The sequence below is a fragment of the Triturus cristatus genome, chromosome 6, assembly GCF_964204655.1.
Source record: "Triturus cristatus chromosome 6, aTriCri1.1, whole genome shotgun sequence".
Classification (NCBI taxonomy): domain Eukaryota; kingdom Metazoa; phylum Chordata; class Amphibia; order Caudata; family Salamandridae; genus Triturus; species Triturus cristatus.
The window spans coordinates 1,688,817,949-1,689,106,306 of record NC_140589.1 but is presented as its reverse complement, the minus strand read 5'-3'; positions in this window follow the sequence as shown (position 1 = coordinate 1,689,106,306).

The window sequence follows — 288,358 nt, the reverse complement described above, 5'->3', positions numbered from 1 at the left end:
CCTTAAACAAGTGCCGAGTTGTAGATTATTGTGTCTCTGTTTTTTCTAATGGAGGAAAAGTGCTAAGTCTTCGTTACTAAAAGCATATAAAATGCAAATCAGGCTGTGAAACAAAAGAGTGGAGGGACAGGCGTGCATATTTGGTGTCCAGTGTGTCAACCCACAACATCAATTCCATTGAAATGCAATGCATGGGAGCCTAATCAAGGCATCGCATAATTGTAATAATTGCAAGCTTTTGATGTCTAGCTGCTGCTGCCTCTGTTTTTGTCGGTCATTTGTTTCTCTACACTACCAACAGAGGAAAGATATTCCAAGAATATCCAAGAAGCTCCTTGGGTAGCACACTGAGCCCATCACCTCTATAATTCTGAAGCACCTTTCTTTCCACGACAACTTTTAATTGGGCCAATACTCTACCTCCATGCTCTGCTGCTTAGGTCAGTGTTTTCTGATGTACTCCAGGTATAGTGCCTACTCCAAGAGACACAATACTCAAAACAGAACACCATAATGTCAACGCTAATGGAAGCTACAGAACTGTTTGCAGTTCTACCCTTCTTAGTTGGAAAGCTGTCCTGAGGCACGGCGATTGTTCACAAATAAGGCTATTGCGAACAACCTTGCACCAAAATTTTGATACCGCTTGCCAACATAGAAAATCACATTCCTTTATTTAACCAGAAAGATTTGAAATATAAAAAAAAAAAAATTCTGCTCCATTCAGTGAACATATTCATCTACTGTGGGTCAATGCACGGCATATTGCGCTCACAAAGTGCAAGTTGCTGCCCTCTCCCCACTGAAAATACTTACAAGGACAGAGACATCTTGGGTTATGGTTTAGCCAAGGCGTAGCCCTTTATCTTTATTCATACAGCATCAGTTTAGAGAGAAATGAGAACCATAGTTAAGCAGACCTAATAGGTATGAAAATACAGGAAATAAGATCAGCAAAACAGCTCAAAGATTGTACAAGCATTACAACAAACGTCTCAATTTTCATCAAGTGCAACACTCCAGATGGCATAGTGCCAGAAAGCCCTTATTCAGCTCCCCAGCCCCCAACCAAGAGCATCCCGGGGACTATTGGCAAGCATACCTTATTGCAACTTCCCCTACGTCTCACAGAAGGATGGGCAATACCCGCAGTTAAAGTGGCGTAACAATAACCCCTGCGGTGCGGGTTGCCCCGAACTCCAGTACGCCCCCTCGGACACTGTGCACGGAGGGGCCTGAGAGCCCAGCCCTGCCAAGTATCATGGGTTGGCCTGGCACATTTGAAGGTATATCCTGCATCACTGCAATAAAAATGGTGTCCTAGGAAGTAGGAGCTCGGGCCCAGAGGCAAGGTCGCACTGGTTGCTATGTAATCACCTCTGGGCCCCGATTGCTACAATTTTATTTCTATCACTCCTTTTATTACATCTCGTCGGGACCTCGGGACCCCTGTTCTGCTATGATGGAATTGGGCTCTCTTTACAGGATGTAATGGGTGGTGCCTTGCGAGCTCAGAAACGTAACAGCAGGGTCATTGCCGCACCCGAGGGACCACGTGTACCAGATGTATGGACGGCCCTCATCAGCATGTTGAAAGCCAGCTTTTAAGTGAGAAGGTAAGCGGTGCACCCAAGAGCAGCGCACAGAGCTCTGCTCAGCCCTTTCTCCAGGGTTGGGTGAACTCTAAGCGCAGGGCACATAGTGGGAGCCTGGCCTGCAGCCCTGCACACCCAGATGCAGAGCAGGAAATAGTCAGCTCAGCCTTTGGGGCCCCCAGGGCATGTACACAGTGGGCTCTGCTGAAAATCGGCAGCAGAACAGACACTAACATTTCAAGTAAGCCAATGCCTGACACTAAATTACCTCATATGCAGAGTATTAGTGTATTAAAATACCCTGATATCTCGATCAGGCACATCAGATCAGGGGTAGAGCATTTTTTTTATTACATAAGTAAAGTCTTCAGTATAAGCAGATTTTTGGCCTACCTGCCCTTCTAGAAGGTTCTTATTTTCATTAATGTTTAGTGGCATCATTTTGATTTTACCCACAAACTGGAAACATTTCTTTGAAAGTAGAAGTTGAAATAAAAAATGAAGGTGCATTGCATGTGGATGAATTTTTCTCATCTAACTTTCCATTAAGCAACTTTATTGGTGGACAAAATGTCTGATTTTAGCTTGAAATCCAACATACAAATACAATTGGTACTAAGAGTAATAATAATAGTTTTCTAAGGAATCAAGAGACATTTGCAAAAGAAACACTTCACAGCTTCTCACCCCCATCCAAAATAGCCACCCCTTACAATATTACACAACTTTTTTAATTGAACATTTATTTTTATAGGTTTAAAGTTCCTGGAAAGGTAACTGGCAAATATTAATGGGATGGCCTACAAATAGTGTTCAGCGAAAAGTTAAAGGTCCTTTATCTGCCCACAAAAGAGACTATCACCCTTAAAAATATGGAAAAGGCTGTCAGATGAACTCACATCATCCAGCACTACCAGAACAACCAATCGAGTCAGTGCCTTTGAGAAAACACAAAGATTCTTTAAAATGTATCTGGTGTTTGTGGGGTAGGGAGGAGTGTGGGGATGTGGGGCTGCACGTTCCTTCTGTGGATATTTTTGATTAAATGCACTAGACATGGACTCGAATGTTGGCGGGGCTGTCTCTGCCACTCATCCTTATCGGGCCGATAACACCAGGACTGATCGGTAACTGTGACGTGTAAGATATATCCTGTAAAGTACTGCAGCGATGGCAGAGAGGGACACCACAAAATACATTAATGCAATAACTCATGTCATAAACACACACCAAACAATCCTGGACTATCTATTTGTGAACGAAACACCCAGTTGTTTTGATGAAACTTTCAGTTTATTAATTGCATATGGGTGTGAATCAAAGAGAGGGTCAGTGAAATGGACAGGAATTCAGCAATATTTGGGCTAGAGAGGCTTAATGTTTTCAAGATCAGGGGGTGCGGATTCTCTTGGTATTGCTCGTTAACACTTGTATCACACGCAACCAGGCTACAGGCCAGTACCATTGGGTTCTGCAGGAGAGACGGGTGTAGCGATAATCAGTACAGCAGGTGCTGTGGGACTGGGGCAAAAGCCTGTGATAGGACCACTGTACCCCAATTATTGCTAGATTGTGGTCACTATTTTGTGGAATGTTTGTGTTCATTGAGGTGACAAGATACAATAGAAAAAGGATCACGCATAGAAATCCCTCACAAGGTAGGATCTGTAGTCCCCCATGGAGTACAGACTGGCTCTGTCTCCCCCAATCAACTTTGTAGAGGCAAGAGGCGACAGTTTATTTACTTGTTTCATATGACAAAAGCACAGACCCCTACACCAAAGCGCTGGGTCTGAACGGCAGACCCACTGGGCCTGAGGATACAAACTCACTGTTGGAGTAACGGGATGGGGAGCACAGATATGGATGATGGTGCATGACTTCCAGTATGTGGTGGGAAAGGAGGCAGTATGTGGAAAGTCTGTTATAGGGCTACCCTTTTATAATTGACTGCATTGCCTTAACCAAGTCTCCATTATTGACAGAATCAGTTTGTTTGTAAATGAGAGATGCTAGTAGGTGGATACAAAAAGGAGGCGCTGGCTTAAAGCCTAATGTCCTTGTCGTACCATCTCCTAGCTGTTACAATCTCAGCCTTGCAGTGTTTTCTTTACTGCAACTATGTATGACTGATCTCAGCAAATGGTGACACCAGTGCTTACTACAGACAGCTGTAACCTGGTAACAACCCAGTGTAGATAGCCTGCTATTTGTGTCATTTTCTTATATTTTTAGAAGTTAACCTGGGTTGCATGCAACACTCACCATGCTATGTCCCTTTTTCAGGACACAAGCACATGCCCACCTACCCTCACCTTCACTCCACTCTTTTTGGGTTGCTCAAGACATTCTGAAATTAACATTTTAACAAAGGCACATCTACTTTTACATGTGATAAAGTGAAACTCAAAGTGTCACACATAAGGCAATGTAATGTCACACAAAATCACACACCAGACTTTGAAATGTCACACATAAGCAATCTGGAACCTTGGCAGCGATGCTAAGGGGCCCCCTCTATGTACTTTGCATGGGTGGCCCTCAAGTTTCAGTACGCCACTGCGCAGTTCCATGCCAACACACACCAGGGAACCGCATAGCGCTCCTTCCCTGTCAGGGGTGCCTGTCACCAGACAAATTCCCCCAAAATGTTCAACTCCTGGCATCTCGGGGTAGGGCAGAAAGGTCCAGGAACACCAGCAGGTCAGTCCCCCCTCCTGCCTGCCGAGTGCTTACACAAATCACCACCCCTCCATGGGGTCAGCTCAGTAAATCAGTCCAAATGTTTGGATAGCGCCCTTTTCTGCTGCTAGCAGTTCCTCCTTCCAAAAGTGTGTCTGCTCCTGCATGCTGAAAGCTGGTGCGTGGTGGGGAAAAAAAGAGTCCAGACCCTCGCCTCTTGATGCTTTAAAGCTACCGTCCCCGGGCACCCGCCGATGATGTCACATTCCCTCTTTGTGAAAAAACAGAAAAAGGACTCCCCTCCCCCCTCACCCTCCCCACCTTTGCTTTTGCCCATGGAGCGACTAAGGGCACCCCTTTGCTATTTGCAGGGGGGGCTGGCCAAAAAACTTTCAGTGTAATATGCTCCAACATCAGTTTCTGTGTTCTGTTGTTCGAAAACACCATACACATACAGAAGGCAAACATAGCTTATTAAAGGTACAGAAAGCAACACACTCCATTTTTTTTAACAACGGGCTATTGCCTCTGATAAAAAATTCTGGCCATCCTCATATGCAAGGTACAACGCAGTTGATCCTCTTCCCAAAAAAGGCTCTCTTTACCTTTGAGTTTGTGTATTGGCTGGTTTGATAACATGGTGCCCAGCTGGACTGACTATGCATCTTAAATCGAAACCTGAAATTCAATGACATATATTGACTGGATATACATTGTATTACTGAGTGATGACGGTTATCCGGTAATATCACATACAAAGTGTGACCTCTCAAAAAGGGATGTGGTAATATCACACCCAGTGGTACTGCCCAAGTGCAGTCCATGACACAAGACCATGGGAAACTGGAAACACATCCATCTCATGTGAGCAAAACAGGTAGAGGAAACCTGCATCCATATGCCTGTGATGATAAGGGAACCCTGCCACCGTGATTCTTCATGCATCCAAGCTCCAGATCTCCTACAGGACAGATCACACTTTGTGTGAAGTCTGAAGTCTACTAGAGGAGACACCCTTCATCCCGTGCCATCTAATGGTGAAAACAGCAATCCTCAAATGTCTGCCAGCTTTAGTGGAGACCTTGGCCTCTGGGCACTAGAGAAAGCAAAAAAAATGACAGGAAGCTATAGTTGTTGGCTCAGAAGTTCATCTACATCGATGGGCCACCTGATGATGAAGACCGCATCAATATTGTAATCAATAAGGTGTATGGAGTGTTGTCACAGTGCCAACTGACGACTATAAAAAAAAGGTTATTGACCTGAGAGAAAGGTGATGGACCTTCTCATAAAAAAGTGCAAGGACAGTCTGATCACTGGAGGGATGCCTGCAAATCAAACCTCATTACGGATTTTTAGAAGCTTTGACAACACTGAAAAACACCACTGGAATTCACAACAAACCGGAACAGAAAACAAGAAAGCCTAAGTGTATGAAACCTATCGTAAACAAATGCTTATATGTATGTACTTACCTTGACATTATTGAGGTGGTGGGTCATGATAGTTTGGAAGAACGATATTTGCATCTCGGTAATAAATCCCATCAAAGTTGCTTTCTGAGTTTTTACTAAATTCATGCACCATTATGCTCTTATTGTTTAAATGTCCTTGTGGAAAACCCACTGAACCTTACTAAAGGAGGCCTGGATCCCTTCTTCCATCCTGTTCAAGAAAACTGTTTACATTACACCGCTATAAAAGTACACCAGCCACCACCAGCAGCAGGCCGGTCCTACAGACAAACATTACTGGCGATTAGCCACCAGATCTGGCATCAGACCGGGCACATGCGCATCAGCCATGGTGAATGTGCACTGACCATGGCATGCATGCATGGCACACCTAAAAGTCCTCTTGGGACAGGAATGCCCCCTGCATGATTTCCAGGCATGAGCCTCTGCCAGAAGAGAAACTTACAAATGAGTTTCTGGATCGTTTTTCATTTTTGATTTTGTCTGTTGAGGTGGCCCTTCTAAAGAGTCTGTCCAAAGAAGAACCCAGAGAGAGCTGCCTGCCGGAAGGGCCTGCCTGATGCTGTGAGGTAGGGTACTGGAGGTGCCCCACAAAAGGAGACCACCCTGAGGACTGCCAGCAAGGGAACAGAAAGTGTGGCTGTGCTGCTCGTCGTGTGCCTACCTTGACTGCCCTGCTCATCATGTACCCAGCAGTGCCGTCTTAACGCATGGGCATGCTGGGCAGTTGCTCACGACCCCACGAGTATAGGGGCCCCATGCTGACCAGAATGTAACACAAATTTTCCATTAAACATTTTTATTCCTGCCAGTGGTTGTCTAGGCAGGTCCCAGTGCACTGCTTTGCCTGGGCGCCTATAATGCTGTTAAGATAGCCCTGGTACCCTTGTGTGTCCAGCATGACTGAACTACCCTCCATGTGCCCCGGGCTGCGCATCATGTGCGTAGCGTGGCAGGATGCCCTCATTGTATGATCCATCTGTCTTACCGTGGCGACGTGCACTGAACCGGACCTTTGGTCCTCTCCAATGGACCTTGACAGATCTCACCAGGTACCGAACATCTGACCGGTGGACTCTCTGCTCTTCTGTGAGGCATGTTTGCTGGAACCTGATTGCTGCTTACCAGACTGTGCCTGCCTGCTCAGTGGCCTGGAATGAGGACCTTCACTTTGCCCCACGTAGCATCTGCAGAGGGGATTGTGTTCAAACAGCAGAAATCACAGGAGCCCTCAAGTTCACTGGCAGCAGTGACAGTCCTGCGATCCAGGGAACACAGGTCTGCCCTGCATGAAAGAGCCAGCTGAAGGGCAGGGGAGAGAAAGAATGTAAACCACAAGAGTTTGAACATTTCAGCAATTTCAGGGATAGAGTAGCAGCTGCTCCATGTAGAACCCAAGAGTGATAAGCACTTGCCCAGTTATTCCCCATTTGTGCTAGCGTACCCCGAGGAAGTAAAGAACCTTGTGGGACCGCTGTTTAGAAACATCATTCCTTCCTTTTTGTAGACATCGCTTGGTAGCATTAGTGCAGTACTGTGTCATACGAAGAATAAGTACTTGTCTTTTTACTAGAGCAAGCACTGTTTTGGAAATCTACCTATTGGGGTCTTATTAGGAGCACGGTTGAGTTCTGGGTCTCTAACCCCACACCACCATCCTGAATGAGCTTTTTTCTGCTTCCACGCATCTAGGGGAAGCGGTGTGGCGCCGTGGCCAGGGCACCTGACTCCGGAACCTGGGGGCTCACAGTTCGATCCCGGGTGCCAGTGGCAGATCAGCCTAGCACCATGTGACTCTGGGCAATAGCTTGCTTAATCTTCCCGACGGCCCCCAGCGCCTTGACGCCCTTGGGTACTTGTTCGCGCTTTACAAATACTGGACATATACATTTTACATTTACCTTGTGAGTCAAGTCCTAAAGGGGTGTAGGTGGTGCTCAGTTTGCGATGGGATTTCATTGATAAACAATTGTAACACCCACTATTTGGGCCTAGTAATCCTCTGGCCACAGGACCCCTGAATAGGCTCTGACAAATCCCAACCAACTATGCAGCCTATCCCAGAAGCTCTGTTCAGCCCCGGCACATGTTCACCATCCTCCACACAAAGCAGCAGCCTGGTCCATAGGTACCAGCTTGAGATAATGTGTCACTCCTTTCAGGCTTGTTCAATTTACGGCTGAGCTTGTAAGCATCCTTTGTGCATCTATCATGCAGGAACAAATCCAAAATGAAATTAAGGATGCCAATTGGATCCAACATGGTGAGTGTTATGCTCTATACAGAAAACAAAAAGGCATCATCATAATGGATAACCACCGGACACTGCTGGATACTTAACCTTCTAGTAACAAGCCAACCTGTGCACACTCCAAACCCCATGCTAATTAAAAGGAAATAATAGCATGCATTCAATTTGGAAGGTGGGCAAACATATCTTTTATTGAGTTCAAACCTTGGCATTAAAATAATCCCATCCTGCTATTGTGATTGCACAGAGGAAGCTCTTAAGAATACTTTCATCACGCTTCTTCCATTAAGCATTAAGCAGATTACAAGTAAATAAAATCCCAGCAGGCAAAAGTGTGAATTAAAGTCTGCAGGGCTACGTAAATTATGCTGAACCCAAACTGAATTCAATATTGTAATAGATGTGTAAGGGATCCATATTTTATCTGCTGAACACCAAGATTGGCTGCTTTTCTGCACTGCAATTTGACCTCAGGTAGAAAGAAGTTAGATCGCCATGTACTTCTTCAACCTGTAGGCAAAGGGCTAATTCACAAAGATTGGGATACGAGTCTAGGTGACATACTGTTATAGTACTTCTGGCTTACTCTTAAATTCCAGGATATTCCAGGAGTAAGCCAGGAGTACTCCTGCCTTCCTCCCAATAAAAACAGAGTTTTCCACGTACTTTCGAAAATTTTCTAACCCATTTCTGTCAGATTTATTCATGCCTATGTTTAAAAGTACAGCTAGTTTTAGAAAAGGAATAGCATATATATATATATATATATATACATATATTCACTGAAAAAACCATAGGTTTCAGGGGCGTTATAGTTAGCTGGATTTTTCACTCGTACAAAACCATTGAAATTCCCCCGTTATAGTTAGTTCAGCTAACTATAACTCGTGCGCCCGCAATGCACTGCTGATGACGTCACATATTACATCACTCATGACATGGTCAGTAACATCACTCATGACATCACTGATGACATCATCTAGTGAATGTGTGTTTTTCTGAAAATTACATAGGTTTTATATATGTATATATCAAGGTCGATGGAAGAATAAATGGGTATATAAGTGTCTAAATGGATGATTTGTTTTTGAAAAATTGATTGTATGACTGACTGATTAAGTGTATCTTAGTGAATACATGGCTTAGTGAGTAATGTTTAAATATGTAAATATCTGTATCAGTCTCTCACTTTGTGTATAAATGGCTGCATGGGTTGGTGAGTAGCTAAATGAGTGTCTATATAGGTTATTAGTAACCCCGGGCGTAGCACTACGCTTCGCCCACGTAGTGTACGTAGCGCTGCCTGCTTCGCACTTTCCGAAGTAGGCGAAGCAGGGCAGTGCTATGCACACGCCGAGGGCGAAGCGTAGCTGCTTGCCACCCGCCACCCACCTCCCGCCTGCCCTCCTTTTAATAATATAAGCAATGAAAAATAAATTAAAGTAAGTCGACTTACCGTAAGCGCGGCGTCTCCGGGGCTCCCTCTTTCTGTTTCTAATTTCTTCTGGCAAATGCGCATGCGCGGACACCCGCGCATGCACATTTCTCGCGAGAAATGCGCATGCGCGGGCATCCGCGCATTCGCATTTGTCAGAAGAAATTAGAAACGAAGAAGAGGGAGCCCCGGAGACGCCGCGCTTACGGTAAGTCGCTTTACTTTAATTTATTTTATATTGCTGATATTATTTAAAAGAAGGGCGGGCGGGAGGTGGGTGGCACGTAGTGGGGCTACGCGAAGCGCGTAGTGTGCGTAGATTTGGGCACACTACGTGCTGCTTCACGTAGCCCCACTACGCCCACTACGCCCACCCTTAGTTATTAGTTGGTTTTTTGAGTATCAGTATAAGTGTCTGAGTGTCTGTATGGTTCGGTGGGGGGTATTACGTAGTGCATAGGTGCATGAATGAGTGACTCACTGTTTGTATGTGTTGAAGACAGCATGTGTGCAGGACTGTATGGGTGGATGAGTGTGTGCATGGGTGTGTTAGTTAGTGAATGACTGTCTTAATAGTGTCTTTATGAGTAACTACATATGTTTTAAACTAGTATATGTGACTATTGGTCTAAATAAGTGAGTACATGTGAGAGTGAGAGATTGAAGAGTTCCTGTATGAATAAGTATGTGTTTCTATAAGTGATTGTTTAAAAGACTAAGTATGTGTAAGTTTCTGTAGAAGTAAGTTGGTGTGTGTATAACTGTATATGCAAGTAAATGGATGTTTGATTCTTTATTAGCATGAGTGACTATGTGTGTGAGTAACTCTATGGATGAGTGGCGTTGTGTAACAGGATGTATAGGTATATGAGTACGTATGATGAGTGAGTACATGTATGAGTGACTGTATAGGACTGTTGGTGAATGAGTGGATGTGTATGTGGATCTTACAATTACTGAATAGGTTGTTGTAACTGATATTGGTATGTCCATTGTTTTGAAAATGTTAGTTTCTATTTTAAAATGTGTGTATCAAAGGTTATATTGGGGGGAGAGGAGGTCTGCCACTCTATCACAAGGATGATGTCATCAGTGATGTCATCAGTGATGTCATTTGAGATGTCATCAGTGATGTCATGAGTGATGTCACTGACCATGTCATGAGTGATGTAATATGTGACGTCATCAGCAGTGCATTGTGGGCGCGCGAGTTATAGTTAGCTGAACTAACTATAACGGGGGAATTTCAATGGTTTTGTATGAGTGAAAAGTCTAGCTAACTATAACTCCCCTGAAACCTATGGTTTTTTCAGTGAATTTCTAAGGTTTTTTAAATGCTAATTCCTAACTATAACGTGCCTGAACCCTATGTTTTTTTCTGGGAATTTCAAAGGTTTTTTAAATGCTAATTTCTAACTATACCTACAGAGATAGGACATGTGAAGAAAGAAGAAAAAACGCACAGAAAGAAAAAAAAGAAATGCAGAAAGAAGCAACAGAAGTCATCAAAGACGCAGGAAGAAGCATAACGTGCAGAAAGAACAAACAGAAGAACAGAAAGAAGCCTTGTTGCAAAATCAACCTGCACCCTCAACTTTTTCAGACAGATACTGGTGGTAACTGAGTCTGACTAACCAGTCCTAGAGCCAGTGCTATGTTAAAATACACTCAGAATACAGTGAAAACACCTACATACACTAGGGAACACTATGCGTTGGGGTCCCCCTGTGATCAGCAGGACCTCCTCTATAAGCCCCTAGTACATAATAGGACAGGGGATTAAAACTACCTCTTAAAACGCGCCACAGGGCATGTTTGCACACGTCACCTCAGGCCCCGTCCCCTCACTTCCCCACTGTGTAAACACGCCCTGTGGCCGTTCTAAGTTGGGAGATTAAGTCCCCTTGAATCCTGAGGGTCCCTAGGGTCCAACTAGACCACTAGGTACCTCCAGTAAGCGCCACAGAGCTGTGTTGCAGAGAGGTGTAAAAAGGGGCACGCACTGGACCACCTCTCTGCAACGCAGCTCAGTGGCGCTTACTGGAAGCACCTGGTGGGCTAGTTAGCCCCCAAGGGCCCTCAGGATTGAAAGGGAATTATTTCCCCAACTTAAAACGCGCCACAGGGCGTGTTTGCACACGTCACCTCAGGCCCCGTCCCCTCCCTTCACCACTGTGTAAACGCGCCCTGTGGCCGTTCTAAGTTGAGAGATTAAGTCCCCTTGAATCCTAAGGGTCCCTAGGGTCAAACTAGCCCACTAGGTACCTCCAGTAAGCGCCACAGAGCTGCGTTGCATAGAGGTGTAAAAAGGGGCGTGGCCTCAGAATACCTCTCTGCAACGCAGTTCCCTGGCGCAGACTGGAGATACCTGTTGGGCTAGTTGGCCCTCAGGGACCCTCAGTATTGAAGGGGAATTAATTCCCCAACTTACAACTGGCCAGGGGGCGCGTTTGCAGAGTGCTGCAAGGAGGGGGCGTGGCCTCCGGCGCGATGCCGGTCTTTTATTTATTTTAATTTTTTAAGAAGGAGGGCTGTGTGGCCCCCCTTCTTTTTCTAATTTACTGGCCCTGGGGACCCCATCCCCCAGGGCCCGCACCCTAATTTTTTTTGTTGAAAAAAATTTATTTTGCCCTCCCAAGGCCTTAATCGGCCCCGGGGACCCCAACCCCCGGGTCATGGCCTTTTTTTTAAATTCTTTTGGAGGGGGCTGCGTTGCCCCCCTCCTCAGGCCACTTATGGCCCCGGGGACCCCATCCCCCGGGGCCGGCCTTTGTTTTTATTATTTAAAAAAAATATATATTTATAGAAACACCTAGGACATGCTGGACAAACCGTATGTACCTATCACCATGACGATTTGCGTGATATTCATTAAAAGGTGACTATGCATAGAATCAGTCCACATGGAATGTATTTACACCGCTAGTGAAGCTCTGACGACCGTGCCTAATCCCGGCGCCCCCGCCGGTGGGCACTCTCCAAGTAGACACCCTTGTCATTTATTTATACAAACATGGGTAGCTATTGACGGGCACATTTAATATACACGCACACCAAGCCATTCAAAGGGGATTCGACAAAAATTCGACCAAACTATGCTAGAAACCCCCCTCACGGTTAATAAAACACACATCCACCGCCGCATGTGTAATACTTTTTATTTTACTCTCTGGAAAGGAGACGAACCTCACTTGAGAGTCACAGCGTGCTCCTGGCTGAGCCCATTGCTGTGTTACACCCACCAGTGCCCGCCGAGTGCCTCACACCTCTGTGTTGTATTCCACCAGCTAGTGCGTATGCTATGACACTCTCTAGCCCATGTGCACTGTAACACCACCCCGTGAATATGTCATGCCACACTTGCCTTCGCACGGGTTATATTGCCCCATCTAACGTGCCTTCCTCGATGCCTATGTTATAACGCACAGCGCTATGCCATACATATTACAATCTAGGATCCATATCTTTGTCACAGTGCATATGCAATGTTACACTCCCCAGCACATATTTTGTATTACAAATTTAGAGACTAGTTAGGTTACACAACACTGTCCTGTGCATATTACACTCCAAGGCGCATATCGCATAGCACACGCTAGTGCCTGTGCTATCTTGCGCTCTCCAATGAATCTGTCATTGTGCACAATGTATTGCATATTATATTTCACGCCCCGGTTCATCTTATATCACAATTTTTGGTGCATAGTTTATACCATATATTATATCTAGTTTTCATTTTCAATCGTGCTCTCAGGAATATGTTCTATATAACACTGCGTCCACCTACCCTTTTCATGGGCATTACATTTTTCGATGGGGGGTGGAGGGTCAGGGGGTGTTTCTGCCAAGGGAGCCCGGAGTCACAGTCACAAACGTCCTCTTCTTTCTGAAAAAAAGTGAGATTATGCTGCATACTTGTTCATATTTTAAGCAGTTCGCACAGACACACATTTTAAAAACAATAAAGTTCCTAATACCCACCTTCTCTGAACAGTTAGCTTGCTGCCCCATCCACCTCCTCCCTATCCTCTGTTGTCTGAATCCATGGACTAGCCTCCTCCCTCCTGCCATGCATGGTCTGATGTGCTGCCACTGCCCTCCATTTAGCATGATGTACCAGTCCACTCCTCCTGCCTTCCATTGCCCAATTCTATGGCCCGTCATTGACCTCCTGATTAGCCTCTGTGCTTAGCTTGCTGCCCCTATTCTCCTTCCCCCTGCCCTTCGATGTCTTTGTGCATGCCCCTGCTCCATCCTTTTTGCCCACCATGTTCCATGGACCTGCCACTCCTATCTACTCTGAGTGTTCTGTTGAGCTGCCACTCCCCTCCCACCTGCCTAGCATTGTCAGATGACTGTAACCTGTCCCTGCCACCTCCACCCTGCCTGTCCACATGCCATGCCCCTATCCCCTTCCTCCTGTCCTCCATGGTCCATTTTACTGCCACACCCTTCTGCCCTCCCTGGTCTGTTGTGCTGCAACTGCTCCTCTTGCCTGCCCCGCGCGGTCTGTTGTAAGGCCCCTTCCCCTGAACTCTCGTGTCTGTGCCCAGGTCCTGACCCTCCCTTCTATCCTCCATGGTCCTTTGTGCATGCCCCTGCACCCTCCTTCTTGTCCATCATAGCCATTGTGCTACCACTAACCCTCCCCGCTTGCCATGCATGGTCGTCTGTGCTGCCATGGCCCCTCCCACCTTCCCTGTGTGGTCAGCTAGCTGCCCCTGACCCCCTCCCACCTTCCCTCCATGGTCTGTGTGTATGCCATCATAGTCTCATTGTTGCTCTCCATGGTGTGCCTTGTTTCTAGTGCCCATCCTGCCTGACCTCCATGGTCATCTTGCTGCTCCTGCCCTGCCCCCTTGCCCCCAGCCCTCTGTTTCTATGTGCAGACCCCTATTCCCTCCCTCCTGGCTGGTCTGTTCCATTGTAATGCCCCTGATCCGTCCCTCCTGCCCTTTATGGTCTGTTATGCTGCAGCTTTCTCTCCTGTCTGTCCATTATGGTCAGCTAGCTATCATTGCCTCTTTCCCCTCTGTTCTCTGTTGTCCATGTGCATGGTCCTGTCCCCTCCCTATTGCTTTCTATGGATTGTTGTGCTGCACTCCAGTCCCGCTTGCGCTGTGTGGTGTATTGTGCTGCTGCAAACCCTGATGCCTGCCCTTTAGGGTCAGTTTGGTGAACCTCTCCATGTCCCTCCTGTCCTCTGTTATCCGAGTCCATGTCCCTACCCCAATTCCTCCTGCCTACCATGATCCAATGTACCTTACTTGCAAACATTTTGAACTTGGTAAGAGGGAGATTTTGAAAAAAAACTGGGGTATTGATTTTCCCCTTTGAGTTACATTGAAAAAGAGGAGATTGTAGACAGGAGACAGATCAAATAAAGCCCATTTGAGCTTAAAAACATTGGACGTTTCCTGGCTGAAACGGGTCTGTTGGCATGTATGGTTGTACTACCACTGCCTCTTCCTTCTGCCCACAATGGTCTATTATATTGCCACAGCCTTTCTTGCGAGTCCTGTATTGTTGGTTTGTTCCCCCTGCCCCCCTTTCCACTGCCATCCATAGTCTGTTGTGCTGCCACTGCCCTTCCTGCCTGCCCAGTGTGGTCAAATTGTTGTCTTTGCACTCTCCTACCTGCCTTCAATTTTCAGAGTCTGTGCCCCTGGCCTCTGCCTCTCAACAGTATCCCAATGAACAACTAGATTGCTAACATTCTATATTTATTACAAAAGTGTGGAACGCCTGACGTCATCTTGATGTAATCAAAACTGTAATACCTAGGGTTTTTCCTTTAGAAATTACATATATGAGAGGGTCTTATTTGCATCAAAATTATGGTTAGTGCTCTAAAAAACTAAAATGAGGACATATTTTCAGAGTTTTCAAATAGCGACAAAGAACTTTTAAATTATTTGTAATCTTTATGTTTTTTTATACAGTTGACCACTTGATTAAATGTTGCACCTATGTGAGAGGATGTGGTGTTACTTCCAGAGCTGCAGACTTTGCAACTGGGGAACCAGGTTGGAGTTTCTGCTTCAGCTCATCATTCTGTGATTCTGGTCAAATCACTTAATCTCCCCATGTCTACAACCAAAATGAATTTGATCTTGTGTGATGTAACCAATGCTCATGTAAAGCACTCCAATACCTGACAAGTCTGCACTATATAAAACTGCAAATACACAAAAAATAAGTGTTTTGCACACTTCGGTCATTGGGCTACATTTGGGCTACATCTGGGTGATATTTGTGCTGTATTTGGGCTCTTTTGTCTCTGGTGGCCATCTTGGGAGATTTATTTGTTATGAAGTTTCCTAATTTCCTCATTTACTGCAGTCTCCTCAGTAGGAAATGCTTTCAGTTTTTTAGTTTGATTCCATCAAGAAGGTAGTCAGATATGTCACACATTTGCCATAAATTCTGAATATTAGCACTCTAGTTGCTCATTAGATAACTGTAGTAAAACTACTGCTCACCAGGGAAGTCTGCTGCTGGTATTCAAAGTGCATGTTTCAGTCTGCATGTCAGAATTTGTTTATGAAATAGAAGAGGATTTGAGAAGTCAAAATGTGCCCTAATTTTTCTTTCTGCAGAACTAATCATAATTTCTATGGCAAAATGAAACCCCCTCATTTTATTCCTTTGTAAATTAAATGTTTTAAGAGTTACCACTTTATTCCAACCAAGATGGCTTCAGGTGTGCCATACGTTTGTCATAAGTAGGACTGTTAGCGCTCTAGTTGTTCTTTAGAACACTCTGGAAAGCTGCAGTAGAACACAAAGGAATCAACTGACAGTCTCTGCTCTTGTTAGATGTACATGTTTTACTGAGAATGTCAGACTTCATGCTTACATAACTGAGAAAGATAATGTGAATTTACAGAAAATATGCTCTCAGTTTAGCTTATAGATCAAACCTCTGTGGGAAAAGTATGAGAAAATAGTTTTCTCTCAAACATGGTTCGTGATATCACAGCAGAAGGCTTTTTCACATGGTAAAATCACCTTAGAACACACCACAATTCCTAAAATGAGTATGGTACCATCAACAAATGATTTATAATGTAACTAAAGTCTTAAAACCTTCTATTAATTGCAATGCTTTTTAATGAGGTGCCATCATGTATATTGGTCCCAAGATGGCTGCCAACACTTCTTGGATGAAGTGCTGACAGCCAATCAGATCTCACGATGAGAAGTGTGGTTAGGCTTTGCCCAGATATATATGTGATTTTACTTTTGATTTTCTCAGGAACTACTGAACGGATTTACACCATTTAAGCAAAAGGCACGAGTCTGAACTGAGGACTACCTCTTTGCCAAATTTGGTGTAATTCCGTTCAGCAGTTCGGGCTGTCTTTTGTGAAGAACTGTACATCTCTGTTTAATTTGTTCACAAAGTTACTTTCTAATTTCTTGTTTAAGCTTTATAAAAATAAGAATGAATCAGTTGAATCAGTTGAATCAGTATTCTTACCCAAGATCGGCTCAGTACAGGAGTCATGGATTGACTACTTTTTGTTAAAATTTGAAATCAATGGTTACAATGTTATCCTCTGTTTACCTTTGAGCATTAAGACAGCGGTCTGTCTACTAGTAAATGCTTCTGAAATACAAAGGTATTTGCAAGGTCTCCTTTTTCAAAATAAAGTGTCAAGAGCTTTCAAGACTACTCCATTTCTACAATTCTTACCATTTCTGGCAGGTGATGATAAACTTAAGGATGCTTGAAACAAGTCCACCCTGTTGGAATGGAATTCTCTCTGAAGTTTTCATTGAATCTCTGATTAACAGGTCCTATGGGAAAATGCAGGGGGAAAATGCGTTTTGGGACCCCCCCCTTTTTCTTTTTTGCACCCAGCGCGCCCCAGCACGTATATGATGTCACGCGGGACCCGCAAGCGTGCAAACATCTTGTACCGTAATACGCATGTGTCGCGAATGCGCGGGAGCAGGAGTCGCAGACTGGTATCATACCAATCGCGCATATCAAGTTATATTAAATGTATATGATGTAACTGAAAAACACGCAGCCGTCGCACACCATACGCGGATCCTTCATGACTTTTCTAAAATGGCGGCTAGAATGCGCGCACCCACCGTGATGTGTACACTTTGAGTGCGCGACTGCGAAAAAAAATTGATTTTTAAAAAAAAAAATATGATATAAATATATTCAAATAAAAAATGAAAACAAGAAAATTAATCAATATTTCAGTTTTAATTAAAAAATGTTTTTTTTGCAATTTTCAGAAAAATATATGTTATTTAATGAATAAAATATTTATAAATAAACATTTAAAAAACTGTAGAAAATCAGTACAAAAAAATAGATATAACTACTATCACACTTAAAAGTTAGCATTTAAAAAACCTTTGAAATTCACTGAAAAAAAACATAGGTTTCAGAGATGTTATAGTTAGAAATTAGCATTTAAAAAACCTTAGAAATTCACAGAAAAAACCATAGGTTTCAGAGGTGTTATAGTTAGCTGCCCATTTCACTCGTACAAAACCATAGAAATTCCTCCGCTATAGTTAGTTCTGCTAACTATAACTCACGCGCCCACAATGCACTGCTGATGATGTCACATATTGCATCATTCATGACATGGTCAGTGACATCACTGATGACATCACAGCCAGGACAATTTCTGGGTTAAGCCTTACACGTGGTATGACTTCTGGGGATGGGAGAGCTCCCTCAGGGCATGACTACAAGGTTCCTTCTCCTGAGAATCTTTGCCTCGTTTGGGTCTGGCCGATCTCAGCCGTTTCACCTTCACATGACGCTGCACTCACTTACTTTTACAATGCATCCTGCAACGTTCGCGATTAAGTGTTTTTACTGGGTTCTGATTGCTGTGCCTATAGTATTTTAGCTTATACCTAGCAATCTTGCCCTAAATAGGTCCTGAATCCTGTCCATTGTTCTCAAATGACCTGAGAATACTATTTCAGTTATGCTGAACCTAACACATGGACACCACTTGGCCGCTGCTGTGTCCTTTACACTCTCTTTAAGCTGTCCCTCCATCCGCCTTTCCTTTAATGGTTGCATTTTGTGATACTGCTCCTGTTTCAATGTGGGGAAATTCTGCTTTAGCAAATTATGTGAACATGCACCTTGAAGACTGCTGAGTCTAGTTGCAGAGACTGTCATGTCACAGCATGCGCACCCCTCCCCCATCAATTAGTAACATCTTGCCAATTCATAGGCCAGGCACAGAAAAGCTTAGAACATTAGAATCCTATGAGATCAGTTTAGGGCAATGCCTTTCAAACGCTTTAACTCTCGCCCCTGCATACAGTAAGTTCGTTTGCCCTAATCCCAAAAAATGACCACATTTTCTCACATATATTTTATAAGAATGTAAAAACTGCAAGCAAGCAGCACAATATCAGAGGGGTTGGAGAACATACCCACTAAAAAATAAATAGACAAAACTAATAAGCAGTAGCGCCTTTCAAGTAAACAGAATCAATAAATGGATATTAAATTAAAGCTTGTTAGAAGGGAAGTTTACAATTTTAATAGATTAGTCCTTTATCAGAATTGAGGGGATGAGGCTGTGGAGATAATTTAAAGGCCCTCCTTTTGATGCCTCCTTCCATAGGACCATGCATGACACATAACGATATTGATTGACAATTACAGAGAGGCTTGCACGCCCTCTGTTTTCTTTTACTGTATCCCAGCACTGATACTTGTCTGTATTTTCAGAGGGAAAGTGCTCCAGACAGCCACATTAACAGGCATTCACTTCACTCTGGCCTCCGGCCCACGGGATCAGGAGGATGCACTACAGGGGTTGTGGCATGTGACGAATTAGGCTGATGACAGGAACATACTGACCAAGGACAATGAATCTCGAAGATGATAAAAAGTGGGTAGTCGTTCTTACCCACCGTAAAATACCTTTGGCATACATGTTATATTTTATTTATAACAGACCAGAAACATTGCTTTAAACATTCTTAGGGCTTGAACTCGCGGGGGCATGGCAGTAGCAGTATCTGGACCCCCCTTTTACAATTTGGGCATTCGGACTGCCATTGCCCCTCCGCAGCCTCCAGGGAACCGCAGTTCCCTGGCAGTGGTGCAGCGGTGTAGAGGCCCGCCAAGCATATTACAGGTTTCCTCTCCACCACGGTTTTCATGATGGTTCCTTCTCCTTGAAAACCTTGGCGGCGAGGAAACACCTGGTGCCTCACACCATGTGGATGCACACGGGGGGGGCACAACATGTGCCCCCCCAGTGTGCATGTACACCAGTTCCTGCACGGCATGGACTTAACAGTCCATGCCGTGCAGGAACTGTTTTTGGCTTTCCCATTGCTGTGCCCATTTTTGGAGGCACCGACATGGGAAAGCCAAAAAAAACTGCCAGACAGGAGGAAACGTTTAATCTGGCGGGCGGCCCGACCACAGCTTTGGGGGTGCAGCCGCACATCCAAACACGTAATCAGGCCATTAGTACCTTCTCTCCAGCAGCTATATACTAGCATTATGTTTCTCCCTCAAAATGTCAGTGTTAGGCCTCACACACGTTTGTCTAGCCTTTTTTTTTTATTTCTATGTACTCTTCAGTATAAGTCCCTTTATTTTTGTGAAGAACTGTACATCTCTGTTTAATTTGTTCACAAAGTTACTTTCTAATTTCTTGTTTAAGCTTTATAAAAATAAGAATGAATCAGTTGAATCAGTTGAATCAGTATTCTTACCCAAGATCGGCTCAGTACAGGAGTCATGGATTGACTACTTTTTGTTAAAATTTGAAATCAAGGGTTACAATGTTATCCTCTGTTTACCTATGAGCATTAAGACAGCGGTCTGTCTACTAGTAAATGCTTCTGAAATACAAAGGTATTTGCAAGGTCTCCTTTTTCAAAATAAAGTGTCAAGAGCTTTCAAGACTACTCCATTTCTACAATTCTTACCATTTCTGACAGGTGATGATAAACTTAAGGATGCTTGAAACAAGTCCACCCTGTTGGAATGGAATTCTCTCTGAAGTTTTCATTGAATCTCTGATTATCCTGTTTAGTTCTGGACATTTAATATAGCGCACATCTCTGAAGGTGATCAAGCCTTTAGTGGAATGCTTCCCAATATGTCTGCCACCATAATTCAAAGGTAAGCTAACCCTCCCGGAGATTGGAATTCTTTGACTCAAGCTTCTCTTCCCCTTTTCAACATATTTCACAATCTGAAGCAGTCCAGTTAAAGAAAAAACCTAACCCTTGGATATTTCCTTTTCACTCCAATCTACCTATGGGTGGGACTTTGTATCTGTGAGATTTTAAAGTTCACTGTGTTTGATCTGTTTCTTTCATGCCATTTGGAGCTGGGGTGAGCACCTCACTACAGGTCATTATAGGCACTATCTCCAGTCCCGAACATTTCACCTACAAATCATTGATTTCCGGTGAGTTAGTGTAATTAGTTCATTGTAAGCAATGGGAACTGCGACATTAAGAATGGATTAGCTTACTACAGTTGTACAACACTGGAAATAGTGTCTGAAATGATCTGGAGGGAGGTGGTCACCCTATTTCTGCCATTCGTATAAATAACAATCACAGGATATGGGACTGTGTGACAATGTAAAATATAATTCACTTACATTTAGTCTTGTTAAACCTGGTTAGACCAAAGACACCAATTTGTAACCAGTCTGCGCCACGCAAGTGACACAAGAATCAAGAAGCACTTTAGCAGCTGAGCAGACAAGGTGCTTTAAGTGCCTAATTAGCTATGACCCAGTTTCCTTCACCTCCACTTCCAGTGTTTTTCTTCAATGTAAATGTGGATTGATCGGAACATCTTGATACTTGAGATTTTTATCTCTCCAACACCTACCACAGTCACGTCAAGTGGTTTAAGGTGGCGTAGGCGAGATTGAAATTGCAATTGCATTTATATAGCGCTTACTACACTTGACAAGGCATTGGAGCTGGTTAAGACAAGCAGCACACTACTCTGGAATCCAAAGTGAGTGATTAATCCACTAGGTTATGTTTTTTTGGTTCTTGGGATTAGCCTTGTGGTGTCAAGGGAATAATCCCATGCATACTCTAATTGAATGAATGTGAGTTTGATGTGATCTATCACTCAGGAGCTATATGAGCAAATGGTTGGTGGGATGAACAGATAGGCTAGAGGGAATGATGTACCATTTGGTTGCAGGGATATAGTTATAAAGAAGAAGAGGTAGTAATCTATACAATGAGGTATAGGTAATTTGCAAAGATATAATAATAGAGTTTAAGACAAACAGGCATACGACTTAGAGTAGACTATATTCAGAAAGAGGAGATATGCAGAGGATGGAAGGTAAGGAGACTACACTCAAAGAAATGAGGGAGGAACAATCAAAGTTTTAAGTCACAGCCAATTTTTCATGCTGGGCTTTTGGAATATAATGCAAGGGGACTTTTTGGGGATAGCATGCAATCTGAGGAAGTAAAATTGTTGAATGAAAATACCTTTTTTGAAAGCGAAATAGTGCCTAATTATGTAGTTGCTGATAGGTACTAGAATCATCTAGGCATCTGACCCTGCAATAAAAGGTGTTTGACTACACAAGCAAACAAATAGGCAGACTTGGCCTTCAGGTAACCAGAAGTTTTTTTAATCAAAGAAGAGGACCAAATCAAAAAAGGGGACTACAATTGAACAACTAGAATGGATACAAATTAAACAGTACAGTGACAGCATCCCTATAATCCATCAAACATTACTTGTTGTTACCAGTTGGGTAATTCTGTAGGTGCACTAATGTATGTGGCTTCAGAATTACAGAATTGTTTGACAAGCTAAATTTTAAGTGAGTGAAAACACTTTTCTTGTAGCAGGGAACCTAGTAGTATATGCAAGCTGATGCAGCCTCCGAAAAATGAGCCTATGATGCCCCTCCTTGATTATTAAAGTCTCATTTAACATTCATGTATTTTTCCAGAGTATTGCAATTTATGTTCTCATGACCTAATGTCAATAATTTGTAGGTCTGGTGTAAGCCAAGGCCTTTTGATGTTTCTAAAACTATCAGTATGCTTACTTACAGGGACTTTCTTTCAGCCCCCTTCATTGATTGGTCTGTTGTTGTGTACTTCACATTTTGCTTTCACCCACTACAGCATGCAGAATGGTGCAGTGGGTCAATCCACTGCAGCCACTGGCTAACTTCACTTTGAGTGACGGCATTTTTCCCTTTATAAAATGCTAAACCACACACAAGGTAGTTTTCTTGAGTGTTTTAGTCTTATGTGATAACACAATACTTTTGATGTGAGCACAGGCCACATTCCAGCTTTCTAGTTTGCTTTAAGTGCTCTTGTATGTTACGCACACATAAACATTTATCTATTACATAACTGATTGAAGCTGTGCTGTTTTTTTTACAAATCTATCTGTCTATCTATCGGTCTGTCTGTCTATATATCTATCTATCTATCTGTCTTTGCAAGCCTCTGTATTCATCTATGTGTTAAACCCTCTGCCACTAGTTGTAATAAAGATTCACAGAAACATTGCAAAAAAGAATTAGCAGAGGCAAGTGGCTGTCTGCCAGCGGCAGACCGATTGGATTTTTCGCATCTGTTGTTAGCCAAAACCATATGATGTTATCAAATAGTATGTGCATTATATAGTTGGTTATATGGGTTTTCAGCCAGACCTCATCCATTAGTCTGTTGTTATGTCATTCATATTGTTCTTCCACCCACTCCGCCATGTATCATGGGGCAATAGGTCAGCCCATATCAGCCATTGGCTGACCTCACTGTCAGTTATAGCATACTGACCTGTCACAAGGAGCACATCCACTTACAAAGTAATGTGCTTTTTTGATACAACAAAACATTTCTAGCCTTTTAGTCGTTTTCTTTTTTTTTAATTGATGGGAGCCTGCAGTTTTCCTACAATGAAGTTTTGCAAAAACCACAAGAGCAAAACTAGATTTGTGAATGCAAAAAGACTGACGAACAGCGCTAGACCTATTGACTATTGCTTGTTATAGAATGGAAGAACAATAAAATATTTTCTAAATTGAAATCTTGAAACTGATCTTTTCCTTACCAATTGTTTATTGTTTCTTATTGCCAAAGCAGGGTGATTGAATTGGGCAATGTGCTTTTAGATAGCATGTGCGTGAGTATATTACCTGATTACTACTACGCTTCTGATTGTAGGACCTCTAAGTATTTCCATTTTCGGTTCTCTGCTTTCACGTTCATTTTTGGCATAATTGCCACAGTTATTTTAATGACATGATACACACTGTGTGCAGAACAAAGTGTTTCACCACACGCACTTATCACACTCTGACGTGCTTTAGTGGGAACATTTTAAAGTACAGGTTTCCATTTTTCTGAACTCAAAGGAACAGTTCAATTTCCAGATGAACCATTCCTGCTTTTATCCACTTTAAACATAAGTATTGAAATCACTATTAGGTCTTTTTCTGCAATTATCTCTGAAAATCGGAAGACTGGGCAATAATAAGCACAGGTTCAAAGCGCCCAAATGAAATGAGTCTTTTGCGTGTTTGTGCACAGGTGTGTGTCTAATTTTTTTTTTTTGTTGTCCTCATTTACAACCCAGTCAGACTTGTCCGTGCTGAAGATTATTGAGAAAAAGCAACCGTCTCAGGACACTGGACCTGCTGCCTTATGACCTATTTGGGCCAAGACTGCCGGTTCTATCTCAGTCAACAGCTTAGGAGCAATGCCAGCTTGGGGTACCCATCGCTCAACTTAGATCACTAGAGCGTCTCAATCAAATCCTTAAAAAGGGTAAAGGATAAGCAAGAGAAAAAGGGTTGTATAATCCTTGGACAAGGGGAAAAAAGAAAAAAAACAAAAACCCTAGCTCCATCCCAACAAGTTCCAAAACTCCCGCTTCTTCATGCTTCCTGCCCTTGAGAGGTCTAACCTCGATGTTTTTAGTAGAGAGGACAGCTAATCTTGGTGCGTAGGTGGTAGCGTGTCTTTCCATTTGATGCAGATCTCTCGCCTGGCAAGCAGGATAGCATAAAATAAGATTTTCTCGGATGGCCGTTCCAGATCATTTGCGAGGCCAAACACCAGCATAGGCAAGTTAACCATAATATGTAACCCCAAAACTCTAGAAAGTGTATTATTCACTGCTTGCCAGAAGCCTGCAAGGGCGGGACAGTAAAGAAACATATGGATGTCAGAAGCTTCTGCAGCCCCGCACTTTGCACAGCATACTGGTGGCTCATTTGAAAATTTAGTTAGCCTCAGTGGAGAGTAATAGGCTCTGTGTATTGTAAATAGATGATTCCTTCGAAGCCAAGCTGGTTTTACAATGTCGTATAGCATTTTGCAGGATTTTAGCCATAGTGACTGAAGGTCTTGCCGTGGGATACTGCTCTCCCACAGAGAGATGGGTAGTAGAAATTCGCCGTCCTGCCCTTCCATAATAGAGCGGTACCAAATCGCCACCTCTTTCTTTGATGGAAGTGTATGTATGACCACATGTTCAAATTGATTTGTGCCACCCATTAGATGTTTGTTGCGGGAAGGTTGGACAGCATTAGCCCAGCTGGTTAGTTGGAGATATTTAAATCTGGAGAGGGAAGGGCCAACTAAATCTCTAAGGGCCTCCCAGGGGACCAGGGTACCCTCCACAAAAAGGTCTCCCCATCTCTCGATGCCAGCCACCCTGAGGGGAGTTGATAAACTATCTAACAAACACTCCGGAGTCCCAGGGGAGTTCCAGATTGGGGCTAATCCTGAATAGTATCCCAGTTTTAATGAAGCTCTAAGGCCAGCCCATGATTTAGCCAGCCCCTGTAACACCTTCAACCTGACTTTTTTGAAAAATTTTGCATTGCCATATTTATATAGGTAGCCTTGCTCGGGTATACCCGAACCTCTCAACATGGCCGAAAACATAGCCCCGACACCCTCACTGCTGGGAGTTTTTAGCAACATACGTGAGTAAGAAAGTTGGAAGGCCCAAGCGTATAACTATGTCAGGAGCTGCTAAACCTCCCTTTTCTCTTCGCCTTCTGATTTTTTTCCAAGCTATCGTAGACTGTCGAGAAGCCCAAATGAAGGCATTTAAATCGCTCTGGAGCTTTCCCAGAGCTCTCGTGTCAAAGTGTAACGGGATAGCACCAAAGAGAAAGGTAAATCTAGGCATAATGGACATCTTGATAAGATTGACTTGCCCGAGTATTGAGAGTGGTAAAAGGGCCCAAGAATTCATTAGTTTACGAGTTTCTCTAGCTATTAGCATTAAGTTATGGGTGGGTATCTTATCTATCTCCTGGAGAATGTAGATTCCCAAATATCTCATGCTAGTCTTCAAAGAAGGGAGCTGTTGGTGAACCTGCATATTCCAAGCCATTATTTCAGTTTTGGAGGTATTGATCTTATACCCTGAGACTGCACCGAATTCCAGTGCCAACTCCATAACTGCGGGGTAAGCGGTGTTCAAATCCGATGTAAATATAAGCACATCGTCAGCATAGAGAGCCACTTTTTTTTCCCATTCCCCATATCCGAAAGATGATACTCTGAGATCATCTCTCAGAAGTTGGGCGAAAGGTTCGATATACAAATTAAATATTAAAGGGGAAAGGGGACACCCCTGGCGCGTACCTCTGGAAACCTCAAAAGGTTCAGCAAGGAAGCCGTTTATAAGTAAATTGGCCGAAGGATTACTATACAAAAGGGCTACAGATCGCCTAAAGTTCTTTCCAACCATGAACTTGGCCAGGACCTCCGACAGGAACACCCAGTTAACCCTGTCGAAGGCCTTGGCTGCGTCAAGAGTCAGAACAGCGAGTGGAAGAGAATAAGCTGAGGCTAGGTCTACAGCCCCGATCAGATCATGGGTCAATTCTGAGAGATGACGCCCTGGTATAAAGCCCTTTTGGTTCTGATGTAACAGGCCTCCAACCTCCCTACTAAGCCTTTTAGCCAAAATGGAGGCAAAGATTTTATAGTCAGCATTTAATATAGAGATAGGCCTATAGGATTCACAGCTCGTGGGAGACTTCCCCTGTTTTAATATTAAAGTTATGGTTGCATTATTCCAGGAAGGAGGAGGAATCAAGCCATCTAGAAGGACTTGATTAAACAGAATTGTCAAAGTCGGGACGACCTCCTTAACAAGAGATCTATATAATTCAGTGGGAAGACCATCAGGGCCTGCTGCCTTGCCCCTTTTTGATCTCATTATTTCACAATGGACCTCTCTTGAGTAATCAGGAGGTCTAAGGCAGCTTGTTGTTCCGAGGTAAGCACAGGAAAATTTAACTTGCTTAACCAAGATTGGATCCTCACACGATCTGAGTCACCATCCTCGCTGTAAATTCCCTGGAAGAAAGAATGGAACGCCCCTCTAATATCATCATCCGCGGTGTGAGATAAACCATCCTTAACGACCATGCTGATATTGTTTCGTGCCTGATCTGATTTTGTTTTCCAGGCAACAAGTTTGCCTGCCCCTTCGCCATACTCGAAATGTGCTAACTTACTCGCCTCCCATCTTTGCTAGTGTTAGCGATATAGGGTGAGACTCCGCTCCTGTGCATTTAATTACTTTAAACCCAAAATCTGACCCCCAGCCTGATGTTGTAACACCCCCTAAACTTAGGCCTAGACCCCAGGCGGCCGGAACTTTGGTCCAAAAAGGAAGGGGAAGAGAGGAGGCGCCAGATTGTTTATTAATTCAGCTCCAAAGCCTAATCCAAACTGCAAAGGGCGTATTAACTCAAAAGGGTTGGCGGAGGTAGCCGATGTTACTACGGTTTCAAATGGCGGTATCAGACGGGGGACCCCCTCAAGTTGAAGAGGCCTTACCGAAATCAAGAGATCGCAAGAAGCAGAAATCGTATCAAGCGAAGCCCAACAAAATAACACCTTCCTTGAGATCTTATTTTAGGGTTCTTCCCCAGATTCTGGAACTGGCTAAAAGTGATCCTGCCTCTACTAAAACTATGGAAGACACTGTGGAAGCTACCGAAGATCTTAACACTAGTGTCCCCCGGGTTTTGGACATCCAAGTGCCGGTACTGACCCAAGCTGGACCTAGTGAGCGTGACTCCCCTTGCCTCTCTGAGTGCAGCCTAACAGGAATACATGAAAGCCAGCAGGCATTCGGGGATTACTCGGATCATACTGTGGGGGAAATGCTTAGAGCCCTATCCCGCGACATAAAAATGGGCTTTCAAGCCTCGTCAACAAATCAGGCAGAGATCAGATCTCTTTGCGAGACCCTCGGTTGTAAGGTAGACCTACTAGATACAAGAACATCTCAACTAGAAGATAATGTCACCAATCTGCAGGCCACCCTAGATTCCGCTGAAACCAAAATAAAGTCTCTGCAACTAAGTGAGGCAGTTCTATCTGACCGCCTAGAATCTTTGGAGAACAATGCAAGGAGAAACAATCTTCGGGTCTTGAATGTTCCTGAGGATAAGGAGGGAAGCGATCTTAAAGGTTTCATCGTCACCTTGTTAAAAGAAGCCCTGCATCTAGAAATCTCAGAAGAACTTCTGCTTAAGGACATTCAGCGCATACACAGAGACCCTTTTCGGCGGAACCTACAGAAGCCGAAACCCAGAAAGATTTTAATTAATTTCCATACATATGCTCTTAAAGAGCAAATTCTTTCATCAGCACTTAAGCAAAAGTCTTTACTGGCAAGTGGCTGTAATTTCCAAATAAGATCTGATCTCTCTAGAACTACTCTCGAAAGGCAATGGGAGCTGGGGAAAAGGCTAGAAGACTTCCGAAGACTGGGCGCAACTTCCCAGTTGAAATTCCCTGCATCTTTGAGAATTATGTTCAACAATAAAATGCACAACGTAAGCTCAGCTTCGGAAGCGGATATACTTTTGAAAGATCTAGCTAAAAAATGATCAGTCTGATTTACAACTACCTGTTTAGATTTTTTCGGCAAATGAATATACAAAATATATATATATATATATATATATATATAATTCAATTCAAAAACTTTATTCGATCATAAATTAATGATCATAAAAGTACATACATACATAGGTATAAAAACATGAGGATTCAGCAAATTTTAGATTAATCATATGTCATGAAAATGGTGCTTTTCCTCAAACATATCGATTTTAAAATATATACAGCAGTAAAATAGCAGATGTCCTGTGAATTAAGTCCAAATAAAAGCCCCATGGCTGAAACAATATTGAATACATTGTATTTTTTTAAAAGTGGTTTCAGGTATATTTTTCGAAGATGGAGATAAAGAGGGCACAACAATAAAAAATGCTCCGTACTTTGTTTAGTAGTCCCGTCACACGGACAAGGGGCGGTAGTATAAGTCTTCATTACAGGATACGCAACAAGCAAATGAACAGTCCCCATCCGGAGTCTTGTCAACACAAATTGGTGAGAACGAATAGTAACCAGTTTAAGGTATCCTGAGGGCCCCATTTCTTCCTTATTATATTTGTCATAAAAGACATGTGAGGAGAACTGGACAGTAGCTGCATTACGCTTCATCATGCTAACCCTCAAAAATTCATGTTTAATCTCAGTCTTCGTGATATCTAAAACACAGGAAGGGTTATCACAAACCCTAAAATTAAAAAGAACATCAAATGTTCGAATAATATAGTTAAGCCATGGGATACGGGAACATTTATCCAAGTGAAGACAATCAGAGATTATCTTTCTTGTAAAACCAGTCTGTTCCTTCGACCAAATAGATCTCCATACTAACAGAGGTCTTAGTCTGATCAGGTCAGATAGATGTTCTAGACCAGACTCTTGATGGATCAACTTAGTTGAGGAGGAAGATGGCAAACAAAGGAGTTTTTTGATAAATTTGTTCTCCTCTACCTGGAGCATGTTGTTATTACAATGGCCCCACACTCCTGAACCATATAGTGCCAGAGCAACACATGTATGTCGATATAAATACAACATGTCTAATATCCGTCTTGAGCCTAGCTTGGATGCAAACCTAAATAAGCCAAAAGAACACCTGGCCATTTTGGCTCTTACATTTATCATTTCGGAGGTCCACATCCCCCCACTATCAAAAGTGATACCCAAATAACAAAATTTGTCCACCACTGTTATAATTTGGTCCATTACTGTAAAGGGCCTTAAATTCTTAATTTTCTTCCCACAGGGCATTATAAAAGTTTTTGAATTAATAATTTTTAATTTTCTCCCCTTAATAAAATCTGCAAATTTATTCATTAGTTTTTGCAACCCTAAAGGGGTTTGTGAGAGCAGAACCGCGTCATCCGCATAAAGCAAAATTGGGATGGACAAGCCACCAGCAGTCGGTGCATCTGCACTTGTGGACCGTAGTTCCGACTCAATTGCATTAATAAAAAGGGAGAAAAGGAGAGGTGCAAGGACGCATCCCTGCCTAATACCGGATCCAATTTTAACACTGGGGGTGCACTCCCCCGATTGCCCATATCGTATCTTAGCTGTCAGATTCCCATAAAGTTGGGCCAGGAAATAAATAATATCTTGAGGGGCACCCATGTCCAACAAGGTTGACCACAGAAGACCATGGTCAACCAAGTCGAAGGCACTGGACAGGTCGGCAAAACAAAGAAACAGCGAGCCTTGTTTGGCTCGAGTATATTTACATATAATAAGGTCTAGGTTAATGCACTGTTCTATAGTGCCCAACCCCTTGCGAAATCCATACTGTGAATCTGCAAGGATCCCTTTATCTTCTGCCCATTCCTCCAGACGACTCAATAATACTCTACTCATAATTTTTAGGGAAGCAGTAAGGAGGGAGATCGGGCGATAGTTTTTTGCCTCACCCCTCTCCCCTTTTTTATATACCGGAATGATGATCGATTCCCCCCAGGTCTGTGGAGCCGCGATCGTCGCAGCTGCATTAAAAACCTTTGTTAACAATGGGCTCCAAATGGAAATCTCGGCTTTATAAAGGTCAACGGGTACCCCGTCCGGGCCCGGCGCCTTTCCCCCCTTACTAGCCCGAATGGCTGCATCTACCTCTAGGACTGTGATATTGAGAGGTATGGGGATTAGAGCCATGGTTTCATTTTCCCCCCCTACAGCTAGTCCTTCGGGGTTAAAAATACTATTAAAATGAGACACCCATTGTTCCTCAGATACCTGGGCTGACATTACCGGGACTTCTTCATTTTGGAGGAAGGGACTATTTACCGTGGACCAGAAAAGCTTGGTATCCTTAAGGTCCACTGCCTTAGTCAAATTGTTCCAAGCCTCTTCCCTTAATTCCTGTTTCCTATCCCTCAGATGAATTGTGTATTCCCTTCTGAGGGTATTAACTGCTTCCTTATCTCTGGGTTTTCCCTTGAGAGCAGCTTTGAGTCTTTGTAAGGATTTGGTACATTCTCTGTTAAACCATCCCCCATTAATCCTAGGGCTCTTTTTTTTCCTTCCAGTTAAAATTTCAGCAACATTTTTATTAATGATGTCGAAACTAGCTAGAATATCAACATTATTCTTTCCGGGTTCAAGACAGCATTCCACCTCATCTATACAAGCAGACACGATAGTACAAAGTAATTGTTCCTCGTTTTGCCTACCCCATTTAATTCTAGGGCCATTAGGTCTATGTGGGACTAAATCTGTCACTACACCATGTAACGCCTTTTCTTTGTCCCCCCACAAGGAAAGATACATTGTTAAACAGTTATGATCACTTAGGGCCGGATCTACTATTACAGGTAAAGAACACAGAGCTGCAATACTGGTAGAGACAATGAGGTAATCGATAACCGTGGCACAGTTCCTACCAGTAAAGGTTGGTACCGAATTACCCTCACTGTCTACCCTAGGTAACATAATGCATAAATCCATTTTAAGCAAAAAAGTGTTAAGGGAATCCCCATAAACCGAATGCATAAAGTGGGTCTGATCTTCCCCCACATCAACCCCATGCCCACACACCCTATTGCCACCGAATGGGCACATGTAAATGTTAAAATCTCCACCCCATAAAATATCAAAATGCACATCACTGCACCCATATAGTCTTTCCACCTCCGCTTCAAGTTCATCAACCATATCTGTATTTGAGTGGTTAAAGGCATTGTTGTAGTGATTTATAACTAAAACATTTCGCCCATTCCTATTTTGTAACCACAACAACTGGGAGTGTAGACCAACTGTCCGGTAGATTTTTACTCGAACCGGTAGCCTCACAGAAAGCAGTATCACCATTCCACCGCTGGCTCTCCCCATGTTGGATGGTTGGGCATGGCAATTATAGGCAACATACCCGTCAAGATAGACATCTTCGGTCGCCCAAGTCTCCTGGAGACACAGGATATCAAATTGGGTTATAAATTCTGACCATCCTAGACATTCTAACTTGTTATTCCATCCAGCAATATTCCAGCTCGCCATCTTATATCCCCGTTCCATTAAACTAACAACCTCAGTGGATGGTGGGGATAAGATGTGGACATGGATTAATTCCCCTGGCACGGGATCTACAGATAGTAAGGTCTGACTTGTACTTCCATTGGCCGGGGTAGAAGCATTAAAATTACAGTGAGGCTGGGCGAAATTACATGTGCTGCCCCCAGAACTACACGTAGCATTATATCCATTGGGTATATTAATATCTATTGAACCTTTTTCCCCCGTTCCTCCACCCATGTCTCCCCCTATATCACCACGGAATTCCGTCTCCCCCTTCCCTGTGGCTCGATGGCATCAATCGCAGTCTTCCAGGCCACTAAACACCTCAAACCTATTGGTGGTATCTAAGGGTGTAAAGGGTTTGAGATGGTCCATTCTCCTATGTGTTAGGGGGTTATATCTTGGGCCTATAGTATTCCACCCATACAAATCTACAGCTAATGGTAATTGCCTGTCGCTAAATATAGGACCATTATTGTAGACAGGTGGACAATATGGGTTTGGAAGCATTTGCCTCAATAATGGTGGGGGGGGAGCTCGCTGTGATTGATGATTTGGTGGGAACACCACTGAGCGAGGGTAAAAATATGTTAGGGGACGGGGGGTGATAGGTTTGCTAACGTGATCTGTCGGCCAATTAAGTATAAAATGGACGGCATTCTGATCTCTAAAATTAATGACCACTATGTCTCCCTCAATATCTTTGGGTCTTCCTCCCAGCCAAGGAAGGCGGCGGACATGTATAATTTCCCCATTGATATTATTTGCAATAGGTCTGTGTAGACTTAACCAGTGTGATATTTTATTTTTCAACTGGGTAAAGCTCTCCCGTTTGTCCTTCTCCAGCTCTGGTACCCCAGTAAGGACTACTACAAGGGGTACTGCTTCTGGTGGAAGTTCTGGAAGGGGACCCTTGTTATAGTTATCTCGGGCCGGTCGCTCGTTACCTCTCTCTCTATTGAAGTTCCCTAGGGCTTGACCAGAGTTATTCCGCTGTCCGTTGGACGTTTCAGCCTGTACTGATGTAAGTTTACTGTTAGGTCCAACAGGATTACTTCCTGATATACTTCCACTCATACTAATTGAGGGTTGAGGCTGAATAGTAATCTGATCAGGGGTAGGTAGCGTTATTGTAGCGGATGTACCTGATGAAGACGGTACCATTGGGACTTGTATAGAGGGGTTAAACGACACTTTATTAGTTACAAGCTTTTTCTCCAATTCTTGTTCTATCTTCCCAAGTCTGACTTCTAGTTTATTAAGTCTTTCTATGATAGCCAGGGAATAGGTCCTCATTATGGATTCTATGCTCTCAATCAAAACCCTGTCTGAGGATTCTTGTAACTTCCCCACCGCTGGGGGGCTATCGATGATGGAAATAACAGGGTCAGTAAAGGGAGTTACACATGAATACATAGGAGATAATGCTTTCCTTCCTTCGTCTGTTACTTTAACCAGTCCTCCACTAGTACTAATACCCTTTTTCGTACCGAAGTCTACATGATTAAGTTTCCTCTTGGAAAGATTATTTTTACGCCGTTTAGCCGGAGGGGGGCCATGAATTTTAACTTTCGTAACTTTTTTAACCCTACTGTTGACTTCTTTGATTTGTTTAGGGATTGGGGTAATTTGTGCTTTAGTTATAACAATAGATTTAGTGGTACTGGGGGTGATGACTGTGGTTACCTGGTCCCTAGTAGTGCCTAAGGGTTCAGATTCTCTCGTAGATGTACCTTCTCTAAATATTAGAGGGATACTGTCCTGCGAGGTAGTGCAAATATCACCCATAGTGCTCATTAGCGCCGGTGACAGCGGCAATGGTCTATTCTTTAGGCTATCAATCGACCGCCGTCGTTCAGCCCGAAGTTCATCAAGGGTAGGGGGAATTGGGGAATCCAAGAGGGTTTTCTTAAAATACTTATCCAATTTCCCGTCTACCAGACCCACCGACTTCGCAGGGCCAGGTAACTCCGGGGTTAACATTTCAATGGACATAATGTTCATACAATAAACCCCACAGACACTTACACAATAAGTCTATGTTGATCGGTAATCGGGCAGGGGTTCTGGCCCAGTCCAGTCTCTGAGGGTCTTAGAGGGTCCGCCCTTAGTCCGGGCTTTGTCCCGGGCGATGTCCCGCACACGCGTCCCGCTGACGCGTAGTGGCCTCAGGTCTTATGCTAATTGTTAATAGAGGGGGCGGAGACACGGGAAGAGGCGGCAGGTGTGCTCGATGCAACACGCACAGCCTGCTGGACCTCGCAGTCCCGTCCTCCTCCACCGCACTCCCCCAGTCTATTTACGAAATCCACAGGTCCAGTGAGACTAGTGCCCAGCAAGGCTCCACACGGCTTCAGTCCAAAGGGATTGAACAGGGCAAGGACTCCTCGGCGAGCGGCTCCCGCGAAGCGGGGCCGCGAGCAGTTTTCACCGGTCAGCAGGGGGGCGGAGACACGGGAAGAGGCGGCAGGTGTGCTCGATGCAACACGCACAGCCTGCTGGACCTCGCAGTCCCGTCCTCCTCCACCGCACTCCCCCAGTCTATTTACGAAATCCACAGGTCCAGTGAGACTAGTGCCCAGCAAGGCTCCACACGGCTTCAGTCCAAAGGGATTGAACAGGGCAAGGACTCCTCGGCGAGCGGCATATATAAATAAATAATTAAAAAAAAAAATATATATATATATATATATATATATATATATATATAATTAATTCTACTATAGTTAAAATTAAAATTATTAAGGGCCATGCACGGTTATGTGCCGAATTCTGGACATATTCCAGACACTTGGGGGGGGGGGGTTCTCAGGTAAAGGAGGCAGGGGGACTGCCGGCCTTCTTGGGGTCTGGGGCTTTTACTAGGGGTGGGTGCACGAGGGTGTTGCAATGGGGTAAAAAAAAAAAAGTCCTTATTTTCAGCTACAACTTGTTTTTTCTCTTACGGGGCAACTCTAATGATAGTAATAGAGGAAAAGGTATATCTGCATATTTTTGTTTATTCAGTAGTTCCCTTAGACTACCTGGGCGGGGGTCTCTTGTTTTTGCCTCTAATAGATCGTTTATGACTTTGATTCAGGTTTTCTCCTGGAATGTCAATGGCCTGCGTACCAATCCTAGAAAGCATAGGATTTTTCAATATTTGCGCGATAATAGCGCGCAGATCATTGTCTTGCAGGAGACACATTTGACTCAACATGAACTACTAGCTTTAGTCAAAAATTTAAGCTGGGTCGACTTTGTGGTTAGTACCACTCAGGCAGTCAATACGCGAAGGGTGGCGATCCTTGTTAAAAAATCTGCAAGGGCTGCTCTCAGATCCTCAACAGTGGACCCAGGTGGCAGGTGGGCCATTGCAGATCTTCAGCTGCCAGGTTTGAGAGTAACGATTGCCGGGTATTATGGTCCCAACCTGGACGATCCTTCCCCCCTCAAAAACTTAGTCTCGGCTTTTTTGGATTTTCCTGATCCAGTCATATTATCTGGCGACTTTAATATAGTTTTAGATCCCTCAATTGATAAATCTACAAAAAGTCGTGTACTGCCCACTCCCAGAACTAGAGCCTGTCTTATGGGAGTTATGAAACACCTGGGTCTTGTGGATACGTGGAGGCTTAGGTTTCCCCGTCAACGTGAATACTCCTTTTCTAACCACAAATACAAACATAAATCTAGGATTGACCTCATACTTGCCAGTTTCGCCTTACATAAATTAATTAAAACCATCTTCTATCTTCCCGCCCACCTCTCGGACCACTCTGCCATATGCATGGCCATAGAAATAGAGGCGGATCTTCCGCCCAGGAATTGGTCTATGGACCGCTCACTTTTGGCCTCGGAAGACATTTTACTCTCCCTTCGGAGAGAGTCTGAAAACTTTATGGCAGGAAATATGGGGACTGCGTCCGTGGTTAATGTGTGGGAGTCTTTCAAAGCTTTTTTGAGGGGTATTATTACTAGCATCGCGATTCACAAGAGTAGAAAATATAAGGAAGAAATATTCGAGCTAGAGCGCAATATCAAGGCTACTCAGCTTTCACTCGATTTACATAACCCGAGCTTACTTACTGAGAATCACACCAAGCTCAGGGATCTTAAGGCCCAGCTAGATAATATGCTGAGCTCACGTTTAATGCAAAGATGGGAGGCGAGTAAGTTAGCCCATTTCGAGTATGTGTGTCTCTAATTTCTTGATGTCGTTGACAAATAAATTGTCAGAGGACTTATGTTTATTAGTACACTTTTTCAACAGATACTTCATCTTGTTTGAAAAAGAGGATGTGGTTATTTTCAAAGAAAGAGAACAATGAGATTAGGCCTTTGCTGGGTCCAATGTTTATAAATGTATAGAATCTTCATAAGCAGAAACGTGGAATGAGTTTTTTTTTTTTATTAAGCAACTGACTTCTATTTCTACAAGGATGGTATTTAGAAGTCTGAAGCCCACCGTATAGTGGTATACATAATGCAATGTGATTGGATGGGGCAGCTGTCGTCAATTCTATGCCCAACCATGCCTCTTGAAATGTTAATTGGTTACCAGACAATTTACTATGCTCACGTTCATGAGCTAAACACCATACTTAAACAGGTTTAGATGGCTTCTGCTGATTCATGATGTTAATTAAGACTTCGGAATGTCACTAATGGAGTGTTCCACCTTAATAGCGACTCAATAAAATTGTTGATAAATAACATGGTAGAAACAATATTGTGATTTCAAGAATAAAGTGGGACTTAGAATCGAAGGTAAAACATTTTCTTATCAGTTCCTTTAGCAGAGTAGTAAAAATATCTATTTTTGTTGATTTTTTTTTATGTATATGCTCTTTTAAGTTTAAATCGTTATAGTCATTTTTAGCAAGCCACGTAATCATCAATTTGTTGAGTTTGTAGGGGAGTAGGGTGTGAAGTATATTAATGCATATATTTTGTAATTTGATAACGTGTTTTAATTGTTAATAGGTTAATTAGATAAACATGTAAATTATATAGTATAATAAGGTGTATTATGAGAGCTATGTTTGTTATGTCTATGTTCTTATAAAAATTAAATATATTTTGTTGTTTATTTACTATGTTTTTATGGTTAGTTTTGTTTATTCTAGAGACTTATTGTAAAATATTTGCATAAATTAGGAGTTATTAGTCATTTTTTGAATGTTCATATTTCTTGGGGTAAATTTAACATTACAATTGTTTTAAGAAGAAGCATTTCCTAGCGTATTTCATATTTTGATGGTTTGTATTTATAATTATAATGTAAAATTTGTATTATTAACTATAGTGTTAGTTGTTTAACTAATTTTTGTAATCTTTATCCTATTAAATGTATTTTTAAGAAGTTTGAGCAATATAGAATTCTACTTAAAAAAATATATATATTATTGGAATAGTGATTTGTTGAATTTGTTTTCAGCAATTTAACTTTGTAGTTATCTATTTTTTATTGAATTGGGGTCTTTTTAACTTTTTTAATTTTGAGTGTTAATAAGAAACCTCTCTCAAAATATTTAATAATTTTTTCGAATGTTGGTCCCACCGACATCCAGCATAGTGATCCGACCGCCACATTATGATGCAGTCGGTTGGACCGAAGCGATCGGAGGGACCGAATAATGCTTCCAACAGGCTCAAGGAGCCCGTCGGTCAGATCGTAAGTCCTATAATGAAGGATTATGATGTCCTTCTCTGACAGCTTTTCCAGTGAGGTCTGACCGCCATGGAAAGACTGTCGGAAAGGAACTTTGAGGGCCCCTAGCGGTGCCCTGATCCCCATGGGCCCCTGCTATGTGGCCTCGGGTGGCTGTTGTGCCCCCACAAACATCCATGCACTATGTGGCAGGCACAGTGGATGAATGTTTGAAAAATGCGGTTTACCATTGCGCTTTGTGCAGCAGCCCTTTTCCAGGGCTGCTGCTCAAGTCACAATTGTAAATAGCATTTTATGACCGCCTCCACGCGGTCGCATCACAATTGGGCTGTCGGTACCGCTGATTCCTTGTCAGATGCTCCTGTGCCCGAAACGAGGGCGGTCGGACGCTCGTCCAACCGCCATCGTAATGAGGCACTATGTTTCTTAGAAGAAACTAGAAGGCAGATAGGTGTTAAGTGAGGTCCCACTGAAGCTATTGATTTTGGCAGGAAAAGCTATGAGCGTAGAAAATCAAGTTTTGCAGCCAGGACAGTCTTTGCGTTGGTCTGATCTTTTCAGCACCTTTGCATGGTCAAAATTTCTACCTTGGGACTTGGGGCCTAATTATGACTTTGGTAGTCTTCCTGTAGGACTGCCGCCGCCACGGTCCCAGGAAGACCACAAAGCTGTCGACCTTCCTGCCTGCTGGATTACAACAGTAATCCAGGGCAGGTAGTGCGGGAGCTGTGATGTCATGGTGGCAGGAATGTCTGGCTCATAGCAGAGCCTAAACAGCATACCCCTGCAATGACAGGACCTATGGCATTTATGTGCATGGCGTGGCATTTACCATGTTGTGCATGCCACACTGCATGCACAAGCATGCAATTTTGAGGGGCACATTCACTCAATGCACAGATTTGGCCAGGAGCTCAGTTGAGAGCCTCTTTACATGCCTTTCTGCCACCCCTTTCATGGCAGGGCCCCTGCCATGAAATGTTTGGAGGAAAGGCAGGTCATAATCTGCTCTGCAGTGCTGATGCTGGCACTGTGGTGATTCTGGCCTGTTTTCCCCACCGCCACGGGATACCGGATCCTTGCACTATAAAGTATTTTGTAAATATTAAATACTGTTTTTGTAAAATTTTATTCAGAAGTATTTAATAATGTATTCATATTTACATTAGTGTAACTTTTAAAAGAATAACACCAATTTTTAGATACTTGTTGCGAATTGTAATGTTTTCTTGCTTTACATTATTATTACATATTTACTCTGTTGCCTTTAATTTAAACTAGTCTTTTATTGGCATTTTTACTGCATTTTATTTTTTACCAATGACTGTATTTTGTAACTTTTTTTGCTTAAGCCTTCGGTAGTGGTCGTCTTGGATGGCAGTTACTGGGTGTTGTTCTCTGATTCAGATAAGGACACTTTTTTTTGTTGTAAATTTGTTTATTCAAATCAGCAGGTCAATGACATTACAGTTATGGACATACATATCCTCATCAAAATCAGGCATGTTCAAAACCAATCTGGCACTGTAAATAGCATAATAACGAGTATCGATTTTCATTTATCCCCAAATCTCCTTTTCTGTGAACCTAAACAAAACAAACGATGGTACAAACGGAAAGTAGCAAATAGAGAGAACGTACTGTTCTAGCAATGGAGGAGCAGAACCTGCAAAGGAAATATCGCACAGGCAGTGATCATATACAGCAGCAGAAAAAGAAAACAAAAAAAAAAAGAAAAATACAGTGGGATAGGCGCGGGTTGGCGCCTTGTAGTATAGTACACAGACCCCGGGACAGGCATGTCGTTGCACTACCCCCCCCAGACATCGGAGCCCGATCCCAATCCTGCCACCCGCAGAATGCAGCAGCGCGTCGCGAAAAGGACCAGAACTCCGCAGCACATGCGAGCACCTCCTCCCCACCGACAATGTCAACCCATATCGTCAGATACGCTTCCAGACGCCAAACGCGTGGAATTGGGGGAGCCTGTTCTCTCCCGTGACCACTGTAGAAACGGCTCCCAGATGTCTCTGGGCCGGGACGCAGCTGGCATCGTTTCCCAATAGCGTTCAAGTTGAGTGTTACCATACGTGACATCCTTCACCCACTCGGTAAATTTAGGCAGGGATTTACGACCCCAGTGCACCGCCACCTGCCTCTTAGCATAAAGGAGCAATAGCGCATGTAATTTCCTATTCTTTGGTGGGGTATCTTGAACATATCCTAGCAGCCCACGATGAGGAGATGGCGTGTCGGATCGAAGTAAAATTTGGTTGATGGCCGTAAAAATGTTCAACCAGTACTCTTCAAGCCGAGGGCAACTCCATGCCACATGTAGAAAAGAAGCATTTACGGATCCGCATCTCCAGCATGTGTCATCCTCCCTGAGCCCCATGCGGTGTAGCGACCGTGGCGTGCGATAGTACCTATGTAAAAACTTGAAATGCACCAAGCGCAACCTGTAGTTAGGCGATAGTTCCGTCAATTGTCTGCAGCAGAAAGTCCATTGCTCGTCCGACAATGGATCATCTAATTCCGCGTTCCACGCGTGCATGGAGAGAGGTACAACTACAGGGGACTGCTCCTGCATGCTGTTGTACAACCTGGACACGAGTTTTTTGGGAGATGCTTTCGAGAGCAAATTTTGTAATGCCTGGAGCTGCGGGGGTTCTTCCGGACACTGTGACCACAGGGCTTTACAGGATTCTCTGATCTTATGGTGAGTAAAGAGGTCAGCGAAGGAATCAGGTGGGCCAACCCCTCCAGAAGCGGGAGTCCTGAAGGAGCCATTGGGGTAAAGGTCGGCGAACGTAAGCAGGGGCTTCCCCCCAATAGTAACGTCTCCCCCACTGTCCTGCAGGCAGGGCAACAATGGATTGCCTCGCACGGGGACGGCTGGCGCATAAAGAAGAGGGAGTTTTGCCTTTCTCTGCAGCTCCCGCCACGTCCAGCGGAGCAGGGCCACAGTGTCAACATCCTTTGATGGACAGGGCGCTTTCCCATACAACGCCACGTTCAGTGGCAAAGGAGCAGCAACCACCAGCTCCACCGCAACATGTGGCTGATAAGGTGTGGGGAAAACCCAAAAGTGTAGAAATTGAGCTTGCGCACATAGTGAGTATAGTTTCATATCAGGGGCCTCCAAACCGCCCTGCCGCAGCGGGAGTGTAAGTAGCGCCCAGGATGATCTCGCCTGACCCCCAGCCCAAACCAGCGTCAGCAGAAGCGATCGCACTCGAGCGTGAAAGTGCGCAGTCAGGGGTATCGGGAGGTTTACAAACAGATACAAGAACTTAGGCAGGACCACCATTTTCGCCAGGGCTATTCGTGCGACCAGAGACAGGGGAAGTTTGTTCCAGAGTTCTATCTTCCTCTCCAGCCAGTCCACCGCCCTACCAAAATTCAAGGTCCACAAGTCACTTAGGCTGCGGCTGATCCAGACCCCGAGGTACCTGACGGAGTCCGGCTCCCAGCGCAGGGGGTAATCAGACAGTACTTCAGATGTGGTGTCCGTCAACGGGAATGCAACCGATTTGGACCAGTTGATAGATACCCCCGCTAGACCCTCGAAGCGCACGAACTCCCGCAACAGTGGATTTAAATTCACAGCGGGGTTGGCGACATAGAGCGTGACATCGTCCGCATACAGGGAGATCAGCAAGCTGCGAGAACTAAAACCAAGACCTCTCGCTGTGTGGTGTTGCCGAACCCGTACCGCAAGAGGCTCCATGGCAATAGCAAAGAGTAATGGGGACAGGGGGCACCCCTGTCTAGTCCCTCGGGAGATGTCAAAAGGCGGGGAAATCAATCCGTTCACCCGCACTCGCGCCCTGGGAGAGGAGTATAATAGCTTGACCAAGTTTATGAAAAGGGGGCTGAAGCCCATCCTGCCCAGAATACGAAACAGGTAGGGCCATTCAAGCGTATCAAACGCTTTCGTAGCGTCTCAGACAATGACCGCCGCCTGTATGGAAGGGTGCAAATAGTGTAGGACTGAAAATATCGTCCTGAGGTTGTGCGACGTTGCTCGGCCAGGGATAAACCCAGATTGATCGGGCAGCGCCACCATTGGCAACAGGGGCTGAAGCCTGTCCGCGATGAGTTTAGCGTAAATTTTAACATCCACGTTAATGAGGGATAGGGGGCGGTAAGAATCCAACAACTGGCAATCCTTGTCCGGCTTTAGCAACGTTATTACTAATGCTTCTCGCATTGAGTCAGGAAGAGAGCCGGTCTCCAGGGCCTCAGCAAAGACAGAGTGGAGTCTGGGGGCCAGCTCCGCGGCGTAGGTCTTATAGAATGCTGTCGTCAGACCATCCGGGCCAGGGGCCTTGTTTGCAGGCATGCTTTTTATTACCTGCGCTACATCTCGGGCAGTGAATGGGACATCCATATACCGACGATGGTGGTCGCTAAACCATACGATGGCTATCGAGTCTAGAAATGCGTCTAGGGATGCCAGAGCAGCAGTCTGTCTGGAGGTATATAGGGTCGAGTAAAACTCTGCAAACGTGGTAAGTACTGCTTCCTGCCCAAGAATGAGCGTCCCCTCTCTATTTTTAATGGAATGTATGTAATTCGACTGCGAACGTGGAGAAATGAGCCGCGCTAGGGTTCTGCTAGGTCTGTCCCCCTCCCCATATCTACGTGCCTCCGCTTGCTTTCCCAAAAATGTCACCTCACGTTGCGCCTTTTCGCCGTACGCCAGCAGCTTGGCCTTCATCTGGACCGCCAGCTCTGGTGAAGGGTCAGTGCAGAAACGCACGTCCAACTCTTTTAGCTCTCCCTCCAAGCCACTCAGAGTACCTCGGATGGCTTTCAGTACACCTGCCTGTCTAGAGATGCACTGGCCACGGATCACCGCCTTAAATGCATCCCAGAGGACGGCCTCAGTAGTCACCGATCCAGCATTGTTTTCAAAATATGACACAATGTCCGACCTGATTCTCAGTGAAAGCATCGTCGGTAAGGGCATGAGGGGGCAAACGCCAGGAAAACGCGCGAGTAGGGGCTTCAGGGACTTTTATCTCCAACAGGCAAGGGGCATGATCGGAAAGCGACCGGGCTTGAATGTCCACCCTCTCCACCCAGGAAGCTACATCCGGTGATACCAGCCAATAGTCAAGGCGAGACCAAGCTGTATGTTGGCTCGTTATGCATGTCCCTACAGTATCAGTTGGGTGTCTTTCTCTCCACACATCCGATAGCAACCCTTCCTCCACGATATCCAAGATCGCCTGACGGGCTCTAGTATGTGTGGGCCCTCCCGCGCCTCTGCGATCCAACACATCAGTAAGCACCACATTGAAGTCCCCACCAAGGATAATCGTGGAACAGTCCATTAACATGACCTGTGCCCATACCGCTCAGAAGAACTCGGGGTCATCCACATTAGGGCCGTAGATGGCCGCCAACACCATTGCCCTCCCCTGAAGTACGCCATGCGTGATAACATATCGCCCCTCCTTGTCTAATAGAGTGTGGTGCTCCTGCCAGTCTAGCCCATTGCGAATGAGGATCGCCACTCTTCTAGCGTAGTTGGAGTAAATGGCGGAGTACGCCCGCGCCCAACGGGAGTGTTTCAGTCTGGGGGATGTAGTGGAATTGATATGTGTTTCCTGTAAAAAGCAGATATCCACCTTATGTCTAGATAGGAACCCATGCATCAATCTAGCTTTTTTGTAGTCCCCGAGTCCTCTAATGTTCCAGGTCAATTACCTAGCGCCCATCATCCCGCTGCCCGCTCCCCGCGGCATCCACCCCGCCCATGCATAGCATGCTGTATAACTACCAGAGTGTACATCACATGTAAGGAATAGAGCCTACCTCTGCCTCTCTGTGAAAGAACAGTTCCATCGTACCAACACATGAATAACATTGAACAGTCCAACTCCCCCCCCAACCCCACCCTCACCAACCCCCCAATCAGGTTGTGATAAATCCCCTCCAGAGGCACGCCAAGCGTGTCGGCAACTTAAACACAAAAACAAAGGGAGACACCCCATGGGGGCGTGGTGCTCCAAGCGTACACCCCCGTTCACACAGGGTGGCTGCACTATAACAGTCCAGTCACAACTCCAGCGTTGACCACCTCACACAGTCCGCAGCCCACACCCCGGAGAAGCATCATAATGTGAGTACACGCCAGCAAGGCCACACAAAGAGCAGGGGCCGCCACCCCTCGGCCGCTCAGATGCTGATACAGGTCCACAAGTTCAACTGTAGGCCGAAAGTAACTGTCATTGTACCAACAGTGGAAGACACCCCGTTAGGATATGGCATTCTGCACATGGTCAATGAGATCACTCATTCTCACTCAGATGACTGTCTCCCACCTCCGTTCTTGGCGACAGCCGTTTCGCCCCAGCACCCACGAGTCGCTTAGCAAATTTTAGCGCCGACTTAGCATCTGTGAAATGGTGTGTGGTGTCCTCGTGCGTCACTCTCAATTTAGCCGGATATAGCAGTGTGTATGGGACATTAGCTTGTAGTAGCAGTTTTTTAGCAGGAAGAAATTCTTTCCGGGCGGCCTGCACCAAGGGGGTGAAGTCAGGGTAAAAGGAGATGTTATTTCCTCTATGCGTGATTTTACCCTTTTCTCTGGCAAGGCGTAAGATGATATCTCTGTCTTGGAAATTGAGAAGCTTGGCTAGAATGGGCCGCGGCGGCGCCCCTACCGGTGGTCTTTTCCCCAGCGATCTGTGCGCCCGTTCAACCGCGAATACCTGTGACAGCGCAGGGTCAAAGAGTTCGTGGAGCAGGTCAGATACATACACCTCCATTCTGCCAGTATTCGTCGTCTCCGGGACGCCCGTGATGCGAATGTTGGATCTGCGAGAGCACGCTTCCAAATCGTCAGTCTTGGCCCGGAGGAACTCCAGTTCTTTTTCTACGGACGTGAGTTGGCACTTGGTAGTTTGTTGGAACTCGCAGCACTCCGTGTGTCTGGTTTTCCAGGCCATCCAACCTGGTTTCATGCGTGTCCACCTGCTTTTTCACAGATTCCAGTTGCGAGGACATGGCGTCAAGCTTGGCATCTATGCTCTGGAGGCTCGATCTAACCTCCATCATCAGTTCCCTGAAATCCCCGTCCGAACTTGCCCCCTGCGATGATGACTCCGCCGGTTCAAGATCCGCCGCTTGCTGCTTGGCCTGCCGCTTTTGTCCGAAAGTGAGTTTGGGCTGCTTGGTATCATTTTTCCCCCCCATCCCGATGACCTAGACGTGTTTTCGTACGGGGGTACCCCTCAAACGTAGCCACTCGCCACTGCCAGGTATCTCCTCATCCAACCGGCAGTGCCAATGGCAGCACCCGGAGCCCCAGGGGCACAACTCGCACTCCACGAGGTCACCACTTAGCCATCTCCGGGCCCAGGATCGCAGCACGTACTCCTAGGCCCCAGCAGCCACGACGACGGCTATATGCCAGCGACAGAGGACCCCCCCACTCAGCCAACAGTCTCCAGCAGGACCGCCGCAGGCGCCCAGCTCTAAGCTCTCCTGCGTCGGCTCCGCGCCCAGCGGCGCCCCCACAGCCTCAGCATCCACGCAGGATCCTAAAGTAGCGTACCTCGCTGCAGCTCCTCCATCGATCCGTCACCACCACATCACCACGCTGATCCACCGTCCCAGCTCAGCAGCTGGTTAATGCACAGGGGGGGTTCTCCACCCGGCAGTCTGCAGCTTGCAAACGGGTCCTCCTCGTCCCCCGCCTCCAGTATAAGGGCTCAGGCTAGTCGCATGGGATTCCGCGACCAGGAAGGGGCCAGGAGAGTCGCCGTACCATCTAAACCTGGCTGGGCCTCAACAGTATCCAGTCTCAGGTCCCCAGATCAGGAGTGCAAGGGGTGCACGGGCGTTCAAGCGCCGATCCGGCGCGAGCCCCAGCGGACAGAGGCATCGGTATCCTACTCACAGCGCGGCAGGGCCGGGCCCCACACGGACCCCCTCGCACTCGCGTCGTCTCGCAGGCCCAGTCGCCAGCCAAGGGGAGAACATGCACAACGATCTCTTCGCCTGCCTCCGGAGCTCAGACAGCGCTCGGGCGTCCTCCGGCGGCAGCCATCCGCTCAGTCTCACCTCGGGCAGTGCCGTCTCTCCATGCCGGTTGGTCGTCTCGTCCCGGGGTCCTCTCTATTTCAGAGCGGGGGGGACCCCCTCCGCGGCCAGCCGCCTTCCCAGCGCGAATGTCGTGCACAAAATGGCGGCCCTGCCGTCCGGGTCTCCGTGATCCAGGCCCAGGGAAGATTATTTCGACCACTGCTCCTTCAGCCAGAGAGATGGCTCAACGCTGCCGCCCCAACGTAGGATCGTCTCGCCAGCCCGGTCAGGTCGGGTCCTCCTTTCCGTCTCGGCCGGTAGACTGCGGCCCGGGTGCTCCCGCAGGGCCCCGCAATCCCCGGACTGTCGCTACCGCCGCCGGCCGCCTTAGGCCTCCAGGGTCGCGGATCTCAGAAGCGGCATGCACTCAGGTAGGAAGTTCGGGGCCACAGCACGGTCGCCTTCCACTCGGCAGCCCCCAGGTTACGACAAGTGATGCTCCGGGGTTTCCGCCGCCAACCGGTGTGTGGTTCAGGGCGCTGTGCGTGCCCGGAGCAGGATTATGAAAGGATTAATTTGTGCAGCCGGCGGAGCTCACTCACAGAGCGGCCATCTCGCTGCCCAGTTGGCCACGCCCCCATCCAGATAAGGACACTTTTTAAACTATTCTCTAACCTGAACTAGTAGATTGATTTGGTTATTTTGTAGGTTAATATTTGTAGGTTAGTATAGTGAAAGTGTTTTTATTACTGTCTTGGTAACCGGAATAAATTAGTTACATGAGTGTGGTAGATACCTTAATGTTTAGGGTTTTGTGTTTATTTCTAGTTCTGTAGATTGTTGTTTTATCCATTGAGTCGTGTCCGCCTCTTGTTGATTTGATGGATACAATTGTTCCAATTGTTTTGGTTGATAATATAATTCTTTATGTCTTGGAGGTTCTTGTTTGTATTGTTTTTCACTTCATCTAACCACTGTGATCTTGGTCTTCCTCTTTTCCGTTTTCCTTCCATCATTCCCAACATAATGGTTTTGACCAAGGAATCTTCTCGTCTTTTTATGTGGCCAACTGTTTTTAGCTTATTTTTTATCATAATTCTAATGAAAGTTCCAGCTTGATCTCGTCAATATTGATTGATTTGTTTTTCTAGCAGTCCATAGGATAGGTAAAATCCTTTGCCAGCACCAGAATTAGATTATTATCTTTAATATTAGTCCAGCTTTCACATCGAAACATTGACCATTGCTTTCACAATTCATATCTTTGTCAGCAAGATGTCTGCAATCGCCATCTCGACTTAGCTATGATCCTAAGAAAATGAAGTTGTTGACATTCTCTATTTCTTTATTGTCAGTTCTGAGACTTTGTAAGATTCCTTTTGACATGATTTTAATCTTTTTCAAATTTAACTTTAGTCCTGCAGTGCAATTGTGTTTGATCATGACAATCATTGCTTTGAGACCTTCTGCTGTTTGTGCAATCAGGGTTGATTTTTTTTTTCCTCCAATCTTGATTCAAGTCTGAATGTTATTGAGTCCAGATTTTCACACAGTATGCTCAGCATAGAGACTAAACAAATTTGGTGATAGGATACATCCTTGTTGAAAACATTTTGCAACATTGAACCACTCTGTCTCTACGTGATCAGCCCTCACTGTGGCTTCTTGATTGGTTTACTGTCTTTTAAAACGTGCCACTATTTTCCATTATAAACAAAGTCAAAGGCCTTGGTATACTCCATAAAGCAGAAAAAGATGTTGTTCTTCTACCTTTTCTGAATCCTGCTTCTACATCTGGCAATTTGTGGGTCATGTATGGTTGTAGTCTTGCTTGTGTGATCGTCAGCATGATCTTACTAGCATATGATATTAAGGCTATTATGCTGTAGTTCGAGCAATCTTTTGCAATTCCTTTCTTTGGGATAGATACAAATACAGATCTAGTCCAGTCTTCTGGCCACTGTATCCTCTTCCATATCTGCTGACAAAGAGCTGTTGGTTTGTCTAAAACTTTAGACCTAAAAAAACAAACTATTTTCCTTGTAATACATAATGCAATCTGCAACAAAAACATTTCTGTTCATAACTGTAAGATACTTGTAAAGAATAAAAACAAACATACACAATAAATAGAAATCCATAAAAACATGCTTAAAAACATTTTCAAAATTAGATGTAGATATAGTATGTGTCTTAAATTCAAAGAAATACCTGAGATCCCCGCAGGGAGATCATGGATGAATGTAGAATAGACTCCAACACTATGCTGGACTTGAGGAGTAAAGGAGGTGTCTGGGGAAAAGGGGATGGGAAGAGATACAGCAGACAGTTGTTTACTGTAGCACTAAACAACAGTTTGTTACCTAAGGAAATAAAATACACCAATTACTTCAGATATTGGTGAGGATGTGAATTTTTTACACACAAAGACTCTTGCCACTAGCCTTTATGCTATTTGAAATGTCTTAGCTACCTGCACTGTATTCCAACACACAAAAAGGGGGGGTCCCAAAACACGTTTTCCCCATGGATTTTTCCATAGGGACTTTAGTCGCAGCTACAGCCCGAACGGCTGAACAGAATTACGTGAAATTTGGCAGAGAGGTAGCCATAAGGTCCGTTTGGTGCCTTTTGCAGGTTTGGTGTAAATCTGTTCAGTATTTTCTGAGAAAATAGCATTTAAATCAATATATATATCTATACGCGCGCAGCGTGCGCGCAGGGTGCTCGCACTCGGCCGCCCGCGGGAGTACTTCTGATTAGTTGTTACATCTTAGTAAACATTCGAATCGGTCGAAACCAGGAAGTGTCGGCCGCCATTTTGTCTCTCGCACTGAGAGGGTGGTGAAACACAAAGGAGAAAAACATGTAAAGGGGGCACGCTGGACAGTTCCTGACCCCCTAGCAGGGGTCAAGGGGTCCCAAGAGGTCCCCCAAGGGCAATTAAAAAAATTAATTTTTTTTCGGTAAATCGCCGAGTGCGCGAAACGTGCGCGCACTATAGGAATGAAAAAAATTCTGCGAGGTTCGCGCAGCGTGCGTGCACGGTGTAAACGCTTTTTAAAAAAATTCCAATGTCACTCCCCCCGTGTGCGAATGCTGCGGGCAGCGCTGTGTGCGTGCATGGCTCATCAGTAATTAACAGTTTATGCCTGAACCCTTAACAACAAAGCGTATCATGTGTCCTCCTTGTGCGGACGGTGCGCGAAGCGCACCGTGCGTACATGGCCCATTAAGCGTAACGTGGCCGCGCGGTGCGCGTAGCGCACTGCGTGCCCACCGTGCGTGCACGGTGCGCAAAGTGCACCGTGCGTGCACGGCACTAACTGCGTAAAGTGCTCACCGTACGCGCACGGAACGAACTGCGTGAAGTGGGCGCGCGGTGCGCAAAGCGCACCGCGTGCCTACGTGCGCACGGCACGAACGGCGTAAAGTAACTTAGCATTTAAAAAAACGTACAAATTCACTGAAAAAACCATAGGTTTCACACACGTTATAGTTAGGAATTAGCATTTAAAAAACCTTGCAAATTCACTTAAAAAACCATAGGTTTCACACATGTTATAGTTAGCTGGGCATTTTCCTCGTGAAAAACCAATGAAATTCCCCCGTTATAGTTAGTGCAGGCAACTATAACTCACGCGACCGTAATCCGCTGCTGATGACGTCAGATATTACATCACTGATGACATATGTGTCTTTCTGAAAAAAAAAAATATATATATGTATAGCTAAAAAAAAAGGAAGAAGACATGGGTATATAAATGTGTAAATACAGTGATGTAATATCTGACGTCATCAGCAGCGGATTACGGTCGCGTGAGTTATAGTTGCCTGCACTAACTATAACGGGGGAATTTCATTGGTTTTTCACGAGGAAAATGCCCAGCTAACTATAACATGTGTGGAACCTATGGTTTTTTAAGTGAATATATATATATATATATATCCGGAGAGGTCCGGAGGGCCTCTCGGACCTTTTCTGCATGGAAAGGGCACACAGAATACCAACAGGCAGGCCGGTGGTGGGAGCTCGCCCCCGGCCCTTGATCGTTAAAGTTCTGAATTTCAGAGACCGAGACATCCTGTTGCAAAAGGTGAGGGAGCTGTCCCACATCCAGCATGAGAACCAGCGGATATCCCTGTACCCAGACTACACTGCTCTGGTCCAACGTCAACGTTCCCACTACCAAGACGTGAAGAAAAAACCAAGGGCACTGAATGTCAAATATGCGCTACTATTCCCGGCTAAGCTGAAGGTGATCCATGACCACAAAACACAGTTCTTTGAATCCCCGGATGAGGTGGCAGAATGGCTTGAAATCATGTTCCCTCCCGGGGGATCTGGATCCTCTTCACAAGCAGTTCCTGCCTCTGCGAAGCCACGGCGAGTTCGCAAATCGAAACGCCACTAGGGGGGGCTTGCAGCACAATCTAGGATTCCCGCTCCGGAGCAGGCCCTGCGTGATCAAGCGGAGGCCCTTGAGACAGCCACTAGGTTCAGGGATGAAACCCACCCAATCCTGTCGGACTCTTCCAATGAAGCATCGAACAATTCAGACTCCGAATCTAGCATTAACCTATTTAGCAATATTACACCTCAAACTGCTGATGGTTATTTGGGATAATGGTTGGCTATGGTCTATGTTGGGGCACGATGTATCTTAACATTATCCTTTTTGCTCATGAATGTCTTGTACTTAGCAGATCAGGATCATGTCTCTAGTTCCGAAACTGCAAACTGTGATAGTAACAAGGGCGGTCCGGGCTGCGCGGAGCTCGTAATGTTCTAACCTAGTTGAGCTGACTGTAGACATGCACCCCCCTATAGCGAAAGCAACACACACGTTGTTATTGGTTTGCACCGATGTGCATATGGTTTGGACCAGCAATGTTTGGATAGCTGGCCCAAGTATTGTAGAAGGGAGTTTTGATTTCTTTAGGTTCTGGCCCACCACTTGCGCTCTCCAGGGAATTGCTGCTTCCCCGCTATTGTGCTGGCGCTACATAGTAGTGCACCTTAGATGTCGATGCAGGATAGCTACAACGTGATTACTTGGAATGTGCGGGGACTAGGGTTGGTCCACAAACGACACAGAGTACATGCACAGTTGAATAGGTGACACGCACACATAGTATTTCTGCATGAATCCCACCTGACTGCAGCCGAAGCGGCCAAACTCCGCAGAAAATCGAGAGGTCAGGTTTTTTCCATGTCATATTCTGCATTTGCTAGGGGCGCGTCCATTTGGGTCCGGAATGGGGTCCCCTTTGAAGCTCTAGAACAACGGGTGGATCCATTGGGCAGATGTATCCTAGTGAGGGGCACACTAGATTGCACACAAATTGTCCTTGGCAGTATATATTCGCCCAACTTCGAGCAGCATCATTACCTAATAAGCCTCAACCCGATTCTGGTGCCTTGGGCTGCATGTCCGTGGATACGGGGGGAGGTGGGGGAAAAACTACAATGCTGTAATGGACCCTTCCATTGATAGATCGCACCCCACCCTTGGAGGCACCAGTACAGTCCGCCAGGCGGAGGCTTTGTGCAGCTGGACTGAGGGATGGGGTCTGGGAGATGTTTGGCGCTTAAAATACACCACAAGCAGAGAATATTCCTTCTTCTCACACCCACACCAACTCCACACCCGCATAGACAGGATGTTTTGTTCCAACCACATCACAACTCAGGTGGCGCACGCAACATACTTGGGCAAGACGCTTTCAGACCATAACCCACTGGAGATCTCCCTCAGCTGGGGCAGAATACCCACCCCAGTTTCTACCTGGAAACTATGGCCCTAAATGCTTGAGGACTGGCGACGGGCATAGATTATTACTTTGCTGAGAACACATGAACTGCATCCACACCTCAGCTGGAGTGGGATACTTTCAAGACAGTGATCAGGGAGGATAGCCATCGGCGCTACGGCAGGGGCGCATCAGGAAATACATAATAACCTAAAAGAGGTCGAAAACTCCCTGAATAGTCTCGAACAAGATGCAGCGAATGACCCCACAAAGAGACCACTTTTACAAGATACCCGAATAAAACACGCTGAGCTGCTAGAAGCACTGCGACACATAGAATAGACCGCTTACACGAATGCGCAACACGTTGATGCTGATAAGGCTGGCCCACTGTTAGCCTGCATACTCAGAGATGCCCCCCACACACCCCGATCCATGAGATAATCACTATCAAAGGGGACACGATAAATACGCAACAGGACATAAATGCAGCCTTTTGTGAATATTATCAGGTCTTATACCGGGCGCCCCCCCATTAGTGGAAGAGGCCCTTGATGCCTTTTTAACAGACGTGCAGTTCCCACAACTGGACAAATCGGTGCAGGAAGCTCTCTCTGGCCCTATCACGAGGACCGAAATCAAGGCAGCCATTAGGAGCCTCCCCCGAAACAAGGCCCCAGGTCTGGATGGCCTTCCGGCCGAATTCTTTGCCACGTTCTCCGATACTCTGGTGCCACAGCTAGAGAGATTGTATAATTTAATTTTTTAGTTAGTCCGATTTGTATTGCGCATAGCTGCCCCAGCAACGGGGCATCCCAGTGCCACCAAACACCGAGGACATGAGCTTGGGAGGAGGCTTAAAATTAGACAGGGAAGAGCCAGGTCTTTATGGCTTTACGGAAAGCAAGGGGGTCTGGATCGCTCTGATGGAAGCAGGGAGCGAATTCCAGAGTTTCGCAGCAAGACTGCGAAAAGAGCGGCCACCAGCTCTAGCTTTCAGAACTCGAGGAATGCTGACCAATGCTTGGTCAGCAGATCTAAGGGAACGCCGTGGCACATAGAACTCTAGCAAATTAGCCAGCCCTAGAGGTACATGTAGGGTCAAAATCCTATGCGACACACAAAGTGACTTGAACTGAATGCGCTTTTCCACAGGCAACCAGTGAAGTTTGGGAAGCACATGAGCAACCAAGCAAGATTTCGGAAGTGCCATCAAGATGCGAGCCGCTGCATTCTGTATTCTCTGCAGACGCTTGATGCTGGACTTATTGGCGCCAAAATAGAGGGAATTGCCATAGTCCAACCTAGAAAGAATAGTCACCTGGACAATGGTCTGACGCACCTTGGGAGGAAATAAACCCAACAGAGGTATCAAGCCTCGCAAAAGCCCAAAACAAACCCCTGCCACAGCCTTCGACTGAATGTCGAATGTCAGGCCACTGTCAAACCACATGCCCAAGTTCTTTACAGCCTCCTTAGGCAGGGGGGCGGGTCTAAGACGATCCCGCCAACACTGCTCGGACCACATCTCCCGATCCTTCCTGAACAAAAGGACCTCCGACTTTCTGGCGTTCAGCTGCAAGCAATTCACTGCCATCCAGTTTGCAACCACTAAAAGGTCCTCTTTAAACTTGTCCAGATTGGCGCTACATTTCTGAGAGAAGGCGATCACCAATTGGGTGTCGTCGGCATACGACACCAGTGACAATCCCCTACCTTTGGCTACCGAAGCCAGTGGTCGGACATAGATGTTGAACAATAAGGGGCTCAAGATTGAGCCCTGCGGCACCCCCTGTTGCAAAGCAAACTCCTGCGAGTGAAAAGGTGGCACAGAGACCTGAATCGACCTCCCCTCCAGAAAGGACCGGAACCAATCCAAGGCCATACCCCTGATACCGATTTCCTGAAGGCGCTTTAAAAGTATCACGTAAGCGACGGTATCGAACGCGGCACTTAAGTCCAAAAGGACTACGGCCGCAGAATCACCGACATCCAGACTCCCCCGGATTACTTCCGTCACTGCCAGCAGGGCAGACTCAGTACTGTGACGCGCTCGGATGCCGTTCTGTGACGGGTCCAGGTTGGCATTCTGCTCAATAAACTCAGAAAGAGTGGAATTCACATGAGATTCCACCAGCTTCACCAGAAAAGGCAGCTGGGAAATGGGGCGATAATTGCCCAGATCGGCAGGATCCAAGGAAGGTTTCTTTAGCAGTGGAATAACTTTGGCGTGTTTCCACGCCCCAGGTACGGATGCTAAAGACAGTGAGAGGTTAACCAGATCAATGTTCACAGGAGAGATAAGATCATGAAACTGGCGGAAAAGGGCAGGTGTCAAAGGGTCAGTCGGCGAGCCCGATTTGATTTTCGAACAAAGCGACTCAAATTCCATGGGGGACAGGAGAGGAAAAGATGACAGAATATTCGCCACCGAGAGACTGATAACCCCCGGAACAACCACCTGAGCAGACGGGGTCACAGTAGGCAGTCCTAGATAAATCTTCTCTACTTTGCTCACTAAGTGCCTAGCCAGCTCATTACACTGATGGTGCGAGGCAATCTAGGAGACCCCAGAAGAGCCTGCGCTCTTCATGCCCTTAAGCAGAGAGAAGATCGTCATGGCGGGGTTTGAACTAACCGAAATTCTATCGGCCACGTACTCCGCTCGTGCTCTCCGAATAAGTTTGTGGTACTGCTTGATGGCCGCTCGATATTTACTTTTTGCAGCCACATCATAAGAGAGTCTCCAGGCGTGCTCAAGCTGTTTACAACCCTTTTTGACTGTAGTTAGCGAGTCATTAAACTAAGGGTTAGACGGCCCACGGTTCTTCCACCACAATTTGGCCGGGATACAATTATCCAGACCTAACGTCAGCCACTTATGAAAGCGCGAGTTAGCCAGCTCCACGTCCAATGGCAACTGAGGCCTGTGGCTGGACAGGAAAGCAGAAAAAAAAACGATGTCCAGTTTATGCCAGGGACGTTTTAAGACTGGAACAGGACAATTCGGGTCTGCCTTTCCCTGCAGCCGCAACGAAAATGGGACCAAAAAATGGTCTGTCCAGGCCTGCGAAACCGGTGGCAATACCTTTAGAGCGCTTAGGTTAGAGAAAAAAGGGGTCCAGTAGGTGACCGGTCACGTGCGTGCATTCAAGGACCCGCTGGACCAGTTGGTAAGCCTCAAGGTCAGCCAAAAAGCTGGTAATCTTAGCCTTCCCACAATTCTCGAGCTGGAGGTTAAGGTTGCCTAAGATGGTGAAATTCGCTGCACTGCTAGCGTGTAGCATGACTTTGTTCAATAAATCTTCCTTGAACAGGCTAGAGGGTCCAGGGGGACAGTAGATGAGGAGGCCAGATACAGTGAAATTATGATTCAGCCTGATTATAAACAGTGCACATTCACAGTCCACTATGTTCTCCTTACTGAAGCTACAGGTGTAAACATCCTTGACAATAATTGCGATACCGCCCCCTCTACCACCTCCTCTGTTTACACAATTCATCACAAAACCTTGGGGAAGGGCCAACCAGGGCTCCGCAACCGAATCTTGAGTGAGCCATGTCTCCGTTAAGAATAACACATTCGGTGACTCATCAACTAAAAGATCAAGGACCTCGGCATGATGTTTCACTAATGACCGGCAATTCAGGCTTAAAAATGTATAATCTGTGTGGTCAGGAGGGCATGGGAGAGACTCCTCCAAAGGGAGTTGAAATGTGCATAAGTTGCATTTAAAAGGGCCATCCTGAGGAACCCATGATGACGAAGGACAATTGATGTCCAAAGACAGGAGCTCATCACGCGAGTATCTGAGATGATCGACAGGAAAATGGGCAGGGGTTCTGGCGATGTTCCAGTGCGGACGGGCGCAGACGGGCTTGCCGTCCGCTGCGCGGTGGCAGCCGTGCCTTCATTTCTTTAGTCAGGGGAGCAAACACTATCCCGCTGACCTGCACTCTACCCAAGATGGCGGTCTCACTCCTGCCGCCCCGGGCGAACTGCAGTCTTTTCCCCCAGCTAAGCCGCCTCCAACCAGCTCGAGGCCCTCCCCACAATAGCACAGTGCACAACAGCCAGGTAAGTGCTAAAAAGTAAATTAATGCGGCGCCAGTTGAAAAAGCAAAAAAACATTGCCAGAGGTGAGTGTAAGTAAAGGAGAATACAAGTTAACAATTCTAACTCGCGGCTCACGCCTCAGGAGTCTAGTACAGGAGAATGCAGGTTAACAATTCAACTCCCGGCTCACGCCTCAGGAGTTTAGTATATCACCGCGTTGTCCACTGGGTCACTGCCCCCCTCCACTAGACAAGCACTAATAGTGTCTCTCCCCAAACCAGGACGCCTGGCGACAGATCTGTCAGGGTACAGACCTCTATCCCTACTCACCACCGACTACAAGATATTGAGTAAGGAACTGGCTGGCCGCCTGCTTCCATACTTACATACACTAATTCACCCAGACCAATGCGGTTATGTACCAGCGCGGAGCACCTCATTTAACATCAGGAGGTTATTCCATGTCATGGCAGCCACCCCCCAGGAGAGAGCTAACGCAGGCTGTGTCGCCTTAGATCTGAGACAGGCATTCGATACGCTCAGATGGGACTACATGTTCGAGCACTCGAACAATTTGGTATCCCCCCGGACTACTTAAAGTGGGTCAGGCTCCTGTATACGGACCCCACGGCAAGGGCCCGCACAGGACGGCACATCTCGAAGGAGTACCCGGTTGGTAAGGGCACCCCGCAGGGATGCCCGCTATCTCCTCTGTTATTTGTGCTGGCCCTGGAGCCCTTAGGGTACGGTTATCGGCGGCCCAACAGGGCATACGCCTCGGGCAAACGACACACGTCATCTCCGCATGCGCGGACGACATGGTTCTGTATGCCGACGACCTCACCTCTCTATTATCCATCCCAGGCATTTTTTATTCTTTTGCGCAGCTTTCCGGCCTTAGAATTAATGACAGTAAGTCTTATGCCTTCTTTTTCCAACAGGGGGACCGCCCAGAGTCGGTTCAGTTTGGCCCTCATTCCTTAACTGTAGCAGCGCATACTTTTAAATATCTTGGTATACAGGTTTATCGATCAGCGCCAGACCTCATTGATGGTAATCTAGGTAGGGCTATACGCTTGTTACGCTCGCAGGTAACCTTCTGGTCCTCCCTACTGCTATCGGTGATGGGCCGAGTATTATATTTTTTCACCAACCTGCCGGTTGTGATCCAGAGCCCGCTGCTTAACTCCCTGAACACTACACTTTCCGCTTTGATTTGGTCGCCGCAGAGTAGGACTGACAAAGCTGCAGATGGTCACTGATAAGGGGGACTAGGTGCCCCAGATTTCCGGGCCTACTGTTACGTGAGCCAATTACAATGACTCTCGTATTGGCTGGCAGGGCGCAACTTACATGAAATAGATTATCCACCTGCTGATTTGGACCGAGGACGGCTTCATACACTGATCCTACCGCAGGCTAAGATTCCGACCGATGCCCAACTGCTATTGCGCACAGCGCTCATTTATTGGAAAAAAGCCACACATTACACGCGTAGCTGCCTTCCTTACTCTGACACCACACCACTTCTTGGGATCCCAACTCCCACTGGCCTCCTCACTAAACGGAGACTGCTCCCTTGGGTGGAGGGCGGTGTAGCTACAGTGGGTGACCTATTTGACAACGGCACACTCATGGATTACGGTAATTTTGTCCAGAGTAAGGGAGTCGCGGATGCATTATATTTACTACATGCCGCACTCCTGCTATATGTAAAGAAACATTGGGCCCCCCATAGGGAGGAACCCTTCCGCCGTGAAATGGTCTTCATGACCTAGCTGATGGGGGACGGCCGTCATCTCACCAAGTGGCTTTACAGAGGCATTACTACCCACACTAGAATCCCGTTAACGGATTTACGCAATAAACGGTCCGTAGACCTGGGGACAGACCTGACAGATGGGGACTGGAGCAGGGCCTTGGCATACCCTAGGAGAATCCCACGGAACGCCAAATTCAAATTCATTAAATACATGGTTCTACACATGGCATATCTCACCCCACACCGACTGCAACGTATTTTCCCGATCACACAACACTGTTGTCCTAGATGTAAATTAGAGGACGCTGACTTGCTACATATGTTATGGCAGTGCCCCGTGCTTACGCCTTACTGGTCAGAGGTATTATCCTTGCTTGCAGCTGCAGTTGGGATGCCTGTCCAGGGCACGTCTGCAGTGTGTCTATTGGGTTTGATGCGGCGCCCTAAGGCGCAGAAAGTACAGCTTTGCTTTATTGACTTGACTCTACTCCTGACTAAACGATCCATTACGAGGAGGTGGAAATCGACCGCACCCCCACAGCTTCATGGCTGGCATGGGGAAGTAGTGAGATGGGGCGCAGCAGAGAGTGCTGCTATCTGCCGTGAGGAAGCCCGGGGTTTGCGGAATTTCTTTTTTTCTTTAGACTGGGACAGTATTCTGGAGGCGTTCAAGGCCCTGGCCCCACCGCCTGTGCCAGTAGCTCGGAATTAATAACTGTCTTCTTACCTAGTCCCTGTTCCCAATATCCACTATTATCGACTTACACTGACTGTGGTCCCTGAATCATAGGGTGCATGCATACACTTTGAGCGTTTATGTTCAATCGGAAGTAGCTAGTGGAACACTTTGCCATATGAGCTGTGAATGGGTGGTGTCAGACGAAGTTGGGGGAGGGAGGGATGGGATAGCTGTGTGCATATACTATACACTTCCTGTAGGAGATGTTGTACGTACACTGTACGGTGATATCAATGAAACGTATCAATGTGTATAACCGCAATAAGCTGTAATCGGCGGGTTGAAAATTGAAAAATTAATAAAATATGTTTAAAAATATATATATATATATATATATATATATGTAGAAAGCAGGTTCCCCAAAGGTCCAACAGGTGGTGGAGACGGGTACAGACCACAGCACGCAATAGATAAGTAGTAGTGCAGATTTTATTCCAAGTCAATCGGCATGACGCGTTCCGGCCGCGTCACCACAGCCTTGATCACATGACACTTGGTGAACCTATCACATGTTATATAGTGTAATATGGTTGACTTCCTCCTCTCTCAACCAATGGAATAATAACAGACAAAACAGCAAGCTACACGTACCGTCAGGGTAAACATAAAAGAAATACTATCGTTTGGACAGTTAATTTCTAAGTTAAACTTTAAAACATATGGTCCCAAAGTGGGAGAAAAATTCTAGAAAAACTCTAATGTACACTGAATATCATTCCAAACAGTAAAAAGGGGACCATCGAAATTCGATATAAAAAAAGCCCTAATTACATAAATAAGCATACGGAGGAAGGAATCCCATAAAACCAATTGATTAAAACATAAATAATTTGAGAAGTCATAGCCTTAGAAACCCTGAGAACAACAAAGCGTAGAACAAAATACCATCTTGTATGTGCGTTCTATTTGAAGAATCAATAATTGCATTTAGTAGTTTGACACAAACCATAAAGGGTTTTCTTTTTGCTGCAGATGACAACATTGGTTAATGCCTATTCTTAGATGTATACCATATTAAAGTATAGTTGAATCAACTATAATCATGATTGAACATCTAAACGTGTATCACATGTATGAGTATGCACTATGGTAGTTGGTAAATCCCCAGATATTGATGCATAAATTTAATACATAGATACTGTTAAAATTCTGAACAATATACTACTCTCCAATAAAGTGCAAGTGCAATATATATTGGAAGTCTATCAGGTTTGGGGAATATTTATAAAATGGATAAAATTCCAAATATAAATATTAAAATCATACAGTGCATCTAAAAAATCATGTAGTATAAAGTGCTAGTGCCTCATACAGTACATCTAAATAATCATTTATTATAAGGTGCTAGTGCATCTGTGCAAATATGGCAAAAAAATGTGCAAAGATGGCAACCATATAGCAGCATAGGAAAAGGAGGTAGGAAAGACAAGGGAAAATTATCTGCCTAAGGCTAAGATGTTACAACAGTGTTGAAAACTATCAGATTTCGAGGGAAATGTATAATAAAATATATACTCTGATGAATAGAAATCTAGTGAAAAAAACCTTAATATATAAACCCAAAGACAACCCACAGGGATAAAATTAGGTTAAAATCAAGGTACAGACAATTGAAGATGATAAAAGAAAACCCAAATGGCTAGTGTTTACTGGATTCAACTAGTATACGGTGGTCAAAAGAAATTGTGCATGTCCTCCCCTGTGTTAAGTCCATTGGGCATCTTGGTGTCTAGTAGCAGTATATATTGTGTTTCTAATTGTCTGAGAAGTTTTTCCCTGTTGCCGCCCCTCGGAAGTTTTGGTACTGTATCTATCACAAAGTATTTCAAGTCGTTCAAATTATTGTGATGGACTAATTTGAAATTTCGTGCAACAGGGTAACTTGGGTCAGAATTGACTATGGCACGTAGATGTTGTAGGATCCTGGTGAATACCTGTAGTTTAGTGCTGCCAATATATTTGAGTTTACAGGCACACTCAAGTACATATACTGCATGGTCAGATTTGCATGTGAACAGACCTCTAAGACTAATAGGGGTCTGATCATATATATATATATATATATATTCTTTCCAGTAACTCTCTGTTTTAAAACAAATATACATTTGCTTAGAACAAAGTAAAGAAAGAACTGGTTGTTGCAATCGCACATTAACAATTTTACCTTTTTTAATGAAAATCAGAGTTCCAAGTCCAACAGAAATATAGTTCAGTGAGTTGCCAGGCATTCAGAATATAAACATACTGGAAATTAAACCAGGTTGTAGTCACTTTCAAACAAATAATGCCATGCTTTTAAATAATTTCCAAATTAAAGGATATGCTCCAGAATTATTTCCATCAGGCAAGAAGAAAACAAAGCTTTCAAAGTTATATTTTCATTTCACATTACCAGCTCCTGAATAAATCTGTTGAACATCTTCAAACTTAACCTTTGTGAACTCCTCATGTCAAGCAGCAGGCAATTCAAAAATGACCTTTGCAACTCATTTTAGTTAAGCAAATAAAAACTTGTAATTCAATAATAAAAAAGTAAATAAAATCTTCTTACTTGGTCTTTGTGAACTCTTCAAGTCAAGGACCTGAAATTAATCACCCTTAAGGTCTTCACAGGAAAGTCAGCAGAGCAGCTTGCACCAAGATAAACTCACCAAGACTCTATAGCACCTCACTGCACCAGCAGAGACTAGACCACAGTTCCAAAATCAACTTCAATATGGAGCTTGAACCTGCACTGTAGTTCAATGCTGTAATCCCTTTTAATTCTGATTGGACTACTTCTCCAAAGTCAGTTTCTGAACTGGCATTTGAGAATTATTTTCTAGCTGAAAAGTTTAATTAATTAAATTAATAGAGGAGTCTCAGTAAACGTTTTCAAAACATAATTTCTTAAAACCACCAATGCAGAATCTTCATTCATGACAGTATATGTTTATGGATTTTTAATGTTTTTCTATATTGTTGTTTGGTTTTATTTACAAGTATCTTACTGTCATCTTTTTGTTCCAGATTGCATTTTTATTACAAGGACAATAAATGAGATTTTTTTATGTCTAAAGTTTTCTAATTATTTTCCATAACTTTAGCATTTTCCTTGGAGTATTTCAGGAATTTTTAAGGTAGTTGATAAATACAATATGTTTTTTTTTTTAGAGCTTCGATTTTTTTAGGATTTTTTTTTTTTACATTAAAGGATCATTTGTGTGGATTAAGCATATCAATTATGGATTAAGGGTTCTTGTACAAAGACTGCAGCTGCTGAACAGTAACAGGGTGGGATATATGTATTTTTTTGCAGAATAATGCATTTTTATAATTGCATATTTTAAAAGATTTTGATTGTATTATGGATGTTGGCATTTGATGTTATAATTTGAAATGTTATATTTTCATCAGTATTTTATATTATGTATATGTTGTATAATTTAGGAGTCATTTTTTAAATAAATTTTTATTGTGTTGTAGTTTGCCTATTTTTCATAGTTATTATAATATTAAAGAATTTGTCATTCTACTTTGTTTTTCTTTCAAGTTTGTTTAAATATTTTAGATTGAGTCAGAATGAATATGCATAAATTATCATTAAGAAAATATATTTGAATTAAGTTTAGTGACTGTATATTAGTGTTAGGCTGTGTTTGCTGAAGTGGTTTATTTTGTTTGTTGTGAACATGTTAGAATAATCTGTGAATTTAGAACTTGAGGCAATGATTCTTTGCAAATAGGAGAACTCTACTAGATAGTAAGGATGGTAGTGTCTTATTTGTTTACCTACTTTGGGTCTAAGGGCCTCATTAAGAGTACGGCTACTCCATTGCCGGTCCGCCTGCAGTATTTTGAGTGTGGCGGTTGGATAACCACATGACCGTTGTCTCTGCCGCTTTAACCACGCTGCATAAACCCCGACTGCGTCTTTACCACGCATGCCTTTACCACGCCTGCCTTTAACACACAATTTTGTGGTAAAGACATGTTTAGTAAATGCACATGTGTGTTAAAGCTCACGCTCCTGCCCTCTGCCCTAAACCTTAAAAACACCCTATACCTAAAATCCCTACCGCCCCCCACCCCAACTGCACCCTCGACCTGAAAATTGCCCCTATTCTGTACCCTACCCTGAGCCCTACAACTCAACTCCTTTAAAACGACTCCGACTCCAGCCCCCTCCCTGAGGCCTAAAACAATCCCCACCCCCTAAAACCCGTCCCAGATCAACTGCCCCTTCAGCCTTTAAACTGCCACTTTTCTGTCCCCTGCCCTGAGTCCTAAAACGCCCAACACCCCAAGCCCTGAAAACGACCCCGTCCCCCAAAACTATCCCAACCCAAATAATCTACCTCCACCTCCGTCCCCTGCCGAGCCCTAAAACTCCCGACCCCCCGTCGTCCCTGTAAACTACCCTGGCCCCCTCCCAGCTCTGAATACTACCCCACCACCCCTACAAACTACCCCCACCCCCTCAAAACCCGAACACCTCTCTGCCTCGTCCCAATCCTTCTACTTCCTGCTCTTCCACCTGGCAGCAGCAACAACTAGACCGTGCATATGCCTTAAACAGGCAGTTGCGTGGCTAAGGCATATTCGTGGTTTAGATGTACGTGGTACCACCTGCGTGATTCAGCCCAGTGTAATTCACTCTTTATGGATAAGGCTGATTCCTCCACCGAGCATATTATAATTTGCCTGTCCACTGCCCATTTAATGGCGGTGAGCCAGACATTAAAAGGGTGGTGGGCAGGCAATTAGGGTCCCCTTCAGCTCCTAGGCCTGGGGGTGCATGCGGGGGGCACATGTTGTGTACATGTGCCCCCCTGGAATTGCACCCCCGTTCCTGCACTGTGTGACATGCATGACAGGAACGAGCTGCAGGCGCTGTCATGGTGGCAGTCTACTGTTAAGGCACTTATATGTGTCTAACACAGTCACTGCTGTGAGGCCGCTGCAGCACCTGACCGGGATTGAACTCTGAATCTGGCGAGCGGGCACATCAAAGGCTTGGTGGTTCCCCTACAGATGCAGCAGTGGTGGTGCTGCAGGCCGACCGCCAAACTCTTAATCTGCACCTTAGGTTTTCTGCTATTCTTAATTCTTGATAGTTTTGCTACTATTTAAATATCTCTATCAACTGATACACCTTTGGATGATTCATTCCAAGGGAGGCTTGGAACCGGTTGTTTCACCTTCTACTGCGTTTGTTCATTTTTGCCTGGAAGTGTCCAATACAAGTGTCCTCAAAATAATATAATGGGGAGACTTTATTGCCCTAGTAGAATGGTTATTCTATTAAGTCATAGGGGCCTATTTACAAACTGCATTTTACAGTATGTTTTGCAGTACTATAATAGTACTGTAGTACAAACATACTATAAAATTATATTCACAAACTTACATGTGGGGGTTACACCTTTGCCTCTTCTATTATTTTCTCTTCTGATCGCCACCCTGACTGTGGGCTCTCAGCACATGTAAGTTTACTTTTTAGTTATAAATGTGGGAAATACATAGTGGAGTAGCAGGAAAATGGGGGATACTAAAGAGGAGTGACTTAGGGAGGATTAGTGGGGTTTAGCGAAAAGTGTTCACCCACCCACAAATGAAACAGTCATTGCTAGTCACAAACTGCACTTCTAAGTAGGGGTGGGCGGAATTTGCGTAATCGCATTACGCAAATCTCCGCGAAACGGTAAAAAATCTCCGCGAACATGCAGAAAGTTCCGCGAACACGCGGAATTGCTTGTTCGCGATACTTTTTTCCTGTTCGCGATCGCTGTTTGCGTGCTCGGGGTGAAATATCTCGCGAACACGCATATTGAGAACGCGAACAAGCAAAAATTTCGCGAAGTTGCGGAACGTAGATTTTTTTGCAATTTCGCGTTCTCCGCGGAACGCGAAATTACCCAAATTTCGCAAATTCCGCGAACGGAACGGAATTTACCGCCCAGGCCTACTTCTAAGGTGACTACAGCCAAAAAGGTACCCAAAACAGTAGTAAATTACATCAGCTCAGAGCTGAAATAAATCCAGCACCACACATGGCCAACTACTGCTACTGCTAAATCCTCCCATGGCCAATAATGAAGGCAGGGCCTGAAAGTAAAATCCCATAGGAAATCATGTTAAAATATACTAAATATTGTAAAATATTTCAAAATTTAAATACACTAAACAGAGATAGAAAATGCAGCCAGGGGATTTGGCGCCACGCAGCCTGAAATAGTCGCTACACGAAAAGTAGAACAACCGTTACCCACCTCAATGGCCAGCTGCACATTGACCATACATTAAACACATCTATATACACAAAACGATTACCACATTTAGTAGAAATGGGAAATCGTAAATCTTGAATGGTGGTGAAGAATGTAATCTGTAAAGTTATATACTACCTCCTAGAAGAATTTGTGCTCTTAAGAGCTACCAGTTGGCGTCATAATTAGATAACTTGCATGTACGCCACACATGCTTTGATCAGGAGTCTCACCCAGCGATTACTGAATGAGACACAAAAGACCTTTCAGCCGATATCAATATCAAATAGCAGGGACTCTTAGAACATTGTTACGGCCTTTTCTTACCTGAAGGTTTCTTGTATTCCCAATGGTTCAAATATCTGCCCCTGATGAAGCCTTTTCTAAGGTGAAACGTGTTGGCTGCGCTATCTTGAAGGTATACAATAAAGAAAAATTCTGCACCATTATTCAAGACTTACGATTTCCCATTGTTACTAAATGTGGTTATCTTCAACTGTTCCTGTTGCCTCTCATTTTTTGTATATAGATGTGAAAAATCTAAATACATGTAATTTGATATTAAAATATAAAAATAAAACATTATTGAATTATAAAATATTTAACATCCTTTTTAGAATTAAAAAATTAGTATAAGAATATATGTTATTAAAATATAATTACATTACTTTTAATTATTTGAATACAACACTTTCAGTAATTATTAATGCTTAAAAATAGTTTTTTTCCCTTTAGGTGGGAAATTATCTCTCATTTAAACTTCAGAAAATAATTTAAATTTATTTTAACATATTTAAATTAATGAATGATTTAATTCAAAATTAAGTTTAAAGTCTTATGGTTTTACCTTTCGTGCTACATTTTAAATGTTTAAAATTAATTTACAATAATATTTATCATAAAAATATATATATATTTTTTTAGTTAAATAAACTTTTTTACTTTTCCCTATCTTTGCTATATGGAGACACCACAGTCGGGGTGGACATCTTAGATGCAGCAGTCCTGTGCTAGACTGCTGTAGGGGGACAGGAGGATGTGCCAGGGCCACATTCCCTGGCATCTTGCTGTTAATAAGAGAGGTACTTGAATCTGCTCCTGCAGACCCAGGCCCATCCCGCAAAAGCTAAATCTTTGTCCTGACACAATGAACGTTTGGAAACCAATTTGTGCATTCTCATTTAAATATCCGTAAACACAAATTCCGTTTTGTGCGTTTGTACATGTACAAAATGTATCTTATTTCTGGTCTCCACTTGCACAGATCTGGCACAGGTGTTGTATTTTTGGCCCCTTTATTTTGTCGTAGATCAATATTGTTAATGAAGAGCCAAGAGCTAGTTTGAGATAGCAAGTAATGGACCCTACAGAAAGTCTTATGTATTTAGCATGAACCACATTTGCATTAAAACTATGAAGATGGGGGAGAGCCATAGATGTTTTAAAATCTGTTTATATTGGTCCTGTAATACGTCAAACAAGTGCACTACTCTGCATGGGCTTTGAAAAAATTGAAAAGCACATTGACTCGGAAATCCAGTCCTGACCCTTAAGACTGTAAAAAGCACAAGGTCAGAATCCTGAGCACCAATCCTTTCTCCACATACAAAAAGGAAGAAAGCATAATACTTTGTGGGGTGCTGAATTTACGTGCAAAAATAAACAATGTGCCTAGACAGGGCATGGGAGGATATACCTACACATATGTGGCTTAGAGCATAGAAATGCAAGACAGAAAAGATTTGAAGGTTGGCTATGAACTAAGGATCTGCAACCACATTCCAAAACACTTTCACTCTTCCTCTTCAGAAAGAAACTGAAGCCCTCGTCCCAATAATACTTGGTTAGAACTAATGACTTGAATTGCTTATAGACACTCACAAACATGTATTAACATACACATACACAGATATTCATGCACAAATGCACAGCACCAACCTTTTTCACTTACTGACCTTCAGATGCTGTCCCGCCTCCGGCTGGTGGTCTTTGCTGCCTCTCCTCTCCTTCACAAGGCGAGGTACCAAAAGGTGAAGAGGAGCAGACAGGGTTGAAACTATACACTATTTGATTTAGCCTTATGGATAATGGAAAAAATTGACCATACAAGTGAAGTGATACAATGTCAAGCTGATAGTTTGTCCATCAGAATTCATCAATACAGGCTTGATTACGAGTTTGCCATGCGGGAGTGGGACCACCCCACTGCCACACTGCCAAACCAGTGTGCGCACCACCAAATTTGGACTTTTTCATTCACTTGTGGGGTGTTTTTTGGGAGCTTCCACTGCAGTGCCTATGAAATACGCACCGTAATGGGAATGTCAAAGGCAGTACCAGCACGGCATGGAATGGTGCAGTCCATGCTATGCAGGTACTGGGTTGCATGGACACAGGGAGCACAACATGTGGCCCCATGCATGCACCCCATTGCCCAGAGGCCATATTTCTTCTCCGCCACGGTTTTCATGGAGGAGGAACCGCTATGAAAACTGTGGGGGAGAGGAAACTTGAAATATGCTTGGCGGGATTGCGGCAATCCCACCAAGCATATTGCAGCCTCTAAACTGCCGCGCCACCTCCAGAGATCTCCAATACACAGTGCAGTAGAATGAAGGTCTGACTGCCGTAGTTCTAATAAGGCGGTCAGAAGACCGCCACCACTGCGCCCACATGTCTAACAGTCCATAGAATGCTGGACTCCTAATCAGGCCCTAAGCGTTTATTCATACTGGTCAAGAGTGAACCACATAACATATGGTATGTTAATGCGCGTTGCTAAGAAAACAAAAGGCTGAAATGTTTAACGTTTTAGAGCAAGATAAACCACATATATTTCTTTTAACACAAATGTGGCTCAATAAAGAATCTATGCACAATATACCATGTTCTTAACAAGAATAGAGCATCTAATAAAAGAGGCGGCCCATCACAGTTATAGTACTTTAACACTTTTAATTTCTGCTTAATCCCACTTAAACCGATCCATGACATTAGATTTAATAGGCTTAAAAATTGATTGTAACAATATCTCTTTGATCTGCTTATTAATATACAGCCCCCCTAATACATGGCCTGCTTTCTCTGAATTTATTAAGGACTAGTATTTTCCTCTTGATCAATTACTCCCAATTGTTAGTGATTCAGGATTTGTATTACTGGATAAACTACCATAAACCTTGCTCTAAGGGCCAGCGGTTGCTTGAGTTAATGATATCACTAGCTCTCTAACAACACATAATTGACTCCGCTCATATTAAAGGGTATACTTTCAATGTGGTTTTGACTTCAAATACTAAGTTAACTAACCTTAGTGTGTCTTCTTGCTTATGGCCAAACCACTATCTTATTCAATTCTGATCTTCCCCGTTCTTTCTAAAAGAGAAAGAGTCATGTGGAGCATATAATTCAGCCTGGTTACAGAAGGCTGTCAAACTTCATGCCCCTCTACAAAGTTGCAGAACTATAATTCACAGCTGGAATACCAGAATGGAAAATATTCCTTAGAGCTAAATCAATTTGCTAGTCCAACAAAACCTCAGAGGCTTTCAGTAAAATAAAAGGAGACCTTTAAAACATTGAATGAGCTATCCTCCCCTAATAGAGTTACTTTTGCTGTGGTGCTATCGCAAGACTTTTGCGATACCTTGAATACCTTTTCTATTAATAAAATAGATTTAATATGAGCTAGAATCACCAAAACTTATTTGGATCGGAGCACTCTGGAGGAGGACACAAACACTCATTCTCTTGCTTCTTTTAATTGTTTGAATGAATGTCCCCTCCATGAATTAATGGGAAAGTTTAAATCAGGTTCTCCCCAGATGTATACCCTCCTCGCATAGTGAGAAATATGGGAAAAGTAATAGAAGCTCCTTTTTTAACACCACAGAATAAATCTATAATACAAGGTTCTGTCTCTAAAGTCTTTAAAAGCGCTAGGGTGATTCCACTTTTTAAAAAACTGAGGATTCACCTTAAGATTCTAAAAAATCATTGTCTCATATCCCTGCTTCTCTACTCTACAAAAAAAATTGAAGTCACATGTGGCCAGGATATCTGACTATTTACAAATGTCAGAATATTTGATGCCACAACAAGTGGAATTTTGTCCTAGCCACATCACGGACTCTGTAATTATGGCCATAATGGATGATCTTATTCTTGATGGGGACAATTGACAGATCTCTGCACTGGTGCTATTGGACCTATCTGTGTCCTTCGATATGTTCATCCATAAGATTCTTGTTGACCATTTAGGAAGCAGGGTTTAAGAACACCACATTGAACTGGATGAAATATTTCCTCCAAAGCCATACCCAGGTTAGGTCCATTTCTAGTCACTTCTACTCCAATTATATAAGGAGTTCAGCAAGGTTCCTCGCTGTTTCTCCATTTATTTAATGTGTATGCTAGACACCAAATTATATAAGGAGTTCAGCAAGGCTCCTCCATGTTTCTCCATTTATTTAACGTGTATGCTAGACACCAAATCAAATAACTAGTATTCAGGGAACTTAGTGTACAGTTATGCGCATGACTCTCAGATTCTTATCTGCTTAGATTACACCATGGCTTCGCAGTTGGCATTTCAGAACATCATGACATTCATTGGATGCTGTATTAGAAACAACCAGCTCAAGTTAAATGTAAATAAAACAGAGATTGTGATTGTGACAAAGTTAATCTCTGGAACATGCATTATTGGCCTGTAGAAATGAGAAATTACTCAGCCCAAGAATTTGGCAAGGAGCTTGGGGGTATTGATAAATAGTAGACTGACTATAGCATCTCGTATCAGTGCTGATGTATCCAAATGTATATTTATTCTGAAAATGATTAGAGATATATCCACCATCCTCCCTCTGGAATCTCCTAAAACTATAATTATGGCTAAGGTAATTTCATAGCTGGATTAAGCTTATTCTGCATACATAGCTGTTAGACCTGTGATCCTTAGGGTGGTCTCCCCCTCACCCCCCCCCCCCCAAATGGTTCGCCTGCTTATCTTCTCTTTTTGCTGTATCTCTTTGTTGGCTTTAAGACTCTGAGCACTTTACCACTGCTGACCAGTACTGAAGTGCATATGCGCCTCCCTTAAAACATGGGAACATCGTGTATACACAATTGGCATGTTTAATTTACCTGTAAGTCCCGTCTAAAGTGGTATACCATATACCCAGGGCCTGTAAATTAAATGCTACTAATGGACCTGCAACACTGATTGTGCCACCCACACAAGTGGCCTTTCAAACCGGTCTCAGGCCTACCTCTGCAGGACCTGTGTGTGCAGTGTACGGCCACTTTGACTTGGCATTTAAAACTCTTTGCCACACCTTAAAACTCCCCTTTAGTCACCCCTAATGCAGGCCCTAGGCAGCCCATAGGGCAGAGTGTTATGTAATTAAAAAGTAGGACATGTACTTTTAAGTTTTGCATGTCCTGTTCGTGACAAACACCGAAATTCATTTTTCACTTGTGAGGCCTGCTCCTCTCATAGGTTAACATTGGGAATTCCTTAATTCACTTTTAAGCTGTTTTTCCAGATCAGAAAGGAGTAGCTCTGTTATGTTTTATATCATTGGATTGGTAATGATAAACCCTCTTGAGTAGTAAAGTTGGATTTAATATTACCATTTTAGAAATGCTACTTTTAGTAAGTGCAAAAAGAACAATTGATGGACAGGATGTTGAACAATGTCAAACATTCATCCAAGTACAGAGACCTGGGCCTAAATCAATTGTTTCTTTGCTCCCCATGCCATTTCAGTTTAAAACCCAGCCATATGCAAATCAGTCTTGACCCTGCTCCTCATGGGAACAATCCAGCTGGAACTGCTAGGCCAGGTTCTCCGTGGACCGGAAACAAGCATCATGGGACCGGTTTTGGTGTTTCACCGCTTATCAGCCAGGCTCATCATTTATTGCCGCAGTACTTTTTGCCAAAAGTGGGATGGGTATGCCCAGACGTGGGTCCCTTGCTCGCTTTGCCACTGGATTCAAGCTAGCCTTGCTGATGAGGGGTTATATACCCTGAAACCGGTCCCAGGATGCTTGTTTCCAGTCCAGGGAGAACCTGGCTTGGCAGTTCGGGCTGGACTGTTACTATGAGGAGCAGGGCCAAGACTGATTTGCAGATGGCTGGGTCCAAACTGGGGTGGCGTAGTGAGCAAAAGAACAATGGATTTAACCCAGATCTCTTGACTGGGGGAGAATTTTTGATTTATTCAGCATTCCATCCATCATTTGTTACAGCAGTACTTTTGGAAAGTGGGCATTTCTCCGCTCTTACTGCTCTGTGTGCCTGCAGGCTGTTTCCACAACACACCTCAGCTTCACTTTGTGCATTTCCTCTAGACAGTTACAAATAGAGGAAGGTTAGGTGTGCTTGAGCACTCATTTGTATTATGATGGCCCTTCCAGAAAGAAAAGGAGGAAGGAGCTGCCACTTGCAACTGCATACGTAGTGTCCTGTCCCCACACAAAGGGCTGATTACCCCTACTGATAGTCTGTAGCCAAGATGGGGAAGAAAGGGCTTTTTTGCACCTCAAAGAACCATCTTTGATGTCAACCCCACCTCAAAGTCACAACTGGCTATAAGTACTGGATCTATGACCCCACTAAGGTAGTACACTACTGGAACTGTGAAGAACTCTGCCACTCTGCTGGACGGCTGCGCTGGAAGAATTGCTTTTCTGCCCTGTTGTGCTGCCTGCTATGTGCTGCCTGCTATGTGCTGCCTGCTATGTGCTGCCCTCTGCCCTGCTGAGGAAAGGACTGGACCCATCTCACTTGAATGCAGCATGACTCCAAAGACTTGCTGCCTTGCCCCCTGTTCTGAAGTCTCAGGGCTTTCAAAGACATTTAATTTAACCCTGCAACAGCACTTGGACTCTGCCATCTGTGCATCCTGCCTTGTCAAGTGGGGCCAACCCAGTCCTGGGCCATTAGAAGTTGCCGATCCAGCAGTACCCATGCATCGACGACTTTGCAATGATTGAAACAAATGCATCTCCCTTCGACGCAACGCAGCTGCTGCTCGACGAGAGTGCTTCAACGGACTGCCCGGCTCAACGGCGATGCATCACCTAAATCGCAAAGAAGTTAGTCGACGGAGCCTTGCTGACTGCACAGATCGGAACATGGGATTGACAATGACACATCACCTCCTCTGCTCCAGGCATCAGGTCTTCGATGTCAACGCTTCCTCCATCCAAGGTACTTTTTCAGCAGGACATGCGTGAGTCCTGTAGCCAGCCTGCGTGCGCCATTGGCATCAGCCTGCGCTTTGGCTTAGCCCTGGTCTCGCATGACCGGATGTCCCCAGTTAGTGCTTTATGAGTCGAAGCACTATATTTTGATTTATCCTTTAAAATATTCATAACTCTGGTTCTACTTATTGGATTTTTGTTGTTCTTGTCTTGTTTTACTCATAAAAATATTATCTGGTGTTGAGTATCTATGTGGTATTTTCATTGTGTTACTTTGTGTGTGTGTGTGTGTGTGTGTTGCACAAACACTTTACACATTGCCTCTTTAGATAAGCCTGACTGCTCTATGCCAAGCTACCAGAGGGTGAGCACAGGTTATCTTTTAGTGTGTATCTAGCTTACCCTGCTTAGATTGGTGGTCCCTACCTGGACGAGGTGCATACCTCTGCCAACTACAGACCCCATTTCTAACAATAGCCCTTCCTAAAAATGCAGTTTATAGGCTCCAGGTTATGCAAAATGAAGCTGCTCGCCTCATTTTCAGACTACTGAGGTATTCTCATGTAACTTCCATTCTAAAGCAGCTACACTGGTTGTCTGTTAAGCAAAGAATTCAGTTCAAAATCTGTTGCACAACCTGTAAGGCTATTCAGGGTTCAGCTCCTCATTTTTTAGCAAAGAGATTCATAAAATGTACTCTACCACTCAGGATAAGACATTCCAGCACCATTTTCTCGGGGTCCCGAGTTAGAAGAAGAAACGTATGGGAGGTCAAAATTTTTCTGTCCAGGCACTCCTTGGGGGAATTCTCTTCCAGATCATCTGAGTTTGGAAAACAATTGTATAACTTTCAGGGAAAGCTTGCAAAATGTGACTTTTTAAATAGGAATACTTTTAGCATGACATTTAGGTTTTAGCTAACTTCTTAACCTTAGAACGCCAACAAAATTGGTGAACATGTGGTTTAGCAACTTTGATTAACATAACATAACTGTTGCGCTGTCTCACAAAGAAATGGAAAGGCTGTGATGGGTTTTAGAAAGATTCATTCCAATAGTGTAATAGCACATGACATCACCCAGTGCTCGTCCCAGTGTCCGTTGTCAACTGACTCCATAATTTAGAACTTCCAACAAGCAATACCTGAGCAAGAGTTCTAAATAGAACACTAGCTACAGAACAAACACAATTAAAGAAACAATACAAAATGAGACCCCCTGAACACACCTCCCCTTCAAAGAAAAAGAATATAACACCAAAAAATAATAAGCAAATATATAGCAGTAACTCTCCTCCTAAAATCAACAAACCTTAAGACAAAACATAACCATTGAGACTAAGTTCACCATCTCCAAACCACAGTGCCCAGCACCAGCCTTAGACATCACAGTGTCAGAAAAATATCAGACTTATTTGAAACATGTGGGTAAATTGACATTTCCTTCCCTTCTAACCAATGCAACCCTCCTTTTGCTCCTCCACTTCACATTTTCCACCAAAACCATATGCTTGGACGCTTTCACAACTCTTGTGGTAAGGTAACATTTAGATCTACTCTTACCTGCCCCAGGTGAGTCTTACAAGATCCCCAGTCTGGAAACAAACTTCCTTCAAGCTTTTTAACTCATCATATCTAGATTTGCTCTTAGCATGGACCAACTCCACTCTGTGCCACACATCATCCAGATTGACCGCACTACTGTCAACATGTATACTGTCCAAAACTTAACTGGGACACAACTCATTAGATGCATGCCTGCCATTTATCAACACAAATGAGACCACACCCATGGTAGAAAGAAATCTATAAGCTGTACCAGGTGTATCCAAAGCAGTGAGAGGTCTGATTCCTCGCTTAATTCCATCTGATGATAAGCTGATCTTAAATCATTAATGGAAAACACCTTTGCCTTGCCTAACTCTGCCAACGTTTTTTTAATTTTAGGGAGTGGAAAGCAGTCTACAAGTTTTTTTGTTTATCTTATTAAGGTCCACACATAACATCAGATCCCCATTTCTCTTCTTTGCCACCACAATCAGAGAAATCCATTGTAAAGAATCAACTGGTTCAATTGTGCTTTCTTTACACAGCATACACGATTGCTTACTCGGCTCCTGTCTGATGCTTAACAGCACATTTCTTACTTTGTGTACAACTGGAATTGCCTGATCTTTCAAAACTATTCTATGTTCAAAACCTTTCACAGTACCTAATCTGTCTTCAATAGAGGCATATGGCAATCCAAATATCTCCACAGGAGTCAATTTGAGAGTCACTCACAGCAACCAGGTAAATAAGACATGCTGTGCCTGGCCTGAGCACCATTCCAAAATTCTCTTGGTCTCGTCTCCTTAAAATTTGTATCCATTCTTAGTTATGTACATTTTAGTGAAAAATACTCTACCTTTGTAAGCAACCTTCTCCTTAAAATATCCCAGCATGTCAATTGTGAAACATCCATACACAACAGTGCAAATCTCAGGAGAAAATAAATGAACATGACCCCACTCTTTAAAATACAGGTCATCAGTTACAAACGTCACAAGGGACCTGGACTGTACAGTAACATCAACTTGAACATCCCCAACACTTATAATACATATTTGATCCCAGCCTATACCATTAACTGATTAATTTTGATAGACAGGACTACTCTATCGGTTGTTCCTACATCATCTTAATGCAACAAACATTGCTTATTAACAAGTGCTACTTTGTGTGATGCTTTGCACATTCTGGGAAAATGGCCAATCTTTTTACACTTTTAGCATTAGCTAGGTGTGACACAGAGCCACATCTAAATATACATTGTTCACATTACACATTTCTATGCATGCTACAGTGCCAGTCTTCACTATATGTGAGGCTGAGCATTTCATGGAGTCTGTCTTCACCATGTGCAAGGCTGTGCATGTCTTGAAGGTTGTCTTCGCCGTGTGCAGATGCAAAAAACATGGAGATGATTTGTATGGGCCAGTAGTGCTAGGAGTAGGTGTACCAAATATGTTGCATCGCCCCAGAAAATGTGCAGCAACATTAGCTGGATAAGGGGCACTGTAAGTCAGACAGCAGAATGATACCAGAAATGCTGCATTTTGATTGACTTCCAGCTGGTAAATATCTACCTGACAAAAGCCTCACAACAATTTCAACCCACATATCATTACACCTTCTTCCATAACATCCACATGTGAAAATCACAGAGTTCTAATAAAGAACTAGAATCTTAATCCATCTCAGAAAATGTCCTTCACTGGGAGGCATGCTGCTGATGAAGATAACTTTAGATTTTCTCATTTCCTTATAGAGGCAGAATATGTACATGAAAAAATCTTATCTCTTTTGCTACAAGTTCCTGAATTAAATCAGTTCCCTAAATCATTCCTTTCCATGTGTTGGTATTATATATTTAAAGTATTCCTATTCTGTGCAAATTGAGTAGTCTATTACATATTTCATTGTATTTTAAAATAGTAAACTATTTTTTACTCTGTTTTACAATTTTAATTGTTTTAATATATTGTTTAATTAATTATCTTTTGAATTAGCCAATATATAAGATTTCCAGAAAGACATTGTACAGACAATAAATATATATACATATTTAAATATATTTAATAATTTCCTTATATTTAACTTGCAAGGCAAATTATTTTGAAGCTGGTGCACATATATGGAGGGATGTGCAACTATAGACAAGAGGAAGTTGGAAAAGTAAAAAGAAAACAAATGACCAAACAATAACTTCTTCGCAGAATCTTACTACCTACTGGAACCCAACTAAATTAATTTTCAATATGTGATCTGTATTTAAATAGCTTGCTGCATCTCTAAAATAAAATGTACTCAAATAAATGTTAATGGAAGATTAAAAATCCTTTGTAGTCTACCAAAATGTCACTATTTTAAAAAGTGGTATCCAGTGACAGAGAAAATGTTAACTTGCGTAAACAGATGTGGAAAGGAGATGGTGGACTTAGCTAGGGATCTCTCATTTTAACCATTTTAGCTCCTAAAAACTGTTATTTCTCAAATAACACATTTTTAAATAACTATAAAACTCTCCTCACATTTTTTTTAACATGTTTAACTAGCTTGTTTCATATCTGCATTAAACCCTCCAAGCTCTCTTATTTCAGTCTGCTCCACAGGAAATAGTTTCAGTTCTACAGCTCTGATTTCAGCAACTTGGCTTTCAGGTGTGCCTCCAATGCTCATGAATATAGAATGTTAGCCCTACAGTTGTTCATTAGAACTCTGGGTTCAAGCTGAAGTAGCATACTGGGGAATCAACTGAAAGACTGCTGCTACTGTCGTAAGTACGTTTTACTCAGCATGTCATAGATTTTATCACATGGATGAGGAAACTATTTGTGCATTTATTGAAAATGTGCCCTTATTTTAACTTCTAGGGCACCGTTCATAATTTTCTTGTGAAAATCATGAGAGAAAACCATTGTCTCTCAAACATGGCTCATCAAATTAAAGCAAAGGGTCAGCATGTTTCACAGGTTATAATTTGCTTAGAACGCACCAAATTTTCCAAAATTTGTATGATATCACAAAAAAATGATTTCTTTTGTGACTGAAATCTTAACTCACCCTTTCTAAATGCTCCTTTGCTGGGCCCTCAGATTGTGGCATTCACTTCAATGCATTTCAAAGGGACAAAAAATGGAAATGCATTATCACCAAATTTTCTTTGACAGGTGTGCCTATTGTAACCTTCGACCTAAATAGTCCCATCAAAAACACCCCATTTAGCAAGCAATTATTTTCACTGTAAATTCTAAGGGTCTGATTTGCAATAGAAATATTAACGACGAGGCACTCCCATGTAAATATTGATTGGGGTAGAATAGGGCCCTCAACTTAGCCTCTGGATCCTTTGACTCCATCCCGGCCAATACCTACCTGGAAGTGCCTTACCCCTGGGATAATGTTGCTGAAGAAATGAAGCCAGTTGAATTGTTGCACATATTTGAAGGGTCAACAGTATTTCATTACTCTAGGGATAAGTTGTTTTTTAAAAGCTACTGATAAGTATGTTGTCAATAAGATCAAGTTTACATTTGTCTGCCTGCAAACCAAGAAGATATATTTATAACATATGAATCTCTATTTCATTATTTCCATTTAAGTATGACGTGAAAAGGTAGGCCGCGGCAATCGTTTACTAATCCCTACATGTAAAATAATGCTGGCTTCCTTTTCACAGTTTACACTCATTTTAACATAAAAACTTAGTGAAAATCTCCTGTCCCGAGGCAAGATGGCGACCGTCGGCTCAGACGCTTGAGCCGGCTGCTCCAGACCTCCCACACGCGGAAGCCCATATTAATATACTTTTACGGATTATGAGAGAAAGTTAAGTGAAATAATGCCTACTGTCATGCTCTGAGGCTCGAGTCTGGAAACCTGACCCTGAACTCTCGGAGCGACGGCAGGGACGGTATGCTTCATCTCTTTACGGCGGCGTTGTACCTGTATGGGAAAGCACGTACTGGATACATTGTTGCAGGCTTCGGAGCTGCCACGAGAGGTCGAGCCTGGACGCCGAGTCAAGCAGGAACACGCTCGGAGACCTCTGCTGGCAGCTCGGATACCGGAGCCTTGGCTGTTTGGAACTCTACGCCCCTCGGCAGGTTACGGAAAATGCCTCCCAAGGGCGGCAGAGGAAAAGTCAGGGCTCTGCCCGACCTGGACGCTGCTGCGGTCGCCGCTACTTCTGCTACTGCGGCGGTCATTGGTACAGGTGCTAATGGCGGCGTAGAGAAAATGATGGAATCATCGACTGGTAAAAACTTACCAAAAGTAATGGCAAAGGCAGTAAGGGTGAAAGCGGAGGCACACCTAATACGGCGGACCTAGCGAATCAATCTAAAGGTACGATCCCACAATTATTTGCAACGGGGAAAGGAGTGAAGAAAGCAGGGACCCTGGGGCCTCAGCACCATGCTATAGATATTATAAAAGAAGCACCGGGCGATGAAGGGGCTGCGCAACCGACTGGACTTATGGCAGATTTGAGGGGTATAACTGCGGCTCAACAGTCTGATAGTGCAGCAGTGGGTGTCAAGGTGCATGTTGGCAACACCTTTGGAATAGGTAATGGAGATCAGGATCCCCTAGATGCTAGTGAGTCAACTGGAAGCTCTGAGGCTCACATGGAGTACAATCGTGTGATAGACAGTATGGCTCAAGTTGCTAATTTAAGTGGGGCCCTTACGGGTACAGACTCGGTCTGTATAGAGTCGTCAGAGAAGGAGGCTGAATTGGTTGACCTTGTAGAGAAGTTTTTTTCGTTATCAGACCATTCGGGTCATTCAGATTTACCCGAAGGTGAGAGACTGAAGCAAAAGGTTTCAGATTTGGAGCAAAAGGATGATTAAATTACTGACTACAGCTCATTACATTTTCAAGGATATGGGTGGCGAATCATCGGAGGGCAGCCCACAGACTATGCTAAAGAAAAAGACTTGGGCCGAAGGGTCTCTATATGCTCATTCCCCGGCATCTGTAGGTAGGCCAACTCCACACTCTTTAGCTGAAATGGACTCCCCAGTAATTCAAGGAACATCAGAGGCAACGGAAGACGTATCCCCGAGTCTCATATACAGAACAATTATGACCCACAGGGAGGAAACACGAACTGAGAGTCTTAGGACACTGAATGTTTGTCGCAAACTGCAAAATTCAGTGCGCCGGATCGGTAAAATCTACTCGGAGTTTACCGTAGGAATTACTAAGGCAGAATCGCGTATTTCACAGTTGGAAGATGAATTAGCTTCACAGAAGATAGTGAATAAGACTCTGAGCAACGGAAAGGACGATGTATTATGGAAGCTTGCTGACTTGGAGAACAGGGCTCGGCGGAACAATCTGAGAGTTCTTCAAATCCCTGAGGGAATTGAAGGCCAGGACCCTCGGAAGTTTATTATTGAGCTGTTTTCCGAGGCATTTCCAAACTTGACCCAATGGGATTGGCAGAGATAGGTGCAGAGAGCCCATCAATTCCCTTTCTCTATCCGGGCTCGGCCAGGGCAGGGGGTGGAGGCGGCTAAACCCAGGGCCATTCTTATATCATTTAGCAACTTTTTGGCACGGGAAGCTGTTTCTGAGCTGGCCCGCTCTGATAGGAAAAGTACTGGAAAGGGGGTCGAATTTTTTGTAAGGCCTGACTATTTTCACCAGACTGTAGAGAAGCGGTGGCAATTACGTCAACTTATTGCACCGTTTCAGTCAGAGGGGGCTCAGGCATTTCTACTACAACCAGCTAAGCTTAAAATTATCTATAAAGGGAATACTCAGTATTTTACCGCAGAAACTCAGGCAAAAGAGTATTTGTACACACTTAAAGGATGTTGAGGGGGGAAAAAAGAAAGGGAGAAAAGGAGAAAAAAAGGGGAAAAGAAAGAGAAGGTAAAAAAGAGAAGAAAAAGGATGTTGTATAAATTCATCCAGAGGATTTATATATTTCTTAAGTAGGGTCTCGCTCTGACTATTATTCTTCAAGTTATCTCAGTAGGATATGTGTTTGGTAAAGGGAATCTGACTCATTTTTCTTTTTGGTTAATTTATTAGCTATAAGATCCCCTTGGTTTTTGGTTTTGGAGGGGGCTTACGAGTGTGAGGGGGCACAATGTGTGTCAGGAGCATGTCATCGCGAGGGCTGAGGTGGTGGGGGTGCGGGAGGGGGGTGGTGGTGTGGGGAGGGGGCTGGGGGGGTTGGGGGGGCACAGTAGGAATCAAAACACAAGAAAAAGGAAGCTTCATGGCAGCAAAGAAATGTTTATAAAAATCCAAAAGATGTTTGGTCAGGGCTCTTTCAATTTTTGTGGCTCCTTGATATGGCAATTGAGGTAATTTGGAAAATATGGCAAATGTAGGTCTCCGATTATGCACACTGGATGTGTACGGTTTAAATAACTACAACAAAAGGCAGAGGGTCTCCAGAGAGCTACGGGCTCTGCACCCGGATGTGGTGTGTCTGCAAGAGACACATATCCCATGGGCTAAGCGTGGGGCATTGCAAGAGCTAGGATATACGGTATTAGTATACTCAAGGCAGACAAGCATGATAAGAGGGGTGGCGATATTGGCAAGATCCTATGTTGAGACCACCGGGCGTACTTTGGCTGATAATTTGGGACGCTGGGCCATTGTGGAATGTAGGGTTGGGGGTCTGTCATTTACTTTGTGTACTGTCTATGGGTCTAATCTGGATGAAGCCTCAGTAATGGAATATCTGAATGGGGAGCTTGCTACTAGGCCTACCCCTTTACTTCTCTGCGAGGATTTCAATTTAAATCTGACTAGGGAGGATTTTCAAAATGGGGGGCGTAGTTATAAGGGTAGAAAACCCCAGGTTAATAAGGCTTTATTCCAATTAATAAAGGATCATGGCTTATTGGATGTTTGGAGCAGCTTACATAGAGAAAACCCAGGCTTTACTTTTTTTTCATACCCTCATAACAAGCATTTTCGCCTGGATTATTTGTTTGCACCATCGGCAGTGTTTACTGGTTTGAAAGTTAGTATATATCCAAGGGTGACCTCTGATCATGCACCTTTGCTAGTAGAAATCCCGCTGATTATTAGAAACACACCCCCCAGAATGTTTACATTTGACAGAAAGAATTTATTGGATGAAAAATATGTTGAGCAGATTAGGGTGTGGATAAAGGAATTCTTTCAATTTAATAGACATTCGGCGCCCTGGGGGTGGTATGGGACACTTTTAAAGCGGGATTGAGAGGGGAGACGCAGAGTTTGGGGTTTTTAAAATCCAAAATGGCCAGACAGGCACTGCAGGTCCTGTATGATGATCTTAAGAGAGCCGAGGAGGAACTACTTACTGCCTTAGCCGCCAGAGATAATACCACTCTACCTCTGAATAACTTAGCGAGATGTAAGGCCAAAATTAACCTTGAGTGGAGCAAGGAGATCGCTATAAAATATCAAACCTTTAGAAAGGAATGTTACGAGTGTGGCGAATCTACGGGCCGATGTTTAGCTCAGAAATTGCACACTAAAGAGTCGGAACAAAGAATTAAGGGGATTCAGAATAAGGCGGGTGTAGTCGTATCGGATCCCCAGGAAATCTTTAAAGTATTCTATGAGTTCTATACCGAATTATATACTGAAACTCAAGTTGGGGATCCGTCTCTATCGGATATGGGATTATCGGCTGCGTTATGGGCTCAGTTAGATAAAGCGGATGTTAAAAGACTTGAGGAGCCAATTTTAATGTGGGAATTGGAGCAGGCTATTAGCTCATTGGCCGTAGGGAAAGCCGCAGGACCTGACAGATTACCTTTGGAAGTATTTAAAACTTTTTTTCATGAAATTAAAAACGATATGTTGATAGTGTACCAAATGGCGCAAAAAGGAGAGATTCCACGAACCTGGTCTGAGGCTAATATCTGTGTGTTTAGGAAAAATGGGAAACCATCAGATCTACCTAGATTATACCGCCCAATCTCTCTCCTTAACGCCGATGGTAAAATCTATGCGAAAATACTGGTCACGCGTTTGGCAAAAATTATACCATCTATAGTCTCGCTTAAACAGCACGGTTTTATACCTGGGAGAGGGACGGTTGATCATGTACGTAGAGTAATAACCCTGTTTGACGTCGCACAGGGTGAGGCCCGCGAATTAGGGTTGTTATTACTTGATGCCGAAAAGGCGTTCGACCGGGTTTCGTGGAATTTCCTCTGGCGGGGTATGCAACAAATGGCCTTTGGACAAGGTTTTATAAGGGCCTTAAAGGCCCTCTATTATCGCCCGTCAGCCAAAATCTGTTCTATGGGACATAATTCTCAGGTTATTACGATTTCTAGAGGCACACGGCAGGGATGTCCCTGTTCGCCTCTTTTATTTGCGTTATATATCAATCCTTTTATTCTTATGTTACAACGAAGTAGAAAAATTCTGCCCTTCGTGGTACAACAAGAATGTTATTCTGTACTGGCATACGCTGATGATATTGCCATTGTCACCTCTAATCCCAGGCTTGCAATTTCTGAAATAGAATCCTTAGCGCAGACGTTTGGGTCAGCCTCGGGGTATAAACTTAACTCTGCAAAAACCCAAGTGCTCAGCACAAGTCAGGTAATGGATGGGGACGCCAGGTGTATTAAGGAAGCTATATACTTGGGTATTAAGATCCGTACCTCTGTTCAAGAGATCGAGGTTAATTGGGGGGATATCATTTATGGAGTGAAACGGTCATTTGAAAGGTGGGAAAATATTCATTTGTCCTTAGTAGGTAGAGCGAATGTGTTGAAAATGAATGTGCTATCCCGTGTACTGTATTTTTTTAGGGCTGTCCCATTGGAGGTCCCCCAGAAACAAATCCAATTTTTACAATCGCTCTGTTCAAGATATATGTGGGCTCCGGGACGACCTCGTAGAGCAGCCAGATATATGACTCTCTCTCGCGAAAAGTGTGGATGGTCTATACCGGATTTTGCTTTGTATTATTATTCATGTATTTTGGTTAACGTTTGGTTATTACTCACTGGAGAAGATCTCAGTAACCTAGCCGAAGCTCCTTCTATATATCAGATGATCTTAGGGCCATAGGTAAAGCATTATCTTTTTAAATCGGGTGGACGGCAGTTATTTTAAAAGAACACGATTTAAAGTATTAAATGCCCTGATTAAAGTGTGGAATACCGTACGAAAGAACGCTGAGATTTCAGAACTTTCTATTTATACTCCTATTAATTCTGTTGGACCACTCTCCTCGATATTCTGGGATCAGGTTGCATTTGGGTGGAAAAGGAGGGCAATCACCCGAATTGAGGATCTTTGCCTCGAAGAAGGGCGAGTCTATTAATTTGCTGAGCTGGTGGATAAATTTCATCTACGCAATTTTTTTAAGTATTTGCAAATCAGGGATTTTTTGGCAAAACACCCAATTTGTTTTAAGAAGATTAAAATTGTTGAATCTATTAGACGATATGGTAAGATTGGGGTGGTTTATAAAGTATTGCTAGAGGGTAGAGCAAATGACTTAGAACAGTACAACTCGAAATGGCGAACTTGGCTGGGGAACCCCGGAATCTCACTGGAAGAATCTATCGATGTGGCGGGAAAGATCCTGGGTGCAGCCAATCTTTGCAGCCAACATTATAAAACGATACTCAACTTATATCACACTCCGCTAAAAATGATGAAGTGGGGAGCGCAGTATGATGGGAGGTGTTTTCGCTGTGGTAAAGATAGTGCTGACATTGTTCATGTTTTTTTTGCATGTCAGGTCTTGGATCCTTTGATAGATTCTATTGAGAAGTTTCTGACAGAAATATCTGGAGTCGGGGTAAAAATGTCTCAATCTATGATGCTACTTGGTATAGGGGAGGAGGTCGGGGATCGGCAGCCATTATATAGGCACCGGTATTTAATGTTTATAGCTACGGCCGTTGCACGGTTGACAATTGCATCTTTGTGGCTACAACAAGAGGCCCCATCCTTTGAGCTTTGGCGGGCTAAGTTTTTGAATGTTTATAATTTGGAATATAGCCTATATGCCTTGAAGGGATATAGGAAAAGACAGCTCGGATTATCGATATGGGGGGCTGTGAGGGAGTATAAGGCTGGCTAATTTAGTTTATTATGTATAATACTGGGGGGGACTTTGTTTATGTTCATGTTCAATTGCAAACCAAGGATATAGGGTTCTTTCATATCTGTATTTACTGGGAGCTTATGTGTCTGTTTATTTGTCCTGCTATGGAGCTTCAATAAAAAAATTAAAATAAAATTTTTAAAAAACTTAGAAGGTATATAGCTGGTTTGTGAGGGAAACACTTACTCAAAGGTATGTCCAGAAGCAAACCCAGTGCATGTTAATCTTCCTTTGTTAGAGGCACACGAGGGAAACATAATTGTAAATCAATGTTTTCATTATATTTTTGGATGAAACTCACAATTTTGGTTCCATGGCGTATTTTGTGTAACCCTGGGCGGAGTACGTAGAGTGGCTCTCTGTGGAGTTCCACAGAGTTAAAATAAAACTCCATTCTGCTCTGCCCAAGTCCCACCGACAATTTAAAAAAAAGACAAAAAAAACACTTACCTGCTCTCTGGCGTCTGCGGGCCGCCCTACTCCTCGCCATGGTGTCTCCTCCTTGCTGCCATCCTCCTTGTTGGCGGTCGCAAACCCCTACGTTTTACATGTTGCATGGACTGCGTATGTGCAGTCCACACAAGACGTAAAACCTAGGGGTTTGCAGCGAGGACGAGGACGGCGGCAAGTAGGAGAGACACCACGGTGAGGAGGAGGGCGACCCGCAGATGCCCGAGAGCAGGTAAGTTGGTTTTATTGTTTTATTTTGGGCTGTGGCGCAGGGACTAAGGAGTGTACTCCGCTCCGCCATGGAGTCAGAGTTTTGCCTCAACTCCGCGTTCCCAACGGAGCGTGGAGTTGGTAAAACTCTGCAAACTCCGCTGGTGGAGCGGAGTACGCCGCCCAAGCTTAATTTTGTGATATTACAGTCCGTTCTAATGTATTACTGGCAAACATTGGAACATTAAGATGGGTGGATAGTTTGCAAAAGTCTCAACCGCAAGCGCTCAGGCTGCATCCCACTTCATACTTTTTTTGCCAACTAAGCCACTCCAGTGAGGAACCAGTGATATGCAAATCAGGCGTTGTCCAGCTCCAATGGAAATAGCATTGCAGTTTGTTATTTTACCTAATGGGCATAGTGGAAAAAAAGGTTTGGAGTGGAAGGTGTGCTGAGATATTTCCAGTGGTTGAATCTTATGCAAGCATTCATCCTATCACCTTTGTGTTTGTGTGACATCCTGAGTGCACTAGGTATACCCAGATGTGCTTTCTGTGCCACGGGCCTCAAGCTGCACATCACCAATGCAGCTCTGTGATCCTAAATTAAATCTGGATAGGCCTTTGCTCCGGTCTAGAGGGAACTTGAGCAAATTACATTCCATTTCAAGAGGCAGGACTAGTGGTGGCCATCTCCTCCATGGTTAAAGTCAGTGCAGTGATTTTACCGATGAGCATGTAACATGTGGTTGGGTCCTCAGGGATGGGATGCAGAGGAATCTAAGAACTGTGGACTGCCAGAGCATCTGTGCCATGCCATTATTGAAGGTGGATGAGATGCATTCAGGCAGCTCCTGCCAAAGGCATTTTCAAAGGGGACCACCATCAGATATATGTGGAGTCACTCAGAGGTTCTCACTAAGAGCTCCCTTTTGAATCAATTAAATAACTTGCCATAAATCTGCGTGTCTTAAACAGCAGAGTTCTAGTGACTGGATTTAGGTGCCATTATAAGCTGAGCTGTGTGTATGTGTGTGTTTATTTCTTGGGTGCAAACTCTTAGTGAACATGGCTTTTGATCGACCTTTTGCATTATCAAGACCACAGTCTGAGTGTGACTGGGTGTAAGAACTAACAACACACCTCAGTATGAAAAGCCTGATCTCCCACTAGGTAATCCCACCATCAGAGAGTTACCTATACATGTAATACGGGTATCTCCTGTGAGCAGTTACCAGAGGTTTACAAGATAGGTCCTTCAAAAATTAAGAATTAACAGAGGAATTAGTATTCTGGAGTATTCCCCAGTAGTTCCTCATTTTCCAGAGTTTTCTTCTGCTTTCAACTGATGAAATCTCCAGATAAAACAAAACAGATACCCATACCTGTTATTAACAGCCCCATAAGATTTAATAAGGAGCTCATAGTAAGACCTTCTGAGTGACCCCACATATTTATGATAGTTTTTATTAGCTCTTGGTATTGCCCGGTGTTCCACCCATTTAATCCACCTGCATTTTCACAATTGACTATCTGGTTTTTGGACTTTTACTGTGAGTGAGTTTCACCACCTGACTTTCACTTATGGTAAACTCATGGTAAATGGGCTGAGAGGGCATATTGTCTTTTAAGATAAGGCTGCTGCTGCACAGCCAGGGTCAGAGGGTCTGGGCTAATTACACATGAGTACAACCCTTCAGCAACAGCTTACCAATTTGAGGAAACCAGGCTGTGCAAGACATCTCACATGCCCTGCCAGGTATCTGCGCACAGGTAGCCTTTCACAGACGGGACCTTTCAGAGATTAGTACTTACTTGGTGTAGGCCTTATGGCTTCATAATGTAAGTCTGTAGTGCTACTGAAGGTCTGTGATGCTTTAAAGGTATTCACAATATAGCTGAATACTGCACTGAAGTACAGTTTTGCCCCACTGAGGCCTACAAGGTCCAGAGAGTTATCAATCTAGCGGTAAACATGCACCCAGAGTGTGAACTTACAGTCCTTCACATCATATATCCACTCCTTATGACACTTTAAGAATTGTCATATTATCCTGGCTTAGAACATACTCAAATTCCAGGCCTTTGTCCCTCCTATTGGGCCAAGTAAAGCTGGGTCAACAGAGGGCAGAGCAGAGGCTTTCAGCGAAGCTCTTTCCACAGATAATTTGAAGTCACCATATTGACATGGACCAGAGTGCTGTGCAGGAGTGTTGGGATGGATGCATTGATGATGTGGCATCCTAGAACTTTTCACCCCCACTTAAACACCCCTGCACAAGGGGGAGACTGCAAAGAAAGCATTGGACCTGGGAGCAACAATGGTGAAAGGATGCCCAGCTGGAAGGAAAAGCCACCTGATGTAAGTGCAAGGATCAACTGAAGGACTTTTACTCCAGCTGCCCCCAGGGTTAGGATGGGACTCTCCAAGACCAATGGTGCTGACCGCTTTATACCCCCTGAGGAACAGTTGGGGGAATAGACCTGCTGGGTGACCCAAGATGGTGTTCTGCTGGCTGGCCACAAGCAGGAGAGAACACCAGGATCCAAACAGATGACAGGTTGGGCATAGGGAGTCATCAAACCTTGCTGCCTACAAGAAGTTACCCTTTACAGGACAATGTTGCCAGCTCCTGCACTGGGCCAGGAAGGTGCACAGTGACCCACCAGGCCCCGTAGAGGCATTAGGGCCCTTATGGCCCCCTCTCCCCCCATCAAAGGAGACATGCCTATGGGGCCCCATGTGGGACCTGGGCACCCATATCAAAAAAGAAATGTGGCATGAGGCTGAATCTGTGGGAGAGCTGCTCATCTGTCTTTAATGGAGTTGGCAAAGACATGCACCTTAAGCTCTTGCAAGGCTGCAAATTTGCACCTTCCTCTTTCTGCAGTGCCTCAAAAGAGGGCAGGGGCGCCGCCAATGTTGATGTTAGTGTGTTGGGGTGCTGCCAGAGGATTAGCATCCCCCCTAAATGTTTTTAACACCAGTCCCAAGTCTCCCAGGGGGTTATGTTTATGCCACTGGGAGAGATTGTGTTGATGTTTAAGCACTCACTGGGTCGGTAGTATTGCACATGGGCTTGAGAGTGCAGAAACCTCTATTAGTGGGTTCTGGGGCTGCAGCAGCGGCCTAGTAAAAGGAGAGGAAAGACTTTATGACACATGTTTTTCAATTTAATACTTTATTGATTCTGCTGATGGCTGACGAATACAAGATTTTAGTGTAATGCATGTTTTTGAATGTTGGAACTTGAATTGTGCGTCATAACTTGCTGCATATCGGCACTGTACCCATTGGATTACAGTGGTGAAATATAACAGGATTTTACTGAAGTGGTGACACCCCGAAAAAGCCAGTAGGCCTGCCTTATTGCTAATGACACCCTCTTATATTATAATATAAGGGATTTTGATTTTAGGCTCCATTGCTTGCTAGGGGTGTAATGTGTTATGAGAGTGTCACCGAAGGTCTTTCCTTTGTCAGTGCACCTGATTGTACAAATATGTAATTTAATGCATAAGGTTTAGTAGTATGTATGTAATACAAATACTTTACCTTTGTAAAAGAAAAAGCAATGACTGGACAAAAGTTTATTGAATGTTGTTTCAACTTACAAGCAAGCAGGAGTTACTAGCCCACACAAGCTATTCTGAAAGGCCCTGGGCTGCTCTGCTTCATTGCACTGAGAAAGTCAACTGCTCCACTGGGGTACTTGGTTCCCAGCAAAGAGAATCTTGCAGACTTATTACTTGTGAAGAACTCACACCCTTCGCAGCTAATAACCCAATCTTTTACATCTGACATACAGATCTGTGGGGCTCATGGCATTTTTATAGTGGAGGTACAGATGTGTGTGTTTTGGCGTTATGAGCCCTATTTTGTGGATGACTGGATATTGTTACTGTTCCCAATATTTTAACAGGAAAGATGAATATTGTATCATGTACTTACAATGCAGAGACTGGCAATTATATCTGAGCGCACATTGCTAAAACAAACAGGCAGAGTTGTCCCATAATATTACAGCACATTACTGTACATATTTTCAGATAGTGATAATTGCCTGTTGAGAAGTATGTTGCAAGGGCAGTCATACTTGTCTTCATGGCCGCAGATAGCTCGGTGAGGGCTCTGTCCTATAATGCAGTATTTTCAAGCCAAATTGTGTGGCCTGGTAATCTGTTAACATGCTCAGGTCCAAACATTTTAGTTACACTGTCCCATTTCATAGCTCTGCTATTCAGAGGGATATTATCCCTGCATAACTAATATTGATATTATTGCTACTGTAGGCACAAGATTTCATATTTCCCTGACACATTATTCATCAGTATTTTTTTAAATATAATTCACTATTGTCATATCCCTGATATTTCTCCTGGCATCCTATATTTTGATGGGCATGGCTTGAGCTCTGAATCACTATTTCACTGTGAGAAACTGGGTTGTTGGTTAAGGGGGGTAAAACTCTACTCATGCAACAGCCATAATCCTTGTCAGAATAAGACACAAAAAAAAGTCACTAAATTAAGCATGTGCTTAACCCTTTGGTAGCTTGGCACAAAAGCAGTCAGGCTTAACTCAGAGGAAAGGTGTTAAGTATTTATGCAAAACACAAACAGCAATAAAGTAAAAACACAAGAAAAATTTCACACCAATTTAGAAAAATAGAGTAAAATATAATAAATTTGACATCAAAACGATAACAATCCAATCAGTAGAACCAGAAATATGCAATTTTCAAAGATTGACTAAGTATAGCAACTAAAATTGCAAAGTGCCACTCGTAGTTATCTAGTCATGCAAGACCAGGTGAAAGTCAGAAGTTCAGGCTGACTGTCATGCATCACGGGCCGGATACAGGGACCAGGTTAGTCCTGCTGAAAAGGTTACCTTCTAAAGGTCAGCGCAAAAAGTTCTGTTTGTGGTGGACGAGGCCAAGAGGAGCAGGGAAAGCATCGCGGATGGTCGTCAGTGTATCGCAAAGAGCTGGCGAGGCGTCACAGACAGTCATCATTGTTTCTTATCTTTTTTTTGCCTTCTCTCTTTCTTGCCTTCTTTCTTTTTCTTTGCTTCTTTCCTTCTTACCTTTTTCCTTCTTTCTTTCTCTCTTTCAATCTCTTGTTCTTTCTTTTTCCTTCTTTCTTTCTCGCTTGCTTTCTTTCATTCTTGTCTTCTTTCATTCCTTTTCTTTTTTCCCTTTCCTCTCTCTGTCTCTTTTCATTTCTCTTTCTTTCGTATTCTTTCTCTTTCTGTTCCTCTTTCCTGCTCTCGTCCTTTTCTTCTTCCCTTCTCTCTTTCCCTCTCTTTCCTTCTCTCTACTTTGCCCTCTTTCTTTTCTTTTACCTTTCCTTTCTTTCTATTTCCTTTTTTCTTGTCTTTTTTGTTTTTCTTTCTTTATTGACTTTTTCAGGTCTGTGTTGGCCAGGACCTCTTGATTATACTAAAATTGTGTGTATTATAGTTACTTATAGGGATTTCAGCTAGATTTCAGCCATTAGTCTGTGGTTGGTGTCATTCACAGTTGTCCTCTACCAACTCCAGCATGTGTTAAGGGCAATGTATCAGCCCACTTCAGCCATTGACTGACTTTACTACGATTTATGACATGCCACACATCCACATACAAAGTGGCTCCCTTCAGTGTCAGGGAGTACTATGGTAGTGTGTGTTCTTTTAAAACTCAAACAAGTTTTTTGCTGTAGCATAATATTATTATTTATTTATATTGAGGGCCTGGCATATTCCCAAGCAACAACATTTTGCAAAAACTATGACAAAACAAGAAATGCCAAAAGGCTTGTGGCCACTGCCAGACCTATTTGCTTTGCCAAGCTATGTTATACCATACTTTGCTGCACTCCCTTGTGTAGTAACACAGTTGTTAGTCTAAACCGGACACATATGGCCAGCATCAGCCCGCTGATGATTGGTTCAGCACCACCTTCTGATGTTCACCTCTGCTGTCACGGTGATGTCTGCCGATGGTGGCTCCTGACTTATTAGTTGACCCCTGACACCTTGATATGGACAATGGTGCAAATTTATAGTCCAAATAAAGCCTTGTAAATGGTTTTATTGCCCTGAAATGTTTTGGCGAGGACAGTCGTGGAGAAATAATTAACCAAAATTCATTAGTGATTCCTAACCCCCAAGCCCATTAAACGAAGCACCTGTATGAAAGGTATGTGTAGTGCTCGATTTATAAAAAATGTAAAAAAATAAAAAATACAAGGTTTGAACCTCCGGCACTGTTGAATGTCAGGTTTGCCGAATCCCAAGGCTGCGTCGTCTTGAATCCACCCCAAGCACCTGTAATCCAACCCCAGACACTCTTTGCCCAGGGCCGGACTGGCCGTAGTGGGCACCGGGCAATCCCCCGGTGCGCCGCACAGTTGGGGGCCGGTTTTGCGCCCCTGGGGGCCGTTTTTGTTACAGGGCCGTTTTTGCAGCATAGCTGCAAAATCGGCCCTGTAACAAAATCGGCCGAAAACCAGCCCTGGCAAAGAGCTCCCCCAACCCCCAGTGGAGGGGGGGGGGGGTGGGGGGGGAGAGAGGGCTGGCCGAGCACTTTTCCAGGGCCGATTTTGGTTCCCAGTCCGGCTCTGTCTTTGCCCCTTTTTATTTCACTCTTGCAGGTTCTTTTCTTACCTGCTTTCTCTCTTGGTCATGGTTTTTCCATCATTTCTCCTTTTGTTTCGCTATCATGCTCGGTGTCAAAGTATGATGAGGAAAACGAAGTGCTGTTCCCCCAAAAATGAATGTCCCGGTGGGCCTCACCTGCAACCACTAGCTCAAATTAAGCAGTGTGTAGGCGTCAGAAGAGGTTGACACGCAACAGCCAATCAGCAGAGACGAAGGTTTTGACCAATGAAATTGAATGAACCATATACATACCAGTATTAGAGCCAAAATAGCGCGTGAGTTTTTTACTCGTCCCTCTGTCGAGTATTTCATACGGTTGAAATGACAGTGCTGCTACTTCACGCACCTGCATCAAAGGGAGAAAGGTTTTGCTCACGCATACACCCGTTGTCTTCATCAAAGACAACAGTGTGTGTTTTTCTACTTTTAATTAATGGAGAAGAGAACCTTACCACACACTGGCACGAAACGCGACATATATTTTCCCCATTTATACACACGAGAAACTGTCACTGTGGGTTTAACCCTGTCAAAAAAATATGGAAGAAGCTGCACTTGTAAGTGTTCCCCAGTTATAGGTTGGAAAGCATGAATGAAATGTGTTTATTTGTTTTGCAACAAATCAACATTATTTCTAACTGGTATTCCGTGCTATCAGCTCGAAATCACATAGGCAATATTTTCCTATGGCTGTTATTATTGTTTACAAAACAGGAAATGACTAATAGGCGGCTGAGATGCAAGGTTTCTTACATGGCAGAACTATTGTACGAATAAGTAGTCATATCGAGTGGTTCTCATGAGGAGCATGGACCGTGGGTGGGGGGGGAGCTGTTTCCATCATCGCTTTGAGCCAATGTCCCTCAGTTCTTGGAAAAGTTAACTAGGCACACTGTATGACGACAATTCTTGTAATTTGATATTAACTCTATGAATAGACAGCTCCTGCTGCCTTCTTCCTTTTGGGTCGAACTATTATAAAAACATACAAATAGATGAAGACTTTTGAACTGGTGAAGGGCTACAGAAATAGGAAACATAAACTGTGAAAAAACGGTGATGGTGGCAGATTTGAGTTTTACAACCGGGAATACTTTCTCACTTCTTGACCTGAGCTAGCTGGCATTTTTTAGGTATGGCTTGTGGCAGTATTAAAATGTGTTGCCCTCTTATGATAAAAAAAAAAACAATAAGAGCCTGATTCACAAAGGTAAATTTACACTTTTGTGTAAGTTTACAATTTTTTGCTATTCACAAACTCTGAGTTAATAGTAATAATCCCAGCCCCCTGATATACCTATGTAAAAAAAAGTTGTTGTCCATAGATTTTCATTTTGATTTGTGTTTTTGGATCATTAGAGAAGTAATTTAGCTTGGGTAGACATGGCTCATCTGGGACACATTTTTCTGGATGACATTTATAAAAATGGCAGATGTGTTGCAGTGATGATGTAATATTTCAGGGACCACGAGACTTGTATACTTCACTTTGGTGTCAAAACATAGGTTTTGGGGGTCAAGTAGTCTTATAGAGACAGAAAATAACTCAGAGGAACCCTTCCGCCATTTTCCAAAATGGCGACTATAATAATTGAAGAAGAGACATATATAGAAAGGAAACAAATAATAAGGGTTTTAATCCTTTTATGTATACACCAACGAATGTTTATGATCTGAGTATGAAAAAAAAATCTTTTTCACACCTGTTTTAGACACATTTTCATAGTTCATTTTATTAGTTTTCAGCAATTGCTCGTGGTACATTTGCAGACTGTTGAAAATTTGAGAAGAGCTTATCGACAGGGGCATCTTTTTGTAGCACAGGTTTTGCAAGTACATGTATGTGTACGTTCTGTGGGTAGAGGCTTTAGAAATTTTGTAGGTTTGGTTTTAGCACCCTTTCAATATCTTCCGAACGAAATTCACATGGATCTTTCTCTACGTATAGTTCTGTGAGGGGTTTAGTTGATGAAGGTAGAATGGCGCTCAAACATACCACACCAAGGGTCCGGTTCTGAAAAGTGAGTACGGTGCTGCAAGATCAGGGGAAAACAAACCCTGGCAAGAAAAAAAAAACTCTACGTATGCATGATTTAAAACATTTACACAGCTTCTGATAAGGGAACCCAAAGTAGCCCTGGCAATTGTTTCAGACCGGCTGGGGGTGGAGGGGAACAGGGCTTTAAGTGGGCCGGGTCTGTCCGGGTCTGAGCACCGGCAGTTTTTTTTTGGGGCCCTCGAAACGGGTCTCTATCGGGCTCTATTTTCGTGGCTACTAAAGGTAGTCCGTTCTTTATTTTTTTTTTTTTTCGGACCCGTTTTGAGGGCCCAAAAAAAAACTGCCGTTGCTCAGACTCTGCCCACTGTTGCTGCACTGTTAGGCAGTGCTTTAAATGGAAAAAGAGAAGTGCCGGTAGTCACCAAATTGATAGGGGTGAGCCTGGGAGGTGCGTGTCTGGGGGCGTGGCTTCAAGGCAGCCTTGTACACTATCAGCATTTTCTTCTTCAATGTTCAAAGTGCCTTTGGCCAAGTTCTGCCCATAGCTGCAGGGTGTAATTAGCGTTTGTTGTAACTATATATAGCGTGAACTTAGCCCGAGGGCCTTAACATGAGAAGCAGAAGTTTTACGCGAAAGCAGACTTTTTTTTTTTTTAAAGGCACTCTGACAGACAACGGATCTGCAAACTTTCCCTATAACTCACAGCGCGACAGTTCCAATGTCAAGACCTCTAGCTTAGAAAAACACAGGTGTCTTCCTGTCCTGTTGCGCTGTCAGGGTGTGAGCAGGGCCGGCCTGTTTTAACACCTCATTGTCCCTTTCTTCGCGCTCCTTTCACCGTCTCACCCCTGCTGATACACACACCAACAGACCCATCACCGTGAGGCAGCTAAACTATCGGTGATTTAGGTGAGCTGGGGAGGTCCCGAGGCGTTTGGGTTCAGGGGGCAGTCACTGCTTAGCTCAACTCAAAAAGGACCCCCTGCTGCCGCATTTCAGTCTCTATTAGCAAGGGCGCCAAATTTCTCTCCGCCTAAGGCGCTATCTTATCAAATGCCGGCTCGGAGTGTAGGGCTGCAGCCGCAACCTAGCGCCGGAATCCACTCGACATTAACTGTCAAGCACCCATAACCTAGAGACTGACCCCAGCATGCCACTAGGAGTACCGGTACTCTCTTAACACAAGGAGAAGTCCCGGTACTCAATGGGAGAACACGGAGAAGTGCCGGTACTCATGATTTTCTTAAGCACACAGTGCTAGTTATTTTGATTTAGACCACGCCCCTACTCGGATAGCCCACGCCCCTTCAAGACATTAACCACGCCCCTTTTAGAGCACCCCCAGTTTTTTTTCCCACTTAAAGCACTGGGGGGGAAGATGCAAGTGTGAAGCACTGCTGCTTTTGTTACTGGGGGCTTTTGTTACTGCCGGAGGCGCGCCAGAGGCAAGCCCATCTGCGCCCGTCCGCGCCCTGCCGTGCCCAGTGCCGGGTAAGCCCTCTCTGCTTGCCATTTCAATGCCTAATATTATAAAATATTCTGCCGCTGACCTGAGGTCTTTACGAGGTCTGGCCTCTCCTCATTGTAACGTAGCCACACATCTACCACAAAGATTTGTATGTGCTAATTGCCATTTTGCTCTGGGTCGCGGCCTTAAAAAACGCCAGAAGCCTACCTTAAATGCTTCTGTTTTAACTTTCTATTTGGACTGCCGGATGCAAGCGCGCACTCTGTTGTAACTTTATGCCGTTTGCTGAAAGACGATCCTGTTGCCATTGCGAGATTGTTCTTGTACTAGTTAAGACTGCTGCACTTTAGGGCACATGCCACTTTGTTTTCGGACTCTCTAGTCCGTTAGTACGTGACCTTGTATATCTGTTGCACGGCTATCATTTTAAATTGTATTTTGTATTGTTTTTAACTCTGCTGACCCGCACTTTAAAAAGAAACTCACCGGAACTCTTTTGTTCCCATCTTTTAAGCCGTCATCATTGCTAATTTGCACTGCCTAACATGGCGCTGTTTTGAAGCATTCAGTTGCTGACTCCTACTGGGTCACGTGACTCACAAGCCTATCAGCTCGCACCGGCTTCTATTTGGACTGCTGGATGCAAGCGCGCAGCGCTGTCGCGCAGCGGGCGCGGCGAAGGCGCGCCAGAGGCGCGCCAGAGGCAAGCCCGTCTGCGCCCGTCCGCGCCCTGCCATGCCCAGTGCCGGGTAAGCCCTCTCTGCTTGCCATTTCAATGCCTAATATTATAAAATATTCAGCCGCTGACCTGAGGTCTTTATGAGGTCTGGCCTCTCCTAATTGTAACGTAGCCACACATCTACCACAAAGATTTGTATGTGCTAATTGCCATTTTGCTCTGGGTCGCGGCCTTAAAAAACGCCAGAAGCCTACCTTAAATGCTTCTGTTTTATCTATTCCAAAGAATAAGTCACTTCCAGGAGCAGACAATGTTTTTCACTTTTGGAGTTTAAACTGTCGCTCTCTCCCGAAAAACAAGGCTCATATCTATGATTTTTTACAATCGAAAAAACCTGACGCCCTTTTTGTCACTGAAACTTGGCTTCATGATGGCTCTGGGCCGGATATTGTTGAGGCTCTCCCTTCCGATTATGTCTTTGTCAGGAGCGATAGGAGTACGGGAAGAGGTGGGGGGATAGGGATTATTTTTAAATCTGATTATTCTTGTAAATTTGAGTCCCAATCCCTCCCAGGTTGCGAGTCCGCCTTATTTAAACTCGCTTTATCTTCGCAACTTACCATTTCTGGACTACTCATTTATCGCCCCCCTGGTTACGCAAGACTTTGGTCATCCTCTCTGCCAGATTTAATTGCCCCTTTCATTCTACAAGCAGCTAATTTTTTGATTTTGGGTGATCTCAACCTCCATTTGGAAGACCCAACGAGTTCGGACAACTCTATTCTTTTAGCTGACCTGGAAGCCCTCGGCTTGTCTCTCCACAGCAAGGGACCTACACATCTAGCAGGGCATTTACTAGACCCTATTTTTTCTAATCTTTCTTTTGTATGTAACTGTCCTGCCCTGCCCTTAAGTTGGTCTGATCATTTTGCGGTACACTTCCAACTTATGGTACTCGATTCTCCAGTGTCTCTGCCAATATCTGACTCGGGGAGTAAGAGACCCTGGCATAAGTTGAATCTAGACTCATTAAATGGTCTCCTTGAAGGGAATCTTCCAGATCCGACACTTCCACTTACCCCTTTAAACAAGGCAATATCGGACTGGCTATTTTCCTCTATAAACCTTTGCCTGCCTTCCTCGTCGAAAACTTGCTCTTCCCATCGTACCCCAGTTCCATGGTTTAATGAAGACCTGAAGATTCTAAAATCACAATGCAAAGCTCTAGAAAGAAAGTGGTGAAAACTTTATGCTCCTAACTGTAAAGTTGATTACAAGACAGCTCTTCATAAATATCATGCCGCTTTTAAGGCAGCAAGAGCAATGTATATTTCTAAGACCATTACTAATTCATTGAACAAACCTCAAGTTTTGTTCTCAATGGTTAAAAAACTGTCCGGGGCAAACACTCTCCCCGTACCTCCTGCCCTGGATGCTACCAAATGTAACAACATTGCTAATTTTTTTACTGAGAAAGTGAAGACAATATATAGTAATTTTGTCCCTACCTTTTCTCGGGATTTAAATTTGTCTGGCATAGATACGATGCACATGGATTCCCCTCCTGACACAGTGAAAATCTCACAGTGGCCTCTCCTCAATGAGTAATCATTTAAATACTGTCTATCCAGGGTAAATTCAGGTTCCCCTTTGGATCCCTTACCAGCTAATATTTTAAAACTACTTTCCCCTACTACATTGGGACTCTGTAGAGGCCTCCTCAATACCTCGATACGCGAGTCACATGTTCCAATTGATTGGAAACACGCGATGGTGGTTCCTCTATTGAAAAAACCCAATGCCGATCCCTCGGTCTTGGCTAATTACCGCCCTATTTCGCTTCTACCAGTATTTTCTAAAATTCTGGAAAAACGCGTCAATTTTCACCTAACTATTCATATTGAAAAGTCTGGATACCTGCACCCTTCTCAATCGGGCTTCAGAACACACCACTCTACTGAAACTACCCTTTTGGGAGTAACTGAAAAATTACATCATTGCTTAGATCAGGGTGAGACCATGGCGCTCATCTTATTAGATGTGAGCGCAGCATTTGATACTGTGTCTCACCCTATTCTGTTGAAATCCCTTCAGTTAGCAGGTGTGGAAGGTTCAGCCCTGCTATGGCTGACCTCTTTTCTTAGCGACCGTTCATTTCAAGTCTTTTCTTCTGGCTCTTCCTCCACTTCTCGTGCATCTGCATATGGAGTTCCACAGGGTTCTACCTTGAGTCCATTACTCTTTAATATCTATGTGCGTCCCCTTGCTACCATCGTTGAGGACGCAGGGCTCACCCTATACTCCTATGCAGATGACACTCAAATCATTTCTTCGCTATCCTCTTCTAAAGACAATACGATATCTTCCTTAAGGAATGGTCTGCTTCAAGTTTCGTGATGGATGAATACCAACTGCCTAAAATTAAACGGGGACAAAACGGAGGTCATCATCTTGGGTTCATTTCCTCAGCCGGTAGCCCAAGCCCGTAATTTAGGTTTTATTATTGACAGCCAACTTTCCATGCGGCAACAAGCAGTGAGCACCGTTGGTACTTGTTTTTCCATACTAAGATGGTTGCGGAAAATAATCTGGATGCTCCCTTCTTCTACACAAAGAACCGTAGTCCAATCTCTTGTTGTTTCCCGTTTGGACTATGGGAACATACTCTATTTAGGTTGCAATAAGGAACTCTTGATGAGGCTGCAAATGGTCAAAAATTCTGCAGCGCGCCTTCTCTGTCATATTGCAAGGAGAGCCTCGGTCACTCCTTTTCTTCAGGATCTTCATTGGCTCTGCATTAGTAGCCGCATTAAATTTAAGGCTCTTTGTCATATCTTTAAAATAAAGCAAAGCGCAGCCCCGGTGTATCTACGGGAACTCATTTGCCCTTACACGCCGCATCGCGCCTTGCGCTCTTCCACCCAGGGTAACTTGGCGCTTCCCAGATTTAAACTGACAAGAATGGGCGGACGCTCCTTCTCGTACCTTGGACCTAAACTTTGAAATTCCCTTCCTAATCATGTGAAACAGGAACCTTCCTATCTAAAATTCCGTCGAGATATTAAGACCTGGCTCTTCATCCAGCAACTGACCTAGTTACTTAGTCTAATTTTAGACTCACTTGCGCCGGGAAACCCTAATAGGGTAGCTGTGCGCCTAATAAATGTAATAATAATAATAATAATAATCATAGCCCTGCCGCAAAGCTGGCCATCAGTAGCAAAACCGGACCCCACCACTACAAAACCGTCCTCCTTCCAGGGAAAATGATCGATGCCCACTACGGCCAGTCCAGACCTGCATCTGATCAAGTAGAATGCTCTGTTAATGTGTCAACACACAGAATATGATGTCAGTGGAAGGTCACTTAGCAGGTCTGATCTCTTGAACTCACTGTATCGAAGGTCATCAAATGTGTGACAGTCAGAACTCGTTTTACACACATGCACAAGGTATTTTTCTACCTTGTTAAAGGCACATTTTGTTATGTCTCAGCAAAACCTTTCAGAAACTTCACAGGTTCAGCAGTTAAAGCTCCAAGCTTTGTTCCAATTTTGCTCATAGTGTTGTCACCAGTAAGAATATGTGCCTTGATAAGAACACTGGGCATCTCTGAGTCAAGTTTCTTGTACATAATATGAAGCAGGATTAAGCGTCTTTTCTCGCTGGTTTCATTACGTATTCATAGCTCTGACAAGCCTTGACTTATGAAAATTTCGACAAATCCCAATAGCACAATAATCACATCTGTGTTGTTTGACAGGACAAGGGCTCGATTGGACCTATTTCGAACAGACCACTCAACAGGTCCGCTTTCTCCAATTGTCTGTTAAGTTCTTCAACAATCTGGCTCAAACCTTTTGAATATATCTCTGCAGTCACCAATTCCTCACTGACAATCATTTGACTACCAATATTTGAAAATTTAGTGTTCACTTAAGCATCAGCAATGTTTTGGTGAGTTAGCATCTCCAAGTTCATATTGTTCTATGTTGATGACCAGAATTTATCAAGTGGTACAGGTGTAGGTGTCAAATTTTTGATACAGGCAAGGCCAATTGTTCCACTTGTAGACATTCACCTGATTCGCTCACATTCTTTAACAGATAGTTCAAGATAACTGTCAAAGACCATGTGAAGTTATTGCAAGGTGCACACTGACTTACATATCTGTAGAGCAGTCTGATGACCTCTCTGAAGTTTTGCATGGATGAAATCTTGACCATTAGCAATTGTGACATATAGTCCACAACAATAGCAGTTTTCAATGAGGACACCTTTTCGAATTGACATTCTTCAGGTGAAAGGGTTTTTTGAGCTCTTGTACGACGTGTTTGGGCTTCACTGGTTTGGTTGCAGCATCTTCATTAAATAATTTGTTTGTTGGAAGAAGATCATGCGAGAGAATGTCCTTGATAAATTCACCCCTTTCTTTTGTTACATCCACCTCTCTATGTGCTTGCGAATGTTGTTTTTTTGTAACCTAAAAGTTAGTAGTGGAAGGATACAAGTCAGCCAAACCACAGAATGGTAATGAGGATATTCTACGGGAGAGGGACAAATACAGGATGGACAAGGAAAACCATTGAGTAAGAAGCCAGAAAATAAGTGACAATAAAGCCACAGGGAGGGCTGTAATTCCACTGAAACTTCTTGGTAAGCACTCAATAATTATTTTCCAACTAGACAAATTGTGTGTCTGGTTGTTGAGACCTAAAGAATTCTCTGACATATTGATGGCCATTTTGAAACTCCAGCATTTTCAATTCAAGCACAGAGGCCTAAAAAAGTCAATCACAACATACATTTTACACAATGTCATAAATATATAGTGTTAAAAGTGTTAATGGTTTAAACAAAATTTCATTGTATACATTATAAGTCTACCAAGATATATCTGTTGTAATAAAAAATATGAGGAAGGATCTGAAAGCACACATCTAGAGGCAGGTGAAAGACAAAATACAAAGATAGCAAGATGTCTTCATTTTTCATTGCTGTTGATCCAAAGTACTGTTCCTAAGTCTTTCTTCTAAATAACCTAAGTAGTCAATGATGACAAAACTATTGCTGGAAGTCTTTCTTGTTTTAATGTAACAATGTTGGTCAGAGACAATAAATTTAAAGCTGCAGCTCTAGAATAAACGCAGTCGGCATTTCTAGTTACTGTCTTCAACTTGCTGTTCCTTAAAACAAACAGCAGCTGTTGCTCATTTTGTTTTTTAAATACCAGTACTGTGCTTGAAGTAAACACATTTTGTAGGTACCTTTCCCTTTTTTGTCAGTCTGACAGTCCATCGTTTACAGTGGTTCCTGTACAATAGCAACACTAACATGGGCTACTTGTCTAACTAACTTTCTCTGCCAAGCAGGCCCATTTATTTATAGTCTTCCATTTGTTAAACTTTGTTGTCGACAAACAATTTCCTGCCATGCAGAGTGACACAAACACTAATTTGAGTACTAGTGTGACTTGAAAACTATGCTTTCCTGTATTAGTGTGAAGTTTAGGTATGATTTCCATGTGTGTACCATTTTTCTTGACACTCAGGCAAGCTTCAATGTGTCCAAGAGTAAATGCTTGTTTGATTTCATGCTGACTTGCTGGAGGTACAGTGGACTGTGCTATTTGGTTTTGGATTATTATGCCTTAAACTATTAATGAAGACAATGACAACTACAATAATGCCAGATTGTAAATATAATGGTTGTAATCTTTGAAAAGATGCCTTTTGGTGACCTGCCTAAATACCAGGCTATACTAATTAATTAACCTGCTTGACCCAAATAAATATTCATAAATCATCCATAAAAATTAGTTGTGTAATTATCAATGAGAATTGTCTATTAGCTTTTTGTCATTTTGATTGTTGTTGAAAATGACTATCTATTGCATGATGTACCCCCAGACTTTTTTTTTGCCTTGACTGTTTTTGCTGACTGTAAAACTCTGCACTTTACCCCAACTAGCCAGTGGTAATGAGCCTGTGCTCCCCCTTTCAACCTGATGCAATTGACTTGCCCCTAATTGTTCTTTTTAACATATCTATGAGTCCCTTGTATATGGTATCTAGAGTCTACCCAGGACCTGTATGTTAAATGTCACCAGAGGGCTGAAGCAAACATAGTCCCATGCACTACAGTGACAGGGCAAATATGACTGCAGGCCTGCCATGTGTAGCACAGTGATGCACGCTTTAACCTCTTCTATGCCCATGACGAGATAGTCTCGTCATGGAGGGCGGTTGCGCTGTGCCCATGACGAGACTATCTCGTCATGGACCCCGCCCGCTAATACAATGCCCGGCACAGGAGGGGGAAAGGGCGGGGCACTGAAGGGGTTAACTGCAATTCTGATTTGTCAAAATAGCTCGTCACAACGGGCCTAAACCCGCCTTTTAAATATTAATAAATCCTCTCTAAGTATGCTTTACTACCCATTCATTCAAGGCGCAATCTTATTTAAGAGTAGGACGTGTAAAGAGTTTGTGTTAAACATGTCCTTGAAAAGGCCAAAAAGGCTATTTTCATTGATGAAGGGAAATTGTTCTTTAGGAAAGCATTGGGATACAATATTACATTTAATATTGCTATCCCTGCTAAGGAAAAAACACCAGAACTCATCATTGGACTTTTAATGGAAACCCCTATTCATCAGCAAAGTGAGATTTGTGATACATATTTTAGAACAGGTACTTTGACAAAGTTGCCTGTTTACTTTCCTAAAGCCTCTAATAGTCAATTTCCATGAGCTTCCAACTGTCACCCAGGAACTGAATAGCCCCCTTAGTGACAGTGTAAACCTGCTAAAGGCCTTGGATGTGGGGTGATCTTCTGTTTCTCTGGCAAGGTAACCATCTGGGCTGTACCCAGGAACTTAATTAACTTCAAAAGGACATACCCTTTTACAGGTAGATGTAGCTAAGGCCTGGGCCTACCCCATTCCTTTGTCCCCAGTCAGTCAGACACTAGGTCTAGTGGGATAGGGGCTCAGACCTTCCCTGGAAACAGGGTCATCCACAACTCCGCTGTGGAGTCCTCCTTCAAGCGACCGCAAGGGTAACTGAGTCGGCGGTTCTCCTCCACCTGAACCTGCACCGTCATCCAGCAACCGTGACCGCTGGATTAGCGGTGTTTCGATTCCATCGACTTTCAGTGACCGTCTGTCAGCGACGCAACGGCTACTGTGTTGACAGTTGACTGCACTCCATTGAAAGCAATACGCTTCATTGCTTTACCGCCGACCGGGATGGTGAATATTTGATGGAATTGACCGCCGAGTGTGTAGATACTGAAAGTACTGCATATTTTGAACTGCATAACATTTCCTTTGATATTTCAAGAATCTTCCAAGTATTTAATCAAATATTGAAAGTATATAAAGTATATTTTTGATTTGAAGTCTTGCTTCTCAAATATATATATGAAGAGTCTTATTTTTATACAAAATTGATCTCAGATTAATTTTTGAATGTGTGTCTAATTTATTGTCTCTGTGAGTACAGCAAATGCCTAACACTGTCCTCTGATAAGCTTAACTGCTCACCCACACTACCACAAAAACAGACTTAGTATTATCTACTTGTTGCCTCTATCTTCCTCTGGAGATGTCTTACACTCTCTACATAGTTTACTTCATTTTAGTACACTGTATAAAGAGGCGGTACACACAAGTAAATTTAAAAATTACCTTTAGATAGTCTAATTTGCTAAGACCTATGAATTCATGAAGGGCAACCTGATTAAGGACTTTGATCTTACCACTGAAGAGTATAGGATAAGATTCCAGGAGACTCGAAAAACTCAGTCAGTCCTGGGTCGAATTTGTCTACTTCTCAGTGAAAACACTAGATGGTTGGTTAACAGGTAACAATGCGAAAGACTATGAAGGCATTTACAATTTAATTATGAAGGAGCATCTTTTAATTAATTGTTACAATGAGAAGTTTCATCAGAATCTGGTAGACCTAGGTCCACTTCCTTCTCTAGAGTGTGGAAGGAAGGCAGACCACAGGGTCAAAACTAGGGTGACCAGAACTACCATTGGTGGGGGAGACCAAAAGAAAGCCTCCCCAAGAGAAAGAGGGAAATCCTCAAAACAAAGAGTCTTCGTCTGGCCCCCAAACATCTGTTCAGGAGGGTGGGACAGAGACTTTTCACAGCCAAAGGGAGGTACCAGGGGAAGAACTGGGATCCGAAGAAGGCTTGGTGCCAGGACTGTAGGTCATTTGGGCACCAAACTGGAGCCCTGGCCGTAAAAACCTAAAAAAATGCCTCTAGTCCTCCTGCAATAAATGCAGTAGCCAATTTCCAGATGGGATCTCAGGAGAGCGCTGACCATGTTAGAGGGCTCACTGAGGCGACTCTCATGGGGGATGTGGACTTTGCCACCTTAGCTGTCTGGACCGCTAATATGCAGAAATACAGATAGCATCCTGTTGTTAATGGAGGTAGGGTGGAAGGGTTGAGAGACACTGATGCTAGCGTCACCATGGTGACCCAGAATCTAGTGTACGCCGATCAATACATGCCTGAAAGGTCCTATCCAGTGTCCAATGCTGACAATGTGACGATAAACCATCCCATGTCAATGGTGTCCTTTGACTGAGGGGGGGGGGGGGGTTGCTGGTAAGAAAGAGGTAGCAGTCTCTCCAATACTCCCTGTTGAATGTTTGCTTGGTGACAATTTAAACACCTCACCCTGGGCTGAGGCAGAACAATGGATCCATGCCGGGATCCTTGGAATCACACACTATGCGTGTGTAAAAACCAGAGCGCAGAGCTCAGAGTGAAAAAGAGGCGCTGGAGTCTGGAAAAATGGCCCAGCACTCAAAGAGAAAAGGCAGGAAAACTGGGGGACCAGCTTCCAAACAGACACTGACTTCTCTCCTCAGGGAGAAGAAGTGTCAGCCCCAGAGGTAACTGAGCCATAGGAGTTGGAGCCTTACCAGGCTAAGTTCTTGGGCCAAGGCAGATCCTCTAAGGAAGATCGGTACCAGGGGCAGAGAACCTGGCCAGCTCTTGAAAGCCTGCAACAGCAAGCTACTGCACAGGAAAGTGGTGATATCGGTGGTTCCCACAAAACCTGGTGGGAGGAGGGGATACTTTACAGTGAGGCCAGAGACCCAAAGCCCAGTGCCGTTCGGCGAGTGGTAGTGCCTCAGTTGTTTAGAGAGTTTCTCGCATTGGCCCATGATATCCCACAAGCTGGAAACCTTGGTCAGAACAAAACGTGGAGTTGGCTAGTCAGCCACTTCTACTGGCCAGGGATGCACCAGAAGGTGAAGGAGTTCTGCAACTCCTGCCCCAGCAGTCAAGCCATTGGCAAGACAGGTGGGCACCCAAAGGCCTCCTTAATCCTACTCCCAATGGTACTATCCCAAGTAAATGATGAAGGTCAAGACCAGCCTGTGACTTTCATTAGTAGAAGGCTACTCCCCAGGGAACAGCGTTGGAGTGACTTCGAGAGGGAAGCCTTTGCTGTCGCCTGGTCCCTGAAGAAGCTGAGGCCATACCCGTTTGGCTCTCACTTCATTGTTCAAACTGACCACAGGCCTCTCAGATGGTTAATGCAGATGAAAGGCAAGAACCCCAAACTGCTCAGGTGGTCCAAATCCACTACAGGGAATGGACTTTGATGCGGAACACAGACCTGGGACTGCCCATGCCAATGCAGATGGACTTTCCAGGTTCTTCCACTTAGATAATGAAGGCTCTCTAGAGGAATGGTAATCTCATCCTCTTCTTTTCGGGGGGGGTCATGTAATAAAGTGTCTCTTTTGACATAGTTAGTTCCCCTTTTTTTGCCTGATGTCTGTTGTAATAACCAGGTTCCCAGTGTCAGATTTCCTTTCCCTAAAACAGTACCATGATTGACACAACTTCTGTTTCCCCTATAAGCCACAGTAGATGGTACCCAGGGTATGGGGACAGAAGGAGGTCCACTAGGGACCCCTCACCCGGATATGGCAGTGCTGCTATTGCAGGTCAAGTGTCCAGGTGCAGGGCAAACCAAAGAGTCAACATGGCACACGGCCCTGTGTGCCATGTCACACACACACTATGTAAGATATTGGTAAGCCACCTCCACTGCAGGCCTTTAGCCCTAAGGCAGGATGCACTATATCCTTTCTGAGGGCCTATCAGCATGAGCATATAGGTCCCATGATATCCAGTCCATTCTGGGTGTTGAAAGTGAACAGGGAAGCCATGGGCTGGTTATTCATCAACATGAGTTTCCTAGCTCCATGATAGATTCACTATTTATAAGATGTTTGGTACCAAACATCTTGTCTTAAATCCTTGCTGATGGCAGTTTGGGATTTATTAATAAATTCACACAGGCGACCCTGCTAGTGGGTCACCTAAAACCTATCAAACACTGGTGTTGTCCCTGTCTAGTTTTAGCCTGCCTGCCATCACCAGACTTGTTTCTGACCCCCTGGTTAGAGAGCCAGAGCTCTCTGGATACAGATACAATGCCTGCTCTGGGCGGAGGCTGTCACACCTCCCCCCCCACCCTCTCCAGGATCTACCTACCTCGGCAGAAGCAGGAACTTCAAAGGACATTCTGCCTTTGAACACTGCCCTCGGCCCTCTGCTGATAGAAGCAGATGGTGACCCACCATGTCCTGCTCCACTTTTGGAAGGAGGACTGGTAGGAAAATTAGGTAAAGTAGGAGGTGAGTCTGCCTTCACTCTGTACCACCCTTCGGGTGGGGAAGATGAGGTAGATCCCACTTTTCACTATCCAACATCTTGAGGATGGGGATAGTAGCCATTTAGGAATCAGTGTATGCCCACTCCCCACATTGGGTGAGCATAAAGAGGGCATAGGCACCCTACAGGTAAGCAGCCCATTGGCTACCACATGGCCTTCCCTAAAAACACCCCTAAATTCAGTATTTAGGTGGCTCCCCATGAACCTGACTTCAGATTTGATGGACAGAAGAAGACGATGGAAGAAGACCGTTGTGGTTCAAGAACCGAGATCCGACACACACGAAACTTGCACAGACCCCCGTCGCTGTCAAGCACTCGACCTTTACAACCTGCTGTCTTTCCTGAAACCTGCGATGCCTCCAAACAACCCCAGAGAACTCCAGCCTTCTGCAAATTGCCAGGAACCTCCCTTTGGGCTAGTGGTTCTATTCCTTGGCGTCCTCTGGCAAAGAAACCACTGTGGTTGATGACTGGCACACTGTGTGTCGACGCAACTCCCCACTGAAGAACGAATGTTGCAGCAACCAAGGCTTGTTGGTTCACCAGTCCGGTAGAACCAACTCCTGCATGCCTCCATCAACTCAAGGGATCCTCTCAGCATAACAACTGATGCTGGAAATAGCCCCTTTCCTGAGAGCCTGTACTCTCTTGTCAGTAGCATCAACGGCATAAAAGTAGCAAAGTTGGCATGACCGTCTCCTTTGTGACAGTATGCCCTGCATCTCACCTGTGACAAACACCCATGATATCTGGTACTCCTGACCCAGGTATGACCCGTCTGCCTATGGCACCCGAGTTCTTGGCCCCCAAAGACTTCATCTCTCTGGTGAAGACGACCTCAGATCTTCCATGGGACCAGGGTCCTCCATAACTCCGAGGCAGAGTCCTCCTTCCAGTGACCACAAGGGTAACTGAGTCGGCAATCCTCCGCAATCCAAACCTGCACCATGATCCAACAACTGTGATCGATGGGTTGGTGGTGTTCCAAATACATTGACTTCCAGTGGCCTGCTGCCAGTGACCACGGCCGTAACAGTGTTGGGGGTCGACTGAACTCCATTGAAAGCTAAACGCTCCATTGCTTTAACACGGACCGGGATGTTAAATATTTGACGTATCGGCCACCAAGTTCGTAGATACTGAAAGTACTGCATACTGTGAACTGCATAACATTTTTTTTCAATATTTCAAGCATCTTCCAAGTATTTAATCAAATATTGAAAGTTAGCAAAGTATAGTTCTGATTTGCAGTCTTGCTTCACAAATATATAAAGAATCTTGTTATTTTTATACAAAATTTGGTCTTGGATTTATTCTTGAGTGTGTCTCATTTATTGCCTCTGTGAGAACAACCAATGCTTAACACTGTCCTCTGATAAGCTTAAGTGCTCACCCACGCCAGCACAAAAAGATAGTTAGTATTATCTGCTTGCTGCCTCTATCTTCCTTTCGAGATTTCTCACACTCTCTACATAGTGCACTTCATTTTAGTACACTGTACAGAGAGTTCTCAACTGTCTATGCTCACTTGCAGGTGTACTAGGAATCAGTCCTTTATTAAACAAATCAGAAAGACAAGGCAGTCCAGAATTCTCTTGGTGTCACTTTTTCACTGGAATTCAGGCCCCGGATTCAGAAGCTAACCCAGCTCTTCCCCCTTTCAGTCAAATAAGGTCTGTAGTGAACTGCATAATCTTAAGTGTCTATACAAGGGGATAAAAGGGAAGGAAGGTGAAAAGAGCCACTTGGTAAGCGTGTCAGCCCACTGAAATTGTGAAACAACAAGGACCCTTGGTCTGCAATTGACTGGGCCCGATTCTCAGAACTAACTTAAGACAAAATCCTAAACTTACTACCATTTTGGTATTCACAGAAGGCACTTACTCATTTCTGTATTCACAGAAGTTAGGAGTCCTAACTTTAGGACTCCTAAATGCCTTCTGTGAATATCGAAAGTCCTAAAATTAGGATTTTACTCAGTTGAGGAGTAGTAAAGTTAGGACTCCTAAATGCCTTCTGTGAATACCGAAAGTCTTAAAGTTAGCATTTTTCTTAGTTTAGGAGTAGTAAAGTTAGGAGTCCTAACTTTACTACTCCTAAACTGAGAAAAATCCTAACTTTAAGACTTTCGGTATTCACAGAAGGCATTTAGGGGTCCTAAAGTTAGGACTGCTAACTTCTGTGAATACCGAAATGAGTAAGTGCCTTCTGTGAATACCAAAATGAGTAAGTGCCTTCTGTGAATACCAAAATGGTAGTAAGTTTAGGATTTTGTCTTAAATTGGTTCTGTGAATCGGGCCCAGAGACAGGAAACTGCAATGCTATAGAACAAGGTACCATGAATTTAAATATACTTGTGTGCAACAGGATTCAATGGCTGGAGAGTATCAGTAGAATGGTTTAGAAGGGTAAGGAAGCAGAGAGGGTGTGACTGGCCCCCAGATGACCAAGATACAGTCTAGGGACTAAATAAGTGAGTTTTCCTCCCATAGTAGAAACGGCAGGAGCAAGGATGGCTTCAAGTGTTTGAACTTGGAACAGGAATTCCAGAAGTGGCAGCAAGAAAAGCTTAGTATCTGGAGGAAGGGTTAACCTGAGTGCCAGGAATCGGCCTCAGACTGGGGTTTTTCCAGGGGTCAGATCCACTGAAATACATTCCCAGCCTCTTTCTAAAAGCTCTTACAAGCTTCAGCAACATATATACACAAACATAGACATCCGGTAGAAGGGTTAAATGGCAACTAGGAAGACTCCTCTTTATAGCTGGGGCTGCAAAGCTCTAGCCTTAAAGGGTCCGTTTTTGGTTTCATTTCCAGGCTAGGAGAGGCAGTGCCAGTTAAAAGAACAGCAAGCATGGAGTAGTGTGCTTAGCAACAGAGGTTGTTCTGCTTTCTCCCACATGTTTTTTGTGTTTTCTCTTTCCCCAGTCCCCATAGTAGTTAGCCCCCTTTTAGGCAGGCCTCTACTAGATTCCCTCTGTTCCCTACAGTCCTGTGACAATCACCAGTTTACATTTGTTCGCTGCTTTTTGTGTGTTTTCTGAAACCTCCAAGATAGAAGCTTTGCTAGACTGATGCTCCCTGCCTTTTTGGTTCATTGACAGTATCATGGTAGGTGGATGGCCAGTTACATGCATTCTCTTACTCAGTACCGCTAAGCCATTTAATACTGGGTCTGGACTTTGGAGTGATTCATGCCCGTTGATAGATCTGTTTATATTGTTTATCCACTTTCAATGATGAAAATAGGTTGTGGGAAATTTGCATAAGTTGCTTTTGCGTAATGAGGCAAAATTTTGGGAAAGGGTACGCAAAATTAAGCATAATTACATGAAATGCAAATCCGTCATTTAGCACTATATTTTAGTGTGAAAAACATCCTCCTATCAATACCAGATGCGAGGATGCATTTTGCACGCACAAAATGACACGAAAAGTCCAATTGGCGCAAACAACACATGGACTGATTGTTTGTTGTTTCTGCTCTATACTTTTGCCATGCACAGAAGTATAATTATGTGGTATGGTATAAATTTGGCATTATTCAGTAGGTAGGAATCACAACCATAGTAAATGATCCCCTCACTTAATGTAATTACTACTACAATATAGAAAACACTTCTCAATTATAACCTAAAAAAGAAGAAAGGTCTGACAAGGGTTTCTTTTGCTGATATATATTCTCTCAACAGATCTCAGTAATCATCACTGTACTTATATACAAAGTGAAAATGACGCACCGCTGAAGTGAATGTGGCAGTATATACAAGCGAACACAAGAAACTGTACAATCCAGGCTCATCCGATAATTTACAATAAATATATATTAGCAATTATTGCATGTTCATAATCATCATAATAGAAAATTGAGCCAGGAATAAGATGTCTCTTTTATGTAATAATTGAGAAATCTTCTCTATATTGTAGTAGTGATTACATTAAGTGAAGGGATCACTTACTATGTTTGTGATTCCTACCAACTGAATAATGCCCACGGCACTCTGGATATTGGCATTTTCTAACGTTAGCCATTTGGTGCTTTCTGCCTGTCTCTGAATACAGATCTGGGATGGGTGACACCTGGGCTTTGTGCATTCCTTTTAGAAAGCCACAAACAAAGCGAGCTTAGGTAGTCATCCACATCCTGATGGGCCATCCTGGGCATGATGGGAGGGAGGAGATGACAATTTCATCTGAATAACTTGGACCCTGTCCCCACACAAAGGGCTGCATAACCTCCTGTATTGAGTCTGGAGCCAGGGCAGGAAGGGCAGTGAATCTGTGCACTTCAAAGACATATCTTTGAAGTCTTCCCCACTTCAAAGGCACAACTGGGTATAAGTACTGGACCTCTGACACCACCACTTTAGTGCAGTGCTGGACCTGTGAAGAACTCTGCCATGGGAAAGGACTGCTGTACTTCTACAAGGACTGCCACTTTGCTGGACTGCTGCCCAGAAATAAGTGATTTTCTGCTGTGCTGCCCTGCTGCCGGCTACCCTCTGCCTTGCTGAGGAAAGACTGGGCCAATCTCACTTGAACACAGAGTGGCTCTAAGGGCATGCTGGCTTGCCTCTGTGTTAAGTCCCAGGGACATCAAAGACTTCTCCTCAACCTGTAACAGCACCTGGACTTTGCTTGCTGCAAGTCTTGCCCTGTCAAGTGGTGCCAATCCAGTCCTGGGCTCTTGGAAGTGGGTATAAAGTGCTGCAACTTTCAGAGTCCTTGCATCAGCGACATGGCACCAGTCAGAACCGGCGCATCTCCCTTGATGCCGATGCATCGTTGCTGCTGCACGGACCACGGGCATTGCATCGCCAACTGCGCAGCGCATCATCTCCAGTTTCCGACGCATCTCTGACTTTGCATAGCTCGGCGCTGACCCATCATCTTCAACCCAGGGGTTCGACGACGACGCATCTCCTCCTTGCTTCCCGCATCTCAACTCCATAGACGATGTATCTAAGGTACGTTGAGGTGGGCAAAGGCTGGTCCCTGTATCCGACCCATGGTCTGTCATGGCTGGCCTAAACTTTTGGATGTACCCTAGTCTAGCACGACAAGATAGCTCCGGTTATTGCTTTTAAGCACAATTATTTTATTTTATCTTTAAAAATTCATAAGTCTGGTTATACTTATTGGATTTTTGTTGTTGTGGTCTTGTTTTGTTCATAAACAATACAACCTATTTATTCTAACTTGGTATGGATTCCTTTTGTGGAGTTTTCATTGTGTTACTGTTTGAAGAGTTGCACAAATGCTTTACACATTCCCTCTTAAGCTAAGATTGACTTTTACAAAACGCTGAGCACACATTAATTCATGGTGTGTATCTGACTTACAATGACTAGGATTGTGGCTCCTGTGTGGACAGGATGCATACCTCAGCCAACCAGCGGTTATTAAAATTCCAGAATAAGATATAAAACTTTCATTGGATTAGACTAATTTTGTTCACTTAACTCTATACCACAGTCTGCACTCCGATGCGCCAGAGAAATCAAACTCCTGTGAGTTTTTAAAATAAAGAGACACAGTTGGAGTGACTGCTACTAAAATTATTGAATAGGTAAACAGATAAAGGTGGCTGCCTTTCTCTACTTCTTTCTAGTCAAGCTGGAGCAGGTAGAACTAGACACATAGCAAACCTTTGGACTTCTGTTCAGAACTAGTTAGACATTAAAGGGGCTATTGCCTGGAAAAATGGCACTGCATGCATGGGGCACAATTCATCAAAAAAAGCAGCTTTCACAAGGCTCTGACGTTTTTGTGGTAAGATCAATATTAATTAAAACATCCCTGGATCCATCGGATTTAGTAAAATGATGTCCCATCAATAAATTGGCTTTACCCATCTTAATATGAGAGTGAAAGGTTATTTTGCAATTATAAGGATTTACTAAGCGACATCACAATCTGGATTCTTTCCAAATCACAATCCTGATTCTTTCCAAATAGAGCTTTTATCTGGTATGAATACTGAAGAGGTGGTGGTGTCAGTTCTTGGGGAACTGAAAACAGAGGTGAATGATGGGAGTGTGAGTGCTCTGGTTCTGTTGGACTAATCAGAGGTATTTGACATCATTCACTATCCACTTCTTGTGTAGGAGGTGGAGCCTTTCAGAGGGGGGGTGATTCTAGAAAGCATCAATTCCAGGATGGCAGCACTCGGGTGCTTTGCCATTCTTCAGCTCCTTCCTTAATGTCAGACCAATGGCATTCCACCTGGATAAGCAACTTCACTCTTACTGTTCAAGTGCTGTTCCCAAATTATAACTAAAGTGTTGCATACTTATCAAGTTCATTTTGTCTTTGAACGATGATGACACACAAACCCTTTTAAGAGTGGCTATGGTGTGGTCAATCCTCTATCAACCATATATGCTGTTGTTTTTTATTAAATGGTGGAAATGCACTTATTTTCTGATGCTGAAACAAATCAGAAAATGATCTTAATAATATGCATTTCTTTCTTTGAAGTGCTCATTCCTCGCCTACAATGATGAGTCCGACCTAAACTAGATCAAAATTGAATAAATCGTAACAATTCGATTCGATTTTGATTCTAACCCGCCCATAGAAGCTCAGATAAACCTGGTCTCTTGAGTATCTTTCTTCATTACGATATGCAAAATTTTGTCATAGTTATCTTTTTTCATCATTGCTCTTAGTGATTCCACCTCTGCCCAACTGGACTACAGTAATGTCTCGATTATATATGGCAATCTCCACTCTCTATTCTCATCCTCGTACAATTCATGTGAAATTATGTTTTTTTTGCCTCCTGTCAAACCTGCTTAATCCACAGCTGCAGCTCTCCCAAAGTATTTATTGCTCAGATTTTTCCTCGTCCAGGCCTCTGTGTCACTCGAACAGCCTATAGCTTCAGGCAATGAGAAGGACAAGCCGTGTGCACCACTAACCTCCATCAATGCAAAGAAATGGATGAAAGGATGGTAAACAAAATAATTTTATGAGGACGAGAAGAAATTATGTTGTTATGCATTTAACAGTTATGATTTTTTCAACTTAGATTTACATTTTTGTCAGCTTTATATATACAATAAAGAACAAGGGAGGGAGAAAGAGGTTAGGTTTGTTGCCTCCTTTTTAACTCGAGAAAAAACAAAGAAAGTCCACCCCTATGTCAAAAAATGACTATCCTTCCAGTAGTTGCTTCTTGTTTGTCAAGAAAAACCATGAGTTTTCTTAAAATAACCCTCACCCACCAAAAGGCCCCTTGGTGGCATGCTTCATCATCAGGTTCTTCCCGCCCCGCTGCGGGACGGGGCGTGCTACAACCGACGGAGACGTGGGAGCACTGCACTTTTGTGAAGTGATTACTCCTCTGGCTGGTATTGTTAAAAATAAAAGGGGGGAGGAGGAATGTACACTATAATGAGTGGTTTTCTCCCTTGTCTACATGTTTCAAGCCTTCCCCATGGCTTTTCTTCAAGACCAAAGTGTTTGATCCTTTCGACCACTCCTTTATAACCTATTTGGTCTCCCTGTGTGCATTTAGACATGCATTAATACAATACCTAATAGGTATATTCCTTCTAAGCAATAAGTTGGGTGCCTAACTAAGGTCCCATAAGCTTTTCACGGGAGGGGCGTTGTAGTCACACAGTCTTCAAAGCTGCACCCTCACTCTTACATTCCTACCTATGGCTCCGCTGATTGTCAGGTATTTTTAACTCACAACTTTCCTTGACCCTTCCACTCTCACAATAATCACTTCACAAAAGTGCTAACACGTCTCCGTCGGTCGTAGCACGCCCGTCCCGCAGCGGGCGGGAAGAACCCGATGATGAAGGATGCCACCAAGGGGCCTTTTGGTGGGTGAGGGTTTTTATAGAAAACTCATCCATCGTTTTCCTTGACAAACAATAAGCAGCTACTGGAAGGATAGTAATTTCTTGACATACGGGTGGACTTTCTTTTTTATTTCTCGAACTTTATATATACATCATTAATTGTTATTTGTGGTTGGTTCATTGTAAGAAGGAGGCCATGCAGGGTATTATTTTCTAACTTGTTACTAACTTAAATCTCGCCACCTTAAGTCTGGAGTTCTCTACATAGAGTTCTGATCTAGAACGCAAGATGCTGAAAACAGTCAGATTGGCAGTGCGTTGAGTGGAGTGAGAAAGCAGGAGGAGAAGGAGCTGGAAATTGCATCAAGGGTTGTTTCAATATATATGTTTGTCTTGTACCCTCCAAAGAACAACCAGGAGCCAGAGGTAAATTGTAGAGGATTTATTCAATTCAGATGCCTCCCTGCAATCTGAGCATAGCTATCCCTCGGACATCTCAAACATAACTGACATCACTGGAATGTCAGCTCAATACCCAGGATGCAGAATGCAGGCCCACTCCACATTCCCTTACAGAGGTCTATGCATGTGACATACAACGATGCATAATCACAACACATTCGTCCCACTTACAAATGAATAAAGTATGCAACAAGAAATACAACTGATAGTATAATCAAGACATGTAAAATGAACAAATCACAAATGCCCATTTGACATGTCCTATAAACTATTGGACAAAATACCTCAAATAAACAGGTGGTCTCCAAATCCTGATATTTCTTGGAACTACTCTTCCCTCGGCAGCTGGAACTGCCACTGCGGCATCACCAGCACCCAACGCGGAAGCACTACTGGATTGAGCGTGAGAGATATTCAAATCACCATCACTCATAAGCATGGAAGCACTGTTGTTTTGCTCCTCACCACATTGGCTTTGACCACCTCAAACATGCGGCAAAGGTCTCGCCCTACTGCAAGCACCTATTCGTGCATCTCCTTCCACCTGCCAGGCGAGACATTTGACGAATGTTTGACTACAAGGCTCCTCTCGCCCCATTCCTCCATGAAGAAAAAGAAAACCTGTCCTAAAATTAGGGACCTTATTATTGACTATGACCAGCTATTAGGAACTGGTACAGTATGGTACAGTATGGTTATGTGCTCACTGAGTGAGTGTTGACACTTTCCATCGGGAATTTAAAAAGGGACAGACAGGATCCTAGTCCAGAAGAAAGCCCCAGACCCTTGTGTGGACCCCTGTTGGGATGAAACATGCCAACTTGAATTGGACACAGGCCACATAATGGTGTTTCAAGAGTCCATATTTACTTTTAATCACCCCAACACCACTGATTAATAAAAAAACAAATACAAACGGACGGATGTTTTTACCTTTAGAATCCCCAATCCCTCAGAAACATGAATAGTCCCTCTGAGTACAACAAGGGCCACCTACCACTAAAGCATTCTCTTGCGAATGTGTGGGTTGGCCATTGATGAATCACGTCACCCAGTCGGGGGTGAGGCCATCCCGTTCTGTTTTTGAGAAATCCTCTCCAGGGTCAGTCCTCACTATTGGGACGCAAGTCATCCTGAAAATGAATGAAATAGTGAATGTCTGGTTTTCACAATTTGAGAGCCTGATTTGTGGTAAGTTTGTGTTTTTGTGATTTTGCATGTAGAAGGAAGAGTGCAAACAGTTACCCTTATAACGTTCTCTCTCATTCCCCCAGCAAACAAAATTACAAGTGCTTTGTGTGTGAAAGTACAAATTCCTCACCTCTCATTAAGACTATATCATCAATAATAGACAGTTCTTCAAGAACTTTCATGCAAGGGCTGACAGATACAGTGCTTTCCCTTCTACTCCCCACTGTCACCAAACGTTTGATTTAAAAAGCATTTGCAATGCAATAGGTCTCGCACTTATGAGAGTTTGAGCTATTAGCATTGTAAATGACAACGCCTTATATTTATGTGGTGTTAAAAAAACAGATAAATAAAAGGCATTGTCATTTACAATGCCAATAGCTTAACCTCTGGCAAATGCAAGACCTATTGCATTGCAAATGCGTGTTATAAACATTTTTCAAAATGCATTAGGAGAGAGCGTGTTCTGCCTGCAACAGCAGGCAGGACAAAGCTATTTGAGAAAATGGTGCTCGGAAGCTGTAATTAAAGCCTACTGAGAAAAAACACACGTAACAGGGGGTGTCGCCATGGGAGGTTACAAAATGAGACAAGGCGGTACTAAGGATGAACTACTAAACCGTTTGACCAATGAGCAGCCACAGTTTACAGTGGACAATGACACAAGTCAATTAAAAATATGGGCGGAGAGTGGGTGGAGCTTCAAGTCCCTACCTCAATACAGCATGAATCGCCAAGAAGCGCATGCGCTGCCCAGGCTCGACCTAAAAAAACACTGGGTCCAAAGACATTTCCTAGACCCTTTCTGCTTTAGAGATAGCATGCATACCACCCAGTTCCAAAACATCATGTACCGTACCTACCTTTTCCTTGGCCAACACAGCAGTACCATCCACTAATTGCCAATCTAGTGAAAGTCTGGACATGCAATCTGCTTGGCAGTTCTTCCACCTGAATATGCTCAATAACATAGCAATACTCTTGAAGCCTGGCTGCTAATCTCGCAGATGCATTACCTGCACCTCCTGCTAGAAAGACCTTGATCTATGGTTTGTGATCTATGTGTATGACAAATTTGGTTCCCCAAAGATAGGTTCTGAAATATTCTGCTCCCCATGCTGCAGCAAGCACCTCTTGCTCAATGACTGAGTAATTCCTTTCGGAGATGGTCAATGTGCAGGAAGCAAATGCTACAGTTGTTTTGCCTTTAACATGTACTTGAGACAATACAGCCCCTATACCAGTAGAACTGGCATCCGATGTAAGTATTGATTTCAACTTTGTATCAAAAAGCATCAAAATACCAGCATTGCAAATTTCATCTTTGATAGTATCAAAGCTTTGCTGTTGCTTCAACCCCCAATTGTAAGTAACTCCCAATTTTAACAGAGCTCTTAAACATTTAGTTTTGTCAGAAAAACTCTCCACAAATTTGGCATAGTACTCAATGAGTCCCAAAAAGGATCTTAACATATCCTTGTCCATAGGGGTTGGAGCCAATTTGATAGCTCTCAACAAGTTCTCTTCAGGTTTTCTCCATCCAAGGTGATGCTGTATCCCAAGTAATCCACCTGCTCAACCAAAAATGTAAATCTTTCTCAATGCAGAGTCCCCCCAGTATCTTTCACCCTGTGCAATACCTGCCTGAGAATCAAGTTGTGTTGCTGAATACTGTCACCAAGTTTAAAATATCATCTTGAAAGTAAAAGATATTTCTCATGCCCTTAAACTCTTCCCCCATCATTCTCTGAAACACACTAGCTGCAGAGCACAGGCCAAAGGGCATGTGGTTGTATCAAAACATTCCATGCATGGTGGTGAAAGACGTGAAATACTTGAGGGCATATTTACAAGGATTTAAGGCCGCCGCAGCTTTTTTTAATCACCATATTTACAAATTACAGCAAAGCCAAGTTAGTGTCATTTTTTAAGTGTTAACATACATTTTTCACAGTGCCACTTCACTTAGCGTGACTTACCAAAAATGAGAGGCAAGGTTGGCGTTTCTGTGAGAAAAACTCCTGCAAACCACACAACGCGATATTTACAAGGATTTCCTTGTACGTCGCTAAAAAAGAAAAACTGCAGCGAAGTCACATTAGCAGCAGTTTCTTACCGCTAGGAATTACCTGGTCTTTAAAATGATGCTAATACACTTGTATAATAGGGGCCTCATTTATGATGTTTTGGCGCAGGGCAGCGCCACAAAGAATCTTGCTGTTCTTCCCTTCATCAAAAGGAAAGTGCAGCAATGCACCGTATCTATAAGATTTTCCCTAGTGATGGCACACAATGGGCTACCATGCGACAATGCGGCACCTGCGGAACGTGGCTGATTGATTTTGTGCAGGAAGGGATACATTCCTGCAAAAAATGAATCCCAAGAGGCGATTTCCTCTTTCTATGTGTGCTGCAAAATCCATACTTGTGCCTTGTGGCAAGGGTGACTGTGCTGCATGGTAATTTTTTCTGGCCATGAAGGGACACCTTACAGCACAAACATAATCTAGAAAGGTTATTTGCCTCATCCATGTGTGCTGCAGCATACATAGAATGTGCGGAAACGCATGAGATCTAAATATATGTCTCCTAGTCTTGCCTGTCTAACGTCGCATTTTCAGAGCTGTCAAATTTGACACAGCCCCAGATAAGTCAATCTCGAGCCACATCAAAAGCTATGGATGTGGTGGAATGCCCAACTCACCACCAATTGCCCACCCATTTGCTGTAGCGGACTGCTGTGGTAAGGCAAATATGAACAACGTGGCGTAAGTCAAGGTTAACTGGCTTAGCGCAACTCTGTAAATATGGACATGTTTTTAACACCAAGAACATAAAAGTGTTGTCCCATGGGTGTCTGTGCCTTGTATGCATGCCCCTAAATCTTTGACACAAGTAGTACATGCTTGGTTGACACATATGTGTGTGTCTCAACCCCATGACAGTGTAACATGTACCATTACATGCATTGCCAATCAAACATAGTGAAGTATGGCGCAGCATGCATCTGTGAAGGTTGACATGTTGACATTTTGAACCAAAGACATCTGACCAATGAAAGCCACATACACAACATATGTCACATGGCATAGCCATAGAATGTTGCCAGGCATGTAACAGCTAAAATAAATGTTACAAATACAGGTCAAATACTACTTAGCGTTATTTTATTAACCACATTAAATGTTAGTGTGAAGTTTTCCTAACTGAAATTAAAAAAGTTGCAAAGTACGTGAGTTGTCAAAATGGAAATTCAACTTTTAACCGTTTTCGGCACAAAAATTCAAACAAACTACACTGGACTACCACCTCCGGTCTGCAATGCTGCCTGTCGATTGCTCCCCTGTTTCTGTTTAGGATTGCTCTTGGCATCATGCCAGCGCTTCTTGCAGTCAGTCACTGTCCTCTTGATTTCTGCGATGTAGTTCACCTTATTGACAATGAACTGCCATATAGCGTTTTTTAATCCAATGACACCTTGGATGTGACGAAGGGCTGGTGTTGATGAACTTTTTTACCAATATATGGCAGGCTGTCACTTTTTTCACGCTCACCTATATTTCTTTATCGCCTTGACGCTAGAGTTAGTGTAAGTTTTTGCGGCCGCTAGCTGATCCTAACATCATGTAGCAACGTATTGCAAATACATCGCAACCATATCATTAGGATTTGGCGATCAGCAGCAGTAAAAACATTGCTAAAAAGCATGTAAACTGCTTAGCAGCAATTCTTGTAAAAATACCCCTTGGTCCTTGCTGCTCCATTCTGCATACAGGTAATTTTGTTTTTGCTTAGCGGTGTATTTCTAATCTCTTTTTGCTGCTAGATGCTGAAAAGTGACATTGGTTTGACTAGCATATACTTTTTTACCTCTATTTGGCCGGCCGGCACATTTTTTACGCTAGCGTAGATTTTTTATCGCCTTCACGCTAGAGTTAGCATCAAATTTTGCGCCCGCTAGCTGATCCTAATGCCATGTAGTGATGTATTTACAATACGTCGCAAACATAGCGTTAGGATTTGATAATCGGCAACGCTAAGAAAATTGCCGCTTATCAGCTTGAAAACTGCTTAGTGGCAATTCTTGTAAATATACCCCTTGGAGTCTTTGTGTAATTCAGCCTGGTAGTAGGTATTTTTCAAGTCAAGCTTAGAGAAATACCTATCACCACCCAAGGCCAAGATGAATTCACTAATGTTGAGTAACAGGAAGATGTCAAGTACCACGTTTTGATTGAGGGATCTTAAATCCACACACAATCTGTACTCACTGTCCACATTTTCTGTAATCACCACCGGAGACACCCAACGGGATGTCTCCACTGGTTCAATTACACCATTCACAAGTATCTCTTTCAACAAGTGCTTAACAGCATACAAGCAACCAAGGAAATCCTCTTTAGTTTGTGTTGAACCGGCACCGCATGAGATTTCAACACAATTTTATGGACATACCACTTGAGAAGACCTAGCTCCTCCTTAAACACTTCTTGTGCTTCATCCAGAATTTCCACAAGTGATATTTCATTAACCACCATCACCTGTTGGGTCCCTCCAGGATTAATAATGATGTGAAGATCATATTGGTGTACCCAACCCAATGTAGGGTGTCCATCTTCTGCCGCGTACACATTTCCTTTAGTTTCTCTGCCTTAAAACTGTGTATTAGCTTACTTATATCCCACTAAATTAATGGGCTCCACTTGATAACGACATGGATTGATACACTTGGATAATAGTTCACATTCTATCTGAACCACAATTTACCATTAGTTCAACATTTCTATCATTAATTCCAAATACAGCCTGTGATCTTGACAACTTGACATTCACACCCTCAATGCAAATGATGTGATCCTCACCCACAGTGGCCACTTTGTATTTACCACTCTGTTTACACACCGTGGCAAAGTGACCCCCACGTCTACACTTTCTGCAATGCTTTTTGGTTTGCACATATTTTCTATAGTTCGCAATCTAATGATTGCTTCCAAATCTATAACAAGTTTTGTTGAATTGTTTATATTTACTACTTGTACTGGAAGATTTGACCACTGCACTGCACCCACATCAAATTCCTCTTTAGTTACATTCATTACACTACCTGCGGACATTTTTTTCCTCTCCATTTCTTTCATGCATAACTGTGAATGTTCAACAACCTTAGCCATATCTATGGCATCCTTCAATGATTGTTTCTTGGCAGCCCACAGTACTTCTTGAAATTATTTGCTTCTCCAATGAAATAACAATTGATTTCATACCATTTTATCTGTCATTGCCCCAAACATACATTTCATGGGCAATTCCCTCAACCTAGCAACAAACTCATCAATGGTATCATTCTCTGTTTGAGAACATGTGCAGAATTTGTACCCATTCATCACAACATTATTTTCTTTTGCAAATCTGGGTTTAAGTCTTTTTTTGCTTCAACATAAACATCTGCAATAGGATCCCCATTGAATTGTGGGCATTTTGGAAGATATTTAAAGACACAATGACCTTTGCCAAGGGTGTTCAAAAGTAAAGCTTTTTTTCTTGCAGCAGAAAACCTTTGACCATCCAAAGCTTTGATGTACATTTCAAATATCTCTATCCAGTGCTCCCACTCCACATTTGGGAGGCCTGATTGAGGCAGAAACAGAGGAGGTTTGACTATGGCACTTTGTGACTGCATAATGAAAGCTGTAACAAATAAAGCCGAAAAGTACAACTAATAAAGTTACACTGGGTCCAAGAACAAAATACACAAGAAAACTATATATATTGTTTGTCTCCAGAAATGTTGTACTCTTGTGGAAGTATCAATTTGGGATGAATAGACTCCTCCTGGATACCATACAATGTGTGTTCAATAGGTGTGTGCATTACCAATGCACAGTTTTTAAAAGGATAAAAAATACCTCTAAAATGGTGAATGGCTGTATAACAGTGAAGTGCCGTAATAATGGATGATCGCTTGATGGCACAAAGCAGGGAGATGAAGAGGCATATACACGTCAGGAAGAAACTCATGAGAATTTCTACTAAACAAACACAAAAGGTGTAATGAATAACATCACCAGAGAAGTGAAGATTCATCTTTATTCTGAGAGCCCACACATCAAGCTGGTAGCTGCAGCCCATCCAGAAGATAACTGTCTCGAACACAGAACATCATTTCAAGTAAAGCAAACAATGAAACATCATAAACTACATGTAATTGTAGAAGTAAGGCTAACAATGTCCTAATATCATGGAGAACTGCTTGTCCAGACCCTCATCTGGGTGGCGGTAATGCTCTGCTCCATAACCTCTCAGTCTCCACACTGCCCCTTAAGGGCATCCTACACACAACAGCATGGCTCACCCGTGGTGGCCTGAAGAAATATGATCACATCACTTCAATTCTGATCTAATTCGATTGGCTTCCCAATCAGCCCACATCATCTTCAAAATCAGAGGCATCACTTACATAGCTATAACAACCAGTACTCCAACTTATATCCCTGAGAAATTCATGATATATGGTGTTTCTTGGCATACCCACAGCCAGGACACCCTCAGACTGCAGACTAAGAAGTGTAGAACAGAAAAAAGAAGACCACATGTGTGTGCCCAGGATCTGGAACATCCCCCTATCCATTAAGGCTGGATTGATTTAGGAAAGAGTTAAAGATTCACCTCTTTAAAGAAACACTACATCACAATACATTAATGGTCCATAACCCAGCATCCTCTCCAATCACTTGTTGATTTTGTGCTTGCCTTTGACCATGTATAGTGCTCCACTACCTTTTGGCTAGATTTGCACTATAGAAATTCCATACACTTAGAAGCATACATTCTAGTTTGAGAGGAATATTATGTTCAGAGCATCACTCCCAGTGAGTGCTGTCCCGCACCTGACACCATCACACATCCTACCCACCCTGGAGGTCATGCACGGCCACTCCATTTGGTTAAAAGGAGCTGGGCATACTCATGCGCCAGCCTACACTATGTTTGCTACTCATTATCAGAAGCCCTTTCAGAGAGCCACTGGGCACGCAGGGGCTACTGGCCCAACCATGGAAGCTGATGTTTTTTTCTCCTGATGTCCTGGGCCTGACCCACTATGGATACTGAGCAACTGGTCCAAGAACCCCTTCTGCACTTAACTCTCAGTGATAAGCGTGGTCGGGTCAGGCTTCCTCAGGGGGGGGGGTGGATAAAGGATAGTGAACACGTACTCACAACTCAACATGTGCACAGCAGCAGCAACAAATCATCATGGCAGCCAAATGCTCACTTTTATGAAACAAGAGAAGTATTTTATTTTGACTGCTAGTAACACAAAGGAAGAATGCGATATTCACGGAACTTACACAATCCCCTCTGAGGTCAGAGCTCTAGTATTTCTTTGTTGGTTCCGTGTCCCAGTCCCCCTTCACTCTAATGATAGTGGTTATTCCAAATTCACTATTGGTAACATCCATGGTATGCCCTGAGTGTCAAGATTCCACTTTGGCTCTAACTTAAACTCAATAGTGGTCCTGCGCTACCGTGATAATTTAGTCAGCCCCCCTGTGGCTGACAGGCCTGAAACTGGCCTTACCTAATTTGCAGGTGTGAAGTGTCCAGAGTGCCAGAGTGCACCCCGTTCATGGGCACTCGCAGCAGCTGCTGTTGAGTTCATGTGAATGAGCTGCACGCAGCCCAGGTGGCTGGACACAGCAGGTGAAGAGTCTCTCACCCATGGTCACACTCCTAAAGCAACTGGAGGCTCTCTGCGGCTCCTCCTGCAAGGTAAAGGTCTAGATTGTCTCTCGGTGGGAGTGACTGCAATGATCCTGTCGCGGAGCAGTCACCCGGTGATAGTGCATAGATGCTCCCACAGCTTCCTCACTTCTCCTGTTAGGGGGTGATAGAACAGGTCACACAGTCCTTGGTGCTCCCAGTGACCCCTCTGGCATTCGAGGTCACCGTTACTTACAGTGCACAGACTCATGCTAGATCTGCATGGTGAAATCCTCAGGAGCAACCCCTCTTGGCATACTGGGTTGCCGCCATTTACCACACATGGTTATGGCCCTTACCACACAACAGTATTCTTTCACTGCAGGCCCTGCTGTCATATGGGGTCATTACTGAGCACTAAGCACGGGCCCCAGCCCAATCGGCACTGCACGGCACACAGCTCAGTTCACAGTGACCCTCTCCTGGCATACAGGGGTTGCAGACTCTGTCCTACTGAGGAAATTCGATTTTCAATCTCGATCGTATTGACCCGCCATTTTGTAATCCGCCGCCATTTTGTGTTGCCCTCACTCAGGCAGCACGACGAACTAAGTCTTTTCTGCTTTTCCTGCAGTATCGTGTCAAAATAGCCTTCTGCCTCTGTTTACAAAGCTGGTGTTAGGGACTGGCCGAGTACACTAATCCCTGTCTGGTTTTTCTAATCCCTGTCTCAACTATCTGTTGGTTCACACTATTCTCTTCTGACTTTATCTTATCTTCTGGCCTTCGCTGTCCTCTGCTCGTATTCTCTCGTTTCACAACTGTCCTCCAAAACACACAAATGTATCTCGCCACCTGCGAGTCAGCTACAGACACATTAATAAATTAACCCGTAAGGAGGAGCGACAAACACAGTTGAAGGCTTCTTCGGGTTACTCGATACTTTATTTTACATTCTTTCTATTGGCTACATTTTGTTTTTGACATTTTCTTATTGGTTCTTCACGTATGTTTTGGGTGTGTTTCTGGTTAATCTATATGCTATCTACATACTATATAAGATTGTGCGCCACGGAGTGAAGTGGCAGTCTCCAGAGAACACACCGTGTGTACTTCTAGGACAACTGTACTAGCTGCAGCTAATAAAATCTGATCTTTTACGCCGACAGAGTGTCCCCGTGTCTCTGTTAGCTGAAGCAGGAGAACCCAGGAAATTAAGACGTACCCTGCGCCGCCAGGCCCATAAGGTTCTGGCTCTTCAACTGGCGCCCAACGTAGAGCAGTTTCAGAGGTAGTGGTTCTGCCTGAAGGTCGTGAGGAACCACGCAAGAAAATTCTGGAGGAATCGCGAACCACGTCAAGCGACCCCTGTTTGTTGAAAGTGGTCCGAAGGTCTTTTGCAGCGTGGTTACTCCTTCCTGACGGCTACTGACGACTGCTGCCCTGACTGCCGCCCTGCCTTGGCCCTCTTTTGGTGATGTATAGTAAGGCGAGACGATAGACGGGCCTCTGTTGGTGTAAGAAGATATCTTAGTTAAGTATTGGTGGGTCGCTCCCACATTGGTTCTTTGGTTCTTTGGTTCTTTGGTCCTTTGGTTCTTTGGTTCTTAGGGTCTTTGATTCGGGTATTGCAATAACCGAAGCCGAGGGGTAAGTACATTTGTGCTGTGTTAATTGATTTAACCCCCTTGATGTTTGTGAACAGTCTAGTGAAATAACGATGCCTGGTCTGAAACTTTGTTGCTTTGGTTGTAATAGGGATTCCCGGCTGGAGGACTCTTGTCCGATTCCTTCGGTTGGAACTCCCACTTATGAGCTCTATTCTAAACATGGTGTTGGCCCCATTGCCTTTAACGAGGCATGGATCCGATACACGAAGAATGATGGTGTTTTAAAATGGCCAGAAAATGGTAGTTTTGAGCCTGACATACTAGATAATTTGGAAACTTTTATTTAAAAGAAAAGCCCGGCCGGCAATGTTTGACTCTTTCCGCCTTTGGCGTAAGGAAGCCAAACAGAGAAAAATTAAGCAAGAAAAACGAGATAGGAAAACACAGGGTATGACAATTATACCGGCTGCTCAGCAATTTAAAGATAATGAAGTTGATAATGCAATGGAAATTTCAGAGAGACAGCATCGTATGGCGATAGATAAATGCTATCCGATGTTGCCAGCTTCCCCTTCTGATAGAAGAAAGGATTTAGAGGAAGATCCCTTGATGTCTCACTTATTGAGATTGCCTCCGCCCTATGTACAAGGTGCTAATGCACCCCCGTTGTTACAACCTGTTCAGCCGCCAGTTGCGCCTCCGCTTGCTCCGGCTCTTCCACATTTGCCCCCTCAAGTATTGCCGCCTCTGCCAGCTTTGCGTTCGACTCCTTTGCCTTCATCTTCTTTGCCCTCTGCTCCCCCGGTAATTACTGATTCCTCTTCAGTGAGTTCGCCTAATACCTTGTCCCCTATCCTTATGTCCAATTCTCCGTCTATGCGTAAACGACTCACAGATACGGTCTCTGGTCTTTTATCTCCTTTCTTTGAGGCTTTAAATGTGTCTCCGGCTTTTTCTCAAAGACAGTCTCGTAGTCAGTTTCCAGCTTCCGAAGAACGAGAAAGGTTGGACTCTCTCGCTCGTAAATGGATTGAGAAGGGTCCCCAGTATAATGTGCCCGACATTATGCCTACTTTCTCACAGTGGAATGCGCCTACGCAGAGATATGTTTTCAATGTCATGTGTTAAAGGATGGGAGGATATGGATTTGGGTTCGGTTCCTCAGGGTCTGTTAGATGTTCTGGCTGATTTTGATAAGGGACTCATTGTGGGTTCTAAGGTTGAGGACGCTGTAAAGTGACTTGTTACCTTTAGAACCTTATTTACCTCACAGACTTTTCTTGACTCCGATCCCTCAGTTAGGTTGACACTGAAAAATTACCCAATGAGAGAGGTTCCTCCAGTATGGAGAGAAGAGGTTGCAGCAGTAGGTGCTAATCAAGCTATTCCTGCTCACTTCCAGCGTATATGGGTACATGTCCCCTGGAAAAGATCTGAAGTTTTGGCTCTTAAACAGTCTCTACCGGATCCTCGTAAGAACCCTGCAGGTTATTATAAAGAATTGTCACAGACCGTTGATGCCTGTATTATGAATTTAGCAGATATTGACATGTTGATGGGGAATGTAGTCCCACAAGCGTTATGGGCTAGAATTTGTAAAGAGAATCATGCCCAAGAATTAGGTGGAGACTGGGATGCTATAATTGCCGCAGATAGAGCCCAAGTGGGTGGTGCGAAGCCTGATGCTTTGATTTCAGAACTCCCTGGTAGGATTATTACATTAATGAAAACGATGATGCCTGCCTTGAGAGTTAACTGGGATAAACTAGCCGCGTGTAAACAGAAGAAAGATGAGAGTGTCTCCGATTTCTTCACTCGTTTCGAAGAGACATTCATTGATCACAGTGGTCAGGATATGAATACGGAGGGTGGACAGCGATTATTTGTAGATAAGTTCGTATTCAACCTGCTTTCCGAGCTGTCGCATAAGTTCAAAGACTCCGAGAGTTCATGGGCTGTTTCTTCTTCAGCCCAGATATTGGCTACTGCTCATATTATGAAAATAGAGATAAAGAAGAAAGAGATAAGCAAGAGAAAAAGACTAAAGAATTGAAAACTAAGGTTCTCTTGCAACAGGCTTATCCACCTCGCTATGCTCAGCCCCAGTTTCAACAGCCTCCACAGTTTCAGAGGGTGTATCAAAAGCCTGAGCCATATATTCCGCGACCTTTGTTAGGTCCTAATCAATGTGCCTATTGTAGGGAGGAAGGTCATTTTAAGAATAGTTGTCCGGTTTTATTGCAGCGCAATGACACACTATCTGCTCCACGAGGTCGTGGTGGCCTCCAGTCAGTAAACAGAGGTAGAGGTCGAGGCATGTTGACCCAAGAACAGCGTTCCCTTCCTCCTCCTAATTCCGTGAACTACTTTGATCAGCAAAACGCTCGGTCTACACAGTATTACAATGAGGATTGTTATGTTGAAGGCGAGAATGAAAGTCTTCATGCTAACTAGGACAGCCATGGACAAAGTAAGGGAGTTGTGTCGATTCCAGTAGATCAGAGTGGACCTTATGTTAATGTCACTACAATGGGTGTTTCAGAGCCATTTCTTTTAGATACTGGTGCGATGAGAAGTTCTATCATTCATTCAAAACTCCCTGGGGCACCTTTGTCTGGCTTAACGAATGTATCTGTAGGTTTTTCTGGCGCCCCTGTTCGTAATCCGGTCTCTTGCCCTTTGCCTATTTCAATTGGCCCTTGTGATTTGGAAGCTCCGCTTCTCTTAACGAATGGTTGCGGCGAGAATCTATTGGGCTTGGATCTACTGAAAAGAATACATGCCACAATATCTTGCTCTCCTTCTGGTGTATATTTTACTTTAGGACAGAGATTGACTTCTCCAATGTATTTGTCTAAAGATCACTTCCCACCTGAATTGCTCTCTCTTCCTACAGCGCTTTGGGCTACGGGTCCAAATGATGTTGGTTGTCTTGAGATCCCACCATATGTTGTTACTCTCAAGCCCAATGCTGAATTGCCACGCGTTCCTCAATATAGAATTTCCACTGAAGGTGAAAGAGCGCTTTTGGAAATCATTCATGATTTGATTCATAAGGATGTGGTTGAGGAAACGAGTGGTAACATATGTAATAGCCCTATACTTCCTGTTCTTAAACGCACTGATCCTTCTCAGCCTCCTGTTTATCGTTTTGTGATTGATCTTCGGGAGGTCAACAAAATTGTTGTACCACAGTTTCCTGTTGTCCCAGACATCACTGCACTGTTGACAATGATACCTTCTACAGCGGTTTGGTTTTCTGTTATCGATCTGAAAAATGCTTTCTTTAGTATTCCCATTGCCGAAGAGAGTAGGGATATTTTTGGCTTCTCTCTTGGAGGCCGAAGCTTCCGGTTCAAGCGCGCACCTCAAGGCTATTGTGAAAGTCCCTCTATTTATAGTCAAGCTCTGAAATGTCATCTTGATGCTTTTTCTTTGCCGTCTGATGCTGCTCTTATTCAGTACATGGACGACTTGTTAATCGCTGCTGATTCAGAGGATATATGTAAGAATGTGACGGTTGCATTGTTGCGACACTTGTCTGATCTTAATCATAAGGTTTCACCTTCTAAGCTGCAATATGTTCACCGAGAGGTCACCTACTTGGGTCATCTCTTATCAAAAGGGGGAAGACGATTAACCCCAGAACGTATCCAAGCAATTGCGCAAATGTCTGTGCCATCCACACAAAGGGAGGTACGTGCCTTTCTGGGCATTACTTCCTATTGTAGGCAGTGGATCCCTAACTTCTCTCTGTTGGCCAAACCTTTGTTGGCACTCAATTTGAAAGATACACCTCAGCTCCTTCCGTGGACTGACGAATGTCAGAGGAGTTTTACTGACTTACGTGCTGCTCTGTGTTCTGCTCCTGTATTAGGTACTCCTGATTACATTAAGCCTTTTACGCTCTATGTTCATGAAAGAGAAGGTTGTGCGTTTTCAGTCTTAACACAGCGATTTGGAGATAAACAGCGACCATGTGCCTATTTTTCAGCTACGTTAGATCCAGTAGCTAAAGCATTGCCTAGTTGTCTTAAAGCGACAGCAGCAGCAGCAATTTCCATTTGTCAGTCGGCTGGAGTGGTGCTAGATAATACTCTCATTGTTATGGTACCACATGCAGTGGATACTTTGCTAAACAGAACAAAAACACAGCATCTTACGAGTGCTCGTTTGTCTGGATATGAGCTGACGCTCTTGGCTAGTCACGTACACATCAAACGATGTAACACTTTAAATCCAGCTACTTTGTTGCCTCTTCCAAAAGAGAAAGGTGTTCAAGAACAACATGATTGTTTCCTCCGTACTGAGGAAGAGACAAAAGGTAGAATTGACTTAACAGATACGCCATTAGTGAATCCGGATGGAACGCTATGGGTAGATGGTTCTTGTTTTAAGCTTCCTAATGGAGAGACAACTTCAGCCTATGCTGTTACTACCTTGCATACAGTCGTGGAAACAGCACGCATCAGACATAATTCAGCTCAGGCAGCTGAACTGATAGCCTTAACCTGAGCGTGTGCGTTATCCAAAGGAAAAAGAGTGAACGTGTATACCGATAGCCAGTACGCTTTTGGTGTGGCGTTCAATTTTGGGCGTTTGTGGAAAGAAAGGGGATTCCTTACTTCCCATGGCACTAAGATACAACATGGTCAGTTGGTGACTGACCTTCTTGAGTCACTTGCTTTACCTACCCAGATAGCAATTTTGAAGTGTAGTGCGCATAAGAAGATTACTGACGATGTTGGTCGCGGAAATGCTTTTGCGGATGAGGTAGCGAAAAAGACAGCCAGAGATGCTACAAGTCGCATGTATGTTGCGGGCCCTGCAAATTGGATCATAGAAAGAGGAATGTATGAGGACACAGTAGAAAGTGTGAAATCAATTCAAGAAGAGGCTAGAGAGAAAGAATTGAGTAAGTGGATAGAAAGTACAGGAATGTTAGATGAGATGGGATGTTGGGTAGAATTATCAGAGCACCAGCGTTGGCTGTTACCAGACGCCTATGTACTACCTGTAGTTACTATGGCGCATGGTCCAGCCTACCTAAGTGCGAAAGGAATATGCAAGCTTTTGGCTCCAGTGTGGCAGAATGAAGGAATACCGAAGTGTGCAGAAAATGTAGTGAAACATTGTATTATTTGCTTAATATACAATCCAGGAAAGGGAACCCCAACTCCAGTAGGTCATTTTGCTCCTCCGACCTATCCATTTGAGGTGTTGCATATCGATTACATTCACATGGAACGATGCAACAGTCTCAAATATGTTCTAGTGGTGGTATGTGCCTTTTTCAGATGGATAGAGGCATACCCCCTGAAAGACAATACTGCTTTATCCACAGCCAAAATACTTCTAAAAGAGTTTTTTCCTAGATTTGGGTTGCCGCGCATTGTCTGGAGTGACAATGGGAGTGAATTTGTAGGCCAAGTCATGCAAAAAGTTTGTGCCGGTCTTGGCATCAAGCAAATGTTCCATGCGGCAAACCATCCACAGTCAGCGGGTCTAGTGGAGTGCTATAATGGTACTCTAAAACTCAAGCTTGCTAAAATACAAGCCAGTACAGGCCTTAGTTGGCCCGATGCCCTACCTTTGGCTCTTCTATCCACCAGAACGGCTGTGCATTCTCGTTTGGGACTTAGCCCTTATGAGGTAGTTTTCGGACGCCCAGCTAATATATGGGGAGTCCCTCTCCCTAAAAAGTACTCTGACATACCATACCCGATGTTGATTGATTATCTGCACGACCTCACAACTAAATTGCGTATTCTCCATCAACAGGTTCAGAGCGCTTTGCCCGAGGCCTCCACAGACTCAGGTCATTCCATCCAACCAGGTGACTGGGTTTGTGTGAAGAATTTCCAAAGGACGAAGAATTTGGAGCCTCGCTGGAGAGAACCTCGTCAGGTTCTCTTGACCACTCGTACAGCAGTAAAAGTTGAAGGAAAGAAGAACTGGATTCACGGTGTGCACTGCAAGAAGGTGCCTTTGCCTTTGGATCAGTGGGTCCGCAAGGGTATAAGTGACTCTGAAAGCGAGAAGGTTCCCCGATTTATACCTTTTAGTGATGCACGCTTGACTGGAACACTGTCAGAAAAAGAAAACGACGACATTCTTCAAGAAGCTGTACCACCACATTTTAGCTTGAATACCACAAATCCACGAACATTGTTTCAGGATCAGACTGTACCTGATAAGGCTCATTACAATTTAAGACCTAGACTAAAGAATAAAACTTGAGATTCTCTCTTCCATGTAGTTTCTATCCCGGTTGCAGGGTCACGGTAGGAGTCTTGGTTGTGACCTGAGTAGTGACAATAGGTCTGCAGGACGTGCAGTGTCATAGGACGGCAGATAAAGATAACCAAGTGATTGAGGAAGATTGCCGTGAGCATCCACCTAGAAGATGGAGACTACATTAGAAATAAGAGAGAAGAAGAAGAAGTTGAAAGAAAAATACTTTAAATTGATGTATAGTCGTTGTGGTATAACTTTATGTATTTTCATATTATTATGTATTTTATTGGCGTGTGTAGGTTGGATTGTTCATGCTATGCAGCAAAAAGTTGTCCCTTCTTCTATCACTGTGCCTTCTTATTCTACTATCTCTCCACATCTATTCCATACACTTCCTCAACATGAATTGGTTAGAAGAACCAAATATTACAATAATTCATTTATCCAGTTATTACAGCAACACCAATTGGTAATTAATACAACCGATTGTTGGGTGTGTGGACTAATGCCTCATACCACAGAAAAAGGGATGCCATATTTAGTCCTTCCGTTCTCTTATAAAGGTTCCGCTTGGGCTTATTTTGTAATATTCTCTAACGCCTATCAAAGCCGATTTAAACGACCTGTCAGTTCCTATATTGGTGGACCAGATTTCTGTCATAGTTCATTGATAAAGGGAATGGTAGCTATGGCTAAAATCATGGAAAATAGTAAAATTTCTGTTGATGACAGAAAAGCATATACTAATTGGAACGTCACTCATTATATCACTAGTCTTAGTGATAAGGTTAAACAGGGAAAATCTCCACCAATTTGGACTGTACCTCATCAAGGCAATTTCTGTTTGCAAATAAATGGCCAGACTGCTGACACCGAACAGAGAAAAAGCTTTTGTTCTCATACGTACATCCATTCATCTCAGAATTCGCCACGTTAGTGCCATCTCAGGGCACGTATTTCATCTGTCATGATAGAGCCTATACGTGGTTGCCAACGGGTTTTTCTGGAACTTGTTATATAGCTTTTCTTCTTCCCCCTACATACACTGCTTCTTCAAATTTTCATAAAATCAGATATGGCAGAGGAATTATTGATTCCAAAGACACAGCAGGACAAGAGGGAGGAGACTTCCTAAAAGGATTTCTTCCTTTTTGGGGTCCTATGGCAAACAGTAGGAATATGAGACAACTGGTTCGTGTTGTAGAAACTACCATAGACATCACTGTAGGAGCTTTGAGTAATATTACAGCGGAACTACAGGCGGATCTTCTTATGACATTACAGAACCGAGTTGCCTTAGATGTTATTCTTGCAGATTGTGGTGGAGTCTGTAAATTGATCAAATCAAGTTTCTGTATTTATATACCTGATGATGCTCCGACAGTATACCAGGCCATCTCTAAATTACACATAATCTCCAAGTCGATTTATCAGGACAAAGGAGATTGGTCGTTATTGGGGTGGTTTTGGGGACTACTGTCTAAGTTGGGATGGAAGGTATTAACATTCCTTGGAATGGATTTGGCCATCATTTTCTCTTGTTGTCTCTGTATGCACTGTGGCCCCGCCATTTGTGGCCTTTGTGCTACTATGTGTATCCCAAACCCTAAGTCACAGAGAACAGAGAATATTAAAATGATGTTGCAACAACAGCTTGATGACCTCATGGCCATTGACATCGACTCAGATTAACATGAGTCCGTGTATTATTGCCTGAGTTCTGGCAAAAGGAGGGTCCGAGGAAATTCGATTTTCGATCTCGATCGTATTGACCCGCCATTTTGTAATCCGCCGCCATTTTGTGTTGCCCTCACTCAGGCAGCACGACAAACTAAGTATTTTCTGCTTTTCCTGCAGTATCGTGTCAAAATAGCCTTCTGCCTCTGTTTACAAAGCTGGTGTTAGGGACTGGCCGAGTACACTAATCCCTGTCTGGTTTTTCTAATCCCTGTCTAAACTATCTGTTGGTTCACACTATTCTCTTCTGACTTTATCTTATCTTCTGGCCTTCGCTGTCCTCTGCTTGTATTCTCTCGTTTCACAACTGTCCTCCAAAACACACAAATGTATCTCGCCACCTGCGAGTCAGCTACAGACACGTTAATAAATTAACCCGTAAGGAGGAGCGACAAACACAGTTGAAGGAGAGGCTTCTTCGGGTTACTCGATACTTTATTTTACATTCTTTCTATGGGCTACATTTTGTTTTTGACATTTTCTTATTGGTTCTTCATGTATGTATTGGGTGTGTTTCTGGTTAATCTATATGCTATCTACATACTATATAAGATTGTGCGCCACAGAGTGAAGTGGCAGTCTCCTGAGAACATACCGTGTGTACTTCTAGGACAACTGTACTAGCTGCAGCTAATAAAATCTGATCTTTTACGCCGACAGAGTGTCCCCGTGTCTCTGTTAGCTGAAGCAGGAGAACCCAGGAGATTAAGGCGTACCCTGCGCCGCCAGGCCCATAAGGTTCTGGTTCTTCACTACACATGGGCAATGACCCGATTGGTGCAGCAGCTGATTTCTCACACCTTGCAACGGTGATCCACTCAACAGCACTCCCCACTGAACCTTGCTCCTTCCAACGCTTTCCTCTTCCTTGCAGCACACACAGGTCTTGGCAAGCAGGCAGGTGCTAGGGCTTAAGGCTCCAGGGCAATTGGTCTTAGTTTCCCAGGGTGATGTCCCTCACCTAGCAGGGAGACTAGCAAGCCATGGCCCCCTAGTACTGGTCACAGACAGAAGTCTTGCAAAGCGTTCCCATCTCACACAGCCTGTCTTGCTGCTTGGCAGATGACAATTTTTGGTTTTAAAAATCCTCTTCTTTTTTTTTTATAACCACATTTTTATTGTTTTTTCCACAACAGTAACATGACAAACAACCTTGCATCTATTCTGTGAGGACAGTACATCAATACAAGCATTACGTTTCCACACCCAAACCATGGTAATCCCACCACCCTCCCCAGATTATCTCATGTTTGTGGGGGAAGCCCCTTGCTTCATAAATAGATCGCTCCAGCTGTGCACACCAATCCGCACCATCCTCCACTCCACCACAATTGGGTGATTTGGGGATCTCCACTTATGAGCTATATCTTATCTGGCCACAAGTAGCACCACTACAATAAAGGTGCATTCCAACCCAGGTCCTCCCAACTACTTCAATAGCCCCAGCAGAGCAACCCTAAGGGCAAGTTCAATCTGGTGCTCAAAATCTCAGAAATCTCTCCCTAAAAACCCCTTCCAAAACACGGTTAGCCCTGGACATGCCCAGTCCACATGGAAAAATCCACCTCAGCTGCAGAACAGTGGGCACACCTGAATTGGGAGGCTCCATCAGCTCAATGGAGCCTCTGGGGAGTCATAGATGCAAGATGTAGATAACTAAGCAGTACCATTCGCAAACCGGCAGATATGGCTAGTTTACTGGGGGCCAGCCGGGCCTCACGCCAGTCATCCTCATCAAGTTAGCCCACTCAAGCCTCCCACTGTTCGCAGAGAACTGGGAAGTGGTCTGGGGCATTAAAAACAAGAGACTGATAGATCCGTGAAATTGCACACTTGGCCAACTTCCCCATCAGGAGTATATCCTCAAGAGGGTTGAACTTCGGGATCCGTGTACCTGGGGAATGCTAGCCAGCAAGGCATGGCACAGTTGTAGCTATTGGTAGAGCTGCGTATGAGAGGGCTGGTACTGCTCTTGCAGCTGTTGGAAGGACTGTAGTCCCACCTCGCAAAGCCCCGGAGCCCAGCCGTGTGATGCAGCTAGGTCCCTTGTCACAGTGGAGTCAGCCCAGTGAGCTCCCGCTCTCAGTCAATAAATCCAAGGGCTGCTCTCCAAAACAGCAGCGTTACCAATGTACAGTTGGGGAGGGCCTGAGGTATCGGGGTCCCATAAAGGAAGCTGTACAACTCATCGAGGCCCAGTGTGGAGAATTCCAACCGATAAGCCAGACTGTCCCAGTCCCCAATGGAACCAGTCATTATTAACAGCTAGTTGCACAGCTAGGTAATAGCCATAGAGGTCAAGATGCCTTTACCACTGTCGTATGGAGCATGATGTTAATTTACACATGCCACCTCCCGTCCAAAGGAGCACTGAGACTTTTGAGGTCAAGCCCTGGAACCGCTTTCTGGCAATCAGGTGCGGGAAGTTTGAAAATATGTAGAGGAAACATGGCAGTATCATCATTTTAAACAGGGCTACTCGGCCCAGGGTGTTCAGCATCAGTGCACCCCACCACATCAGATCTTTCTTCATTCTAGCAACCAATGGGGTCAGGTTGAGGCTCGCGGCCAAGTCGGGGAATTGGGAGATGTATATGCCTTAGTTTGGTGGTGCTCTTGTTGAGGACCGCCAAGCCCGTTGAGTGCCCGCCCACCGGATTACAAGTGTAATCCATGGTGAGTGGGCTAAGATGCGGCAGTTTGGTGACGGCGGTTATATGAGGCTCATAGGTGAGCCTTAACTGCAGGCGACGCTATGACAGCGCCTGCATCATGTTGCAGCAGTGGGTGGCATGCCACACTGTGCAGGAACTGGGGTGCAATTCCAGGGGGGCTCAAAATATGCCCCCGCATACACCCATAGACTCAGGAGCGGTAGGGGGTCCTATTAGGGCCCCCTTAGTTGTCTTTCCTTTCAGCCACCCTTTTGATGGCAGGCTCACCGCCATGAAAGGGGCGGTGGACAGGCAACTGGTAATATGCACGGTGGTGCCGCAGTGGCACCACCAGCATATTGTTGCCCCCTTCTGCTGCGTGAATGCCGCAGGATCCTGGATCCCAGGCGGGCGTGGTGATCCTGTGGCGGCCTAACTACCACACTCTGAATACTTCAGGTGGACCCGCAGTGGTGGCAGTGGTCAGACCGCCACCGCAAGCACAGCAATTTTGTGGACCCACAAACTCATAATAAGGCCCTAAGTATTTCAAGGAGAGACAACATATTGGGTTAGCAGCAACTCCCATCCCTCCCATAGGAATTTGCAGAGATTTAGGTTTGTTTACCTGGAGTCTGGAAGCCTTCCATATAGGCTCAGGATTTCTAAACCGCGTGGACAAGAGGTGAGCAGATTCCCAAGGAACACCAAAATGTCATCAACATAAAGTGCTATAGGATCCTCCGGTCCCCCATTCCTGGACCACCCCTGTATTCTAGTGTTCATCTGATTAGTAGCGCTAGGGGCTCAATCGCAAGAGCAAACAACAGAGGGGAAAGGGGGCAGCCTTGGGCCTGAATGAGGAGCATTGATCTAGTGGTTGGCCTTGCTTGGGGACTACAACTATAGTAGCCATGTCCAGCTCCTGGGGGAACTCCCCTAGTTTCACCTCTGCATACAGTTCTAGGAAATGGGAGAGTAGAAGAGGGTGAAATTATTTAGGGAACTCTGTCGGGAATCCTTCTGGGCCTGTGTCCTCTCAGGAACCATATCGCACAGTGCCTCTCTAACCTCCTCAACCCTGAACGGATGATCAAGGTCCTCCACCAGGGACTGAGTAAGTGAGGGCAATGGGATGTCCTGCAAAATCAGGTGAGCGATTTCCTGCAGAGGCCTGGAAGTCTTCACGTAGAGCCAGCAGTAGTAGTCTGCCACAACTTGTGCCACCTCAGAGGCTCACTCTCGGAGGCCACCACTAACATCTCAAATCAAGTGCACCACTCTAGAAGTAACCTCCCTGTTGGCCAGCCAGTACAGGAGTTTCAAGGATGTGTCCCCCTGTTAGTTCACACACTGTGTAGATGCCCTCCAACAGTGCCGGGCCTTCTCAAAGAAAATCTGACCTAGATCGGACATTGCTAGAACCAACTTGCGGTCAAGGACTGCTGAGTACCTTTGGTGCAGACGTTTGTGACTGCTTATACTGTTCCTTTAATCTTTCCTCTGAGGGTCGGCTTACTGGCAGCCCAAAGAGTCCCCACTGAGTCCACTGAGTCACTATTGATTTCAAAGTAGGAGCACATTTCATCTTCCACAAAGTCTGAATGATCCAGTCCAGGTGTTTATGTGCCACATGGTTTGCAGTGCTCCCCAGGGGGACCCACTTTTCAGCAAAAGAGGGGCATAATCCTATATTCCCCTGAGGGGAGCTCAATGTCTGTGAGCTGATGGATATCTGAAGCCGGGAGCCATACATGGTTGATATGTGATTGGGTCTTGTGGGCTGCCAACGTGTGCGTACATTCACCCCCATTAGGGTTCCATATGCGCCATTCATCACAAAGTCCCATTGTGTCTGCACAGAGGATGAGTTGTTGTGTGTGTGCCTGATGCCCAGGTCAGGAAGGGTCAGAGGTATTGCAAGAGGGGTCCAGAACTGAATTGAAATCACCTCCTATCAGTGTGGCCCCCTGATGAACAGTCAGCAGAAGGGCACGCAGGGTCTGCAGTGTGGGCTGGAGTTGTTACTGGGGAACATAAATGGACAGGAAATTATGATGCCTACCTTCCAGTCAACCTTCAATCCTCACATATCGACTCTGAGGGTCTCCATGCAGGGCTGTGACTGCCAGTGGGAACCCCCTATGCATTTGAATGGCAACTCTGTGGGAGCCCCGAAATAAAACAGCATGAAACTCTCAATCATAGCTGAAGCAGTCCAGGAAGCGGCAGTGACTGCCCATTAAATGGTTTTCATGAAGTAGAAGCACTTCCATGAGGTTTCTTTTAATATATCGGAGGATGGCTAACCGCTTTATACGATCAAGAAGACTGTTAACATTCCATGAAAGCACCTTACCCGCCATTGGCAGAGAGAGAAGATATAACGGCGTCAACCTCCCACAGAAGTACCCAGGGGACCAGTGTGGTTCAGACATGGGGCAGATGCAGGGGACCACGTGCACAGGTCTGTGCATGTGGGATAGGGGAAATGCAGCAGTGAGCGAGGTATTCAAACCTAAAGGAAAAATCCAAACAAACAAAACACCTAAAACAGCTTAGTTCCCCAACTCCCCCAACCCCATACTTCTACTCCTGAATCATCTAACACTCCTTCTCCAAACACACTAGCAGTCAAAATGAGCCTAAAGCTGCTCAAAGCTCTCGGTGGCCCCCCAATATGATTTTAGCACTCAACAGCAGAAATTGACACATCATGACAGTCCGACAATAACGGAAAAGAGAACAATCAAACCAGTCAAACAGATTAAGTAAAGCATGCCAAAGGCAGAGAGAATTGCCAGGAAGGTACAGAGTCACTCCCACTCCTAATCACAAGAGTGAAGACAATCCAGGTGGTGCCCAGATCATCAGGAAGTCCCATGGTGTCCTCTTACCGGGATACAAAATGGTCCAGCATAGTAGGAAGAGGGGCGCCTGGACCAGTACAGTCGGTGTCCATCTACCCTTGGTCTGGACTCGAGGAGTCGTGCCTCCTTCTTGGACAGGAAAGAGCCATCAAGGAGCAAGTACGTTCTTCCTGGAGAGTTTGAGAGGAATACAGAGGGAGCCTCTCCTGGGCTGTGAGACAACCTCAACAAAGGGTCTGTCGCCCACTCTCAGGCTTGCTCTGGAGTGTAAAAAAAGTAAATTCTTGATTTCAACCAGTCCTTGACCAGCCTATATGTGCCAGGTGTCTCCATGTTCTCAGGGAAGCCCACAAATTGGAGGTTGTTCCTCCACAATCAGTTACCTACATCTTCGGCCTGTTCCTGTGCAGTGGTGGAAAAAACTCCCCTTCTTATAGTCCTTTTCCAGACACTAAATGTGATTTAGGGTCTGAGTGTTTTGAAGTTTATGTTGGGCTTCTGCTTCTTTTTAAGTGTCCACTCCTCTGTTCTCTTTTCCTCATGAACAGCAGTCTGTCACAGCAAGAGAGACTCCAAAGCTGATAGTCCACAACACAGGCCATAGCAGTTACTAGAGAGCACACCTGAATGTCAGCCACATTGACATTTTGCATCAAAAGGTTAGCCCAGGGCCCCCAGCTCTACTCTTTATGATTCCCTTATCAGGCCCATCTCCTTCATGTGATATGCCCAGGCTCCCGCCTTGTGGTATCTCACTGAATCAAAGAGCACCCTTTGAAGTGACAGGGGATGTCTGACTCTCACCTCTCCAGTATGTCCCACTCAGCTCACAGGAATGCAGTAATACACAAATCTATCTGGGGATCACTCTACCGCCTCATGTTTTCACCATGCAGGCCTGGGTCACCGAAAATGGACTCCAGAGTCCTCATGCAATGTACCTTCTGTAGGCACACTTACGCCCAGTGTATCTATACAGCATGCACATACTGCACAATACTGTATCTTCCGTGTACTGTATCACTCATAGTTCTACGTACACCCAGCACATACATGTACCATGCATGTACTGCTCAATAACCCTGGGAGGGTAACTCCACTCCGCAAGCAGAGTTTGCGGAATTTGCCTACTCCACGCTGCGCGGCGAACGCGGAGTAGGAAAAAAACTCTACCTCCGTAGCGGAACGGAGTTAGCCGCTCCCTCACAAAGTCTTTTAAAATGTATAAAAGAAGCCACTCACCTGTTGTCTGCCGCCTCCCCTGCCTGGCCGCTCTCCGTCCTGCTCCTCTGTTCTCACGTCCTGGTATGCGTTGTAATGAAATAAGTTGTAATGGTAGTTTTTAAAAATGCGTTGTAATGGCATGCGTTGTAAAATCACACAATATAATGGTAATTGTGATGTAAAAACCACGTTGTAAAAGCATGCAGTGTAATTGTTTGCATTGTAACGTCATATATTCATTCTTTGCATGGAGAGTGTTTTTTGCTATTCTTTCTCTGACTGTAAAGTTATTTTGTGAAGTGAATTATTAGACAACCTTTCTATGGTGCAGGGAATGTGAAAGGAAAGTCTATAGGATGTCAGTTTTTTTCTTACAAACTACAAAATGTAATAAGTGTGAATGAACTGTACAATACTTCAACATATAGCATCAGTTAGGAAAGCACAGTTGAAGTCATTTTTTGTAATTCTTGAGTGCGACAAAAACAAAGATTTTAATAGAATCAAAACAAATCAAGCCGCTTTACTTGGTGAAGAGCAAATGATACATATTTGTTGAGGCACGATTTCCATACATTATCATGTGTCTGCTGTATAGTTTTATCACTATCAATGCATGTCAATGCAGATTTTGAGGCCATTTTAATGGGAACTGTGCTATCTGTAAATGGTAAGACAAAAGGGGATGATGGACGGAGTGTTGAACATTGCAAGCACTCACCCCCAGTCAACTGATCTGGGTTTAATCCATCATCATTCTTTAGCTCACTCCGCCACCCCAGTTCAGACATGGGCATATGCAAATCAGTCTAACCCTGTGCCTCATGGGAACAGTCCAGCCCGAACTGCCAAGCCATGTCTACCCTGGACCAGAAACAAGCATCTTGGGACCGGTTTCGGGTTCATAACCCTCATCAGCCAGGCTAGCTTGAATCCAGTGGCAAAGTGAGCAAGGGACCCACGTCTGGGCATACCCTGCCAACTTAGGGCGAACAAAGCAAAACAAAAGGGGATGATGGACGGAGTGTTGAACATTGCAAGCACTCACCCCCAGTCAACTGATCTGGGTTTAATCCATCATCATTCTTTAGCTCACTCCGCCACCTTAGTTCAGACATGGCCATATGCAAATCAGTCTGACTCTGTGCCTCATGGGAAGAGTCCAGCCCGAACTGCCAAGCCATGTCTTCCCTGGACCGGAAACAAGCATCCTGGGACTGGTTTCTGGCTAATCAGCCGTCATCAGCCAGGCTAGCTTGAATCCAGTGGCAAAGTGAGCAAGGGACCCACATCTGGGCATACCCTGCCAACATAGGGCGAACAAAGAAAAACCAAAGGGGATGATGGACGGAGTGTTGAACATTGCAAGCACTCACCCCCGGTCATCTGTAAATGGTAGTATGCTACAGCACCATGCTTTTGTAATATTTTGTCAACGGTGGAATCCAACTTGCTCCATTGGCGACATACCCCGGATTTACCGCTCTCCACCTAAATGGGCGCGACTCATTTGCTGTACTTGTTCTTTGTGAAACGCTTGGGTTTTTCACAGTCCCTATGACTTCAGTGATGTACCACTGTTCCAGTACCTCTGGAGCTATCTTCATGGGAAGTTAACTGCTTGGAAGTTAACTGCTTGGATATTCCTACTATACACCTCCTTAAGTGTCACAACAACGTCAATGCTTTGCACCTGGATACAAAAGTAGGGAGCCCTTCCTCCTCTGTGGATACGCAGGAGTGGTTCAAAACCATCCTGCATAGCGTGCATTAATGCGCTTTTTAAATTTGGCACAGCTTCCACCCTGCCAATGAACAGGTCCTCGCTCCATGACACCGCTGCAGTTCCCATGAAATGCACGAATCAATGGCTGCACACCTAAAAATATCCCAGTAGGTGAAGCTTCTATGGGATTCCGTTGCTAATAGCACTAGCAGTGGCAGGAGAGGCATTTTCTTAACACAATTGATCTCTGAAAGGGATGCTGATTTTCAGCCATCTTAGCGCACAATATGAGACTGAAAGAAGCAGATTACTGTCATTGAAACGAGCGGAAGCTGGCAGGGAAGCACTGTGTTTTTTTACAGAGGAAACATCAGAATTTTTTGTGAGCACTGTAATCGTTTCGGTGAACAGATTTACAAATTGAGCTGTTTCTATCTTGCTCCAAATTCTTGGTGTTTTCGTGTGCAAATTACCAAAACAAAACAACATTTGATCGGAGCTGCTCGCACAATAAATCACTATCCACTACTTCTTGGTTTAGCAAAAAAGGTCACTTTATTAAGACAGGTGTCAAACTTATATTTTACTCTGAAACACAATTTCCATCATGAGAATAACAAAAATCCAATTTTTCTTGACCTATCTATAAAAGCATAACCCCCAAATATTCCCCCAAGCAGCAACCTAATAAATGAGTCCTGTTGCTAGATCCCCGTCATTCCCATTTCCCCATCCCCGTGACAGAGTACCCCACCTCCCCCGTTGGAGGATGGGCAATCCCGCTCCAGTCTGCCCACCCCCAACCAAAAAACCCGCCTCCCAACAAGAAAATAGACGAAAAAAGAAAAAACCTGTCTTATCTTGGCGAGGTTAATCCCAGGCCCGGCAGTAGCCAAAGCCCCTACCCAAAAACCTAAAAGAAGATAAAAATAAAAAACCAAGAAAAGGGGGAAGGGTGGGTGGGACAAACTAACCGGAAACCCCTCCTTCCGGCTTCCCTGAGAACAATCTTTTTCCCGCCCTAGCCCGCCTCTATTAATAACCTTGCCTAGCGCGCCTCCCGCCTCCCTGATCACCCCCTCCCTCACCTGCGTGGCCGTTCCATTGTGCGAACCCGCCCAGGGGGAGACCGGCTCGCGCCTAGCTCCCCCTGGGTCCCCCCTCGCACAATAAATCACTATCCACTACTTCTTGGTTTAGCAAAAAGGCCACTTTATTAAGACAGGTGTCAAACTTATATTTTACTCTGAAACACAATTTCCATCATGAGAATAACAAAAATCAAATTTTTCTTGACCTATCTATAAAAGCATAATCCCAAAATATTCCCCCAAGCAGCAACCTAATAAATGAGTCCTGTTGCTAGATCCCCGTCATTCCCATTTCCCCATCCCCGTGACAGAGTCCCCCACCTCCCCCGTTGGAGGATGGGCAATCCCGCTCCAGTCTGCCCACCCCCAACCAAAAAACCCGCCAACCAGGAAAACCGATAGCGTTTTCCTGTCCCACCCAGTAAACTTTCCAGACTCTGGTTATGCACACCAGATACTCTCTTTCCAAATTTGCGAAATCAAATCCCGTAATTCCAGTAAATAGAACGCTTGCCCCATGGTAGACAAATGCACCCCATCTTCCCGAAAAAGATGCCCTTCAGAGCTCCGTATGTGAGAGTGTGACAGCACCTTTATTCCCCTGCCCTCACAATAAAGTCTCATAGCTCTATTAATTTTCCGCCACGCCTTCTCCATGGCTGCGTGGTTCCGTGCTCCTCTCCAATGCAACCTCGTGACGAACTCTGTCCAAATCACAGTGGTACCTTTCCAAGTATCCATAAGTACGTTCAAATCACGCTGCATTAACTGTATTAAAGTCAGGCCAGATAAGGCCACAAGGTCATTTTCCCCCAAATGAATAATGAGCAGATGTGGAGGGCCCATGCCGAAACTCATCCTGGATAGCGAGGAGAATAAACCCCCCCAGCGCATTCCCCCTTTACCCTGCCATACCACCTTCTGGCTAGCACTTTGAAGTCCAAGCGAACGCCCACAAATCTGTTGTTCAGCATACACAGCGGCACACTTTACGAAGAAGTGTCCTACTATCCATGTAGTCTTTTTTGACAAACTTACAACCCCCGTAATCTTACCTAGGTAGAAAAACAAACATTAAAATGTGCACAGAAACTGAAAATTATTTCCTTACATATTTCTCACAACATTTGGATTTCCATCTCCCAATGCGACGGATTTGGGACCAGGACCACCCCAATATAGCCGCCTCCGTTGCTGCCCCAATGAGGAAAGAGTGTGTACCAAAGCATAAAGGTTTCTACCCCAATAAAACTAGCACCTTACGCATCACAGCCAACAATTGCGGCACTGAAATCCGAGTCCCCTCTACATGTCGGAATATATCACCAGGAGAAAAATAACTAGAAGCCTTGAAAACCTCCCATTCCCGCACCGGGCAACATTGACCCACCCCACTCCTATTTAAGAAAACCCACTTGCCCTTACCCAACTGATCCGTTTTTGAGACCCTCAACCAGAGACGCAACCTGTGCTCTTCCAGGAAAACTTCCTCACTCTGGATACCAGGCCTATGAATCAAACCCAAAAGCTCAGATGCCCTGAAAGCCCCAAAAAACAACCATACAAAACATAGCCTAAACAAACCACATTCAGACTCATTATAGCAGCAAAACGGTAGCTGCAAGAGCATCTGTTGCAACAAATCAAACGTCACAGGCCAGCGCAACTGTTTGTTTCCCGCCTGAATCCTACTCAAACCCCGAAGTACCCTCCTCACCAAAACCCCCTTTACAGGATCCCTCCCCCACCTCAACTGCCCATAAAAAGAAATCCCAGCTAATTTACCGGAAATGACATTGTGGGAAAAACCTTTATCTATCAGGTGTAACACAAAACGTAACAAAAACTGCTCATCGTCCATCCCCCCGTAGACCCAGCACACATGTTACCATAACCTAGGAACTCGTTCCATGCTTGCTGGTAGCTCCGCCGCGTAGAAACTGCTACTGACTGCTCTACTAGGTCAACAATTCTTAGTCCCCCCACTCCCAAACACACTGCGGGACCTGAGTCTTGTGGGGTTCGGCCCCAGGAGCCAGTCTGCAAAATTTCTTCCACTGCAAACGAGATAGAGAGTCTGCTATACAATTGTTGACCCCTGCAATATGTCGTGCCTCACTCACCGCTTGGAGGTTACTATAACAAGTTACGCAGTCTCTTAATGCCGATAAATATTCTAGCCTGGCAACCATATTTATTTATTGCTATATCATGGCGCCTAGTTCTCTAACATCTATAATTAGTTTACCATGGTAGTGAGTTTGACTAACCACTCCATCATGGCGCTATTTTAGCTAACATTGTCAGGTGCATTATAAGTCCTATCTTTATGTCAATGACCGGGAGAATACACGTAAACTCTAACCCGGCGTTTTATTGGTTCTAGCTCCATGGTGCCGACTAGATACGTAAAGCAATCACATGTCCAGACAATTTGCATAAATAGATCTATGGCGTAACCAATTAGGTAACCGCTGAATCCAATGAAGGTGCAGAGCATGTGAGAGAAAAGGTATGTTGAATACAGGCTCTTAGCGAGGGTGCCGAGACGTGAATTCTAAATTAAACTATTCTTAGGTTTGGGCAGGTTTGAATACTAGAGTTAATTCAGAACAGGTCTTGAAATGTTAGAAGCCTAATGGGTATTAAGACGCAACCTGTAAACTAAACCGTTTTCAAAGTTTGGGGATGTTTAAAAGCGAAAGTTCTATTGGGACATGACCTTGAAATGCGAGATGCTAAATACACTATAATCTTAAATAAGGTTGTTAAGTTGCAACTTGTAAATCGAGCAGCCTTAGATCTTGAGGAGGTATGAAAACCTAAATCTAATCGAGTAATGAATTGAAACGCTAAATGTCAAACAGATTCAGACTTTTAGTGGCATTAAGTCTCACAAACGGCTATCATTTGGATTCATTTTATTTACAAAAAAAAGCTGGGGAGGGTATTCTCATCGTACAACTAACTAGGTAGAATATTGATAAACACTAGCTTAACCCAATTATGTAACATGTGGCATTAATTGAAATACATATATTCATGTCACTAACTAGGAGGATGGAATAGACCATTAACCGCAGAAGAACAGATTTGGTCATAAAATACGATAAAATCAAAAAGAGTTACCTGGGGTAAAAGACAACATAAAACGAACTAAGGTATGTACATTTGAAATATAAAGGTAAATTAATAAGATAATAATTGAAAGTCAGTATCAATTGAAAATATGCTTTACAGATAGTATGCAGATATATAAATCGAAATGTTGTATATTAGTTTAAACAACACAATCTGTCAGAGCTGATATCATTTGCAAATATATAGATATAGTTAATAAGATAATTACTGGTTGCAGCATTGAGAATATCATGTAGCTCTTAAAAGCAGGCTTGATCTTTAATTAAATTTCATTTTACCTGAGATAGTAAAAGATATATGTGCATATATTTAAACCCCTAGATCCAACTCCTCCTATGAAGATAGGATATAACTGGCCACCCTATGCGTAATACATTTCATATTGAAAGCCATATCGACGTCCTGAGTACCGTTCCACAAAAGTGAGTGACCCTTGTAAGAATCGTTGTCGTGTTAGGACTATTGCATATTATTCAGTAGCCTGTCTATAATATACATATGTATCTTTCTTTTCTTTAAATTAGTTATGGTTCACACTATTGTCAAGTGGAACAACACAATTTGAAGCGTACCGACTAATTGAAGTTAAGAACGTGAACGATTAATGAAAAGAGGTTAGTATAATATCGCTTCTATTAGATATATTGAAAGGAGCAGGCTTCTGTTACAAGATAGATTACACATGTAGAGGCACATTACCGTTTAGGTGGTTGTAGAGCTTGAACAAATAACAATTGGGCCCCGAATTCAACGCTTCGAAATAATTGAAATTATTTATCCGCTAGAATAATTTGATGCAAATCCCATTGGTAAATCCTTCTTCTGGTAGCAGGAGTGAATATGTCAGTAAAGTTTTTGAGACCTCGGACTGGATATGTTAACTGACACATAATCAATACCTTAGAGGTTATGTAAATGAACAGTGATTGCTATATTAACTCCCAATTTTGTAAGTCTGGTTTTAATCAATATATGTTTTTTTGTTTTTGTTATTGATTTTATATGTAGTGTAAAATCAGGGCGGGTTCCTGACGAAGGCCTAGCCGAAACGCGTTGTGTCATTCGACCGCCTATGTGTCAACCTATCGCCTATAAAACCAAGTGTCAAGTGATGGCTTAAAATGTTGAATTATGTTCATAGAATATGAAATCTGATGAAAAAAATAATTTTGCACTACATTGTTGTTAATTACTGGCCCTCCTAGGATTAGTGAGGATTAACCACAGTCCAATAAGTAAGAAATTATTGTGTTAGTATAGGCATGCACTGTAAATTTATTATAAAAAATTAATCATGTTTAGACTACAATTCAATTTATTGGTATCCATGAATGTACATGTTGATTAAGAAAATAATTTATTACTTTAAAAAAAAGGAAAAAAAGATTGAAAATGAAATTTTTAAGAAAAACTTTTTGCATTAATTAAAAAAGATATATTATAAACATATCAATTTGCTGGTCTTACTGAATTGAGATATATGTTTGTCAGGCATGCGTAATCATGTTTATGTAATTTGAAATATCTTTTGTTCAATTGGGAGTTGATTTGCGACTATTGTGCACTTTACACTGTGCCCGGTGTTCACTTTTTTCACATTAGTTTATTACCTGCTTGGGCTTATTATAAGATAGCAGGTACCCCGTTACTTTGTCAAATAATTTATCTCGCAGCCTGTCTGTGAGGGGTTACTTCATTATTATCAATTTATGTGTTCACACAATTTATAGAAAAGTAATATAGGATTCTAGTCCTTGGTCTCTTGACTAGTACTGATTCACACACTTCTGATATAGGCATAGCCCACTGGTTCTATAAAAACTAATAACATGGCCAATCTTCAATCGTTTGGGTTTACAGATGAGCAGTTTGCCAGCATGGTGGGCAGCTCAAGTAATTTTGGACATCAGGCCCCTTCAAGTACAGATAAAAATGAAGATGTTACATCGCTCTTGCCTCTCAGGAAAAAAATCAAACGCATTGAACTACATGGCCAATATATGTTGGAGTATTTGAAGGCAGGTGTAATACCGCAAGGTCTTAGAGTCAGAAACATACCAGGTTTATTTGTTCAAATTAAACAATTTCTAGAACGGTGGGCAATGATTTCCAATCGTTGCTCCCGTGACTATATGATGCTGATTGTTGAAACAGCAAAAGAAGTAATTGAGCAACTAGCCGCTGAAATTCTAGATCTTGAAAATAAAATCAAAGCCTCAAGTACAGTAGAGATAGCTAAAAAGAAGCTGGAGGAAATAGACAAAGATCTGTCCTCTTACACAGAATACCTGACTAAACGTAAAGTGGAGAAACTGAGAAAAGATATTAGATATTTCAGTAAGGAAGGTACATATCCATATTTAGCTGAACAATTTTACAATCAAGTTGGAGGTATGCATTATGAAACGGCAACAAATAGAACATCGTATGCCAGTAAGAAAGTCATTACTTTCTCAGATACATCTGACTCTGACCAGGAAGAACCATCAGGGAATCAAGAATACAGAGAGGATGGATTCAATGCAGGTAGACCACAAGGGAGACAGTCTTCTTTTTTAGGGAGGCGTTTTTCCAGACGCAACAATTGGAGACCGCGTTATCAACCGCGTTTCCCCAGATCACAATTCCAACCGAGATTCCAGGGCAATCCAATGATGGATTACGACCAATATCTAGTAACCCGGAATGCACAATACTGGAGGGAGTAAATACTCTGCCTGTATTTAATCTAAGTAACACATCCTTGTCTGATCCAACAATTGCTCTTTTGTCAAAAGGATTAACGTTTGCACCGCATTCAGGCCTCAACAAATTTGAGTTATTTAGGGATCTCGTAGCGCTTTTCAGAAAGATGAGATTGAAGGTATTTTTTGCAGACACAGATGTACAAGAAGCCACCCTAAATCGATCTGGCCTTGCACCACAATCGCTCTTTACACCTACATTAGAGCAACTTCCACCTGAAATAGCGGTATTTGAAAAAGTGGTGTATAATAAAGTTCTAAATATCACAAAACATGTGCCTGCAACACCCTTCAATTTAAATCAACAGGAATATGCAGCAATGCAAACCCTCAAACAGATTCCAACTCTTACGATTAAGGCATGTGATAAAGGAGGGGGTATTGTTGTGTATGACACTCCCGGGTATATCTTAAAGATGAATCAAATGTTGGGAGATACACGGTATTACTGTGCTATTACCAGAGATCCTACAGCTCAAATTGCTAAACAAATACTAAAAATAACCAACAGGGCACTGAAAAATGGAGATATATGCATGAAGGAATGGACTTTCCTTAATAAAGAAAAACCCAGAATGGCCAGCATCTATGGCATACCAAAAGTACATAAGAACACTAGGAATCCTCCATTGCGACCGATAGTAACTACTATCGGTTCAATAACGGAACCATTAGCTAAATACGTAGATGCTATATTATGCAAACATATTCCCAAAACTCCGGCATTTGTAAAAGATACTAGACATATTATCAATCTATTAGAAAACACACCTTTCTGCACAGACACCCAATATATGGTCACTATGGATATAGAGGCCCTATATAGTAATATTCCCATTGAAAGAGCTCTTGCATCTGTGCACTGGTTTATTCAGGCCTACAATATTGAATGCCCGTCTGTTTTTGTACTGGAATGCCTCAAGATTGTGTTAGAGGACAATGTGTTTGAATTCAACCAACAATTGTATAAACAGAATCAAGGTGTCAGCATGGGGGCATCTTGTGCCCCCACTGTAGCTAACATCTATATGACCTTCTTTGAAAAGAAATTCATTTATAACGAAATAGCACCATTTTATGAATCCGTAACCAATTGGTCGCGGTTCATTGATGATGTCTTTTTTGTTTGGTCTGACACATATGAAAAATTGCTGGAATTCATTGAGTGGATTAATTTATGTGAAAATAACATCAGCTTCACCCATAACATCAGCCCCCATCAAGTGGAATTTTTGGACATCATTATTAAGCATCACATGGGAGTTTTAACAGTTGTGTTGTTCACTAAATCCACCGCTAGGAACACACTACTGCATTATGACAGCTTTCACCCTAAGACCCAAAAAGACAACACACCGTTTGGAGAATTCTTACGCCTTAGGCGTAACTTTACAAACATTCAGGATTTTGACGAGAAATCAGAGATCATGAAGAATAAGTTTAGAGTCAGAGGCTACCCTAACAAAATTGTACGGGATGCCTATAAGCGGGCACGCTATTATGACAGGCAACATTTATTAACAAATGTAAAGGCCAAAACAAATCCACCTTTGGTTTTTGCGACACGTCATTCCATGTTGAATGCAAGAATTCGCCAAGCGGTATGTTCTAGTTGGCATATACTAAATGTGGACAAATCCAAACAAAGGGATACAATATCTAAACCACTATTTGCATACAGGCGTAATAAAAGCTTGAAAGATCACATAGTCCATTCAAGGTTGAAAAATGAGACTAGCCTTACTCAAACGAATCTTGAAGGCTCCAAAAAAGTGGTGGGAAATTTCAAATGTACGTCATGTAAATCATGCTCAATGGCTATTGAAGCATCCACATTTACATTCAATGGCGTCAACATCTCCCCTAACACACTGAACAATTGTAAATCCACTAATGTTGTCTACTTGATTATATGTCCATGCCACATGGGATATGGGGGAGAAACAGGGAGAGCTTTCCATGTTAGACTAACAGAACATAGATCTGCTATTAGAACGCAGAAAACATCAGCACCCATGGTGCATTATTTTGTAGATTTGGGACACACAGCTGAAGATATCCAGTGGTATATTTTGGAAAAAAATGTGCAACGAGCAGGTATACAGACAGACAAAACTAGAAAAATGAGGGAAGTGTATTGGATATTTATCCTTAATACAGTGATATCCGGGTTAAACTTAGAAATTCCCTGGGACCAAGCCATTAAAAATAATGGATAAAATTTCTTCATGCACCATGATTATTAATCTCCCTTGTTATTTGATACTGTACCGGATAGATCCAACTTGCACCTCGTGCAACTATAAGACATACTGAAATATTTGGGCCAGTATGCTGAACTATTATATAAAATAAACTAAAAAGATAAAGATAAGTTGGTAATATTCACGACTAGTCTAAATCTAATCGGTACAATTTTTGAACGCTCAAACTCAAAAAGTAACACTCACCGCTTGGACGTTACTATAACAAGTTACGCAGTCTCTTAATGCCGATAAATAATCTAGCATGGCAACCATATTTATTTATTGCTATATCATGGCGCCTAGTTCTCTAACATCTATAATTAGTTTAACATGGTAGTGAGTTTGACTAACCACTCCATCATGGCGCTATTTTAGCTAACATTGTCTGGTGCATTATAAGTCCTATCTTTATGTCAATGACCGGGAGAATACACGTAAACTCTAACCCGGCGTTTTATTGGTTCTAGCTCCATGGTGCCGACTAGATACGTAAAGCAATCACATGTCCAGACAATTTGCATAAATAGATCTATGGCGTAACCAATTAGGTAACCGCTGAATCCAATGAAGGTGCAGAGCATGTGAGAGAAAAGGTATGTTGAATACAGGCTCTTAGCGAGGGTGCCGAGACGTGAATTCTAAATTAAACTATTCTTAGGTTTGGGCAGGTTTGAATACTAGAGTTAATTCAGAACAGGTCTTGAAATGTTAGAAGCCTAATGGGTATTAAGACGCAACCTGTAAACTAAACCGTTTTCAAAGTTTGGGGATGTTTAAAAGCGAAAGTTCTATTGGGACATGACCTTGAAATGCGAGATGCTAAATACACTATAATCTTAAATAAGGTTGTTAAGTTGCAACTTGTAAATCGAGCAGCCTTAGATCTTGAGGAGGTATGAAAACCTAAATCTAATCGAGTAATGAATTGAAACGCTAAATGTCAAACAGATTCAGACTTTTAGTGGCATTAAGTCTCACAAACGGCTATCATTTGGATTCATTTTATTTACAAAAAAAAGCTGGGGAGGGTATTCTCATCGTACAACTAATTAGGTAGAATATTGATAAACACTAGCTTAACCCAATTATGTAACATGTGGCATTAATTGAAATACATATATTCATGTCACTAACTAGGAGGATGGAATAGACCATTAACCGCAGAAGAACAGATTTGGTCATAAAATACGATAAAATCAAAAAGAGTTACCTGGGGTAAAAGACAACATAAAACGAACTAAGGTATGTACATTTGAAATATAAAGGTAAATTAATAAGATAATAATTGAAAGTCAGTATCAATTGAAAATATGCTTTACAGATAGTATGCAGATATATAAATCGAAATGTTGTATATTAGTTTAAACAACACAATCTGTCAGAGCTGATATCATTTGCAAATATATAGATATAGTTAATAAGATAATTACTGGTTGCAGCATTGAGAATATCATGTAGCTCTTAAAAGCAGGCTTGATCTTTAATTAAATTTCATTTTACCTGAGATAGTAAAAGATATATGTACATATATTTAAACCCCTAGATCCAACTCCTCCTATGAAGATAGGATATAACTGGCCACCCTATGCGTAATACATTTCATATTGAAAGCCATATCGACGTCCTGAGTACCGCTCCACAAAAGTGAGTGACCCTTGTAAGAATCGTTGTCGTGTTAGGACTATTGCATATTATTCAGTAGCCTGTCTATAATATACATATGTATCTTTCTTTTCTTTAAATTAGTTATGGTTCACACTATTGTCAAGTGGAACAACACAATTTGAAGCGTACTGACTAATTGAAGTTAAGAACGTGAACGATTAATGAAAAGAGGTTAGTATAATATCGCTTCTATTAGATATATTGAAAGGAGCAGGCTTCTGTTACAAGATAGATTACACATGTAGAGGCACATTACCGTTTAGGTGGTTGTAGAGCTTGAACAAATAACAATTGGGCCCCGAATTCAACGCTTCGAAATAATTGAAATTATTTATCCGCTAGAATAATTTGATGCAAATCCCATTGGTAAATCCTTCTTCTGGTAGCAGGAGTGAATATGTCAGTAAAGTTTTTGAGACCTCGGACTGGATATGTTAACTCACACATAATCAATGCCTTAGAGGTTATGTAAATGAACAGTGATTGCTATATTAACTCCCAATTTTGTAAGTCTGGTTTTAATCAATATATGTTTTTTTGTTTTTGTTATTGATTTTACATGTAGTGTAAAATCAGAGCGGGTTCCTGACGAAGGCCTAGCCGAAACGCGTTGTGTCATTCGACCGCCTATGTGTCAACCTATCGCCTATAAAACCAAGTGTCGAGTGATGGCTTAAAATGTTGAATTATGTTCATAGAATATGAAATCTGATAAAAAAAATAATTTTGCACTACATTGTTGTTAATTACTGGCCCTCCTAGGATTAGTGAGGATTAACCAGAGTCCAATAAGTAAGAAATTATTGTGGTAGTATAGGCATGCACTGTAAATTTATTATGAAAAATTAATCATGTTTAGACTACAATTCAATTTATTGGTATCCATGAATGTACATGTTGATTAAGAAAATAATTTATTACGTTAAAAAAAAGGAAAAAAAGATTGAAAATGAAATTTTTAAGAAAAACCTTTTGCATTAATTAAAAAAGATATATTATAAACATATCAATTTGTTTGTCTTACTAAATTGAGATATATGTTTGTCAGGCATGCGTAATCATGTTTATGTAATTTGAAATATCTTTTGTTCAATTGGGAGTTGATTTGCGACTATTGTGCACTTTACACTGTGCCCGGTGTTCACTTTTTTCACATTAGTTTATTACCTGCTTGGGCTTATTATAAGATAGCAGGTACCCCGTTACTTTGTCAAATAATTTATCTCGCAGCCTGTCTGTGAGGGGTTACTTTATTATTATCAATTTATGTGTTCACACAATTTATAGAAAAGTAATATAGGATTCTAGTCCTTGGTCTCTTGACTAGTACTGATTCACACACTTCTGATATAGGCATAGCCCACTGGTTCTATAAAAACTAATAACATGGCCAATCTTCAAACGTTTGGGTTTACAGATGAGCAGTTTGCCAGCATGGTGGGCAGCTCAAGTAATTTTGGACATCAGGCCCCTTCAAGTACAGATACAAATGAAGATGTTACATCGCTCTTGGCTCTCAGGAAAAAAATCAAACGCATTGAACTACATGGCCAATATATGTTGGAGTATTTGAAGGCAGGTGTAATACCGCAAGGTCTTAGAGTCAGAAACATACCAGGTTTATTTGTTCAAATTAAACAATTTCTAGAACGGTGGGCAATGATTTCCAATCGTTGCTCCCGTGACTATATGATGCTGATTGTTGAAACAGCAAAAGAAGTAATTGAGCAACTAGCCGCTGAAATTCTAGATCTTGAAAATAAAATCAAAGCCTCAAGTACAGTAGAGATAGCTAAAAAGAAGCTGGAGGAAATAGACAAAGATCTGTCCTCTTACACAGAATACCTGACTAAACGTAAAGTGGAGAAACTGAGAAAAGATATTAGATATTTCAGTAAGGAAGGTACATATCCATATTTAGCTGAACAATTTTACAATCAAGTTGGAGGTATGCATTATGAAACGGCAACAAATAGAACATCGTATGCCAGTAAGAAAGTCATTACTTTCTCAGATACATCTGACTCTGACCAGGAAGAACCATCAGGGAATCAAGAATACAGAGAGGGTGGATTCAATGCAGGTAGACCACAAGGGAGACAGTCTTCTTTTTTAGGAAGGCGTTTTTCCAGACGCAACAATTGGAGACCGCGTTATCAACCGCGTTTCCCCAGATCACAATTCCAACCGAGATTCCAGGGCAATCCAATGATGGATTACGACCAATATCTAGTAACCCGGAATGCACAATACTGGAGGGAGTAAATACTCTGCCTGTATTTAATCTAAGTAACACATCCTTGTCTGATCCAACAATTGCTCTTTTGTCAAAAGGATTAACGTTTGCACCGCATTCAGGCCTCAACAAATTTGAGTTATTTAGGGATCTCGTAGCGCTTTTCAGAAAGATGAGATTGAAGGTATTTTTTGCAGACACAGATGTACAAGAAGCCACCCTAAATCGATCTGGCCTTGCACCACAATCGCTCTTTACACCTACATTAGAGCAACTTCCACCTGAAATAGCGGTATTTGAAAAAGTGGTGTATAATAAAGTTCTAAATATCACAAAACATGTGCCTGCAACACCCTTCAATTTAAATCAACAGGAATATGCAGCAATGCAAACCCTCAAACAGATTCCAACTCTTACGATTAAGGCATGTGATAAAGGAGGGGGTATTGTTGTGTATGACACTCCCGGGTATATCTTAAAGATTAATCAAATGTTGGGAGATACACGGTATTACTGTGCTATTACCAGAGATCCTACAGCTCAAATTGCTAAACAAATACTAAAAATAACCAACAGGGCACTGAAAAATGGAGATATATGCATGAAGGAATGGACTTTCCTTAATAAAGAAAAACCCAGAATGGCCAGCATCTATGGCATACCAAAAGTACATAAGAACACTAGGGATCCTCCATTGCGACCGATAGTAACTACTATCGGTTCAATAACGGAACCATTAGCTAAATACGTAGATGCTATATTATGCAAACATATTCCCAAAACTCCGGCATTTGTAAAAGATACTAGACATATTATCAATCTATTAGAAAACACACCTTTCTGCACAGACACCCAATATATGGTCACTATGGATATAGAGGCCCTATATAGTAATATTCCCATTGAAGGAGCTCTTGCATCTGTGCACTGGTTTATTCAGGCCTACAATATTGAATGCCCGTCTGTTTTTGTACTGGAATGCCTCAAGATTGTGTTAGAGGACAATGTGTTTGAATTCAACCAACAATTGTATAAACAGAATCAAGGTGTCAGCATGGGGGCATCTTGTGCCCCCACTGTAGCTAACATCTATATGACCTTCTTTGAAAAGAAATTCATTTATAACGAAATAGCACCATTTTATGAATCCGTAACCAATTGGTTGCGGTTCATTGATGATGTCTTTTTTGTTTGGTCTGACACATATGAAAAATTGCTGGAATTCATTGAGTGGATTAATTTATGTGAAAATAACATCAGCTTCACCCATAACATCAGCCCCCATCAAGTGGAATTTTTGGACATCATTATTAAGCATCACATGGGAGTTTTAACAGTTGTGTTGTTCACTAAATCCACCGCTAGGAACACACTACTGCATTATGACAGCTTTCACCCTAAGACCCAAAAAGACAACATACCGTTTGGAGAATTCTTACGCCTTAGGCGTAACTCTACAAACATTCAGGATTTTGACGAGAAATCAGAGATCATGAAGAATAAGTTTAGAGTCAGAGGCTACCCTAACAAAATTGTACGGGATGCCTATAAGCGGGCACGCTATTATGACAGGCAACATTTATTAACAAATGTAAAGGCCAAAACAAATCCACCTTTGGTTTTTGCGACACGTCATTCCATGTTGAATGCAAGAATTCGCCAAGCGGTATGTTCTAGTTGGCATATACTAAATGTGGACAAATCCAAACAAAGGGATACAATATCTAAACCACTATTTGCATACAGGCGTAATAAAAGCTTGAAAGATCACATAGTCCATTCAAGGTTGAAAAATGAGACTAGCCTTACTCAAACGAATCTTGAAGGCTCCAAAAAAGTGGTGGGAAATTTCAAATGTACGTCATGTAAATCATGCTCAATGGCTATTGAAGCATCCACATTTACATTCAATGGCGTCAACATCTCCCCTAACACACTGAACAATTGTAAATCCACTAATGTTGTCTACTTGATTATATGTCCATGCCACATGGGATATGGGGGAGAAACAGGGAGAGCTTTCCATGTTAGACTAACAGAACATAGATCTGCTATTAGAACGCAGAAAACATCAGCACCCATGGTGCAACATTTTGTAGATTTGGGACACACAGCTGAAGATATCCAGTGGTATATTTTGGAAAAAAATTTGCAACGAGCAGGCATACAGACAGACAAAACTAGAAAAATGAGGGAAGTGTATTGGATATTTATCCTTAATACAGTGATATCCGGGTTAAACTTAGAAATTCCCTGGGACCAAGCCATTAAAAATAATGGATAAAATTTCTTCATGCACCATGATTATTAATCTCCCTTGTTATTTGATACTGTACCGGATAGATCCAACTTGCACCTCGTGCAACTATAAGACATACTGAAATATTTGGGCCAGTATGCTGAACTATTATATAAAATAAACTAAAAAGATAAAGATAAGTTGGTAATATTCACGACTAGTCTAAATCTAATCGGTACAATTTTTGAACGCTCAAACTCAAAAAGTAACACTCACCGCTTGGACGTTACTATAACAAGTTACGCAGTCTCTTAATGCCGATAAATAATCTAGCATGGCAACCATATTTATTTATTGCTATATCATGGCGCCTAGTTCTCTAACATCTATAATTAGTTTAACATGGTAGTGAGTTTGACTAACCACTCCATCATGGCGCTATTTTAGCTAACATTGTCTGGTGCATTATAAGTCCTATCTTTATGTCAATGACCGGGAGAATACACCTAAACTCTAACCCGGCGTTTTATTGGTTCTAGCTCCATGGTGCCGACTAGATACGTAAAGCAATCACATGTCCAGACAATTTGCATAAATAGATCTATGGCGTAACCAATTAGGTAACCGCTGAATCCAATGAAGGTGCAGAGCATGTGAGAGAAAAGGTATGTTGAATACAGGCTCTTAGCGAGGGTGCCGAGACGTGAATTCTAAATTAAACTATTCTTAGGTTTGGGCAGGTTTGAATACTAGAGTTAATTCAGAACAGGTCTTGAAATGTTAGAAGCCTAATGGGTATTAAGACGCAACCTGTAAACTAAACCGTTTTCAAAGTTTGGGGATGTTTAAAAGCGAAAGTTCTATTGGGACATGACCTTGAAATGCGAGATGCTAAATACACTATAATCTTAAATAAGGTTGTTAAGTTGCAACTTGTAAATCGAGCAGCCTTAGATCTTGAGGAGGTATGAAAACCTAAATCTAATCGAGTAATGAATTGAAACGCTAAATGTCAAACAGATTCAGACTTTTAGTGGCATTAAGTCTCACAAACGGCTATCATTTGGATTCATTTTATTTACAAAAAAAAGCTGGGGAGGGTATTCTCATCGTACAAATAATTAGGTAGAATATTGATAAACACTAGCTTAACCCAATTATGTAACATGTGGCATTAATTGAAATACATATATTCATGTCACTAACTAGGAGGATGGAATAGACCATTAACCGCAGAAGAACAGATTTGGTCATAAAATACGATAAAATCAAAAAGAGTTACCTGGGGTAAAAGACAACATAAAACGAACTAAGGTATGTACATTTGAAATATAAAGGTAAATTAATAAGATAATAATTGAAAGTCAGTATCAATTGAAAATATGCTTTACAGATAGTATGCAGATATATAAATCGAAATGTTGTATATTAGTTTAAACAACACAATCTGTCAGAGCTGATATCATTTGCAAATATATAGATATAGTTAATAAGATAATTACTGGTTGCAGCATTGAGAATATCATGTAGCTCTTAAAAGCAGGCTTGATCTTTAATTAAATTTCATTTTACCTGAGATAGTAAAAGATATATGTACATATATTTAAACCCCTAGATCCAACTCCTCCTATGAAGATAGGATATAACTGGCCACCCTATGCGTAATACATTTCATATTGAAAGCCATATCGACGTCCTGAGTACCGCTCCACAAAAGTGAGTGACCCTTGTAAGAATCGTTGTCGTGTTAGGACTATTGCATATTATTCAGTAGCCTGTCTATAATATACATATGTATCTTTCTTTTCTTTAAATTAGTTATGGTTCACACTATTGTCAAGTGGAACAACACAATTTGAAGCGTACTGACTAATTGAAGTTAAGAACGTGAACGATTAATGAAAAGAGGTTAGTATAATATCGCTTCTATTAGATATATTGAAAGGAGCAGGCTTCTGTTACAAGATAGATTACACATGTAGAGTAGGGGTGGGCGGAAATTGCGTAATCGCGTTACGCAAATCTCCGCGAAACGGTACAAAATCTCCGCGAACACGCAGAAATTCCGCGAACACGCGGAATTGCTTGTTCGCGATACTTTTTTCCTGTTCACGATCGCTGTTTGCGGGCTCGGGGTGAAATATCTCGCGAACACGCATATTGAAAACGCGAACAAGCAAAAAATTTCGCGAAGTCGCGGAACGCAGATTTTGGGCAATTTCGCGTTCTCCGCGGAACGCGAAATTACCCAAATTCCGCAAATTCCGCGAACGGAACGGAATTTACCGCCCAGGCCTAATGTAGAGGCACATTACCGTTTAGGTGGTTGTAGAGCTTGAACAAATAACAATTGGGCCCCGAATTCAACGCTTCGAAATAATTGAAATTATTTATCCGCTAGAATAATTTGATGCAAATCCCATTGGTAAATCCTTCTTCTGGTAGCAGGAGTGAATATGTCAGTAAAGTTTTTGAGACCTCGGACTGGATATGTTAACTCACACATAATCAATGCCTTAGAGGTTATGTAAATGAACAGTGATTGCTATATTAACTCCCAATTTTGTAAGTCTGGTTTTAATCAATATATGTTTTTTTGTTTTTGTTATTGATTTTATATGTAGTGTAAAATCAGGGCGGGTTCCTGACGAAGGCCTAGCCGAAACGCGTTGTGTCATTCGACCGCCTATGTGTCAACCTATCGCCTATAAAACCAAGTGTCAAGTGATGGCTTAAAATGTTGAATTATGTTCATAGAATATGAAATCTGATGAAAAAAATAATTTTGCACTACATTGTTGTTAATTACTGGCCCTCCTAGGATTAGTGAGGATTAACCACAGTCCAATAAGTAAGAAATTATTGTGTTAGTATAGGCATGCACTGTAAATTTATTATAAAAAATTAATCATGTTTAGACTACAATTCAATTTATTGGTATCCATGAATGTACATGTTGATTAAGAAAATAATTTATTACTTTAAAAAAAAGGAAAAAAAGATTGAAAATGAAATTTTTAAGAAAAACTTTTTGCATTAATTAAAAAAGATATATTATAAACATATCAATTTGCTGGTCTTACTAAATTGAGATATATGTTTGTCAGGCATGCGTAATCATGTTTATGTAATTTGAAATATCTTTTGTTCAATTGGGAGTTGATTTGCGACTATTGTGCACTTTACACTGTGCCCGGTGTTCACTTTTTTCACATTAGTTTATTACCTGCTTGGGCTTATTATAAGATAGCAGGTACCCCGTTACTTTGTCAAATAATTTATCTCACAGCCTGTCTGTGAGGGGTTACTTCATTATTATCAATTTATGTGTTCACACAATTTATAGAAAAGTAATATAGGATTCTAGTCCTTGGTCTCTTGACTAGTACTGATTCACACACTTCTGATATAGGCATAGCCCACTGGTTCTATAAAAACTAATAACATGGCCAATCTTCAATCGTTTGGGTTTACAGATGAGCAGTTTGCCAGCATGGTGGGCAGCTCAAGTAATTTTGGACATCAGGCCCCTTCAAGTACAGATAAAAATGAAGATGTTACATCGCTCTTGGCTCTCAGGAAAAAAATCAAACGCATTGAACTACATGGCCAATATATGTTGGAGTATTTGAAGGCAGGTGTAATACCGCAAGGTCTTAGAGTCAGAAACATACCAGGTTTATTTGTTCAAATTAAACAATTTCTAGAACGGTGGGCAATGATTTCCAATCGTTGCTCCCGTGACTATATGATGCTGATTGTTGAAACAGCAAAAGAAGTAATTGAGCAACTAGCCGCTGAAATTCTAGATCTTGAAAATAAAATCAAAGCCTCAAGTACAGTAGAGATAGCTAAAAAGAAGCTGGAGGAAATAGACAAAGATCTGTCCTCTTACACAGAATACCTGACTAAACGTAAAGTGGAGAAACTGAGAAAAGATATTAGATATTTCAGTAAGGAAGGTACATATCCATATTTAGCTGAACAATTTTACAATCAAGTTGGAGGTATGCATTATGAAACGGCAACAAATAGAACATCGTATGCCAGTAAGAAAGTCATTACTTTCTCAGATACATCTGACTCTGACCAGGAAGAACCATCAGGGAATCAAGAATACAGAGAGGATGGATTCAATGCAGGTAGACCACAAGGGAGACAGTCTTCTTTTTTAGGGAGGCGTTTTTCCAGACGCAACAATTGGAGACCGCGTTATCAACCGCGTTTCCCCAGATCACAATTCCAACCGAGATTCCAGGGCAATCCAATGATGGATTACGACCAATATCTAGTAACCCGGAATGCACAATACTGGAGGGAGTAAATACTCTGCCTGTATTTAATCTAAGTAACACATCCTTGTCTGATCCAACAATTGCTCTTTTGTCAAAAGGATTAACGTTTGCACCGCATTCAGGCCTCAACAAATTTGAGTTATTTAGGGATCTCGTAGCGCTTTTCAGAAAGATGAGATTGAAGGTATTTTTTGCAGACACAGATGTACAAGAAGCCACCCTAAATCGATCTGGCCTTGCACCACAATCGCTCTTTACACCTACATTAGAGCAACTTCCACCTGAAATAGCGGTATTTGAAAAAGTGGTGTATAATAAAGTTCTAAATATCACAAAACATGTGCCTGCAACACCCTTCAATTTAAATCAACAGGAATATGCAGCAATGCAAACCCTCAAACAGATTCCAACTCTTACGATTAAGGCATGTGATAAAGGAGGGGGTATTGTTGTGTATGACACTCCCGGGTATATCTTAAAGATGAATCAAATGTTGGGAGATACACGGTATTACTGTGCTATTACCAGAGATCCTACAGCTCAAATTGCTAAACAAATACTAAAAATAACCAACAGGGCACTGAAAAATGGAGATATATGCATGAAGGAATGGACTTTCCTTAATAAAGAAAAACCCAGAATGGCCAGCATCTATGGCATACCAAAAGTACATAAGAACACTAGGGATCCTCCATTGCGACCGATAGTAACTACTATCGGTTCAATAACGGAACCATTAGCTAAATACGTAGATGCTATATTATGCAAACATATTCCCAAAACTCCGGCATTTGTAAAAGATACTAGACATATTATCAATCTATTAGAAAACACACCTTTCTGCACAGACACCCAATATATGGTCACTATGGATATAGAGGCCCTATATAGTAATATTCCCATTGAAAGAGCTCTTGCATCTGTGCACTGGTTTATTCAGGCCTACAATATTGAATGCCCGTCTGTTTTTGTACTGGAATGCCTCAAGATTGTGTTAGAGGACAATGTGTTTGAATTCAACCAACAATTGTATAAACAGAATCAAGGTGTCAGCATGGGGGCATCTTGTGCCCCCACTGTAGCTAACATCTATATGACCTTCTTTGAAAAGAAATTCATTTATAACGAAATAGCACCATTTTATGAATCCGTAACCAATTGGTCGCGGTTCATTGATGATGTCTTTTTTGTTTGGTCTGACACATATGAAAAATTGCTGGAATTCATTGAGTGGATTAATTTATGTGAAAATAACATCAGCTTCACCCATAACATCAGCCCCCATCAAGTGGAATTTTTGGACATCATTATTAAGCATCACATGGGAGTTTTAACAGTTGTGTTGTTCACTAAATCCACCGCTAGGAACACACTACTGCATTATGACAGCTTTCACCCTAAGACCCAAAAAGACAACACACCGTTTGGAGAATTCTTACGCCTTAGGCGTAACTTTACAAACATTCAGGATTTTGACGAGAAATCAGAGATCATGAAGAATAAGTTTAGAGTCAGAGGCTACCCTAACAAAATTGTACGGGATGCCTATAAGCGGGCACGCTATTATGACAGGCAACATTTATTAACAAATGTAAAGGCCAAAACAAATCCACCTTTGGTTTTTGCGACACGTCATTCCATGTTGAATGCAAGAATTCGCCAAGCGGTATGTTCTAGTTGGCATATACTAAATGTGGACAAATCCAAACAAAGGGATACAATATCTAAACCACTATTTGCATACAGGCGTAATAAAAGCTTGAAAGATCACATAGTCCATTCAAGGTTGAAAAATGAGACTAGCCTTACTCAAACGAATCTTGAAGGCTCCAAAAAAGTGGTGGGAAATTTCAAATGTACGTCATGTAAATCATGCTCAATGGCTATTGAAGCATCCACATTTACATTCAATGGCGTCAACATCTCCCCTAACACACTGAACAATTGTAAATCCACTAATGTTGTCTACTTGATTATATGTCCATGCCACATGGGATATGGGGGAGAAACAGGGAGAGCTTTCCATGTTAGACTAACAGAACATAGATCTGCTATTAGAACGCAGAAAACATCAGCACCCATGGTGCATTATTTTGTAGATTTGGGACACACAGCTGAAGATATCCAGTGGTATATTTTGGAAAAAAATGTGCAACGAGCAGGTATACAGACAGACAAAACTAGAAAAATGAGGGAAGTGTATTGGATATTTATCCTTAATACAGTGATATCCGGGTTAAACTTAGAAATTCCCTGGGACCAAGCCATTAAAAATAATGGATAAAATTTCTTCATGCACCATGATTATTAATCTCCCTTGTTATTTGATACTGTACCGGATAGATCCAACTTGCACCTCGTGCAACTATAAGACATACTGAAATATTTGGGCCAGTATGCTGAACTATTATATAAAATAAACTAAAAAGATAAAGATAAGTTGGTAATATTCACGACTAGTCTAAATCTAATCGGTACAATTTTTGAACGCTCAAACTCAAAAAGTAACACTCACCGCTTGGACGTTACTATAACAAGTTACGCAGTCTCTTAATGCCGATAAATAATCTAGCATGGCAACCATATTTATTTATTGCTATATCATGGCGCCTAGTTCTCTAACATCTATAATTAGTTTAACATGGTAGTGAGTTTGACTAACCACTCCATCATGGCGCTATTTTAGCTAACATTGTCTGGTGCATTATAAGTCCTATCTTTATGTCAATGACCGGGAGAATACACGTAAACTCTAACCCGGCGTTTTATTGGTTCTAGCTCCATGGTGCCGACTAGATACGTAAAGCAATCACATGTCCAGACAATTTGCATAAATAGATCTATGGCGTAACCAATTAGGTAACCGCTGAATCCAATGAAGGTGCAGAGCATGTGAGAGAAAAGGTATGTTGAATACAGGCTCTTAGCGAGGGTGCCGAGACGTGAATTCTAAATTAAACTATTCTTAGGTTTGGGCAGGTTTGAATACTAGAGTTAATTCAGAACAGGTCTTGAAATGTTAGAAGCCTAATGGGTATTAAGACGCAACCTGTAAACTAAACCGTTTTCAAAGTTTGGGGATGTTTAAAAGCGAAAGTTCTATTGGGACATGACCTTGAAATGCGAGATGCTAAATACACTATAATCTTAAATAAGGTTGTTAAGTTGCAACTTGTAAATCGAGCAGCCTTAGATCTTGAGGAGGTATGAAAACCTAAATCTAATCGAGTAATGAATTGAAACGCTAAATGTCAAACAGATTCAGACTTTTAGTGGCATTAAGTCTCACAAACGGCTATCATTTGGATTCATTTTATTTACAAAAAAAAGCTGGGGAGGGTATTCTCATCGTACAACTAATTAGGTAGAATATTGATAAACACTAGCTTAACCCAATTATGTAACATGTGGCATTAATTGAAATACATATATTCATGTCACTAACTAGGAGGATGGAATAGACCATTAACCGCAGAAGAACAGATTTGGTCATAAAATACGATAAAATCAAAAAGAGTTACCTGGGGTAAAAGACAACATAAAACGAACTAAGGTATGTACATTTGAAATATAAAGGTAAATTAATAAGATAATAATTGAAAGTCAGTATCAATTGAAAATATGCTTTACAGATAGTATGCAGATATATAAATCGAAATGTTGTATATTAGTTTAAACAACACAATCTGTCAGAGCTGATATCATTTGCAAATATATAGATATAGTTAATAAGATAATTACTGGTTGCAGCATTGAGAATATCATGTAGCTCTTAAAAGCAGGCTTGATCTTTAATTAAATTTCATTTTACCTGAGATAGTAAAAGATATATGTACATATATTTAAACCCCTAGATCCAACTCCTCCTATGAAGATAGGATATAACTGGCCACCCTATGCGTAATACATTTCATATTGAAAGCCATATCGACGTCCTGAGTACCGTTCCACAAAAGTGAGTGACCCTTGTAAGAATCGTTGTCGTGTTAGGACTATTGCATATTATTCAGTAGCCTGTCTATAATATACATATGTATCTTTCTTTTCTTTAAATTAGTTATGGTTCACACTATTGTCAAGTGGAACAACACAATTTGAAGCGTACTGACTAATTGAAGTTAAGAACGTGAACGATTAATGAAAAGAGGTTAGTATAATATCGCTTCTATTAGATATATTGAAAGGAGCAGGCTTCTGTTACAAGATAGATTACACATGTAGAGGCACATTACCGTTTAGGTGGTTGTAGAGCTTGAACAAATAACAATTGGGCCCCGAATTCAACGCTTCGAAATAATTGAAATTATTTATCCGCTAGAATAATTTGATGCAAATCCCATTGGTAAATCCTTCTTCTGGTAGCAGGAGTGAATATGTCAGTAAAGTTTTTGAGACCTCGGACTGGATATGTTAACTCACACATAATCAATGCCTTAGAGGTTATGTAAATGAACAGTGATTGCTATATTAACTCCCAATTTTGTAAGTCTGGTTTTAATCAATATATGTTTTTTTGTTTTTGTTATTGATTTTACATGTAGTGTAAAATCAGAGCGGGTTCCTGACGAAGGCCTAGCCGAAACGCGTTGTGTCATTCGACCGCCTATGTGTCAACCTATCGCCTATAAAACCAAGTGTCGAGTGATGGCTTAAAATGTTGAATTATGTTCATAGAATATGAAATCTGATAAAAAAAATAATTTTGCACTACATTGTTGTTAATTACTGGCCCTCCTAGGATTAGTGAGGATTAACCAGAGTCCAATAAGTAAGAAATTATTGTGGTAGTATAGGCATGCACTGTAAATTTATTATGAAAAATTAATCATGTTTAGACTACAATTCAATTTATTGGTATCCATGAATGTACATGTTGATTAAGAAAATAATTTATTACGTTAAAAAAAAGGAAAAAAAGATTGAAAATGAAATTTTTAAGAAAAACCTTTTGCATTAATTAAAAAAGATATATTATAAACATATCAATTTGTTTGTCTTACTAAATTGAGATATATGTTTGTCAGGCATGCGTAATCATGTTTATGTAATTTGAAATATCTTTTGTTCAATTGGGAGTTGATTTGCGACTATTGTGCACTTTACACTGTGCCCGGTGTTCACTTTTTTCACATTAGTTTATTACCTGCTTGGGCTTATTATAAGATAGCAGGTACCCCGTTACTTTGTCAAATAATTTATCTCGCAGCCTGTCTGTGAGGGGTTACTTTATTATTATCAATTTATGTGTTCACACAATTTATAGAAAAGTAATATAGGATTCTAGTCCTTGGTCTCTTGACTAGTACTGATTCACACACTTCTGATATAGGCATAGCCCACTGGTTCTATAAAAACTAATAACATGGCCAATCTTCAAACGTTTGGGTTTACAGATGAGCAGTTTGCCAGCATGGTGGGCAGCTCAAGTAATTTTGGACATCAGGCCCCTTCAAGTACAGATACAAATGAAGATGTTACATCGCTCTTGGCTCTCAGGAAAAAAATCAAACGCATTGAACTACATGGCCAATATATGTTGGAGTATTTGAAGGCAGGTGTAATACCGCAAGGTCTTAGAGTCAGAAACATACCAGGTTTATTTGTTCAAATTAAACAATTTCTAGAACGGTGGGCAATGATTTCCAATCGTTGCTCCCGTGACTATATGATGCTGATTGTTGAAACAGCAAAAGAAGTAATTGAGCAACTAGCCGCTGAAATTCTAGATCTTGAAAATAAAATCAAAGCCTCAAGTACAGTAGAGATAGCTAAAAAGAAGCTGGAGGAAATAGACAAAGATCTGTCCTCTTACACAGAATACCTGACTAAACGTAAAGTGGAGAAACTGAGAAAAGATATTAGATATTTCAGTAAGGAAGGTACATATCCATATTTAGCTGAACAATTTTACAATCAAGTTGGAGGTATGCATTATGAAACGGCAACAAATAGAACATCGTATGCCAGTAAGAAAGTCATTACTTTCTCAGATACATCTGACTCTGACCAGGAAGAACCATCAGGGAATCAAGAATACAGAGAGGATGGATTCAATGCAGGTAGACCACAAGGGAGACAGTCTTCTTTTTTAGGGAGGCGTTTTTCCAGACGCAACAATTGGAGACCGCGTTATCAACCGCGTTTCCCCAGATCACAATTCCAACCGAGATTCCAGGGCAATCCAATGATGGATTACGACCAATATCTAGTAACCCGGAATGCACAATACTGGAGGGAGTAAATACTCTGCCTGTATTTAATCTAAGTAACACATCCTTGTCTGATCCAACAATTGCTCTTTTGTCAAAAGGATTAACGTTTGCACCGCATTCAGGCCTCAACAAATTTGAGTTATTTAGGGATCTCGTAGCGCTTTTCAGAAAGATGAGATTGAAGGTATTTTTTGCAGACACAGATGTACAAGAAGCCACCCTAAATCGATCTGGCCTTGCACCACAATCGCTCTTTACACCTACATTAGAGCAACTTCCACCTGAAATAGCGGTATTTGAAAAAGTGGTGTATAATAAAGTTCTAAATATCACAAAACATGTGCCTGCAACACCCTTCAATTTAAATCAACAGGAATATGCAGCAATGCAAACCCTCAAACAGATTCCAACTCTTACGATTAAGGCATGTGATAAAGGAGGGGGTATTGTTGTGTATGACACTCCCGGGTATATCTTAAAGATTAATCAAATGTTGGGAGATACACGGTATTACTGTGCTATTACCAGAGATCCTACAGCTCAAATTGCTAAACAAATACTAAAAATAACCAACAGGGCACTGAAAAATGGAGATATATGCATGAAGGAATGGACTTTCCTTAATAAAGAAAAACCCAGAATGGCCAGCATCTATGGCATACCAAAAGTACATAAGAACACTAGGGATCCTCCATTGCGACCGATAGTAACTACTATCGGTTCAATAACGGAACCATTAGCTAAATACGTAGATGCTATATTATGCAAACATATTCCCAAAACTCCGGCATTTGTAAAAGATACTAGACATATTATCAATCTATTAGAAAACACACCTTTCTGCACAGACACCCAATATATGGTCACTATGGATATAGAGGCCCTATATAGTAATATTCCCATTGAAGGAGCTCTTGCATCTGTGCACTGGTTTATTCAGGCCTACAATATTGAATGCCCGTCTGTTTTTGTACTGGAATGCCTCAAGATTGTGTTAGAGGACAATGTGTTTGAATTCAACCAACAATTGTATAAACAGAATCAAGGTGTCAGCATGGGGGCATCTTGTGCCCCCACTGTAGCTAACATCTATATGACCTTCTTTGAAAAGAAATTCATTTATAACGAAATAGCACCATTTTATGAATCCGTAACCAATTGGTTGCGGTTCATTGATGATGTCTTTTTTGTTTGGTCTGACACATATGAAAAATTGCTGGAATTCATTGAGTGGATTAATTTATGTGAAAATAACATCAGCTTCACCCATAACATCAGCCCCCATCAAGTGGAATTTTTGGACATCATTATTAAGCATCACATGGGAGTTTTAACAGTTGTGTTGTTCACTAAATCCACCGCTAGGAACACACTACTGCATTATGACAGCTTTCACCCTAAGACCCAAAAAGACAACATACCGTTTGGAGAATTCTTACGCCTTAGGCGTAACTCTACAAACATTCAGGATTTTGACGAGAAATCAGAGATCATGAAGAATAAGTTTAGAGTCAGAGGCTACCCTAACAAAATTGTACGGGATGCCTATAAGCGGGCACGCTATTATGACAGGCAACATTTATTAACAAATGTAAAGGCCAAAACAAATCCACCTTTGGTTTTTGCGACACGTCATTCCATGTTGAATGCAAGAATTCGCCAAGCGGTATGTTCTAGTTGGCATATACTAAATGTGGACAAATCCAAACAAAGGGATACAATATCTAAACCACTATTTGCATACAGGCGTAATAAAAGCTTGAAAGATCACATAGTCCATTCAAGGTTGAAAAATGAGACTAGCCTTACTCAAACGAATCTTGAAGGCTCCAAAAAAGTGGTGGGAAATTTCAAATGTACGTCATGTAAATCATGCTCAATGGCTATTGAAGCATCCACATTTACATTCAATGGCGTCAACATCTCCCCTAACACACTGAACAATTGTAAATCCACTAATGTTGTCTACTTGATTATATGTCCATGCCACATGGGATATGGGGGAGAAACAGGGAGAGCTTTCCATGTTAGACTAACAGAACATAGATCTGCTATTAGAACGCAGAAAACATCAGCACCCATGGTGCAACATTTTGTAGATTTGGGACACACAGCTGAAGATATCCAGTGGTATATTTTGGAAAAAAATTTGCAACGAGCAGGCATACAGACAGACAAAACTAGAAAAATGAGGGAAGTGTATTGGATATTTATCCTTTATACAGTGATATCCGGGTTAAACTTAGAAATTCCCTGGGACCAAGCCATTAAAAATAATGGATAAAATTTCTTCATGCACCATGATTATTAATCTCCCTTGTTATTTGATACTGTACCGGATAGATCCAACTTGCACCTCGTGCAACTATAAGACATACTGAAATATTTGGGCCAGTATGCTGAACTATTATATAAAATAAACTAAAAAGATAAAGATAAGTTGGTAATATTCACGACTAGTCTAAATCTAATCGGTACAATTTTTGAACGCTCAAACTCAAAAAGTAACACTCACCGCTTGGACGTTACTATAACAAGTTACGCAGTCTCTTAATGCCGATAAATAATCTAGCATGGCAACCATATTTATTTATTGCTATATCATGGCGCCTAGTTCTCTAACATCTATAATTAGTTTAACATGGTAGTGAGTTTGACTAACCACTCCATCATGGCGCTATTTTAGCTAACATTGTCTGGTGCATTATAAGTCCTATCTTTATGTCAATGACCGGGAGAATACACCTAAACTCTAACCCGGCGTTTTATTGGTTCTAGCTCCATGGTGCCGACTAGATACGTAAAGCAATCACATGTCCAGACAATTTGCATAAATAGATCTATGGCGTAACCAATTAGGTAACCGCTGAATCCAATGAAGGTGCAGAGCATGTGAGAGAAAAGGTATGTTGAATACAGGCTCTTAGCGAGGGTGCCGAGACGTGAATTCTAAATTAAACTATTCTTAGGTTTGGGCAGGTTTGAATACTAGAGTTAATTCAGAACAGGTCTTGAAATGTTAGAAGCCTAATGGGTATTAAGACGCAACCTGTAAACTAAACCGTTTTCAAAGTTTGGGGATGTTTAAAAGCGAAAGTTCTATTGGGACATGACCTTGAAATGCGAGATGCTAAATACACTATAATCTTAAATAAGGTTGTTAAGTTGCAACTTGTAAATCGAGCAGCCTTAGATCTTGAGGAGGTATGAAAACCTAAATCTAATCGAGTAATGAATTGAAACGCTAAATGTCAAACAGATTCAGACTTTTAGTGGCATTAAGTCTCACAAACGGCTATCATTTGGATTCATTTTATTTACAAAAAAAAGCTGGGGAGGGTATTCTCATCGTACAAATAATTAGGTAGAATATTGATAAACACTAGCTTAACCCAATTATGTAACATGTGGCATTAATTGAAATACATATATTCATGTCACTAACTAGGAGGATGGAATAGACCATTAACCGCAGAAGAACAGATTTGGTCATAAAATACGATAAAATCAAAAAGAGTTACCTGGGGTAAAAGACAACATAAAACGAACTAAGGTATGTACATTTGAAATATAAAGGTAAATTAATAAGATAATAATTGAAAGTCAGTATCAATTGAAAATATGCTTTACAGATAGTATGCAGATATATAAATCGAAATGTTGTATATTAGTTTAAACAACACAATCTGTCAGAGCTGATATCATTTGCAAATATATAGATATAGTTAATAAGATAATTACTGGTTGCAGCATTGAGAATATCATGTAGCTCTTAAAAGCAGGCTTGATCTTTAATTAAATTTCATTTTACCTGAGATAGTAAAAGATATATGTACATATATTTAAACCCCTAGATCCAACTCCTCCTATGAAGATAGGATATAACTGGCCACCCTATGCGTAATACATTTCATATTGAAAGCCATATCGACGTCCTGAGTACCGTTCCACAAAAGTGAGTGACCCTTGTAAGAATCGTTGTCGTGTTAGGACTATTGCATATTATTCAGTAGCCTGTCTATTATATACATATGTATCTTTCTTTTCTTTAAATTAGTTATGGTTCACACTATTGTCAAGTGGAACAACACAATTTGAAGCGTACCGACTAATTGAAGTTAAGAACGTGAACGATTAATGAAAAGAGGGTTAGTATAATATCGCTTCTATTAGATATATTGAAAGGAGCAGGCTTCTGTTACAAGATAGATTACACATGTAGAGGCACATTACCGTTTAGGTGGTTGTAGAGCTTGAACAAATAACAATTGGGCCCGAATTCAACGCTTCGAAATAATTGAAATTATTTATCCGCTAGAATAATTTGATGCAAATCCCATTGGTAAATCCTTCTTCTGGTAGCAGGAGTGAATATGTCAGTAAAGTTTTTGAGACCTCGGACTGGATATGTTAACTCACACATAATCAATACCTTAGAGGTTATGTAAATGAACAGTGATTGCTATATTAACTCCCAATTTTGTAAGTCTGGTTTTAATCAATATATGTTTTTTTGTTTTTGTTATTGATTTTATATGTAGTGTAAAATCAGAGCGGGTTCCTGACGAAGGCCTAGCCGAAACGCGTTGTGTCATTCGACCGCCTATGTGTCAACCTATCGCCTATAAAACCAAGTGTCAAGTGATGGCTTCAAATGTTGAATTGTGTTCATAGAATATGAAATCTGATGAAAAAAATAATTTTGCACTACATTGTTGTTAATTACTGGCCCTCCTAGGATTAGTGAGGATTAACCACAGTCCAATAAGTAAGAAATTATTGTGGTAGTATAGGCATGCACTGTAAATTTATTATGAAAAATTAATCATGTTTAGACTACAATTCAATTTATTGGTATCCATGAATGTACATGTTGATTAAGAAAATAATTTATTACGTTAAAAAAAAGGAAAAAAAGATTGAAAATGAAATTTTTAAGAAAAACTTTTTGCATTAATTAAAAAAGATATATTATAAACATATCAATTTGTTTGTCTTACTAAATTGAGATATATGTTTGTCAGGCATGCGTAATCATGTTTATGTAATTTGAAATATCTTTTGTTCAATTGGGAGTTGATTTGCGACTATTGTGCACTTTACACTGTGCCCGGTGTTCACTTTTTTCACATTAATATGTCGTGCCTTAAACACAATGTTAAGCTGAAGACATTTGAGCATAAAAGCACGCAATAAACGTAAAAGTCTTAAGTCCCTGGCTTTCTGGTGATTAATCAGTGCCACCACAGCTAGATTGTCCACATTAAACAGAACCGACCGGTTCTGCAATTCCTCACCCCAGATATACAAAGCCACTATGAGCGGGAAAGTTCTAAAAAGGCGATACTGCGCCCCTGTGATAACCAACTCTCAGGCCACTACTCAGCGCACCAACGCCCCTCCCAAAAAATGCCAAAACCTTGTGCTCCGGACGCATCCGAGTAAATCTGTACCTGCCAAACCATGTCTTCGTCCGCAAAAAACAGAGACACTCCATTAAAATGTTCCAAAAAATCCAACCAAATTGCCAAATCAGCCCTAACAGCCGCAGAAAGCCGCACTCTATGATGAGGGAGAAAAGCCCCAGACATAGACATCCCCAACCGCCTGCAGAAAGTTCTCCCGGCTCTAACAACCCTACAGGCAAAATTGAGGTAGCCCAACAACTTTTGCACTTTCCTGAGCTCCAATTTGCGCTCCCCCATCATCATGGACAAAAATGTGGAGATCTCCTGCACCTTCTCCGCCGGCAACCTGGCTACCATCAATACAGTGTCAATTTCAATTCCTAGGAAAACCAACGTCGTACTAGGACCTTCTGTTTTGTCTGGAGCCAAAGGTACCCCTAGCTCCTGAGTCATCCTCTGAAAAGCACACAGCGCCGCTTCACACTGCCCTGTGTTCTGACTCCCAATGAATAAAAAATCATCCAAATAATGACAGATTAATTCATAACCAGTACGGTAGGTAAAAATCCACTGCAAAAATGTGCTGAAAGCTTCGAAAAGGGCACATGAGATAGAACACCCCATTGGCAGCATTTTATCCACATAAAACGCTCCTTGGAAATGCATTCCCAACAGTTCAACATCAGAAGGATGAATGGGTAGTAACCGAAAAGCAGACTGTATGTCACACCATAATCTGTTGGCCACTGCAGTGTCCAGATACTCCTCCAGCCACTGGCCCAAAACCTCCAAGTTAACTGGGGTAGGAGCCTTTAGATGCAAAGTGGAAAGCCTGCCCTCGACCCCGCTGTCCCCATCCTTGATCACCAAACCTCTGCCCAGAGAAGCATTGCATGAGGGGATGTCTGCCCCCACATTGCGAGCACTCATGCTTGTACTTACACAACTGTCTACTGCAAAAACCCCTATTGAAATTCCAACAGGCCCCAACCATGACCGACTGACCTCTGCCAGCAAACCCCGCCCCTGTCTGGGTGGGGCGAGATGGAAAGGGCAGATAAGAAACCGGCAGACCACTGGCGGTATGCGTGGTAGCCGGCGGCTGAGAAGTTGCCATCCATTGCAACCAGAGCTCCAAATCCACATCACCCCAGGGTCTATCAGGGGAAACGCTCATACGAGCTCTGAATTCCTCGTTGTAAGACAACCAAGCATAGCCCCCAAAGTAGCTCTGAGCCTTCCTGATAATATCCATGTACTTAAAAAGCGCCACCGCTCTATCTTTAAACTTTTCACAATATATGCTAGCAAAAATCAAAAAAGCAGAAGTCCAGTTCTCAATAGTTTTGGGGACCCTAGGCCGCCGTGCCAACTCCCACTCCTCCTCTTTGGAGCCCTCTTTAGCTTGAATATCCCGATGCAACAATTTAAAAACATCGACAAATTCGTGACTCCAAATTCTGCTCTTTGTCCTGTCAGATAAATGGGAGCCTAAAGGCATACCAATCCCCATATAAGGTAATTTTTTGTGGATATTCCTGTCTTCTACTACGGCCTCCTTTCCTCCCCCTCCCTTAACCTGTGCCTCCGCAGCACCTGCAGAACCGCCCCCCACCCGTACAACCCCTTGAACATTACTGGGGCGCACATCCCCAGAAGGAACCGTCTCCATCAATATTTCTCCCCCAACCCCAATGGACCTGGTAGATTTTGGTAAGTTAACCCCTTGCTGCCAAGCAGACCACCATCCTGACGTACCTTTTTGCAACTGAAGCGCTGTTTGTTTGCATTCTCGCAGGTCAACCCTTGGGCGAGCGCCAGAGCTATGAGCCCGCAGCGACAGTTGGTCCGCATGTGACGTCTGCAAAAGACTAAACACACTGGGTTGTCCCAAAACACCCCTCTTACCCCCCAATGCATCCCCAAAACGCTCTCCCACCGCCCCATCATCCCCTTCTCGCAGTTCCCCTTCTTCCAGATCATCATTTTCAGCATCCAATAACAAACTTCCCCACCGCCACTGTAAGGAGTCTCCAAACACTCCTTCCTGACCAAATCACCCCACCCCCTAGCACCAATACGTCGAGCCGCTGGTGCCGCAATTGTTGGGTTGCCTGTACGTGAGGGGAAATCCGCTCCAGATCCCCCCCCCCTCCAGAGGCCCCCCAGGTAAAGCCGCAAAATGCTCTGTCCGCAATACACGCCTGTCCGCCATCTTTCGTTTGGACAGAAAAGATATGTTTCCGCTGAAGCCGCTCTGACTGTTGGCTTCCTGCACTTCTGGGGAACTCCCAATGATGCCAAACTTGCCCCCCTGAGTCCTGCCCGATTTTCCACCAACACCCACCCATACCCAATGACCCGCCCGAGGTTCCTGTACCGACGGCTGGTCAGACCCCACCAAACGCACTTCCGGGGTAACTGACCCAACCTCATTGCTAAGCACCCTTCGCACGGCCTGGATGCTGCTCTCAGCACACAGTGACCCCGAGCCCTGACTTTGGAAATGAGTGGGCCCCGCCGTCCCTGAAAACACTTCTGCTTTACTCTTCTCCCTGACCTGCTGCCCCGCCAAGTCATTCCATGATGTCCCGGGCGACTGGAGACCCTGGCCACACAAACCACTTTCCTGTACAAATAGCCCTGACTGCTCCACCATGCGGGGCTCCAAAATAACCTGGGCTGTGCACCCGCTGGCTACAGACGGGGCGGGACTCAATAAATAGTTCTGCCCGTGAACCTGGATCAGCTGTTCTCCTCCCTGCCAGAAAGCACTACCAGGCTCTGTGGTTGTGATGGTTCCATGGCTCGCAACGGCCCCGGAGGAAACTGACACCCCTGCACTGCGCGCCCACTTCCCTGCCCTGCCACTCAGGACGCGCATCTCCTTCCTGATAGCAGCGCCTCTCCCCCGCCTCCCAGTCGCGCCCAGAGACCTTCCCCGCCTACCGCTCGCTGCAGCGCGCCGCCCGCCTAAAGCAAGACGGGCGGACGCACGTACCTTAGAGACCTCTGGGGAACGGCCACACTGCCGGTCGTACTCCTCCAGGCCTGCCGCCCCACCTTCCGATGTCCCCGTCGGTACCTCTGCTGCCTCCTCCGTCTCGTCCACGATAGCAGGGGACATGCAGGCCGCCACCGCACGCGCTACACCACCAGCCGACTTCCTGGGCCGGCGCTCCAGGCCAACCCACGCCTGCCCCGGTACGCCAGGCTGCAGCAAATCCGCTCTGCCCACCGCACAGAGCACCCGTACCGCCTCCCTAACTTCCTCCTGTGACGCCATCCCACTATTACGGAGTGAGCCTCAGGACAAACTAACCGGAAACCCCTCCTCCCGGCTTCCCTGGGAACAATCTTTTTCCCGCCCTAGCCCGCCTCTATTAATAACCTTGCCTCGCGCGCCTCCCGCCAACCCTGATCACCCCCTCCCTCACCTGCGTGGCTGTTCCATTGTGCGAACCTGCCCAGGGGGAGACCGGCTCACGCCTAGCTCCCCCTGGGTCCCCCCCTCTCCAACGGAATAAGTAAAAGACAGAGTCGTCTGCTTCCATAGTTCATATAACCTACTAACGTATCTGTATTTTCCTTCAAGTGATTACCAGGAAATATAGTGCCTTTCATCCAGCTGATGGTGCTCGCGCAAGTCACACCATACAAGCTCCCTGCTGAACTTCCATGGTGCGCGCGCCATGCAAGCTCCCCGCTGAACTTCTATGGTGCGCGCGCCATGCAAGCTCCCCGGTGAACTTCTATGGTGCGCGTGCCATGCAAGCTCCCCGCTGAACCTCTATGGTGCGCACGCCATACAAGCTCCTAGCTGAACTCCTATGGTGCGCGCACCATAAGGTCTGCCGCACATGAAAGTTGCAGACTTTCAATGGATTGAACTGTTCTCTGAGCAGCAACCACAGCTGAAATGGATGGACAGGTAAATAAAGGTTGTGCGTAGGAATGTCCTTAGGTACAACTGGCCAATGTGGTGCTCTGTGTACATTCCACTGTAATGCTTTCACAGTATATATTTGAAATGTACTATTATCTCTTGTTGGATGACTATTCATGCCTTGCTCTAGAGTGTTTTTTGGTCTTTGGTCTTTGGTCTTTGAGGAGTGTGGAATGAGCTATTGTGGGTAGTGTCTAGTAAATGTGCTGCAAGTTGAGTTCTTCTCAAATTCTCTGTGGCACTTGATACTGTGGACCATCCCACATTCCCTGACTGAATCCAAGTGGTATCCTGTGCACAAGATCCTACCTTGCCAAGGTTTAGGATCTGCCTATAGTCTTCCCCACTGAGTTAAGTTAAATAACTTGCTATACTGAAGGAGCAAAAACGCATGGTCCTTTAGAAGTCCTGAATGGGTACAACATTCTAAGGGAGAAGATATCCGCCGTTTACAAATATTCCAGAGACCTTCAAAGGTTTGACCTTGTAGCATCAAAAAGTCAAAGAGAGGATGGCAGAGGCAGCCTACAACTCATCTCATGCAAGACAGAATCCATGCTCTTTGGACCTTTCAAGAATATCTTGATTCCTTCTTTGACTGGAAAACCACATGTCCAAACTTTAAAAAGTAAAAACCTCAACGTTCATGTGGACTTGACATATGACATATGACATGCAACTTCCCAGTCATCAGCTGTAGTTAAGGCACTTTATTTTCACTGCAATAAGCTCAGATGTGTCAGTACTTCATGTATGCCTAATCTTGATTCCACCTCATGCCTCTTTCTTACACCACCCTACACTCCCCTTGTCTTTATGCCAGAGGTAGACCCTTTTGTGGTCTTGGGAAGCAGAACTAAATTTCTTCAAAATAGTCATTACTTCAATGGAAACCCACAGAATGGGGAATGTCTTCCAAAGCACCCAGCCTGGTAAACAAATGTCTCCCAGGCCTTGTCCTTTGTTCTTGAAGAAAGAATACATTCTGCCTTCATAAGTGAAAGTTCGAGTTGAAAACAGAAGCCAGTGGTATGCCGGGATGTGACACTGAAGGAGAGGAGACGTGTTTGTATCATGGTCCAGCCAACTGGAGTTCGCCCCCTAGGGATGTTAGAGCCTCTCTCAGCATAATAGATTGAATCTTGCCTCTTACATTGTTAGTTTAGGGGCTCCTAGTGCTTAGTCAGAGTGGTCCATGCTCATTTGTCGGAGAGAGAATTCTGATTACCGCCAGAGCCTGGCGGTTTTGAACAGTAACTCTGAAGCTTTTAAACTGCGGCTGCCCGCGGCCCCCACAGGGGGCAACCTAAAAGGGCGGCCCTTTAGTGCCATTTGGGCACAAACACCACCCGTCCTAGTCTAGTTGTAGGACTCAGGGAAGGAGTCCTTTCGCCTTGGCACACTAGGCGCATCACTTCTAGCTCCCAGGGGTCGGGGACGGGTACTTATACCTCCCCCGCCTTTCTGGCATCCTCTTTGCGACGGACACGCCGTCATGGGATGTCATCTCTTGTTCCCCCGCCGGACACGATGTCAGCTGGCTGGCTCGTTGTCGCATTACATCAGATCTCGTTGTATTGCGGTGAGTTTTTTGTGCCTCGGGGGCATGATGAAAAGTACGAGCTGAAGGTGTGTGGTTGGTTATCTTCCACTTCAAGAGCTTTGGTTCTGCTCCCTGTAAATTTCTCTAATGCGGGATCGTCTAGAAAGCAAATGATAGGTGTAGCCTTGGCTTTCCGAGAGAGTGTACTAAACAAAAGTAAATTGACGTTCTGGTGTATAGTAAATTATACAATATGTCTGATGTATTTACCAAGCGAAGACTAGCTATTAAGCTGGGAATACCGAAAAATGAGAGAAGGACCAATGGAAAACAGTTCCCTGGAACTCGTCCGGCAGGGGGAACAATTGAGCGCTAGTCGGTGGCCCGCAGTCTGTCGGGTGCGCAGGCGGCCACCGTGGTGCAGGGCATGAAGCGGTCACAGGTTAGACCAAGGCCGCTGTCCCGGGCAGCTTGGTCAGTGGTAATCAGTGCCGCTGCCTTGGGTTGCAGGGCCGGGCCTCTGTCCCTTCGTCGGCTGTATTGAAGAATGTAGGACTAGAGTGGGAATTCTTCGAACGCTCGGCGGCTGAAGTAGTCTATGGCTGTTGGTGACTAATTAAGTGACCGGGCTCCTCCGGGATCCCTCCAGTATGGGTCTTTGCCAAAATGAAACGGAAATCAAAATAAGTTCATTGAGTGCTTAGCAGGTGGCAGGCAAATGCTAAAGATGAATCATGTTGTTTGACGACAGCTGAGATACGTGTATTCACGGCCACCGCCACGTTGTAGGGTGGTCGGCCTGCTTGCAGGTTTTGCCTCCGTGGGAGGACGGACTACCTTCCTTTACCTTGAGGGGGTACATTGGTCGAAGTTTTCTTGTTGGGAGGGGATTGTAGACGAGGGAGATTTGGCATCACAGGGGCATTTGCGTGCCTTGGCCCAGACTGTGATGCGCCGGGGAGATGTTGTTCAGGTCGGGTCACTGGAGCACTATCAGAGGTATTAAGTGGGTTTGTTATGCAAATGCAACGGCAGCCTCGGGCTTCACTCATTTGCTGGTTAATCATTGCCCGCTTGACACGCGGCTGGGGAAACGGACCTCGATTTGAGGCTTGCGTTGACACGCGGCCGGGGGAACGGTCCTCGATTTGAGGCTTGCATTTCCACGTAACCAACATTTTATAAGTATCACTTTTATATGCGAAAATACGTCAACAATGCCCCGTTGGTAAAGGTTGTTTTATGTGCACCAAGCAAACCCTGGCAGTTTGTCACTTTTCAGGGGCTGGTAATTGTATGCTTTGTTGGGGGGACAACTGCGCAAATTGTGTGCATATGCGGGGTCGAGGCTTTCCATTGAATTTTAGAGCAGTGGCACGCCGGGCGCTTTCAGCCAGTGCAGCTAAAGGTGCCTCGTCCAGGAAAATAATGACACTGCATAGATTAGTGGCACAAGCACTATTCATTGTCCATCACAATTGTGTTGTTTGCTAGAGCAAAGGTCGAGCATGGTTGACCGCCCAAAAGTGAGGCTCCTCTCTTGGGACGCTTCTTGCCGATCCTAGTCTGCTGCTAGAGAGTCTTCAGCACAATGCGCTCACAGTGTGCTCATTGCACATCACTGCGGAGGCACTGGGGTATGATAACGATCACGCTTCCATCCCTAGATGTGTCATAGTTGCCTTTGCACGTTTGAAACGGTTCTTATTCTTCTAACAAATTACAGCTATGTAAGTGAAGAGGAGACCTCTCAATGTATTTGCGGTTTGTCAGCTGCACGCATCTCACGCGCCGCACGCGGATTCGCAGTGGGAATTATGCAGGCAGTGCACGCAATCAAGGGGTCGCGGTGCCCGCTAGTGCCCCCACCCTGCAGGCATTCTGCCAGCCCAGGAGTGGCGCACCTGGTTCGTTCCTGGGTTTCGGAAATGCCTGATGCTTCCTGCCGCTGCCATCTGCAGTAACCGATGCAAGGCGCAGTCAGCATTACATCATTTAAGGAGGGTAAAGTAAGAGACTCCTTTACAATGGATAATAGCAACATGAGTTTAGAGTTCGCCTTATTGGTGCCCCCTTAAAACTATTTGTAAAGTGCTTAGGAGCTGCAGGAGCAACCTTTGAAGCTCTAACAACTGAAACAATAGAATACGAAATATGTGCTACATTGCCGTGCCTCTGCGGTCAGCTATTATGTCAGCTAGGATATGATCATCCTGAGCGTAGCAATGTTTGTTGTTTTGGAGGTCCTGTTACGCGATTTCAGGCGGATGTATTGTGTGGGTGTATCACTTGGGTGGGGCATCTACGTCCGTTTAGGTTGGCCGCCATTACCATCTTACACACTTCGGGTAGGGGCGTTCTCTGCGAGGCCCGGTCTTTCAGCTGTGTGTGTATTTTGAATGCAGGTTTTCATTGGCGGTGCTTTCAAAATCTGGGAGCCCACATGTGATGAGGTGTGTGTGTATTTTGATAGGGGTGCATTCTTGGTGAGCACAACTTTAGACTGACAATGGTTTGATTTAAAGCACAGTTCATCAAGCTGGCTGCTCCATAGAGTGATAGTTTGCCATCGTCAGAAAGGGATCTCCATGTTTTGTGTTTGGCTTGCTTGACCATGGGTTCAGAAGAAGAGGATGCGGTTTTGGGGCGGCCGCGTGGGGAGCCAGTCCCGGCGTCGACAGGTACGTCTTACAGGTCTATGTCTTGTGCCAAATGGGTTGGTGTAGAATCATTGCGGTTGCTGTGGTTGCGGCCATCTGGGTCGTCGTGTCCCTGCGTCTGGCGAATCCGCGTGCCTTTCTTGCCCAGCGAAATGTCTAAAGAACAAGCAGCGTCTAAAACTTGGTCCCCCTGGGTTTCTCATTGCTCAAATGCGTGTAATTACTGACATTGATGTTTCCCGCTTTTCTTGAGTTTGATTTTGCTGGCAGTAAGTGTCAGGCATAGTCTTGATGTCACTCACAGATGCACTGAAATTAGGCAAATGTCACACATAGCAATCTGGAACATTGACAGCAATGGATGGGTCGGCTAGCTTATGGACAACCACGCCACCAGGTGGCTCGGGCGGCTGGGTGCCGGGGTTAGAAGTTTACAATGGCCTGCAGGATGTTGGGCACCAGCCAGAGTTGCAGCCAGGAGTCCGAAGAGCCGTGTGCTTGCTTCGGCCCCCACCGCAGCTTACGTTGTACTCAGCTGCCATTGAGGCCACGGGACCTCGGTGTTCCCTGCCGGACATGCTGTCGGCAGGTGACGTTTGGCGATACGGGACAGTTTTGTGGCGCGACCGTTGATGATTTGGTGACTTGGGCTCCTTAAAGCATAGGGGTTCATCTCTTCCCCTGTTTATGGGTTGTATCATTGACTCCAGGCAGAGGTGGTGTGTTTGCCAATTTATGATTATGTGCAGAACCTTTGACATCTTGTTGGAGTGGAGGTCTTGCCTAGTGGAAGTTTTTACTGCAGTATGGTAGCACGGTGGCTCAGCACTCCTGGAGCAACGTATGTGTACAACGCAGATCTCTAGCACATTTAATGTGAATAGGTATTTGGGTTACTCCACAGGTCTGAGAGGTCAATAAATATAAACCTATGCTTATACAAACCAATTGTTTTTTTCCTCCTGTGGAGTTCGGGGCCAGTTGGGCGGTTAGTCACTATACTTCTTTCACTGTCTCACCATTTCAGAAGGGTAGCATTTTCAGTATACTACTCAAACGAAGCCACATTAGGGCTTACTGAGCTTAAGCATTGAGAAAGCCAAGAGTACTGACTTGTAAGTGTAGTGTTCACTTGGTAGTATACATCTGGTCAATATTCTTACAACAAGGCCACATTTGTTGCTTATTTACTATAGGAGCCCAAGATCAAAGGCCTAGTCTGGCCACAGGTCCTGTTACATGTCTTATTAATTATTGGCAACTCCAGCCAGCCATTCGCAATGCAGGTTCAATAATTTGATCTTCCCTCCTGCATAACATGAGCACAAAATAGTCCCAAGACAAGCCTGTCTTTTGTCTGCGAGTCAAGTTTGGGGATTGCGCCATGTTCATTACATGCAAGTGAATGTTGCGAGGTTGACAGATGCAGCCACCGCCGTAAGTGGGAGTTCTGCACAATTTCCATAGGTCGGACGGGTGGCGCACGCAACAAGTTTCACCCAGCCGAAACAAAGCAGGGCACTCTGGGTCTGATGCACAATAGATATACATTTGCAAGCCAGAGTGACACCATTCAATTGGCGCCGTAGTTTATCACCAAAATTGCCTGCGCTGATGTCGGGTTGATGCCACTAATGATGGCCATGTTGCTTAAGTTAAGCTATAATCACCCGCCCTTTAGCCATGACAGCCTGGCGGGTGTGGGGAGTTGTCACCTTACAAGTGAGCTGTGTTTTAGAACGTTGGGGAACACAAGGGACAATAACGTAGTAGGGAACACTAGACATTCCCAGATCCTAGAAAGGGCAGGAAGCTGGACGTACTGTTCACCCCTTGTTCCCACTGACTGATCTGCCCCCAGGTACACATTAGCAGACGTTTGGGAGAGCCAGACCTCACCTTAAGGTGCCTGGCTTAAGTTTGAGGGACAAGTCCAATGTGTCACATTTACTGAAAGTCTAAAAATGTTCTAGTATCTCGCAAGCTTGCGCAGGCTGTGGTGTACGCAGAGTTTGGGGCAGGTTAGCATCCCCACCTTGCATTCAGCATTCCAACAGCACAGTAGTTGATAGAACATAGGAAAGCCTTCCCAAATCTGGCACCAGAACACAAAGTTATTCAGGGCCAACTTATCTGTTTGGCAACTTGTGCAGGCGAAGGCTCATTACACTTCTTGCACAGTCACACCAGTTCAGAATTGAAGGACTGCCTTAGGTATCCCAGGGCATACAGGAAGGCCAGACAAGCAGCCAGGGGGTTACAGAGCAGGTGCACTCTGCTCTTAGTATAGAATATGCAGGCTGTATCACCTCACCTAGGAAGCAAGCATTGCTTTGGGTGATGGGTTGGACCCATACAGGACATCAAGTAATAATTGAGCTATGCTAACTGCAGATGAAGATAATTTGATTGGGGAGCAATTGAGCGCAGCAGGTGGCCATTCCTTGCTTGAGATAGATGATAGCTGTAGGTCCCTCATAGTACTCACATACTGGTCCAGTGGCTACTGGGCCATCGCACCCCAGGTTAGGGGGTTAACTGTTAAATCCTAGGGTGGACTAGGAGGGTACGGGACTGGTGCATAGGAAACCCTGATGGGGCATGGGAGATGTTGGCAGTAGGTCCCAGCACTCCACCAGTTCTCCCCCACCAGTGGTATTAAAAGTATCCCCAATTTTCACCATGTGAACAACACATTAGAAGGCTTGGGATACAATTTCACCTGTCCGCTGAGCTACAGCGGGCTCTTTCGTTGGGGGAAGCTACAGCAGAGACTGGTAGGGGGAGGTCCCCCAACACATCCTGACCATCCACTTTGCTGTTCACAACAACTGCGCATGTGAGAGTCCAATCACCTATGCATAGTTCATTCAGATACACAGTATCGTTTCAATTTAACAATCATTGTAGTTGCAAGTTGCAAGCATGAGATTCCCCCAAGGTCAACTGGTCACATTATCAGCAATAAAGCTGCCTGGGAAGTCTGGGTGCAGTCACCACAGATCATACTGAGCTGACAATAGTCCGGCAGGAAAGGAGGGATGTTGAATTGATTGCCCACTTAGCAATATGACTATTGCACAGGGGGATGGAGGATGATTCAAGGGACACGGGTGGTGTGGCGACAACGCTAGACGGTCAGCTTATGCTGGATAGGAGGTTCTGCATCACCAACCAGTAGGGTGCCAAGTGGCAAAAACCAGTAAATAGGTTTGATATATGTGTGTCTCTGGCCTTACAGCTGTGTGCAGCCAGTCTCATTTAGAGGTACGCCCAGGTGAAAATGGTGCGCTTCTTAAGGTTCTCATGACTAATGCGGTTTGTGGTATCTCCCAGTGGATCCACTGAAGGTGTACTGCAGCTAACATGAAACTGGGAATCTGGGATTCGGACACTTTTGCGGGTTTAGGCATCAACGGTCAGAGATGGATAGCAGGTACTGTGCATCTGTGATCCGACAGCAGTTAAGCAAGCTGCGTAAGCTGTCACTACACGAAAGGGTGTGGTGTCACCAATATGGGCACAACACATATATTGTTTCATACCAGATTTGACACCATTATGGTGTTCACCAGGGTTTAGCAATCAAAGGGGTCTGTGCAATTGTCCGGTCAATGGGGCAAAGTAAGTGCACCCCAGAACCAAGGGTAGGTGACATGTTGCTGCAGTTAAGCTCAAATGACCCGTCCAGTTAGCTATATTAGCCACGCTGGGTGGGGACGCTGTCAGCCAACATAGTGTGCTGCTGTCCCAATAAATGGGGAAACAAGGTGTCCAGCACAAAAGGCTACTATGTAAAAAGAACATTTGGCACGACCAGTATTCAACAAAAATTTAAATTTAACAAAGCATGTGATTTTTCCACTGCTGGGGCTGCACAGGGTGGGCAGTGTGAACCTCCCCCCCTCTATTCGGGACTAATCTAGTATGGGGGTAAAGTAGTCAATCCTGAATGTTAAGCACCATGTTACAGACAGTGCGCACTGTATTAAAGCAGACAGATTCACTAAGCTGGTATGCCTAGGGGGTTTCACCACAGAGGGAGCTGAGCAGGCGAAGTTCCCATAAGGAATAAGGGATGCATGGCAAGTGCAGGAGGACTGCCTTGCTCATTGTCACATACTTCTAGTTATGAACATTCCTGTGCGTCATGATTTAGCAATCTAAGAGACTGTGCAAATGTTAAGTATAAACCGTCTCGCCCTAATAGCCGAAGTAGGCAGGCGAGTTGTGGGAGCGGTCACCTAACAAGTGAGCTGCTGTCCCATAGATTGGGGACACAGGTGTTCAGACACACACGGTGCTAGAAGAAAGGCAGCTAAGTGAGATCAGCAAATTGATGGGGCAAAGTGAGCCATGGTGTCTGAAATCATCCCGCCCAGAGTTGCCACAGGGATGAGTCATGTGAGGCAGTGGAACTTTCCCACAGGAGGGTAAATAGTTCAATGCGCAAGTTCACAGGCCAAAGGGGCTTTGGTTTCATCAGACACTAGGTGATCTAGTCTAACATCAAGGGCTATTGTGATATAGATGGGGTCCACTTGTTACCTGTGGGAATGGTACTGTTCCCCTTGGAGTTGCAGGAGGCCTTGAAATGGCAGGTTGCAGGTGAGAATACAGCTGTGTTGGTGTGGAAGCTCTGGCAGCAACGGGGGCCGCCTCCAGAGCTGTGGCGGAGTTACAGGGCGATCTGGAAGCAGATGGGTACAGAAGGGTACCTCTGCACGAGCACAATAGGGATGCCAGAGCCAAATACCAGGAGCCTCAGGGCAGGTTCCTGGAAAACCGCATCGCCACCCCCCTCCGTTAGTTCTTCGGGCGGTTGGGGGCCTGACCAACCAAGGGCTTGCCTTGCTATGCTCCGCCTTGAAAGGGGCGTGAGTAATAAGGGACCAATGCGTCACGTAATCCAGGAAGAGGATCACCCAAAAGGTGTAGCACTGATTGGGTTTCCCACAGTGCTGGCTCATCAGGCAGGGCAGCATAGGTTGGTTACAGCTGCCTGCCCTTGGATCGCCCGTAAGATTACCCACCATATTGCATACTTTTGTTTGGAATAAACCTGCAGCAATATTTTCTCATAACAAAAGTTGTGTTGTGTATTTATTTATTCATGCATGCTCGGACCTTGGGTAGGGATGTTGCCAATAATGGCACTATGCGGCTACCCGCGGCACCCGCAGGGGGCCACCTAAAAGGACGGCCCTTTTGTGCCATTTGGGCACAAACACCACCCCTCCTAGTTTGGTAGTAGGACCCAGGGAAGGAGTCCTTTCGCCTTGGCGCGCTAGGCACGTCACTTCCGGCGCACAGGGGTCGGGGGAGGGTACTTATACTACCCCCACCTTTCTGGCATCCTCTTTGCGCCGGACACGCAGTCTCCCACCCTACCGCTTACCCGCCGTGGGGTTGGCAGGCAAAGTACTTAGAACGTTGTAATGTTTTCTTTTTTCGTTGCAGGCGGAGTTACAGGGCGATCTGGAAGCAGATGGGTACATAAGGGTACCTATGCACGAGCATAATAGGGGTGTCAGAGCCAAATACCAGGAGCCTCAGGGCAGGTTCTTGGAAAACCGCGTCGGCGCCCCATTAGTCCTTCGGGTGGTTGGGGGCCTGACTAACCGGGGGCTTGCCTTGCTACACTCCGCCCTGAAAGGGGCGTGAGTAATAGGGGACCAATGTGTCATGTGAGCCAGGAAGAGGATCACCCAAAAGGTGTAGCACTGATGGGGTTTCCCAAAGGGCTGGCTCATCAGGTGGGCAGGGCAGCATAGGTTGGTTACAGCTGCCTGCCCTTGGATCGCCCGTAAGATAACCCACCATATTGCATACTTTTGTATGCAATAAACCTGCAGCAATATTTTCCCATAACAAAAGTTGTGTTATGTATTTATTTATTCATGCATGCTCGGACTGTGGGTGGGGATGTTGCCAATAATGGCACTATGTCTTACGGCAGCAATCTAACATGTTCTCATTGCCCGTTAGCAGCTTGAGCATGCCGACTCTCAGAGAGGGAGTCTTCGGTGGTTCGCTTTCGTGCCGCATGGTTGTGGGATACGGACTTCGTCCCCTGAACACATTTGTTCAGGAGTTCTTGGCCATTTGTATTCCGTAAAACAGTGATGGGAATAAATGCATGGCAGAAATAGCATTCACCCACCAGGGGCGCTGGTGGAAAACATACAGGAATCCAGCGTTTGGAGATCGTGTCTGAATATCTGCATTTTACTTTGTTTTAGTATTCTAATGAAGGCGGATGATGAATAATCCTTTATAAACACTCTTCTCAGACACGGCTGGCTATTGCAGTTACAAAAGGTTGCTTTCTTGTTCTAAGAAAAGTATTGGGATCATATGCTAGTTTGTATTTTTGAAACTCTGGAATAAAACCAAGGAACATTTCAATGTTTCATGAAGAATACGGAGTACAAGGAAAACTGAAAACAGGTCAAATTTCTGGAGTCTAAGAAGTAGAGGCCATTGTAGAGAGTTCCATTCTGGTTATTTTAATTATTTTCTGCCTCAGTTTTCTCAGATTTGTTTTTCTTTCCTTTCTAATATGTATGAGTGTTTCAGGATTAAGTGATGTGATATATTAGGTCTTTTTAAGGGAGTATAAAAGTTTATCAAGTCCTTATTTTCTTAGGTTCATGCAGGGAAAATAGACAAAGTAATCCCACTTTCACCTATTGGATTCTGGTTGAGTTGGTGAATACTCTACATATTATTTTTTTGTTTGAATATCTTTTATTAGTACATTTTCCTGCATAATTTCCTGTTACAGCATGGTTATTATCTAGCATCAACAAGCAACACTTTCCATATAACATTACTTGGTATCTGACTCTGTAAAAATAAGGCGTCAGCGTACATATCTTTCGCATAAACTTAGTGTCACCTTTAACCGTTGTCCGTGGTGAATACTCTACATATTATGAGGTAACAAACCATATATCTAGTGAGAATTTATGAGTGTAGAAAGTATTCTTTTGTTAACCTTCATTTATTTCTCTTTTCAGGTCTCCTTTTCCTTGCAGTTCCTTACCTAATACCCTATACCTCACTTGATAGCCCTAAAACTCTGTGAATATTTTGTTATTAAAGTTGAGGATGTCAGTAGGTGGACCATATTGTTAGTCGCTCTGATCCTGAGGAGTTCTTTCTCATTTACAATTGAGAATCTGACAGAAAGTTCTACTACAATTAGCTATCTCAAGGGTTTGTGCACCTTGAAGGGATCTTTGTGTAACTGTCAGCTCATTTGTTTTGCTCTGGTTAGGATAGCTCAGGGGCTAGGGTGCTTACTGCCTAGATTTTTGTGCATCCTCTGGCCACATGCTGCAGTTAGATAGCTCAGGCTATTGCTATGCCTGCTGGTCAGACATAGGCTATAAGTGAATCACATGTTTATATAGCCACAGCATTAATTCATACGTTCAAGCTTCTAGGCTGACGAAAGAAGAACCTTTGAAGTGAGACATAGTGACCGAGTCAACTATATGAAATGAGAGCCTCTGTTTTTCTAAATGGGACAGAAAGGTATGATACGCATGGATGTGGCAGGAAAAGGAATTCTGCCCCACCTAAGGGAGAAACACCTAAAGAGAGACAGCTGTAAGGAATGATCAGATGTAGAGAGCATGTCCCCTGTTCCCCCACTAAAAGAAACAAAATAGAAGAAGGGTGCAGGTATTGTTTCTGCTCTCTCTCCACCACTAAAACAACAGAAAGGTCAACAGAAGTATACTGTGACAAATCACACCAAAGGCTGTGACTCACACACTGCCCATTGGGTGTGTGCCACCCCTGTCCCAGTACCTGCTCATCGAATGTAGCTAATGAACCCAAGTAGAAGCAGTCACCTGCTGAGCATTGTCTTAATGACAGTTATCACCACCACTGTCTTTTGCTGCTGCTGCCAGGGGTCAAAGGTGGCGCATTGAGAACACTTTGAAAGTGAGAGGGGTGGAACCTACCAAGGCGCCCTGCCCATTGGTTCCCCAATGAATTGCATTCTGAGTCTATTTCTTGTTTTAAAAATGATTAAAAATGCTGAAGAGATTATTAGCATGCAACAATTGCCGCTAACTGGAGCCAAGAGCAATCGATGGAATGCCTCACACCCATGCGTTTCAGGGAGCCCTTTGACACAGAGCTAGCATTTTTCATTCCTAATGGCTGTTGTCTTGCCTTACAGGAGTCCTTTTTAGGTCTTGTCTACGCAGCGAGCATGCGCTGCATTGGACAGGACCTTTTGGAATCGATCATCATTTTGTCCAAAAGCGTGCACGTTTTGCATTGCTTTCTATTGCAACGTGTGCACGTTTGGCGTTTCCCTTGCGGGACCGAACTTTGGCACCATCTGTTTGTAATTATCTTGAAAACAGATGGTGCTTGTTTTTAATTGATGTAACAATAGGAGACACGCTCCTCCTCTCACCCTGCTGTCAGCCTTATTTACTCTGGCTTGTTCTTTCTCTTTATTTTGCATGTTGCCGAGAACAAGAAATTGTACAGGTAACATTCACAGTGAAACATTACAAAACATGTGCATTCCTGGAGTTGAGCCATAGGTCATCGAGGCGCTAGGCCGGGAGCACTTCTTAGCCGAACTGCCCGCCGCCAGGGTGCGCAGCGTCATCATGGCCACCTCAAACAGCGGCTTCAGCCGGCACAGCGGCAAGCAGGGGCCGCAGGAGGACGAGCTGCATGGGCAGTCGCAGAGCGGGCTCTCAGTCATCGAGCGTAACGTGCGCATCAAGTGGCGGTATGACTGCAGGGCACGCGAGGATCGGGGGGCCCGGAAACTGGTTTGAGGGCGCTGGGTGGACTTGAACTGTTCCTATTGGTTGTGTGTTTGGCCCAGTGTTCCCTGGGTGCAGCCATTGCATCTGTGTGTGAACGTGACTTTGACACTACGTGTCCCCTGCACACATACTCACAAACCTGGCTCTGTGGAGTTGGTGCTCTGAACCCACTACTTACATGCCCACAGACCTGGCACTGCGGGGTGACTGCCTTCCACAAACCTGGCACAATGGTGTCAACTGTGCATACATAGGAACCTGGCACAGGAGTTGCGTCTTGTGAATCTCGCTAACGTGGAACTGCTCTGCCATCATGTGCATTTCTACGAACCTGGCACTGCTTGGCCACAGAGGGCACACCCACAAAATTGAAACAGATGGGCCACTCTGTGCGTATCTGAAATAATGCACCGAGGGTAGTCCATTTCAGTGAACCCATTGTTAAATTGAAGTCACCACCTGCAAAGACCCACCCTCCATTACATACCCTACTCATATATTGAACAGTCACATCACTGCAAACTCCCAATGGATTTTTGATGGATAGTAACTCAATTGGAGGCCCCCCTCCCCCATGTACATAACTCATTATGTCTCTCACCACCCTTGTGTACATGAGCACCATCCAGGCGCGCAACGCCCATTGGGATCAAAGGGCTTCAGCACCCCTTTCGTGTGTCGCACCCCCACCGGGCTGAGACTGCTTCTCGGGCACACACAGAGCCGCACCCAAGTACTTCACAGGTCTTTAAAAGACCATTCGCTTGTAATTGAGGCTTTGTTGTTTTTTCACCCCTTCAAGAGCCCCTGCATCTCCACCCCCGAAATGTTTTCTTAACCCCCCCTTGAAATTTGGCACTAGTTGCGCCCCTGGCACCATCTGGATCTGTTTGCTACACAGACCCATGACTGTGGTATCTTCTCTAAGGCTGCATACTGTGCATGTTTTTTATTTATGTAAATATATGGTGCATTGCCACTTACCTGGATATCTGTGTGTTTAGGTTGGCCCAGATGATATAATGGCAATGTTATTGTTGCTACTATCGTCAGATTTACATACTGTTTTGAAAATGCGTTTAATAGTTTTTTACTTGTAAGTAATAAATGTTTATTTACCAGAATCGTATATGCCCTTTTGAATGGACAGTCTCAATGCACCTGGAAGTGGACTATAATGTTCTCTGAATGATCTTTTTAAAATGCATACTTCAGAGCCAAGCCAAACTCTCCCATTTTTAACGACTGCTTGGACAAAGGTGAAATTTAAAACAAAGCGGTTTAGCATGTCCGAAAATAGTAAATACACGTTTTTTTAAAGTTCATGGTTCATGTTGCTTTAGATTACTCTCAATGTTTATCTTCGGTTTGTTGTTAGTTCGGGGTATGGTTCATTTTTGGGGAGGTTTGCAAGCTTTTCAGCCTTTTTACTTTGAGGACCCTGCAGTGTTGTGTTTTAAGGCCTGTGATTAAGACACACTGGCTCGTCTTCAGTCTGTATGACAGGGCACCGCCCCCCTTACGTTTGTGGTAATGGACAACATGCGGTGAGGGTCAGACAGGAGCTCAGCTAATAGGGCGCCACTTCTTGCTCTGTGCATTCTCGTGGTTCTCTCTGAATACAGTGGGTGGGATTCTAAAAACGTGTTACCATGTTCTCTAACTATCGCCCCTCCCCCCACCCCTCACCACAGTCTCTCCTAATGTCAGTTTTCTATAACTGCCATCTGCTGTTAAGAAAATCACTTTCTTTTCGTAAATCCGCAACACTTCTAAATCAATTACAGCTTAATCTCTGTACCACAAAACCACATGTAAGTCATCATGGTAGCATTCATTTCCGGTGCTTTGGGGGTGTTGAAGCTGCGCAGCCACAGTGCACCCTCTGTCAGCAGGGCCCGCGCCTTCTAGGGCTCTGCACCATCAAACAGAGTGTGGACTGTGTCGTGTTCTGCTTGTTAGGGATATTCAGGAGTCAGGTAGGCATGTATATACTTCTTTTATTATTGCACTCGTGATCACTGCTTCGTGTCCCACATCTGGTATCATCCCCTGCCCTCGCAGTAATGAGTTCCTCCCCACTCCCTTGACCGGAAGTGGTGTCTGGTTCTCATCTCGTCCCCACCAGTTGGGTACAGGGTCCTAGTGCCCTTGTGCGCAGGTCACGACATCTCCGCTTTTGTTGCAGGAAGATGATGGAAGAAAGTGGTGAGAGATATAGAGGGAGAGAGATAGAGAGAGATAGAGGGAGAGGGAGAGAGAGAGAGAGAGAGAGAGAGAGAGAGAGAGAGAGATAGAAGAGGCGTTTCGGTGTCCCCATCATCACATTTCTTCGATCAGTCTTTTTGGTCGTTTGCATTCTCTTCTTGGATATTGCTCTCCCTCGTCCTTCTGCCATTTCTCGTCCTGTCTCTCGTCTGTGTCTGTGTCTCCTGCAGCTATGTCTCCTTCATCTTCTTCCATGCTCTTTGCTCCCTTAAAGTGAGAGCTGTTTCTTGTTATTCGGTAAGGGCCTGCTGTCGCTGTTATCATAGGCCCTTTCACATGTGTCACCGTTAATGGCTCCTTTGAGAACAGACTGTCTGATTTTCTCAGCTGCCGCTGTCGCACCACCACCCACCACCGCATCCCCTTGCTTAAGGTGCGATGGAGTGGCATATCTCCTAGCGTCAGCATACGCCTTCATTTTTTCCTTGGCCTCATGGTCTCTGACAGCAATGCTGTTATGCTTTGGTGGTGCCATTGCTTCTAGCTGTGGTAGCCTTGTCCAGCTTGTTCTGCCCAGCACCAGCTCAGCGGGGCATCATCCTGTGGAACTGTGAGGGGTGTTTTGATGATCTCTTAGTACTTGACAAAGGGCCTGTCCTATTGATATCTGCGCCCGCTTTGCTCTTTGGACAGCCTTTTTTATGTTCCCCATGAATCTTTCCACCATGCCATTTGCTTGTGGCCACAGAGGTGTTATCTTCCTGTGACACATGCCAAGGTAGTCCATAAATTTTCAAAACTCCTCCCCTGAGAATGGCGGACCATTATCCGTTTTTAGTGTTTGTGGGGAGCCCCAGGCTGCGAATATGTCATCCAGTGTTGGCAGTGTTGCACTTGCTGATGTCGACGAGGCTTGGCGCACGATGGGAAATCTTTAGTATTCGTCAATAATCACAAGCAAATAGTTGCCCGTGTCTAGAGGTCCATAGAAGTCTGCTGACAGTTCTGTCTAGGCCTGGGTGTAGTTCGCGAAGTAGCACTTCGCGAAGCTACGCAAAGTGAGGTTCGCACTACGCGAGCTACGCGTAGCACTTCGCGAACTGCGTAGTACCTTGCTCGCACTGTGCCAGATGTCGTTTTCAATGATTGCACAGTGTGGACAAGCAACCGGCACTGTGCAATCATTGAAAATGGCATCTTGCACAGTGCGAGCTGTAGTTTTCTGCTGCTCGAGTAGATTTTTACTTGAGCTTCAGCTTTCTCAACGCAAACTGGTAGTTTCTCATCGCGAGCGGTCGCGAGCATACGCGACCACTCGCAATGAGAAACCTGACCTCCTCGCCTTGGGAATCTCGCCGGGAGGTGTATTTTCCATGCTCGCGATCGCCAACTTGCAGTTGCTGATCGCGAACAAGGAAAAAGTCTCGCCGGGATGTCATTTTGCTTGCTCGCGGTCGCCAACTTGACGTTGAGGACCGCGAGCAAGCAAAAAATGACCGCAGCACTACGCAACACTACGCTACGCGTGTTCGCACTGTGCTACGTGCAGTTCGCGTAGTGCGAAGTAGCACGAACTTCGCAAGCTACGCGAGCGTAGCGTAGTGCTTTGCCCAGGCTTAGTTCTGTCCACACTGCCCGTGGGAGTTCTGACATTTGTAGTGGTTCAGGCTTTGCTGGCTGCCCTGTCGTTTGGCAGATGTGACAATTTATGATAGTGTCCTCCACCGTCTTGTCCAAACCAGGGAACCACACTTTCTCCCGTAGCAGCTTCTTTGTCGCAACCATGCCTCTGTGTGATTCGTGTGCCAAGTTTACAGTTTGTGTGCGTAAGGCCCGTGGCATAACTATTCTTGTTCCTCTCATTACTATTCCGTTCATGGTCTCTGATAGTTCTTCGTGAATCTTTTTGAACGCCAGCATCTCCTCCTTGCTGACTCCTTCTTCCATGATGCTGTTGTTGTTGACATGTCTCCATCTCTGCTGTCTCGTCACCATTTTTACCGCTTGCATCGTGGCATCCCTCCCTGTTTCTTGCTCAAGTTCTGCTATCGTTATTGATGCTGGAGTGTTTTGTTTTAGCACAAAGTTTAGATATTCCTCCGCTATTGATGTGCCCTGAGATGTCTGTGGTAAGGGATGCCGTGACATGTAGTCCGCCGGGTTATGTTCTTTTCCTGGTTTGTGCAGGATCTTGAAATCATAGTGTTATGCCCCATTGCTCGATGCGAGGCGGTATTTTTGCATTTGGATTTCCATAGATTGTCACTACGGCCTTGTGGTCTGTGACGATAGTGAATGGTTTTCCGTAGATAAACATGTGATAGTGTTCGCACGCCCATACTACTGCTAGGCTTTCTTTTTCTGGCTGGGAGTATGCCCTCTCAATGTAGGACAGGCTATTGCTTGCATATGCCGCGATCTTCCTTGGAGAATCTTTGCCTGGCATATGTTGCGCTAAGATCGCTCCTAGTCCTACCGGGCTGGCGTCCACCGTCAGTTCCGTACATAGCAGTGGATCGAAGTAGGCAAGATGGTCCACCGCTATCACAGCATGTCTGCCTTCAATTACTGTGTTTGGTATCCTCATGTCTACACATATGCGAATTGTGGATGTGTTCTTCTTTGGAACCGCCACTATTGGTGACACCCATGGGGTCGGCCCGTCCGCAGGCTCTATAATGTCTTGGTTCAACAGGCTTTGTATTTCCTCTTCTACCTGTGGCTGCAGGTGTATCGGCACTCGTCGATGATGCTGAGCTACAGGTTTTACTGCTTCATTGATGTGCAGTGTTATTTGCCGTCCTTTTAGTTTTCCTAGTCCTTGTAGTATTGCTGGATATTCTCGCAAGATGTTCTGTTTTTCTGACAAGTGGTATGTCGTTGCGAGGAGACCCATCACCTGTGCCGTGACGTTGCTCAGCAGACATGGTGCTGGAATGTCGCCCCGTAGTACATGTATTTCTTCTTTGCTTGATCGATCTTTGTACATCAGTGTCTCTGTAAACTTCCCCATGTTGTTGATCACTGGTTTCTTCGAGCCCCAGGTAAATACATCAACAGTTGATGGTGATAGCATTGGTTTTATTTTCATCTTCTCGTATTCTGACACGCACATTATGTTGCATGTGGCACCGCTGTCCAGCACGAATTGTGCGCTGTGTCTTCCCACATCAATGTCTACGGTCGCCGTTTTCTTTAATTGATGTTTCTCCATTAGATGGATGCGCTCTCGCTCTCTGTCTTCCACAGGGGCATCGGACATCAGGTATAGTCATTCCACGTCCTCCTGTAATGCCTCTCCATCCAACTCAGCTGACGAGCTGCGATTTGCCGTTTCCATGTGTCTGGCATATCTGTTTGTTACTGTTTGTGGTCTTCCGAGTCGTCCTCTCTCACTTTTGAATTGCGCGCCCATGCAGGCACTTGCGAAATGGTTGTCCCTGTTGCATTTTCTGCATCTCTGACCCATTGCTGGGCAGGCGCCGACATGTGGAAACACGCAGTGTGTGACCAATTTTCGCAGTCATGCTGCAAAGTCGTCGAGAGACTCCTCTGCTTGTTGGTACGCGATGGTGAAGGTGTATCTTTCTAAATCAATGTTTCTTTGCGGGTCAAACTTGTCTGTGAGACACTTGATCAGTCCCTTGTATGTTGCTGTTTGGTCTTGAGGGAATGTTACTAGCAAGTCTTCCACTTCATTCCCTACGAGGTTTAAAAATAGATCTATGTGCTTGGCCTCTGCGACATCTGTGGCGCGCATGTATCGTTCGAACTTGCGAATCCATCGTTCCCATCTAATACCTATCTGTGGCTCAGATAAATTGAATGGAAGGGGCCTGCGGAATACTGCTTGCGTGCCATTTTTGTCATTTGTGAGGTCAACCACTATTTGGCGTGCAGCACTGGCGCAACTCTCGTTATGACCTACTTCTTTTCTTGGTACCACCGTGCTGGTGTATACTCCTTATTGATTTATCCTTGCAGTTTTGCTTGCCTTCTTTTCTTGTATCTTATTTACTTTGATCTCTGCTTTGTTTCCTATCTTTTTTATAGTTTTTCACTTTTTGTTTCATTTATTGCTTTTAATTCCCTTTATTTGATGCTTTTCTGTAGTTTCTTCCTCGATTCTTATTGGCTTGAAATGCCTGATCCCAAGATGGCCGCCAAGTTTCGCGAGATCGCGGGTCTTCTGATGACTTCGCCTGACCCTAAGATGGCCGTCGGGCCTTTCGGGATGCTGATTGGTTGCTCCCGCCTGGTCCCAAGATGGCCACCGTCCTCACGCAATACTTGGTTCAATACGCACGTGCTGACTTTAATGCAGCGGCGGTTTGAATTAGATGCTGCATGCTGACTTTCATGCGGCGGGCGGCTTCAATCGTATACCAGGTGCACCTCTTTGGCTTCTCTTGTGCGCAACGCCTATACGCTCAGATGGGTGCACCTCTCAGAGGTCGGGTCTCTTACCGCTTGTCTGCTGCGGCCGGTGTGGGCCCCGCGTCGTTTCTTCTTGTCTCCGCACTCGGACCAGAGTGGGCTCCTGGCTCCATTTCTTCTTTGCAGTCGATGGCGGTGATTATTCTTCACGTTATCGCCGGTGGACTAGGGTGGGCTCCTGGCTCCGTTTCTTGAACACGTGGGACCCGGGGCACACGCGTTGTCCTCTTAATCCCGCCTTCATCGCCAGTTGTCGTGTTCTGCTTGTTAGGGATACTCAGGAGTCAGGTAGGCATGTATATACTTCTTTTGTTATTGCACTCGTGATCACTACTTCGTGTCCCACATCTGGTATCATCCCCTGCCCTCGCAGTAATGAGTTCCTCCCCACTCCCTTGACCGGAAGTGGTGTCCGGTTCTCATCGACTCCCCACCAGTTGGGTACAGGGTCCTAGTGCCCTTGTGCCCAGGTCACAACAGACTGGATTGATGGGACCTGAAGTTCGAGGTTGCCTTGTTTTTTCCCCCAAACTACAATTTCATAATTTAAGCATGCAAACTTTAGTTCCTGCTTATCGGACGGAGCCATAGATGGGGCTGCCGGTGCACATTTGCACCTAAAAAGCTATCGTGCAAGGGGTAGGGATTCATTTGTATTTGCACCTGGGTTGCCTTTGAAAAGAAACTCTGTCACCACAGAACCTCCAACATCTCTCTTTTAATTAAAGCCTCTATAAATACCTCCTGCCTGTGCGTGTCAATAAAGGGAGGGTGTTATCACTTCGGTCATATGCGATTCACGCACATTGCAGCCCTTTTTTCAGCAAGGAAAGGCTATTCCAGATATATTTATTTAGACAATTTTCATTGGCGAAGGAGGCACCGGGGGTGGTTAGGACTCGATAAACACCCAGTTTCCACCCCTGCCTCTTGTTAACAATTGCCCGCCTTGGAAACACTTGCACAATGAGGGTGTTATTTATAACCACTGCTCTTGTTCGGAGCCTGTGGCCTTCCTCAGATGTGTAGCGCTTCAATATGAGGTGTTTCATTTTCCTCACTGAAGTATAATTTTCCACTTTCTTTTGTTTGACCCTATGCCTTTGGGCTCCCCCCACCCACCACCAGAACCTGGGACAGACGCAAAGAGCTATGGCGAGGAAGACATTTCTTTATGAGCATTTTAAACATTTTTAAATAGTTTCAAACAAACTCTCTCTTAGACTCACTTACAGGGCACAAGTCCTAAACAAGCATTGGTATAGCCAATAGGTCTCGCCTATGGGACCTTATAAGTGTTTAGCCATGAAACAGTTGTTGCACCAAGGATATTGTACTGGATAACTAAACAAAAAGGTAATATAGCTTCCTACAGAAGCAAGAGTGTTAATCCCTGGAGGCAGGCCATCAGGGCCCTTGAAGTCAACATCAACATGTTTGAAAACAAGGGTGTGGTCAAGCTATTGAAATATCCTAAAAACCAAATTTACCTCAGCTGTGCTTCCAAAGGAAAGCAAGAATGAGGCTAGCGGAGAGAAGAGAGACAACTGGAATTGGGTATCTCAAAGGAAAAGCGGGCATGTTACCGAGGTATAGCAACTGTTCATGTATCACACAAGCTTCTTGATGAAAGGTTCAATCCAAGTTTGAAAACTAATACCTATTCATCTCTGGCATCTTCACTAAATGAGCATCCAGTTATTGGATGTATCCTCTGTTGCCTGAATGATCACTCCTTCAAGATGAAGGTACTTATTTTCTGTTTTACTGCAACCCATCATCTGAAGAAATAGAGGAATACATCTGCATGTTTATATTACTGTATTTCTCATAGTTCAAATAATCTTCATTCTTCAATGCTCCTTATACCAAGGGCACAATTAGAATATATGTTATAACTTATAATGTTTTTTTACAATTGTGTCCCCCTAAGCAGATTCAGTTAACTCCATTACTTTTTGAAAACATGGCCTCCAGTAAGCCCTAAATGTTTCAACAACTTTGGGAGCAGAACATTTTCTATTCTTTATAATTATAAGTAGATAGATATGATTGCTGGCGGGGGGGCTAAAATACATTTCTTTGAAAGATGCGCTAAATCTCTGTCCCTTTTTGTCAGTCAGGCAGAGCTGAATTTGAGCCGGTGGTGTCCGTTGCTCAACACTAGCACTTAATCATCAACACCGGCACTTATGACAGTCAATCAATCAATCATTGTTTGTTGAGTGCGACTACTCACCCGTGAGGGTCTCAAGGTGCTGAGGGGCTGCAGGTCCTGATGGGTGCTATGGTTCAGTCGAACAGCCAAGTCTTGAGGTCCCTCCTAAATTGGGTCAGCGACAGGTTAAGCCTGAGGTGGAGAGGCAGGGTGTTCCAGGTTCTGGTGGTAGGAGAAGGAACTTCATCCGGTTCTTTGGATTTGAGGGACGGTGGCAATGACCAGTTCGGCAGAGCGGAGGAGTCTGGTGAATACATGGAATGAGAGGAGGTGATTCGGGTATGCTGGTCTGACGTTGTGTAGAGCTTTGTAGGCGTGTGTGAGGAGCTTGAACTTACTTGATTATTTTGTAGACTGGGAGCCAGTGGAGTTCTCGCAGATGTACAGAGATGTGGCTGTGAATGGTGAGGACCAGTCTGTCTGTGGCATTCTGAACATTCTGTAGATTCCTGAGCAGTTTCCGGGTGATGCTTGCATAGAGTGCGTTGCTGAAGTCGAGTCTGCTGCTAATGACTGCATGGGTGACTGTCTTTTTGACCTCAGACGAGTTCCATCTGAATGTCTTTCAAAGTAGGGGAAGAGTGTGGGAGCATGATGAGGAGACGGCATTGATCTGGTGGTTCATTGTGAGCACGGAGTCCAGTATGATGCAGATGTTTTGTCCGTGGGTGTGGGGGGTTCCTAATGCACTGGGCCACATGCGGTCGCACACTGTCTAATTTAGAAATTAGCACATCAACAGTAGTTAATTAATTCAAGGACTAATACGGGTCATGGCTACACAGCGTAGTATGATGGCCGCAGGCTAAGGTCGCTCCGTTCAATCCTGCTCCCACCCGTAGATCTGCCAAGTTAATCCAAACACTGAGTCGGGAATGAGCTGGCGGAAGCTCCGCTTAACACAATAAGCCCAATCCTAAGCCTCCAGCACCACCGTGGCCGCAGTACGAAACATCGCGGTCGGAGGCCTGTACTGAGACTGAACCCGGGGCCCGGAGTACAGACCTGGCCCAAGGGGCACTGACAGACAGCGGCCAGATACTGGCACGGGCCTTGGGATTGGGGCCTGCACCTCTGCAAACGCTGCCACCGAGGTACGAAGGAGATTGCCGGCGGTGCAGCCGAGAACTGACTGTATCGCATGGCGCCTGAAAACTGCTGCGGCCGCTGTGCGGCGGCCGGGAGGGGAATCGTCCTGGTGGTAGCACAGCGGGGAAGTTGGGACCCTGAATAGCTGTACCGCTGCGCTGGAAGGGCCGAACACTGAACCTGCGGTAAAACCGCAGCCGCAGTAAGAGATCTCGATGACTGAGACCTGCGCTGGGACAGAAGCCGGGGCTTGAAGTAGTGGCCCGACCCAAAGGAGAGCGAGCAGACGACGCAGGTCCGAGGATCTGGCCTACTCTTCTGTGTGCGTTGCCACTGAGGAGCGGAGGAGTTGGCCAGTGACACCACCACGAGCCGGCTGTATCATGTGGCGGTTCATGACACCATGACATGAGGGAGCTCGAACTGACAGTGAAGCAGCGGAGATGCTGGAGATCTTACCTGAGGTACCGCTGTGCTGTGCAGCATACTGGGTGCCTGCAGTGGGACTAGGGCATTTGTTGAGACTGCAGTGGTCACCCTGCACCACGCAGAGACGAGCAAAGACCGCGCATCCCTGCCTGAAGGTCCCACACAAAGCAGGGATAGCAGCATTGACCAGCCTGGAGAAGACGGGGTGCGGGGCCCTGGGAGCGAGCATAATGTCAAGTACGAGAGGTCCCCAGGTCACCCACCAAAGTAAACTGGACCGCTACACATTCTCGAAGACGGCACCAGCTGACCAGCAGCAGTCGAGGGAGAAATCGTTGGGAGGGGCGGAGGACGCGAACCTCCGGAGCCCACCCTGAAAGATGTTATGGAGGCGATCGCCGGAGTCAAGACATCTCTGGAACAGTGAATGGACACAATCCCCTCAGAAGTGATGCTCCTTAGAGCCAACCTCGGCAAAAATAGGGAAAAAGTCAAACAGCTAGAAATCACCAGGGAACGCCTAGTGGGCGACACTACTCAGCTGCAATCTGAAATCCAGGAACTGCAAACATTCAAGAAATTTGCAGAAGCCAAACTGGACGACTATGAGGGACGCACTAGACGCAACAACATACGCATTCTTGGAGTGCCGGAAAAAGCAGAGGGACAGGCCACAGATCTTTGTGGAAAACCTCAATACCGTCCACCTACAACCTAAAGAGATTATCAAAACTCTTCGTAGTTGAGAGGGCCCATGGAGTTCCGAGAGGGCGCCCGAAACCCGGTGCTCCCCCTCGCCTGATACTGGCTAGGCTACTAAATTACCGCGACAGGGATGTAATACTGCAAACCGCCAGAGTAGCGCCTCCGCTTTGATACGATAATGCAGAAGTAACCTTTTTCCCGGATTTCACGCAAGCTGTACAAAAGCAGAGATGGTCTTTCCTTGCCATCAAGAAGAGACTCAGAGAAAAAGGGCTGAAATACGCAATGCTATTCCCGGTCAGACTGCGGGTTGAGGCTGAGGGAAAGACCAGGTTCTTTGACACCCCTGAGGCTGCTGCTGAGTGGCTGGATGGATGGAGGGGTGACGAGGTTCACAACTCTTCCTGAGACTGGAACTGGTTGACTCAGGCAAGCGCACTTTGATCTAACTTTGCGGGGCCACGGGATGCTCAATCCCACCTGTACTTGACCGGCTCCACTGGGTGGCACGGGCGAGACGCCCCTTGGGTGAATATGGACTTGTTGGGCATTGAACATTTATTTTATAAAGCCTATGCGGCCCGGACCCACCCGGGTACATACTAAGATGTCACGATTGGGGGAGGGGGAGGAACGGGAAACCGCTTTCCCCCCAAGTTTCTACTTTTAGTTAAGTCGTTGGGCGACAGGCACTCTGCATAAGAAGTTCTATGGGCAGTTATGAGCCCAGAGTGCAGGGGACCAGGGAGGGGGGCAGTTGGGTTGGGATTGTTGAATTGTTATTTGTACATGTTAGGTTGACAAAGTACCGCCACTCCGAAACAGAGGATTATCTGATACACACAGAGCTTAATGAGCACAAAATGGGACAAGGGTAATAAATTGATGAGTTGGAACGTTAATGGCTTGGGGGACAAAGTTAAACGATGCGTGGTATTGCAATATATTAGAAGACACTCTCCAGATGCCGTCCTGCTCCAAGAAACGCATCTAGTGGGTAACACCTGCAGGGCTGTAAACAGATGGGGTTACAAGCTGGTGGCCCATTCAGGTTTTACAACGGGGTCGAGGGGGGTTGGCATAATGCTGAGGAACTCCTTTCCGCTGATGGTGCAATCCACGTGGTCGGATGAATGGGGCAGATATATTGGGATCACGGGGCAATGGGAGGGGAACACGCTGACACTTATGTCTGTATATGTGCCGCCGGGCCTTCAGAGCCACACCTTCAGAGACCTGGGATCCATATTGGTATCAATTACGGAAGGTCTCCTAGTAGTGGGAGGGGACTTTAACGCAGTGGTTTCAGGCATACTAGACCAACACCCACCTCGAGAGCTTGGCCCAATCGAATCCCTGGCTACCTGACTTTCTAGAGACATTAGGCTTAACTGATGCCTGGAGACACCCAGACAGTATCCAGTATACCTTCCACTCAGGGGCCCACCATAGCTTGTCCCGAATAGATTATTTGCTCGTTCCAGCACCTCATATCACGCACGTCCAAGAGATACGACATATGGCGCAAGGCATCTCTAATCATTCCCCGCTATGGGCCCAACTAGTTATCGATCAACATAGGGTGGGGAGAGTTGCCCAAATCAACCCCTGGCGTCTTCGCAACCCCGAGGTCCGGAAATCACTGCTCATAGCAATAGACCTCTACTTCTAAGAAAATGAAGGTTCAGTGCAGACCCCCAGGTGATGTGGGAAGCATTCAAAGCAGTAATAAGAGGGCATGCACTCTCCCAGATAGCAGGGGTGCAAAAAAAGAAACTTAAAGAGGAGGTTGAAGCAGAAAATGAAATCCTCCGGCTGGAGGAAGAACTCGTTGAGGAGATAACTTAGGAGAAACTCCATGTCTTGCAACTTAAAAGAGACGCATACAAAGCAATAGAGACTGACAGAGCCAGAGCATTAGGAAGGGAGAAACAGGGTTGAATATGATCTCGGAGACAAGGCGGTGAAGCTGTTAGCATGGCTAGACAAAAAAGAACTAGCGAGCAGACTGGTGCCAGTGCTAGTAGACAGGGCGGGCAGGTCGATCACCGACCCTGAAGAAGTTGCCAATACATTCGTAGCCCACTACAGCGAGACGTACCGCTCAAATACAGCAGTCACCGAAAGTGATTCTCAATTGCTACTTAGAGACATAACCCTTCCATCCCTCTCGAGTGACGACCTGAAACTGCTTGACAGCAACTTCTCCAATGATGAAATAGCCCAGGCAATTAGAAGCCTTCGATCGGGTAAAGCCCTAGGCCCTAATGGCCTGCCGATTGAACTCTGCAAATTCAAGCTAGATAAGCTGGCCCCACACTTGTGTGCCATGTATGAGGAAAGCAGGACGGTGGGAGCACTCCCGCGAGACCAACGGATTGCTACACTGATTACCATACACAAAGAGGGCAAACCAAAGACTGAGTGTGCCTCCTAAAGGCCAATCTCCCTATTAAACGTGGAACCTAAGATTCTAGCCAAGCTCTTGGCCAATCGGCTTGTCAAGGTAATCAATGGGTTGGTGGACCCCGACCAATCAGAGTGCATGGAGTAACGGGGAGGGTGGCTACAATCCAAGAAGGGGCTGTCATAGTTTCCTTAGACGCCACAATGGTGTTCAACACCATCGAATGGCCGTACCTTTTTGCTGCCATTACGAAAATGGGGTTTTGTCCATCTCCTTTACTCAGAACCCCTAGCCCAGGTGATAGTCAACAACAAAAAGTCTGAGGTGTTTGAGTTGAGCCGAGGAACTCACCAGGGCTGTCCGCTGTCCCCTCTCCTGTTTGCCTTGACGCTGGAACTTTTGGCGTCATGGATCCACAAGGATCCAGTGATACGAGGCCTGTTTTGGTCAGAAACCTGGGAAGATCGCATCTCAGTGTATGCGGATGACATCCTCCTCTTCCTGGCCTCCCCAAAAGCATCCCTTGGGAGTGTGCTAGACACTTTCGCAATCTTCGGTGGATACTCCGGCTACTCGATTAACTGGAGTAAGTCCCTATTGTATGTCCTTAGTGGGCCCTACCTACCTTTCCTAGAGACTGTCCGATACAAACCACCACAATGGGATTTAAGTATCTAGGCATCTTCATCACAACAGACCCCAAACATCGGTTCAACCAGAACCTTCTCCCGCCCCTACAGATATGGATTAGTGCATATTTAGGGAAAAGACAGTATACGTGGCACGAGGATGCCTCCGAAAACGGTCCTCCATTTTGGAATGATTGGAATGCGTACCGAGGCGAAATTTGCACCTCCCCGAACATTCTCACTAATGATGACCCTCCGTCTCCGTAAGATGTAACAACTCACGAGTAATGGCTCAAGAACTTTCCAAACTGTAATTACCCTATACCGCTGACTTCTTCCTCCATACTGTACTTGTATTGTCGATGTTTTATGGTTAATAAAAAGAACTATAAAGAAAAAAGGACTAATACCTGCCACTCAAGCAGTTCTTACAGTATAAGGCACCAGGAATAGTCTGAATCGTCACACTTGTAGAAGTGTGATGGTTAGTAGTTGACTTGGTAGTGTCATTGCCAGCGCTGGCAGGGGCAATGGGTGTTGCAAGCTGCAGTGGCCTCCTGAGGAGTGCCCTGACATTTATGTTGATTTACAAATTAAGTACTGCAGTCAAATGCCTTTAATTCCTGGGATGCTTTTTTGGACTCTCTTTGAAGGGGGCTCTTATAGAAATGTAGGAAACTGATGTTAGTCTACGAGGCAGAGAAGTTGCATTCTTCAAGTGCACTGCACCTAATATCCCACAAGTCCCAGACAATATGACCCATAAAGGTAACCTGTTTTTGTGATCAATCCTTGCCTCATCCTTGGTAGTCTGTCTCAGGGATGATTCCTCATGGAAAACGCACGTGGTCAGTATTCAACAAATAGCCAAACGCGTATACTCAGGCAATAAGGAACTTAAATGGTCCAAACAATTAGAGTCAGAGGAATAAAAATAAAGTAAGCCTAATAAACCAACTTGAAAGCAACACTGATTGAGGGATAAAAAGTTACAAACAAATAAAAATCTGCCTTATAGAAGTCACTGGAAAATGGAATTGAGTGTTATCTATCGGAAATGCAACAGAATAAGGAATGATGACACATAAATAATGGCACGGTGCTCCCCTTGTGAGTGAGTGGAACCTTGACACCTTCTATGGTTCAAGTGTTAAAACCAGACTGTTGTTGATTGGGAGACCTAGCCTGTTATAATAAAATTCCCAAGTTTCATGCTTCTACGTTTTTTATTGGAAGTGATGCATTTCCCGCCCTGTGTTTATGATTGTAGACATGTATCCCAGAACTCCATTTACAAAACAGTCACATTTACAACCTCCTTTTTTAGTTGTGCACTTTCTCTTCTGCCTTCTAGCTCAATACTTATCCCAGTTATGTCAGTCTGCTGAGTATTAAAGTGCATCTTCTCCCCTCAGCTAATGGGTGTCCCTAAGCTTGTTTAGGGCACAACCCACCGCTGTTTCTCGGCTTCCCTTCTGAATGTGTAAATATGCTGTATTTAAGCACAGATACCAGTTAGGACTTGCCTATAGAGCAATATGGTTCTGGCAAGTCAGCATGTGGGTCAGTTGTAGGGCTGTTTGTGGGCAGGTTTTGTGGCTGTGCTTCAGTGGATGTGCTTCGGCCATGTCGTGAAATCTTTATAATAATACAGTAGCAGGTAGTCGTAAGGCCGAATATAATGTGCAGAAATAGTGTCTGATATAAATATTGTATCCTAAATATTCGTTTAGATTTTCTATTAAGCCCAATGAGCTGATACCAGGGCCGGACTGGCCGTAGCGGGCATTAGGCATTTCCCGGGGAGGCTGGAAGGGAGGGGTCGGTTTGGCAGCAGTGGGGACCGGTTTTGTTAAAGGGGTCCGGTTTTGCTGTGATGCTGCAATATCGGCCCCCTGTACCAAAAGCAGCATTGCTTTGCACTTGTATCCCTCATCCCTCCAATGCACTGGTCCGACAAAATTGTCAGGGATGCTTTGGGTTCCCAGTCCGGCACTGGCTGATACTTTTATCGCCAAAAGTAAAGATACAATATTTATGTCAGACAGTATATGACAGCAATATTCTGGTACCAATCCATAGCAGACAGCACTGTGCATGTGACTGTAGACCGCACTGGCGTCGCTGAGCAGCGCTGGACAAGAGACTCTCGTGGTATGGAAGGAGCTGAACATGACATATGGGTATGCAGTGACAGGTGGAACAGTTCTAATCTGAAAATGAATACAGCTTCCACCTGACTCACCATGGCTCCAGTACACATACCTTCCCCACAATCGTACTCTAGCCAACCCTTAGTGGCATGCTGAATGCACCAACGAGTGGCCATTGCCACATCCTACCCAATGTGCTGGTGGCAGCTAATTGGTGGACTGTGGATGAGTTGGGCAGTGGGTAGGCAGTACAAATTTCGAAACCCCCATCGCAGATTATCTCCTAATATGTTTTTAATTTTACAAAATTTGAATAAACCAATTTTATTACACAAAACTAAACATTAACCCTTTCGCTGCTAGGCCTTTTCCCCCCTGCGCAAAGCCTTTTTTTGGTTATTTGGGCGCGTTCGCACTTAGGCCCCTGTAACTTTTTGTCCACATAAGGTATCCATGCCAAATTTGCGTCCTTTTCTTCCAATATCTTGAGGCTTATAAAGGTACCCAGGGTTTGTGGATTTTCCTGGAGGGGCCCAGAAATTAGCCAAAACACAGCAACATTTTTTTGGGGGGCGAACAATGGTGAAATAGTGCTGCAGAAGAAAGCATATGTTAATTTTTCCCCTGCAATTGGTTTTCAGCAAAGGGTTTGTGGTTCAGTGATAGGCAGACTTTTGTCAGACAACCAACATTTTCTACACAGTTTTGCCATTTTACTGGGACATAGCCTATTTTTACTATTTTTGTACTTTCAACCTTCTTCCAGTTAGTGGTAGAAATGGGTGTGAAAGCAATAATGGATCCTGGAAAGCTATACATTTCAGAAAAGTAGACACACTTCTGAATTTAGCAAGGGGTCATTTGTGAAGATCCTTCAAGGTAAAAAAAAATATTGAAATAGAGTTGAAAAAAACTGATGTTTGTGGCAACGTTTTCATCTGTAACTTCTTCTAACTATGGGAGATTTTTTTAAAGCAATATACCGTTGCATCCACTGGATCCTTCTGGTTGTGTGGACTTGTAGGTTCACCAAGAACCCTAGGTACCCAAAGCCATTAACTGAGCTGCGCCTCGCAATGCGTTTTCGTTGTGTGGCGGGTACATAGCAATTCATTTAGTAAAATATAAAGAGTGAAAAATAGGTATCAAAGACACCTATGTATTTCCAAAATGGGGACAAAATACAGAGTTTAGAAGCAGCAGTGTTTTGCACATCTTCAAAATTGTGTCTACCAATACCAGCATGGGAATTGGAGGACATTTTTCAAAGTGACTTCTTTTTTACACATTGTCTTACATTTGAAGGCCAGAAATGCATAGAAAGTCAATAGGTAATAACACTTCTTCTTCAATTCTGTGTTTCCCTGAGTTTCCTGATAACAATGGGACCTCACTTGTGTGGGTAGGCCTAGTCCCTGCAACAGGAAACAGCCCTAAACGCATCATTGACATATCGCATTTTTCTAGTGAAAGTTGACCCTTTTTTCACAATGTGCCTAGCTGTGGATTTTGGACCCTAGCTCAGCTGGCACATGGGGAAACCTAGCAAACCAGTAATTTTTTTAAAAGTAGACATCCTTGGGAATCCAGGATGGGGTGACTTGAGTGGTTCTCACAGCCGCGGCCGCTGCAGGTAAGAGCGGAGGGGCGATCAGGACGGGTGAGGAGGGGAATTTTGAGAGAAACTTAAATAAATAATTAATTGGTCGTTGTGAGAAGTTGGCCTGGTATATGATGCTCACTAGTTAAAGTGATCACCTTGTACCATGCCAAGCAACCCTTATGGTGTGGTTGTAAGTCAACCTTTTCGGACTAGCTGCCCTAGTGGTAGCGTAGGCTAAGCAGTCTTTGAGGCTAAACTCGTGAAGCGTGTTAAGCCAGCTGTTTTACCAAATGCAACCCCCTTTTATACCAATGAAAGGACACCACACAGATATATATTCAAAATATATATGTATTTATTTCTCAAAGTAACCCCTAGTCTCTTTATGAGCACAGGAGCACAAATCGTCAAACAAGATTACAGTAGAATACACAGAAGTTGCACTTTATATGGATAGGCCCTGGTGGCCGCTCAAACCATATACTAAAATAGTGGTATAAGTACCACGAACAGAAAAGGAGAAAGGCCTAGGGCCTCTAGAATCGCTGGACCTACAAGGAGCTAACTTCAGTTAGTGACCAGGAGGTCCACGGGTGGCGTGTGCAGAGCAAATAGTCACACGCGTGCTCCCATAGGTTTCAATGGGTGCGTAAAAAGTACAAAGTTACTGCAAAAAGGATCTTCCGGATGGACTAGGAACTCAAGATTTGGAACACAGGCACTAGAGATGAAATACTACACTTGGGCACAGGTGTGCCAGCTTTACCTCACCCACAGGAAGCGGGTGCATAGGCCTCGAAGTGCGTCGGGTTTCTTCTATCTGTTCCGTGGAGCTTGAAGACAAAGATGCTGCAGGCGGTCGGTCCGGGAGAGATGCAGTGGATCCAAGAGTGGATCGGAGATGTTGAAGACCTGTAAGCAGAGGGGACAGTGTTCACAGTCACTAGCCAGTGACCAGCGTGGCACCAGGTGGGTACCAGGCAATGTCAGGTGCAAACAGGAAGAAAGGTGTAGCTTGTCTCTGCAGCCACGTGGTCCCTGGAGGTCGACGACATCCAGGAGTCGGTTCACAAGCTGTCCCACGCAGGCTCTCGCTGTCGGCGGTGTCGGCGACTTGATCAAAGCAAACAAGCTTTGGCAAAAGCAATTGTTGTAGGAGATGAAATAAGCTGAGGGTTCTGACCATCAAGGTTAGAGGGACTGCTCCTTTGGAGGGGAGCAAGGGCCAGTCTGGAGCAACCAGACCAGCGGTGTATTTCGTAAAGTTCGTCGCCAAGATGGCTACTAGCCAGCGGGCCAGCAACTGGTTAGGCGCGTCGAGTGGCAAAATGCAGAAGGGCCCCACACAGATCGTGGAGATGCTGGAGGGCTCACCTTTGGTGCAGATGCTGCTCGAGGGTTGGGCTTCTCAGATCCCAAAGCACAACTTGGAGGGAGCCTCGGTTGTTGCACTTGTCAGCTTGTCGTGGTCGTTTCAAGATGGCTGGCTCCACGTGTCTCGGTGCCTCCACGGGTCTCCTCTTTTCAGGGACTGTGGATCGGGCGGTGAGAGGTCTGGAGGTCCAGGTCTTGTCAGTCTCTGGGCTCGGGCTCCGGCGGGAGGTGGCGGAAAAGCAGACGTTGATTCGCTGGATGGTGCTTGCGTTAGCAAGGTGGTCACTCCCTGACCACAGGGGAGATTTCCTTCAGTCTTCTGTGCAGCAGAATGTCGAAGTTCCCGTCTTCTTCTTAGTTTCAAGTTGATTCCAGGATGTCTGAAGTCTTAGGACACAGCTCCTACCTTTAAGCGGATTCTAGGGGCCGGACTACCTGCTAGGTCCCTCCCTATGGGTGGGACCAGGAAGGGGGGTGGTTACACCCCCAATCCTTTGTCCAGCTCGCCCCAGGCCCGGGACTGGTGTGCCCCAGGACCAGTTTGAACTGGCATATGCACCGAGGCTCCTTGTGAGCCACAGGCATGTCTGGTTTCTTTCAAGCCCTACCTGACCAATACACAAAATCCTGTCTGGGGTGGTGCATGCACCTCCCCTGGCAGGAAACCCTTTGTCCACACCTCCCAAGCTGGAAGGACTCCCAGCAGCAGGAGGGCAGACTTGTGTCTGTGGTGGCAGCATCCATTTTGTGGAGCTGAGGCTATGTCTGATTCTACCCGGGTTTCAGGTACTGTACATGTCGTGTCCCTCTAGAAGGGTGGAATGCTAACCCCGTCGCCAGAATTGGCGAGGGGTTAGTATTCCAATTCGTATGACACCTTACTCGACATGTTTTGATAAAGCCTAACCAAAGATAGCATTTAACCGCGAGGTTCATAATGCACTTAAGAGTATATGGTATGACGATATCTGGAAACAGTAGAAGGAAGTTGTTCCGACCACTGCAGACAGGCTCAGCTCATGCCAGAGCACCATCTCACATGGAACCAAGCACTCTGCCTTCAGGATTGTTAAGGCCTGCCATAGGAGTGACTTATAGGTTACCAGGTGTCCCATTTAAGGTTAGGTATAGGTATACTACACCTAAGTAAGAGGTGATTACACCAACTTACCCCAGCTGAGTGATCAGCCAGTTGTGTCAAATTGTTAGGCCAAGCCTGGGGTGGCATAATACATGCTTCAGCCCCTGGCAGGCCTTGGGTACACCAATGCCCTGGGTACCTAGTGTACACTGGTACAGGGGCTGACAGGGTGATCCACTTCCAATTGGTTATGCACCTAGGGTGCATAGTTTTAATTTAGTAGAGAGAACAGCAGGCTGGGGGTCTGATTGGCAGGCCCACAGCCTCAATATGTCAAAAACCAGTGAAGCAAAAAGCAAAAATTTGGGGTGACCATAGGATAGCAGACCCTACTCTCCTACACAACCCCCCCCCCAAACGCTGGGACATTAAACTAGCCTTGACCAGTCTCGTCTTCATGTCCTAAGTGGAAGTACCTGGAGAGACCATCTGCATTCCCATGGTCAGTACCTGGCCGGTGCTCCACTGTAAAGTCCATCCCCTGTAGGGAAATGGACCACCTAAGCAGTTTGGGGTTTTCACCCTTCATCTGATTTAGCCACAAGAGGGGCTTATGGTCGGTCTGAATCTTGAAGTGAGTGCCAAACAAGTATGGCCTCAGCTTCTTCAGGGCCCACACCACAGCAAAGGCCTCCCTCTCAATAGCCGACCAATTCTTCTCTCTGGGTGTCAACCTTCTGCTAATAAAAGCAATGGGTTGGTCTTGACCATCTACATTAAGTTGTGACAGCACAGCTCCCACACCCAACTCAGAAGCATCTGTTTGGACAATAAACTCTTTGGAGTAGTCAGGACTTTTCAGGATAGGTGCAGAGCACATGGCCTCCTTCAGGTCATCAAATGCCTTTTGACAGCTTACTGTCCACTGAACCTTTTTGGGCATCTTCTTGGATGTCAGATCATTAAGAGGAGTCACAATGGACCCATAGTTCTTAACAAACTTCCTGTAGTACCCAGTCAAGCCCAAGAAAGCTCGAACTTGAGTCTGGGTGGTTGGAGGAGACCAGTCCTTGATGGATTGGATCTTACTCTCCAGTGGTTGAACTTGGCCTCCACCTACAAGGTGGCCCAAATATACAACCTTACTCTGCCCTATCTGGCACTTAGTAGCCTTGATAGTGAGGCCTGCCCTTTGCAGAGCCTCAAGAGCCTTCTTCAGGTGGATCAGGTGATCCTCCCAGGTGGAGCTAAAGACAGCAATGTCATCCAGATATGCTGCGCAAAAGTCATCCAACCCAGTAAGGACTTGGTTCACCAGCCTTTGGAAGGTGGCAGGTGCATTCTTCAGACCAAAGGGCATCACCACAAACTGGTAGTGCCCACCTGGGGTTGAGAATGCTGTTTTGGCCTTAGACTCCTCAGCTGATCTGATTTGCCAATAGCCAGCTGTTAAGTCAAATGTGCTCAAAAACTTTGCAGAAGCTAGTTTGTCTATGAGCTCATCTGCCCTTGGAATAGGGTGTGCATCTGTCCTGGTGACAGCATTGAGACCCCTGTAGTCCACACAGAACCTCATTTCTCTCTTGCCATCTTTGGTGTGAGGTTTGGGGACCAGAACCACTGGGCTAGCCCAGGGGCTCTCTGAGGGTTCAATGACACCTAATTCCAGCATTTTATGTACCTCAGCCTTTATACAGTCCCTGACGTGGTCAGGTTGTCTGTAAAGCTTGTTCTTTACAGGCAGACTGTCACCAGTGTCCACCACATGGGTACACCAGTCAGTTTGACTAGGTATCAAGGAAAACATATGTGAAAATGATTGTAGAACCTGTCTACATTCAGTCTGCTGATGGGCAGTGAGGTTGCCTCCAAGGGTCACTCCTTCAACTGAGCCATCTTCAGGGTTCTGAGACAACAGGTCTGGGAGAGGGTCACTCTCTTCCTCCTGTCCCTCATCCGTAGCCATGAGCAAGCCCATGTCTGCCCTGTCAACATATGCTTTAAGCCTGTTAACATGGAGTACCCTGTGGGGACTCCTGGGAGTTCCTAGGTCTACCAAGTAGGTGACCTCTCCCTTCTTTTCCAGGATTGTATGGGGTCCAGACCATTTGTCTTGGAGTGCTGCTGGGGCCACTGGCTCCAACACCCATACCTTCTGTCCTGGCTGAAACTCAACCAAGACAGCCTTTTGGTCATGCCAAGCTTTCTGTAAGGCCTGGCTTGCCTCAAGGTTTTTGGATGCCTTCTCCATATACTCAGCCATTCTGGAGCGGAGACCAAGTACATAGTCCACTATGTCTTGCTTAGGCTTTTTGAGAGGTAACTCCCATCCTTCCTTCACTAAACACAGTGGGCCTCTTACAGGGTGCCCAAACAACAATTCAAAGGGGCTGTAGCCAACTCCTTGTTGTGGGACCTCTCTGTAAGCAAACAGAAGGCAGGGTAGAAGGATGTCCCATCTTCGCCTGAGCTTTTCAGGTAATCCTTTGATCATACCCTTTAGGGTCTTGTTGAATCTCTCAACAAGCCCATTGCATTGTGGGTGATAAGGGGTGGTGAACTTGTAGTTGACACCACATTCCTTCCACATAGCTGTCAAGTATCCTGACATAAAGTTGGTACCTCTGTCAGATACTACCTCCTTAGGAAACCCCACTCTGGAGAATACTCCCAGCAGGGCCCTGGCCACAACAGGAGCTGTAGTGGTCCTAAGGGGAATTGCCCCTGGATACCTGGTGGCATGATCCACTACCACCAGTATAAATCTGTGCCCAGATGCAGTGGGAGGATCCATGGGACCCACTATGTCTATTCCCACTCTTTCAAAGGGGACCCCCACCACAGGTAGTGGTATTAGGGGGGCCTTTGTTGTGCCACCTGATTTGCCACTGGCTTGGCAGGTCACACAGGAGCGACAAAACTCCTTTGTATCTTCATTCATATGAGGCCAGTGAAAGTGAGGGACAAGCCTGTCCCAAGTCTTATTCTGGCCTAAGTGTCCTGCTAAAGGAATATCATGGGCCAAGGTAAGAAGGAAGCCCCTAAATTGCAGAGGTATAACCAACCTCCTGGTAGCACCAGGCTTGGGGTCTCTAGCCTCTGAATAAAGGAGCCCTTCATCCCAATACACTTTATGGGCACCTTGAGCATTCCCAGCAGCCTCAGCAGCAGCCAGCTGTCTGAGGGGTTCAAGAGAGGGACAGGATAACTGAGCCTGCCTCAAGTCAGCCCTTGAAGGTCCCCCTGTCCCCAGAAACTCAACCTGATCAGGTTCAAGCTCTTCAGGGACAGTTCCTTCAGGGTCCTCTAGATCAGCTTCCTGGGAAGGCTGATCATCACTCTGAGGCAGGGGGGAAGGCACAGCCTTGACCCTCCTGTTCTTCTTCTTGGTAGGTGCTTAGTCCATTGTTCCAGGATCCAAGACCTGAGGTTCAGTGAGGCACTTTTTGGCCTGTGACCTGGTCACAGCAAGGACATGTGATGATATACCTAACATCTCTGCATGAGTCCTGTACTCCACTTCTGACCATAGAGAACTCTCTAGGTCATTGCCCAACAAACATTCTACTGGGAGGTCTGCACTAACCACAACCCTTTTGAGGCCAGTTACCCCTCCCCATGAGAAGTTAACAACTGCCACACTATGTGAAGTAGTGGCATTGCTAGCATTGGTCACCAGGTAATTCTCACCTGGTATGTACTGTCCAGGGTCCACAAAGCCTGGTGTCACCATAGTGACACTGGCACATGTGTCCCTGTAGGCTTGAGCCACTTTGTCATTAATTAAAGGAGTCTGTCTGTACTTGCCCAGGTTACTGGGGCTCACAGTCAGGGACAAATCAATGTCCCCATCACAGATCAAGACTGCCTGTGTCAGGGTTCTGTCTAAGTCAGAATCTCCTTCAGTTCCCATAGTGATTCCCACTACACCCTTTGTCTGGGGACCAACACTGCTAACAGTAGTACTGGGAGTAGGTGCCTTAGGGGCAACAGTGTTGGGGGCTCCACCCTTCTTACAATCACTAGTCCAGTGAGTTGTATTCTTGCAATGATTGCACCAGGGTTTCTTTTGACCTTCTTTCTTCTTTCCCTTAGTTTGTTGTTGGGACCCACCCTCCTTAGCAGTAGTTTGGGGCCCTGTTGAAGACTTCTGGTCTTTAGATTTCTGATCTCCACCCTTTTGGTCTGTTTTCTTCTGATCACCCCCTTGGCCCTGGTTCTGGTTCTTTTGCTTAACCCTGGTTCTGACCCATTTGTCTGCCTTCTTTCCCAATTCTTGGGGAGAGGTCAGATCAGAGTCAACCAAGTGTTGATGCAGTTGCTGGTTTTGACAGTTATTTAAAATCTGTTCTCTCATCATCAAATTATACAATCCTGTAAAATCAGATACCTTACTTCCCAGCAACCAACCCTCCAAAGCCTTAGTGGCACATTCAACATATTCAGACCAGTCCTGAGTCTGTGTCTTTTGGGTGTCTCTGAACATTAACCTGTACTGTTCAGTAGTTAAGCCTAACCCATCTACCAGAACACTCTTCAGGACTCTGTAATTTCTGACATCCTCTTCTCTAACAGTGAGGAGTCTGTCTCTGCCTCTTCCTTCGAAGGAGAGCCAGAGGATTGCTGCCCACTGGTCTTCAGGAACCTGCTGTACTTTGCAGGCTCTCTCAAGAGCAGTTATCCACTTGTGGATGTCATCCCCACTTTTGTAGGGGGGCACAACCTTAGACAGGTTCCTATTATCAAAGACCCTATCTTTGTCCTTAGGGACAATGCTGCCACCAGTGGGTATAGACCCACTCTCTCTAGGTTGCCTAGCCTTGTTCAGTTTTTCTTCCATCAGGGCTACTTCTAGCTCCTGCTTCCTGATCCTCAGCTGGGCTTCCTGCATTCTGGCCTCATGTTCCCTCCTCTGAGGGGTGGTCATCCTTTTCCTGGAGTGACCTTGAGAGCCTCTAGAGCCATGAGAAGCATTGGAGTCACCTGAGCGATTCCTTTGCCTCCCAAGCCCTGTGTTAAGTCCACTGGGGAGATCCAATGGGGTAAACCCACTGTCAGTCCCCAATAGCCTTAGTTTAGCTGGGCCAAGTATAACACTTGGCACTGGGCTAGTTCTCCCTTCATCATCACTACTTTCTGTATCAGCACCTTTATCACTCTCATCCTCTGTGGTATTATTGCCATCTAAGGGGTGACTATTGGAACTGGGTACCTCTGTAGCATCTTCAGAAGGGGGGCCTCCTGTTCCTGACCCTAAGGGGGCTAACTGGGAAGCTTTCTTGAGCTCTCTCTGATTTTCATCATTTTGCAAGAGTTCTCTGAGCTCAGCAGAGGTAGGGTTCTTGGGCTGTTTAAGGCCTCTAAGAGTTGCCAAATGCCTGAGCTCATTCTGATTAAGGGTAGCAAAGATGGATGGTGCCCTCTGGGGGTCACTCTCAACAGAGATGGGTACAGTGGACCCCTCTGCCCCAGCCATTGCTCTTAAGTGTGGGTGGATGTGTTGCAATCTACCTACACTTGGGTTTACCTACTAAACCTATCTAGTAGTTGTAGTCAGGGTGTGCTACTCCCTTTGCTCTACAACAACTAAGTTCAGTAGAACTTATGTATATCTAATCTTGTTTTATATGTACCTACAGGTACCTATGTGATCTTTCAATTGGTAACCAAGAGATTACAATGGTAAAACACAGCAAGCTCAAATCCAACCGCTGCTCACCAATGTGAGAAGTTGGCCTGGTATATGATGCTCACTAGTTAAAGTGATCACCTTGTACCATCCCAAGCAACCCTTATGGTGTGGTTGTAAGTCAACCTTTTCGGACTAGCTGCCCTAGTGGTAGCGTAGGCTAAGCAGTCTTTGAGGCTAAACTCGTGAAGCGTGTTAAGCCAGCTGTTTTACCAAATGCAACCCCCTTTTATACCAATGAAAGGACACCACACAGATATATATTCAAAATATATATGTATTTATTTCTCAAAGTAACCCCTAGTCTCTTTATGAGCACAGGAGCACAAATCGTCAAACAAGATTACAGTAGAATACACAGAAGTTGCACTTTATATGGATAGGCCCTGGTGGCCGCTCAAACCATATACTAAAATAGTGGTATAAGTACCACGAACAGAAAAGGAGAAAGGCCTAGGGCCTCTAGAATCGCTGGGCCTACAAGGAGCTAACTTCAGTTAGTGACCAGGAGGTCCACGGGTGGCGTGTGCAGAGCAAATAGTCACACGCGTGCTCCCATAGGTTTCAATGGGTGCGTAAAAAGTACAAAGTTACTGCAAAAAGGATCTTCCGGATGGACTAGGAACTCAAGATTTGGGACACAGGCACTAGAGATGTAATACTACACTTGGGCACAGGTGTGCCAGCTTTACCTCACCCACAGGAAGCGGGTGCATAGGCCTCGAAGTGCGTCGGGTTTCTTCTATCTGTTCCGTGGAGCTTGAAGACAAAGATGCTGTAGGCGGTCGGTCCGGGAGAGATGCAGTGGATCCAAGAGTGGATCGGAGATGTTGAAGACCTGTAAGCAGAGGGGACAGTGTTCACAGTCACTAGCCAGTGACCAGCGTGGCACCAGGTGGGTACCAGGCAATGTCGGGTGCAAACAGGAAGAAAGGTGTAGCTTGTCTCTGCAGCCACGTAGTCCCTGGAGGTCGACGACATCCAGGAGTCGGTTCACGAGCTGTCCCACGCAGGCTCTCGCTGTCGGCGGTGTCGGCGACTTGATCGAAGCAAACAAGCCTTGGCAAAAGCAATTGTTGTAGGAGATTAAATAAGCTGAGGGTTCTGACCAGCAAGGTCAGAGGGACTGCTCCTTTGGAGGGGAGCAAGGGCCAGTCTGGAGCAACCAGACCAGCGGTGTATTTTGTAAAGTTCATCGCCAAGATGGCTACTAGCCAGCGGGCCAACAACCGGTTAGGCGCGTCAAGTGGCAAAATGCAGAAGGGCCCCACGCAGATCGTGGAGATGCTGGAGGGCTCACTTTTGGTGCAGATGCTGCTCGAGGGTTGGGCTTCTCAGATCCCAAAGCACAACTTGGAGGGAGCCTCGGTTGTTGCACTTGTCAGCTTGTCGTGGTCGTTTCAAGATGGCTGGCTCCACGTGTCTCGGTGCCTCCACGGGTCTCTTCTTTTCAGGGACTGTGGATCGGGCGGTGAGAGGTCTGGAGGTCCAGGTCTTGTCAGTCTCTGGGCTCGGGCTCTGGCGGGAGGCGGCGGCAAAGCAGATGTTGATTCGCTGGATGGTGCTTGCGTTAGCAAGGTGGTCACTCCCTGACCACAGGGGAGATTTCCTTCAGTCTTCTGTGCAGCAGAATGTCGAAGTTCCCGTCTTCTTCTTAGTGTCAAGTTGATTCCAGGATGTCTGAAGTCTAAGGACACAGCTCCTACCTTTAAGCGGATTCTAGGGGCCGGACTACCTGCTAGGTCCCTCCCTATGGGTGGGACCAGGAAGGGGGGTGGTTACACCCCCAATCCTTTGTCCAGCTCGCCCCAGGCCCGGGACTGGTGTGCCCCAGGACCGGTTTGAACTGGCATATGCACCGAGGCTCCTTGTGAGCCACAGGCATGTCTGGTTTCTTTCAAGCCCTACCTGACCAATACACAAAATCCTGTCTGGGGTGGTGCATGCACCTCCCCTGGCAGGAAACCCTTTGTCCACACCTCCCAAGCTGGAAGGACTCCCAGCAGCAGGAGGGCAGACTTGTGTCTGTGGTGGCAGCATCCATTTTGTGGAGCTGAGGCTATGTCTGATTCTACCCGGGTTTCAGGTACTGTACATGTCGTGTCCCTCTAGAAGGGTGGAATGCTAACCCCGTCGCCAGAATTGGCGAGGGGTTAGTATTCCAATTCGTATGACACCTTACTCGACATGTTTTGATAAAGCCAAACCAAAGATAGCATTTAACCGCGAGGTTCATAATGCACTTAAGAGTATATGGTATGACGATATCTGGAAACAGTAGAAGGAAGTTGTTCCGACCACTGCAGACAGGCTCAGCTCATGCCAGAGCACCATCTCACATGGAACCAAGCACTCTGCCTTCAGGATTGTTAAGGCCTGCCATAGGAGTGACTTATAGGTTACCAGGTGTCCCATTTAAGGTTAGGTATAGGTATACTACACCTAAGTAAGAGGTGATTACACCAACTTACCCCAGCTGAGTGATCAGCCAGTTGTGTCAAATTGTTAGGCCAAGCCTGGGGTGGCATAATACATGCTTCAGCCCCTGGCAGGCCTTGGGTACACCAATGCCCTGGGTACCTAGTGTACACTGGTACAGGGGCTGACAGGGTGATCCACTTCCAATTGGTTATGCACCTAGGGTGCATAGTTTTAATTTAGTAGAGAGAACAGCAGGCTGGGGGTCTGATTGGCAGGCCCACAGCCTCAATATGTCAAAAACCAGTGAAGCAAAAAGCAAAAATTTGGGGTGACCATAGGATAGCAGACCCTACTCTCCTACAGTCGTCTCTCGAAATCACCACCACCCGGGCCCACTGCTATTACCTGCAGCAGATGGGGCTGTGCTTTCATCAGGTTCTGATACCCAGAATCCGTTACAAACCTTAAACTTTGTAAAAAGAACACATTTTCCTCACTTTTCTGTGATGGAAAATTCTGGAATCTGCGGGGGAGCCACAAACTTCCACCCACCCAGCATTTCTCCAAGTCTTCAGATAAAAATGGTGCCTCACTTGTGTTGGTAGCCCTACTGCCCGCGACAGGAAACGGCCTAAAACGCAAGGTGGGCACATCACATTTTTCCAGTGGAAATTGACCTTTTTTCTGCAGTGAATCTAGCTATGGATTTTGGACCCTCACTCAGCTGGCACCTAAGGAAACCTAGCAAACATGTCTATTTTTAAAAAACTAGACACCCAGGGGAATCCAGGATGGGGTGACTTGTGTGGCTCTCACCAGGTCCTGTTACCCAGAATCCCTTCCAAACCTCAAACTCTGTAAAAAAAAAAAAAAATTCCTCACTTTTCAGTGATGGAAAGTTCTTTAACCCCTTCAGTGCCCCGCCCTTTCCCCGCCCTGTGCCGGGCGTTGCATTAACGGGCGGGGTTCATGACGAGATAGTCTCGTCATGGGCACAGCGCAACCGTGCTCCATGACGAGACTATCTCGTCATGGGCACTGAAGAGGTTAATCTGTGCGGAACCACAAACCTCCACCCACTCAGCATTCCCCCATGTCTCCCGATAAAAATGGTACCTTCCTTGTGTGGGTAGGCCTAGTGCCCGTGACAGGAAACGGCCCAAAATGCAACATTAGCACTTCTCATTTTTTCAGTTGATAACAAAGTAAACCTAACAAATCTGTACATTTATGAAAACAAAACTAGACACCCAGGGGAATATAGGATGGGGCGACTTGCATGGCTCTCACCAGGTTCTGGTACCTAGAATCCCTTGCAAACCTCAAACTCTGTCAAGAAAATACATTTTCCTCACTTTTCTGTGATGGAAAGTTCTGGAATCTGCAGGGAGCCACAAACTTCCACCCAACCAGCATTTCCCCAAGTCTGATGATAAAAATGGTACCTCACTTGTGTGGGTAGGCCTAGTGCCCGTGACAGGAAACAGCCCAAAACGTAACGTTGGCACATCAGATGTTTCCGGTGAAAACTGACCCTTTTTTCACAATGTAGATTTTGGATTTTCACTCAGCCGGCACCTAGGGAGCCCTAGGAAACTTATAATTTTTTTAAAACTAGATATCCATGGGGATCCAGGTTGGGGTAACTTGTGTGGCTCTCACCAGGTTCTGTTACCCAGAATCCCTTGCAAACCTCAAACTTTGCCAAGTAAAAAAACACATTTTCCTCAATTTTCTGTGATGGAAAGTTCTGGAATCTGTGGGGAGCTACAAACATCCACCCACCCAGCGTTTCACCAAGTCTCCCAATAAAAATGGTACCTCACTTGTGTGGGTAGGCCTAGTGTCAGCGACAGAAAACACCTCAAAATGTACAGTGGAGACTTTGAAATTATTGAAGTTACCTGCGTTTTTGGTCCCGAGCACAGCAGCCATCTAGGGAACCCTACCAAACCAAACATTTCTGAAATCTAGACACCTTGGGGAGTCCAGGTAGGTGTGGCTTCGGTGGATCTCACAACATTTCCTACCCAGAATCGCCTGCAAACTCAAATTTTGCTAAAAGAATCACGTTTTCCTCACTTTTCTGTGTGGGAAAGTTGGAGGATCACCAGGCTGCCACAAATTTCCACCCACCCAGTGTTCCACCATGACTTCTGGCCAGACATATCAATGTCTGCTTGTATTCTCTTTCTCTCCTCGGTCCACTTTACCAAATGCCGAGGGACTCTCCGCACTAGGGGCAGAGATCACTGTATTGTAGACGTTGCCAATACTTTACCATAGGGAGAGCTCCACCCTGGTGGCAAATATCTCCATACGCTAAAGTATAGAGAAAACTAAAAATGTTTATTCAACGTAAGAAATAGTATTGTAAATTAATTTTACATATTTTACAAATTTAGATCAAAAGAAACAAATGCTAGAGCACTGTTAACTGCCTTTACTTAATTTTAAAATATTAAATAAAAAAATATTTTGCTGAAGCCTATATCAAAAATAAATTCCCACCTAAATTAAAAACAGTAAATATTTGAATGATGCTTTCCGTCATAAGAGTATGAGTCCCGCCAACATAATGGTCCACACACCAAATTTAGATGCAGGCAAACCTTGGCTTTAATCACTGCAGAGACTACTCCGTCATCACCGTGATTAAACCTATCTGGAGTAAGGGCCATCAGAGGCAGATCTCTAATGCCACCTATTTAATTTAGATGGGCGGATTTAGAGGTCAATTGTCATTACCCGTCACGGCTACAAAATCCCTGGTTTTGAGGGGCATTGAAAACTGCTAAATGCTTCTCTCACCATGGGAGAGGGCTCCCCTGGCAAGGGAGCATTTTTCTCCTGCTTTCAGATTTAGTTTGTGAAAATAAAAAAGCAAACATTTAACTGCAAAAATCATTGACAGGCATACAGTACCTCATTAAAGGGCAAAAAAGTAATTTAAGCTGTTGCCGGGTGGAGAAACGTGCCTTCCACATGATTATAAATCTGGCCCTTACATTTATAAATTTGGGTCCACCCCTTTTCCAGGGGATGCTAATGTATACGTCTACAACTTTTAGTAACTTTTCACTCGGATTTTGTGACTAGACTGAATTAGTAACATTACTCAAAGGTGTAAGAGTAAAGTTATACATTTAACTTACAAGTGTAAATTACCTTTGTGAATAGCCACCTGAGTCTTGTATCATTTAGAACAAATCCCAACACCCCCTCTTCTGAAAATATTCCTACTGTGACTGACTGCTATACGTGGTCTGTTATAACGTTTGTGCAGTGGTTTATAGCACAAACCTGGCCCGGGGCATTACAGTGCTTCACAGCAGAACCATACTATGGTATATGCATTTGTTTAGGCATGTGGACAACACTAGCTTTTATGCCACATCTCCTCTCCTCTGCTAGCTCCTCTCCTAGCTAAAATGTGTTATAAGTGTTAGTTATCTGCTGCTGGATTTTATATTGGTATAGCATGGCCATGCATTTCATTTCCAGACACATTTTCATGTATCACTTTCTTCAATTAGTGGTGAAGTAGTGTGGCTCACTGGTTAGAGGCGGCAGACCCGAAGGCAGAGGACGGCCCGGGACCAGGGTTCAATTCCCGACACGGCAGGGTCTTGGACCAGGGTCAGCGGACTCGATAATTCTCGCCTCGGTGCCTACACTAATCAGGGATCGCACTCGGCAACTCTGGGCACTAGCTTGCCTCATCTTCACAACGGCCCCCCAGACCGCCAGGGATGCCTGGTCTCACCTTGGAGATTCCCGTCAGGGACCATCTCTCATGGAAAGCCAGGACGGGTTCCCCAGCGGTCGAAGCGCGGAGATACTCCTCCGGGAGTCGATTCTAGCGCTATATAAGCCCACAATACAATACAATTAGGATGATGTTTCTGTCAGGCACTCTTTAAGCATTTTAAAATCTAAAGGTCATTGGCACTATCAGAACTATCTTACTGTATTGTGACCATTCTACCAGTTGTCTTTCTTAGTAAATCAGACAGCATTTGTGTGATGCTACATTGTACCTTCAATAACTCGCCAGTTTATATGCCACTGAATAAATCAGAATGTGTGGATTCAGCTAATAGCAGAGTAGTAAATAGTGCACAAAGCAGTTTAGTATGTTCCAATTCTTTCAAGTCAGAATCAGAATCAGAAAATGCTTTATTTGATTTTAAATACATGATAAAATCATAAAAGCAGAAAGTACAATAAAAACAATTCATTTAAGATAAACATTAAAAAGTGCCTTAGTATATACAGTTGATCCAATGATCCATCATTTTACTATATAAAAACTAACAGGTTATACTTCTCCTTTTCCTCAGTATGCTTTTCAAAAGCCCAGACATAATACCAATACAGTACACATTATCCAATAGTTAAAAAAAAAAGGAAAGCCGGGCGACATTGCTGCCATGCTCCCTGCTTTAAAAGAGAGATAATCCATCTGGCTCGTTCCTTAGCATAGAATTTACAAAAAAGGACAACATGCATTGTAGTTTGTGATGCTAGATTATCACACGGACAATGGCAAAGATTCCTGGACCAGTCATTTATTGCTGGAAATGAAACCAAACGATGAAAGCAATCAAATCTGAACCTAGTCAATATATTTCTGTCATAATCCCCTATGCACCACACTAGATAAGGTTGAATAAAGTTACTGGCCAAACTCAATTGGTGTTGGATCACAGAGTTTTTATTTATTTCCGCTGCCAGTCTGAGGGTCTCGAAATGATTTAAACATAGGGCTTTGAACTCTTTTCTAGGTAAGGTGCTCATAGTGTCTGGTTTAAGATAAAAGTCTGGTCTACACAGATCATTCGATAATTTTCTTATGTAATTTAGCCAGGGGATTTTTTGGGCCCGATCTAATCCCATTGAATCTTTAATTATCTCACGATTCAACCCTAGGCTAGGAGAAGTCCAGACTCTATGCCAGAGTAAAATTGGTTGCATTTTGATCAAATCGGTGATGTGGGGAATCCCCAATTCACTGTGGCAGTTAAAAACTGATGAGCTCTGAGGAACAGCTAGTATAAACCTTAATAAAGCATTTTCTACCACTTGGATTGACGAAAAATCATAAAAAACCCAAATCCCCGCCCCATATGTAGCAATACTTGTGCATTTAGCTTGGTATATTTTTAATAATATTCCCGGGGGCCTTTTTCCCATTTTTAAAAATCATCACTGCCGCGGTCGACCTTTTAAACAAAAGCGTCCTTCTCATGACCGCGGGTCCCCAGGAACCCGAATCCTCCAGTAAAATACCAAGTTAGGAGAACGTTTTAATTGGTTCAATTTTACCATTCCCAGTAGCTAGACTCATACATATATTCTTCCCCTTCACACATGACATCACAAATGTTTTCGTTACATTAATTTTCAATCCCCTATTATCCATAAAATCAATGTAAGTTGTAAGGGCCCTCTGAAGACCAAGCTGGGTTCTGGCCATTAACACTGCGTCATCCGCGTAAAGAAGGGAGATAATCTGCTGATTATTGATTTTCGGTGAATCTCTCACCCTGGCCACCAGTTCCTCTTCCAAAGCGTTATGTTATGTTATGTTATGTTAGGTATATTTATATAGCGCACAGCTGCTTCAGTGAAGAGGCGACCCGGCGCTTGCAGTCATTAACAGTGGAAGCTAGGGCTAGACCGTAGGGAAAAGGTGAGTTTTCATAGCCTTCCGGAAAGAAAGAAGGCAGTCAAGCCGCCGGATTTGGACAGGGAGAAAGTTCCAAAGTTTAGCAGCAAGGAGTCTGAATGACCGGCCCCCTGCTATAAGACGCTTCACCCGGGGGATGGATGCAAGGAATTGCTCAGCAGAGCGAAGCTGGCGAGTGGGCACATATAGGGCTAGAAGATTAGAAAGGATTTCAGGAGAGGACAGTTTTAGAATTTTGAAAGCGTTGGTATATAATGAAAAAAGGAACGAGGCCAGTACTCAGCCTTGCCTTGCACCCCTCTCCACGCAGAGTGACTTAGTGTACTCACCCTTTAGTCTATACCTCACCTTGGCTGTTACAATTCTTTCAAGTCAAACAACATTGTGTCGCTGTTTTTCATATATATCCTAGCTCCTTCTCCCAAATATAATAGTTTTTCCAGTGTGTTTGTCATTTGTAACACTTTCAGGGGAAAAGGCTCCACCATCCAGCAGTAAAGCAAAGAGAAGCAGTGATGGAACAAGTGAGTGTTAATATAACAGGCAGGTCTTGAAGTTTTATCTAAATCTGAGGTAATGTACCACTCTGGAAGGGCAGTAAGTAGAAAGCCTCATACCCTTGGAGTGAAGATGAGAATGTTTCCAATGTTTGTGTGTATGCATGGGGTTTTCTATTGTACGCTTCTAGTCACAAAGCAATGGAATTCTGTACATTGGTTTGAGATGATGGCTTGGATTACTGAACAGCAGAATGAAGGAAGGGATGCAGATAGGAGAATAGGGATGACCAGATGAGATTCATCATCCGAAGGGTAAGACATGGATGAGATGATGCTTGAAGAGGAGGGTCTTGAGTTCCTTTTTCAAGAGCAGTTGTAGGGGAACTTGCCATCTGGGTGTGGTGGGTGTTCTAGATCCTAGGAAAAGCTGTGATGAGGTCTGTACAAACTAGGCCTGGGCGATAAATTCCGTTCCGCTCGCAGAATTTGCGGAATTTGGTTAATTTCACGTTCTGCGGAGAACGTGGAATTGCCCAAAATGCTGCGTTCCGCGTCTTCGCGGAATTTTTTGCTTGGTCGCGTTCTCAAAATGCATGTTCATGAGATATTTCCCCCAAGCACGCAAACAGCGATCGCGAACAGGAAAAAGCATCGCGAACACGCAATTCCGCGTGTTCGCGGAATTTCTGCGTGTTCGCGGAGATTTTTTACCGTTTTGCGTAGCACGACTACGCAAATTCTGCCCAACCCTAGTACAAACCTCGAGAGATTGTGGAATGCTTTCCATAAACCTGAAATCCTATCCCCAAAAATGAACAAATTGGTCATAAGCTCCACCGAAAATAACTTAAGGAACTTTGGCAAAGGATTTAGGGCCTGACTTAGAGTTTGGCAGACAGAGTAAGTACCGTGGCCATGGGGGAGTGATTTACTTCTGCCATGGTGAGGGTACTGATCCTGACACATTTAGAGAAGTCCGCCAGCCCAAAGGACGGTCCATGCATTTCCAGGAACTGCTGAAATGCATTTAAGGTTTGACAGGTATTTCTGTCAACTTGACAGAACGAACAGAAAACTTTCAATGTTTTACTATTTTCAAATGTAAAATCTAAAACCAGGATTTTGTTTTTGAAAATAAAAAAAACAGCTTCCATGGGGAGTCAATTAAGTGTAGAACACCTTTTTTGGGTCAAATGAAATGCATGCTTATAAGAATATATCATGTTTGCAGGTCTGGAAATATTTTTAGTCAGCACATCACAGACATTTGCTCCTAGAGTCATTGGTCTGCTTATAACCTAAAATATTGTTGTTCTTTTCTGGGTTAACAGAAGGTGCAGTCTTATTCAATGTGTACACAATATTGAGAAAGCCACAGTGATATATACAATGAGAAAAATGTAGAATTTTAAATTCAAGACTTCCAGGAATGGGTGCACCTCCAATTGGCAGGTCTTGCTTAGGAATCCACAATAGTCTTGGTCTAGTTCAAGATGCATATCTGGAGAATACATTTTTCGGTGAAGAAAATTCCTTCCATTTATGGACAAAAAAACTGCCCACAATTGCTTTAAACTTTATGGTAATCGTTGATATTGAATGGCGTAATTGTAGCAGCCAATACAATTGTAGGCAGCTTCTCACCTGCAACCCGTAAATAAATTTGAAATATAGGAACAAAATCGCCTTTATGCTTCCATGTTTATGTAGACAAATTGAGTATTTTTGTAGAACAGATAAACTTGACACAATTGCATAATGAGTAAGACTCCGAATTCTCTTCCACACAGTGAAATCCCCCTCACTTGTCTTATTATTATGGTTGTATGAGCGGTAGTTGATAGCATCTTCTACAGTTGACTCTGTAAACAGATGTCTCCCATCATCTCTCTTTCAGGGAATGATGGGCTCAGAGCAGTGCCTAATTTGAACCAGTGGTTTCCGATGATCCCTACCTGCACGTAATTGTCAACACTGCACTTACAACAGTCTGCCACATGGTGGCACAGTCTGTCTTTTTTGCTGATGAGCACAACAGTTTTTTAATAATTCAATATCTTGAAAAAATTACTAATACCTGCCACCCAAGCCATTCTTATAACTTTGGGAGCCTGGAATAGTCTGAATTGTCACACTTGTAGGACGTTGATGGTTAGCAGTTGTGTTGAGTCTGTCATTGGCAGCGCTAGCAGAGGCAATGGGTGGTGCAAGCTGAGGAGACCTCCTGGCGAGGGCTCTGGCACTTATATTTTCACAAATTAAGCACTGGCTCAGAGGAAATTAGATGCTCTGAGTTCATTAGTAAATTTACAGATAGTGCCTTCAGGGGAGAATTAGTAACATGGTGTAAGCTTTCATCTGGATGTGTGTGCCTAACCTGTTATGGAATCTTACCTAGGATAGAGTTGGTGAGGTAAACTGGACATGGGGCTAACACCCACCCTGAGCAGTGGGCTTCTTCTCATACAGAAGAGAGATTTACTCACTATTCCAATATCAAAACCAGAACTAGCAAACTTAGTAGTTCACACCTTTGAAAGAAATTAGCTGACCCGTTGGCTTTGACAATGCTTGTTGCCAATGTTGAACCAAATCAGTAAAAAAAAGGGGAAATGGCAGCCTCAAAGCGATAACGTATACTTGTGAATGCAGCACCACTCATCTGCCTGCACAGGTCATGAGTCTGACGCGGCCATTTTTTAAAAGCTTTAATTTATAACTCTAAAATGCCAGTCTTGGGCAGTAAGTAATGTATAACTCTAAAATGCCAGTCTTGGGCAGTAAGTAATGTATAACTCTAAAATGCCAGTTTTGGGCAGTAAGTAAAAAAATGTTATAAAAACTGTGGCAAAGCACACTATAGAGCCCATCTTAATGACTTATATCAACACGTCATCATGTATACACATGTATGTGTTATACTGCTGTGGTGGTAACCGTGGTAATTTATTTTCTTTTATTTAACTGTTCCCAGATTGCTGATGCCCATTGTGGAGCAATAGGTTAAAAAAATATAAAAAAGGTTGCTAAAATCACTGTGTGGGGGAAACTAATGAGCTGAGAGGGGCGAGGAGAGATGTAGGACCTGAAGGTGTGAGGGAGAGAAAAAAAAGGTGAGTGGTAAGGGTAGGTAAAAAATTTAAAAAGTGCTCAAAAGCAATGGCTGAGGAGCAAAGGAACAAAGGAGGAGTAAAGGGATAACAACGGTGAGCAGGGAGGTTTGAGGTAACAATGGAGGTGCCAGGTATGGAGATAATTAAAAGCAGATTGGGATGGAGAGGGGCAGGGAAACAAAATTCAAGTGGAGGTGAGCACAGGGATCGAGTGGGGGTGAAGATGTGTGGGAGGAAGGAACCTTCCACCCCAAGAGTAAGAAAACACATGCATCGGATGGTGTTGAAAAAAAAAGTAGTTTCCGATGTCAGCCATGGATGGGTTAAGTCCTCCAGTCGAATTGATGGTAAACAGTAAAGAAGCTATGCTCCATGAGAGAGATAAACACAAGAAAGGAAAGTTATTGAATAAGAAGCAAGCAAAACATAGCCAACCAAACATGAGCAATTGCCTGGCCCAAAGCCTATTCTATGTTTGTGTTGTAGGCAATAGGTCTTTCAAGAATAGACAGATTAGAGCTATCTGCAGGAGAGACCTGAAAAGATTGCTAGGAATGTCATACAATTATATGATATGGTCCCTACACTGCATGAAGCTATCCCCTCTGATTATCAAGCCATCGCACATAACCGTAAAGAAAAAAAGCATTTGCAATGCAACGGTCTCGACTTTAGGATCTCAAAAGTATTCATCCATGCAGCAAATTATCCTGGGTGTTATATTAACTCTTCTCATTTAGCCTTACACAACTGCTATAACCGGATAAAAAGAGCATTTGTTCTCAGTGGGGCACCATGGAAAGGGGTTAAGGTAACTGTTAATCCCAAACTATAAAGTTTTACAAAAACCAACATGCATTGACAAAGCTAATGCATTGACAAAGTCAAAAGGCTGGCAGCATAAGTCGGACCAGCTAGCTTTGCAAATGCTCAAAAGTTACAATATCCACCATGGGAGTTTATTTTCTCTGAACAAAACATAGTGTGGCGAGACGGCATTTTAAACTTGGTGCCCACTCAGCAAGCTTCACTGTTGTGAAGGGAAATGCCATGTGGCTGTTCCCTTCCCTTCTAGGCTGAAAGATCTCTGCCATGCAGGCAGGTATTTCTAAATGTAGCAAACGGTCCCCCATGAGGATGATAGAGGACATGAACTGTGACACCTTAGATGCCTAGTGTCTAAATAAAGTGCACAATCCTTTGGGAGTGAGGACAATCAGGATGGTCAGATGTATGGATCTTTGGAGAGGTTTGGTGTCACAGAGTGGTAGGAATGAACATTTTGAGGGGATTAACCCACTGAGCTATCTCAAAAAGAATAAAAAAAAGCAAATTAAATATTTTATAATCATTACTTTTGCTGCAAAAAAGCAATGAAAGTAAGTGTGTGCCACAAAGCCTCTCTTTGTGTAGCAAAATGTTCTTACAGGTGACTCAATATTCTGGGGGGAGGTTTGAATAGAATCAATTCACACTATTTATTTTCTCATCTGTTGCCTTTTCCCTCTTTGGACACTCCAAATCAAGCAAAGTAAAACAAAGCCAATGGCCATGCCCATGCAGTCTGATTGGCAGCTTACTCTTAAGCGACTTGAAGATATTTTCTTTTCAAACACGCTATTTGAACGTAAACGAATATGAGCTCCACGTCGTATCTAGAATATATTAAGGAAGAAATAGACTTTGCGATTGAACCCGGCTGGCTTCTTTGGTTTCCCAACAATTGTAACTTAAGCGGCTGAAGATGGGAGTGGTGCCCGATTTAACCTTTCCATTGAAAACGGGGTGCCCGGGTAGACTCCCTTCCACGCGGATCTCGGTGCCTCACAGTTTAGATGCAGGGAGTCCCTAAGAGCTTGGCGCTCGTACATTCAACGCCTCGGTAGTGAAGAGTCTCTCTGCGCTGGGTTACTTGTCAGTGAGACGCTGGTCGTGTCCCTGTGCAGATATCGTAGGATTGCGCTGTGGTTCCCCAAACCCCACTGACAGTAAGAGAGAAATAGAACCCACGGGGGCAAGGGGTGCTGCGTCCTTTTGACTTTGACAAGTGTGTTTATATCATGGGATGGAAACAGGCATGTCCGACCAATAATATATTATAATTTCTTTCAACCGTACTATTGAGCGAACAATGTGTTGACAAAAACAGAAATCGTACTGCGGTAATGGACGGGACGTTAAGAGTTAACGAACGTTCTCATGAAGTAGGTGACAGTCCAATCACGGGCAGGACTGTGAGCGATTTCTGAGGATCAGCAGCATCTTACAGGGGCAGTAGGGGTTTTCACACAACTGCAAACCGCAATCAAATAAGCACATCTTTATGCCTTGCGCCCAGCTTCCATCAGGAACCCAAAGTGTAACAGGGGAGCACGTGTTCTGTGGGATAGATCGGTTCTACTACCCCAAAAGACATAGGACTGAAGAGAGGTGGTCCCTAAGTACACACATACCCGTTGGTATGGCGCCAGAAATGCCAGTGGTGGTGCACAGGGAAGATTGCCGCGCAGCCTCAAGGGGCAGACTCGGACTAGCACTAGTAGATGTGGCTGGCATGCAGCCCTCCACTCGAAGGCCATTGGCAGTCTGGTCTCATCGTCCGCTATGGGCGGCCACCTCCCCGAAGCCTGGTCCAGTGCTCAGTACATCGCAACCAGCAACGACGACATCACAGTCAATAGGCAACATTTACGATAAATAAATCGCAAATTGGTGAGATTTCACATGTGTGCAAGCTGCGGAACACTGCTGTCCTTCATAGAGCTGTACACTGCATCCTTCTTGGTAAAAATAAAATGATGCATCAAAAGAAAGCAGTGTGAATGTGTCAGCGCACCGGATGTTTAGAGCGACCTAACTGTGTGCGCTCTCTTGTCCGATCTCTTGGCCCCGCAGGCAGCATTTTCACCATGAGCCAGAGGAGGATCTCCTAGCCCGATAGGCGTCCCGAGCTCTTGGTCCCAGTGAGCGCCTCTCGAACCCCCTCTGGGGGCTGCCATTGATGGCACTGCAGCCTGCTGAGGCCACGGCTAGGGAGCGGCCTTAGATATAGCCGGGCCACATCTAGTTGGGACCCGTTCCTCCATTCGTGCCGTTGCAATGGGGGCCCCTACGGGACTGCTGGGGCCTGCCTTGGGGGGCGCTCCCTCTGCCATTTCCCTGCGTGCGTGCGCCCGTGCGCTCTCTGCGGCTGCACAACAAGTTGAAAGTTGAAACAGCACCGGCTCGATTGTCCAGCTGCTTAGTAAGTGAAACGTAAACAAAGCAAGTCGTGATTTACACGAGTCCTATTGCATTGAAGACACAAAAAGACACGAACCGGAGTGGGGGCGGCGAGAAGTCACAGACTGAGGGAGGGGGTTGGGGGGATGACAGGGAAGAAAATAGTGTTAGGAGTAAAGGGGCCAGTAGCCGTGGAAGGATGCAAATGATGACTGAGGAGGGACTAACAAGTCTCAAACCAATCGGAAGGCAGCATTTAAGACAAAAGCCAATGGGCAGAGAGTGGGCGGAGCTTCCACGAAGCTTCCACACTACAGTGTATACTGCATGCCTTGCAAAGCGATGGCAGTGCATTCGCGCTGCATCGCTAGGCGAGACCTAAAAAGGAGGTGGACTAGCCATTGTATTTAAGGACACCAATCGAAGAGGTACCTATACAAGGTTGTGAAGCCCTTCCTGCTACATAGCAACCCAGTCCCTCTTTATGCTGCCACTTCCTCTTGCTCTACAGACCCCCATCCAACAATGAAGCTTTAACTGATGCTTTCTTTAACACAATTTCAGATCTAGCAACAAAAATGTCCATTATATCTATACTTGGTGACCTAAGCACCTGGGTTGATAAAACCAAGTATGCTTCAATTAAATGCTATCTCAACATGTCTGAAAACACACAACTTACAACAGATCATCTCTGGGCCCACCCAAATAGCAGGTCTTACATAGAATGTAATTTTCACCAATCGAGAACCAACCACTATTCAACAAAACTCATCTGATACATGGACTGATCATCATATTGTCACCTTCTTCTTTGAGATCCCACATAGAATATCGACTAAAGCCCACCAACCCACCATAACCGATAGAGAGTGAAACAGCTAAAGATGCTGGAGTTGGTATCAAACCTAACAATCAACACTCAACTAGAAACAATATACTCAGTGGAAGATACTCTTATGAATGGATGTTCTCAGCCCATGACATATTAATCCCAGAAACAACATTTGAGCAAGGCAAAAGGAAGAATATAACTTCTTGGATGAATGAAGACCTGAACAAATTAAAGGGCACCTTTCAACACTTGTACACAAATGGCTCAAATCCAGGAACTCGTAAGACAAAATATCTCTACAAAGACACTACAGCATCTACAAATCATATGAAAAAGGGGCCAAATAAATCCACTACTCAACCAGGATCGGCAATGACAAATGACAAGCCATGGAACTCCATAAAATTCTTGGATTTCACAATCCTCGTAACTTTCAAACCTCCACTCCACCTTCACAAGAACTCTGCAGTAAGCTAGCAATGCATTATATAAACAAGCAGGCACACTGGATTCTTATCTAATAGCCAAGATAAATAACTCCTGCTATCCAATATAGCCAACAACAATCACAGCCGATATTCACCCGCTGTCTATGACAGCCTTCTGAGAAATTACAATATCAGAATTTGGAAGACCTGTTAAGAGCTAGCATCCCAGGTGCCTGCCCTTCAGACCACTGTTGTTAGACCTGTCAGCCATGGGGTGGTCTTTCCCCAAACCTTTTACCTATTTTTGCTAACCTTGTTTTTGCTTGTCTGAGAACTCTGTGCACTTTACCACTCTAACCAGTGCTAACGTGCTTATGTTCTCTCCTCTAAACATCGTAGAATTGATTATACCCAATTGGCATATTTAACTTACTTGTAAGTCCTTATAAAATGGTACCACATATACCTGGCCCTGTAAATTAAATCCTACAGTAGACCTGCAGCACTGATTGCCAGTCCACGTAAGTATCCTTTTTAAACATGTCTAAACCCTGCCATTGAAGTCTATGTGTGCAGTTTTAAACTGCCATCTGGACCTGGCAAATGAAACCTCTTGCCAGGCCTAAACCTACCTTTTTAACACATATAAGTCGCCCCAAATGTAGGCCCTACACAGCCCGGGGTGCAGTGTATTTAAAAAGTAGGACATATGCTTTTAAGTTTAAAGTGTCCTGGTAGTGAAAAACTCATAAATTCGTTTTTCACTCCTGCAAGGCTTACCTCTCCCATAGGATAACATTGGCTTACCTTATTACATTTAATAAGTGATAACTTTCAATTGGGAGCAGGTGGACAGGTCGAGTTTGGTGTCTAAAGAATTGTAACTAAAAGCCCTCTTTATTGGTAAAATCTGTTTTTTTTTCATAATTCTGATAATTGCACTTTAAGGGATTTGCAAAAACAACAAGGTGATGGATGGATGCTTAATTAATTTCAGCCACTGGCAATCCGTCGGGCCGCATCCCAATAAATAATTTTTCTCCCACTATGCCACCTCACTTTGGCCCAGCCATATGCAAATAAGCCATGACCGTGCTCCAATCAGAATAGTCCAGACTGAACACCAAGTCAGGTACTCCCTGAACCGTAACACAAGCAACCCAGAACCAGTTTCCCCCTTGTTATGGTCTCATCAGCCAGGTCTAGCTTGGTTCCAGTGGCACAGTGAGCATGTGAACTATGTCTGGGCATACCCCACAAATTCAGAGACTGGGAAAGGTGACATTTTTTTGTCCCAACCATTTGGTATCTGCTGCCTGTATCCTGGGTCACATGACTAGGTGTAGTTGGCAGTAGGTCTATTTGTATTGTTCCCGTACAGTGAGACACAGAAAAGCTAGGTGTTGACAGGATGGTCCATTCTGAGTTACCAAAGGGTTTGGTACTAGTCTATTGTGAACCCAGATAATCTGGGACCAGGGCCATTAAGCAGGAACTTCCAAGCACCTCTGGAGGGGTGTAATCCTCTACAAGCGTCTTCACTTCAAAGTGGGCACCTGATATAAATAATGATCCTTAAACCCAAACTCTTCAGTACACATCTGTACCTGTGCAAGACTCAGAAGAAGTACTGCTATACTGCTCTGCTACAAGAAAGACTGCTACTTTGCTGCCCTGCTATGTTTCCCTGCTTCCATCCTGCCTCCCTGACTGAGTGAAGGACTGGACTTGCATCTTAAACCCAGGGCCACCTGAGCCCCTCTAACTGTTAGTTGGCTGGCCTTCTGATCAGAAGCCTCAGAATAAGCTTCCTCCATCTTCCATCCAGCACCCAGACTTTGCCAGCTGTGAGCCCTACCCCCACCCCCAATTGGTGCCATCTCAGTCCTGGACCCTTTAAAGTGGGCCCAAAGGTGCGCTACCAGCCCCAACTGCGGTCCCAGCAAAACCGACGCATTTAGCTGCAGCGTGACTTATCACCTCACCAAACTCTGCATCTGGACCGCTGCAAGGTTCATCTATAGCTCAGGACTTCGCGTCACCATCTGTAGCCTCCCAGGAACTGCTGCTGCATGACAACCGTGTGACACGGGCCTTCACATCGCAAGCCCCTCACTGATTGCATACTCGATGACGATGCAGGACTCCCCTTTGCAAGCCCCGCAGATTCTATGGAACTAGTCAGTGCGCAATGCATCTCATTACAGGACTTCACATCACAAGCCTTTCACCAACAGCATTCTCAGCGATGATGCAGTGGATCACATCACAGCTTCACAGCTTCGCAGCTCCTAGGATTCCCTACTGGATGACGCATCCTTTACGCGGGGCTACTTATCACTCCGCAACCGGGATTTGAGGTACTTGAGTGATAACTGGGTCCCTGTTGCCAGCCTGCACTCCATCGCAGTCAGACTGAAACCTGTGAGTTTGTCCCAGTCTGGTGCGACCAGATAACCACAGTTGGCACTTTGTGCGTTTTGGCGCTATTTTCACTTAAAACCTTTAAAATTGCATATCTCCGGTTCTACTGTTTGGAGTTTTGTCATTTTCGTCTTCAATTATTTATTACATTTAACTCTATTTTTCAAATTTGTGTGGGATTTTTCTTCTGTTGTGTTTCACTTTATTAGTGTTTGTAGTGCTGCATTAATACTTTACACATTGTCTCTAAGTTAAACCTGACTGCTTTTGTGCCAATCTACCAGAGGGTTGTGCACAGGCTAATTTGGGGGTTTTGGACAAGGATTGTGGTTACTGCTTGAGTCGAGTCTTACCCCCTCAACCAGTAGCACGATTTCTTACATTGGTGTTCAGTGGTGAGGATTAGGACTTGTGTTTGTGCAGTGTCATATAGTGATTTTGTGTAACACTAAAATCACGGATATGTAATTGTAGACCAATTCAAGCCTTTTTAATTCTCTCTAGTTTTCTGATTGGCTGTTTTTGCATTTACTAAATTTGAGTTTCTACCTCTTGTCTCATACCATGGAAGTGTAGAGGATCTATCTTGACAACCTCAGCAGGGCTGAGCTGCAGAAGCTCTGCAAGGAGAGAGGGGTATGTGCAGGAAAGAAGGCCTCAAACCTGGACCTTCAGATACCCCTCTTAGCCTATGATGAGGTCACCAGGATGCCAACCTAGCCCGAGGAATCTGAGCATGAGGATCTTAGGGTCTGATTATGACTTTGGCGCAGGGGCGAGGGCGCAATGCACCACCGACCCTATTCCGAGCTGCACATGTGCAACTCGTAATACAGTCAGCAGTTCTTTGCTATTCCCATGGTGGTGCCTGGAATATAGGCACCTCAATGGGAACAGCAAAAAAGTTCCAGTGCTTGAACTTTGTGGGGATACAGACAGGAAGGCACATGTTGTCCCCCCTGAATGTATCCCTATTGTGGGCTGGCCATGAGGGCCCTGTAGGGCCCCCTTTGTTCCTGCACTGCCAGCCTTTTCATGGCAGTTCCCGCTCATCATATTGCTTTGTAGCACTCCTGCTCCACCGCCAGGGCATGACTGTTCCCAGGCGCAGCCGACGGTTCACCGCCACAATGACTTTAGAAGTTGTAATACAGCGAACGGTGGACCGCCACTGCTGTGCCACCGCGAGTCTGGTGGTCGGAAGACTGCCAGACTCGTAATCAGGCCCTAAATGAGGATGATCCTAATGAGGGAAAACTTGATTTAGGGGTGGAGGAGGCCCTGGCTGTGGAGCTCCCAGAAGAGGGAGACTATCTTCCCACTGAGAGAGAGCCCAGTGTGAGAGCATGGAGCAATGTGTCCTCTTAGAAAATGTCCCTAAAGGAGCTAGAACCCAGGAAGTGGGCCTAAAGGTGCTCTACCAGCCCCAGTGTTGGTCCAAGCAGAACCAACGTATCAGAGCCAGAGGACAACGCATCACTGACTGGGCACATTGCCTCACCAAACACTTCATCAGGACTGCTGCATGGTATGATTTTGGCACAGGACTTCGCATCGCCACCCACAGCCTCCCAAGAACCGCTGATGCACGACACACCCTCGACACAGGCCTTTGGATCACATGCCCCTCGTCTATGGCATCCTCGATGACGCCATAGGTCTCCGCATGGCAAGCCCCACAGCTTCTTTGAAACTAACCGGTGCACAGCGCATCTCAGAGCAGGACTTCACATTGCAAGTCCCTAATCAGCTGCATCCTTGATGATGATGCAGGACCTCGCATCCCAGCTTTTAGGAACCACTGCTGGATTTAAGGTAATAACTGGGTCCTTTTAGCCAGCCCACGCTCCATCACGGTTGCCTTGAACTTGTGACTTTGTCACGGTCTGGTGCGACCAGAGAACCACAGTTGGCGCTTTGTGCTTTTTGGTGCTATTTTCACTGAATTCTTTGAAATTTCATTTCACCCGTCCTACTGATTGGATTTTTGTCATTCTGGTTAAAATTATTTATTATATATTACTCTATTTTCTCAGTTGGTGTGGGATTTTTCTTGTGTTGTTTTTTACTTTATTTCTGTTTGAAATGCTGAATAAATGCTTTACACATTGTCTTTAATTTGGCCTGACAGCCTTTGTGCCAAGCTACTCGAGGGTTAAGCAAAGGTTAATTTGGGTTTACTTGTGACTTCACCCTGACAACGGTTGTAGTTGTTGCTTGGGTAGGGTTTTAACCCCCTCAACCAGAAACTCAATTTCTTATAAATGCCCTCCACACCATTGTCAAAAAGATCCTCAAATAAACGTCTGCATCTATGCCAGTCAAAAATATTATTAACAACTCCTTAAAAACAGGAACTTTCCAAGAGATATAAAAAAATGTATACTAATACACCCACTACCTAAGACCAACAATTTGGACTCCCAAGACGCAACAGCTACAGCCCACTTTCCAATCTGCCTTTCCTTAACAAACCTATAGAAAAAGCAGTTTTTCACTAGATTGCCGAATCCATAGAAGAAAATAAACTTCTCTGGCACACAGGATTCTGCCCAGGGAGAGGGACTAAATCTGCCCTAATCACGATTTGGGATGATCTCAAAAACATAGTTGTCAAAAATGGTTGTGCTGCATTACTACTCCTGGACTTATTCAGCAGTTTTTACACTGCGCACTGTGATACATTTCTGAAAGAAGTTGGTGTACAAGGCATCACCCTCAAATAGATTTCCTCTTACATAAACAACAGATCATGCCAGATTCACACACCACCTTTCGCTCTAGATTCTTCCTGTGTAAAAACACAAGTTCCACAAGGGTCTGTCATCTCACATCTACTTTTCAAAATATGGCATGAAAAATCTACTAAATCTTATCAACAGTTTCCATCTCATTTTCTGCAACTGTGCAGATGACACAGATCATTCTCAAACCTGAAAACCCTAAGGACCTAGGTGCAAGCAAACTTTACCTGTGCATCAACTTAATATGTGAACGATGGATGACGTGAAATCACCTCAAGAGGAATGCTTAACAAAATTTTAACTGACCTACGGTGATTGCAAAAACTTTGACCCTAGATGTTTCTTGTGAGATGAATTGGGACGCCTACCAAAAATAGCCGAAAAACAAAAAATCTTGGAATTTTATGACAAGACCGGAGGCTAATATTATTGCGATCTTCCTTTATTACGCCACCCACAACAGCACCTTTAAAGAACCAAGAACATTAACCATAGTTCTAAGAATCCAACAAAGGGCCGGAACCTCCAGCCATCTTCCCTCTTTTTTGTGTACTGGAACAAAACACAAATACAATTACCAACAAGGGTAGGGAAAAGGGTGGGATAATATTAGCCTCTGTGTCTTTAATAAAATCCAGATTTTCTGTCCATCAAAGCTGATGAAAATCTACATTATATGAGAAGACCGGAGGCTAAGATTATTGCAAGTTTATTAGCTTCTCTAACAAACAAGAAGCTGCATTAATCACAGGTTTAAAATAAAACTTCCGAAAAACAGAGTCATTTGAACAATCAGCACATCTCAAATTATCATGCAAAGCACCGCCCAGCATAAAAGCTTTCGAAGCAGAGGTACCTCTCACCGAATGTGCACCAAAACCTGCTCACACCAACTTCAGCATTCTTCATCACTTCTTTCACCCATTGTGCTAGAGTTGGGCTAGACACAGCCCTGTGTGGTTTTCTATAAGATATTAAAAGATGCTTCTCATTTGAAGAACGAATACTGGAAGTTCTCTTCTCATAGTCCTTCAAACAATGCACAACACATAAACATTCATGCTTATCAAAATAAGGGTAGAAAATGGCTTCAGAATTCGTTTTCGTTCTTCTGCAGAGGTAAAAACAAACACCTTCTGGGTTAAATATCCTAGCACAGACATCCAAAGCTTTCACATCAGAAACCCTTCTAAAAGACAACAAACACAACAACATTGTCAATTTTCCACTTAAAATCCTCAAATCCAACCCACTGTTACTTCCTAATTTCTCCAAATATGTTAACACTTTCGATACATCCCAAACAGAAGAATATCTGTCCACAGGAGGCTAAAAAACTCTCACACTTCTCATCAATCTTTTCATCAGAACATTCTGTCCCACGGATATTCCATTAACCAGTTCATGACCAGCAGCAATGGCTGATCTATGTAAATTTATAGTTCAGTAAGCTGAACCAGAACCAAACAAAATAGCTAAATAATTGACTACTTCAACTACATCAACTGAAACGGGATCAAAATCCCTCTCCACACACACCAGAGTAACCATTTCTGCCATGCCAGTCTATACATTTTCCTGGTTCCTGTAGCCCAGGATTCTCAAATAAGGTTAGAAGCCCCCTCCGAAAGTCCAGGCACTTCCCAGGCTTGCCAGAAATTCTCCATGCCATTGGTCTCAACTGATCCGATAACACCAATTTGTGATGTTCCCCCAACGGGCCCATCAAAATGTCTTGAAATGATGGAAGTAAAATTGGAAAATCTATTGACATTTCTAGAAGGATTGGGTACCAGAGCTGAGACTTCCAAAGTGGAGTTACCAAAACTACTGTTTCCTTCCATTTCTGTACCAATAAGGTCACTCGAGTTATCATGACAAAAGGAGGAAAAGCATAAGAACGAAGTCCCTTCCAATCCTGTCTGAAAGCATCTATCCCCGCTGAATCCGGATCCGGACGCCAACTGAAAAATTTCACCAACTGGGTATTGCACCTGTTCGCAAACAGGTACACATAACAAGGTCCCCAAATTTCCGTTAACCTCAAAAACACTGACCTGTGAAGACTCATGTCTCTGGAATCCTTGTAATTCCTCGAGCACCAATTTGCTTCCACATTCCTCGGACTTAGAATATGTTCCGCCTGAACTAGGATGTTCTGACTCAAACAATAATCCCCAAAAACTCTTGCTAGATCTGCCAGATCCTTTGATCTTGGACCCCCTAATTTGTTCACATATCTCACTGCTGATGCATTGTCCATTCTCAACAGAACTGAACACCATGCCCTGTCCTTTGTAAAGCTCTTTTTCGCAAAGGAACCTGCAAGCAGTTCCAGACAATTTATATGCATTTTCCTTTCTTCCAAAATCCAAATTCCTCCTGTCGATATCGCACCACAACGAGCTCCCCAGCCAGTTAAACTCCCATCTGATTCTATAATCAATTCCGGATTTACTCCGAAAATTGCTTTCCCTTTCCAAGCCTCCATATTTCTTAGCCACCAATGAAGTTCTAACTTTGCTTCCTCTGAAAGTGTAATTTGAAGAGCACGATAATTCAAAGGTCTTAGGAAAGCCAATCTAGACACCAATGATCTAATCAAATACTACTCCATCACAAATCTACCTCTCTTGGGGAAGGTGCTAGAAAACAGTAAGTGCCACTCAACTTCTAAAGGAGATTGATTCAAACCACCTTCTACATGACTATCAATACCATTTTAGACCATGCTGCAGACGGCAACACCTACCATCCATGTAGTGAATTATGTCTTCCCTCACTGCAGACAATGGTAAACTCTGCCTTCTGATTCTACTTTACCCTTATTATAATTTGGCACAACCATCAAGTACTCATCAACATCCTATCACCGCCATTTAGGCTTACTGACATTGCACTTTGCTTATTTTTACCATAGATCTCCATTAGCAACAGCCAAATAACATAGATTCCAACTAACAGATCTGAAAACCTGTGAATAAAACAACTTGGACTCTTATGCACACATTGGAATCAAAGGTCAGCAATAAGTAAATGGCACCTAGTTGTACCAAGAAGCTCGCTCAATTACTGGCATCAAACTACTCAATGATGGTTTCCATGTAAAGTTGATTGTAGTTTAAACAGAATTTTTCATGTAGTCTAAATACAAGCATAGTGTCATAAAATACATTGAGTTCATTAACTTTTTCTTAATTCAGAGTTCACATTAAAAGGGGAAAATGCATGCAGACTGTTTCTCTGTCATCCAAGCATATATGTGGTAGACAGCTACTGCAAGCTGAACCCAACTTAGAATTAATCTTCATTACCACGTTTCTAAAATATTCTAGCTGACACTAATATGAAAGTTGAATATAATAATATTGCAATCTATTGTCCTGCACTCTTCACCTTTATGCACCCACTCATCCACCTCAGTATTCATTCTTGGGCAACACATTATTACCTCTTCCGTTGTACCTTCTTTTTCATGGTCATTCTCAAATAACCTTCATGGGTAAACCCACCTAAATCCTTCCTTAAGAAGAATAGAGCCACAATAACTACTCTTTTGTAAGAACATCCTCCTCTACTAATAACTCATTCATCATCTTCCAGTACCGCTGCAAACCACTGCCAGAATGTATCTGTATTTACAGTCTCATTACAACCATCTCACTCACCTGCTTTAGCAATCTTCTTGGGCCTCTAGGAAACTCTCCGATGACCCAAATCCCCGTATGTCCTTTGAAATATCATGATGATTGCCAGCGCCTACCTCAAAGTGTACTTGCTCACAGTCCTCATTGCTCTTCCCAGTGGTAACTGACAAAAGCATTTTGCCAAGAAATTAGTTTATTCCAGAATATAATCCATCCTGCACTGGTACTCTTTTAGCTTGGCTGCCAACTTAGCTAAATGTGCCAAAAAACCATTTTCACTCCATCAGTCTAGAGAAAATTCAAAAGACGCTCATGATCAGGAACACATTCAGTCTATAAGAGATTCTAAAATAATTAGCTGCCCAGAAAAATGCTAAAATCTATCACTCAGTAACTGAGTATGTGTAGGAAAGTCATCCTTTTTGCCTGATCACCTGCATTCTTTGATTGATACTGGTGGTCACTGGCTCTCAATGTGCCCTGGGCTCTGCAAACCAGGCCCAGGGCCAGTGCTCTGTTTAAAAGGTATATGGTAATTGGTGTAATAACAATTGGTTCAGACAACCTACCTGTAAGTCCCTAGTATATGGTAGAGCATGTAGGTTTAGAGACCCCAGTGTATGTACTGCACTAAAGAGTGCATTGCTGTTGTGTCTGGTGTCATTTTAAAGCGGTACAAAAGGGGGTGGTGATGGACGGAGCATCAGAACCAATCAAACACTCACACCCAGTCAACAGATCTGGGTTTGATCCATCACCGTTCTTTAGCCCACTCTGCCACCCCAGTTCAGACATGGCCATATGCAAATCAGTCTGACCCTGTGCCTCATGGGAACAGTCCAGCCCGAACTGCCAAGCCATGCCTTCCCTGGACCGGAAACAAGCTTCCTAGGACCGGTTTCTGGCATTGCAGCCGTCTTCAACCAGGCTTGCTTGAATCCAGTGGCAAAGTGAGCAAGGGACTCACGTCTGAGCATACCCTGCCAACTTATGGCGAACAAAGCGGTACAAAAGGGGGTGGTGATGGACGGAGCATCAGAACCAATCAAACACTCACACCCAGTCAACAGATTCGGGTTTGATCCATCACCGTTCTTTAGCCCACTCTGCCACCCCAGTTCAGACATGGCCATATGCAAATCAGTCTGACCCTGTGCCTCATGGGAACAGTCCAGCCCGAACTGCCAAGCCATGCCTTCCCTGGACCGGAAACAAGCTTCCTAGGACCGGTTTCTGGCATTTCAGCCGTCTTCAGCCAGGCTTGCTTGAATCCAGTGGCAAAGTGAGCAAGGGACTCACGTCTGAGCATACCCTGCCAACTTATGGCGAACATAGCGGTACAAAAGGGGATGGTGATGGACGGAGCATCAGAACCAATCAAACACTCAAACCCAGTCAACAGATCTGGGATTGATCCAACACCGTTCTTTAGCCCACTCTGCCACCCCAGTTCAGACATGGCCATATGCAAATCAGTCTGACCCTGTGCCTCATGGGAACAGTCCAGCCCGAACTGCCAAGCCATGCCTTCCCTGGACCGGAAACAAGCTTCCTAGGACCGGTTTCTGGCATTTCAGCCGTCTTCAGCCAGGCTTGCTTGAATCCAGTGGCAAAGTGAGCAAGGGACTCACGTCTGAGCATACCCTGCCAACTTATGGCGAACAAAGCGGTACAAAAGGGGGTGGTGATGGACGGAGCATCAGAACCAATCAAACACTCACACCCAGTCAACAGATCTGGGTTTGATCCATCACCGTTCTTTAGCCCACTCTGCCACCCCAGTTCAGACATGGCCATATGCAAATCAGTCTGACCCTGTGCCTCATGGGAACAGTCCAGCCCGAACTGCCAAGCCATGCCTTCCCTGGACCGGAAACAAGCTTCCTAGGACCGGTTTCTGGCATTTCAGCCGTCTTCAGCCAGGCTTGCTTGAATTCCAGTGGCAAAGTGAGCAAGGGACTCACGTCTGAGCATACCCTGCCAACTCATGGCGAACATAGCGGTACAAAAGGGGATGGTGATGGACGGAGCATCAGAACCAATCAAACACTCAAACCCAGTCAACAGATCTGGGATTGATCCATCACCGTTCTTTAGCCCACTCTGCCACCCCAGTTCAGACATGGCCATATGCAAATCAGTCTGACCCTGTGCCTCATGGGAACAGTCCAGCCCGAACTGCCAAGCCATGCCTTCCCTGGACCGGAAACAAGCTTCCTAGGACCGGTTTCTGGCATTTCAGCCGTCTTCAGCCAGGCTTGCTTGAATCCAGTGGCAAAGTGAGCAAGGGACTCACGTCTGAGCATACCCTGCCAACTTATGGCGAACAAAGCTGTACAAAAGGGCGTGGTGATGGACGGAGCATCAGAACCAATTAAACACTCACACCCAGTCAACAGATCTGGGTTTGATCCATCACCGTTCTTTAGCCCATTCTGCCACCCCAGTTCAGACATGGCCATATGCAAATCAGTCTGACCCTGTGCCTCATGGGAACAGTCCAGCCCGAACTGCCAAGCCATGCCTTCCCTGGACCGGAAACAAGCTTCCTAGGACCGGTTTCTGGCATTTCAGCCGTCTTCAGCCAGGCTTGCTTGAATCCAGTGGCAAAGTGAGCAAGGGACTCACGTCTGAGCATACCCTGCCAACTTATGGCGAACAAAGTGGTACAAAAGGGGGTGGTGATGGACGGAGCATCAGAACCAATCAAACACTCACACCCAGTCAACAGATCTGGGTTTGATCCATCACCGTTCTTTAGCCCACTCTGCCACCCCAGTTCAGACATGGCCATATGCAAATCAGTCTGACCCTGTGACTCATGGGAACAGTCCAGCCCGAACTGCCAAGCCATGCCTTCCCTCGATTGGAAACAAGCTTCCTAGGACCGGTTTCTGGCATTTCAGCCGTCTTCAGCCAGGCTTGCTTGAATCCAGTGGCAAAGTGAGCAAGGGACTCACGTCTGAGCATACCCTGCCAACTTATGGCGAACAAAGCGGTACAAAAGGGGGTGGTGATGGACGGAGCATCAGAACCAATCAAACACTCACACCCAGTCAACAGATCTGGGTTTGATCCATCACCGTTCTTTAGCTCACTCTGCCACCCCAGTTCAGACATGGCCATATGCAAATCAGTCTGACCCTGTGCCTCATGGGAACAGTCCAGCCTGAACTGCCAAGCCATGCCTTCCCTGGACCAGAAACAAGCTTCCTAGGACCGGTTTCTGGCATTTCAGCCGTCTTCAGCTAGGCTTGCTTGAATCCAGTGGCAAAGTGAGCAAGGGACTCACGTCTGAGCATTCCCTGCCAACTAATGGGTGTTCTGATGCTCCGTCCATCACCACCCCCTTTTATACCGCTTTGGTGTCATTTTAAAGCCAGCCCTGCCTTGCAGGCTGGTTTTCAAACAAAACTGTGTCCAAATTCAACTTTGGAATTGAAAGGACTTCTAAAGTCTAAAACAATTTTTTTATTACATTGAAGTCTGCCCTAGGTGCCCCATGGATAGGTTGCCTTGTTATAAAAAGCAGGGACAGTATAAAGACGATTATATGCACTGGTGAGGGAAAACGGCCAACGTCATTTTTTCCCCATCGTAGTGATGCTAGCACCATAGGCTAACATGGGAAGGCTTTTTTAAACTTTAATAATGTCTAACTTTTGTCAGAAGTGAGCTCACAACTTATTTCAAAATATCAGAATAATAGTTACAATAAATGTAACAACTTGCCATGGTCGGATTTATTACAACTATCACAGGAAGGTAGTTTTAGAACTTGCTTTCATGAAGTGACCTGTGACAGCAGTGTACCAGCCTCTTCTTACTCACCAGCCTTTGAAAGCCTGAGCTAAGCTGCTCCCTGATTAGTGGAGAGAGGCCTGGGTCTGACCAAAACAGCCATCTGGTGGAAGGAGATCTGCTGCCTAAAGAGGCCAGTACAGGAAGGGGACTGGGAAGATAAACTGGTCTTCAAAGGGAGAAGCCCAGATAGCACAGGAACCAGGCAGATTCCCACTTCCTTGATCCCCAGCCAGATAGGAGCCCCTCTAATTAGATAAGGAGTGGGTCTGAAAGGGTAGTGTAGGGAAAAGTTAACCACACCTGTAGGTTGGGTTAGCCAGACCTAAACTCCAAGGAGAGATTTTCTCCATCTTTTCTGAGATGTGCATTCTGGAACAGAAATATGCCACATTTCCCACGAAGATGTCATGACAGAGGGTGGCAACTCAAACCCCATTGGTTGGGGTTGCCCACCCTCTTGCCTGAATAATTATGGGAAAGCTGCACGATCACTTCAGATCCCTAGCTGAAAACCTATGGGAAAAAAGGACTTCCCTGCTGGACCCTTGGACTGCACAAGAGAGGACTGCTCTCAGAAGGACTGCTCCTGCTGCATTTTCAATGCTTCACAACCTGAAGACTTTGCCTGTCTTAAAAGATAAAGGAGTATACTCCCTGATCAGCTACCTGCAACATCCACACCAAGGACAACTCCAGGTGACCAGCTTTACCTGGATTTTACTTGAACTGACCAGGTGCATTGTGAGAGTTGTGCCGTGGACCCCTTTCTGACCCTCCAAGAATATTTCAGAAGAAGATCTGAAAGTTTGGTAACTTTTTGCCAACTTTTGAGAAAAAGCTCCATGAGAAGACTAGCATCGACGACAGAAGTCAGGCCAACAATGTTCAACTTCAAGCCAGCGACGTCGGCCTGACAGCATAGTTTTGTCGCGCTGAAAGCTCTGGAGCTCTTTGCCATCGACGACGAAGACAAAGACCTCCAGGACTCACCGAGGCATTACGCTGCCACAGGCCGGCGTCCTCAAATCAAAATCTGGATCTGAGGACCCGATCGTCAATTAACAAAAGCTCCAAAAAGTGACTAAGTCAGAAGGTAAAAACTTGACCTGGCCCACCCACTCATAATATCTGACCCACGCCCATTGTGGTTAACGTAAAACCTCGACTTTGTCCCGGTTCAGCGTGACCAGATAGCTGCGGTTGGCGTTTTCCACTTTTAGGAGCTAAGACAAAAATTATTTTGTTTACAATTTAAAAATTCAAATCTTCGGTTCTCTACATTGGATTTTTGTTGTGTTGATGTCATTTTAAAGATACAAATATTCTCTAGTTTTATAAATTGATGTTGGATTTTTATTGGGTTGTGTCATTTACTTATTTACTGTTTCGGTGATATTAAATACTTAACACACCTGTCTCCTAAGTTAAGCCTGACTGCTCGTCAGCCAAGCTACCAAGGGTTGAGCAAGGATCAATTTATTGAGACTTGACTGGACCATATTTGTGATTGCGGTGTTATTACTAGCTGTAGGTAGATACCTGCACCTACTAATAAATCACCCTCCAACATTTTGTGCGCACTGTTGGGATCCAGAACTTGTGTTTACTAACACCATGCAGCATTTGAGTGAGACTGTTAAAAATCCTCTAAATTAACCTAGTGCAAAAATTGTTTTTGATTTTTAAATTACAGTAATATTAATTAATACATTTTTTCATTTTTTCTAAATTGTTCTACCCTAAATGTATGTGTGTGACCCAGATCTTAGTTAAACCATGGAGTTAGATCTGGCATTCTCACAGTTGTAGAGCTTAGGGGGTTGTGTTGAGCTAGAAAACTACCAGCACGTTCTGATACCAGGAAGTCAGAGCTAATAAAGGCCCTTACAGCCTGGGCGGAGGACCAGTTGGTAGGTTCAATTTCTGAGACAAAGGAGGCTCCAGATGCAGAATGGGAGGGGGAGGAGGACCCCACCGACCTCATTGATGAGTAAGCAGAACACCTATCCTCTAATACAGTAACCAGAGCCAAGCCTGAAGCTAGTGAGGGGGGAGGATACACCACAGGAGAAGTAGGACTGTCCCTCAGGGAGAGAGAACTTGAGGCCCAGTTGGTCTATATGGCCCTGACCAAAAAGAAGTGGGCAAGGGAAGAAAATAGAGATTATGGCAGTGAAGAAGAGACAGAAGTGTCTTGGGGTGGTGGGTTTGACCCAAGACTGCCCAAGGGGATTTCCCCTAATTATCAGGAGGGTGAAGACATTAATAAGTGGCTTACACCTTTTGAGAGGGCCCTTAAGCTGAGGAGGGTGAGCTCTCAGTACTGGAGTTTACTCCTATGGGAGTTGATTCCAATAGCTGCGAGAGACAGGCTCTTGGCCCTAGAGGGAGAGGAAGATGAGTTCTACTCCCACATAAAGCAATGCGTAGTCAGTAGATTTGGTCTCAACTCGGAGCAATATAGAATGAAATTTAGGGACACCTAGAAGGTCAGTATCTAATCCTGGGTTGACTTGTAGACATGTCTGCAAAGGCACTAGAGGGCTGGATACAGGGTAACAAGGTAAGTACCTCTGAGGGGCTCGACAATTTGTTCAATAAGGAGCACATATTGACTAATTGTCCCTCAGAGAAGTTGCACCAGTATTTAGTTGACATGAAACTGTCTAGTCCCAGGGAACTGAGTGAGACTGCAGATGAGTGGTTTCACACCAGAGTGACTAAGAAGAACCAGTGAGGTGATCAGTAGAAAGGAGGACAGGTCCCCTCCCAGGGAAAAGCCCTGGGCACCTCAAACAAAAAACAAACAGAGGCCTCTAAAGGTCCTCGAAAACCTGTACCATTCCACTTTCAAGGGGAAGGAGCATCAAGGGAAGTTCTTTGACCCTACAAAGGCATGGAAGTGTTTTGACTGCATTCAGCCAGGATACAAAATGGGAACTGCTGTCTGCTCAAAGAACCCCCTCCCCCCACTGACGGGCAGCCCCAGGGTGTTGCTAGTGTAGGTGTATGGTGGAAGTTGGCCCAGAGATGGGGAAGGGGTATACAGAGGTGACCTTAGTTTCCGTGGGTGAGGTGGAAGTTGCAGCCCTGGTAGCCTTACCTCTAAACAAGGAAAAGTACAGGCTGAGGCCCAAAATCAATGGGACTGAGGTTGAGGCACTGAGAGATACAGGAGCCAGTGTTACCATGGTGGTAGACAAATGGGTTTCGCCAGAGCAGATCCTACCTGGTGTGTCCACCAGGTTACCTATGCAGACAGCAGAGCCAAACTCCATCCCTTGGCAATAGTGAGCTTAGAATGGAGAGGTGTGACTGGCCCTAAGAAGGTAGGTGTGTCTCCTGCCCTCCCAGTGGAGTGTCTAATGGAAAATGAGCTTGAAGCTTCCGAATGTCAGTGGTGGTAAGGAAGGTCCATGCTCAGATGCTGGACCTCTCTGAGAGGGAATGCGCTGTACTTAAGTCACAGACTGCATTTTGGAAGAGGGCTTGACACTTGGACCCTGGCATAATGGGCTAAGCCTCCAGGAACCAAAGAGAGGTCACAGGGTCTAGTGAGCCAGCCCAGACAGCTCAAGAGGCCCATTTTGAATCCAACCCTGAGGCAGAGGATCTGGACTCTGAGGTAGGGACTTCACCCCTGCAAGATCTGTCCGACTTGGCAGAATTGCAAGGAGCAGGTGGACCAACAGAGAGGAACTGTACCGGGACAAAGAGATAGTCCCATTCTTTTTTTTTTTTTTTTTGAAAACTTTTTATTATATTTGCGTTCAAGGCACAAACAAATTAGGTACATTATCCAAATACTTCTAAACATTACATTTTGCATGCTCGACGTTGTGGCACTTGGTGCTCGAGCCTCACAGATGCCCCGGCAAAAGATAACCCTCCCCCATTACACTTCCAGCTCCTCCTCGTTTTCAGTGTCCGAGTCCCCCTCCGCTCTTATGTCTGGAGGTTCACAAATGTATCCCCTGTACTTATTCCAGGCCCCCCATATCCTGCTCCATTTCCTTGGGCAGCCACGATTGATAAACACTGCTTTTTCGGCCACCATGGCAACATCAAGATCCCCACACCAGGCGGCAAGCGATGGTGTCTCTCTCGCACCCCATTTTTGCGCAATGTTGCGCTTCGCCACCATTATCTCCATTGTTGCCCATTCCTGTGCTGGGCATGTAAGATCATTCGGCTCCCACACATTTAGTATACATCTCCTGGGTTCGGGAGCCAACGATACCTCCACCATCTGTGATATGGTCCTCGTCACTTGCACCCAATATTCCGTTATCTTGGGACATTCCCACAAAGTATGAAAGAAAGTACCTTCCTCCCCACAGCGCCTCAGGCAATACGGGTGTGGTGCCGACCCTATTGTGTGGAGGAGATATCTAGTGTAGTAAGTTCTATGCAAATTTTTCAGTTGCACTAGTTTAAGTCTAGACGGTATCCCCACCTCCCGCGGTGAGGCCAGTGCCTCCCGCCATTCAGAGTCATCAAAATTGTCTACATCTCGGGACCATTTTCCCCCGAGTGCCACGTGGGGGTCTGGTAAATTGTTCATTAACTTTCAGTATGTGAAAGAAGTAGCCCGCTTATACATGCATTCTGTCAACAATCTATCCTCTAAGGGGGTGGCCTCAGGGACCTTGGTGCCGGGTGGTAGGGCCGCCTGCAGCGCATGTCTGATCTGCAGGTATCTAAAGCTTTCAGAGGGCGCCAGGTCATATTGCGACCGAAGGTGCTCAAACGTGGCGATTCCTCCCTTATGCCACATATCGCCCATCGTCGATATTCCAATTGCATCCCACTGGTCAATGCCCTTGCAGTATCGCAGGCCACCTAGCCGCTGCATTACCCATAGAGGGGTAAGCTGGGTTATCTTTCCTGTCCATCCCAGTTTAGCATGCGCTTCGTGCCATATGCTGACCGTCTGCCCTGTGGGTCCGAGTAGCACCGGCGTGTGTTTCTTGTTATAAAGCGCGGACATCATGCCCTCCTCCCCGAGCCCATGTCTATCTGCCATATAAGCGGGATTCGTCTGTGAAGCATGAACCCATTGATTGATGACTTTCAAGTGCGCCGCCCAGTAATATAACTGTATGTCCGGCAGTGCGATGCCCCCATCGTACCACCCTTTGGTGAGTTTGCGCTGCGCAATACGAGCAGGTTTGTTCCCCCACAGTAGCCCAGAGACCTGAGCCGTGATGTGTTTAAAGTAGGTGGGTGGCACAGAGTATGGCGTATTTTCGAGGGCATACAGGAACCGAGGCAGTGCCATCATCTTAAAAAGCGCTGCCTTCTCCAATAGTGTTAGAGGGAGTGTCCTCCAATGGGCGGCATCTCTTTTAAGACGTTCCAGGGGAGGCATAAGATTTTTTTTTAAAGAATTCGTCTGGGTCCGCCGTGATGTAGATGCCCAGATAGCAGAACGCATCCACCGAGATCCGTAGGGGACAGTCCTTTGGAAGCAGCGGCGGTGGGCCCCGGAGCAGAAAAAGGACTGATTTGGACCAATTGATAGTGTAGCCCGACGCACGACCAAACTGGTCACATATATTAAGGAGTGCCAGGATGGATTGCCTGGGTGAGGACAAATAAAGCAGAACGTCATCCGCATACAGCGATATACGATCTTCCCAGTCTGCTGTCCAGCGCAGGCCGCGGATCAGGGGTTCCCACCTGATCAATGCCGCCAAAGGTTCCAGCACCAGCGCAAACAATAACGGTGACAGCGGGCAGTCCTGACGCCTGCCCCGGGACAGTGGGAAGTCATTTGCTATATGCCCATTAGCCGTCACGTGGGCCAGCGGCTTTGTGTAGAGGAGGCGTACCCATGGACAGAATTTTGGGCCGAACCCCAAATGTGTCAGGACCGCGAACAAGAAGGGCCATTCCACCATATCGAACGCCATATGGGCGTCCAGTGACAGGATAACTGCTGGCTCCTGAAGATAAGGTATACGGGCCATCACTCCATGCAGTCGCCTCAGATTTAATGCCGTGTTTCTACTAGGCATAAACCCCGACTGGTCTGGGTGAACCAGAGTTGTGAGAGGTGGGGTAAGCCGTATCGCAAGGGCTTTTGCCAATATTTTAGCTTCAGCATTGATTAAGGAAATGGGGCGGTAGGAAGTACAGTCTTCCGGGGGCTTCCCAGGTTTCGGGATCGCCACTACTGTGGCTACGTGCTGATCCTGTGGGAGTTCTCCTATCGTCAAACTGTCACAGTACATATTGAGCAGTTGCGGGGCCACTGTCCCCGCCAACCTTTTATAAAGTTCTACGGGGATTCCATTAGGACCTAGTGCCTTCCCAGATTGCAGGGAGCCAATCGCCACCTGCAACTCATCGGTCGTCAGATCCGCCTCTAGCGTGAGGGCTGTCTCTGGCACGAGCTTGGGCATTGCGATATCCTTGATATAGGTCAGTGCCTCTTCCATTGACATCGCCGACAGCGACGTGTACACCTGCTGGAAGTGCTGCGCTAGCCTGTGTACTATGGCCCGTGGGTCAGTTTCCATGGAGTTATCTGTCATTCGCAGCTGCGCTATCCACTTTCTGTCTCGCTCCCTTTTATCGAGCCACGCCAGAAGCTTCCCAGCTTTATCGCCGGCCACGTATACCCTATGTCTCGACGCCGAAAGTCTAAGTGCGGTCACCCCTCTCAAATGTTCCCTATGTAGTTGTTGTTGGAGGTGCAGGCTGCGGGCCGTGTCGGGATTCGGGTTTTGTGAGTGTTGAGTGTCAGCCCTCTGGAGTTCCGATTCTAAAGCAGTGAGTTCCTGCTGCTGTTCTCGCTTATAGCCTGCTATAGAAGAGATGGCGTGTCCTCTGAGTACGGTCTTATAGGCCTCCCAGAGGGTGGACGGAGACTGGACCGATCCGGCATTTTCCCGGAAGTATTGCTGTGTCGAGGTGCGTATAGATTTCATGATCTTGGGAACTCGCAAGTGTCCAGGAAATATGGGGAATATTTGCCGCCACCCCCCCTGGTGATACGTGTACGTCAAGCCAACTGGCGAGTGGTCTGAAATACCTCTAGGCCAAATGTCAACTGTGTCTACATGCTTGAGGCTCTCCGAAGAGGCTACAAAGTAGTCTATTCTCGACAAGCTATTATGCACCGTGGATTGAAAAGTAAATTGGTGCGCCATGGGATGTCGATGTCGCCAGGCATTTACGAGCCCCAGTGCCTCCAGAAAGCCCCCGAGACGTGACACCCCTGCCGCCCTCTCCCTAGCAGGGTGCTGGTCCATGGCCCCTTCCACTACGTCATTAAAGTCTCCCCCGATCAACAGTTCTCCCTCCGGGAGATCCAGGAGAAAGTCACTCAGGGCCTGAAGCGCAACTGTCTGTAACGCCGGGGGAATATATACCGAAACTATGTTCATAGGGTGTCCCTCCCATTGTCCCACCAGAGCCGCAAAGCGGCCACCTGCGTCCGTCTTCGTTTTATGAATTATGAGTGGTGATTGTTTGCGTACCAAGATACCCACCCCTCTGGACCCCGATGTGAACTCTGAGTGGGCCACCATCTTGAACCCCCACCTGTCTAGTGGCCGACATGTATTCCCAGTGAGGTGTGTTTCCTGCAGTAGGACCACAGCCGGGGAACTTCGCTTAAGACTCTGTAACACCAGACCCCTTTTAATTTTATTCCCGAGGCCGTGCACATTCCACGTAACTAGTGTGAGGGACTTCATCTGTGAGGCAGGCGTGTGCCTTCGCTCAACTGGCTGTGAGTGTGGTGCCGTCATGATCGTCAAAATACATAATCAATGGGGCGGATGAATGTGGGCAGAGTCCCCACCATCCCCATTTGAGGACCCGTCGTACCCAAGTGCCTGTATACAAAACATAAACAAAGAAAACCAAACCATAACCGCAAATCCCCACCCTCCACTCCCCACCCTGCCTTCCTGCTAGACGGACTTAAAACTACCCGCCACCCCAACTTTGCAGAGCGCTTCATACCCAATCCCAGTAACAGTACTTGCGTGTCGGGGGTGAGAAGTCCGAGGAGCAAGTTAGTCCATCCCCTTCCTGAGGACCATTGTTCTGTTAGACCTTACTTCGGCTGCAGCGTAGACCCTGCACTAGTGGATCCTCGCCCACCTGCTCCTCAAATATAGAAGGCCACAGGAATCCCACACCGTCCGACTGCATGGGCGGAACTATACTACCATTGCCCACCGTCTCTGTTCTTGCCGACCTGCATGAGCCATGGTTCCACTTCTCATTCCTCCGCCTCCGACCTGTGCGAGTAGTCTCCTTCCCGTGCCTGTCCGTAGTCTTCGGGGCCCTCCTCCGCCCGTCGCTGCTGCTGGTGCCTCTCTGGCCGCTTGCGTCCTTCCACCCGCCACCAGCCCTCAAGCCATTCTCGGGCCTCCTTCGGGTGATCAAAAAACAAGTTTTACCATCAGCTACGACTCGTAACCTCGCTGGGAACAGCATTGAGTAGGTAATTTCTCTATGCCGAAGATCCTTTTTTATCTCCAGAAAGCTCCTGCGGCGTTTGGTGACTGCAGCCGTGAAGTCCGGAAAGAAGGAAATCACCGAGTTATGAACTCGAAGCGGTGGGGCCACTCTTGCTGTCTGCAGTATGGCATCGCGGTCACGGAAATTAAAGATTCGGGCCAGCACAGGCCTGTGGGGCGCCCCTGGCCTAGGCCTGCCGCTTGGCAGCCTGTGCGCCCTTTCAACTGAGGAAAAGGTGGATAGCCCCCTCGGTCGGAGTCGTGTCTTGATGAGTTCTTCAACATAAAGGTCCATGGCCTGGCCCCCTTCACTCTTGGGAAGGCTTGTAATTCGGACGTTAGTGCCAACCGTTGACTGCACCTGAGTGAGTGCGGTCATGATGTCATCGAGCGTCACCTTAGTCGCTCCTTCTTGGTTCGATGCTTTATCCTGCGATTCTTTACGGTCCGCCGGAGCCGGTGATTCTTTCGAGTAGGCATATTTGTCTAGTTTGCCCTGGGTGTTCGCGCGTGGGCCCCTGCACCCCATCTTTACGTGAGGCTCTCTACCGCAGTCGGTAATCGCCGCCGCCAGCCATAGGGCTTTCGTCCCCCATGCGGCCTGTCGGGTTTCCCGCCGCGGACGCACCTGGAAGGCACTGAGGTAACGGGCCCACCCCAGTCAGCCACACATGGATCCCGGGTGCCTCCACACCCCGTCGATCGATTACTGCCAGTTCTCTCGGGTATCAAACAGTCACTGCTGAGACACTTATGTATCAGTCCACTCAGTGCCAGCGTTTGGGGGCAGATGTACCACTGATTCCTGCCCTCAAGCTGTCCAGCACCCCCTAGCCTCAGCGCACCACTGCACGGCTCCAACAGCGCCGGTGGGGGGCCCCCCGGTCCACACCCGCCATCTTCAATACTGCCGTCTAGGGCCCGCACCAACCAAGCCAGGCCTCTAACGGTTGGCGTCGGGCAGTGGGATCCGCACTCTCCCCCCCCCGCGGGTACTTTGTTTCTGGGGCTCTGTGGTAGTGGTGGGAGTATTTATTACCTTGCCCCGAGTGGGAGCCCGCACCGCTCTCCCTCAGCTCACTGCTCACCAGCATTCACTTCAGGGCGGGCAGTACAGCTCCGTCGCCGCACCTCCGCTTGAGTAGCAGGTCACTCCGGATGCCTGCAATACTCCTGCCGTCAGCTATGAGCCCTGCCGGGGGGGGGGGGTGATGGCCGGGGGGAAGGTCTCACTCTTCTGTCGCCGCCAAGAGCGGCCTCCGGGCCCGCCGAGAACACCCCACGAATGCACAGTGGAGCGCCAACCTCCGGATCCAATGTTCAGGCCAGTCCCCGGCTTCCGGCGTGCATCCAGGCCGCTCCTCGTTCTTCGTCTCAAACGGCCTTACGGATGGAGTACACGTCCCGGGAGTGCGCCGATCGGGACCCCCGTGCCTCCGGAATAGATTGTGGGTCCTCAGGCTAAAGAATGTGTCCGGATTATTGAGCGGATTTGGCGGGGAAGCGACTTCGTCCCCGGAGCTTCCCTAGGCTGCGGCCATTGCGATCAGCAGCAAGCCACGCCCCCCGAGATTGTCCCATTCTTGAGGGTCTAAGGCAAAGTGCCTCCAGGCAGGAACAGGGTAATGTCGATGGATTACACAAGGTCTGCTGGGAGAATGAAGCGCTCTACACTGAGGCCACGGACCCCAAACCAGGGGCAACCAGGAGAGTGGTGGTCCCCCAGAAGTATAGAGAATTTCTCCTCACCTTGGGCCATAATATCCCCTTGGCAGGACATTTGGGTCAGACCAAGATCTTTAACAGGCTGGTCAACCATATCTATTGGCCCAACATGTCTGCAAAAGTGAAGGAGTTCTGTAGCTCCTGTGCCACCTGTCAAGTCAGTGTCATGACAGTAGGTTAAACAAAGGCTCCCTTGGTACCACTGCCAGTGGTTGGAACTCCCTTTGAGCAGGTGGGAATTTACATTGTTGGTCCCCTAAATCCACCAAGTTCCTCAGGAAATAGATATATCTTGGTGGTAGTGGATCATGCCACTAGATATCCAGATGCAATACTCCTTAGAATGGTCACTGATCCACAGTGGCCAGAATCCTACTTGGTGTCTTTGACAGAGTGGGTTTTACAAATGAGGTGGTCTTAGACAGGGGGACTAACTTTATGTCCACCTATCTGAAAGTGATGTGGGATGAATGTGGTGTTACCTACAAGTTCACTACCCCATATCAACCCCAGACCAATGGTCTAGTGGAGAAATTCCATAAGATCCTGAAGGGCATGATTAGGGGCTTATCTGACAAGCTCAGGAGGAGACAGGATGTTCTCCTCTCATGCCTGTTCTGATCTTACATAGAGGTGCCACAGAAAGGGGTTAGTTATAGCCCCTTTGAGTTGCTGTTTGGACACCCTGTAAGAGGGCCATTGTGTTTTTGAGAGAAACGTGGGAGAATGTGCTGGACTATGTACTAAGCCTGTGGTCTCGCATGGCAGAGTATATCAGTAGAGCAAGCAGCAACCTGGAGGCCAGCCAAGATCTCACTAAGCTCTGGTATGATCAGAAGGCTACTACGCCTGAGTAGCATCAATCAATCAATCAATCAATCAAGGCATTTGTATAGCGCGCTACTCACCCGGGAGGGTCTCAAGGCACTGGGGGGGAGGGGTCCGTCACTGCTCGAACAGCCAGGTCTTGAGCTGCTTCCTGAAGGAGAGGTGGTCCTGGGTCAGCCGAAGGTGGATGGGGAGGGAGTTTCAAGTCTTGGCTGCCAGGTAGGAGAAGGATCTTCCTCCGGCGGTGGCTCGGCGGATGCGTGTTACGGAGGCGAGGGCGTGGCTGGTCGCTCGTAGTTGGCGGGTGGGAGTGTAGAAGGTCAGGCGGTCGTTGAGGTACTTTGGGCCCAGGTCGTGGAGAGCCTTGTGTGCGTGGGTGAGGAGCCTGAACGTGATTCTCTTGCTGACGGGGAGCCAGTGCAGGTCTTTCAGGTGGCCGGAGATGTGGTTGTGTCGTGGGATGTCCAGGATGAGTCGTGCGGAGGCGTTCTGGATGCGTTGGAGTCTTTTTTGAAGTTTGGCTGTGGTTCCGGCGTAAAGGGTGTTCCCGTAGTCCAGTCGGCTGGTGACGAGTGCCTGGGTGACGGTCTTCCTGGTTTCGGTGGGGATCCATCGGAAGGTCTTGCGGAGCATGCGCAGGGTGTTGAAGCATGAAGAGGAGACGGCGTTGACTTGTCTGGTCATCGAGAGGGAGGAGTCCAGGATGAAGCCGAGGTTGCGTGTGTGGCCGTTGGTTTGGGAGTGGTGCCCAGGGCAGGGGGCCACCAGGAATCGTCCCAGGCGGAGGGCGATGATCCCAGGATGAGGACTTCCGTCTTGTCTGAGTTCAGTTTCAGGCGGCTGTTCTTCATCCACTCGGCGACGTCTTTCATCCCCTCGTGTAGACTGGCTCTGGCGGTGTCGGGGTCGTTGGTGAGGGAGAGAATCAGCTGGGTATCGTCGGCGTAGGAGATGATGTTGAGGTTGTGTTGGCATGCGATGGCAGCGAGGGGGCTCATGTAGACGTTGAAGAGGACATCCAGGACAGTTGGTGTGGATGTTGGAGCCTGTGGCTCCCTGGGACCTCCGGGACAAGCGGACGGGGCCCTATCTAATTCCATAGAAAAAGGGTGATGTTACCCTCATAGAGGACCTTTGGCACCCCTAGGAATCCCCACAGTGTACTCCATGTCAACAGACTGAACCCCCACCAAGACAGGTCAGACATGACCATGCTGATGGTCACAGATGAAGGAGGGGAAGAGGAGAGTAAACCTCTGCCAGACTTCAGCTCCAATATGCAGGATGGGTCAGTGGAGGGAGTTCTACTCTCTTCCATATTGGCAGACCAGTAGCACAAAGACTGCAAACAAGTATTGGAGCAGTTTGCTGGGCTGTTCTCCTTGACCCCTGGAATCACCACTTGGTGTGTCAATGATGTTGACACTGGTGACAACCTACCTCTCAAAACCAAGCTGTACAGGTTTTCTGATCAGGGCAGAGCCAGCATTAAGGCTGAGAAAGCCAAGATGCTGGTGTTAGGGGTAATTGAGCCCTCTGACAGTCCATGGGCCATGGGCCAGTCTGGTGGTACTGGTGGCTAAATTTAACCCCCCAGGGGGAGAAAGAATTAAGGTTTTGTGTGGACTGCTGAGGTTTGACTGCTGTCACCAAGACTGTTGCTCACCCTATTCCTAGACCTGATAAGCTCATTAATAGGTTGGGGGCTCCAAAGTACCTGAGTACATTTAATTCGAACTCAGGAACAAAGGAGAGGTCAGCATTTTCCCCTCCAGAGCGCCACGCTCAGTTCGAAGTGATGCCCTTTGGTTTGAAGAATGCTCTTGCCACCTTCCAAAGACTTGTGAACAGAGCACTTGGTCTACCTGAGGGAAGTGCTCCAGACCCAGCAACAGGCAGGCCTGACCATCCAGGCAAGCAAATTCCAGATAGAACAGAGTTCAGTGGTTTACTTGGGCCACCTTATTGGTGAATGCCATGTATAAACTCTCCAGCCCAAAATCCAGACAATACTGGATTGTGAGGCTCCTAAAACCCAGACACTGGTCAGGGCCTTTCTTAGTCTGACTGAGTACTATAGGAGGTGTATTAAGACCTATGTGACCATTGTGGCTCTCCTGTCAGAACTCACCTCTAAAAAGAAGCCTAAAAAGGTATTTTCGACCCCAGAGTGTCAGAAGACATTTGACACTCTGAAGGAGGTGATGTGTTCAGCACCAGTCTTACTGACCCCTGACCACACAAAGGAGTTTGTTGTTCAAACAGATGCTTCAGAACAAGTGATTGGTGCAGTGTTGGCACAAGTGAATGAAGAGGGCCAGGATCAGCAGGTTACCTTCATTAGCAGGCAACTACCCCCCCAGTGAGCAAAGATGAAGTGCCATTGAGAGATAAGCCTTTGCTGTGGTCTGGTCCCTAAAGAAGCTGAGATCATACCTGTCTGGTACTTACTTCCATGTTCAAACTAACTACAGACCACTCAGATGGCTCATGCAGATGAGGGGGAGAATCAAAAACCGTTGAGGTTGTCCATTTCCCTACAGGGGATGGACTTTACAGTGGAACATAGACCTGGGACTGCCCATGTCAATGCAGATGGCCTTTCCAGGTCTTTCCAATAGCTGATGAGGATTACCAGGGTGTAGGTTAGTTACCCATCACCTTTCGTCTGGGGGGGCGTTTAGGAAAGACATCCTTTCTGCACTGATCACCTCCATTTTTTGACAGTTTCTGGAGGTTACTGGATTTGAATATGCCTTGGGCTCTGCTAACCAGGTCTATGGCAAGTGCTCTGCTTAAAATGTGTATGGCAATTGGTGTAATTACAATTGGTTCAGACAACCTAGTATATGGTAGGGCATATAAGTTTAGCGACCCCAGTGGACTTAATGCACTTAATTGTGCACTGCTGTGGTGTATGGTGTCATTGTAAAACCAGCCCTGACTTGCAGGTTGGTTCTAAAATATAACTATGTCCAAATAAACTTTTGAATTAAGAGTATTGTAAAGTCCAAAACTACTTTTTTACTACATATAAGTCACCCATAAGGTCTACCCTAGGTGCCCCAAGGGTAGGGTACCTTTTTGTTACAAGCAGGGACATTATAAAATATGTTTTATATGCCCTGGTAAGGGAAACAGCCAAAGTCCTTTTACTGCATTGTCGTGCTGCTAGCTTCAACGGCTAACATGGGAAGGCTTTATTAAACTTAAATAAAGTCTAACTTTTGACAGGAGTGAGATAGCAACTTAATTCAAAGTGTCAAAATATTAGTTAAAATAAATCCAACAACGTGCCATGATTTATTATAACTATTGCAGGAATGTAGTTTTAGAACTTTCTTTCCTGAAATGACCTAAAGCAGCAAGGTAGCAGCCTCTTCTGATTGGCAGGCCTTTGACAGCGTGAACCAAGCTTCTACCTGATTAGGTGTGAAGAGGCCTGGGGCTGAAATATTGCAGCCATCTGGTTGAAGGAAATTTGCTGCCTGCAGATGCTAGGACAGGAAGAGGGCTGGTGAGATATACTGGTTTTCAAAGGAAGAAGCCCAGAAAACACAGGAACCAGGTCCACTCCCATTTCCTTGATCCCCAGCCAGATGGGAGTCTATCTAATTGGATTAGGAGAGGGGCTGGAAGGGGAGTGTAGGCATAGGTTAGCCTGAACTATATGCTGGGTTAGCTAGACCTGAACTATATGCAGAGATGTTCTCCATTTTGATTTTTGCTGAGATGTGCATTCTGGGACTGAACTATGCCACACTTCCCAGGAAGTTGTCATAATGGAGGGTGTCAAATTCAACCCCTCATGTGAGGGCCACCCCTTGTGAGCCCAGATTGAGGACTAAATATGGAAGAGCTGCAAGAGTACCTCAGATCCCTAGCAGAAAACATCTGGAGAAAAATGACTGCCCAGCTGGACCCTTGGACTGTAAAAAGAGAGAACTGCTGTCAGAAGGATGGCAGCTACTGCACTCTCAAGTCTTCACTACAAGAGGACTTTGCCTTTCTTAAAAGATATAGGAGTGGCTTCCCTGATCAGTAACAGGTAGAAAAGTGCTGGAAGAAGCTACTTGCAACATCCACAACAAGGACAACTTCAGCTGACCAGCTCCACGTGGATTTTTCTTGAACTGACCAGGTACATTGTGGGAGTTCGAGTCCCAGACACCAAGAGGTAAATCAGAGCTTGTGAACCCAAGACTGGTGCTGTGGACCCCTTTCTGACTCTCAAGGAACCTGTCAAAAGAAGAGCTGAAAGTTTGGGAACTTTTTGCCAACTTTTGAGCAAAAGCTCCATGAGAAGACCGACATTGATGATAAGAGTCAAGCCCACAACGCCGGTCTGACTGCATAGGTTTGCCCTGCCCACTGAAGCTCCTTGCCGTAGACAATGAAGACAAACACCTCCAGGACTCACCGAGGCATTGCGCTGCTGCAGGCCGGCGTCATCAAATCGAATTCTGGATTCGAGGACCAGATCGCTCGACATCAAAAAATAAAAGGGACTAAGTCTGAAGGTAAAAACTCATCGTATCTGATCTGCTCCATCGCGGTCGGCCTGAAACTTTGAGTTAAAATTTAAAAATTCATATCTTGGGGTCTCTACATTGGATTTTTGTTGTGTTTATGTCATTTTAAAGATAAAAATATTCTCTATTTTTATAAATTGGTGTGGATTTGTATTGTGTTGTGTCTTTTACTTATTTACTGTTTGGTGTTATTAAATACTTTACACACCTGTCTTCTTAGTTAAGTCTGACTGATCATCAGCCAAGCTACCAAGGATTAATTTATTGAGACTTGACTGGACCTTATTTAGAATTGTGGGGTTATTACTAGCTGTAGGTACCTACCTGCACCTACTAATAAACCATCTTCCAACAGTATGTATGCCCAGTTTCACTTAGTGACGATAATGCTGAGCGCTAATAAAAATATTTATTTGAACTGAATTAAGAGCAATATTAATATACTCAAATATTAAACAATATCTGAATCATTAATATATTATACACTAGTCACAAAGGGAAATTTAGTAAAAAATGAAAATGGCTCTGTTAGTAGGAAGTGTGCCACCCAAGATCCAATTCTTATGATGTAAAAGCTACTGTTTATCACTCACTAAGACCCCTCTGAGTTAAAACAACAGCTAAGCTATATTCGATCTTCATGGCTGACTTGCAAAAGCTGCTTATGTCAATAATGATGTCTGAGTTCATAGGTTCTCTGAAAATGTTTAATTTTCCATACACACATAAATGCCTACCAATGCACCACCGTAGCTGGTTACTAACACGTAAAGAATTACAGCATGTTGACCCTCTTAGGTGACATCCTAATCCTTTCATAAAAAGACCATATCTTAGATACAAGCCCATGACAGCCCCTCTAACATAAAGCTGGACGAACTGAAACCACAACGCACCTTAAATATCAAATTCATTGGCTTCAACCTTGCATTCAAATCCATTATTACAAAGAAAACCGACAGCATGATATCAACTATCACCCTTCCCTGAATCACACATGCATCCATGAAAGGAGCTTTAGAACTAAGTACCAGTCCCCCCGCTTTCCCAACCCCATCCTTGCACTGCTGAAGCACATTCTGCACCACACCACACATGAATGGAGTCATCTGCTCACATCTCTCCCTCCCTAGTGGATCTATGCCGGCAGCCCTTCTAAACCCATGTCTTCCTAAAAACTTGTGTCATCACTTTCAGAGCAGAGACAAACAGGTTTCTACCTAACTTGGGGAAAACAATCAAAACCTTGAGGAGCTGAAGCAACATAATACGTCTGGGCAATTCCAGACCAGAAGCTTTGAGATGCAAAATGAAACAACTCCAAAGTGGCTCTTCTTCAACTGTAGGCCTACAATCTAAACAGCATCCCCCTATACCTCAGGCAGCCCCTGAAAGACCTTAACAGTAAGTTCGTTTCTGAGCCAGGAATCATTCATGCAGGACAGGTGCTGGGTACTGCTTGAGGGACAGACTAGCACCAGAAAGCATGGCAGAATTGAATAGAGGTAGAAGAATGCCAGTTCCACCTATTGATTTAATTATTTATCCATACTGCTCTAACAGGGATGCATACAGAATGTATACCACTAAAGCATCTGTATGTTGTATGATGTTATTTATTCTAAAGGGTTTTGTTCTTTTCTCAAATCTGCCACATATAATTGTCAAGCTATTTGCAGAAAAGAAATCATGTATGATGTATTTATTTACTGTCATTTTTGACAGAGACTATTCCATAGCTTATTTGTTTGCAATTTAATAAAATGTTCCTGTGACAATAAGTTTTTCTACCATAGTTAGAGAATGGCCTTGTGATATCTCTATTGTTCTGTGACTGAACAATTTGTCTTCCTTATTTTATTAAAAAACAAATGTAAATAAGACCAAAATGTGGTACAATCTGTCATTGAGCAAACTACAAAATACACTTCCATAAAATAAAATGTGGGGGCAATACAAATGCTGTCACAATTCAAAGGGTGTTTCAGTGCTTTCTCATAAGAAACAGGCTGTCATAAGTGAAAGGCTGTTGTTTTGAAAGATAATGGCATCTGCTTGTAAACATTCTTGAAAGATATTTTCAAAATCATGTTTTTCATGGAATCTATGGTAACTTACAAGCGCCTGGGCCATGGCCAAGGTAAAGTGGTGCAGCACCAGCCAAAAAAAGAAGCAGGAAGGAAAATTATCTCTTATTGGAAAAACACCAACAAGTGACAGATTTCAGATTGCCTTGCGACCAATTTGCAATGCATCTCCTCTCAATGTAAGACTCCTTGTTGCACTGCTATGTAAGAGCTAAAAGAACATACAGAAGATGAAACTAATTCTCATCAATATATAAATTAACCCATTGGTTCAAAACCATCGCAGCCTAAACAAAGATGTTGTCCTGGCTTGACTTCAATTAAACCAGGATTGTCAGAGCCAACAGGTTTAAATTTTGATAATGTATTAGAATGTAGACATAAACACGCACATTCACGCACACATGCAAATATAAATACAATGGGAAATCCACATGTAGCCACATCCATGTTCTTCTCTCATTGTCACTCATTTGCTCTGCTCTTTCTAACATAGTCTCTCTTTTCCTTCAATATCACTCTTCTCCCTCTTTCACTATATTTTCTGTCTCATGTTATTTCACTGCAGTAGAGTGATGCTGAATTTCGTTTTTTACCGGATGGGTTTGGACTCATCCCGCTGCCTGAAGTGTTATTGGGTGGGACAGAGACATATTATCTTCTACTACTGATTAGGACCTCAAGGCATTGCTGGGTCCACTCCCTAAAAGGGCCAAACACAAACTGCATTTGTGCCAAATCTATCTCAATGGTGCCTCCCAGAATTATGCAAGGTAAGATGCAGAATAAACATTAAATTGGGGATCTCTATGTAGCTAATACACTATGAGCATTTGAGAGAAGAGGAGAGAAGTAGGAACTTCAACGTGGCCAACTTTTTGTCCTTCACAAGTAACAGCTCCACATTGTCTCCTTATTGGGAACCGTGTACTCCATTGTAGCTCTTGAGTCTCTCAAGGTAGTGAGGTAGAGCAGTCCAATCCCTACTAAAGGGAGGTTGTGTGGGCTAGCAATCCCAATTCACTGGCATGCAACAACTCTGAAACTTTATTTCAGCCAGTACTTTTTCTTTGAAAAAACTACATTTATTACACATGCACTACTAGTAACTTTGGTGACGCTCATTTATCACATGTGCCCCCTAGTGAGTATGGCTCCTATAATCACAATATCACCATATCCCCGACCTATACCAGATGCAACATCGCAGTTTAAGGGGGTGTCATTAAATATAAGTCAGGTCTATTGGTTTGTCAAAGGGTCAATATATCGAAAGGCAGGCTTATTGGCTTTGTCAAGGGTCGTCACATACATAAAAACAATAATCACAATGTTAGGAACAATGAGTAAATGCATTCAAAGTTTGTCAGTGAATCTGTCAGTAAAGCAAGCACAAGCCTTTTCAACATGTGTACTGGCCTTTAAAGGGGTGCACTTTGCTAGGAATAGTATAATATCACAGTGAACAACTGCCCAAAAGCTTGTTTGTCTCTGTATGTAAAGCTGAATGTTTCATAAACCAGCCTAACTTTATAGAAAAACATTATTTTATATATTCACTAGGGAAAATGCCACACTGATGATTCAATTTTATTTTCCTCCAAAAATTAAATTTAATGGCGAATGTAGATTTTTGATAACTATAACAAAAATAACAATATGAAAGTGCACTTTTTGAGACCTGAAAGAAAACTAACATAGAACTAGTTTGCCTCTCAACTCTACTGCAGAAACCCCATAAAAATCCTTTGTTGGCTAGTAACAACCTTGCTCGTGGAGGACATTGGCTTAACAACTGGGCCCAAGAAGTCAAGGGTGTTGTCAACTGCTACCATTCATTTCAAGAGCCCTCCATGATTTTCTGGCTCCAACCACAGCCTGGTGAAAAAAAAACGATTCTAGCACTGACAGAGGGGAGCACACCTCTTCTACACAGGGGAGTGTCTTGTGGAAGAACACTGGCTCTTTCAAGCAGAAGATGGCGAGAGTCATCTTGGTAAAAGGTTCATGGGAAGGTTTGCAATAAATTAAGAGAGGAAGTCTTGCAAAAGGAGGTGGAGATTTTGCAAGAAAATAGGATTGAGTGGACAATTCTTTATCTGGCTAGTGCACAGCATCTGACTGCCACCTGTCCATCACCTCTCCACTAGATCCTCAGAAAACTCCTGGATTAAAATGAAAGCCTCTTGAAGAAAGAAGACTGCCTCTTAATCGCAAAAATATAACTTAGTGGCTAATCTCCTTTTTGCCTTCTCCAAAAACACATAAAGCAGAAAGTCTCATGATTCCCAGAGGACAGAGCTGGCCACTGAGGTTTGAGCCCTGAAGAAGTCTGGCTGTGGATAAACCTGGTGCCTCGAAGCTTGTCCTACGCACTTGAGGGATGCAGGAGTGACTAGAAGAAATGTTCCAAGTGTCTACAGAAGAGTGGGACTTATTGTTCTTTTCTACCTGTAGATGACTAGGATAAGGTGCTGAGGCTTCCCCAAGCAGGGCATACTCTCAGTGGGCAAGTAAACCAGGTGTGCCCCACTTGGACTTTTTGCTGTACGGAAAACTGGCTTATGAGGACCTGACAGTAAATGTATCCGATCTTGTGGAGGCCTGACAGGTTACAGCTTCCAGCTTTGCCCCACTGGTGGATATGGAGAACCGTAAAACAAAAAGGAACTATCCAAAAAGGTAAAGCTTTGGACTGGGACAATAAGGCAAATCCATCCCGATGGTGAAGATATCCAGCTTTGTGCCCTCTGAGCTTTTGGTACCAAGCCCAATAGCGTCTTCATGAACTTAACAATGATTTATAAACCTTTGAGGGACTCACACCGCTTCAGCTTTGGACCATGGTCCTATGGAAGAATTTGAACTTTAAAAAGTAGAATAAGCACCAAAGTAAAATCATTGACAGGTTCGGACTGTTGCTGTGGCTGACCCCCAATCCATCATTTTGCCGAGGTCTCGAACAAGCTGGAACTGATACTTTAAAATGATGCTTTACAATTTCTAGGCACTTTTTTGCATTCAAATATTTTTTTAAGCATATGTTTGGTTCCCCTAGGTTGCTTTTGACCATTTTGTAGTCGTTTTGCTGATAAAATTGTTCTCTGTGGTTTAAAATGTGTTTGGGGAATGTTGTTACCCCTAGCATACCATCTGTGCTGGAAGCTATGAAGTCAAATATTTAAGATATAAGTGTGAATGGTTGAGACAGAACATGTTCTCTCTGTTTATGCGTACAGACAGCCTGTTTCTAGTAGACTTTTAGAAAGGTTTTACTAATGGCTCTGGTGAGATGTTTTGGCTTATAGATACGTGGAAGATTTTGAACCTTTTGTTTTGTTTGGTGGTTGATTGATTTATTAATTGACTGATTGAATCCAGATAGTGCAGTGAATGTTCTTAGTCCTTCTCAAAGCAATGGAAAACGCTTGTGTGTTAGCATGGGAATATATCAAATGTATTTCTGTACAGTAGTCACTTTAATTCCAATTTAATTTCCTCCTCTAATATTTAATCATGTATTGGCATTTTTCTCTCTGATTTAAGATGTTTCAATTAACATGGAGCTACACAATTCAAAGCTGATATCAGAAAGTCAGAGACTTTTCAGAAAATATTTAGATATAAAGGTGTCCACCTATTTTATGAAGGAAGGTATGCAGAAGTAGGCAGACATCATTACCTGTTGAGCAATGTGACAAAGAAAGGCTCTGTTCATTGTAGCAGTGTTTCCCAATCTGTGTTTGCAGTTATCCAATTGAGGAGGAAGAAAGTTGCATTTATTGTCTTACAGAATACTAAGACCTTTCAGTTGTCAAATAAATATAATCTGTTCTAATCATATTATCAGACAAACTCTGCATTCCTTTTTTTAGCCTAAATCTTGATTCTTTCCTCGTCAATTTCTTATTGCGCTCACATCTATGTTTTTTTTTAGAGATACCCTGTAATTAGAGGGCAAGATACCAATACAGGAGTTAACGATTCCTTCGAGTACCATCCCATTACTGGGATTCACTTGTTTTTGGCCACAGAAAATACATTTATAATTCAGAATTATCACAGCTTGTGGTTCATACACTTTCCATCAGCTTTGAGCAGGTTGGAAGCGTCTATAGAAACACATTTAGGTTTATTCCTACTCCACTCATCGTGTACTGGGCCCTATGTCAAGCCCTGACTTTGTCCTTGGATCCTGGAGTACATTCTTGTTGAATAAGTGTTTAAGGTTGCATACCTGTGTGGCATTGTCTAACGCCTGATCTTGAACAATATGGTGTATCAAGCTCGGGCAAGCATTATTGGCACATTATTATATTAGCCACATGGTCCTTCATCAGATTGCTGCTGTCATTGGATGAATAAGTTAAACACTTTAGAGGACTTTTGTTCTTTAGTGGAGCTCCCTAAAGAAACTGCTGGTCGGATGTCCATAGGAAGCAAGGTCTTGGCAGTATTCTAGTTTGTTAAGCATTGATTAGCCCAATGGGCACTTTGCCATACCAGGCTGCAGTTTTTATTTTTAGGTCTCGCCTAGCGAACGCAGCGCATGTGCTGCATCGCCTTGGCGAGACTATTGTTGTCGGTTTGGTGCACAAAGGGAGACAAACCATGTGCGCGCACGGACAGGCGATGTGCACGCGCATGGCGTCTCCTCTCTGTCGCAGCAACAAAGGCATTAACTCCTCTGAGCCAATCCGTTTGCACCGGCATACGAGGCGCGGGCTACACAGTTATCTGCAGTAAGCACATTAACCCTCAGTGTAATTTACTGGGTTCTCATGCGGGAGCATTCAACCCGAGAGCTCCATAGTCCAGAGAGTAGGAGAAATAAATAACGGTAGGAGATATCACCGTGTAAAAGCTGGAACCCACAGAGTGAAGTATTTATGGGGATGACAAAAGAATATGAGGGGCTCAGGGCCAACAACGTCACGGGGGCCTCGGTTTTGGAACTCCCGGACCTCGCGAGCTCGTACCTCTCCGGTGGCCACACGAGGCGCTCAGGCTGCGGTCTCTGAGTCTTGCTGCAGATCGCGGGCCGAGGACTGCCACTTCCTTTTTCCTCCCAAAAAAAGGGGAAAAATTGCATCTCCAGACCTCGGATATTAAAAAAGTAACCCTTGAGGAGCCGTGGCAGGAAAAGCCTTCGGAACTCTACAAGGATACCAACACATCTTTTCTGCGTGGATGAAAACCCATACATTTGAACCGGATTAAAACAAAGGAATTTCAGACTAATTAAAATGAAGGAATCTCAAAAGGATTGCAAAACCCTCGCACGATCCCTGTCGCTCTGGGAAAGTGACCTTAGCAGAAAACTCCCTGGTCTGAATATTGTCCACCAAATCATAAAGAAGGAAGAAGTTATTAACCCATTTTTTTCGCGCCCTGGGTCCGCCCTGCACCCGGGTCATACAGGACAAGTTTCTTACCTGACCTAACGGCCGACACTGCCGACTTTGAGACTGAGGAACTAGATTCTAGTCTCGGAGTCAGATGGGCACCCAGGGATTCTGGGCAAATCACTTAATCTTCGTGTCTAAGCAAACAAGCATTTGCAATGCAATAGGTCTCGCAGTTTTGGAGTTTGAGCTATTGGCATTGTAAATGGCAATGCCTTTTATTTATGTGTTGGTTTTTAAAACATAAATAAAAGGCATTGTCATTTATAATTGCCAATAGCTTAACTCTCACAAAATGCGAGACCTATTGCATTGCAAATGCTTGTTTAAGTAGGTTGTGGGGTAGCTCAGAAATGCACTATAGCTGACATTTGCACTTTTTGAGTTTTAATGGGGTGTTGGAAGGTGAATTGGTTGAATGGTTGTTTATATTGAGTCATATGAAATTGTAGTAATTATATGCGCTTCAGTGTGTTGTATAAAGCTGCATTCCCTGATCAATAAAAACATGAGATGCCATCAGCCACTCATTGCACCACCTAAAATAGAGAGCCAAAAGACTCCTCAAAGCTCTGAATAATCCTATAGCAGGGATGTATAGAAATGGAGCTGTCTTGAAAAACATATCACTGATTAGATGTGTCTTTGTTTTACAAGCTAATTTGTCCTTTGACGAAACAGCACCCCTACATTTCCTTGCCCTCTTTCCGACTTGTAAATAAAATTAAAGCACAACTGAGTGTAGTAATATTCAGGCATGAGTGGATTGGTTTAGATTTGCTCTGGTGAGATTAGGTTCATTATTGCCGAGATCCCATACAGCAGTGTACATGTAAAAATTATATTTTTTCAAATTGAATTTTGTAGTTTTAATAAAGGATCAATTTCTATATCTAAGAATTTGAGGTTCCTAATTATGATCTATAGTCTATGTCATGGAGAACAGAAAATGAGGCTTCTAAATTACACACCAGCACATGGGCTGGTGAAAGTAAATATTGCTCCACTGTCCACTATAGCAAGAGGTGAAGTAACTTGTCAGTCATTTTAAAAAGCAATATATATCTTAAAGTCATCTTTTATTTATTTATCTTACAGGGAGAGAATATGCTATGGGGTGACAACATGGTTTATCAACAATCAGCCTTTGGCACGAACACATTTAAAAATGTGAAGTATTTGTGTAATACTTCAAGCAGTAATAAAGTAAAAAACACTGCACAAAAAGGATCCCATACCAAATTAGAAAACTGAGTGCCTTTTAATAACTAAAATAAGACCAAAGCACAAACATTTTATTTAGTAGAACTGGATATAAGCAATTTAAAGGTTTCAGTGAAAATAGGGCATAAAAGCACAAAGCCCCAACTGTGGATATCTGGTTGCACTGAACCGGGACAAAGTCACAAGTTTAGGCCAACCACTCAGTGGCGGTGCGTCCATTGGGGCGGTGTGGCGATGCCCCACTGACCCAGCCAGCCAGCACAATGATGAGCACAGAGTCAACTCAATCAAAAAAAAGAGAAAGCCTCGAGAGTCCGCGCGCTGAGCATTATGCGTTCGCAGTCGCGGATTTAATCGCGGCGCTGATGGGTGGGGGCGGGCTGAGTGACAGCAGAGGTAGCTGGCAGGTGCTGCAATACTAATACTAGTGCGGGTAAGTGCGCATGCTCGATTTTGAGAGCTGACCATCCCGAACATGCGCACTACCCATAGTTATGACGTATTGGCCAATAAGGTAGCCACTCAACCAGGGAAGCGAGTGGGGGGGAGTCGGAGCCGAGGGTTGCTTCATGCAGCAGCCCCCGGTCTGCAAATGGGCGAGCCGTCATCAGTGCTCTAGCCAATCCAATCCTGGCGCTGCTAATGCAGCGTCTGGATTGGCATAGACACCGCGCAGTCTGAGGGCAGGTATTTGCCGCATTGGGTGACCTGAGCTTGCGCAGGCTCCGTCACGGTCACCGCGTCGTCGTTACTCAGTGCCACGAGGAGACTGACTGCTGCTGTGACCACGAGACCTCGTGCGGTGCGGGCGCAGCCACAGGCCTACTACTTTTCTGGCGAGTGGCGATTCATGTCGAATCGAAGTGTGATTGTGAACTTAACTTAACTACTTAGTCCGAGTCGACAGCACTCTGCAAAATTGTGTGCGGTAAGGGCCTCCAGTTGCCGCCGCCGCTGCAGTGCACTCCTATTATTTAAATAATAGAATAGTCAAGCTCCCTGAGAGTATGAGATTGCGGCACTTGGAAAATATCTGTTTTTGTTGCATGACTTGTTGTGCCCTTCGAATGACTGTATGATATGTATCCTTGTGTAACGTAACCGGTGCTCTGACTTCGAGTCGAGTTCGCGCTATATAAATCTGCAGCAAAAAAAAAATAATAAACTAAATCCAGGCGACCAAAACACAGAAAAAGGCCGCAAAACTATTAAACTGTCAAATGACATTCACGGACGTTCCTATTATATGACGGCTGTTTCAAAATCATGCGCAACGTTGTACCAAGTCCATTATCAGGCAAAATATCATAATATTGAAGACATATATTTTGGATTCTTAAATGGTGGAATTATTTAATGATTGCGAGAGAGGGTGTGTTCATGCGCTGCTTATAAACCTGTGGCGGTATACCATGGTTTCGGTTCGTAGTGCAAGTTGCAGTGGCCTCCGGACGAGGGCCCTGGCAATTATGTATTTTTTTTGTTTTTACAAATTAAGCACTGAACAGCACTCAGCAGCCAATGAATGACCCAGAATGCAGGGGTATGCCCTCACAGAATGTGAGTAGCATATTTTGAGGATGTCAAATGACTAATCAATGAGACTAAGGCCAATAAAGTAGATCGTTTTTTAACGATTTCTTAATTAATTACATTTTGAGAACCACAATAAAGCAATGTACTGTATTTTTCTTTTACTATAGGGTTTATACAGTAGTAATCATGTCTAGGAAGCGTATTTTGTTTCCATGTTTCGAAACCACAAGAACCACATTTTTTAATGCAATCAGAGTTTTTGGTGGGTTTTTGTTAACAAAGGGATTGTGCTTAAGGACTCTGCACAGTGACGTAAGGAGCGCAGGGTCACTCTCTGGCGTGCGTGCGAACCTCACCACGCGCCTTTATAAGTAGGCCTCTCGGGGGTGTACCCTCTGCCCCTCGGGCTGTGGAACCGTGGGGCTGCGCCTGTGTAGATTCTAGTGAGCATCCTGTGTTTACCCTACTTTTTAAACAAGAATCTGGGTTCAGCCTTAATGTCAACCTAGGGAGTGGGACGAATTGCGGAGGGCCAACCCAAAACAGGCAAGCAAACATTACGTGCCAAAAACAATAAGGCGCACTGGACAATAAAAACACCCTGCGAAGGTTTTAACATCAAACACAAAGAAACATATCTCAACAGTTTGGGAGCCTCGTGCAGAAGTGTTCCTGATGATTAATTTCACTTAAAATGTGAGCCGAGTCGGCTCACCTTTGTGACAGGCCTACTACTTTTCTGGCGATTCATGTCGAATCGAAGTGTGAACTTTACTTAACTTAGTCTACTACTCTGCACAGCACTCTGCAAAATTGTGTGCGGTAAAGGCCTCCAGTTGCCGCCGCGGCTGCAGTGCACTCCTATTATTTAAATAATAGAATAGTCAAGCTCCCTAAGAGTATGAGATTGCGACACTTGGAAAATATCTTTTTTTGTTGCATGACTTCATTTTCTTTTTATTTTGCCAAAGTTACCATGTTTTTCAAATATGGTCTTTACTTATTGGAAAGCAAAGCCATCCTATGAAAAGTACGTTTTTTTCATATCGGTGGGTATTTTGAGACAGCTAAGAACAGCCCCTGGTCCTGGGGTTCCTCAGCATCCTTCCACAGTACAGCAGACACCTGCAGGTTCAAAACCCTTCCCGCTTGGAGTTAGAAAAGGCCACCAGACAAAAACTAAACTGGCCCTGTGCAAATTATATAACATCAGCAGTTGAATCTCTCCCTTAATCCTTCAGGAACTGATTAATTTTCCAGCTAGAAGCACGTTTCTCACTGCCAGCATATGGAGGTTGTACATTGGAACGCACATGAAAAAGCTTTTGTTTGCCCCCACAGGGAGTGAGACATTTAGATGATAGTTCTTCAGCTTTTATCATTTGAAAATACACTCACTAAAACATGTGCAGACGTGGTTGGGAATAGATTGGAAGTGCTGCAGTACTTTGAAAATGGCAAAGTAATTGTTTTGCACCTCTCCCCCTCACATGTGCTGCAAAGAATATGTACCTGATGCAGATCACAAAATGCACATGATGTAATAGGTCAGTGAGTCACTGCTTTTGTCAGAGAGATCCTTTTGTCACTTGCAGTTTTTGGTAAGTTAAAATCCTAACACAGAACAGTGAGGTATTAACTGTCATCTAAGAGCTGCATGCAAACTGCAAGGTAAAAATTGGAGCGTTGTGTTTTTTCTCCCAGTCTTTGTTTGATTTCCCTAATGTTTCAATAATAAATTGTTATATTTTTATTTTCAGCACCTCCTAAAGGCTGACAACAACCTGAACCATTACCAAATTTTTGGGCAATTTTTCTGCAAAGAACAGGAGGCCCCAGCCGCCCCAACCTCCTTTGCTGCAGCAAACACCAGTGTTAAAGGTAAGGAAACTGATGCTATATTTTGTACATTGAAGTTAGGGATATGTATCCTGGTGGCCACTCTACATGGTGGTTGGGTGCACATTCTGAACATTGTACCCTCAGTGGATGGAATTTACTAATAGCCTTAGCCCTGTGCTTTGCGCAATAACGGTTGTTAAAGGCACTCTCTATCCCTTGCCTTGTAAAAGACCCTCAAGCAGAGTCAGTTTCAGTGCCTTCAGCAACCTCTATGGCTCACAGAGGCAGCAGCCACTAAGGATGTATTTTTAGCAGTCACGTTGTGCAAAGGGGAGCTGTTGGAGATTTATTGCAGTACTGCACAAGATATATGTATTTATACTGAAATTTGATATTATTGCACCGCACCTTATAGGTTGTACTTTGATTATTGACAGGTTTCTTAAATATATATTGGTAAGGCCAGCATCGGCATCATGAATACAGTACAAGAGCTTATTACAAAGTCATTCCAGGCACGGCCACTTGAACAGAAACTACATTTAAAGCAATTAGGACCTCATCAGCCTGAAATAAAGCTACAGCAAACTTCCCAGGACAGAGGAAAAATGTCCACACGTACATTCTCAAACGCCTGGTACACAAAAGCTGATTGGCTTACAGGGTGCCTTATAAGAAATTCTCGGTTCTGCTTCCCCTGCTTGCTGTTTGGTGGTGAGTTTTCTTGGACAAATCAAGGAGTAACAGACTTGAAGCATTTGTCTTAAAAAATAAAGAAGCATGCACACACAAGAAAGTATTAGGAAAACCTGACGAGACTGGGAATGTTGGGGGAAGATGCACCGATTGAGCAGCAGATAAGTGATGCATACCGCAAAGCAATACAGAAACACAATGAAGCAGTTGATAGGAACAGACAGATTCTATCCAAAATAATTGATTGCATTCGTTTCTGTGGTGCTTTTGAACTGGCATTGCGAGGCCATGATGAATCAGAAGGTTCCCCAAATCCTGGAATATTCAAAGGCCTTGTGGATTTAATAGCAAGCATAGACAAGGAAATGGAAGCACATTTAGCAAGTGCTACAGTCTTTAAGGGCACCTCTAAAACAATACAAAATGAACTCCTTGAGTGTATGCTCGAAATTATGAGAAGCCATATTGTGCAAGAATTGCAAAACACAGACTTTGTGGCTATTCAGGCTGATGACACCACTGATGTGGCCACTAAAACACAGTCCGTATTAGTGTTTCGGTACATTGACAATGACAGACAAGTTGTGGAGAGGTTCTATGGTTTCACACATTTAAGAGACTCTAGTGCAGAAACCATTACTGCAGCTATACTGCGTCAACTGAGCTTAATTTTTCCAGAGCTGCCTCAAAAAAAAAACGTATTGCGCAAAGCTATGATGGTGCGTCCGTAATGAGTGGAAGCCTTAGTGGAGTTCAGAAGAGAATTCGAGATGTGTACCCTAATGCTCATTATGTGCACTGTTACGCTCACCAACTTAATCTTATTATGCAACAGGCAGTATCAAGGATCACCGAGACACAAATTTTCTTTCAGGATATAGGAGGAATGGCAGCATTCTTCTCACGTTCCCCCAAAAGAACAGAAGCACTTCATGAGATTGTGGACAAAAGCGTTCCAAGGGGATCCTCAACTCGTTGGAACTTTAACATCCGTACAGTCAACCTAATCTATGAACATTGAGAGGACCTTGAGAAATGTTTTGAAGCCATAGAAGAGTTTGATTACAAAAGTCAGATTGAAGCCCGTGGCTTTGCTAGAACACTACAAGACAGAGAGTTTCAGTTCTTACTGTTTTTATTTCATGATATAATGGTAGCTGTTGACCTGTTATACAATCAGTTACAAGCACGAGAGATAGATACTGTCAAAGTGCAAGTGTATACTACTATGTTTGTACAAAGCATAAGTAAAGTGAGAGATGAGGTTGACAATTTAGACAGCAAACTGCCTGAGCAATCTACTTTCTCAAACCGCAGGAAAAACATCACCACTCTGGTCCGAATTGCAAAGGAGATCTGTGACATTGTAATTGTGCAGGCAAAAGAACGTTTTTCTTTCACAAAACATTTGGTGAGTGCCACATTATTGCAAAGTCAACAGTTTGCCAAATATGATGAATCCTTCCCGGAGCGTGCTCTGAATGAGGCTGTGGAAGCTTGTCCTATGCTCAAAAAAGAACAGCTGAGAACTGAGTTGACTGTATTGTACGCAATGCCTGTGTACCGGAAGGCCACAAGTGCCTTGTCTTTGCTGGCTTTAATACAAAAACTTAATATGGAAAAGTCACTTACAGAGACAGTGGCTTTACTTAAAATTGTCATAACCACTCCTATGACAACAGTTGAGTCTGAACGATGTTTTTCAACCTTAAAGAGGATTAAGACATTCCTGAGAAACACCATGCTTGAGGAAAGACTCAATGCTTTGGCAATGCTCTCTGTAGAGAGCAAGCTAGTTCAGAAAATCCCGGACTTTAACATTAAAGTTATTGAAAGGTTTGCTGCTCTTAAAGAGAGACGTGCTGATTTCATTTACGAAAAGTAAACAATGTTGAATGCTGCTACTTTGCAACCAGTTTAGTTGTTTGTTAAATAAAAAACATCTGTGAGTGAGGGACTCAGAAATGCATTGTATCTCGAAGTCTGGTGTGAAGCTCTGTGGTTATACTGAATAAGCAGCTACCTATGTTATATGACATCTCTTTATTAATGTTATAACTGCACTTTCACAATTGCTTTATTAACCTTCCTGCTTTCTCAAATTTGCTTAAAAATGCACCATTTTTCTTCTCTTTTTTCAAAATGTTCTCAGGGGGAGAACCCCCCGAACCCTCCTTATGGTGGTTTGGGCTCGCACGCTACGCAAGCTCGCAACGGTGCAGTATACCAATCATTTTACGTCCCACCACTTTCAAATGTCACCAGCCGCCCCTGCCAACCACGATGGAGAGTGGACCGGATACAGGGACCCAGTTAGGCCTGCTGAACAAAGTACCTTAAATCCTGGCTGACTCTGCGTACAAGATGCATTGCACAGCCGGATTGATGCATTGATTCCAAGATGCAGTAAGGCTATAATGCGAGGTCACACGTTGTCATTGAGAATCCTGTCGATGAAGGTTTGCTATGCGAAGTCCAGCATTGAGGATGCGTCGCTCAGTTGAGGTAATATGTCAGTTCCGAGGAGCTGCGAGGCTGTGATGCAGAGTTTGGCGTAGTCGTCGAGGTTGCCCTTGATGCAGGGGCCTGTGCCAAGGATGCGTCATGCAGCGGCAGTTCCGATGAGGCAGCGGGCTGCAATCTGATGCAGGTCTTTGCAATGGAGGAGTCCCATGCAGCAGCGGTGATGTCTTCGTTCTGCTCTCGGTTGCACCCTGCAACAGAGGAGATGCGTCTGTTCAGATGGATCCACAGAGACTGGCAAAACACCTTAGGCCCACTTCCATGGGCCCAGGACTGGAGTGGCAACACTTGGCATGATAGGTTTACAAATGGCAGAGTCCAGGTGCTGGGTTCAAGGTTGTTGGAGCCTGCTGTCCCTGAGGCTCAATTCAGGAGGCCAGCCAACTAGCCCTTGGAGCCACTCTGAAGCCCTGGGTTCAACAGATGCAGGTCCAGTCCTGCTCACCCAGGCAAGAGGGCAGCAGGCAGCAGGTTAGTACAGCAGGGCAGCAGTCCTTTGGAGCTGTAGTATTGCAGAGTAGCAGTCCTTTCAGCAGCACAGCAGTCCTTCTATGTGGCAAAGTATACACAGGTCCAGAAGTGTACTGAAGTTCCTCACCTTGACAAGGAGTGTGGATGCTCACACCCCAGTCAACCAACAACCCTATTTCTTAGATTGGTGATCAGCGGTGAGGATTTGGACTTGTGTTTGTGCATTGCCGTACAGTAATTTTGTGTTACACTACCATCCCATATAAATAATTTAAGACCATTTCCAAATTTTAAATTCTCCCCGATTGTCTTCTTTTTTTTTTACAAATTCACCCTTTCTCTAACTGACTGTTGTTGTCTGTGGCTTCAACTGGAAAGATGGAAATTGAGCTCCTCAATCTGGACAGCTTCTCTATGGCTAAGCAAGGAGAGAAGGCTGCCCACCAAACGGAGCACCATGAAGGCAGAGCTCCAGAAGGCTTTAAGAGCATGGGCAGAGACCCATCCGTTGCCGGTCACCACAGAAGAACAAGATGGAAAGGATCATGTGGAGGGCCTGGATACCAGCCCTGAGATGCAGCAGTCAGCTGCGGGGGATGCCTTGACTACTGAGTTGGACCTCTCTGACAGAGCAGTGTGTCTTCTTGAGGCCTGTCCCCAGAAGAGCTGTCAGACAGGAAGGCAGAAAGAGAGTTTAGGCTGCAGATGGCCTAGTTGAAAATGTAGAAAAAGAAACTGGCCACGGAGGCAGAACTAAAGAAGGCTGAGACAGAGAGAGCCTTGGAGGAGAAAAATATTGCTGGCTCATGAACTGAATCTGAAGGAGCTGGACAACAAGGCCAGACAGGCAGGGTCCAGCAGTGATCTTGGCAGGATACCAACAGTGCGCTTTGGAGACAAGAGGATCCATATTCCTTGGTTGGTGCCTGGCATTTTTGTGGGGGACAACATTGACAAGTGTTTTGAGACTTATGAGGTAGCTTTGCAAATGCATAAGGTCCCTGAGGAGGATTGGGGGTAAAGGGGGGTTGCCTCTGAAAGCACATTACTAGAAAGGGGAGGGATGCCTTACTAGCCCTGATTAAAGGGGACAGGATGAGGTAGTCCCCAATGAAGGACACCCTTGTCAGAAAGTATGGTCTCACCCCTGAGAAGTGAAGGCAGATGTTTAGGGAAAGCCACAATCTAAACCAGCAGTCCTGGGTGGATTATGTCGACTCTTTTTGCAAGGCACGGGATGGTTGAGTGAAAGTCAGTGAAGTAAAGGATTATCTGGAGATGTACAATTTAAAAGAGCACATATTCAGTCTTTGTTTTGCAGATCCCCGCCAACACCTTATTAATAGCAAGCTCACTGACCCCAGGGAGCTTCCCAAAGAAGTGTCTACTGGCTCATCACTAAGGTCCATAAGAAGGTATCTGGGGGGATCACCATAGAGGTGGGCAGGGTCCCCACCAGATGAAAGAGGGTGGAGACAAACATAAAAACAGGGAGCTCTCTAAAGGTCTCCAAGCTAGCTGTAAGGGTCTGCACTCCCAATCCCTGCCTGGACAGAAGGGGAAATTGTACCTTGATAGTAAGTCTTCAGATAAGACACCCTTTAAGTGCTATGAGTGTAAACAGGTTGGGAACTACAAGGGGAATGCCAAGTGTCCCAAGCAAGCATAGCCCCCCACTAGTAGGCCGACACCAGGGTGGCTCAGTGTAGCATTTGGGGAAGAGATTACCCCAGAAAGTGTAGGAAATAGCGTAGAGGTTACGCTAGTATCCCTGGGTGATGGATAGATGGTGCAGAGAATTCACTAGGAAACACAGGCTTTTAACACCCTGAAGGAGGCCATGTGTACAGCACCCATGCTCAAGGCACCTGACTTCTCCAAAGAATTCATTGTGCAGACAGATATCTCAAAGGATGGCATAGGGGCTAAGCTCTCACAGCTGGATGAGGAGGGTCTGGGTCAACCTGTAGACTTCAGCAGTAGAAGGATACCTCCCTGGGAACAGAGGTGGAGTTCAATATAAAGGGAAGCCTTTGCAGTGGTCTGGGCACTGAAGAAGCAAAGGCCACACCTGTTTGGTGTTTACGTCCGGGTTTAGACAAACCACAGACCCCTCAGATGGCTATTGCAGGTGAAGGGTTATAATCCCAAACTGTTGAGGTGGTCCATCCCCGTCCAGGGAATGAACTTTATGGTGGAAGGCTGTCCTGGAGCAGACCACGTCAATGCTGATGCTCTCTTCAAGTTTTTTTCACCTTAGTAAAGAGTACTGCAAAGTGGTTGTGTAGTCCTACCCAGTTTCTGCTGGTGGAAACATTCTAGACCTGGCAGACTTGGTGTGGTTTCCCCCCCTAACTTGTTGCCTTCAACCCTTCTCTTTTGATAACTTTGTTTATGCTGTCTGTAGGACTCTGCGCACTATGCCACTGCTAACCAGTGCTGAAGTGCTTGTGCTCTCTCCTGAAAACATGGTAACATTGGCTAATACCCAATTGGCATATTTTCTTTACTTGTAAGTCCCTAGTAAAGTGGCACTACCTGTTCCCAGAGCCTGTAAATTGAATGCTACTAGTGGGCCTGCAGCACTGATTGTGCCACCCAGTTAAGGAGCACTTTTGGGGGCGTGGCCAAGCCGCTGACCGAAATGGCCGCGCGGTGTTGAAGCTCCGCCAGCCGACCAATGACAAATGCGTTTTCCCCTGCATCCAGTGTAGATATGAGGGAGGCAAGGACATTGGTGCACCCCTGAAACAGCGCATAGTGGATCGCGAGGGCATTGCAGCGGTGCAGGGTATGCGAGACGGCCCTAAGATGATGTTCACTTGCAAGGTGGAGGAAGAGAAAATGGCGGCCTGAATGAAAGCCACGGCTGAACACAGCCTCTACCGTCATCGGGGCTGCCTTCCACCCTGAATGGGGACCTGCAGTGCCAGTGAGCGCCCGGGTGCCGGTTTGGTATGCCGCAGTTTTGGGAACTCAGTGTCTTTGTGGTGGCCCAGTGGAAACCTCTTTGCCTCGACACCCATAGCACGGCCAGCAACATCCTTGGGACGACAACGGCGGTTGGACGGTCCCCTAACACTCCGCAAAGGCATGGGTCGCAAAGACCCGAAATAAAGGACACTCCCATTCGAGAAGCTAGAGGAGAAGACAACGGAAGAAGGCCCTGACATGGCGGAACGAGCGCGAGCCCTGCTTGTGACGCAGCCACCTTGGCCCCTCCAACCGAGTGGTTAGAGGAGATGAGAGCCGGTTTTAAGTCTTTAGACAGTCGCTTTGACTCACTTGACAAAACGCTTGAATCAATGGGCACAAAGAGCCAGGCGCACAATAGGCATCTCGACATGGTGGAGGCACGGATCTCCGACATTGAGGATGGAACTGCGCAAGCAACCAAAAGATTAGACCGAATGGAACGCATACTGAACGAAGTGGCCATAAAGAATGAAGACCTTGAAGCGCGCAGCCGCCGCAACAATGTGCAAATTCTTGGGATTCCGGAGTTCACAGCCACGGGTCGTTTGGACCTCTTTGTTGAAACCCTGCTGGCAGATATGTTTGGGAGGGAATCTTTCACACCTGGCTTTGTGGTGGAGAGGGCCCACCGCACCCTTGGGCTACGACCTAACCCGGGCCTCTCTCCTCGCCCTCTGATAGCCCGTATCATGAACTTCCGAGATAGGGACATGGCCAGGGAGCGTGGGGACACTACCTGGCAGAGCTTAAAGATCGCTCTTTATCCAGACTTCATAGTTATGGTGCAGGAGGCCAGACGCAAATTTACCAGGGTAAAGGCCACCCTCTGGAATCTCAGCCTCAAATACGGCATGTTATATCCTGCACGGATTAGGGTGGAGGTTGGGGGCCGGGTACATTTTTTTGACAATCCTAATGAAGTCCAAGAATTCTGTCGCACCTATAAGAGCAACAATGACCAGTCGCGCGAAGATAGGGGCGGCCCATCCCCTCCACATAGTGGCTCCGTCGCAAGTTTGGAACTATTCTCAGGCTCCGGTATTGGGTGACATTGATGTGTGTTTGCCCCTTTTTGTTTCTTGAAATATATGTGGACACATTATGATCCGATTTAATATGTACTTCACAGTTGGTCGGCTGACTTGGCATTGCCACACCCCTAGGTTGACATCCTGGGTTTGTTCTGGTTGTTTCTGAGGTGCCTATTTATAGTGGAGCTCTTCCACTGTGGAGTTGATTGGTACTCTGTTTTTTGCTTACAGGATGGGGTAGGCCTTGCCTTTTTTGCAGTAAGGCTGGATGGGGGTGGGGGATTAGCGTAGGGTCAAATGCCTTTATTATTGATTATCATACTTGTTCTCTTTGGTTTTGGTTTATTGCTTTCAAAATGACATTCGTCCTCATCAGACTTCTCAAGGCTCACGGATGGCGCAGCCAGGTTTAATCACAGGTCCCTCTAATTTATCCCTGTTGTCGTGGAATGTCAGAGGTCTTAATAACCAGCGTAAACAACGGTAGGTGATGCATTATGTAGATAGACGTCTCTTTCCTGCAAGAAACGCACTTACCAGTTTCAGACGCTGCACGTTTCGCTTCCAGCTGGGGTGCTCACAGGTATTTCGGTAATTTTAGTAATTATGCGAGAGGCACGGCAGTTTTTATACATAAGAGAGTCCCCTTTAGCTGCCAGTTGGTCGTCAAGGATAAGGAGGGTCGGTATACTATTGTAGTAGGGTCCATGATGGGTCACAGGGTCACTTTGAATTGTGTCAACGCCCCCAATACTGAATCCCCGGAATTTTTTCATGCACTGCACGCTCAACTCTCCAAACTAGAACCCACTCTGATTATGATAGGTGGGGATTTCAATCTCATTTTGAATACAGACCTGGATTGTTCATCCGCCTCTCCAGACACAAAATCTAGGGCGCGACACGCAGTGAGAGACCTATGCGACCAGTTTTCATTAATAGACATTTGGCGCAGGCGCAATCCTACCACTACTAATTACACACATTACTCAGAGCAACACACAACACATGGACCAGGATCGATCTCTGGCTGATCTCCCCGGGTGTGTCCCCCTGGTATCAAGCATTGAATACACTTCCTAGAACATATTCGGACCACTCCCTGGTCCAACTTTGTCTCCGAGTCCCACGCCTGAGGGGTTCGAAAGGCAATGGCGCTTTCCCGGTCGCGCTCTCCTAGACTACCTTTTCTGTCATGAGGTCAGAGAAGCGATAGAGGATTATTTCATTATTAACACAGGCTCGGTGGACTCCTGGGCTGTGCTGTGGGAGGGGTTTGAAGCCTACATTTGCGGTGTATGCATTTTCAAACATGCTGGGGTACTCAAGGCTCTACGCACAACACTAGCAAGGCTAGAGGGTGAACTAGAAGCACTGGACAACGAGGCACAGCACGCTCCCCCAGATGCCTCGCAAGGCAGGAGCCTAGCCCTCCTTTCAGAATACAGAGAAACAGCGGATCGCTAGATCCTTTACTTAGGTAAATATCAAACAGCCGGCAGATACGGTGAGGGTGATCGCCCAGGTCGCACACTGGCTCAGACCCTCAGGCCACCCTACAGCAAAGCATACATCACAGAGATCCGTAACAAAGACGGGACTCTACTCACGACTCCACTGATATCAGGGACGAATTCTTATCGTACTACACTACGTTATATACATCCAGACACAGCAGTGACACGACCGCACAAGAGGATTATCTGTCGGAAATTGCCTTAGTCTACCTAGAAAAAAACATGCAGGAATTCATGGCAGAACCCATCACAGTGAATGAGGTACGTGGGGCAATTAAAGTGCTTCGTGGCTCCTCCGCCCCAGGCCTCGATGGATTTACCAGGGAGTTTTATAAGGCCTTTTCAGACCTTCTAGCACCGAACTTGATTGAAGTATATGCAGAGGCCCTGGAAAAACAAATCCTGCCTCCCTTATGAGCCCAGTAAAGACCCCTCTCATTGCGGATCATACAGACCTCTCTCACTACTAAATATAGATTATAAAATACTCGCTAAAATTGTAGCTAATAGACTGTCGCAATTAATGGAGTTCATTATCTCCCCAGCACAATCAGGCTTTGTCCCACATCGCTCGAACTCATTAAATTTGCGGACCTTGTTCGTAGTATTGCATAGGATAAATCCCGAAATTCCTACTGCGGCTATTCTCCTTGACACAGAAAAAGCCTTTGACACACTCGAATGGCCTTTCTTTGTATCCATAATGCGTCGTATGGGTATGCCAGCTGGCTTTATAGCCACTACAGGCTTATTATATAGTCGTACAACGGCAAGGCTTCGCATAAACGGCACTTTATCTGTCCCCTTCGTACTAACCCGCGGTACACGTCAGGGATGTCCACTGTCGCCCCTTTTATTCATTCTTGCCATGGACCCCTTAATAGGACATTTTCAGGAATTACATCTCCATAGAGGACTGCAATTTAATACAGGCCCCCTTTTGGTTTCAATATACGCCGACGATACCATTCTCTATGTCAGAGAACCACACCTGAAGCTAGCCCCGCTCATCCGGGAAATCCTTCGCTTTGGACGGCACTCTGGGTTAGGTATTAATTGGCACAAATCAATTATTTTTCCCTTAACCACTAGTACGACCCCTTGGGATTGTGAGTTTCCATTGGAATGGTGCTCGGATTCCGTCAAATATCTGGGTATCCACGTACACTTGGACCCGGTCCAGATTATGCGCCTTAAATATGGACAAGCAGTTGAGAAGCTGGAGACTCAGGTGGAGAAATGGTTATCTGAAGGCAGGTATTTTCAACAGATTGGCATTTGCTGATCTTAAACTTTGGGAGGGAAAATAGCGCTTGAAACCTGTTCGAAGATATTGGGCCACGGTAACTGTTTGCCTTGCTGAGATGGGAATCAGATCAAAAACTTTATTTAGGCTTTTTATGATGTGAAAGCAAGTGCCGGCAACTGCCAAAGATTGCTGTTTAAACGATAGGATGGTATCAAATGTTATTCCTAATTTCCTAACCACGTTTACTGTGTTTGGAGGGGTGTGGTATTCGCTCACCATCAGAGTTTAGGCGAGAAAGAGTTTTTTGGGCCTAAAGGTAAAATTTCAGTTTTTTGGGAATTGCACCTCAGGTGGTTATTCTTCATCCAACTGAAAGTCGCGGTAAGGCATTTGCGGAGGTTTTCTTCCACCTGGGTGGTGTTATTGTCCAAGACCAGAATTAGCTGTGTATCGTCCGCATATGAGATAGTATCTTCATTAAAGGACGATATCAGCTTGATAAGCGGAGCCATTTAAGCATTAAAGAGTGTTGGGCTGAGACTGGAGCCCTGGGGTACCCCTAAGAGAAGTGCCTTTTCTTGTGACTTGTATTGGCCTAGTGTAATCACTTGTCGGCGATCTTGCAGGAAGTTCTTTATCCACGCTAGGACACTGCCAGAGATACCAAAGGATGTGAGATGGTCTAAAAGAATGGCGTGTGAGACCGCGTCGAAAGCAGCCGACATGTCTAATAACACCAAGACTGCTCTTTTTCCCTGATCCAAGGCTGCTCTTAGGGTTTCAGTCGTATACAATAGGGCAGATTCTGTAGAGTGTTGAGCTCTGAAACCTGATTGATTAGAGTGGAGCAGATTAGCTTTCTCCAAATATGTTGTAAGTTGACTATTAACAAATATTTCTGTCATCTTACACAGACTTGGTAGGAGCGAGATGGGGCACAGATTGGAAAGAGTAGCAGGATCCGCCAGTTGTTTCTTTTGGAGTGGTTTTACCGCAGCAAGTTTCCACTCAGCTGGAATCTTGGCTGTTGAGAGCGAGGAGTCTATTATATTATTTATATTAGGGTTCACGATGTCGATGAGAGCTTGTAATAGGGTGGGGGGGCAGGGATCAAAGGGGAGCCCGATTTAATAGACATGATCGCCTGGCACGATTCTTCCATAGTAATTGGCTTAGAAATTTGCATACAGGCTATGTCCATGTCTGCAGAAAATTCATTATTCGCGAGTCATCCCTAGCAAAAAGCCCTGGACAGCCCAAAAGGCTGGGTGCTCTGTATTTAAAAAATATGACAGGTAATCTTAAGTCCTACATGTCTGGTAGTTAAAAAATCTTAAATTCAGTTTTTCATGCCTGCAAGTCCTACCTCTCCCACAGAATAACATTGGAGTTACCTAATTATATTTAATAAGCTGTAACTTCCAAAAGGGAATAGGCAACTTATTCAAGTTTGGTGTCTAGAACTGTGATGAAAAATGCTAACTTATGGTGAAGTCAGATTTTAAATTACAATTTTAGAAAGGTGGCATTTACCTACCTTAGCCATTTGGTGCCTGAAGCCTGTCTCTGGACCACATGACTGGGTGTAGTTGACAGTTGGGCTTTGTTTACTCCTCCTAGACACTCACACACAATAAGAAGCTTATGTGTGCCATCACTAGCAGGATGTGAGGGAGAAGCTGGGCAAAGTCCTACTTACACTTGAACAGGCTGTGGCCTGTCTCTACACAAAGGGCTGCATAACCCCTGTAGTTAGTCTGGAGCCAGGACCAGGAAAGCAGGGCACCTGTGCTCTTCAAAGGCATGCCTTTATTGGCTTCTACCATTCAAAGGCAGAACTGGGTATAAATATTGGACCTCAGACCCAGAGTCTTCAGTACACTTCTGGACCTGTGGACTCTGCCAGATTGCTCCTCTAAAGGACTGCTGCACTGACCTGATGCCTGCTTCCCTCTTGCCTGGGTGAGACGGGCTGGACCAGCATCTATTGAACCCAGGATCCCAGATTGTCTCCAAGGCCGAGTTGGCTGGACTCCTGACTTGAGCCTCAGGGACAGAAGGCGCTAAAAACTTCAGGACCTGGACTCCCCCATCTATGCGTCTACACTACCAAGTGGTGCCATCCCAGTGCTGGATCCTTGGAAGTGGGCCTAAGATGCACTTCCAGCCCATCTGTGGATCCAGCAGAACTGACGGATCTCCTCTGTTGTGCCGAGAATAGCGTAGAGGTTACGCTAGTGTGCCTCTGTTGCGTGGACTTTCCGATGCAAGGACCTTACATCTCAGCCCACAGCCCCATCTGAATCGCTGCTCCGCGACGCATCCCTGACTCAGGCCTTCACATTGCAAGCCTCTCGTTGACAGCAGCCACGACAACCACTGTGCTGCACCCCTCATTGCAAGCCCCTTAGCTTCTTGAGAACCAGCCAGTGCGCAATGCATCCTTGACGCAGGACTTCGCATCGCAAGCCCCCACATCAATGGCCTGGTCGAGGATGATGCCGGACCCCATATCGCAGCCTTGAGCTCCTCAGTACCAACACTGCACAGCGCCACTCCGACCAGAACACAGCATCGCCTCGGCTGCATGGCCTAACCCCCATGTCAGGCTCCACAACTGTTCGCAACCAGGATTTAAGCTACTCTAGTTCAGTGGGCCTAGCTGACCCCCTGTAGCCTGTCCACGCTCCATTGTGGTCAACCTGAACTTGTGACTTTGTCCCGGTCTAGCTCGACAAGATATCCACAGTTGGCACTTACTGCTTTTCGGCACCATGTCCACTAAAACATTGGATTTTTGTTGTTTTGGTCTTGCTTTTTTTATTCCATTCTGCTCTATTTTTTCTAAATTGGTGTGGGATTTTTCTTTTATTGTGTTTTTACTTTATTACTGTTTGAAGTGCCGCATAAATACTTTACGCATTGCCTCTAAGTTAAGCCTGACTGCTTTGTGCCAAGCTACTAGACGGTAGAGTTATAGGGGTTTGCTTGTGCTTCAACCGGACAAGAATTGTGGTTCCTGCTCCAACCAGTAACCCAATTTCTTACAGCCTGCAATTAAGGGTGGCCAGTAATGCAAAATGTCACAATCCGTCCTTTTACTCCACAGTGAAGCAGATAAGGGAAAAAACAGATTCCTTTCATGAAACAATAAAAAGGCTAATTTTCGCACAGCCCATGCCACATCAGTCAATCAGCGTTGTTAGGGGACCCTACCTTTAGGCTGTTTAAGCAATTGTAATTGATAGCCATAAGACAACCAGAATGGGTCTTCAATTGTATGTCTTCATTCGTTATTTCACACCAGGTTCGTAACTGCCAGTCTCTAGCAGCACTTTACACTGGACACTCACCCATCTCTTGAATTACCTCCAGCCAATCTAAAAATTGATATTCCAAGATGTTGGCTCTGTAGGAATGCCCAAAAGGATCACAAAAGCAGTCTTTCCTTTATCTTGAATCCAACCTCTCTAGCAGGCTCCCAGGAATGTGTCTTCTGGACAGCTGTGTCAGGCCTAAATTGTGATTGCAAGCATCCAAAATCGTGACAACATTGCAATCAAACAGTTGATGCTTTAACGAGGGATTTAGTCTTAATTCAGTGTTTCAGATAGAGTGAGACTTGACTATTGCAATTTTAAGCTGAGGCACCACGAGTGTGATGTGCAGTGTGACCCATGGCCTTGGGCATGGGCCACAATGCCCAAGTTTTGAAGGATGCTACACAGGGTCTGCTGTCAAGTCAAAGGTTTCTGTGTATCAGAACGGATTAACCTCAATTCCAGATTCAGCTGGAGCAATTATCTGTTCCACACTTCTCTGTAACCACAACTAACCATGCACAATAAGAATTTGATGACTATAAAAATACCCAGGAAGAGGGAAATAGGGTAAGACAGAAAACATAGGTACAGGATATAGAGTCAGCATGTGTGTTAACAAATGATATACCTCCTGAAAATGTCAATGCCTCAGATCTTCTGGGGTATGGGTGGAACTCAAAGATTCCTGAAACTGGAATAAAACAGTGTTGTGTAGGGAATTGGCTATTCAAAAAACAGTAGGAGAGCGTAAGAGGGTTTCTTTCACAATTTTTTGGCATAATGCAGTGATAAATGAAGGGGTGAAAATAATATCCAGGCCCAGCTTCGGACCTTCTTCCTTAATTAAGATTACTCCTGGACGTCTCCTTTTTGGTCTTCCTCCCAGCGGGACATGTGCCTCAAAAGGAATGGAGACGTGGATAAGTATTAAGGGCCATATGTATAAAAAACGGATTATGCGATTCTCAAATAGCGATTTTTCACGAATCGCATTTTGAGAATCGCAAAACCCGATGTAGATAAAAGATCACAAAAAGTTTGCGATTCTCAAAAATTTGCAGAATAATAATGCGAATACCTAAATTGAGATTCCTTAATAGCGAATTTGCAATTAAGGAATCGCAATTTAGAGAATCGGCAATTCAGGTGCAGCATGATGAGATCACAACCAGGAAGTGTGACTGCCCATGCTGCACCTGATTGCCAGAAGCTGAGTGAGAGGCTGTGAGGAGAGGAGGAGAATTGTGCTTTACAACTGAGAGAAGGAGAAATGGAGTCCCATGGGGCAGAGAAGCAGCAGGAGGAAAATGTCAGGAAGAGGAAACAGAAATTCAGTGAGAGGGAGCAGGAGGTCCTCATCCAGGAAATGGTCATCAGCCATGAGCTCCTGTTTGGGAAAAAATCCCTACGTGTGCCAGAGGCACGCAAAAGGAAGATATGGAATGACATACCGGAGAAAATCAATGCAATCGGCGTGACCCACCGCACTGTCGAAGACCTCAGAAAAAGGTGGTATGACATGCGTCAAAGGTCAAAGGAGAAGGTGGCAACAAGATTGGCTGAGGCAAAAAAGCTTGGCGGTGGAACGTCCACTGCAACCGATTCTACACCCCTGGAGGAGTTGGTGGAGGGCACCCTTCAGCCCGAGAGTGTGAGTGGCGTGGCTGACCTGGACAGCTCCGAACACCCAGACACCAGACAAGGTAAGATGCATGCCATAACCCCCCTAATACATCCCCAACCCACTCACACACTCAGGAAACACCCAGACACCAAACATGATTGCAACTCCAGTACATGTTAACAAGCACACCCAGCAATGCATTATTGGAGATGTAGTCACATGCACCAAAACCTGGAGCAGTGAGACACAGCAAGGCTGGAATAGGGATGAGTTATCCAGGAAAGGCAAAAAACAGACAGATAGTACTCATGTAACTCAAAATTTGTTAACTGTATTGCATTACCAATGCGAGGCAGGACACAAAATTAATGTGTGCATTTACACAGCATCACCTGAAACACAGGAATCCATTGCAGAAGGGGAGGACATCCGAAAATGAGGACGAGGCAGAGCAGGAGGAGCAGGGTGAAGTCAGACCAGCAATCCCTGTGCCATGCAGACGACGCCTCATGGTGCCACCACTACCAATGCTGGAGGCAGGGCCAACAGACACAGTAGGAGAGGCACAGCCAGTCTAGAGCCAGTGTGCAGGACAGCACACATCACAGACCCCTCTCCATCCCAGTAAAGGGAGTGGGTCGAGACGCAGGGCACGGCCGTCCACCAGCACTGATTCTGTTGGCAAAGACACTGTGTTCTCCGGGCTTGGAGGCAGCATGCTCAAAGTCCAGCGCCTGCAAGCGAAGGCATTGAAGTCAATCCAGCGCCAGTTCTCAGCACACAATCACAATGTGACTGAGATGAGGGGTGGTGTAATGGGCATGACAGGTGCACTGGAAGGACTGTGCAGAGAGATAAGTAGAGATCGGGCAGCCAGGCGCAGGGAGAGACAGCGTCTCCACAGCCGGCTGGACTTGTACACCAGGGCTGTGAACCGCCTGTCGACTGCCACGTTCCTGCTGGCACATCGGTGTGTGAGTATGCAGCATGAGATGGCCCTCTGCTGCCAGGATGTGGCCAGGGGCCTGGTGCAGGTCACACACATGTGGACCAGATGCGGGCAGCTGCCACAGGTGCCATAGGACCACTGAGCACTTTGGATACTGATGATCAGTCCAGCAGGAGCAGCATCACTCCACCAATTCCACCGGACAGATGCCAGAGTGCGCATCAGGGGAGACTAGCTGATGACTCCATGGAGGGCAGTGGCCACCCTGAGCAACAGGCTGTGCCCACAGGAGGTGAAGTGACTTCCGGGGCATATAGAAATGTGTGAAGCAACACATTGCATCATGACTGATTGGATGACGGACATCCTTTCACTGTGGCATGAACATGTGCAAGCAATTGCAATAAAGTCAGGCTGTGTGTCAGATATATTCCTGCACCAAAGGAAATAAATACAGTTTAGCACCAATCCGTAGCATTGTGTCCTCATGACTCACCTAGAAATAGTTCTGTGTGATCTCATCTCGTCTCTGGCGCCCGGCAGCCACCCAAGCACCACCTGCTGGTCTGCGACGTGGAGCTGGTCCCTCCTCATCTGATGGCTCTGAATCTGTGAGCTTCACTGGGGTGCCTTTCTTGGTTGCGATGTTGTGTAGCATGGCACAGCTGACCACGATTTTGCAGCATGTCTCGGGGCTGTACTGTAGCGCTCCTCCACTCTTATGGAGGCAGCGGAAACAGCTCTTAAGGATTCCGAATGTTCTCTCAATGGTACAGCATGTGGCTCTGTGGGCGCTGTTATACCTCCGCTTCCCTGCAGTGGCTGGATTCAGGTACGGAGTCAGGATGTAGTCACGTACAGCATACGCACTGTCACCTGCAGGGTGACAAAAA